This window comes from Uloborus diversus, chromosome 1 (genome assembly GCF_026930045.1).
Source record: "Uloborus diversus isolate 005 chromosome 1, Udiv.v.3.1, whole genome shotgun sequence".
Lineage (NCBI taxonomy): Eukaryota > Metazoa > Arthropoda > Arachnida > Araneae > Uloboridae > Uloborus > Uloborus diversus.
Window position 1 is genome coordinate 37100924 of NC_072731.1, and position 288358 is coordinate 37389281.

Genomic DNA, 288358 nt, shown 5'->3' on the forward strand with positions numbered 1-288358 from the left:
CCCTTTGGTTGGCACTCTCTTGTAGGACCTAGTCCGCCCCTGCGCGGGAAGTATTTTATTTCCCTTCTAACACCCAAATGGCAAACCGGTGGAGGCCATCCTATATCCGCCACCTAGGGACGCGTCACTCTGGAGGTTACAGGCTCCCCTCTCAGAGTCCACCTCGCTCCCCCGCATCAACTCCTCTCGGAAGTTATAGGATGTAGCTATTTTGGATACTTTTAGATCAGTTTGATTCCCCCCCCACTATTCCATAGGACAAGACAACAACTATAAGAATTATTTTCGACGGCAATGCTGATACTTTCGAATCTATGCGTGACTTGCCACGAAGTTTTCTTGTCTTGCAAAAATCAAATTCTTACATGTTAGAAAACAAGTAAATTTTATAGTCATAGTATAGACTGGCGGTGGTAATTTGATGCTTGAAATTGGACGAACTGGTTTATATTTGGATTGAAAGAGGAGAAATTCCTAGATGAGCTCAACGCCAATGAAATCGTTATCTTTGCCCGAAAAATTCGGCTTTTCTCACTCCTATTTTAACAAACAGAATCGTTTAATCCTCAGCGGATCGACTGTTGACTCATCAGATCCAGAAAATAATGTAATGCCTGCAAAACATAAATAAATTGTATTTTTGAGTATTTAATCTTTAAGATCATATGCGTGTGTCTTATTCACGTACTGCTCAAGCAATAAGTGAAGTGGCATTTTCGCCATTTTATACAATATTGAAAAGTGAATGGCGTACCATTTGAAGTAGTTTCTGTAAAAAGCACATAAGAAAATCCAACATTGGTAAATATTTTGGATGAAAATAGTACGCTCGTGTAGCAAGCAATAGTTGCAAGAAAATTGCTCATTCAACTGCAGCTTTCATCGAAATTTGGAAAATGTTATAACATTCGTTTATTATGCAGTTACGAAGCAAAGTTATGCAGTTATACAGTTGGAGCCAAGTTTTCTCTTTTCTTTTTTGTAGCTTTTTTTTTTGTAGCTTTTTCTTTCTTTTTTTTCTTTCTTTCTTTCTTTTTTTTTAAGCTTTTAGACACAAAAATATCAGCTATAGGTTCATCCCGAGATCCCGACATGAACGTTGAATTTCTATTCATTGGTAAATACCACAAACAAAATACAACCCATTAACCAGTCAATTATAGTTCCTTTATTGAATCAAGAAATTAAGACAATTAATAGGGTGTCATTCATGAACAAACGGGTCTAAAATATTGACTTCTCAAAATGAACGGTTTGGAACGTTATTCCGATGCATTAATTTTACTCTTGCCACACTTCGTCCGTACATTCGTCCCTTTGTAACGGTAAACGGTTGCACTCTACATTTGTTTTGGTTTGCTCAATCTTTCAATTCTACTTTTATTGGTCTTCAAGCTATACAGGCACTCCCTCGTATAACATGGTACTTGTACGACAGGGTTTCGATATAACACGGGGCAAAATATACGATAATTAAAACATGGATTCGACATTTCAGTGTAGAAAGGTGTAATTTCATATTACACAATTTTGATGTAACTCGATTTTAAAAGATTGAATTTCAATTTCGTTCAATTAATTCACCGTAGGAAGAAAAACATAGCTAGAAAATAACATTAAGCTAAAATTGGCAAACTGTACACAAAAAAATTAACAATAAAAATCATAATCATTCAAGTTTATGTGGTTTTATGTTTGATGCAGATTGATAACAGTGAAAACAACTGTCCGTATTTTTTTTTTTTTTTTTTTTTTGACTGGAAAGTGACTGTTTTACTATCAATATGGCATCAAGCTTGAAACTCGTAATAATTCCTGTAAATGTGGTTTTATGTTAGATGTAGATTGATATAGCAGTGGAAACAACCATCCGCAAAATTGTTTTATTTTGGAGTAAAAAGTGTCCACTCTACAGTAGACCCTCGTTTTTCGCGGGTTTATTTTACGCGGTTTCGATTATGCGCGGTTTACGATTTGACACCTTTATTTTACCTCACGCGGATGAGTTTCGGTTTTACGCGGATGCGGCATTGCAAACAAATAGAATTTTCCCCTCTTTTGAAATCCAAACTCTTAAAGACTGCAGATTATGCGTAATCAACTGCATTTTGGCGGGCTAATAATCGAGCTTGGGCCTCTGGAGACATTTTTTGCGATTGGTTTCAGAGCTCTTTCCAGAAGTCAAGTTATTAAACTCACACAATTCAGAACTCACTGAAAGAAGAGCTTTTAGGAGTGACAAAAGAGGCCAAAAACCAGCGAGGGTACCGACGTCGGTGACGCACAACCAGAAACGTTCATATTTAAACTTTTGAATTCCTAGACAATAGAAATGATCTTTCTGATTTGTTAGTGAAGGAAGATTCTATCATGGAAATGATGTAAGTGATCATGGATGCGTTAATGCTCTGCAAAGAATTACAGAGAAAAAATTTTAATGACTGCCGAAAGACTATTATAACCAGCTCCTCTTTACAAACAGAATACAAAATTATTTTATGCTTTCTTTATGCATGTTTTGCATATAAAAGTCGATATAAGTACACATTAAACTTATTATACAATTAGTCATCCCTAGAATGAAGTATTTTCTTATCTACGGAAACAAACCCCTATTTTAACACCAGTATTAGGTCTCTATTTAGGCAGCATTTCCTCGGAACGTAACCCCAGTGTAAAACGAGGGTCTACTGTATTATGAAAAATACTGTATTACTGTAAATGTGGTTTTTTGTCATCTGTACATTGATAGCAGCAGAAACAACAATCAGTAAAATTATTTGTATTTGAATTGAAAAGTAACTGTTCTACTATCCATATGCCATCAAGCTTAAAACTCATACTCATTCCTGTAAATGTGGCTTTATATTAGATGTACATTGATAGCAGTGGAAACAACCTTCAGTAAATTTGTTTTATTTTGAACTGAAAAGTGATTGTTCTAACATCAATTTACTCATAATTATTCCTGTAAATGTGGTTTTATGTTAGATGCAGATAGATAGCAGTGAAAACAATCACCACTAAAGCACTTTTCTCATAATTTTGACTGTAAATGTGGTTTTATGTTAGATGTACATTGATAGCAGCAGAAACAACAATCAGTAAAATTGTTTTGATTTGAACAGAAAAGTAACTGTTCTACTATCCATATGCCATCAAGCTTAAAACTCATACTCATTCCTGTAAATGTGGTTTTATACTAGATGTACATTGATAGCAGTGGAAACAACCCTCAGTAAATTTGTTTTGTTTTGAGCAGAAAAGTGATAGTTCTAACATCAATTTACTCATAATTATTCCTGTAAATGTGGTTTTATGTTAGATGCAGATAGATAGCAGTGAAAACAATCACCACTAAAGCACTTTTCTCATAATTTTGACTGTAAATGTGGTTTTATGTTAGATGTACATTGATAGCAGCAGAAACAACAATCGGTAAAATTGTTTTGATTTGAACAGAAAAGTAACTGTTCTACTATCCATATGCCATCATGCTTAAAACTCATACTCATTCCTGTAAATGTGGTTTTATACTAGATGTACATTGATAGCAGTGGAAACAACCCTCAGTAAATTTGTTTCGTTTTGAGCAGAAAAGTGATAGTTCTAACATCAATTTACTCATAATTATTCCTGTAAATGTGGTTTTATGTTAGATGCAGATAGATAGCAGTGAAAACAATCACCACTAAAGCACTTTTCTCATAATTTTGACTGTAAATGTGGTTTTATGTTAGATGTACATTGATAGCAGCAGAAACAACAATCAGTAAAATTGTTTTGATTTGAACAGAAAAGTAACTGTTCTACTATCCATATGCCATCAAGCTTAAAACTCATACTCATTCCTGTAAATGTGGTTTTATATTAGATGTACATTGATAGCAGTGGAAACAACCTTCAGTAAATTTGTTTTGTTTTGAACTGAAAAGTGATTGTACTAGCATCAATTTACTCATAATTATTCCTGTAAATGTGGTTTTATGTTAGATGCAGATAGATAGCAGTGAAAACAATCACCACTAAAGCACTTTTCTCATAATTTTGACTGTAAATGTGGTTTTATGTTAGATGTACATTGATAGCAGCAGAAACAACAATCAGTAATTTTTTTTTTAAACTGAAAAGTGGCTGTTTTAATATCAATTTGTTATTTCGCTGGAAACTCATAATTAGTCCTGTAAATGTGGTTTCATGTTAGATGTAGATTGATAGCAGAGGAAACAATCATCCTCCTCTGTATCGGACTGAAAAGTGACTGTTCCACTATCAATATGTCATCTAGTTAGAAACTCATAATTATTCTTGTAAATGTAGTTTTATGTTAAATGTACATTGATAGCAGTGGAAACAGCCGTCTGTCAATAAATTTGTTTTATTTTTAACTGAAAAAGGACTGTTCTGATATCAATCTATCATTAAGTTTGAAACTCATAATCATTCTTGTAGATGTGGTTTTATGTTAGATGTACATTGATAGCAGTGGAAACAACCTTCAGTAAATTTGTTTTGTTTTGAACTGAAAAGTGGTTGTTCTAATATCAATTTACTCATAATTATTATTGTAAATGGGTCATTCTTCAAAGAGTGTAACTTTTCTGTCACACGCCTTTTACAGCAAAAACTTTAAGAAACAATTCATTTAACAATGATTTTTAATTTCATCAAATATTTATCTATTTATAACTGCCAACATTTTTTTAAATAATAATATTAATTTTAGTATATTTTTGGTTCACAACATTTGAATTCCCACCTCCGTGTATGTCACACACCTTGTGTGGCTGTTTATGTTGCTTAATAACTGGTTTAATTAAAAGTATATACTTATTTATTTATTATTCCTTTCATAAGTGTCTCAAATACTAATTGTTTAAGGATATTTAATATTCTATTATTGTGTTTTAGTTTGCTTTAGGAAAACAAGAAGTCATCTCACACAATAAATTCTCACTTCCGTTACCTAAACACAAAATGCCATTTCTCATTAACACGTGGCAGTAATGACATCAAATTTTATTTTTCATGATACAAGGGACCCCCCTCCCCCACCCTCTTGTTTATTTTCACCCATAGTTGAAGTTTTGAGATTTTTTTCAAAAAGCAAGAAGATAGATTTTTCTTAAAAAACTTATGGTTTTTAAAGGGTTAAAGTTTTAAAGTGTGGTTACATTCTAACTTCTCACCTCCGTGACTTTCATTTCAGGGATGTAAATTAATGTAAGAAAAGAAGTGAACATGTTTTCATATGCTTAACATGTGCAGATTGTATCAACGAAAAAAGAAATTCCATGAAAAATGTATCTATTAGGCCTATATTAATGGAAAGATCCTCTTCTCCGTGAATCTCACCTTCGTGACAGACCTTATCATTGTCATTATTTCTGAGGTGAAAATAACTGATACAGGGGAAATACATCAATAACAGGCATTGTACCAAAATTATGAATTGCTAGTATAACCTCAAATTTACTAAATCTTATTTTTAGCATACATTTGAAACTACTAATTAAGCCATACTTTAATTAAGAGAGCTTAATATTACATTCCCACTAATCATTAAAATAGGTGATTGTTTGCACAATTAAAAAAATTACTACTTTAATATTAAATTGGCCTCGTTTATTAAATATCGAAAGTTTTTTTTCTTTTTTTTTTTTTTTTTTTTTTTTTTTTTTATTGCTTTGAACAAGTCATTTTTTATTTTATTTTTTTATTTATGAGTAAAATAATTGGAATTTAGCTGGGCCATTGTTTATCATTACTTCTAGTAGGTAACAATTTCATGTAAGAATAGGAAAAAAAAAGGCTTCGAATCTGAAAAATATTTGTATTCAAATGTTACGTTTTCTGGAGAATGACCCAAATGTGGTTTTATGTCAGCTGTTGTACATTGATGGCAGCGGAAACAACATTCAGTAAAATTGTTTTGTTTTGAACTGAAAAGTAACCGTTCTACTATCCATAGATAATCAAGATAGAAACTCATAATTATGCCCGTAAATGTGGTTTATGTTGGATGTACATTGATAGCAGCGGAAACAACATTCAGAAAATTTGTTTTGTTTTGAACTAAAAAGGGACTGTTCTGATATCCATCTATCATTAAGTTTGAAACTCATAATCGTTCTTGTAGATGTGGTTTTATGTTAGATGTACACTGATAGCAGTGGAAACAACCTTCAGTAAATTTGTCTTGTTTTAAATTGAAAAGTAATTGTTCTAATATCAATTTACTCATAATTATTCCTGTAAATGTGATTTTATGTTAGATGTAGTTTGATAGTAAGGAAAACAATCGTCAGTGAAGCTCTTTTTCGCACTAAAAAGTGGCTGTTCTAATCAATATATCATTGAGCTGGAAACTCATAATTATTCCTTTAAATGTGGTTTTATGTTTATATGTAGATTTATAACAGTGGAAACAACTGTCTGTCAGTAAATTTGTTTTGTTTTGCACTGAAAGGGGACTGTTCTAATATCAATATATCATTAAACTGGAAATTCATAATCATTCCTATAAAAAAATTTTGTGTTAGATAATTTCGTAATTAATAAAATCTATTTCGTAATACGAAGGATTATTGACAATTATTTATTGTATTAAATATCTAATTTAGGAGCCTCACGACTCCATTGCACTCCTTTTATATAATCAATGTTTTCTAATAACTCAAAAGGAATGGAGACGCGTACTCATACTCATGCACGTGCGACAGACGATACTTCTTAAATGCGTAATATTTAAATGAAATTTTAGCTTTTATCAGAATTTTTAAGCTTCTTCATACACTTATAAAGTATGCCAATTATAGAAAATGGTTCCTTCAAATTTAAGGTTTTTTTTTTCATTTTTCTTTCTTTTTTTCTTCTTTTGACCAATCATGCTCATTTGACTGACGTTGGTGCTCCTTTGATTTTTCAGGCTATCATGACAAAGAGAATGTTTTTAATACTTATTTAGAGAGACTAATCTTCGTCGTTGTAGTTACAAATCGTCTGAAGTTAACTTTCATTGTCTCTTTTTTTTTTCAAGGCTCAAGCGGATTTTACATTCTAAAACAGTGTAAATTCATTTTTTCAGGAAAGAAAAACCGTTTATAGATAAATAGTAAGAAATACAACATTTCTAGATTACTAATTCCCATAATTTATTATTGATAAGAAAAAAATACCATAACAGTTATACGCTGTAAATATTATCTTTATGATAAGTGTCTGGGTTGAAGTGGCTATAATAAGTATGTCCTTTGTTACCGCACTCTAATTGCCGTTTACATTGTTATGAATAAGCCTTGTGTTACTTATTCTAGAAAGTCACCGGCAATAACGTGACGGGTGCAAATTTCTTCTCCATTTCCATTCCATTCTATTCCATTTATAGAAACAAGAAAACCAACGAGTAGGTAGGGTCCTAACGCAATTCGTGATTTTGGAAACAGAATTTGAATCGATAAAGTGAAAATTCAAATGATTGCAAATCAGCAAGAATGGTTTATGTTAGCTGTACATTGATAGCAGCGGAAACAAGATTCAGTAAATTTCCTTTTCCAGGCTGCCGCCTTTTTGTTTCGGTGTGTGTGGGGGGGGGAGAGAGTATCTATTTTTTTTTTTTTTTAGTACTAGTATTATAGATCATTTTATTTATTTTTTAGACACATAGGCTAAAAAATATTGGAGAAGAAAAGATCCAGAATATTAAATTAAGATACTTTCATTTATTTTCGAGAAAGAAATATGCCTAAAATATGCTTTGATATTTTCTCCATAGTGCAGTATGGATTTCTAATTCAAGTGAAAGTAAAAGTATCTTTGTTTACAAACGTTAAAAGTTGGAAGACTGAACAATAGTTTCTGCAGAGTAGAAGAACCACTGCTTTTTTGGCGCACCAGTAGAGAAAGAATTCCAGAAACTCGACGCCACTGTTTGTAATTTGTTTGAAATAAATAGGAATGCGAAAGTTCAGTATTTCCGGGTATGAAATTCCAATCAAGCTTAAAATGGTATTTTTGCTCCCACAGATGGATATTGCAGACTTTTCGATTCACTCCATTTACCGTTCTTGAATGAAATGACAGACACGTTTCCTCAGTATTGAGACAATTGGAAGAATGGGACTCAGAAATTCTTCTTTTGTCACACTAATTGACGGAAAGGTAATTACATGTTGGTGCCAATGCTGTTGCTTTCCTTCATTGTCAAAATGTGTTTCATTAAATTGCATATTGGATCGACACAGTTTTTCGTATTTACAATTTGCTTCAACAAGACATTGTAAGAAGTTTGATGCAATTGATTTCTTTCTTTTTCTCTCGTCGGAGATAGTTTAAAAGTATGATGTTTTGGAAACTATCTCCAGAGAGAAAGAAAGATGAATCAATGGGTGAAAAAAATTCAATAGGTTTGTCAATGTGTAAGAATACAGTTGTTCAAGCGGGGGGCGGGGGCGAAAACAGTACCCTTAAATAGTTTCAGAAAAATTATAGCACCAAGTTTTTTCTTTATTTGAATTGATGAAATAAGCAGAAGGTCACTGAAGTACGAGTAATAAAAGAGCAAACCTACTTAAAACAAATAGATCACTAAACAGAATGCGATTCAACGATTACATTCTTTCATTCATGTTTGCAACACTGGTATGTACACATTGATGGTACAGTAACCTCGATCCATATCAATGATTTATTGAATGCGGGTACTTACTTATTTGATTTCAGATATAGCTGTTATGATGCGACATAAAACTGTCGAAATCTCTAAGATTTATGGTTCTTACTAATATTGCTTTCAATAACAATATTTTAAATAATGATCAGTCCGTAACAGGTATGTTGTGTAAGAGGCATATGCCCGTGCATATCTAATTTATAAAGACTTGTAGAGGTTATCCATATTTAGATTTTTCTTTTCAAAAAAAAACATTAGGGTAAAACATTTTTTTTAAACTAAGCGATCTTTTTTGTATATACTCCTATTGCTACCCTTTTACTTTTCCTCATCTATTTTAACGTATCAAAATGGAGAGTTGCTTAGCATAAAATTCACAAAAGATGTTATTAAAAGTTCAAGAAATTTACTAATTGACTTAAAACATGACATCATTAAAAAAATATATAGTCATTTTTAGAAAACTACTTTTAAAACCCCTCTAAAAAGACGAAGCGGCAGCTTATTAATTGGAAAATGTTGCAAAAAATTATACGTACTAATTAGTAAGTTCTTTTACTTCTTTAAAAATGTCAAACATTAAAATATATCGTTAAATGATAAAGTTGGAATATTTATTAAAATCTGGCTAGCTGATAATCTTAAAACTTCCTCTCGTATGAAGTAATTGGAGCGTATTTAAACTTTGAGATGTCTTTAGGGCTGAAAGTTTTGAGATGTTTTAATAAAATGCTGCTTTTTTTAATGACTTAAAATCTCCATATTCTCCCGTCTTTTCTTCATCGACAGCACGACAACATTAAAAAGCCAGGTTTTAATCCGTTTCACAGCTTTATAGCCTGGGTTTTTGTGTGACACCTTTTAAGGTTTTCGCCTATTTTGTCTTCCGAATTTATCTGGATAGGATTTTAAACTTGAAGTATTTACCCTAAACTATTTGTAAGAGCACTGATGCTCATTCAATGTTTTCAGTGATCGTTTCAAACTTTTAAAAATTAGAGCTTTCGTCAAAATGCAGATAAAATGTTTTTGGTGATTTTATCAGTTTATCTTTTAACTTTATTTATAGAAATACTTTCGCGTGCGACAAAACAACTAAGAATTCCGTACATTCTTTATATTTTTAACCGACTTCAAAAAGGAGGCGGTTATCAGTTCATACCGTACGTATGTTTTTTTTTTTTTTTTTTTTTTTTTTTGTCCACTCACAGCGTCTCACCTAGTGAACCGATTTTGATGATTCTTCTTTTAATGGATAGGGGATGGCTCAACTTAGGTCCCATTACTTTGTTTGACCACATTTGTTCATTAAAAAAAAAGTTATGGTCAAAAAACAGTAAATTTCATGCAATTTCCCTATTAAATGATTAAATATGAAACCCATTGTTATAAAAGTTTGGTGCCATATAACAGTAACATTAAAAGTAATTGTAATGATAATTTTGAATGAAGGCTTCTCTGAAGCAAGCATCAAGTTTCTTCAGTGTCATTGCTCTATAGTGGGGGTAAACCTAACGTGGAAGCGAGGTTTATGCAGTGATTAGGATCTGCTTAGCCTTCACAATGCTACTAGGTTAGGTTGTATTTTTATCGTTATCATGTATGCCAATAACAGATGATTTGGGCTGAGTAAGGAGATACAGGAGTGCACAAAAAGCAACTATGCTGTGAAATGTAAATTAGTTAGGGAAAACGTAATATTTAAATGGTTATAATTAAATTAACACACAAATGAATTCCAGCGAGGAACAAAGATAAATTTTTATTGTCAATCGCTTAAAGTTTAAGGCATGTTTTTATTTTTTTTAGTATGGAGCATTTTTATGAAAAAAATAAGGTAAAGTTTCGTTATAGTAGCATCTTAATATTTCTAAAATACATTTACACTAAAAAGAATAAAATAAAAAAAAATTGAAAAAAAAAAATAGAACCGACTTCAAAATTGCTCTAAAAAGTGAAAAATAATTTTAACCTTTAAACACCATCGATAATACTTTTAAACATAATTTTTGAAGTTGGCGCCAAAACGATCGATAAAATCATTCACAGCCATAACTCAACTACAGCTATAAATTAAACCAGGTCCAGTTTCTTCACTACCACATGCATTACGCATTGATGACAGCATATTTGAGTAACGATATAAATGTTTCGTTCCTAACTTTGGATGATTTTTTGATAACTATATGAACGAAGCATGGTTACAATGACTTTTACTTTTTGTTTTTGCGCCAACTTCAAAAATTATGTTTAAAAGTATTGTCGATGGTGTTTAAAGAATGAAATTATTTTTCACTTTTTAGAGCAATTTTGAAGTCGGTTCTATTTTTTTTTTCAAATTTTTTTTATTAAATCCAGAATTTCTTCTTGACGTCTCTAAAATGACAGCAAAGGCGCTCCGATGGGCGATCACTGTGACTGTGACCAGGGCTCGATTAAGATATTGGGATACCCTAAGCCAAACAGTTTTTCAGGGGCACTTTAAATTTCGAATCTTGACAACTCTTGTTCTAACCTTCCAATTTCAGCCATTGGCTAAGGCAATTTTAGCAATTTAGGCCTAAAATGCGGGGAGCCTAGGCCACAGCCCAAGCTGACCTATTTATTAATCAGGTTCTGAGTTTGGCCGCTCCTAAATTCCCTAACTCCTCAAATTTCTAGACAATATTGCAGTTTTGTGTGTGTGTGTGTGTGTGTATGTGCGAGACCCCCCCCCCCCCCCAATACACATAGGCATCATGCATCCCCCTCCCAGATGTATGATGCATAATGTTTCATTCTAGTAAACAAATATACTTAGTTATATCGCACATCAAGTTCCATACCACCAAAAGCAAAAATTTATAATTTTTGATTTTGTGGTGGTATATATATTACATTGTTAACATTTGGACTTCCAACTAAAATACAACCACAAGTATTTTTCAGTCTATCATTTGTTCGTCAGTTTTATTTTCTTATGCTACAAAATTATATAATTTACGTTTATGGCGGTATTGAACAGGATGTACGGTATTTGCATGACCGTATTTTATCATTCGGCAAAGTTTGGCATTTTATTCCGGAAACCGCGAATTTCCCTCCCCCATCATGTTCGGGAATCTGAACGCAGGGGTGCCCACCCGGGGGGGGGGGTCATGGCGCAGTCAGCTCCATTGAACTTTTCAGGGGGAGGGGTTTGACGGATAATTTTCTTATTTGTGGGGGGTCTTCGTAATATTTAGGGGGTACACCCTTGCTCTTAGGAGGGGGGCACTTCTGCTGAGTGCCAGGGTTTATTATCAGTAAATTATGCAATTGTAATCGCGATGACAAATTTTCTTCTGATTTATCTCATAATCTAAAAAGTCGCGTAGTAGTGATAACAAAATTGTCATTGCGACAGAATCAGACACAATTTAATCAACTCAGGTTAACTATAGAACGATTTAATATTTTATATTAAGTGCAATTCCCCAACATCTTTTCTGATAATTTTTACTAACAGCTGCTTATTATTGTGTTTTTAATTTTTCAACTAGATGGTACTGTTACTCAGGAAGAATGTTAATTTCCGAGAAACGGTCATCCGCCCTCAGGTGCTGCATTTCCGAAGAGTGGTACTGACAGCTAACATTCCAATGACGTAACATCTGTAAGGTCATTATTCTTCGTGACGTCAACATGTGCGATTGTATGTTCAAGTTGCACTTCTTGGCTCGGTTTCGTGCTCTCTCAAACTTCCAATTCAGAATCAAGGAAAATGAAGGAAATAATTCCTGCCGGTGCATAAACGCATCAGAAATAGATGACCAGAGTTGTCAATCTGGAAGCATAATTGAGGTTTCATCAGCAAAAAAAATTTGCTAATTCTGAAGAATGTTGTGAAAACGTGTCTGTTTAACAGATAGTACATATTCATAGGATTGTTACAAAACATATTTTTAATCTCTTTTCTTCTGTTAAGAAGCGAAGATGTGACACTCGTGTTATTTGAACAGACATGCAGATTTCTTGAAATGTCCTTGAGGAATTCATATTAAAAATAAAATTATCAACTTTTCCCCAGGGGCACAACAAACTTAAATTTTTGGGAGGGCGTAAATTTTCAATTTGCCTAATGGAACTCCAAATTTCGCCGAATGATGATAATTTTGCCGAATAGAATTCCAAATTTCGTCGAACGATGATAATTTTTCCGAATCGTCTGACAAAATTTGCCAAATAAGGAAACTTTTGGAAGGTGGAAGGTCACGGTTATCTCCCGTGACCTCCCCTTGCAGTGGCGTAGCACGTTTCTGCCGCCCGGAGCGGTGCCTCTATTTGCTGCGTTTTCATTAAGACATATCTAGTACATTAAACCATCGAAAATTATTGAACTGGAAGAGCGGTGTCAGGCACCTATTCAGGAGAAATATTCAAAATTTATATCAAAAATGGCTGTTAAAAGTGACGTTTGGGAGGGGGGGGGGGACTCTTCCCTGAATCTTCACCAAACTGAAGTCAAATTTAGCTTTTATTGACGTTAAGAAGCCGTGGTCTTTTCTAGAATATTTTCTGAAAAAGTTTAAAAAATAAAATTTCAGTCCATCTTAGTTGTAGTCACACCAAAACCTTATATTTCGAAGGAGGTTTTTTTCTGTGCCTCCAGTAAAAGATTTAAAGAATGATTCCCTTATTTAGATTTATTTTTCTCACCAAAAATGCTGAATCACCGCCCCCTGGGCAGCCCGCCCCTCCGCCCCACCCTAGCTACGCCACTGTCCCCTTGGCATCTTATCTTCTACTCTTACCTTTTTCTCTGGATTCAGTACTTTTTGAAGAACGTATCTTCTACGATTTTGTAGTCATTATCAGTACTCTGTACTCTATAAACATAAATATTTGCATATAATTTCTATCGACAAACTTTATGAACAATGCAGTGGTTACCTACAGGTGGTCAGTAAGGCTCGACCGATGGCATTTTTTGGCCGATGGGCCGATGCCGATTGTTGGCCGATTGTTCAAAGATGGCCGATGGCAAAAAAAAAAAAAAGGAAATGAATTGCTAAGATTGTCAGGGATTTAAAGGCTTATTTGTTCATTTCACTTCACTTCTTTTTTACGAATAGGGAATTGCAATCACAGAGAAAAAAATCAAATTTCGACCTAAATTTCTAATTTACGATCACCAATTTTAAGTTCACAAGTTTTTTCGGCACATCAGTATGTTGCATATGTACCTAAGAACACATAGATGATCGAAATATGCATTTTGAACACCTCCTCAATTAATTATCGCAAGTTCTCTTGTGATGTCTTCATGCGCGTAAACTTGCTTCACTCGAAAACTTTATGAAATAGTAAGTTGAAAACTCATACGTACGTAGTATGATCCAAAAGCTCTAGGACAAGGTGTATAAAACATTACCCTGAATAGTTCACACTATCGAAGCACATCTATCTACAAAATAGTCACTTTGAGCGACTCTTCACTTCTGCCAACACTCGTATAACTTTTGGAAGCACTCCTGGAAGCCATTTTTCGCAACCTCCTGTAAGGCCTCTTGCGCTGCTGCTTAAGAGACATTTTCTTTAAATCTTTACGCTTTTGATAATTGATGTCTTCAATTTTCGTATAAATTTCAGGATATGTTAGTGGTACTATCATAAGAAAAAGTGAAGTTTCCTTTTCTAAAAAACTAATTTGTTTGTCCTTGAGTAGGGGTCAAATTTTAAGGTCGTGAAAAAAAAAAAAAGCTAAATATATGATTGCTTTGCTTCACAAACAATGAGTGAATCAAGGCAATTCTTTTAAATGAGGATACTACTTGATACTATAGGTACATGCTAGCATAAGCATTTTGGTGACTCACTCATGGTTTTGAGGACAAAGGTCAATTGGAACTGCTCCTTTTAAAACTTTTTTTGCCTTGTTTAGGCCCGAATATCAGCTAAAGCCGTGAGTAATCCTGTAATCCTTGGAAATAAGTATATGATTAACTACTCATCACAGTATAGTACTAAGAAAAACATAAAATAGCTTTCGTTTCTCTTGACTTCAGTAGTTAAACGGTCTCAAATTCGATCTTTTTTTTTTAAGCGGTCAGCAATTTTGATCGCGACGGGTCAACAACTTTGGGGCACAGCTGTAGTTATGGTCCGAATAGTGTAGTTTAAGGTCCAGGTTAGAAACCCATGGCAACTAATCACTTTTTTTTTTAATTACGCGGTCTCAAAGTTGATAATTTGAAACAAAAAGAATCACAGTTTTAGTCAATTACTCTAAAACGCCTGAGTCAATAACTTTGAGAAAGAGCTGTAATTATGATCTACGTGATGTAGTTTTAGACTTATGTCATAAAACCATAAGATCTAATCATCTTACTTTATTAAACGGTCTCAAAAAGGATGATTTCAGTATAAAAGAGCGTTTTTAACCGACTTCAAAAAAGGAGGTTATGATTTTGTATTGCGGCTTTTTATGTGTGTTTTCGAATTACTCCAACACTACTGGATCGATTTGAAAAAATTTTTTTTTGTTCGGAAGGGTATACTTCCCAGATGGTCCCACTGTAATTTGATCTGGATCTGATAAGAGGTCCCGGAGAAGTCCAAGAAACTTTAAATTTCATACGTCATGATCACGTGGTGTTGCTGTGATCGGTGTATTTTCACACCTATGCTTTTGGCTTTCTCTTGAACGGTATTTAAGAGCCATTATTTTGAAATTCAGACAAAAAATGGAAATTTTGGCAGAGACCATTTTTGATTTTTCTAATTTTTTTATACGTCAAAGTAGATCATGAGAAGTGAACATTCTGAAATTTTTAGGCTTCCAAAAAATTTTTTTCGCTCGTTAAAAATTTCCAAAGTTTGAGGTTTTGCAGCGCTTTTTTAGAAAAAGTCTTAAAGTAGCATTTCAGTGCGCTTTATCTCTTTACAGAAACTCCACCCCACGGTTATGTTTATATTTATTGGTTGTACTGTATCTAGTAATGATGACTTCATAGTTATTTTGGTTGGGGATTGTTGCTTTCTTCAGATAAGGGGTCGCAAAGTATGGATTTTATCCGTTTTCGCGCAAGTTTAACCTGCGTTATTTCCTCCCAAAAGCCATCCCCCCAAAAAAATTTAACATATACTGAAAGTTTATACTATGAAGAGCGTATATAGCACAAAATTTGTTTGAGGTTTAATTTTTTTTAGGAGAAAAATGTCCTGATAATTTTCAAATTTTCAAAAATTGTGCTTTTTTGATCGCAATTAACTCAAAACAGCATCATTAGGAAAAAAAACCTTTTATATATTATGGTACCTGGCTATATGTAAAACATCATGAAAAAGAAAACAGCATGGGATCTCTTCTTGTTTTCTAGAAAATAATTTTTTTGTAGCTCATTTTATGCGTTTTCTTGTGCGTAAAACGTGTGTCTAGTATGCAGATTAGATCTGCTAAAACTTAAAGTATGTAGTAGGAATGTATATATGTGTGAATAGAGAAAGAGAAAAAGACTAGCAATACTTTATTTTTCTGATTTTTACAAATTGATGGTATTTTAATTGCAGGTAAATCAGAAAACGATAAATCGATATCATATATATATATATATATATATTGATTTATGGTATCAATCCCAAAATAATTCTTTTTTATTTATGTCCGTAACAGTGGAAGAAATTTCATGAATAATATCTGCTTCACTTTCCTCTAAATGTCTATTTTCTATGTCATCTTCAAATACCTGTTCAGAGTTCTGTTTCTTGTGGTTTTGGTCAGCCATCTACCAGTCAACAAGGAGAAAACAAAGAAGAAAACATTTTGTCAATCTCATGTGAGGGGTGTGCTCTCGCAACTCGTAAAAGTACCCGATTTTCAATGAAACAAAGAGAGTTTCTTTAAGAAAAGTTCCTTTATGGTGAGAAAACCGGGAGAAATCAGACGCCCGATCAAGTAGAACATGCAATGAGAACAGAGATGATTAAAGACAAAAAAGTATTCCAACCGAACAACATCTGACAAAAAGTCAAATTCAAGCTGCTTTTAGCCGATATACAAAGCAGAAAAAAAAAAAAAAAAAAAAGCAAGTAGTACTGATTTATCAAGAACCGACAGCCTTTTACAGGTATTTGAAGATAACATAAAAAACAGACATTTAGAGGAAAGTGAAGCAGATATAGTTCATGAAATTTCTTCCATTGCTATGGACATAAATAAATAAATAAGAAAGAATTATTTTGTTATTGATACGATAAAACGATAAATCAATATATATAATAAAAGTGAAAAATATTGAAAAGACCACACCAAAAGCCCATAGATGCGCAACGCACCAAAACTAAAAAGTCAAGTAAATATAAAATTAAGCAAACAGAATTTCAAATATTAAACAAATTATAAATAATTAATGATGATAACATTCTCTTTTAGTTCATAGTTAAATTTTTGCTCTTTTGACCATAATTAATGAATCCTCCACGGCTGATGAGCTCTGGATTCATACTTTATCTTTTCCTATTGAATAGCTGTTTGCAATTTTCCTTTTTATCATCATCAATTATTTATAATTTGTTTAACATCTGAAATTCTGTTTGCTTAATTATATATATATATATATATATATATATATATATATATACACACACACACAATTGATATCGATTTATCGTTTTCTGATTTACCTGCAATTAAAATACCATCAATTTGTAAAAATCAGAAAAATAAAGTAGTACTAGTCTTTTTCTCTTTCTTTATACATACATTCTTATTACATCCTTTAAGTTTTAGCAGATCTAATCTGCATACTGGACACACGTTTTACGCACGAGAAAACGCATAAAATGAGCTACAAAAAAAAATTATTTTCCAGAAAACAAGAAGAGATCCCATGCTGTTTTCTTTTTCATAATGTTTTACACATAGCCAGGTACCATAGTATATAAAAGGTTTTTTTTCCTAGTGATGCTGTTTTGAGTTAATTGCGATCAAAAAAGCACAATTTTTGAAAATTTGAAAAATATCAGGACATTTTTCTCCTAAAAAAAATTAAACCTCAAACAAATTTTGTGCTATTTACTCTCCTCATAGCATAAACTTTCAGTATATGTCACATTTTTTCCGAGGGGTGGCTTTTTGGGGGGAAATAACGCAGGTTAAACTTGCGCGAAAACGGATAAAATCCATACTTTGCGACCCCTTATGTGAAGAAAGCAACAATCCCCAACCAAAATGACTATGAAGTCATCATCACTAAATACAGTACAACCAATAAATATAAACATAACCGTGAGGTGGTGTTTCTGTAAAGAGCTATAGCGCACTGAAATGCGACTTATAGAATTTTTCTAAAAAAGCGCTGCAAAACCTCAAACTTTGGGAATTTTTAACGAGCAAAAGAAAATTTTTGGAAATCTAAAAACTTCGGAATGTTCACTTCTTATGACCTACTTTGACATATAAAAAAATTAGGAAAATCAAAAATGGTCACTGCCAAAATTTCCATTTTTTGTCTGAATTTCAAAATAATGGCTCTTAATTCTCGCGGCACATGGATAATTAATTTTCTCAGCGCTGCGCCGCATGGTAGTTTTTTATTATAGGTGTTACTAATGTATTTATTACTGCGTAGCAAACAGTAAATTAAATATATTTTGCTACTTTAATAGTTGAATCAATTACCTTAATATTTTATTTACTAATAAATAACTTTATTTAGGCACTAAAATATAAAGTTCTTTAATTAATATTCCAATTTTCAAATATATTTAGTGTTCAATTGAGGGGGAATTGAATGCCAAACACCCTTCCCCCACGATTTAATTTATATCTTTTAATAATATACATTATAACTGTGTATGATTTCTGAAGTTTGACCAATATTCTGGATTTACTATTTCACGATGTCGCCAGTTCAATTTGAAATTAGGGTTATATTAATTAGCAGGCTTCAAAAAAAAAAAAAAAAAAAAAGGGAGGAGGTTCTGAACTCGTCGGATTTGTTTTTCCTTTGTACAATGTTCCATAAATACTCGAAGACTCCTGTACCCAGGGGCGTGCACAGGGAGGGGGGAGGGATACCTGTTGGCCCGGGCCCGAGCCTGGAGGGGGTCCAATATTTTTGTAACTAACGGTGAAATATAGGGGTAAACAATATGAAGAGAGACCCGGAAAAGTCATTTGTGAAGGGCTCCAAAATTTCTCTGCACGCCCCTGCCTGTACCGATAAGGAAAAGTCTTTTTTTGTTTGAAACAGCATAGTTCCTCGGCGGTCTAATGTTAATCAAGTTTAGGTTTGATGAAATTGAGGAAACTCTTCAAGTATCATACTCACATTTAAATCGATTTGTACTTTATTAACTTCGTATATCGTCTCACTTAGTTAACCGGTTTTTGTGCTTTTTTTTGTTTAGGGGCAGGGCCGATCCTAGCAGGTGTGCAGAGTGTGCACCGCACAAGGGCGGCCAAAGCAAGGGGCGGCCGCAGGCCGCATCATATAAATCTTTTAATCAAGCAAAATTCCACAAGAATTTTTCAAAAGATAACTTATAATAAATCAAATAAATGTGCTGAATTTTAAATGTTCAATTATCAAAGTAAGTGCCGATTTCCCGACAGTATAGCATAGTTTAATAAAAATAGATTGTTAGGGAACATTGTGTTGATTCATTATCCATTAATATCTACTCTTTACACACATGCGTCATTTGGTTGCAAAATTTATGACAGAACCGGTAATCAGGCATGGATACAGTGGAGGGGAGATGAGGGAAATGGCCCCCTCCTGACGCATGAAAGGGTGCCTTCTAAAAAGAGCACTCAGAGCCCAGGGCGGCCATTAATGCTTACCCCCCAAGTTTTTATAGACCTAAACAATGAAGACGTATTTTATATATTATATTTAGAGAAAGCTATACTGATTAGATCCTCTCGCAAGCATTTCAAACAACAAATTCTATTTTCAACAATCGCGGTTGCGTGGAGAGACAGTGGAAAATTGCGACTCCCCTGAGAGTCAAACATATATGAATGAACTAAAATTTTGTAATTTCTCCCTTTTACAGCATTTTTTTCGAATTAAAATCACGGATGAACTGTCCGGTTTCAGATCAGGGCTCTTGCCTCGGGTAGTAAATTTAAACGTAGCTCCAAAACGAAGATCCAAAAGGATGCCATGACCTCCTTGACGAGACTAAAGAAGGCTTAAAATGGCGTTTTTAGGACTTTAATTAAATAAAATTTTGCTGTTTGAACCACCTATCTTAAGGAACCATTTAAATCTCTGATTCACCCCTTCCACCATAACTTAATCAAACATAGCCTGAAAATGTTGGCTTTAAAATCCAAAATGTGTTTTCAGAGGACAGCCTTTCTTAATGTCATCAAAATTTGCTTAATGACATTTTTCGTATTTCTTTTTCGAAATTTTTGCGATGGAGGGCCCCGAAATCCATTCCCAAACATTACTACCAAAGATAGTCTCAATTCGCGTCTTCAGAGAGGCCCCTAATCCCACCCCCTCAGTTTTCAGTTTCAAGAAACAGTTCTTGAGGGCATACTGAAACCCCGCCCGCTCTTTGTCCCATCGTTATCAAACAATGCATAAAATACAATTTTCTAAAAAACTCTGGAGGAGAACTGCCTGGCTTATGTAACTTTTTATGGGTGGAGCATATATCCATCATTCGTCGAAGTGAGATGGACAAAAGTCTATAGTTGTGTTTTTTCAGATATTAATATCGAAAAATATCCGAAAGATCCGCCGAAACTTCCCAGTTTTGTTAACGTCGCCAAAGATAGCATAAAATTGCGCTTTTAGAAATATCCAATTGGGAGCCCCAAAACCCTTCCTTCCCAAAAATAGCCTAAAATGGATTGTAGTTCCGAAAAATATATCGGTTCGGAATATTTTTACGTTTTCCCTATCGTTTTCAAATTTAGCCAAAAATGAGTTTTTGAAACAATTGTGCCGAGAAATTACCGGAGGAAAGCCACCAGATCCCTACCGTCACCAAAGACAGCCTAAATTTGCACTTTAAACTTTAATTTTGAAAACTTTTGATAGGAGATGACTGAATCTCCCTCCCTCTAGCACCATCAACAAAGATAACCCAAAACTGCTTATTAAAAACTTCAGTTTCGGAAAATTTTTGGGAAGAGCGCCAATCTTTCCTAAGCTACTGTCACAAAATATAGCTTCGAATTGATTTCAATTTTGAAAGAATTTTAGGAGAGATTCCCTGAAGTCTCGAAAAAGTTCCTAAAATAGCAATATTTGATGTCAATTTCGAAAATTTCCCCATGCACCTTGAATATAACCGACTCTTTTCTCCTTGCAACCAAACACAACCAAAGATTACTAAAACTATTTTTCGTGCACCAATTTCGATAATTATCTGGGAGCAATCCCCCCTCCCCTGATTTCTCCTCCTCCGTCCTTTCTCTGGTGTCACCGAAGACCAGGGGCGGCATTTCACCATTTCATTTGGGGGGTCGAGTTTCTTAAATATGTATAACCTTAAAGCGAAACCAAACACACATTAGCTAACAAGAAGTTGTCATAAAATCGGTTTAATATGAATGAAATTAGTGTTTGGAAACAATTAAAATTTTGATTCATTGACTAAAAAGTTGTCATACAAAACATCTCGCTACTAAAGTTTTTATACCTTTTGGAAAAGTTATAATGCATTATTTTTGGAATTCGGAAGAGCAGGGAATCGTGTGACTAATCTATCAGTGCCCAATGTCGTACTGTTTTGCCAGTTCAGCTAAATGGAAAAAGTTTTTTTCCCCTTTGTGCTTCGAAAATATTTCTCTAACCTTCTGAGACATAAAAAAAATCTTCCTCTACTAGCTAAGCTGATTGTAATAGTTAAAAAATAATTGAAGTAACACAAAGTTATGTATGAAAACACTTTTTATATCTTGCTCCTCGAAATCACCCTGGCTACTTCAAAAACTGTGAGGGGCTTAAACTTTTTATTATTGAATAATCTAGTCCTGTCGGCGCTCTCAGCTTCAATAAGATACCATCTGCCTCCAGCTCTGTTATTCACTATTCCAGACTTATGAGTCCATAACGAGGACGAAACTGCAGTCTCTGGATGTGAAAACCATTCTGTCGGTATATTGCTTGTAATTTTTCTTGCCTCATCTATTACTTCATGCAAAATATTCAAAAATCAATGTTTGATTTCACATCATCATGTGGATTTTTGTCTTTTTTTTTTTTTTTTTTTTTGCGCCTTTTTAAAATTGGCTCGGAGGAAGAATTTTTTTGAAAAATTTCACCATTGATTGAAATATACATGTATAAAAAATCTATTTCCAGTTTCAATTGTAGATTGAACTGCGATAGTATGGTGCACAGATCAATTGTAGATTGAACTCTGGTTTGAATAGTCGAGTAGCGGATTGAAGATATAGATTTTGATAGAGTAAAGCATTTTTCAAAAACCTTTTCCCGATGCAAACAAATTTGGATAAAAAATTTTACGAAGTCATACATGCTAAAGAGCATGAGCTTTTTTTCACCATTGAAAGACTCGTTTTGCAATAATTCTTCCAGTCGTCAAATCACTGCTTTGAAGTGATAGAAAAATGTTTTTAGCGTTTTAACTCTTGAAGATTATCTTGTGTCACTCTGCGATTGAATAATTATAGAGCCCTATAAAAGGTATTTGGTTGATACGTCTTTTTTATTCAATAATCACATGCATTTTTAAGAAGTTTCTATGAAAGCATTATAATGTATTGAGCAGCTGAAACGTGTTTCTATCAGAAGAAAGCGATGAACACTCATTAAATAAATATACATTTAAAAAATGAGCGTAAAAGTGAATGTAAAATATCAAGGAATTTTCTTGTAAAACCATGCAGATACACCACTTTTCACGAGCCTCTCATATTGGACATACCATCGTTACACTGGGCACACAAGTGTGAAATATTTAGCCTATATGAGGCAATGTCTTCTTTAGTTAAAATTAACCATGGTTCTCTATCAGTTTTCTATGTTCTGATAAAGCCGAAAATACATGAATTTCTAAGTCATCATCCAAATAACGAAAAACACTTTCTAGTCTGAGAATGTGTCGAGTTTCATCAAATAGTTGCTGAGAACCAGCGAGATTCCCTTTAATGAACATTGATTTCCGACTTACATAAATTGAATTCACCCATTTTCTCTCATTCTGCTCAAAAAATTTGGGGGTGCGACCGCCCCCTCTTGACCCCCCTATTTGCCGCCCCTGCCGAAGACAGACTATAAAATGCGTTTTTACGACTAGTAAATTTTGGTATCTATTACTTTCTTCAAAGATATAAATTGTACCTAAGAAGTTTCTTACTATGAAAATTTTCTTCCTTTTTATAAGTTCATCATTTTTTTTCCTTTCTTTTTTACTTGATATAGAAATTTGAAGAACTATTTATATGGACGTCAAGGATTAGTCAAAATATGCAAATTACTCTTGAGGGGCGGCACATTAGGTCTTTGCACACGGGCGACAGACACCCTAGGATCGTCCCTGTTTAGGGGGGGGGGGTCTAACTTAGGTTCCAAATCTTTGATTTACCCTATTTGTTCTTTAGGGAAAAGTTAAGGGTAAAACAATAAATTTCCTGCAATTTCCCTCACAAACGATTAAATATAAAACCCATTGATAAACAAAGGTCATAAAACAAAGGTTTTTACTTTCTTTACCTATAGTTAAAGAAAATACTAAAAATATATATTATTAAGAGTAATGATAATGAAAATTTTGAAATAAGGATTCTCTGAAGCAAACAAAAATTCATTCTAGTGGAATTCTTAATCTTTTTCTATAGTGGGGCCATCATGTGAAGAAACATGCGACTTTTATCACGAGTTACATGACACTAATTGCGAAACATAAATTACAATTTACAATATTACAATTCTAAAATTTACAATTTTACAAATTTAAACTTAAAGCGATTTCGTTTCTTTTAGTGACTCGTGCATTTGCTTTCGGAAAGAAAACTTTGATAAAGTTGAACTAATGATGAAGACAATTTTTTTTTTTTTTGTACATACACTGCTTGACAATTGCTAAGGAACAAGTGATTTATGCAAATTTGTATTTCAACCACCTGGCCAAAGGAAATAAATTCAAGTTCAGATGGCGTGGTAGACCAAGACTCGTTATCTGTATAAAAGACAGTGCATACACGCTCAAGATTCGTACGAAAATTCACGCTGTTTGGTTTTTAACAAAAATAGTGCTGGATGTTAAAAAAGGTTTTTCTCTGAAATTCTGTTTGGTTCTTGAAATACTTAAGAGTAAAATGTCAGCAAGACATCATTTGAGTATCTACGATCGTGGACGAGCGGTTGGACGACTGGAAGCAGGTCAAAGTGTCAGCACTGTGGCTGCTGCAATGGGTGTATCAAAAAGTGCCATCTCCCGATTAAAGACGGCAGCTGAAGGTGGAAATGTTTTGCAAAAGCATGCCGGCATCGTGGTAGGAGCACCACACCTTCAGAGGATCGCTATATGTCGTCTGAAGGTGTCTGAAGGTATATGTCGTCTGTGAATTCTGTTCCTCGTCGTGAAAAGGAACAGAAATTTCACTCTTGGACAGATTGCTGCAAATCTAACAACCGCTACCGGTACACATGTTTCTGCAATAAGAACCATCTCACGGCGAGTAAATAATGTCGGTTTGTATGCACGGAAGCCGGTACGTTGCATCCAAGTTCAACCACCCCATCGTCGAGAGAGATTACGCTGGTGTAAGGAACATGTTGGTGGGATCATCAAAATTGGTCTAGCGTGATGTTCTCTGACGAATCTCGTTTCAGTGTGACAAGTGATTCTAGTAACCAACTACTGTGGAGAGAGCGTAGAACACGTTATGTACAAAAATTTGTTTGCGAACGTGATCGGTACGGCCCAGGCGTCATGGTGTGGGCAGGCATCATGCACCATGGCAGAACACCGCTTCACATTTTTGAATAAGAAAGGGATACGTCGAAAATGTATTGCAGAGATGTTATGCTTGACCATGTTCGTCTTTTTAGGGGGGCTGTAGATCCAGACTTTCTCTTTACGGACGATGATACGCTGCCACACTGGAGCATTGAAGTGTCAGACACACTGCAAAGTGAAAACATTCTCCTTATGCAGTGGCCTACTTACTTTCCCGACTTAAATCCAATTGAATTTGCCTGTGAGGTTCTTGGCAGACGTGTTGTGTGAAGAACCGTCCCTCTCAGAACAGTACAAGAACTCAAATCTGCATTGAGAGAGGAGTGGGAAAACATCCCACAAGCACTCCTCAATAATTAATGGGGAGTAGGGAAAACAGATGCAAAATGTGCATCAGTGTCCCTGGTAATCATACATCATATTAAGGTACTCATGTCTCCATCATTCTGCTGCATCATCTAGCTCATTTTTTTGTGGCTATATGAAAATCAGCTAAGTAGGATTATTTTTTTATTTTTAAGTTTTTACTTCATTGATGCAGTAATATCTGTATTATTTTGTACTTATAATAAAGGCACATCCTCCCTACTAACTATATATTTCGTTCTGTTTCTTTAACCATTATCTATTCTTAACTATTCCAAAAAACGTAATTGTTCCTTAGCAATGTCAAGCAGTGTAGTTACGCATTTGAAAAAGCCTTTCTTCACAGTCGTCGGAATTCTCCGAGACGCTCACCGTGTTATTTACACCACTAAAAAAAGCAAAAAATAAACTACTTTTAAATAAAAAAAAAACCGACTTCAAAAAATACCCAGGAAGTAAAAAGCAAATAAATTACTTTTAAATAAAAAAAAAACCGCCTTCAAAAAATACCCAGGAACTAAAAAGCAAAAAATAACTGTATACACTTACATTCTATTTCCTAGCCAAACATAGAAATGAAATTTATTTTACAATTCCAGTACAAAAATCAACTAAACTAAAGACAGATTTAAATTACTATGCGATGAATTATTTTAAATACCTAACTAATTATATACGATCTCTTAGTTTTTAATAACCTTTTGAAGTCGGGACCTCCTATAAACCACTACATAACGTAACTGACAACCCACTGAATCCTGAATTAAACACTAATTTAACTATACGCGAAATTAGTCTTTAAAACTAAACTTACTACTTTTAAAACTAAAACTACTTTTTGGGAGTGCTCTTTGAACTCTTGTGACTTCCGATCGGGGCACCCCTGAGTGGCCGTTTTTTTGTGATTTTTTGGTATAATTTGCTCTGAGTTTTTTTCTCCTTTGCCCCTCTCCCTGGAAAAAATTGACATGTCGGGAAGGCACTCCTCCCAAAAATTCTAATTTGAAATTTTTTGATCGCATGATTTTTTTTTAGTCTGCCATGTTAAGTCAGCTCTCACTTCGTTTTTGAGCAAGAAAACGTAAAGCCCATCTTTTAAGCAACTTACATTTTTCTGATTTTCAATTTTCATTAGATTGAACAATGCAAAGTTGATTAATATCTTGCGCAACGCAAAACTTACAACAAAACATTTGTGCTTTGGGAATGGTTAAAGTTTCCTGCAAAAAATAATGACTTAGAGAGATGCTTTTTATTGAAGAAGTTTTCTGATAGTTCCCCCCCCCCCCCCGCAAAGAAAACCCTTCATTCACATACATCTCGGTGACCTTGTCAAATGTTTGGAAAAAGTTGTGATATCAATCAATATTTCACTGCAGTCCCCAACAATACGTCTCGACTGTGTGAACCGAAGTTATCTCTTTTTTTCTTTCATTATAAAACGAAATAAAAGAATAAAACCATAACCAAGGAAAAACTCAGAAAGGAATAAAGTAAAAAGATTACTTATAAATGAAAGCTACGTTTGTAAAAGTTTTATAATTCTACTTCGGAACCGGTATGGATTATCCTTATTTAATAACTTGTTCCTCTATCGCATTGGGAGAATCCTTCCAAGGCATTTTTGAAAGAGAAATAGGGATTGTTATTACAGGAATACATTTTTAAATCTTGAATTTTTTTTTTTTTTTTTCCAAGTTAAATGTCAAAAATGTAACGAAATTTCTCTCAAATCGCCACTAGGTAGCGCTTTAATGACTAGAAAATCCTCGGTCGTTTCGATAACAGCGACGAGGCTATGCTGGGGTAGTGCAAAGAGATTGCTCATGAATCTTACGTAAAGTATGTACACGCTCAAATTCGTGAGAGGTAATGTTATTACGCTCTTGTGCTAGTGAACTTGATATCTATTAAATCTGTTTTTAGTGCTAAACATACGTTCAAGTAATTGACTTGTGAGTACATTTTTATCCGAAAAATTAGACTATGTGAGTCATGTAGAAAATCGGACGATCTCTGAAGTGGAATTCGATTTTAAAGAGATTAAATGACAAGTAACGTGTGTAAACCATCACCTCAACGTCATCGGTAGGAGCCGGATACGCATATTACTTTTAAACATTACAGCAGTGGATTATTTTGGATATTAAACAGATCTTAGTGTCCCAAAGGAAGTACTTGCTGTGTAGATTCGTGTCGAAATTAAGTTAAGATTGACTTAAGTTATTTTGTTTACCAATGTTCTGACAGCTGCATTTTATTCAGATCTAGAGTGTTTCGAAGTGTAAAATCGTTATTTTTGTGGATTTGCTCGATTTTAGGGGCAAGAAAATAGCTAATGTTACACAACAGCGTTGTGACGCGCTGTTTTTGTTGACAGGCTATCAAAAGTCTATAGTAGTGTGGTCGCAGCGACTGATCTGAAATTTACCAATGTTAACTGCAATGCCAATGGTTGGTGGATATTATGGGCCCAATGGAAATGAACTCTATGCTCCTGGTCCTGATGGATACGGAGAATATTGTTACGGAGTTCAAGATATGTGTAACCATATGCCTTGCACTTTCCATGGTGAGTACTGTGTCGTGTTTCTTAAACTTCTGGGTGAGGGGCGGCGTGGGCGTTTTCCCGGAATTTCAAAGGTTCTTGACATTCAAAAAGGCGCTTTGTTATGACTGTTCTCTGACGGATCACTTTGTTGTTTATACTGAGTTTTAAAAGTGAAAATGTCAACTGATGCTTCAAAGAGATTATTTTGTTTTGAGCTTCCGATGATTTTAGATTTTTTTCTTTCTGATTCTTATTGATTCATTTCCTCTTTTTATTAAGACTGTGAAGTGATTTATTATGATGCTCTGCAGTTCAGTTGACAGAAAAAAAAATCAATTTAAAAGGAACTACATTAATTAGAACTACATATTTGTAACACACTGAATTCTTTAATTCATTTAAAAATCACTGAAAGTGACTTTTGGTTGATATTGTTTTACAGAGGCAAAATTTTCCAGGGCAGAGGGTCCAAAGAACACATGCTCAATGGATATATTATATCAAACAAGCAAAAACCAGGTCCATGTACTTATAAATATACTAATATCTCAAAGCCTGGAGGTCGATTTTCCTCTCAAGACCCCACTAAATGATGGGCCTGGTTTTGCCTTTCATATATAACATACTAAACTGATTCAGTTATCATGATTTAAATTTTAAAAATAAATTATTAATATTAAGGCCTGTCATTTACGGGAGTTTGTTGCTACCCTTTTCCGGGTCTTTGAAAAATTAATGTTTAATTTCAGATCTGTGGGATGGTTTTTGTTGCTTTTCTTTTCAAATTTATGATGAGTATACACCCTTTGTCCCCCACCCCACCTCTGGAAAAATAAGAATTGACAGGCCTGACAATGCAGTAAAATTGCATTATAGGGAATATCGCAACAAACCAAATACCCATCTCAGCAAAATAGATATACAGTCCTATTTTAATTGTGCTATTAAAACTTTGAATTCTGTTACAACGAACAAAACTTACGATACCTTGAATTTTGTTGTAATCGTAATGGGATTTAACCTTCTTTACTTACACAAGTGTCAAAACAAGGCAAAATGCCGAAAAAAAATCATAAGTCTTGCTGTTGTAGGTATTCCTATTTCTCATAAGCTCAAGTCAACAATCAACCTTTTTTAAACACTGACTCATTCTTGATAACAAAGGCATTTTAACTGTTATTATGGATTCTTTTGATCAAATTTTTTCCCGGTGAGTAATCGAATACTCACTGAAAGTCACTGGCTTAACATTTTGTTCACATAGAAAAAGTCTCTACTCGAATATTTAAGACAAGGAAAAGAAATTCACTTTGTATTTTAACAATTAGTTATGATTCAGTCAATTTGTTATTATACACGTTTTTCTTCACAATGTTTCTACAACAAATATTTCTCTTTAATTTGTAAGTCATGGCTTTGTGAACATCCTTAAACATTCCGAGTTTTTACAATTTGATTGCGCCCATATGCAAAGTTGAAAGGGAGAGCTCAAATATTTAACCCATGGTTTAGCTGTATATTTTCTATGTGGAAACCGATTTCAGGGCAGATTAGAGTCCATAAAATTTGACAAATTTAGGTAATAACTTATTCATTAACCGTTTAACCGCCGAACTATTGACGGATGATCAAATTTGAGTAATTTTTTGAAATTATGTCTATTTATGTCTAGTAAATACAGAAATAAAATAAAATTTCCAGAAAAAAATTTTTTACTGTGATTTTCAGTATGTTCCATTTTTGGAACATTGGCGTTTTGCATGAAGTTTTTTTTTCAGAGAATTTTTTTAAACTAAGAGGTTTTGAATGCGGTTTTTATCTTAGCATACTTTATTGCGGAAAAAATAATATTTTAAATTGCATTTGTGTACATATCAGAATTCAGAAAATCCAATACTGAAATATCTAATGCCCATCATATGAAAGGAAGCGTTGCTGATGAAGTCGTTTGTCGCAATGGAAACATTTCTTAGTCTTATTTTTTTGCACACCACGCAACGTCCTTGGGATGCAGATACAATATAATGTCCGTCATTCTTGATTGTTTATGTAAATGACAACGAGGCCCTGGAGGACTTTCCACTCGTACTTTTCTTCTTAGGAGGTGAGTTGTTATTTCTCTTCGGAACTCTAAATGCTTCATCTTGACTTCGTGTAAATCACAATGAAGTAACCAACTAGCTATAACTGAAATATTCAGCGCATTACTAAAAAGATTCCACCACCATTTTTTACTCCTCAAATGAGGTCTGTAGCTCCCTAAAAGTTTATCCAAGACGTCCACACCCCCCATTCCTTCATTGTATCTCTTGATAAGATGAGGTTGTGGCACATCTATCTTGCATTTCTGCGCATTTGAGTAACATTTTACAGATGCAAGTGGCTCATGTGTATAACAATTAGATGCTACTGTAACCACTGCATTATCTTTCCAGCTGCACATGTACACTGATCCATCAGATCGATAGTCAAAATTTCCGCGATCTTCTTTAGAAAGGGCTTTTTTGGATTTCCGTGGACAATGGCCAGTTCGGTTTTCACGAATTGTTCCTGTTGCTCGTACACTTTTTTTTTGATAGCTGAGAAATTAAGTCATATGATGTAAAAAAGTTATCAAAGTATACTTCATGCTTAGACGTGTCAGTCAAAACTGATAATAGATCATTTACAACTCTGGATCCTAATTGCACATCAGGGGATCCTTCTTTTTTGCCTGAATAAATCTCCATGGAATATGGGTATCCACTTGAAGAGCACAGCATCCAAATTTTGAAGCCGAATCTTATTGGTTTTCATCTAATAAACATTTTACATGAATGCCGACCGTAGTAGGGAACCATAGATTCATCTATGCTTAAATTTTTCATGAAATACACCAAATTGTTGAGGGTTTTTACACAATTCTTCGTAAATAAGGAAAACTTTTCTTAGTTTGTCATTTTGTTTTAATTCATGGTTGTCCATCAAATGAAAGTTGTTTTTTATTTTTCGAAAACGATTTTGAGGCATAACTGTTAGTACAATTGGCACAGATGTATCTTCTGCACTGCTCCAATAAATATCTTCAGAAGGAACAGAATGGTACCCACTCAATAGCAACAAACCAAAAAATTGTAGGATTTCATCTCTGTCAACATCTATTCTTCCTCAGTGATATTGCCTAGTTCATCAGGGGGTAATTGGCATATATCTACATCTGAAATACCCGAATCTGACAATGTCTCTAAATAAGCCACAGCTTGTTCTACAGTAAGAAATCTTGTAGACATTTTTTAACATTTATGAACAGTTGGTATACGTCAAACAGAATTTCGTTTCGCCCGAAAACAAAGCTAGCGAATTATTGAACTGCATTTAAAATATGAAGAATAAAACTCTCACTAATATTATTTTTTATTATTACATGACAATGCAGCTGTCCGAGCAGGTGTGGATTCGGAGCCATATAGTCCGTCAAACAGAAGACTGTTATTATTTTCTTTGCTAACGAAACTTCTTATCCTTTCAAAATATAAACTTACTTGGTTTTGCCAACATCTACATCAGAGTACATTTAAAATGAGAAAAAAAAAAAAGAAACATATATTACGAAAAAATGAAATTTCCCCTTAGAAGTCGAACGATTTACTTCTTGGAAATTTGACTCCCTAAAAGCGCCAATGTTCCAAAATTGGAACATGCTATTTTGAAGGGGTACACCTTTTGGAAATATCATTATACATTTCTACAAGCATTTTAAAATCATACATTGAAGTATTTTTCACAACTATAATAAATATCATCACATTTTCTGAAAAAACCAATTTTTGATAAATTTTATAAAAAGTTGCAAAAAGCTAAAAAAACACTCATCTTTGAAAAATCGCAATAAATAATTGAAAACATATAAACAATCAAGCAGGAAATCAAAAAATACTTTGAAATAAGACTAAACTGTGTTAAAAAAAACTTGTTTAGTTTAACGTTATTTCTTGGGAAAATTTTCACTTAAATATGATGTTCCATTTTTGGAACATTGGCGGGTAAACGGTTAATGACTGGAGAAGAAATGTTTGTACATTTTTGCAAAGCAAAAAGTACTAAAAGCAAGAAAGTTCTAATTTCAAAGGGGGGGTCAAGCCCCCTTGCCCCCCTATATGGGCACCCTTGATTTGATAGCCTCTTCCCAGAATTTTTTCGGGAGGGGGGGGGGGAGCATATGGTTTTTGAAACTCAGTGCAAATTATATTGAAAAACAGCAAAAACCACACCCACTTGTGTGTAAATACAGGCCTGTCAGAGAATCAGAAGGGTGCAACTGCCACCCCTGGTTTTGAGAATTCAAATAATTTGCATAAATGTGGGTGTGAATTTTGTTATTTTTCAAATTAGAGATAGGCAATGTCGTTCTTTTTAATAATCTGTTTATCAGAGGATCGTTCATTTTCTAACTCATACTTGTACATTGAACCAGGCCTGTGTCCAGGATTTCATAAAGGGAGGGGTTTTGGTTTCAATGTCACATCATTCTTGCCTGTTTGTCAGGAAAGTACAACAGGTGAGTGTTGGAGGGGGGGGGGGCTGGGTCTAAATAGCCTTGATTTTAAGTAATATTACAAATTCTATTATTGCATTTTATATTACATGGAAGGACCGTTATGAACATCACCTCCCAGAAGGTAAATTCTGGCTGTGCTAGTACCCTTAGTATTTATTCATTTTACTGCTTGTTTAGATTCAAAGCTTATTATATATTTACTGAGTGGTATATTGCAACAAGTACAAAAACAATTCCTCTAACTTTTTTGCAACATACATTTTCGGATTTTATATTCTAAGATAATGCTCAGCAAACTAAATAGGAAGGGGTTCGTTCCAAATGTGAACTACTCTTCTCAAATACCCAAGTCATCATAACCTCCTTTTAAGAAGCGATATTAAGAGTAGTGAATGCATAGGCAGATTTCGGACTGAGTTTCTGGGGGGGGGGGGGGAGGGGAGCAGATTTTTCTTTTTGAACAACATTTTTAAATGTCCCGCCCCTTCCTGTGTTGTTTTTCTTTTCTTGTGATGCATGTAAGGCCATGCTTTACTCTTTTGTACGTCACGTTTTATTAATGTGTTTTGCATGCTGTCCTTTTTATGGAGACTGGTATCAAGAAAGTGAGTTTTAGAGGGTCCAAGGGTTTCTCTTCCAAAGGAAATTCTGTAAAATAGGTATAAAATTCTGCATTTATAAGCCGAAAAGGGGAAATTGGATAGATTAGAATCTCGGGGGGGGGGGGGGGGGGGGGGGAATAGACTAATATGCTTTAAATGTGCTTTGTAATGTAAGTTGAATTAATAATTTAGAAGAAATGGTGTACTATTTAGAAAATAGGTAACAAGAGAGTAACATGCTGCCCATTTGAACAATTCATAATTTATACATTTTAGAGACGTACCGAGTACTCGGTAATTACTCGGCCTACTCGGCCAAATTCTGATCAGATACTCGGCCAATACCGAGTAGTTGCAAAAAATTGAATATTGTCCTAGACAGATACTAAAATGTATAAAAAAAAAGAGCAAGCATTATATTCTGCAATCATTTACAATTAAAATTTATAAATCAAATTTAAAATTTTGAGAATAATGAAGTTTGTAATGCTTCATATTAATTATTCATGTATGAATAAATCTTTATTTTAATGTCTGCAAAGTTAATAAAACTTATTTATTAAAAATTATGCAAAAAAGGTAAGTATAGAAAATATGGAATATTTATATTAAAAATGGATTTTTGCTACAAGCAAAAATTAGTTATAAAAAATATAAAAATACCTTTGTTTAAAAAATAAAAGAAAATAAAACAACGTTAAAAGCACAGTGCAGGAAGACTGCAGACACTTGTTTTGCGTTACAAGGAATTCCTTTTTCAATGCACAAAATGGAAGCTCTTGGATTTAAAGCCATCCAACAAAAGTATGACTTTTTTGTCGAATGTCTTTACATTCTTTAGCTCACATGTTATGCACTGAAAAAAACGTTCCTTGTAACGGGGGAGGAGAGGGGGGCAGAAACACGTGTGTGCAGTGTTCCTGCACATTTGTTTTATCTGCTTTTAAAAATTTATGTTTGGCGGAGAACTATAATTGATTGGTATACAGTGAAACCCCTCCTAACGGACACCCCTCTTATGCGGACAATTTTTAATTCCCCAGTTCCAATGCAAATAACATTATTAAACCCCTGTCCTGCGGACACCCCTCTAGTGCGGACAAAAAAAAATTTTAATTTCAAAAATAATGTCTTTGTACAATTTTTGACACAAAATTTTTTAAATAATGCGTAGTTAAATTTCAGCAGGAATTTAGTTTTAAAAACTATTATATGGACAAGGAGGTCTAAACTACTATTCCAATAACTTCAAAATTCATCACATGTGCGTAGTGATGTAAAATACCCGGGTATTTATTTTTAGGGGTAAATACCCAGGGTATGTACCCGGGTAAATACCCAAAATGGGTAAATACCCGGGTATTTATTTCAAAAATTTATATTCATCTAAAATACTTTTCTGTATGTATTCCATTATGTATATATACAACCAACCATATACAGAACAATAAATTTTTGCCCAAAAATTGTATTTTGATCACATATTTAAAGAATTATTGTGTGAAACAGCTTAGCAATCTAATATGATATTCACATTAAATGTGTTGGATATGCCTAATCAATGTTGATAGCCAAATTTCAGATATAAAAAGCCATTCTACAAAAAAAAAAAAGCTTAACTGGTTACAAAAAAAAAGCAAACATCAATTTTTTAAGGTCCTATTCTTTTATAACCCAGTAATATGTCCCTGCATGACATCAAAATGTAACGAAATGCCGCTCAATTTATTATTACAATTTATTTACCTATATCTTATGCAGAAATTTCCTCCAAACTTAGTTCAATTGTTCAGGTGTATTCTGTATCACACACACATATATATACACACACACACATAATATACATAAACATTTAAAATTCATTTAAAATTTTTAATCTTTTATTTTAGGGTTTATGTTTAAAAAAGATAATAGTCACCTTTTAATACTACCTAAACATTTTTTGCAAAATGCGCAATTACTAGGGGATTTACCCTGCCTTCGGATAAATACCCCAAAAAATATTTACCTTCCCACCCTACAGGGGAGCAAATGCAAATGAGCAAGGCAACAGAAAAGAAAATTTTGCTTTTTTTTTTTTTGTTTATTAATGTGAAAACTGTTTCTATATTTTCCATGATATCACTTAAATATCAATAAAATAAATAACACCATAGTTTCTTAATAACTTCTCAGTTTATTCTTCCAAACATCCCTCATGCTTCCTTTTTTTTTTCATTTTGGATATGACTAACCTAGATTGTGATTTTGAAATCCTGAAGTTCATAATGAATTGCTTATACTTCTCCAATTATGACATTGAAAAGAAAGGTTCTTTGGTTCACGATATGTTTCTTTCATGATTTCATCAAGTCTTCCAATAAAAAATATTATAAACTGTGTAATACATATGCATATATCAGTTTTACCAATTATTTCATATTTAGATTTAAAAGAAAAATTCTCATTCGCTTTTTTGCAGTTTTTTATTAAATACCCAGTTTTTGGGTATTTACCCAGGCCTTGGGTAAATACCCGGGTAAATACCCAAAAAATATTTACCTACCCGCTGGGTATTTACCTGATCCACATCACTACATGTGCGTCGGTGGTTCTTCTTTAAACATAATTGGTACTTGGTAACTCGGCCGAGTAGTGAAAGGCCGAGTACTCGGTAACTCGGTACTCGGCCGAGTAGTGAAAGGCCAAGTACTCGGTACTCGGCTACTCGGCCGAAGTGCTACTCGGTACGTCTCTAATACATTTGATGAGAAATGACATTTAAGCACACTTTTCTTAGGAGTTTCAATGACTTATCTAATTTTTTTCAAGGATTCTAGAACATTTAATTAATTGATGCACCTCATTTGTACTTTACAGTCTCTAATTGAGTACTAGATCGTATAGTTTACAGTATTGTTCAAAATTTGTAAGAAACAGCTATTTTAAGTTTAAAAGAAAAAATAAACTATCGATTTCTCATTGCAACAACCTTTTTTCATCGATTTCTCATTGCAACAACCTTTTTTCAATTACAAGTATTGCAGAAAACGAAAAGGAATAGTTGCAATTTTTTTTCTGGCTAAACAGATTAAAAAATATGCAGTAGAAGTAAGATAAAAGCAAGCTACACAAACGATTACTATAATCGGGATCAGTCCTGTTCCAAGCTGATTGGCGCTGTCATGCAAAAGTCTTTTGAGCACCTTCATGCACTAACCTTCGAGCAAAATATAATTAACACCTGGGGAGAGGTTTTTTGAAAAATGTAATTTGGAATAAAATAAGTTTGGCATTTAATTTATCAAAAGCAAAACAAAAACAACCTTTTTTTTTTAATTTTGGAACACTGTGTACGTTTTTAATTCTTATATCAAAGTTATTTCGAGTAAGGGCGGATTTTAAGAGCGGGGGAATCAAAATTAACTTTTGGAATCTGTCTTTTTCTCTTGGAAACCTTGGATTGAGCTTCTGTTAAAAAAGAGATGCCCAATTTCAGAAAATCAAAGCATTTTACCTCCACAATTGCAAAAAAAAAAAAAAAAAAATAAATAAATAAAAATCTTGAAATTTGATCGAAATAATTATTGCTTATTTTAGTGTAACAAGTGTACTTCAACAAAAGAAAAAGGGGAGGGGCTATGGAAATGGCTATTATGCAGTTTAAATTTCCAATATTTTATATACTGTTCAGAAAGCTAGATTTCTATTTCTGGACTTATTGGTCAATATTTAGTTTATTTCTGAAGTAAATGTTGAAAATTGTGAAAAACCCACTTTGCCGAGATAGTAGGTTTTCAAGTATGCCCGCCCGGAAAAACAAACGGGAGGGGGGGGGGTCATTTTGGGCTGGGCCTGGTTTGGCAAATCCTGCCTTTAATATGCTAATGTGTTTTTGAAAAAGAAAATTTTTTAAATATCAAAGTTGACAATGCTCTAAATATCTCTGTAACCTCTTATTGATAAATAAAATTATTCAGAGTTTTATGCTTGTCAAAACATGACAACCGAGTACTGAGTAGATTTTAAAATTGAAGTAGAGGATATTCCCTTTTAAAATCTGAAACTGAAATCATTTCCAGTAAAATCAAAAATTCTAAAACTGAAGTTGGCAGTGTATTTCATTATTTCTACCAACTTGTGTTAGGTTTTTTTTTTTTTTTTGGTTTATTGACAACATACATTTCAAGTTTGTGTACTTGGTCACACAGGACCCGTTTATGAACTCACGTCCAATATGATAGATAGCACAATACAGGCACCTAGTGTAGGACAGAGTTAGCAGCACAGAGAAGGAAGTTACAACCAGGGCAACGGGTGGGAATCGAACCCACCACCTGGGGATTACGACAATGACACTCCAACCAACTGGGCTACCAAGGCTCCAGTGTTATTCAGTTACCTTTTCAAGACTTCAATGCTGTGAAAATTCTGAGGAAAAGCCCACTTTCTCCTAACACCAAGGAAGATTGTATAAAATTGCCATTTTTGGAATTTAAATATCAAAAATATATACTTGAAGAAGGTTCCTGTATTTCACTCAAGGGAGGGGGCAATCACCACCATAGCCCCTCCCTCGTATACGACCTTGAGGATACCTCATTTTCAAAATTTCACATCAAAAAATAAAGGTGAAAAATAATCCGAATTATTATGACACAAAATCAAATGTAAAATGAATGAATAATTGAAGTGAAATTGAGAGTCCAGCACACTTTTTAAATTGCTGTTAATATAAAATTGTTTAATTGATTTTCAATTTTCAATTCATAACTATGTTAAATGGGGTAATATAAAATTGGAAAGATAAAAAACTATTTTATTGATGTGTGTTTTTATGTTTTTTTTTAGTGCTGATGCATATTTCTGAGTTTTTAAGCACAAACAAAAATTCAGACTGTTGACTGGAAAAGTATATGAGTGACTAAATACTTTCCCATTTTCTCATTTCAAGAAAACAAATCATCAAAAAATGTTTTATTTTTGAAATATGAAAGAATTTTGCAAGTTTTGCACTCTAGAGTCTGCAACATAAGTTTTATCAACTTTCTGATTAAATATTGAATATCTCTACAAATACTTGTACAAATTCGAAACAGCCACCTTTAATTTCATGATTTTAACATTTGACTTAAGATATTTACAAAAAAAAAAAAAAAAAAAGTCATGTATGGCTTTTGTTGCGACACTATTTGGACAAAATAATGTGAAATGACCCATGAGCTTAATGGGTGTTTAATGTTGATTAATTGAACAACGATGTTCACAGTGCTGCCGAGAGCCAAGGTGGGCCCCTTGTCAGTTTGGTCGCCGGGCCCCCTCCCCCCTTATGTCACTTCGATCCCTATAAACTAGGGGCCCTATCCGGGCCCCTAGTTTACTACTGGGCTGATATGGCCTCTCCTCGACCCTAAATATTTATCAAAGAAAGCTTGCAGCATTTTTTAATTGCACTCAAATAACATCTATTCATTTTTTCCCAAAGAAAATTTGGGGTTTCTTTCTTTTTTTTTTGTTCCAAGATACAGTGTTTTCTTTTTTGTTTTGCGGAAAGCTAAAAAGAGTAGAAACGTAACCATCAACTTTGAAAACAATTTAGTAATATTTTCCCTCCAGTTTTTCTAATTTTTAACAAACTTCGAAAGGGTATTAATTGGGGGTCAAACAAAAGGGTATAATATGGTAATTGTGCTGGAAGTAGTTTAATTATTTCATTTCTTACTTACTACTGTGAATAATACTACACACTCAAAGCAAACTTATTCAAATAATAAATAGTTTCCATTACACTTGTTGTTCTGTGAACGTTCATGTTATTGTGGTTGGCATGCATTTTAAATTCTGGAAGTCAAAAGAAAACCTCATTAACGATGTTGAGACGCTTTTAATGTTAAATGTGAGTAAGATTTTTTTTTCAGCTGCAGTAGGGGTTGCTAATGATGATGATTGGGTTGACTTGGGTTGTATTTAACCTTGTGATGAATTCTTGAGAAATCTGTTCTTTCGTTTTCAAGTAAGGGGAGGTGGGGCACGTTGGCCCGCTTTTTTACTTATTTTTTATTTCATCAAAAAATTTAATGAGCAATTCAATTTTCTACAATAAGTTTCACTAAACACTTCTCAACATTACATATTTTTTTGGAAGTGTTGAATTAATAAACTTTTTTATGTTAATTTCTTAACGGAGCCTTGTAAAGTGCACCACCATCCCCCACGGGTGGGGTACGTTGGACTGTATACAATTTTTAGTGATAAGTACTGTATCAAACAGTGTAACTACCTTATTCTCTTTTCTGTGTAGAGTAAAAAATATAAAGTTTAAAGATCAATATAACATAATTAATTGATTTTAAGTTATAAATCATCTTTAATTAAAAGCAACAATAAGCATTCACCATTAACACACAATTATCTTTTAAAAGATCAAAAGAAAATTCAATTATTGAATTTTCTTGAAACAATTGATTCAGACTAAAGATTTGTTTAATGATATCTGGGAATATAAAAGTGCTACTTCCATAGCTTTGAAAGAAGCACTTTTATTGGGCTGGGTTTTGGAAAGATAAGTCATATGTTAATGGTTAATGCAAAGTTACATCCATATTTTTTGCTAGGGGAAAAAAGCTCTTTTTTTTACTTCCTTGCATTGCATGAAACAACTCCGAAAAGAAAAGAATCCTGCTATACTAATACCATATACAGTACAGTAAAACCCCTCCTAATGGACACTCCTCTTATGCGGACAATTTTTAATTCCCCAGTTCGAATGCAAATAACATTATTAAACCCCTGTCCTGCGGACACCTCTCGATTGCTGACGAAAAAAATTGTCCCATTAGTGTCCGCATTAGAGGGATTTTACTGTATTTCAAAGAAAAAGTACAATGAAATTGACAGCTTTAAGTAAGAATATCTTTGTGTTCTAAAATCAAAATTAGATAATCTTAAGTAAAAGTATATTTTTGTATTCCTTTAATCAATTATTTGTTATTTTTTGTTTCTATGTAGAATGCTTGTTTAGCAAAAATATTTTGTTTAATGCAGGAACTTTATTATAGCATGTACTGCGTATTTTATTCTTAGAAAACAATTGTATGCAAAAATTTGGAAGTATATTTGAAAATATAAATACAGGATATGAAATAAATCTTTTGGTAAAATTAATCTAGTAAAATTTTTGTAATAAAAATTTTTAAATAATTATAAGTAATTGTTTAATTATTGTAAATAATTGTGAAATATATCTTTGCTCTCCTCCCCCCTTTTTTAAAAGTTTTTATTATTCTTGTTCCGAAACATGTGCAAACATGAAATGAATGTATAATATACAAACACTTAGAATAGTGTTATAATTATTGAAATTTACGAGAAAAAATAAGTTTTTAAATTAAGTGGGGTAGGTTGGTCCGGTCTTACAGAGTGGATCAATCTACCCATCCTTTTTGGTTTGAAAAAGTGACATCGTAATTTTTTTCTTTTTGACAAAAAATGAAAAAATTGCCAATTACTGTGAACTAAAATAACTTACTTTTAGAAAGAAGTTCAATTTTTTTTCCCTCAATCTTGATGAAAACCATTAAAAAAAGTTAGTTTTCTGAAAATTACTCAGCACTACTGAAAAAACACTTTCTGGTATAAAATTTATTCAATATAACTGTACCATGTGATTTCATTATAGGATTTATAGGATCATAGATGCTATTTGTTGGTCATAAAATAAAGTAAAAAATATTAATAGTATTCAAATACTTGAGACAGGTCCAACGTGCCCCACGGTTCAACGTACCCCACCTTCCCCTAATTAAATAAACTGATACAAGGGCTTCCAATTTTTATTTATTTATTCTATTTTATGCGGTACTGAAACTCCATCACTCGAAACTAATATCATCACTCGTATTATACTAATTATAACTAAGACGGTAAAGTTATTTTTTTTTTTTTTTTTTTGCAAGGTTAGGATGGAGATCTTATCGATGTAATGAAGACTCGCGAGGCTGTTGTTGAATGTCTTTGCAGCTCTTGAGCTCACATCTTTCAGCATCGAAAAGGGGTTTCTTGAAACACCGAAAAACTTTGTCTGCTATGTCTTGCAAATTTAAGTTTGTGAATGTTGAACGTTGTTGATTTTATATTTACTTTTTTGCACAAAGGTATTTATTTTTTTTTTCTTAGGTCCTCAATGCTTCAAGCTCCGAGTGCGCAATTTTTATTGCAGATTCGTGCTTCATTTATTTCGAAAAAATCGAAATTCGCCGGAATCGAAAACTTTTTTGAAAATGTCATTAATGATTTCCTTCAAAAACGTTTTTGGAACTTCAATTCCGAAAAAACTCCGGGAGAGAGACGCCAATCTCGTGTCCTTCCCCTAATATCAATAAAGATGCACTAACATTAAGTTTTTGAAACTTCAATGTTGAAAAGTTGAGGGATAGCTCCTGAACCCATCCCTTCCCTTAACGCGATGAAAGATGACCAACCATCGCCTTTCAAGGCTCCAATTTCGAACAATTTCCGATGGAAAGTTTCAAATCCCGTTCCTTCCTCCTACGTCATAAAAGATGGCTTATGACTGCGTTTTTAGGACTACAATTTCGAAAAATGTCCTGAGAGGAGCCCCCATGTCCTACTTTCCCCATCTTTCAACGTGCCTTTCATCATTCAAAGGTCGTCTAAAGTATAGTGCCTATCTAAAGTAACGTTTCTGGAACTCCTACATCGAATTGTTTTTGGGAAAAGTTCTGAACAGGGCCGTCCCGACGGGGGGGCGAGCGGGGCAATCGCCCCGGGGGCCACGAAATGAGGGGGCGCCGCAAGGCGCCCTTCGTTTCGACGGAACACGACGACATTCACACGAAAACGACATTTTCACGAGGGGCGCTTTGCGGCGCCCCTCATCGTACAAAATGCCCCGATTGTATAAAGTTAAGGGTGCCTTGCGGCGCCCCCTGATTTCGTGTATCATAGATACACAGTTATAGACACACAAAATAGGGAATCATTGCAATGATTCTCTATTTTTTCCTAGGGCACGAAATTATTCCTCTCTCTCCAAAACATTCGTTTCCTTTGTATCATTGAAGCAGATACAATTTTTAGGAATATAACTGTTTAGAATCAAACAAAAGGTACTTCTCCTTTGCCTATACTAGTTCTTACCAAATTTGCTTGAATTCTGCCCCTGCGTGCAGTGACGTAACCATAAAAAAGTTTTAAGGGACATTCAAAAAAAAAAAAAAAACTTTTTGGTCGAATAGGGAAAAAGATCAAAAGTTGTTCGGTCAAAATTTTGAGCATTTAGTTTTAAAAACGCAATTTTAGCCTTAAAAACGCGATTATAGGCCATGTTTATTGACGTTACGGTAAGAGCTCAGAGACTCTTTCCGATTGATTGTTTTTTTACATAGATTGAAATCAATTCCTTCTCCCCCTGCAAGTTTTCGAAATTGAAGTTTCAAAAACGCAACTTTAAACAAACTTTGAAGATTTTATGGATAACAGGATCTGGAGCATTTCCCAGAAAAAAAAATGTTCAAAATTATGGTTCAAATAATTTAAGCAATATTTTACATTTAGGGGCTGGTCAACTTAATTTTTTTATAAGTGTCGTTTAAAAAATCCATTGCTTGTGATATTAAAGAAAGGCGGCATGGGGGACCCTTGCACGAATATTTTCTCAAACTCAAGTCTTAAAACGCAATTTGTAAGGCCATATTTTGTAATATTAGGGCCAGTGATTTTTCGAAATTAGAGCTCCAAAAACGCCATTCTGAGCGATTTTCGATGATGTTGAGTATTTTTGAGCTTTTCCTTAAAACTTACAAGTATTTGATGCAAAATAAAAACAGCTTTGTTTATAACATAATGAAAGCTGGTATGAAGTTGGTACAAGTGAAATTAAAAAACTCTTGAAAAGAATCATTGGATGAGTCCAGATCGAAATTTAATTTTGATGTAATTTACTTCGATAAATACGTTTTCTATTTATAATCAGAAAATTATTTATTCTTGTTCTTCGTTTGATTAATATGAATAACCAACTCAGTTTTGACTGTTAGTTTTTTACCTAGTGCAATAACATTTTACTAGATAAATATTTGGATTTTCAACATTTCCCTTTTTACGAAAAGTTTTTGGTGCATTCATGTTTCACAAATATTGGAAACAGATTCATTGCTTTTGTTTTAATTTGTATAGCCCTTTGATTCTTCTGTTCATTAATATATATAAAAAAATAAGTATGTATTCTGCATTGATGTTATAACTAACTTGATTTTTCTGTTTGTATGGGGGGGGGGGGGCTAGGAATCTTTCGCCCCGGACGCCGTCTGCTGTTCGGACGGCCCTGGTTCTGAACCCCATCTCTCCTGCTACGTCATCAAAGATGGCCTATATTTGCATTTTTACGACTTCAACTCGGAAACTTTTTCCTGGAAAAAACCCTCGAACACCCTGGTTTTTAGCATCACTCAAGATATCTAAAATTGCATTTTTGAAGCTCTAATATCAAAAAACCACTAGGGAGAATACCTGAATCTCATCCTTTCCCTTCAAGGGGAAAAAAATAGCAAACAATTTTGTTTTCGAAAATATACCCTTAAACTTCAAAACAATTCCGGAGAGGAACCTCCAAATCTCATTTCCTCTTTTTAACCACCAAATAGTCGAAAAATGCGTTCCTGACAAAAATTTTCGGAGCCAGCAAATACTCCTACTTGTGCGCGATTATTAAACAACTCAATCAATAAACCAATTCATAACTATCTTCAAATTTTATTTTAAAATGCAATTTTAGTGTTTCGTTATGTTCAGTACCTTTCTCTTCATTATGTTCTATACCTTTCTTTATGCAACCTTTCTTTTATAAGAAAAAAGTTCAATTGAAGACCTGAATGGCTACTAAAAATACTTCAAGAGTCCTCAAATGAATCAAAAGTGGAAGGGTTTAATTCAGATAATAGATTCAGAATATTAGTAGAAATTATAATTTTTTTTTCTTTCAATTTTTTATTCTTGTATGTGTGTGGTAGTGATGGGCATAATCGAGTACTCATAATCGAATCACTCGATTATTCAAAATCATTCGAGAACTCGATTATCATGAGTTCTCGATTATCGTATCTCGAGTTCTCGATTATCACTTTTCGAGTTCTCGAGCGATGAACTTCTCGAGTTCTCGATTATCACTTTCCGAGTTCTCGAGCGATGGACTGCTCGAGTTCTCGATTATCACTTTCCGAGTTCTCGAGCGATGGACTGCTCGAGTTCACGATTATTACTTTCCGAGTACTCGAGCGATCAACTGTTCGAGTTCTCGTTTGTCTTTTTCCGAGTACTCGAGCGATCAACTGCTCGAGTTCTCGCTTTGAACTTCTCGAGATGTTGAGTTCTCGAGATGTTGAGTTCTCGAGATGTTGAGTTCTCGAGATGTTGAGTTCTCGAGATGTTAAGCTCCCGAGATACTGAGTTCTCGAGATGTCAATCACTCGAGCAGTGTAATTTTTGATCGATTTGAGAATCGAATGAACCTCTCAATATAGTTGACTTCTGACAAGGGTGCCCACCTAGGAAGGTGGGGATCGTGGCGCAGACTGCGTCATTGACACTTTTAGGGAGAAGGGATGTTTTAAGGGATATTTTTCTTATTTTTTTGGGGGGGGGGGGGCTCTGTGATATTGAAGGGGTGCGCCCTTGACCTCAGGGGGCACTCCTGCTTCTGAAGTGATTCAGTTGCAGGGGTGGATCCGTCATTTAGGGGGGTCAGAGGGCTGGCTTTGAAAAGTTAATGACTTTACTTATGAATGGTCATTTTTTTTTTCGCCTTCCGAAAATATATGCATTGAGACCCTTTAACCCTTCCCCCAGAAAAATTTGGAGTGACGGGTTGAGCTGAGGCGCCCACAGGGGAGGTGGGTCATAGTGCAGACTGCGCCATTGAAATTCTCAATGGACGTTAATCTTTTTTAGGGAATGTCCTTCTTGAGGGAGGGGGGTGTTTTGAGGGATAGTTTTCGCTTTTTTGGGGGGTGGGGTGGTCTCTGCGATATTGAGGGGGGTGCCCTTGTCCTACGGGCGGGTGGGCACCCCTGCTTCTGAAGAGTTTCAGTTGCAGGGGCGGATCCGTCATTTAGGGGGGTCAGAAGTCTAGCTTTGAAAAGTTAATGACTTTACTTATGATATGAATGGTCATGGTTTTTGTTGTCTTCCGAAAATATATGCATTGAGACCCTTTAACCCTTCCCCCAGAAAAATTTGGAGTGACGGGTTGAGCTGAGGCGCCCACAGGGGAGGTGGGTCATAGTGCAGACTGCGCCATTGAAATTCTCAATGGACGTTAATCTTTTTTAGGGAATGTCCTTCTTGAGGGAGGGGGGGTGTTTTGAGGGATAGTTTTCGCTTTTTTGGGGGGTGGGGTGGTCTCTGCGATATTGAGGGGGGTGCCCTTGTCCTACGGGGGGAGTGGGCACCCCTGCTTCTGAAAAGTTTCAGTTGCAGGGGCGGATCCGTCATTTAGGGGGGTCAGAAGTCTAGCTTTCAAAAGTTAATGATGTTTCATTCGAATCGTGCTATAATTGAATGTATGCTGTCGAATGCTTGATTATCAAATGATTATTTGGGATGCTTTGGTAGTATGATGATATGTTTGGTGGAAGTGGGTGCGCTAATAAGGTTCCAACTTGAGAGGCATTAAAATTAAAATTATATTTCAGGTAAAAAGGTGGAATACTTAAGTTGAAAACCTGAGGGAAGTCTTTCCACTTATCCTCACCTTTGACTATACCATTAGGTAATGATACAGGTGTAACAGGCAACAACAAACGTTTTAAAGCCCAACTATACAGATTACTGCAGACACGTGTTTCGGGGTTTCAAGGAACCCTTTTTTCAACGCAAAATTGTGAGATTGTTGATGTAAGCACATTACTGGATGTCTTTTGGGACCATTCATTAATTACGTAAGGGTCCCGAGAGGGAGGGGGTTGGAAAAATGTCTACATACTTGGGGAGGGGGCTTCAAACCCATTCTCACGCAATATTTTCCAAGCTGATGTTTTACATTTGAAATTGTGCGGTCAAGTGGTTTGACGGGAATTATATATTTTATTTGCGTTTGGAAAATAAAAAACTTATTAGGATGAGCTGTTTTTTATTTGTTTTACGAAGAATGAATCGTGTAAAACGTGATAAAAGAATCGCACTATGCATAGCATGTTTTATTTTTAATAAGTATCGCATCATACACAAAAAAAAAAAATGTCGAAAAAACATTCAGTCTAGATTCCAACTTTTTAGTAAATGTTTCATTACACAAAAATGATTAATTAATAATGGTGATTTAATTTCGATTCCAGTGATGTTGAATTCGTTATTTTATTATTTTGAAAAACGGAATGGAATCAATCTTACCTAAGAATCATCCTTACGTAACAAATGAATGTCCCCTTACATGCAAAAGCTTACTATTTTGTTCAAAAAAGGGTACCTTAAAAACTCCAAAACACGTTTCAGCTGTACTCTATATTTGGGATACAAAACGTTTGTTATTTCATGTTACTTCTCGGCACTAAGGTATTTACTTATTCCTTAATAAAACAAGTGGTTTACTTCTCGTGTAATTCCTTCCTATGGGTGCAAATAAGAGGGGGGGGGGGGGGAGAGTTTTGACACAAACTGCGGGATTGTAATTTTTAGGGGATTGTGTCTCTTTTGGGGGTATTGCTCTTGGGGAAGAGCTTCATGGGTGGTGCGCCTTCGCTCTTGGGATGGATAGATTTGGAATGATTTTAAAATAGAATGAATGCTTTTCGCTTGCTTTATTCGAATGGGGTTATAGTTAAATGTTTGGCGTCGAATTTTCGATAATTGAGAGATTCCTTAATAATCGAACGATATTTTTCGAACGAAAATTGTTAATTATCATATGAGCGGATTTATGGAGGGGTATGTGTTGTGTGAGTGGCGGATACAACGGGAAAATCATGGGGGTCATGTCCCCCCACCCTAAACCGTCGACAACAGTATCCGTACACATTGTGTTCAAACACTTCATGCATAAAATGTCAACGATGACAGTATCTTTTCATCTCATTAATTATTTTTCAAAGTAAATATTTGAACTACTACTTCGTTTCATTGCTAATGAAATTAATTTGCAACGTTTATTCCCAATCAGGTGCCTTATTCCTGACCGATTTGGTGCTTTTTATTGACTCTCAAACAGATTCAGACATTTTTCGTACCAAAATCGGGAATTTCGTTCATGGGGTTGGGGGCTTTCTTCAACATGAGCCCCCTCTCCCCCCAAAAAATGGTTTTCTGTATCCGGCCCTTTAGTGATCCGGTAGTGAAATCTTGAAACAAAGGGTAGAGAAACGGTTTCCATACTGTTTTGAACTTGACAATTATTAAGATCAAATATGTATAATTTTTATTAAAAAGTGAGGGATAATGATAATATGGGCGGGTCTTTGGGCGACACTAGCAGGTTTAAACTTGAGAATTGTTAAACTTAAAAATATATTGAACCACTATGGTATAAAACGTGTAATTGAAAATTTAAGGTGGTCTTAGATTTTTTCGGATTATTGTTTCTTAGAGGGAGGGGGGGGGGGGGGAGAAATTGTTATAAGAGGCGTGCCATTGCTCACAGGGACGAACGGACACCCCTGTCATTCTCTAAAGTTTCAGAATCAAATAATAGCTTCTCAAGTGCTTTTTTTCGAATGGGGTTACTCAGAGAGCACACTTTGTTGAGATAAAGGTTTTAAAACGATTGTTAACGCTGTGACAGTCATGTTAAAACGTTTGTGAAACGTTTAAACGCAATGTGTTTAAAATGCAGTGGGGCTCATCCCCCCTCCCCCTATCCGGCGATGACATTCATCTCTCAAATGCTACGGAGAACCCCCAGAACGAGAGCCCATTAAAATGAAACTAAATGCCCTCTTATAAGTTACCCTCTCCTCTTCAAAACTTCAATGGCGTGGTCTGCGCCATGAACCCCCCCCCCCCCTCTGCCCTCTCAATCGTGGGGATCCTTGTTTAATATATTGCTTGTTGTCGAATGTTCGGTTATCGAGCGTCTCGGATGATTTGAAAACCGGATACGTAATCTGCTTTTTAGAGAAAGTTGGTAATCAATTTAAACCTTTTTGAGGACCAACGTACGGAAAATCAAGCGCAGCTATGAAACTTTAAGTTCCGAAATGAACCGTCGCGAGCCAAAGCATTTTCAGCAGTTTTGCCTCAACTTTACGAAAAATAAATAAATAAATAAATCTCATAAAATCAGCACATCAATTGACTCCAAATTTTTAAGTTGAGTGAATAATATACTAATCAACATTTATGAAAATATAAGGAATATCACATTGAAAATATAAGGAATATGACATAAACAGAAGCGAGTAAAACAAGAAAAAACATTAAATTCAACAACGCACGCGAAAATAAATGCTACGCACAAAAGTCATAAATATCTTACGTATGGAATTTGAAAAAAAAAACTGTATAAAATGTTATTTTTATTTTTAAAAAAATGGGCCAAAGAGTGGAAGTTAATATTAATCCCACACGACAAACTTCCTTACTTCTTTTTAATGCACTCAGAAATATTTCAACTTCACTCCCTACACTTTTATACTGTTATTACATATTTTCCAAGTCAGCGAATGAAAAAGAAAAATAAAACAGAGCGAATCAAGAAAGAAAAAAAATAATCATGAACTTCAATTGCAATTCAAGCCACACTTATAACTTTCAATGCGCCGGGAATCCCAATCTGCTGGAAAACGCAGTCAGAAATATTTTACCCGCCCTCCTCATGTATCAGTCAGATAAATATAATTCCACTAATAACAAGAACATAAAAAAAAAGCAAAGCAATAAACAAGAATAATAAATGAGTCCTTTTGCGCAGAGAGAGCAACGATTCCCCTACTTGTTTACATTATTAACTTCGTGTTTGAGTGCGCGAAACCATTTGAAATAACCACGTGATATCTGAGAATCATTAGTTTAAATACATAACCGTTCGAATAAATCACTCAAAATGAATGTAAAAAAAAAAAAAAATCTAGAAATCAATCGGTTACACAAATTGAAATGAAAGGGGGAGGGGGGGGTGATACCATTTCAATCGCTACGGGGCGTCCCCTGAGGGCTACCAACAGTCAAGGGCCCATTGCCAGTTTTCTAGCCGCTAGCAATAAACCTATAAAAGTTTATACTAGTTCGAGCCGGGTCGCCCAAATGCCGAACTCCTAGTTTCTGACAAGCTAACAGGGAATCTCATCGAACCAGCATCCCCCAAGGATTGCGACCCCTAAATGAAGACTAAAATCTATCAAATTGAACCCCTAAAACAGGCTTACGTTTCGAACTTTTCCGGAGGGTAGGGGGGCAAGGGTGTATCTGCTCATTTTATCGGAAAACAACAAAAAACTAGACCCACTGAAACGTAAAAACTAGATTATTTCAAGGAATGGGGGGGGGGGGGGCAGGCCGGTTATTTCGAACTTTACAAGAGAGGAGGAGGGATTAAAGAGTATCCTACGAGTTGCATATTATGCCGAATAACAGTAAGAATTTCATTTATATGAGTACAATAACTTCTAAAAGCCAGGAGGGTTCGCCCCTTATTATACTCCTAAATGATAGGCTTGATGGCACATTCCTATTTCGAGCGCACCCCTGCCAATACTACTCGGGAATTCAACTGTTCCAAAAGTCAAAGGTATCCACCCCCCCCCCTTTCGCAGGGCGATGGTGCACCCTCTCAAATGTTACGGAGCATCCGTCTAGAAAGAGCTCCCCCCCCTCCCAAAATGCGATTAAAAAAACCCTCTCAAAAAACCGCTTTTATAGAAATTTCGGTTTCGCAACCGGCGCCATGGACCCCCCGCCCCTCCCGAAAATGAGATTTAAAGAACCCTCTCAAAAACCCAGCCCTAAAAGTTTTAATGGCAAAGGCTGCGCCATGCCCCCATCCCACCCGAAAATGAGATAAAAACACTGAAAAAACCGGCCAATGGCGCAGGCCGCATCATGCCCCCTCCCCCTTATAGTGGGGCGCCCCTGTAGCAGTCTACTCAATTCTGGAAAGGCTCAGAAAATGAACTACTTGAGCACTCGATTCAAACATCTCGAGATCTCGATTTAAAACATCTCGAGATCTCGATTCAAAAGATCTCGAGAAGTCAACTGCTCGAGTACTCGATTCAAAAGATCTCGAGAAGTCAATCGCTCGAGTACTCGATTCCAAAGATCTCGAGAAGTCAATCGCTCGAGTACTCGATTCCAAAGATCTCGAGAAGTCAATCGCTCGAGTACTCGATTCGGAAGATCTCGATTATCAATCGCTCGAGTTCTCGAATTCAAAAGATCTCGATTATCAATCACTCGAGTGATCGACTTGAAAAGATCTCGATTATCAATCACTCGATTATCAGAAGTACTCGATTCCCGAGATCTCGATTATCAAAAGATCTCGATTATGCCCATCACTAGTGTGTGGTATTCGAAACACTTATAACTTTATTCTAACTTTTTGAATAATACATGCTATTCGGAAAAAAAACCCCATACTTTAGTATTAATTTTTTTTTCTAAATTTTATTTTCATTAGTCACCTCCCCCTCTTAATGAATTACTCAATCGCCCCTCCTGACAGGATCGTCTGGAGCTTCCGCTGTTTATTTCGTGTTATTGTGACTTAAATTTTTTATTATTCTAATTTTACTCTTCGTTCTCTCCCGATTTTCTTTCCTTCGTCCTCTTTTTTTTTTTTTTTTTGAATGACAAATGCAAGAAATGTGATGCGAAACTACGGACAGTTAAAATTTAGGTTTTAAAGCATTTTTATGCGAATAACAGTTTTATAAATTAATGAATTTTTGCAATAACGAGTGTTTCAATGTTCCGTTTTCATGTTTCTGTATTTAGTGCTTAGAAATGCTGCGTATTACATGGTTTAATTAAACTCGGCCATAAGTTGTTATTCTCGTTATTTTTTCCCACGTTTATCTTTCCTCTATGAGTGAGTTGATCTAACGATGGATGACTTCTGCGATTCGAGATCTCTATTCTTCTCGGAATGCTAGATAATTTTTTTTAGGTGTCTGCCCTTCTGCACTTACTATTATTATTATTTTTTTTTTGTCATCTTTCTTAATTTCATTGGTATTTGCTTTATTAGAGCTTGCTCTCTTGCTCAAAATAGCCACATATTGTTGGAAATTAGATTAGTTAGAGAAGAATTTCTCAGCCTTTTTTGACCTGGGGACTGGCTAACCTTTGTGGGAAAAAAAGAAAGAAAGGGCAAAAAAATAAAATCGCGGATTATATGAAAGAAAACATTATAAAATATTACATTTTAAAAATATTATTTTTCATAATGAATACATTTTTAAAGTAATTTCCTCTAATATTGTGTTTAAAGCTACGCTGAGTTCGATGTGTGTTAAATTTTGGCAGAGTTAGCGATAAGAAATGTTTTAAGTTTTAAAATTTTCAACGGCGTCATCATATTCGCAACTCCAATGAACTATAGGGGGCGCTGCAGCCACTTTCTGATGGCGGATGAAAAGGTAAAACAAACAAATGCCGTAACTGATAACTTGCTATGAAGCTTAATGAATGACAGTAATTTTTCATCGTGTTTATGCAAGGATTTCTTTTCTATTCCTCTGAAATTACATTGCATCATAAACTGTCTGAAGCCTGTAATTTATCCTAAAGAAAACCCGAGGAACAGAATGTTTTACCTTTTTCGGTGGTACTGTTAATCACTGCGAGGTAGCGTATTAGAGCTCTGGAGTTGCGAATTCAAAACGAATCGGTTGCTTTTGTGTACTACCGTCCTCAGGGCTTAATTTCCAAAAAAAAAAAAAAAAAAAGAAAAGAAAATAAAAGAAAAGAAACGCAGGAGAGCTCTAAAAATTACTCTTCTTATCATTTTAATAGGTAAATAGTGTACATTTTGTCTGATCTGTAAAAATTGTTATAAAATTGAAAAGAAGTGTAGAACCTGAACTTTTGTGAGCTTCCATGCAAATTAAGCCCTGACCGTATCCTCTTAAAATGCATTTCTTTTACTTTCCCAATTATTTCTCTCAGGAAACTCGTGAAGTGAAGTGGGATTGCAATTGGATGCTCCGGTTTTTGTCGTCTTCGTTCGGACTGAGCTTGCTTCTTATTCTCCCAATAATCATTTTCTTCCGAATTTCTTTTCTTGGTTTTGCTTTTCGATGGTTATTGAGAAGAAACAAATATACTTACAGTGTAGTTGACGGTAAGAAAAAGAATGTGTAGATTTTGCGGGGTTTTCGATTTTTTACTTCATATTGTGGCATTTTTTAAATTCAGTATGGGGATAGGAAAGGTTTTTTCTTTTTTGTAATGTTCTCTTGCTGTATGACAGGAGAAAAAACACAATTGGCTCAGGAAAACATTTTCTGTCAGAATTTCAGTTCATCATAGATTTTCTGCTGATAAATAAGAAATTTTCTTCCAGTTTTTCATCTCCTTAAAAATGGTGCATCTACTCGTTTTTTTTTTTTTTTTTTTTTAAATGAAAGGAAGACATATCGCAAGGATACCCACCTATGGGAGGGGGTCATGGCGCAGACTTCGCCATTGAAATTTTTAGAGGGGGGTGTTTTAAGGGGTATTTTCCTCATTCGGGGGCGGGTTCATGCTTTTGGGGGGGTCTTCGTGATATTTAGGGGGTGCGCCCTTGTTCTTTGGGGCTGGGCTCCCCTGTGTGTTGTAAATAAACAATTATGATTTCGGAAAATTTTAAGTACACTTTCTGACACAGATATATTGTAATTGAACTCATTATGTAGTATCAAATGAAGCGTTGAAGGGACATTTATTTAAAGTACGTCTTTTTATTTTTGTATTTTTTTAAATGAGAGACATTCGATGATTCTTTTTATCAATCTTCATTTTGCATAACTTTTCCGTGAATGGGGTCGTTTCCAAAATTTTACAAGTATTTTTTCTGAAAGAGCATGCTTAAAAACATAGGATCTGACCATTTTTTAAATAATTTGTTTACGTTTAATATTAAAAAAAAAAAACTTAAATCGGAGCGTTTTCAGATTTCATTATTTACGGCATCCGCCGATGACATCACAAATGATGAAATGCCATTCAGTGTTGCCATTCACAGTGCAAAATATTTAATTCGCATCTTTACTCACTTGTATTGGCAACGATATGGTTGATAGCAAGCGTAGAGCGCAATTATTTAATTCGCTTCTTGATTATCATAACGTGGAAACGTGGTAGAAAGATGCGGCAAAGTGCATCATTTGTGACGTCATCAAGACCACGCCTTGTTTGAAAAATCAGACATTTTAAAAAATTAATTAAAAAAATAAAACTGTTGGGAAAATGAAAGTATATTCTGGGTCCATATTTTTTTTTTTTTTTTGCTCATTCTATCCATTTCAATGATTAAAAGTAGTTCTTTTGACTGAAGGAAACCGCCCCATTATTAAAAATATTAACTGAAAATACTGTTTTGTAAGAAGTTTTTAGTTTGCCAGAGATTTTGTTTCTATCCTTTCAACTAAAAAGTTCTGTGTCAAATATTTTTGTCTGCGGAAATGATGCATTTTTTTTTTTTTTTTTTTTTTGTTGCTTTGTAAAACTTTTCCAAGCAGAAATATAGTTTTTCTTTGAATTCGATATATTTGTTACAGATTGTCCTGGACCTCCTCTTCCCCTCGTGTGACCAACAATAAATTTTTAAAACCACGAGAAAGCAGACCTCGCCTCCAGCCCTGTTGTGATTCCGAAACTGGTTCCTGGCGGCGTAATTAAATTTTTCATTCCATTTCCTCGTCAGGGATTCGGAGCGAACCCTGCAAAATCGGTGCCATGCATGCAAATGGCTTCCTTTTCGGATAGAAGTTGTTGACCTTGACATTCCAGTCTGCATTCGCTTCAAACTCTGTTTTCAGATGACGAACGAGGAGTGCATCCAGATTTGCCTCTCTGATTTTCCCCGACAATTCGTTGATTTCTGCGTTCGAATGACTTGTAGGTTCTGAGATGCGCATTCTTCGTCGCCATTTTCAAGGGCAGTTTTATTGACGATATGGCTCATGGTTTGCCGCATATTTAATTCACTAACCATGGTATATTGCTCTAAATCAACGTTTCCCAAAGACCCATAGTGATCCACATGGACCCCCTCCCCCGTTCACACGTGTTTGCAAGAGATCCATGCCAACGAAAGAAAAAGTTGAAGGTGCATGCATTGCAAATGAGGGTCCACGAACCAGAATCTCATTTCAACTAGTTAGTTACTAGTTATCATTAAAATATAGGCATTGTATGAGTATTGTATAGATCACTGAACGTAGTAATAACTTTTGTACTTACATAATACTTGCTTTTTTAAATAAGAATGTAAGATTTTACGTGACATATAATCTTACTCCTCTATTAAAAAAAAGAAAAGTACCAAAAACTTGTCTTAAAATTGGAGGAAAAAATACTTCTCTCTCTCTCTCTCTCTTTTTGCTGAAGATTTTTTTTTTTTTTTGTAGTAGTTCTTCTGCTCCTAACTTCAATCCGCTCTTGGATATTTCATACATTTTGAGGATTTTGGAACACCTCGGAAAAGGGCGCCCCATATAGGGGGCAAGTGGGGCTCAAGCCCCCCCCCCTGAGAAATTAGAACTTCCTTGCTATTAGTGCTTTTTTCTTTGCAAAAATTCATAAAAATTTCTTTTCCAGCCATTAATGAATTAGTTATTAAAAATGTCCAATTTTAATATCTCAAATCTGTACTGAAGTCAGTTTCCATGGGGAAAATATTCTGCTAAACCATGGAGAAAATTTTCGAGCCCCATCCCCCTCTTAAAATTTTGCATATGGGCGCCCTTGCCCTCTGCTATCTTTCATTGATTCATATTAATTGTGTTAGTGCTGCTTTTACATTTTCACGGTGGTATACATTTCTTTTGTCTAAGTCTGGTTGTCCAATCTGCGACCCACGAAAGTGATCCACGTGGCCCGCTATTATGGTAAACGTTTCGAATCGAAAACTAGGTTCTGATATCTTCCGAACCAGCTAATCATCTTCATTTGATATTAAGAGCGATTCTTGCAAATTTGGAAACAAATAGTCGGAAATAGGTGTCTAAAAATCTGATAGAAACTTCGTATTCATGTAATAATGATTGCAACGGTTCTTGGTTTGTAATTTTGTGTCCTTTCGCGTGTTTTCTCGTGTTATTTACTTATTCAGACAAAATTTAAGCATATTAAAACTTCTCAGTGTTTTTTCCCGCTTGATTCATCTTGATATGAGTTTTTTTTTATTTTTTTTAAAGGTTTGGCAAAACGGGCTAGGGCGTCCCAATGGGAGGTCACTATGATTCCCTTAGAAATTTCCTCATTCGGCGCATTTTCTCTCACACTTCGGCCAGTTTGAAGATAGTATTGCAATATTGCATTTTTAGATTGTTGTCTAAGGGTTCTTACCATTGGATTTTTTTAATGATGCCTAATGTCTCTTGAATAGGTGTGTTCATGCATGCTCGTATTTTATCATTTGGAAAAATCCATAATTTCATTCCGTAAATAAAGAAGGTCAAGGTCTACCCTCCTAAAAATTCAAGTTCGGGACGTCCCAGACCACAAATCTAAGCTATTTAACATTTTGTGACATTTGAACATGTTAGTAAGTACAAGGGTGAATCCAATGGCACAGTCTGCGTCATGCATACCCCCCTATCCCCCGTGGGCATGCCTTGTAAATACATGAATGCTAAATTCAGACTTGCGTCTTGATGCAAATTTCCGAAAAGGAAAAAAAGAACTTTCAGTTCATTGGGGTCTACCAACTGTCGTGGGTAAGTAAAGGGCAGTAACTGACCCCCCCCCCTTTTTTTTACATTTTTGTCATCTATTGCACGTTAGCTTCTTTGCACAAGCTTGATTATTTGATTTCCGCTGGGAAAAAAAAAAAAAAAAAAAAAAACGCGTTTCTCCAAACATTTCGAAAACACATTTCTACAGTTACTGCCTTTTATTCAGGGTTCGAAATTATGTTTTCGAAGATATCAAAAATATCCGATATTTTGATATATATCGGATATTTTGATACATATATCCGATATTTTCAATCAGCACAAACTCAAGTCTTCAAAATAGTAAATGCGTCCTCAAATCACTCTTTATTTTCTTATATTATTAGAACAATATGCAGACTTAAAATTAAGGTTTCATTTATTATTTATATCTAATATTTCATTTTACATTTTAACCAATTTTAACGGAGACAATTTAGCATTAACTGTTTTTCATTTTTCTTCTGTTAGCTGCTTTTACAGAGTTATACGATTCAGAAATAAAAAATTATTCATTAGTTGGTGCACAGTCATAAGACATTTTCCTTTTTTTCTGACCAACATTTAAAATTTAAGTAGGCATTTTTAATATGAATTAAAATTGTTACATTACTTATAATTTTGTCAATATAAAACACAAAGGAATATTATACAACTTTCTTATATTAATGGTATTTTAGCATATCATAAAAAAACTACATAACTTTGTGGTGTTTTTCAGTAATAAATGTATTACTATGATATTTCTAAATAATATTCTTATGATTAATATAATTTTTATATTGAAAATATTAAAATATCATGATATTTTCAAAATAAATATATATCGTGATATATATCACCATATATATCGACTGATATATGAGCCGCTCAGAAGCCAATGCGGTTAAGTCCATTTTTGGATATTTTCTGATTTTTGGAAATTTTGACGAAATAAATATCAATCTTTTTAGTTATTAAAGGATTTACTCGTTGGTTATTTTTTTCAAGGTTATACAGCTCTTTTTTTAATAGCTTCTGAACATATTGTATAATAATTTCAGAAGTCATTGTGAATAAGTCCACCTTTTATCAATTTTTTTTTACATAAACTTTGAAATAAAAATTAAATTATTCTTCTTCCTTCGATATTTGTTGGCAACACTGAAAAACAAGAAATTCATTGTACAAAAAGTCATAATCCCAGTGGCAGATACTTGAATTCAGATCTTTCTATTGCAAAAATGTATAACCTGTATGTCGAACAATGTAATGAAGAGCAAATTGTACCAGTAAAGGAAAAGTTTTATTACCATATATTTTCGACAAAAGTTAACTTACAATTTAAGCAACCTTCAAAAGATGCTTGTGCAAAATCTGATTATTTGGTAATAAAAAACAATCTACAATAGATGAAGAAAAAAATGCAGCTGAAGTTGAACATGACGAACACTTGCGAAATGCAGAAATTGCCCGTAATAGAATAGTATGGCTAATGATCGACTAAGAGCTTCAGACGAAATATACGCGTTTAGTTTTGATTTAGAAAAAGCATTACCATTTCCGAAACTATCCACATCAGTGGCTTATTACAAGAGAAACTTATTTATATACAATCTTGGTTGCCATGATTTAAAGACTAATGAGGGCTACATGTATGTTTGGCCTATAACCCAAGCATCGCGGGGTTCACAAGAAGTGTCATCGTGTTTAACTAAACACATTAAACTGTACGCAAAGGATTTTCAAAAAATTATAATGTATTCAGATTCATGTTCAGGACAGAATCCACAAGAATTTCTTTCCACAAAACCATTGGAAGAAGCTGTTACCAACAGAAAAAAATCAACAAGTGGACTAACAGTCAATTAATTGGCTTAATATGAGATGCATAAAATTGGAAAGGTCAAACATAATTTTGACGATACCTTTCATGTAATTGATATTTAAAAAAAAAAAAAAAAAAGAAAAAATAGGTGGCCAGTGAATTTAAAAAATATAACTCAACCTATATTCAGAACAATTTCAAGAGAAACAAAAAAAGACATCATATGTTTATTAAAGTATACACCTCCAATTAAACACAACTTTTACAGGACATTAAGGACAACACATGGAGATCAAGATTTACATTTAAATAACTCGTAAGAAGATGGTGTTTGTTATGATGAATAAACATAAAACTTATGACAATAAATGTTATTTTATTATTTTTACATAAATTTCTTATATTTTTCATCTGCCAAATGGTATAAGTCCTAAAATTTTTAAGATGCTGTCATTATTTCAATAAATACTTACGTTTTTATTTACACATCCTGAACATATCTTGTTTTTTTTCAGAGTTTTCATTTCGAAAAAAGATTTTATACACTTTTCTAATTAAATTAATACACCAAGAATTTTAAAAACTAATGTATCAAAAAACATTAATTTTCTCAAATTTTGTGATTTGGACTTAACCGCATTGGCTTCTGAGCGGCTCATATATCGGCGAACTCTGCTTTTATTACAAAAAAGAAGTCATGTTTTGGCAGGTAAATATAAACTTGTAATCAGGTAATGGATAGCATTACCCGCCTTCGGTACAACTTCATTAATATTTGAATCGAAGATGACATCGTGCCGCTGCGTTCATGGTCCGCTGAGCTCTCCTACCAGGAAAGTGGCCTCAGTCAGGGGAAAACGAAACAAACACAAAAACCGCGGCCGTAATTACTCGGTATTACAAACTAGGCTGTAAAGGGGGTGTCTCGTGTATACCGGTGTCGATGACCGGGCCGTTCTCTCTTTGTTTTCCTCCTCTTCGGCTACACGTGGGGTACCACCTCTGAAAAGCCCGCCGGCAGCGTAGGCGATCTCCAATGCTGTCATGGCTGAAGGATTGAAATGAAGTGATTTTCCATCACTTTGAATGTTGGTCCGGTTTGGCAAGGAATTAAAACTGGATTTTTGCTCTTTTTATGGAGTGAGATGTGTGATATAGAATTCCTGTCTGGGACTGCCGTAGCCAGAATTTTTTTACTCCCTTTTTTTGGTGTTAATCCCTTTTTCTGGTCAAAAAAGGAAAATTTCGGTGTTTCACCGTTTCACGGTACGCTACTGGTCTGGGATTGAGTTAAGATGACCGAAGAGTTTTAGGAGAAGCAAGGCATAATTTGGGTTTAGACATAAAATTTACTACCGTAATACGTATTTTCTGACATCCTGTTTGTCTGCAAGAAAGCATACTCGACATTGAAATAATATACGTTATGTTGTATGTTATGTATATAATTGCGTAACATCTATTACAAGTTGTTTACACATATGGCTTAGCTATGGGTATTTTTTTGCAAGACGTCAAAATACTTAATTTTTTTTTAGAGGTGTGAAATATGCGAAAACAGTGAACGTTAAAATAAACCATAAGAGTGGTCGATTCCATAAAGAAGTCCAACTTTCAATGAAATGACGGATGGGAAGGAAAGGAAAAGATTGCAGATATTTTGATTTTTAACATTTAGATTGTATGATGTTTTTTTTTTTTTTTTTGGTTTAAACGAAACATTCGAAAAACAAAAGTTAAATGTTTAAGAACTCCAATTACTTTTCTTCTCCTTTTACCATGATGCTCGGACTTTATTTGAAGTAAAAAGCTTGAATATTTACTTGACTATATTTTTGAAGTGTATTTTGTTTTTGGTCAATCTTCAGTTTTGTTAGTCGTTGTTATGTTTTGACTAACGTTTTGCAAAGTAATAAAGCTGTTTCGCTAGCTTGTGACACTTTTTGAATTCCTATTGTTTGAGAATTAGTTTGTGTGGGTGTAGAACTCGCCCTTCGCCGTTAAATTCGCAGTTAACTCAAATTCTCTTTTGAAGTGTTAGTTTTTAATTTCATTAGAATATCGTGCCTTTAGAAAACCCTTTCTCATTTTATTGCTGCCTAAAGGTTTACAGTACTTGCATCTATTCGCGTAAACTTCTTAACATCTATTAAAGTGTTTATCAGTTCATCGCCCTCGTTATCTGTTTTTATGCGTCTTACTTCGTTACAAAACTCGGAATTTTTACACTGTGGCCAACGTTATGGTTTTCCGTTGTAATGTACAAAAATTCATTGCTGGTTTCCTAGTCGTTTTTTCTTTTAAACAAAGATGAAATAAAGATAATATTTTGAGATAAGCAATTAAAGTAGTTATTTAAAATAAGAAGGTTTTGAAAATCCCTGATTTATTTAACTATTATTGCTTCTCTGCAGCAACAAAAAAACCTGTGGTTCGCCAAGTGTTTATGAGGGGTCCGATAAAGAGAATCAAATAAACTATAACTTTTAAAACCCAACATTCTTGATGCATTGTATCGTATTATTATTATTATTATTTTTTTTTTTTGAAATTATAATTTGCAATTATTGCTTTTTGCAATTATTATTAACTATCAAAGAAAAGTGCATTAGTTTTCATAAACTTCAACTTTGCGATTCGTGTAAAAACCTTGTCATGTAATTCATAAGAAAAAGAAAAGTTAGGACTGACTAAATGCTTAACGGAATGAGTTGATGATAAAACGCGCGCATGATTTTGTTCTTTTAAGTTTTCCCCTCTGGGAAATTAAAAAAAAAAAAAAAAAAAAAGCAATGAATAAGTGAAAACGTTGGGAAAACGATCCTGAATTTTAAATATTGCTAGTTAATTGATGTATGTTGTAATTGCAACACATTTCAAGTGTTATCCTTTTACTTTTACCTGACACTCCCAAAATATTTTCTTCCCATCTCTTCTCAGTTTATCTCTCTCGTTTTCGCCGACTGTGGAATTTTAATGGATGCGCTTGAACCAGTTTAATCGAAACATCCAGTTTCTCAGACAGATCGAATTAAAAAAAGAAGGAAAAAAAAAGGTCAGACAGCCTTGTTGTTAATCTGGAAACTGGGTGTAAATTAAAACCGTCTGCTCAACTTTCAGTGTTGCTAGGGCGATAAATATTCTGTATTTTTCTTCTTGACCTAATGCTAATGGTATATTTGTGACTGTTTTCGAATTTTTTTCAGATTTTCGTAAGTTGATATCTAAAAGCTGTGGTGTAGACCGTGAGAACAGTGGAGGGGCAAAATAATTACTGACCCGAAAACTCATTTTAGTGCTAGCTATGATTTAATTAAAAAAAAAAAAAAATGCTTTTAGCGTCTTCTACTGGAAACAGGAGGAACTACTTCAAACAGAATCATCGTTTCTTGCCAAATGGAGGCACCTGGGTTCTCTTTTGTTGCGAAATTGCGCTAGGAATTTAATTTTGCCGAGGGAATTCTAAGCCAAACGAATACCCAAGGGTTCTTTTACTTGTCGCGTAATCATAAGACATGGACGCTGAGGATTTTCGGCATCTCGAAATTTCACCGACTGGCCACCCCAGGTCTGAACCTCTTACCGTAGAAGGCCTCCGTAGAAGGTCAGCGCCCAAGCATCACGCCACCAGCCGGATAGGTAGAAAACTAGTCTTCGTTGATCTGACATATATTTTTTATTGGTTTAAATTTCGAAAATTATCGTTCTGCTGTGGGCGATGTTACAGGGGTAGTTGGAGGACTTTTTAAAAATTTGACAGCCTTAAGTAAGCATAATGATTAAGGTTGTTTTCGTTGACAATGTTTGAGGATTTTAAATGTCAAGGTTATCGTGTCTGGAATGGAACGAATTAAAACTTATTACTGTGCATAAGTCTTCTACAATCTATACAGCAATGGTTGCAATGATTCAGCATATAACACTTTATTTTCCAATTCAGAATTAAAAATAATCCAAATTTGTTATTCATCTTTTTAAAATCTGTTGAAATTGTTTTTTTCTGTTGACGTTATTGCTTGGTGTACGTTGCAGAGAAGATTAAAGATGCCGCAATTTTCCTTGGGTTTTAAAAAACATTTGTCATTTCCATTTCCCTTACAGTCCAACTGTTTCTTGATCTTACTTCTTAATGAGGAAAAAATTGCATATCAGAATCATTCATTAATTTCAAGCTCATCAGCTAATAGGGAAGTTGCAACCTATTAAATGTTCATATTTTGGCTATTGGATATTGTTAATTGACCCTCAAAACTAAAAAATTCAGCATTCAAACACCGTGGTTGGTTTTTAATGAATTTTTAAAAATCCACGCGCAAAAGTGCGCGCTTCTGAAACGTCACGAGCCTACGTCACAGGGCGCGAATGGGCAGCCTTCCGCCGAAGATCCCTTGTTTTCGCTAGGAACATTTTGAGCGCGCTGATATTTTTATTTTTTAGAAATTCAATAATCCTTTTGAACACACTATGGGGGCTGGATTCGTTAAAGCACAATCTAAATAATCTTCCTCAAGTAACACCAATGAGATATTCGAATATTTTCGAGAGGATGAGAGGTTTAATGTTCCAGAAACGCGAGGAGTTAAATGCGAGGAGAAAGCCTTTTACGTTTCGTCTTCGAAGTCGAATGCGTGACCTTCGCTTCTCCCCTATCGGAAGAGGGGATGACGTCACTTCCTATGCCATTTGACGTCACAAGCGCTTGAACTTTAAAAATTAATTTAAAAAAACTACTTATCGTATCGCAAAAATTTTTTCACCTATGATGTTCATACATGTTACTCTATCATATAAAAATAAAATTGAAAAATCGAAAACTTCCCTATTCTGCAAATGAGCAGTCTAAGTTTGAAACTTGCGGCGCAAAGGGGTGTTTTACCGCCAATTCTGTTGCATTCAAGTTCTCGCAATTTCACTTTTTTCATGACCCTCTTAGGTGCGTTGAAATTATTTTGCTAATCGGAATCAAATTTGTGAATATCAATGCAAATTTTATTGATATGTTGATGTTCATGTGTTCAAGTAAAAAGGTAATGGATATTCTTCTTTTCTCGCAGTTTCACTTTTTCATTTCTTCCTTATAAGTTGCGTTGAAATTATTTTGCAAATCGGAATCAAATTTGTCAATGTAAATTTTATTGGCATGTTGATGTTCACTTGCTCCAAGTATAACAATAATGGATATTTTTCTTTTGAAGAGGGTGGACCTTCTATATTCATTATAATTTTATTTTCCTTCTTTCAGTAGATATGAAAGAAATAGTGTTCTTAGATTTTAGCGACGCCGTATTCGCCCTCCTTAAGCACGGCCCAAAATAACTTGGAAATGATTGATCGATGTACTATATACTTCAAAAAACAAAATTGCCGTTGTTTTGAAAGTACGTATTTTCGTTTTAAATGAGTTGTTTTGAACTTGCAGCTAATAAAAACTAGGTCCAAATTTGCAATTCGCTTGTGCTCCAGATTAGCATACTAGGTAAAAATATTCCTATGTTTCCTTCTTCCCCGACGATCCCATTTGAAACACCTGATGATATTGTGCTAAAATCGTCTGTTGACATACTCGACAATGAATCGGAGCTTAGAAATGGGGCTGAAAACAACCTGCTGATTTCATTATTTCGTTAAAAACAAATGTTTTGGATTCCTCTCCCACAGTCGTTGCACTCGCATATCCAAGCTTTTTCGAATGTGTTCTTTACTTCCTAAAAGCCCATATAAAAAAAGTACTTTGGCTTTTGCTCTTTTTAATTAGGGAGGGGGGGGGATCAAGGATATAAATTTTGAAAAAACTCTCTGGTCCAATTACCAGTTACAACAACAATTCAATGGTTCTAACACACTTTTGGTGGTTTTTTCGTCCTGGTAGGAAAAATCAAAAGTTAAATATAAAAAGAGAAATAAGAAGAAAAAAATATTAACATGACAAATGAAGCCAATCAGCGGTTTCTATTGGACTTGAACTTCTAGGAAAACAGCAGGCATCTTTCTGTAACACCATTACTGGTCAAAGAATTTAACCAGCAAAATCTCACTGTTGTTGCTTATTGGGCAAAATAATGTTGTAATGCTGTAAAAATTTCTTAACATTTCTCTTCTTGCAAAGAGAACTACTAGCGTATATAGATATTCGTTTTGGAAGGGGCCCTAGTCGAATATTGTGTGATATTTTCAAATTAAAGTGTTTTTGCTCCCACCTTATATACGCCCTGGAAGAGGACTTAAACATTGCACAAAAAGGTGCGATCTTTTGACTGCTTCAAGAAGTTATTATGCTTAAAATTTCAAATCGGTAAACCGGAATCAAGACTCATTGGTTCCATGTACCACTAAAACTTTGTACTCTGATTTCCAGATAAATGTTTTTGTGGTCCTGGCCCAGCAGGCCACTTTTAATTTCGAGCCCTGGGGGGTAAGGGAAATGTTGTTGCATTTTATCTAAGTCTGTAGCATCAAGCTAGGAATTAAGGACTTCAACAGGAGACATTTGGTTAGTATTCACGCATAAAACTGTTTGCGTAGAAAGCGCGTTAAGGTGGCTATTTAGTAAGAGTGCTCGAAAACATGGCTTTGGAGTTTACCCAGATGATTTCTAACTTTGCGAAATCGGTCATTAAAGTCCTCCACGCCTTGCTTTTCAGCTATTCAGCTGCTAAGTATTAACTGGAAATATGTTTGCTCAATTCCTGATGCCAACACGTTGAGTCTTCGAGTTTCACAGCTACGTTTATGTTGTGACAGAGTCAAAATAAAATTATTATACCGGAAATTGTCGTAGTTCGGAACTTTCGAATTAATCAAAGCAGAGAATTACCACTGAAGTTACATTCGCGTCGTGGTGATATTTTATGTTTGCCTTTTTTAAGTGAAATTTAGAAATTATTTGTTCAGTTGAGCTTGAAAAGTACTTTTTGTTCTCATAATTTCTATAGACGTTTATACAAACTAGTTATTACGATTTTCTCTCTGATGACAGCAGTTATGCTGTATAATAGCGCATACGAGAGGATGTGTTTAGGATATAGTTGATAGTCGCATAGTTTTATTAAGGGTTCGACCACATGCTTCATAAGACCGTCCTCACCCAACGGCCTTCAGAAACTGTCAGCAGTCATTTGCATAAAAGCTATTTCCTTAAATTCCAAAAGCAATGTCATTTGAGGGCCTAAAAACCTCAAGTTCTTCACTAATATTTCCTTTAAGGGAAGGTGGGGCTCGTGGGTCCGCTTTTTTACTTTTCATTTTTTATCTCATCGAAAAATTTACTGAGCAGTTTTATTTTCTACAATAAGTTTCGCTAAACACTTATCAACACCACAGATTTTTTGGAAATGTTGAATTGATAAACTTTTTTTACATAAGTTTTTTAATGAAACCTAGTAAAGTGGACCAACGTGCCCCACAGGTGGGGTACGTTGGTCCGCCTGGTGGGGCACGTTGGACCGTATAACTCAAACAACATTTGTTATTATTTTTGTGATACATACTATCAAACGTTGTTTCTACCTTATTATCTTTTGTGTGTCGAGTGCAAAATATAAAGTTTAAAGATCAATAACACATATTAAATTGATTTGAATTGATAAATAATCTTTTATTTAAAACAGCACTAAGCATTCATCCGAAGTGCAGAATTATTTTTTTAAAATCAAAAGAAAAATCAATTATTGAATATTCATGAGACAATGCAGATTAAAGTCAACTGAAGATATGTTTTATGATATCTGGGAATATAAAAGTGAAAGGATAAGTCATATGTTACTTTTATGCAAAGTTACATCAATATTTGCTAGGGGGGGGGGAGCTCTTTTTTTCTTTATTGCATTTCATGAAACAACTCCCAAAAAGAAATGAATCCTGTTGTACTAATACCATATATTTCAAAGAAAAAGTATAATAAAATTGACAGCTTTAAGTTAGCATTTCTTTGTGTTCTAAAATCAAATATAAAAAATGAAATTAGATAATCTTAAGGAAAAGTATACTTTTTTATTCCAAAATCAATTGTTTTACTCTTAGAAAACAATTGTCTGCAAAAATTTAGGAGTATATTTGAAAACATAAACAGTAAAAAAGGTGCAGAAGTGAAATACATCTTTTGGTAAAATTAATTTTGTATGATTTTTGTTAAAAAATTATAAAATACATCTTTGCTTTTTTTGCCCTAAGTTTTTATTATTCTTATTTCGAAAAATGTGTAACATGAAATGAATGTATGATAGACAAACACTTAGAATATTGTTATAGTTATAGAGGTTTAAGAGAAAAAAATTCGTTTTTAAATTATGTGGGGTAGGTTGATCTGGTCTAACGTGCCCCACAAAGAGTCGACCAACCTACCCCACGACATTCTTGGTCTGAGAAAGTGATATCATAATTTTCTTCTTTTTGACAAAAGAATGGAAAAAAAATGCCAATTATTTTGAACTAAAAGAACTTACTTTAAGAAAGGAGTTCAATTTTTTCCGCAATCTTGAGGAAAACCATTAAAAAAATTCAGTTAGTTTCCTGAAAATTACTCAGGACTACTGAAATAACACTTTCTGGAATAAAATTTGTTCAATATAACTGCACCATGCCATTTCATTATAGAATTTGTAGGACCATAGGGACTATTTGTTGGTCATAAAATAAAGTAAAAAATATTAGTAGTATTTAAATACTTGAGACAGGTCCAACTGCCCCGCGGTCCAACGTGCCCTATCTCCCCCTATGCGTTTCGTTTTAGTAGTTCCTTTATTCCCCCTACCACCCACCCCCCAAAAAGGGGCGGATCAAGTGAAGTGGGGGCCTTAAGCGGTAAGAATTTTGGGACCCTCCAGACTTTAGTAAAAAAAATAAAATTTTCAATAAAAAAATAAATAAATAAAAGCAATACCGTTGCGAGGGTTCATCGAGGTTTATATGATATATATCACGGGTATATATGAGATATTTATTTTAAAAATATCATGATATTTTGATATTTTCGATCTTTATTTTTTCAATTACGGTATTTTCAATATAATAATTATATTAATCATAGTAACATTGTAAATTCATTATGAAAAATAACCAAAAGGTTATGCACTATATTTTAATGATATGTATTAATACATCATTAATGCAGCTAAGTAACATAATTATTTTATATCCTTAAAATTATTAGTAAGTAACGAGTTTAATTCATATTAAAAGTGCCTAATTCAATATTAAATGTTGGTTAGAAAAAAAGAAAATGTCTAATGACTATGCACCGACAGAAGAAAAATGCTAACAGAATAAAGATGAGTGTAATAGCTAATGCTGAATTAACGCCATTAAAATCGATAAAAATGTAAAATAAAATATTAGATATAAATAAGGAAAGAAAACTTAATAATATAAGAAAAATAATATAAGAAAATAAAGAGTGATTTGAGGATGTGCTTTTTTGAAGACTTTAGTTTGTGCTGATTGAAAATATCGGATTTATATCAAAATATTCGGTATATATCAAAATATCGGATATTTTCGAACCTTGACCGTTGCAAAATAATTTTCATTTTAGTATCAAATGAATTTTCGTCGTGTTTTATTGGTAGCAAAATCCTGAACTAATTTTTTTAGTGTCAATGTGGTTTGAAATTTCCTGCTCTATGCATGAAATAGCTGAAGTTATTCAGTCTCTCTTCTCCCATTTTATTTCGTAAATAAATTTTTACTTTTTTCAAAACTGGAAAAAAGCGTTCGCCAGATGCATTCGTTAATGGAATTGTTAAAAGTTTAAACGATGTTTCCATGTTCAGAAATGTACAAAATATTCCTTTAGCTGCTTGATAAATGTTATAAAAAGAGAGACCTAATGTATCTGAATTTTCGTGTGTTTTATAGGTATCTTTTTCTTGGAGAAATATTATAAAATGATCAAATTCATCTTCCAAAGTGCAAATATCAATCTATTTCTGTACATATTCTTCAAACATGTTTTTTTGTAAATCCATCCCCAGCTGTAAAAATACTTGTTCGTTTAGTTTCAGTTGGTAAAATCTAAAACCAACGTATTTGAACTTTAGATTCCAGCCGAACTTCGGGGCCCCAAGGCATCTTAATTCAAACTTGTTTGTTTAGTTATAGTTGGTAAATATTTAAAACCAATGCACTCTTGTTTTCGATTCAAGCCGAAGTTCGCGTCCCAGCGCCATCACGGGATCCACGTAGTCCGCTTACCGTTAGACACGCCACTGCCCCCAAATGAAGATATACTTGTTTTGCGAAAGAATTGTTGTTTCTGACACATGAGCATAAATGGTAGAATTTATGAAAGAAATTCAAAGTTATTTATTTAATTGCTGCTTAATTATCCTAGGCCGAGTTCTTACCTTTTGCATGATAGATCCTCTTTCTTCTTTGTAATTCAGTCTTTTTCACCTTCGCTTTTATCTTTTTAATTCGGACTCAGATGTTGATGATTTTTATCATCGAAACTCTACCTTCAACTGACAGTTACTTGTTACTTCCTTTTACAAAAAAGGAAGTATTGTATTCACAAAAAAATTTTCACTCAAAAATCAACCTTAATTTCCATTTTGCTCACCCCTTGAATGAATGTTGAGTTTTGTTTTCGACTTGACCACACGTGGATAAGTGCCTCAGAACGTATAGACTCGCGAAATAACTATTTTGACGATTTCCGAGTTAATTACAACGAGTTTTCTCGTGATGTCTGTATGTATGTATGTGCGTATGCATGTCACATAATTCAAGAACGGTATATCCTAGAAAGTCGAATTTTGGTACGTAGACTCCTAGTGGGGTCTAGTTGTGCACCTCTCCTTTTGGTTGCATTCGGGTGTTTTTAATTCTTTCTTCTTTTTGAGGGGAAATCATTTTTAATTTCGATGTTAACTCAAGTGGTGTTATAATTTGGCGGACACTTGGCGATATATCGCCAGGCGAAAAATTTGGAGATTTTTTTTTTAAAATCTGATTTTAATTTGGCCACTGTTGGTGATACTTAGAGAGTAAACTATTGAATCACATTAAAATTGCTAGTAATGGGGAAATGACATTAAATTGGGGTAAAAGGAAGTCATGTGATGCACACATCAGCTCGTTTGATTTCAATATTTCACGGGGGGGGGGGGGGTGTACTACGTGAGTTAATGTTTTCTTTTCGAATGCTGGGTAGCGCAGTGTAAGGCATTAGACTCTTACATCTTTGGTCGTGGGTTCTGAACCCTCAGTCCAAGTAGCCAGTCGCTGAATTTTCTTGATGCAGAAAATCCATAGCTCCCATTTGCATGTCCTAGTATAGTTTCGCATCATGAGAGTCCAGGGTCTAAGTGTCCATCGTCTGGTGGGAATTTGGGCGTCAAAATTATCTGTGCCAGCCACTTGCGCAGCCAAAAATACCTTTTGGAGGCGTTTTTTTTTTTAAAATCAAAAATACCTTCTGGGTTTTTTTTTTCGAATCAAAAATACCGCCTGGAGGATATTTTTGATCAAAGATACCTTCTGGGGAGGGGGGGGGGATTGATCAAAAATACATTCTGAAGAGAATTTTTTCAAATCAAAAATACCTTCTGAAAGGATCTTTTTGATCAAAACACCCTTTCATATGCATAAACTACTATATTAGAATTTACATTTATGTTTTTTAAAACAATGCCTCTGTCGAGTGTTTTCACCTCCCTCGTTGCGCCATGGTGCCAGCCGCCATTGCCATAACATGTAATTTTACTGTAATGTTTTCCGAAACCTTTGTTGGAACAAATTTAAGAGTTATTGAGACAGTATAAAGAGAAAACTTTTGATTCGTTTCGAGTTTGTCCAGACATTGGAAGTTGAAAGAATAAATTTAGATTATAGACGGTAGTTGGATCGAAATCCTTGTATGCTACGCTCTTCAAAGTTCAGCTACCTGCGTCTTGACCGCGTTCCAGTAGCATATGACCGTCTGCCCACTCCACTTTCGCCCATTGTTGGAACGATCACGGCAAAAGAGAGCAGCGGCGTGCCATTTTTGTTCTTGGAAGTTATTGTTTAGGGGGTAAAAGGAGCGAATCATTTTTGCTCATTCTTTCGGCTTTTGTCTCCTTTAAGCTCGTTTTTTTTTTTTTTTTTTTTTTGGCGTCTATATTTCCCCCTTTGCGATTATTTGTGTATTACATTTTCTGTTTGCCCACTCTCCATTGGCTCGGAGAAAGTCAGCGGCCACCTAACTGTGAAAGTGGTTCGAAAGAGATCAAAAGAAGCGTTTTGCTTCTGCAAGTCATTGTGCTTTCAAGGGGCGTTGAAAGGGTTTATTTCCGCGTAGCTTTGATTTGGTGTCTGATTAAAGGGAAACGCAGTCCTACGATATTTATTTATTTTTTTTAATTTTTTTTTTATTTGAGGATGTTTGTTTTATGTGGTTAAGAACGCTTGTCGAGACGACGTTTGATTGGTTGACGACGACCAATTGAATTGCGAACTTAGGTCACATATCCTTACGTAGAGTCTTAAGAGTCAATTGAATATTTCATCTCGAGATCTTCATTTAAAAAGTATCAATTAAAAAATATATAGTTTTTTTTTTGCTTAACAAAACACATTTGTACTTTCACAAAAACACAAGTTATCCATTCATGTCAATTCTCTTCAGTACTTTAATTCGATATAAGAGCGGTCAATGGGGTATTTCCAAAATTTGAAAAGTATTTTTTTCTGAAAGAGCATGCTTAAAAACATAGGATCTGACCATTTTTTCAATAACTTGCTGAAGTTTAATATTTAAAAAAAAAAAAAAAAAAAACCTTAAATCGGTGCGCTTTCATTGTTTACGCTTCTGCCGATGACATCACAAATGATGAAATGCCAGTCAGTATGGCCATTCACAGAGCAAAATATTTAATTCGCATTTTTACTTACTTGTATTGCCAACGATATGGTTGATAGCAAGGTTAGAGCGCAATATTTAATTCGCTTCTTAATTATCATAACATGGAAACGTGGTAGAAAGATGCGCCAAATCGCATCATTTGTGACGTCATACAGACCACGCCTTCTTGTTTTCAAAATCGGACATTTTAAAAATTAATTAAAAAATAACTGTTGGGAAAGTGAAAGTATTTTCTGGGTTCGTGTTTTTTTACTCATTCTATCAATTTCAGTGACTAAAACTAGTACTTTTGACTGAAGGAAACAATCCCATTGTTTTTCATAATTTATCTTTCTGTTTTAATGTGTGTGTTAAGTAATGAAATTACAGTTTGCAGCAACTAGTATTTTTTATAAATCAAAACCATAAAACAATGCACAATATGCATTGCATAATACTTCAATAGGATAAAAATTTGTTTAAATATTCACCCCTTTTGAGTAAAGGAGGGCTTTAGATGTCATTTTTACCATTTTCTAAGGTTTCGAGTGGGTTCTAAGTTGAAATGGGTAAAATATACAATCAGTTATATTTTCTCATTAGTGTTCTGTGATTAATTTTTGTAATACTTCACTTTGTGGTTTATCTCCTAGAAGAGTTATCGACTACAGATCAGTAAAAATTTGAAATTTGACCTAACACTTTCGCCAAGTGTCATTAATTTTAATTATGAAGTTCCAGCAGTGTAACTTAGCAAGTGACGTCATTACCTTGTGTACTTTCAACTAATGTGTAAAATTAGAAGCCCGAAATTGAAGTCTCATAGATTTGGGTTAAAATCTAAAAATCTCAATCTCATTTTTATTTATTTTATTTTATTATTTTTTTTAAATCTCGAAAACGACTTAGAAGGACTTCTATAAAGTTAAAGGTCAATGGCAGAGAAAAAATTAAAATTGTTTTACACAACTTTCATTTTTATGTAGCTGTAAGGAACACGAGAAAGAGAAGAATAAAAAATGATTTAGAAGCTCATAAAAAAAAAAATAAATAAATAAATAAATAAATATTAAAATTAATTATATAAGGCATGCAAGAACCAAAAGAATAAAAAATGATTAAGAAGTTTATTTTAAGAAATTTTATCAGAGTTATAGTATATATGAGTTGACCCAAGATTCATTTACTCACAGCACAAACAAATCAATCATAAATTTCACAATTTTGTAATGCATAACATTGAATGACTTTTAATGACTTGTGAGTGTTTTGGTGCATTGGTACCCGGGTTCGTGATTTTTTGATTAAAAAAAAAAGAAAACAATTAGAAATTCAGATTTTTTTATTTGAATCAAATTTTTTGATTTTTTTAAATCTTCAAAATTTTTTAGATATTAATTACTTTTACATTCATAAACATAATATATTTCATACAATAGATGAAAAAGCAACTTTTTAGCTATTTTCATTTCATGGTAGTAGCTATTTTTTAATAGTAGGTATAAGTAGAACAGCTTTAATAGAAGTGCATGATTCAAATTAAGTTTAACATCCCCCCCCCCCCAGCTACAAACACAAATCCTTCAACTAGTTCCTAGAATTATAAGTTTCATACTTTTCAGAAGAAGAATTTCTTTAAATTTGTCAGTTTTCTATGTTTATCAGCATAGAGTCAACATAAGTTCTGAAACGGATTCAAGCAATAACGCAGGACGGGGGGGGGGGGGGGGGGGGGGGGGGGGCGTAAAAACACCCCGCAGACCCATTGGTTTTAACATAAATGCAAATTCTAATGCAGTAGTTTATGCATATGAAAGGACTGTTTTGATCAAAAAACTCCTTCAGAAGGTATTTTTGATTAAAAAAAATAAAAAAAATTCCCATCAGAAGTTAGATTTGATCAAAAACACCCCTCCAGAAGGCATTTCTGGCTGCACTAATGGATTCAAGTGTTCAATTGGGATGAAGAAGGCAAAAAGCATTGAAAATAAAGCAATCTGAACTAGTGAATCCATTTTGTTTACTCTTAAAATTAGGATGAGTCCTTTAAATATTCAATAAATATTTAGGATTAATAAATATGTTAGAATGTTTCCTTAAGATGTGATTTTGCTTTATGCTTTGCTTAAAGATGTATGTTTTTAGTGTTAAAATACTATGTTGAAAAACTACTTTTCATAACTTTATTAGTCATGGTGTATAATAAAAACTGCAAATTTTTATTTGTTCTGAACTTATTTGGGAGTAAAGGAATATTGCAAGTGTCTGAACATCTGTTACACATAAAATTCACTTATAAAAATTAAATCAAAGGATTTTAATCAATGATTTTGGTTATTAAAAAAGTACATAATTCAAATCAATTGATTTAAATCAATGATTTTTTTTTAAAATCACTTGATTTAAATCATGATTTAAATCAACGAACCCTGATTGGTACTGATGCAAGATTCGAACAAATATGTTAAATTCTTCGAAACATGGGCAGCTGTGCGCGCTATAGTTTCTTGCTCTCACCCCATCTTTCGTGTTCCTGTTTATATGATAGCTCTCAAGCGTGAATCTCAAATTTCAAACTCATTGTCATTTATTTATGTAATCACATTCTTCAAATGTACACTTAACAATTTCTTGCTTGTAAAATATCGGAAAGATTTGGGTATTGAAAAAAATAAATAGAATAAATAAATAAAAAGTCTTTACCGTGATTAAATAGTTTCGTTGTTTCGTGAAAGAGTAGAGGGTGTCTTGGATATCTGCAATCCTTCAAGTCCTAGAAATCAACATACAGTACGTTGAACTTTCGGAACCAGTTCACATTCTTCAAATATACACTTAATAGTTTCCTGCTTGAAAATATCGAAAAGATGTGAATATTGAAAAAAAAAAAAAAAATAAATAAATAAATAAATAAATAAAATAAAATAAAATAAATAAGAAAACAAACAAATAGTCTTTTTAGTGATTTAAAAATTTACGTTGTTTCGTGAAAAAGTAGATGGTGCTTTGGACATATGCAATCATTCACATCCAAGAAATCAACATACAGAACGTTGAACTTGGGGAACCAGTTGAATTTTCGAGAGGTGAAGAATTCGAAAGAACGATTCGAATGAGAAGCTAAGGTGTATATTGACGATGGTGAAAAAAGTCATGTTTACAAGTACTTCAGACAGTGGAATTCGATTGTTTATACAATTTGCATTCAGAAGGACCATGGAAAAAAAAAGATTCCGTCTGGAAGTTAGATGTTGGGGGGGGGGGGGCATTACTTCTTAAAGGAAAAACTAACAATAACTTCAATTAGACTTATCAGTAAGTTACCGTCCTATAGCCCAGTCACTTCCTATGTCGGGCTGATGAGTGCTATTAAGCACGAACTGGCTGGAATGACTGAGCTGGCGGTGTATATCATGTATTCAATTAGACTGTTTATTCCATTGACGAAATTCAATTTTGGGAAGAATTCACTACACAGTATCTTATTCGGAGATTAGGTTGCATGATTTTAATCAGTCGAGTATCCTCGACGAGAAGAGGAGGGGGAGGGGGAGGGGGATTATGAAACTGGTTAAAACATTCCCAAATGCTAAACCCAGGAACCTTTCCGTTCGCTGAGCTCAATCACCTCGTTCTTTGCACTAGCAAGAAGCACATTGCAGAAAAAACTCAAAATTTAACCCATGTAATAATCTATAAATTGTACCACTGAAGTTAAAAAAATAAAATAAAAAAGTAAAATAAATACATTGTGAATTTAATATTGTGTATAGTTAAGCATTTGTAATTACGTTGCAAAAGTACGAAGTATCCAAGTATACCGATAGAACTGTTTGCATGAGACTCTTGTCATAGAATGTTGTTGCATTTCTTGATTTGAAAGTGAGAGTTTGTAACTACTATTACTACTCTCTTTTCGTTGCAGTTTTGAGTCTGAAGAACCGAATACTTTTAAAAGTTAATTCTTGAAATCGTGGGAAATGCGTGTAACATCTACAGTGGTGACGACGTTAATTTCCGCCGTTTTCTTACACAAAAAAGGAAATTTGGAATCTTGCAAAGATGTATTTGAATTAGGGATGTGTCGTTCATGAACGAACGGGTCAAAAAGAACGAATCTTTCAAATGAACGGATCCGTTCGTTCACTTAAAGAAAATGAACGATCGTTCTTTCGAGCGGTGAGCAGTTTGGAACACTGTATTGATGCACTTGTGATAAAATCGCACTTAAAAAAAATTACATTCATATCTTCAAGTTTTTAAATCTCATTTAATATCAAATTTCCTTTTTATCAATATAGTACAAACCTATTTACTTCATGCTTTATTCATCATTTTTCTTTAAACGTTGCTGTTCATTCACAGTTCTCCAATACATCCATTAGTAATGTTTTGTGTAACGTGTTTTGGCTACTAACAAAATGTTTGGATATTCCACAGCCTTTCCCACGTACCTGCTAAAATCTCTCACGCTTTCTTTTACCAAAATTATTTCTAAAAATTCCTTTTAACACTTTTCTGACGATTGTTTTGTCTTCTATAGCATCCCTATTAACTACCATCTATGTTGATGTGGCCTTATTTTTTTTTACTGGTTATTACTGTCTATTTTTCTACCCATTTAAAAAAGTGTTGCGTTTTTTTTCTGTTCTCATCAGTACTGTGGAATTTTTTTAAAGCTCCCTTATTTAGGTGTTTTTTTTTTTGAGCAATCACGATTGCTTATTTTTCTCACTTGACAGTCCTTGACGTTGTGGTTCCTTTTTCAACTTGGACCAGGGCTGCAGCACCACCGTCCACCGGCGGCGGCGCGGCTGGTCCTGAGCACTGTCCACCGGAATCCACTTTTGCTGGGTGGTGGCGTCCATGTCCTACACACGCATGCTCATACACACTCGCCTACGCGCGCACGCCTTTACACACAACATACACACGCCTACGTCCACACACGTAAGCCTACACACACACACAACTATACACACGTAACCACCCAGGAGGAAGGACATGCTTGGGGGGGGAGCCATTTCTAGAAACAATAACTCTAATCAGTAGGGTCTTGTCGCATTTCGTGATTGCGAAAAACATAATTTGAATTCTAAGTTTCAGAATTCAAATTAGAGTTGATTGGGGGAAGTAGGGGGTCATAGATCTTTTTTTTTTTAATTTTAATTAAGTTATCCGGTACTTCGTCTGAGCTACCGATATAGTTGCTGTTACTTTTTTCCTTATACATGGTCTATCGGTAATACTATAATGGGGTTGTTTCCTTCAGTCAAAAGTACTACTTTTAGTCACTGAAATTGATAGAATAAGCAAAAAAAAAAAAAAAAAAAACATGGACTCAGAAAATCTTTCATTTTCCCAACAGTTATTTTTTAATTAATTTTTTAAACGTCCGATTTTTCAAACAAAGTGTGGTCTTGATGACGTCACAAATGATGCACTTTGGCGTAAGGCGCCTATATATATGAGCCGACGCATCAGCTTAAGATTAGCCATTTTGGATCGGAGCGCGTGTTTGAGTGGTTGTCTTTTCTGGCGAGTTATCGCGTTTGGTGATTGTTCACTTTGAGCAATTATTAGCGGCACGTGAATTGTTTATTAAATGAAATATTTTCGGAAAATTTGGCGAAATCCGAAACTTTGCTCCGGTAACCCTAGCAGAGCAACAATGAAAAATCCGATTCAAAATGGCTAAACTTAAGCTGATGCGTCAGCCTATCTATATAGCGGCTCTACTTTGGCGCATCTTTCTATCGCATTCCGCGTTATGATAATCAAGAAGCGAATTAAATATTGCGCTCTACGCATGCTATCAACCATATCGTTGCCAATACATGTGAGTAAAGATGCGAACTAAATATTTTGCTCTGAGAATGGCAACACTGAATGGCTTTTCATCATTTGTGATGTCATCGGCAGAAGCATAAACAATGAAAGCACACCGATTAGTATACTATCAAGTAACTTTAGATATATATATATTAAGTAACTTTTTTAATAATATTAAAAGTTAAACAAATTATTTTAAAAAATGGTCAGATCCTATGTTTTTAAGCATGCTCTTTCAGAAAAAAGTACTTTTAAAATTTTGGAAATGACCCCAATATGTATACAGTGCTGTTGCTGGAAAAATTTGATAACTTGAATAGAATATTATTGAATAGATATTTGATAACTGAAATAGAACCTGCGATTTTTGGAAAGGATGAGAAATATCTTACAAAATGAACTATAATTGCTTTATACATCTAAACTTGAATCACGTTTTTTTGATTCATTTTTCATAGGCATATTTTGTTACTTTTAGATCATTTTAGTTATTTTTCCTTCGAAGAATATTACTAATCTAATGTAACACTTCGAATGCACGTGAGTATGTCTTGCAGAGAGAAAGAGAGATCACCTGCTATTTTTTAAATGAACGAAGTCTTTCAAGTGAACGAGTTGAATGAATGGATCAAACGAATGAATGGATCCTCTGATGAACGGATCATTAAAAAGAACGACATTTCCCACCTCTAATTTGAATGTAAATTGCCTCTAATAATGGCTGAATGATAATAAATTTAAAGAAAGTAAAAGAGTATAGATCTCATTTTCCCTCTTCTGTTGGAACAGCACCTAATATGATGAATTTTTGTGCTAATTAATGTTTAGTAATGCAACGCCCACGCAATAGTACTGTGATAAACTCCATATTTCGTGCCGTACGTGTTTCAATTCCTCCTTTCATAACTGTTATGTTGTTTATTGCTCTCGTATGTGGTTTTGTGATGCTCAGTAATTTTTTTCTAATTATTGTTAATATTTCTTCTAAATTGTGTGTGTTTATGTGTTTTACTCCATACTCAAATTGTAATATTTTAGTTCGCTACTGAAATATTCATAAATTTCACCATCTAATCTATCTGTTCTGTTCAATATTGCGTAAAAACCGATATAGAAATAAAATTTAGTAGAGAAAACAGTTTTTTTTTTAAACTTTTAAATTGAAAAAAAGTACAGAGGATAGGGTTATTTCTGAAAAAGTACAATCGAGCAAATGACGTCCGCGGCTTTGCTGGCATATAAGCGCTCTTTTGTCGAAGTTTATGATCATTTTGCATGTCTCTGAATGTTATCGATTCAGTGGGAAATCCTTCTTATATGTGCAGGTGGGTCTAAACTTGTTTACATCATTGATTTTTGACTTAATTTGCCCCATAGAAATCTAATAGTGTTAAATTATGTGATCTAGAGGGCCGATTCTGGTCATGAAAACGAGAGCATACATGATCAGTAAGTACCTCATGCATAAGACAGCCATGCGCCCCGTTTTCAGGTAGCTGTCTCGTTGTTACCGCACCTACTGAAATTTCCTGTTTTCTGATGGGACAAAACGGAACACTGAATGCTTCAACCAAAACTCACTGGGTGGAGCTGGTTAAGCATTTTCATTCCATTAAATCAAATCATGCATAATTATTTGATTTTATGTTTGTGTTCTAATGCACTCATTGAAAGGGTATTTTCTCCTATGACTAATTTGTGAAGTTGCAAAAAAACACAGCTTTAAATCTTAGTTCTTTTGTTGATTTTCGATGTAAATTGTACGAACTTTTACCTATAATATCATCCTTATTTAAAACCGGCATAAAATATATTGAAGCATATTTTATTCAAAATTTCATCAGTTCTTCTTCAATGTTTATTTCTGTTTTTGTTCATATCATAATCTTCAAACACAATACCATTTTTTAAATTTTCATTTGTAAATGCATAACATTGGTTAAACGTCCTGTTGGGGGGGGGGGGGATAAATGGTCATCTAACTCTTGCACTGGTTGGAGTGTTTAACAATGGAAACGCATTGTTCTTTCTTGCAGTGTTTTATTTTTACTAACCTTTGACTGTCAGCTGTCAAACTGTTTCCTATTTTTTGTTGCCAATACTACAAAAATTGATCTTTGATGAATTCCAATCTTGCAAAAATTTTAGGGCACCCTTCAACATGAGGATATTTTGTTATGGTGCATTGTGAGCCAAAATTGTATAAATAGTTCTTCAATAATGTCTTCAAAATCTGCGTATATCATCTGTGGCATCACTTGACGAACCTGTTGAGAGTGATCTTGGAATGATTGAATCGACCAATTCTGGTTTGCGGTACAAAACCGAGATGCCGTTCGGAATGAAACCTTGTTGTTCTCGTTTGCAAAACACTTGGCAGGCTATCATTACGCTGATGGACGAGTCCTGTCGATCACTGAACCGCGATTCCAAGTGGGTTACGAAATGCGACATCCAGGCATTTGCATAGCAGAAATTCGGGCAAGAATCATTCCCGGTAGAGGTGGATGATCACAGAGCCGCCGACATAATTCCACGAAATGAACAGCGGCGGCGTTAGAGAACCGCTGAGCCCAGTAGCATAAATAAAAAAGATCTCTATCCCACCTTCCCCCACGCACTTTCTGTCTGTATTGACCCAAATAAAAGACTATTGTTACGTTCACAAAAATGCATTCCGTCACACGTCAACCATGATGCATCCTCTGTTGAATTCGTCATATTTCACCGTTCCTCTTCGTGCTTTGCACAGGATGTGTCCACCAAAGCGCTTGCGAAAGCGTCATTTTTATGGTAATTGACTCCGGGAATTTGAATATCGACGGGATAGCCATTTTTTTTTCTCTTTTCATTCAAATGATCACAATTTCGCCTTTTGTCCAGTTCTTTAGAACAGGGTTCCTCAAACCCTGTTTCGTGAAACACTTGTGTTTTTCGGAAGTTTGAGAAAAAAATATTAGATTTAAAAATTCGGACCTCAAGGGAATATTTTTTGTGCAGAAAAACTTTTTCATTGTATGCTGAAATGTAGATTTTTCTAATAGCAGTGTTCAAACTTTTGTATAAATAAAAATTTACTACGGCAAATTAAAATTACGAGTTTCACCCAGTAAACCTTTAACTATTTATTCACAAATACGATGTAAAACATTAAAATTAATATCGGTTTTATTAGTAAGAAATCGCTTTGTACTCCTCTGCTTACGGCGGAAAAAAAAAAGCATTTTGTCTACGTTCGAAAAATCACGCTTAAAAAACGGAATCATTCAACTGGTTTTGGTTATGAATTTTAAGTGTTCGATTAAAACAAAAACATGTGCTGGCATTCAAGCCGTAACGGTTAAATCAGCCTGCTATGAGAAATTGTATCAATTTCCAAAAATAAAAACTTATTTTCAATCTAATTCCTTATTTCTCTAGAATGTTTGTTTCAAGCGCTGCGCGAGATTTTCCTCATTCCTTAATCAAATTCCATGTTTAACGAATAACTTTGAAGCGTATCATGCTAGTTAATGATATAGATGCATGGGGGGGGGGAATCTTTTTTTGCTGTTTTTTATTACAGTGCTTCAATGAATAGCGTTCGAAAACGAAGGTGCAACTGCTCGGTTGGTTGCAGTGTCGTGCTGTTTATCAGAATGGCGCCAGTTTGAATCCGTGCCTATAAATATCTGTTTAATGTTTCTTTTTTAACACGCTTTTATTAATTTCACTTGTATAATTATGAGTAACTCTCCTTTGGACTAAGAGCTAGTAGCTTATTACTGTTAGTACATTCCACCACTTTATGAACGTTCGTAACCGAGCGGTCTAAGGTGCGGGTCTTCCATCTCCGGGAATCATTGGACGTGCGTTCTAATCCCGTCTACACCGAAATTAAATTTGTAATCTTGCAACTTAATTTTCGCCCACTTTTTGTGATCGGATTCTTTTAAAATTTTGAATGCAACCTCAGACCCGATGACAATGCAATATTCTATGATCAAATTAATTTATTAACGATAAGTTATTAGCTTATTCTAATTAAAACGCTTTTATTAGCTTAACTTGTATGTTTGTGGGCCCAACTTTCCTTTGGACAAATAGCCAATGGCATATTAGAATTACTTACAACGTACAAGTCAGAGCTGCGGAGTGTAACAATGTTTGCACATGAATTTACCGGAAAGCATTCAAAATATCTGATGCAAATAATGTAATAGAATACTAAGATACATTCCATTATAAAAATTGAACACATGCACAAAGATTTCATTTAAGAGTTACAAGTGTTAGCAATATTTAGTATCTAAATCTTATTTGAAAAATAAAATAATAGTTTAAAAGACTAAAAAAACATGTTTTTGTAGCAAAATGAACAAAAAAGTAAAAAATAAAATAATAATTTAAAAAACTTAAACACGTTTTAGTAGCAAAATGAACTAAAAAGTTAAAAATAATCTTTGGATGACAAGTATATAAAGTAATTGATCAAACACTTAATTTTACTGTAAAAGAAAAAAAGCGTGGGGGGCTTCTTATCGGTTGTTTTAAATTTCTTCCATTTGTTATCCATGCAAAAATGTAAATAGGCAGCACCCCACGCTTTTTTTTTCTTCAATATATTAAAATTAAGTGTTTGGTCAATTACTTTATCTACTTGTCGAGTCTTCAAATTATATGCCTTCTTTTGTCGTTTACTTTTTTCCGTTTACTTTTTTCGATTCTTCTTCATAATGTTCTTTCTTTGAAATTTTTAAAGAGCGAAATGCCGCATGAAACGATTCGAAGCACAGTGCGGACTTCTGCACGGGTCAACTAGTCAATTAGTAAAAATATTGTATAATCTGGTAAAAATAGGTAAGTCATTTCTTTGTTTTCTGTTAATTCGAAAACGTTCTAAAAGCGGTTATCATTCTAGACAGGTTTTAGAAATGATGAGCTAGTTGTGTGGAACAGAGAACGCAGTTTATTTACGTTCCTAAAGATATTAATTCCCCTATCGAAATTCGAGATATGGAAAAAAAAAAAGAAGCAATTACTTGAAAATGGGTTAAATATCCATCAAAGATTCAGCACTCTTTACCCAACATAAATTAGATTGGGGCATTTTGCGTATATGCTTTGTATAAGCCATTCGTTTTTCTCAAAAGATGATTTTGGACTTGACACTTTTGACTCAGCAAACGTGAGAAATTGATTGGAGGAGTGATTAATTGATTTGCAGATGGATTTCTCGTGTGATTGAAACGATAATCATGTTCACTCTGTCCATTAATTGCCTGTCACTCTTTTGAACAAACGATGTGTCGAACAATGCTTATCAAATGTGATTTTTTTCTGTCCTTTTTGTCGGATTTTGAGTGATTATTCACAAATCCCAAGAGTCTTCTTTGCTCAACCAAAAGGTGTGTATTAATTCGTCCGTCAATTTTTACTTTCTTCTAAATCTAATATAAAGAAGAAAGTATTGTATTCGTGCAAATTTCGAATTTTGACGGATTCGAACGTTTTGAAGTGTGCTGAGTCCATTTCGACCATTTTTGGAAAATGTGTGTGTATGTGTCCGTCCGTCCTCCGTGTGTGTGTGTGTGCGTGTGTCACGTATGTGTGTGACCAGTTTTTTGTGGCCGCTCTACAGCAAAAACTACCGCATGAAATAGAACGAAATTCGGTACACATATGTGCCTTTATGTGAACGTGTGCCCATTGATTTTTGGCTCGAATTCCTCCAAGGGGGGTGGAATAATGGGGCGCTTCTTGAGTTATGCATGCTTGCTGTTCCCCAAGAAGTAACTGGCGGAATCAAATAGAATTTGGTCCATATGTTGCCCCTAACAGGTACAGGTGCTGATTCAATTTTGGTGTCAATAGCTCAAGCGGGGTTTGAGCAATAGAACGTTTTTTTGTCGTCAATTGTTTCTACTGTATCTCAAGAAATAATGAACGGAATCAAACAAAAAGTTATCGACAAATAGCCCTTAGAGGGTACAAGAGCTGATTCTATTTTGGCGTCAACAGCTGAAAAGGGTGGCGCAATCGAACGTTCTTTTTTTCTCATTGTGAGTGCCATATCTCAAGAAGTAATGCTACGTTCTGGATGAAATTTGTAATAAATGTAAATCCAAAGAGTTCTATAATAGGGTAGAGGAACGACTCGTATACTGCTTCCATTGGCCGCCATGACCAAGCATGGAGACCGGTTTGAGAGAGATTAGAGTGGCAAGAACGGTAGTTTCGTTATAAAACGTAATGAAATTTCAAACGGCGATAAATGTTTTTTACTGCGTCAAATGACTGATATTTTTCCTCAAATGCAATTTCAAATGGAAATAACGATGGAATCTGCTGGGAATTTTTTTCAAATAATTTGAGGCTAAACTGTATAAAAAGTTTTAATGAATGATGTACAAAAACATACAGTGATTTTCAACAGATAGATCGGGAAATTTTTAATCAGTACTCAAGAACACAGAAAAAAAACTCTACATATTTTATTAAACAGATTATAAAATAGTGTTTAAATTGTTGGATCTTACTTCATAACGGGGTTGATAATATCAGGATTTTTTAAAATATATATATATTCCTTTTTTTTTATTTAAATAGAGTTTTTGAAATTTAAATTAATTTAAATATAATATTTGATACTAACAAGTTAAAATGCCAAGTTAGATGTTAAATTAGATAATTCTTTTCCTATATATGGTTAAAAATTCATAAAATCTAAGTTTGAGTAATTCAGAAATCAGTAAAAAATATTTACACATCTGAGCTTAGTAAAATCTTGCTACAATATAAAGTCCCATATCCATACGGGTGTATTTCCCAGACATTTTTTAACAATCAAAATAAATAACACCTTTCTTTTTTCTAAAAAAAAGGAAATAATATGGAATTATATAAACTGAGAAAGAATAAAAATAGCGTAGAACATTGAATTATTTTCCTTTTTTTTTTGGAAAAATAACACCTGAAATAAAATGCACGAAGAAAAAAAGGAAATCATATGCTTCTTGTATTTTACATATTTTAATAAAACTTATCAAGAACTGAAAAGAAGAGTGTTCTTTAGAATTCTTATCTTACAAAACGCATGCATATTTTATTTTATTTTTTATTTTTTTTCACTGTTTTGACTTACTGTTAGTTGAGGAGAATTGTATGTTTATTTTTTAGTGAATAAGTAAATAGCTTAACTAGGGTGGTTCAAAAATACATGTAAGAAAAATAAGTTTCTCCTAGATAACAGGACATCCCTCAATATTTTTAGACTTCTGGATAGTAATATACCGGAAGAATTTTGACTTCTTATTTCAACTGTCAAACATCGTAAGTATGGGGAGGGACGTTAAAATTTACATTGAACTGAAAAAACAATGTTACATATTATAATATACAAAAGTAATATGCATATACATTGCAAAAAATTTACTTACAAAAACACAGTTGGAGAATTTAAATGTTTCCAAATTTGTGACATTTTCCATATGCTACGACTAATGTTTAATTGAGCACCCTCTTAAGATTTGAGTAAGAAACTAAAACTTTTACAGCATAATACTATTAATAAGTCTAAAAAAAATAGGGTGTGTCCTGGACTCGAGTTAAAAAGTTTTTTTGGACCTATCTAAGCTTAACTTTTAATAGGTACATATCCAATTTAATTTTTTATTTTCATTGAAAGGTAACCTCGTTTCATATATATACTTTGCAAGTTCTTTCTTTTTTAATGTTAATTGCTACTATGATTTTTTCTTATATTTTTCTTCGATTTCAATTAAATTTATTTAATAACAAAAAAAATTTCTTTTGTTTCTTTTAGTAAGATTACTTATAATAAATACTTGTTTGTTTATTGTTTTTCTAATAAAAATACTCTGAACTTCATGTCCATCAAACTCAGCCGTTTGAACTTTTAAAAATTTTAACTTTAAAAATCATGATTTGTGTGAATCAATGACTTTTTTTTAAATCAACTGATTTAAATCACTCAACCCTGCTCCATAAGAAAAAATAAATAAAACTTTTATGCATCATTTTTTATTTACAATATGACATTTATTTTTAAGAAAACAAACAGTCTGTAAGATGATTCTCTAATTTTAATAACATGAAACAAATTTATTTGCACTATTTATTAGTGCTGTGTGCTGTATCCAACAAGAATACTGTGTTGCTTTTGAGTAATCTTCGGACAGATTTACTAACTCACATCACCAATGAAAAAGTAATTGCACATATTTCACATCGCATCTGTTATCATAGAGTTCGATAACAGTTTGAAATATATTTATGTCAAATGCAAAATTATTCATTTTTGTAAACACTAACACGAACATGAATAAAGTTTTTTTTTAATTACTCATCTGAAAATTTTTAAACTTTGATTGAATGCAATTGCTCTGTTTGTGGAACTATATGATGGACAAGATTTCACAATTTTAAAAACATAAACAAAGGTGAAAAGCAGAATTAAAATCTTTTAGTCGACTCGAACTCAATACAATGTTTTGCATTCTGCCACTCTAATTTTTCCCCTTACTGGAGCATGGAGGTGTTGCCAGTTTCAGTCTCTACCCTATTATAGAACTCTTTGTGTAAATCCACATGTAAACAGGCGTTGGTTCAATTTTGGCGCCAATCGCTCCATGGGGGGGGGGGGCTGATTTTTTTTTCTTTCTTTTTGTGATTAAAAATAGCTTTATAATTGCAACAATAAGAAAGATAAATCGTAATAGACTATCGTCTGCGTATTTCGCGTGATTTTAATTGTTGGAAAATGACCAGAAAATCACGACAATTAAAATTTTTCTAACTGCTGCCATCTTGTGTTTGTTAACAAATAAATGTTCGTAATTTAAGCAAGGCTTTAAGAAAAATTTTCAATTTTCATTCTCTGCTTTGCTTTTGAGATAAATCGGGAATTGGGATGGTCGTCAAGTTTTGGCTTATGTAATTTTGTTTTTGTTGGGAATATCGCTTCCTCGTCAAGCATGGGGAGGGATCAGAATTACAAGAAAGATATTGAAGAAAGTTTCGTGATGACCACAACATACTAGTTGTTCTTGACTTCGTAACGATGAAATTATTAATGATTTTTCCATGCATCAGTAACGTTTCTCAGCATTTTCAAATCTTCACTAATTGCATATGCCAATTCGGAATGAACTGACCAGTTTCGCCTGTAATAATTTATAATCACAATATTTAGAGATGATAATTTGATTCAAGTGAAATCAGTCACTCTGCACCCTACTTTTGAAGCACTGTATTTCTTTATATGCAGTTTTGATGTATATGTACTTTAAATTATTTGGACTAGATTCGATTGCCTGTAAGAAAAGAGACTGCCTTGAGTGTAATGCACTGATAAAAGGATCTTAATCTTTGACTTTATTTTATAAAACAATTGAACATACTGATTCTCTTCTCGTCTTTAAAATTCCCACGAGTTCCGGATCAATTGCTAATTAAGCGGATGTATTATTGCTGACTGACATGGAAATTAAACCGCAGATTCCTGTTTACCAAAATATCCTACGTCAATTAAATGAACTCAAATAGTAATGAATGTTTCCTTCCGAAGCTCGTAAATGGGGAATGGCCATTGCTCCATTCATTTTATTTAGAATATTTGTGTCGCTATTTATGGATGCGCATATTTTTTTTTAAAAAATATTAAAAGTGGGAGTGGAGGTGACTTTTAAAAGGATTCCTAATTTGAGTTTTCTGTACTATTATCGTTATTTGTTGCTGCTTGGATGAATTTCCAAATAGTAATAGCTATTTTCTACGATTTATGCGCGTAAGAAAATTGATCTCTTTATCTGTTGAAATCAAGGAGGATAGAAGAAAAGATTTCTTCTATCCTCCTTGGTTGAAATCAGCTTTTATTCTAAAACCTGAATTACTATTTAGTACAGACCATTTAGACATTAAGAAATAAATAAATACCTTTGTGTAGAGAAGTAACAGGAAATAGCTAACGTGTTGTGGCACTAACATATGGATTACAAAGGGGTTCCTTGAAACCCCGAAACACTTTGTGTTTGCAGTAATTTGTATATTTGTGCAACAAAACGATGGGTATTTCCTGTTACGTTTACGTTAAGGCATTATTATTAGCATGAAATTTTCACGTCAGGCCTTTCATACAAGTAGAAAAAATGCTACTAGAAAGTAAATTTCGTAGTGGAAGGATAGTTTCTATTTCGCTATTCATCACATAATTAAAAAGGGAATAATAATATAACAATTATATTAGACTCCAAAACCAGTTTGAATTTGAACGTAATAAAGCATTCTCCCCCCATGTCAGAGCAACCGAATAACTTAAATATTTTGATTCAAAATCAATTTGTGTGTTGTTAAAGCCAAGTTTAATAACTTCATTTTATGCCAGTTGGCAATCAAAAATTTTTTTCTTGCAATGCCAGTTTTAAGGAATTCTAAGCATTTTTACACACTAACGTTTTTGTAGAACTGACTGTGCGATTTACTTTCAAAAAAACACAAGAAAACTGTTTTGTCCCACTGGATCGAAAATTGATATTCGTATAGGCACATCACGTAAAAGCAACAAGAAGCGGATCAAAGCAGTCGAGTAGTAATCACTCATAAGTTCTTGTAAATATTGTTTTGTTCTCTTCTCTCGCTGTTATTGAATAACTTTAACTGACACAGATGCAGTTGTAAGTAGTGTTCCTAGGATCGCTAGTTGTAAGCGGCGTGATTTGCGAAAACAATTACGTATTCAGTATTTGTTGAGTTTCCTGTCCGCCTTGTTTTTAAATTCTTTTAAACTGAAACTAGGGGGCTCTGCCTTCTTCTCTTTATGCTCACCAGCCGTCAAACATAGCTTTCTCATTTGTTTCGCGATGAACTAAATTCGTCTACTAGGACGAATTCGAGAAAAATACCTGTTATGATTTGAACAAAATGAAAATGTCGTTTCCCGTAGAAAATAGAATTTGGTGAAAGCGCTTATTATTATCAGAACAATTAGTCCAGTAACATTTTGATCTTTCGCTTAGTGCTTTTATTCAGTTTAGGCTAGGATCATCACTTGTTAGAAAACTGGAGCAAACTTCATCTTGTGCAGAAAAAAAAAGCTCTTTCGCATGACATAGAAATTTAAGGGATTCAAAAATTCTTTCACTTTTCCACAAGGAAATTTATGTGAAATTTATACGAAAAGCATAATTTGAATTCAAGAGGTTAAAATCCAAATGAATGCTGAATTTTCTTTAAATTTACACATAAAAATCTAAACATTTTAAAGCTATTTTGTTTACACAATTGGGCAGTCAAGGGGTTAACTGTATGTCAGAGGACGATACCAAAATTGTATAGGGACGATGAACATATTTTAAGATCTTACAGCTCCGCCACAGTAGTCAGACCGGAAAGTCTGAGCGACACTGATATAGAAAAATCACGTTTCTGACATTCTTTTCAATTCATTGTTTTTAATTCCCCGCTATTCGCCGAATGGATTCTGCTCTGCAGACGATGAACCGGTTCGCCGACCCATCCGTGGAAGATTTTTATGTGCGATCTTGCCGCCCTTTTGGCCTGGAATGTGCCCGCTTTCTTTCTTTTCTTTTTTTTTTTTAAATTCTTTTATTATCTTCTCTGTGCTTGTTTGGCTTGTTCTCGGTTACTTGGGAAGGCTTTCGTTTCTGCTAACTTTATAGCGCGATCAAGTTCTTTTAGATTTTTCTTTTTAATTCTGCGAAAGAAATATGGACGGTGTTGAGAAAAAGTTGAACCAACTTGTGTCAAGGACGGATTTTGGGTTGGAGCTCTCGCTTCGCTTGGCTTCTCTCTCGTAGATGAGTCGTGATTTCCAACAGATGATTCCTTAATGGCCCTTTTCACCCTCAAATATTTTCCTGCTACAAAATCTCCTGGGAGCCTGTTTGATCTTTGAAAACTAATGTTTGTTTTTAGGTAGATTGGCAATAATATAATTTTATTGTGCAGTTGAGTCATGCAAATTCAGCTTAATGATGATTAAAATGCTGTTGAATATGTATTGTGTCATCGAATATACACGGATTTCAAAGTAGAAATTAGAGACGTACCGAGTACTCTGTAAATATTTAGTACTCGGCCAATTTGTCGAGTACTCGGTACTCGGCCAATTTGTCGAGTACTCGGTACTCGGCCAAAACCGAGTAGAAAATTTAATATTGTTCAAGACAGATCTTACAAATAATAAAAAAGTACAAGCATATAATGTACTGAAATTATTTCCAATTCAAATTTACAAGTCAAATTTAAATTTTGAGAATAATGACATTTGTAATGCGTCAATGGAGTAAATCTTTATTTTAATGTTCCCAAAGCTAATGAAACTTATTTATTAAAAGTGGGGCAAAAAAGGTAAGTGTAGAAAATATGAAATTTTTATATTATTAAATGGATTTTTGCTAAAACGAAAATTATTTATAAGAAACATAAAAATAGCTTTCTTTAAAAAATAAAAGGAAATAAAACAACGTTACAAGCACAAATATACAGGAATACTGCAGATACATGTTTTGGCGTTACAAGGAATGCCTTTTTCAATGCACAAAATGTGAGCTTATGGATTCAAAGACATCCGTCAAAAGTCGGATTTTTTTGTCGGATGTCTTTACATTCATTAGTTCACATTTTATGCACTGAAAAAGACGTTCCTTGTAACGCAGAAACACGTGTCTACGGTGTTCTTGTACATTTGTGCTTTTAATGTTTTTTTTTTTTTTTTTGCTTTTAAAAATTATTTGTGTTTGGCGGACTGGAACTATAATAGATTAATATAATGTTTTTAATTCCAACTTGATGAACCATACACTTTGTTTATTTGCTTATTTTTAATTTTAATAATAACTTTTTTGTAAAATTTTTGACACAAACAAAATCTTTTAAATAATGCGTCATTAAATTTTTTCTGGAATTTTGTTTTAAAAACTTATTATATGGTATTATGAGGATGTCTATACTACTATTCCAATGAGCTCAAAATTCATCGTGTGTGTGTCGGTGCATAGCTGCCAACTTGTAAGATTTAGCCTTACATTCTAAGATTTTTGAAGGTATTGTGTAAGTTTGTAAGATCTTATGGCATAATTCTAAGAGAATTAGGTTTTAAATCTCTGGCATTACTTTTTTGTAATGAGTTTCCTATTATGTTGCTTCAGAAGAATAGAGAAACTGCAGATGAAGAGCCTAAAATATGCTCCAAAGATAATTTTGCTCTGTACAAATAGATAATTTGCCCGATGTTGTGCTAAAAAAGGGGAGGATCGATAAAAAATAGGCTGCTTGGGGGGGGGGGGGGGATTAGTTGATGTCAATGGTTCATTGAAGTATGAAAGGTTTTTCTTTTCTATACTTCCCATTCTAGCCATACCTCATAGCAATGCAGAGTGCAAATGAATATTCAGTAGTGTCAGAAAGGCGAGGACAGTTATCTGTCTGATAATGACCTGGATAACATTTCAATCATTAAGAACTTACAAAAAAAAAAAAAAAAATTTGTTTTGAATAAGTTATTAAAATAAAATTTTTGAATGTTGCTAAGTCAGCAACTTAAGAAAGCTTAAGTTCCAGTTAAAGTTGTTTCAGCAAAAGCAGCTGACTGCATTAATTTACGAAAGAAAAAGTAAGATAATACAGCAAATTATTAGTTTCCTCCAAAAGAATATTTTTAAAGATTAATATTGAATGATGCATCTTACAGAAAAATATTAGACAATATTTTAAAAGTGCACACTTGTATTCTTAAATTTTTAAATGCGCAGGCCTGCCTTTTTGAAACTAACTGCTTGTTGTAATCCCATGTTTCTCTATTGTGAATCCAGTTTTTTTTTCTTTTTTTTTCTGTACTGACAAGTAAAGAGTTCAAAATATAATGTTTTTAGTTTTAACGGTTTGTTGTGTGTTGGTTAAAAAAGTGTACAAATACACCCACGGCATGCATTGTAATATTTTTAAAGTTGATATGCTGACAGTCGGTGGTTCTTCTTAAAACATAATTGGTACTCGGGCCGAGTAGTGCAAGGCCGAGTACCCGGCTACTCGGTCAAAGTGCTACTCGGTATGTTTCTAGGTAGAAATTATTGTTTGAGTACTTCGTCGATGCACCACTTGTCCCTATTTTTTTTTTTCGTGCTTTTATGGACAACTAAGATGTACGCTTTTCCGATCCCGAAATTGATGTTGATAAGTGTGTCATGACGTCTTACTTGCGTTGTACATTTTAATTTTAAAATGCTGAACCCGTAGAATGTTAAAATTCTGTACTTACGAGCTCAACAAAGTCTATTAATGCACTTTCCTCTTTTGTTTGTCTCTCTCTCTCTCTGTGTATGTATGTGTATTTGTGCATGAATTTCGCCTCACTCAAGAACAGTTTGTTGTTATATCAGTTTAGAACTAAGGATTTGTATGAAACATTAACATAGATGTGTTCAGCTTTATTCTGTAGCAGTGGAACGTGCCAAAATGGTGACTATTTTACTATTTTTGCCTCCCCTACTGGTGCTGCCTCCCGTGGCTAATACCCCTCCAGACCCCCCCCCCGCCCCCGTCATTCCAGCCCTCTGCAATATTTTTTAAAATTAATTTAAAAACTACAAAAATTATAAGAAATCGAATTTTTGATGTTAAACTTAAACCCTAAAAACAGGGGGGGGGGAGAGGAATAAAAGTACGCCTCTTGCGTACACCAGTGCGTTTGTAAGAGGGTTGTTGGAATTTTTCATTCGGTCATCTGTAGTTTAGTGGGTCCATTAAATGGACGGACTTTTCATTGAGATTACTTTTTAACGCCTTCTTCTATAATGACGTATTTACCATGTTGCAATCGCTAGGGGTCCAAGGGATCAAAACTACACGTAAAAGTTTTTTTTTGTTAGACAAAGTAGCCCTTCAATGTATTTGCACTAGGTCCTCTAATGTGTGAATCCACTACTATTCTAAGAGCAGACTATTTCTCAATCTTTGCATTTTGTGCAAAACTCAAAGCTTTTTTTTTGAGCAATCACGATTGCTTATTGCTTTCATTTGACGGTTTTTGGCGTGCTATCATTTTTCCCACCGGCGCGGCGCCACCCTCTGCCAGCACCACCCGTCGCGTCGGCCGGCCTCACGATGCTGCTCCTCTAGCGAAAACCGTCTCCAGGTTGCGTCCATATCCTACACACACACACGCATACATACACGCACCAACACACACGCACACACAAACACACACACAAACACACACATACACAAACACCAACATACACACACCTACCCCTACACACATACACAAACACATACACACACGCATGCATACAGACACCTACACATACACACAAATACACACAACTGCCCACACATTCATGCCTGCACAGACACAAACACATATGCTTACATACACATACCCCCCCCCCCACACACACATACAAACACACACTCGTGATTGCGAAAAACATAATTTGAATTCAAGATGACAAAATTCAAATTAATTTTTTTTTTTGTAATTCCAAGAAAATTTCTCATAATATGTTGATAGTCTTTTCGCAATGAAACCGCGAAAGGTATTTTTTGAGCAGTGATATATCACCACGATCGACCTGATGGGTTCAAAGACAAAAATCCTTACTCCTTATTTTAATTATTTTTTTAAATAATGTTCTGTTGAAATTACCCTAAAGTTTTTTTTTCTCTCTTGTGATAGCCGCTTACCACACACATCTCGGGAATATCGGTATCCGATCATCCTGTATAAACCTTTTTGGAGAACAAAAAAGGAAGTCTATTGAACATTCTTGGTGTCCAATACCATCTCTCTCATATTGTGAATGGAAGTGTCCGTTACATTTGGCAGCACGCTTGCTTCCGCCCCGTAACCCCACTGCTGCTCTTGATTGCGTAAAACGATCATCACGCTTACCAAGGGCACTGGGCAATTGCTCTGGTGGAGTGGAAGGTAACGGCTCCTTTCCGGTGCTTGCTTCTCGCATCGAGTACAAATTCCTGTCCGCACTTTTTATTCCTCCAATAAGGCAGCATATTAAATCGAACAGACATTTGGTTTGATTTTAGGCGAAAATCAAGAGGCGCCCGGTACCTAGATTATTGGGAGAGAGGAAATTCTCAATTTGCCAAATGAAACTCCAAATATTACCAAATGTGAGGAGGAAAAAAAAAAAAAAAAAAAAAAAAACACGTACGTACAAATCTACATTCAGAGTTGCTGAGTCGGAGTCGGACTGATTTTGAGGTAAAGGAGCCTGAGACGGGAGTCGAAGTCTCTAAAATTCATTCAGTCGGAGTAGGTCATTTTCCCCCCGACTCCACAGCCTTGCCTACATCTTATGAAAAATTTCATCAGACATCATCAAAAAGGATAAAATATAACAGCAATATTACAATGCAATATTGTGTAGTATTTCCGAATCTTCTGTCAAAATTTGCAGAATAAGAAACTTTTTGGGATATCACGGTGACCTCCCATCGGGCTGCTCCTGGAGAAAATTAACGATGTTTGTCCCATCTTAATTGATTCTCATTACTTTCAAAATTTTGCTTCACTTTTCGCAACTTCTCTCTGCTGTTACTAATAATTTGTGTTATTATATTTTGCAATTAGCTGATCAGTTTATAAATCAGCGGGTCTGGTTTCATTGATTCATTTCATATGCCTCCAAACTGTTTGTATTGCTGTTTGTATTAACTTCCTTTTTCCGGCTTAAAACTTTTTTTTTTATAATTGTTTGTGCACTGTCAATGACCCGAACAGTTATTTGGACTGTTTTATGTATTTTAATTTGTTTTTGTGTCTTACTGTGTTTTCAATTTTTATGATCTACTTTTTAACGTGCCATCTAATTGATAGTGTTGAAAGGTGTTGTTTTTGTGCATTTTTGGTGCAAATGAGCTTATTAATATTTTCTTTTGTGGTTTTATAACACTAACTACCTTTGGTCGTATTTTTAAAGTTTTTATCTCAATGTTTTAGGAATGTGTGATCTTGAATATCAATATTCCGATATTTCTGTTTGAAGATTTTTCTTTTTATTTTCGAGATAAAAGTCATCGTTTAATTATCTTTAGTTCTCAGAAGGCTCTTGATGGGGATGGATTGTATAACTCTACTGACGCAGGAAGTGAAATATAACTATTCTGTAGTTAGGAAAATGACGAAATTGCTCATTGTGGAGCAAGGGCGATGGGTATTAATGATTATCTTTGACGGAAGTGAAAGGGGAGGGTGTTGAGTAGAATATATCTATTTTGATGGAGGACGGAAAAACTATCTTGAAGGATGATGAGAGGATGACAGTTTAACTATCATTTAGGGAGAAAGGACGGCTGCGAAGTCATTTTCTCTCGCCAGATAGAAAGAATTGATACAACTATCTCAATGGTAGAGAGGGGCAAATGATGTAAATAATCTTATTTATTTATTTTTGTGATGACGAGCGTTATTATAACTGTCTGATGAAGGACAGACAGGGGAATATCACTCTGTTGTAAAATGTGGAGAGAGTTTGACTGTTTAGGTTAAGCTTCGAAATTAGCGGTCATTAGTCGTATTTCACGACCACAAATCTTAGTTTGACGACCACGATTTAGCGTCAAGTCGTCTTTTTCGACTCCAAACTTTTTTTTTCAAGCAATTAATGAGCCAATCTTTATTTTACTTCCTATCGTCATTTTTAAACTAGCGTTAAGTATTTTGCTGAAAACTGTACTGTCTACTTGAATTTTTTTTTTAAATTACGTCTAAGCACGACATTTTAGGTACTAAATAAAGGAAAAGGTAGGTGCCAACTACGCCAAACTTATACATTCTAGTTTCGAACTCGGTACGTGGTCGAGTGTGGGGAAGTATCAAACTATTACTATTCCATTTTAAAGGAAGAATTTTGTTTTAGGAGGGATACAGTATTGACTCAGTCTTTCATCCCTTCAGTGGGTCGATAAAATGAGTTCCAAGCGTGCTTGGGAGCTAAACACTGGGGGTTCCGCGTTCGGCTGACCACCTAACCAAAAAATCTTGTCTTCGTATCCCAGAGCCCTCTGTCACGAAAACTGAAGTGGGCTAAGTAGGTCTTGGCTTCTATGGGCTATTGCACCACTGAGTTTAGTTTTAGTTTTTAGAGATGCAATGGTGACTATCCGAATCCTGATGGAACAGGGGAACGGACCATGAAAACATTTTAAAGAGAGGTGAGAAAATGTAATGATTATGATGATGGCGAGAGAGGGGGCGGTATAAATTTCCGGGGTAAAGTGGAAGGATTGGCAACCCGACGATTCCGATTGGGTAGATAAAGATGGACTCTGACTATCTGATGGAAGGTGCTGTAGAGAAATAATTCTCTCTCTTTTTTCCTACTGAGGATCATTTACCCTTCCCAATCCTAAGTGGACCATGTATGATAGAAAAAATATTTTCACAACAATTATATTTGGCGAAATGAGATGAATGCAGAAGTTGCGTTTGATAAATTTAATTAGAACTACAAAAATGGTACAGATTAATTTTCACTAGCTGTTCGCGGAGACCACAAGAAAATTGCTAGCGGACCACAGGTTGAGAATCACTGCTGTAGAGGGGCAATACAACCATCCGGGGAGAGGAGAAGTAAAACAGCCATCCTACTGGGAGAGAGGAGCAATATGAGAGCCATGACGAGAAAGGGAGGTTAAAATAAACCTATCAAAAGAGGGTTGGATAAGCATGCTTATTGTACGAGAGGAGTTTTAATTCATTGTTTGATAGTACAGTAGAATCCCAATAACTCGGCCTAGACCGAAAAGTGGCCGAATGTGAAAATGCCGTTGGGAGTGAGCGTGCAAAAGTTTTTCGCGCTAAGTTTTCCTCTCATGCTAGAATGCGGCCGAATTTTTCGTTGTGTTATCGAGTGCCAAGTTCTCGAGATTCTACTGCATGGCATTATTGTTTTAAATTTCCATTTAATTAAATGAAAGAATTTTTCAAAATTTAATTTAGTTTGATACTCTTCACTGCACGTAGCTAACATTTTTACTTCACTTAGTAACTGATTGTGTCACTCAAAAATATAGAGCATTTTTTTTTTGCATAAAAAAAAAACTCACTATCAACTTACTTATTCGCTTGTAATTTTGCTTTCAGTCCTCTCAATCAGATGCCAGTTCTCTTAAAATCAGCCATCTTGAACATCAACGGCTTGGTGGAGTACTTTTCAACTGGAAATATCAACGATTCTTATTTTTCACCAGTGCTGTTGTATCAAAACAGCAATTCATGACTGTCCATTGTGAAATTGCTTAGTGGGAAATAACTGTTTTAGATGGAAAAGTGTGAGAAGAACATACTACAGATTTGTGTGGGTTTTTTTAGTTGTTTTTTCGCATCCAGCTCTTCGACCCGTGAACGTCGCGTCGTCGTGTTCAGAGTGAATTCCGATCCGCTCAATGCATCACAACTTGCGCATCAAAGCGGATGAAAGTGATCTTTGCACATAAACAGGGACTTTTCTTGTGGTAAAACGCTTTTGTTAAGGGAAAGTTTCTTTTCGCGCCTGCCTGCCATTTCATTTGTTCAGTGGCAATATTCACTCTTAACCAGAAATTTTTTCTGGATGGAGTCATAATTTATGTAGTTGTAGTTGAGGATTTTTTTCTGTAAAATTTTGTTTTTTTCTGATCTAGAATACCTTTTGATAATTTTCCAAACAATTTACCCCTTCAATTGTCTTTGTGAAACATTCTCCAATCAGTGGCGGCGATTCGGGGGGGGGGGGGAGCAAGGGAGAGTAACACCCACCCTTTTTTATGGTTTTCATTTATTTATTTTATTTTCCAATAAAAGCAGAAGTGTCAAAACTTTCAGATCACAATTATTTGTTTTACTTTGTATATCTGGTTACGAAACATTAGCACAAGCAGTAACTTTTAGTTTATGTATTCATTGTTTAAATATTAGTAAATCAATTGTTTTACTTAAACAAGCCATAATTTATGAAATTATTACCAAGTGTTTGTGACATCTCGAAATACTTCGGCGTAAATAATGAAAGTCTATTTCATGTCTAAGTGTTTCTTTGGAGAAAGTTATTGTATACATAATTCTTCAAAATCTTAAGAAAAACGTGCTAAAGTGTTAAATTTGCATCAATTACCATTCATGTGCTCTCAAAACCAGCCTTAGCAAAATTTTGTACTTTTTTTTTCTTTCATTTTTTTTGCTGCCGCTAAAAATCGTATGGCTTATAGTTGTCGTTTCCCCCCCCCCCCCACTTTTGAGTCCCAATCGCCGCCTCTGTCTCCAAGTGATGGTATTGTGCATTTGTACATCATCAAAAAGTGCTGAGCAGTCATGGGAGTTTTTCCAACGAGCCCTTTCTACCCATGTACGGAATAACATTGAACCGTAAATCACAATATTATTTTTATTCTGTGTAACATTATTCTGATAAAAAAACCAGGTAACTCAACTTTTCTTTTCTGAGTGGAGTTACAAGGTTTTCTAATAAACGATAATATATTGATTGTATAGATCGATACAGGGGCGTGCACAGAAATTTTGGGGCCCGTCACACCCGACCCCCTCCTCATTGTTTACCGCTATATTTTACGCAAAGTTTCAAAAATATTGGGTCCCCTTCAGGCTCTGTCCCTCTCCCTCCGTGTGCACGTCCTTGCACCGAGATATTTAGGCTATTTTTAAAACCTTAGACACATTTTCGAAATTGTAGATGAAGCCAGAAATTCGTCCGAATCAGTGACTTAAAATCAACGTTTTGGTGTTTGCTTTTGTACCTACTAAGCTTCGATTACAGTTAGCGACTATTCATTTCCAGAATAGTTAATTGCATACAAGAAATTCGTTAAAGCCACCACCAAGTGCTGCAATCAGGACATCTGGGTTTGACGGCGCCTGCGCTCGTCGCAAATTATTAGAGAATATGGTTTGGTTTTGACAGGCAATGGCGAAATGCTTTTCAGGTTGTTGAATGCTAAAGCAAATGCCCTTTTGCGGGATAAATTGGTGAAGGAAATATGGTTGCACCTTTTTGATCACCTTATCTATGTAGTATATTTAGATCAATAACTTTGTTTAAAGAATTGCTTTACTTTAGCTTGATTATTAATTTTAAGAAATTCCGGTATCACAACTCAAAATTTTGTATAATGCGTTTAAAATTATCAGGTTTCTGTTACACAAATTGTTGCATTTAACCAAGACTATGAAGTACATTTTATCTGTTGAAAAGTGGATTTATTTTAATATGGGTAAAGATGTAATTACAGTAGAACCTCGTTTTTCCGGCCCCCATTTATTCGGATCTCCGGTTTATCCCGATCAAATTTGTGGAGTTAAAAAAGATATATACGTATATATTTACTTCATAATTTTAAATTATGATTGCTAGAACAGAATTATAAATATAATTCGCTTTTGTTTTGACTAAACGTACAGCTCTTGCATAGTACGTACAATTAATTATAGTACTACTTCAACGAACAATATGGCCTACTTGGTATGTCAGTCTGACACCACTGCAGCTGAACTAGAAATGATTAAGTATTTGCGGGAAACGGTACAACTACACGTAGTTTTGTTATAAAACAATGTTTTTGCTGTGGTAAAATATAAGTCTGCAGATTTAAGTATGTGTTTTGTTTATTTCCCGGATTATCCGGATTGCCTTTGGTCCGACTTAGTCCGGATAAACGAGGTTGTACTGTACTCTATTTGAAAAATTTCATTAATACTTTGGTTCGTTAAATTGAGGCCCACTAGTTCTGCAAAGTTATCGTCCGGTGAGAAGCTAACTAATTAATTTTAGAAAATTGTTGTTCGTGGCTCATCCCGTAATCATAATTTATGAAGTTGATGATTAAATGCTTTGTTTGGGTTGCGTCGTGGTCTTGCGGCAGCCACAATGAAGGGCAACGGGCCAGTCCGGTTTTCAGCTAGAACTTTCTCAATTTCAAGGTCAGAGGCTTTTCGCGGAAATCCCCGCTCATCCAGTTCGGGTTACTCTTCTGTTATCACATCATCTTAATTTTGTGTTTTTTCAAACAAAAATTTCGATTTTAGCTGGCTGATCTTGGGGGATTTTAAAAGTTCTAAACAAAGTTTGTGATAATTATCATCAACAGCGATAGGAGAGGGGGGGGGGAGGGGTAACTGAGCATCACCTATGCAGCAAGTTTTAGCGTCTCGTGAATTTTTCGACAAAACTGAAGTAACGGGTAAAATGTAGAACAGTCTGAGTGACGAGAGTCTCGCAATGCGCCTCACTAAACATTTGCGCTTTGAGACTTTGTATTTCACATTAACAATCTTAATTGATGCTACTTATAATGATCTACACATCGTAAGTTCGAATGTTAGGAACTGACAACATTGCCCTTTTTTCTCGACTGCGCGTGCGCGACGCAAAGGAAGGTAATGTGTTTATAAGTCGATGTATGTTTGTTCCTATGTGGTGTTCTAGGGGCTAAACGCCTTGGCTAATTTTAGCAATTCTTACGTCAATCGATTTTTCAGTAGTTTAGAATGTTATTAAGTACTACTGAATAACTGCACCGCTGAAATAGTTTTATAACCGTACACAGATAAGACAAATCATAAATTAAGGATCAACAGTCGGGGCTCATTCAAATTTTCCGGGGTTCCTTGAATCAGAAAGGAATGGACCCCGACTGTTGATCCTTCTATTCTGCTTTTGAATTTATGATTTGTCTTATCTGTGTACGGTTATAAAACTATTTCAACGGGGTAGTTATTCAGTAGCACTTAATAACATTCTAAACTACTGGGCTTATACATTTTTCTTTTTAGTTTTTTTTTTGGTTTTTACGCAATCGGGTTTTTTTTGTTTTTATTTAATAACTAGCTGTACCCGTCGCGCGTTGCTACGCCAACAAAAAAATACATCATTATACTGATTTTCATGACAATCGGTTGAACGGGGCAGAAGTTGCTACTCTGCAGTGCCACCTGGTGGCGAGTGGTTTCAATGAGCATATTATGCACCTTCTCCGTGGAAAAATACATATATATAGCAGTTTTCATAATAATCGGTCCAGGTATCAAGTGAAGCCGTGACTATACTCAAATTTTGTACTCACGCAGTTTGCAAGATCAATCAATCGCTAAAAATATCAAATAGAAAAAGTTTTAAATCCACCCGTTGCATGAAAAGCCATAAAACAATAAAGAAAGAATTTATTTGTTCAAACTCAAGAAAAATGGCAACAGCTAACTTCTTATCAATGAGATCTTTCACGCGAATTAATTTCTGCAGCCGATAATTTTATTCGTATTTATCCAATGGATTGTGACTTAAATTGGAATAAAAAAGGAACTATCGATCGGATTTTTTTCGAACTGGTCTATAAACATTACCAGTACCAAAAATAACAAACGGTGATTGTTTCATCCAAATCTGCCGGGTAGTTTTTGAGTTCAAGGGTGACATACATACAAACATTCATTTATATATATATATAGATTTTTTATGACAAGTTGTTCAATACGTGTTTGAAAGTTCTTAGATTCAGCTTATGAGACTTCAGTTGACCCTTCGCATTACTTACTAATTATCAATTTCTACTTCATTCTGTAGAAAATGAACCCAAGTGGTTTTTGATTCTTCGAATTATTTGTTGCTTTTGAAACTTAATTGACGATTCTGTCTAATTAGATTCAAATATTTCATTTGGGCCGGACATCCAAGACGTCCTGACTACATCCAAGAGAACAAACAGCATTTAAATCATCAATTGTCACCCGCCCCAGGCGGCATTGATCCACCGCAGGTGGCGAACGGGTGTTGGCGAGCGAAACGGTCAGGGGATGGAGCCCTCTAGTTTCTTTTAAAAAATTGAGCATTTCTTTCTTTCATTTATAGTTATATTTTTTATCTTCAACTACTTTAGTGTCTTTGAACTGCTTATTCCGTTGAATAACCCCAATGTTTACTTCTTCCTCATTAGTGGGACACGAAATCATCGATCATCTTAGCATCAGTCTGTCCCGAAGATTGTTATTATCCTGTCTTTGTACTTTACGTGCTCACGTTGCGTAACAATTCGCCTGCTTCGAATAAAAAATAGTAACCTGATTTCATACACCCTTTATCTATCTTCATCGTGGAATTCAGGGAAGATACTTGGAAAAAGCGAGTTTAGATGTCATAGGTCAGTACCATTCATAAATTCTATCGCTTGCGATGTGCGAAGAACTTCAATGAAAGATAAATTTGTATACTTTTAGAATGGTTATCTGGTGTTGATTTTGTTTTCGAAGAGATTATTGGTTTCTATTCATATATTTGTTTGTTGAAATCCTTCGAAGTTTGGATAAAATGATGCCCCGAAATTCAACGAATAACTCGTTTTATTTTCGAATTTTTTTTTGCTTGACGAAATTTGAAGAAGATGCGATCTGAGTTTGAAGCACGGTTAACTGCGCAAGCGCATGCGTGGTGTGTTTCGTATGCGTGTGCTTTGTAATCGTTTGGAAATTTTATGCATAAAATAAATAATTTGCCAATAAAGAATGTCAGCGTAAAAGTTAAGTAGTTTAATGTGTTAGTTTAAAACAACTTTTAAAAATATTTCTGCATAAAAAGTATACGGGGGGGGGGGGGGGGGGGGGGGGGTTGGAATCTAAGTGATAACTTAAACTTGTGGAACTAAAAACTTGTTCTTAAAATTAATAAATTACACACTCTATTTGATGACCTGTTGTATATTATGGAATTGCAAATTTCACAGAAATAGACGGTTATTTTGTTCGCGTTTTAAATAATTAGCCGTTTACAAATTCATCTTTGCTTAAATATGTGATAACTTTGAAATTTCTCTCACGTGTTTGAAATTTTTTTTGTTTTTGTTAAGTTTTGCTAATCTACGTTTCTAAGGCTAAAATTACAAATTCAAAACTTTCATTTTTTTTAAAGAGAAAAATTGTGTTTTTGAAAAAGTAACTCAAGCATAAAGATAGTATAGGGCTGCCTTTATCGCTTCCTTTTTATCATGGTGCCGTGCTCTGTTGCCCTTTGGCTGTTTCGAATGCACCATGTATCCCTTTCGAGTGCACCCTGTTGCCCTTTCGAGTAGGCTCCTTTACCTTTTCGAGTGGGTCTTGATCCCTTTGATGAACCTACACCCTATTTGGATGCGTCACACGCTATTTTACTTTAATTTAGTGGGGTGGTGATCCTTCCAACAAATACAGTGGCCGCCGCTTATATGAATCACGTTTGTTCTAAAGTGTTTTGATTCTATGAAGCGGCTGATTCAATAAAGCGGATAATTCAATAAAGCTGGATTTTATTCTGTTTTTAACAATTTTATTCATTATAGCGGCTGATTCAATTAACCGGCGTCGACTGTACTCATGTCAATTATCAAAATCAAGTATCTTAATAGATAGAGAGAGAAAGGAAAATACGAAAAGTGTTCTCTTTAAACGTGGTTATAGATGCCCTTCATAAAAATATCTTCCTCACCGCAAGCCTTTCATTCTATCGTCAACACTAGTTTAACCCATTATGCTAATTTATATTGTGTGAAGAAGACGAATATCAACTTAAAACATTTTTGAATTCGCTTTGCGTAACAGTTTCTGATCGACGTTTTACAAAGAAAATGGGTAATTAGATATTGATAAAAAGCGAAATTTGTCTTTTTCTTTTATAAATCATTCTTTTTATAAATTTAGTGTTATGATAAATTTTTTAAAATTTATGTTCGTAGTTAAATTTGCCTTTGTAATTCCGTCATTGAACTTCCGATACGTATTTTTGTAAAGTGTATATAATTGCAATACGATATGTTCTTCAATGAAAGATTAACGGGTACTTTTAGAGTCGTTATCTGATTAGCAGTTTTCGAGTAACTAGTTCAAAAAGAAGATAAAATAAATTGACATACTGAATTTATTTATTTATATTTTTTAATTGATAAAGAGTTTTTTGGAAACCAGTTCAGAAATGTATCTGCAGTACGAATTATTTTAGTTTTACATAAGAACTGCCGTATATATATATATATATGTTAATTAAGAAAAAAAAAAAGGTTTTCTGATCTCAGTTTAATGAGTTGTTTCCTCATATTTAATGAGTTGTTTCCTCATAAGCTTTACAAACAAAATGGTAATGATTTGTGAAGCAAATTGTAGTAATGGTTTAAAACAGTATTTAAATTTTTCTCCTATGAACCTTATGCGTAACTTTCAACATTAACCTTTAGCAGAAAAGTTATTCTATAAGTGAATTTTTCACGATGTTAAGATTGATTCGTTTTAAATTTCGCAACGAAAATAAGAAAGAAAGAAAATGGGGGAGGCAGGGGGGGGGGAGGTTTTTTGGTTTTATACTTTTATCATTCAAGTAGAGTGTATTGGAGCACCTGCAGAGCTGCTGTGGGAAGAGGGAGAGCGTGAACTGGTGCAACTTTTACTGCGACATGGTATCTTGGACCTGATCTAGGTGCCTTGGATCAGTAGGATATGAAACAACAACATTTAAGTAGAACCCTTGTGGATTTTTTCATATCGTTACCCTAGCCTAAAGGGAATTGCGCTTACTAGCGTATTTCGCATCCTAATGCTGTAGTAAGAAAAACTCATTCAGGGGAACTCACTTGGAGTTTTTGTGTCGCCCAAAGAAAAAGTGGTTTGAATGTAATTTACATTACTTTTGCGTTGTTTTTACCAAAAAAAAAAAAATCTAAACTTTTTCTTGGACGTCCCCTTTTTCCCTCGCCCGAACCAACTGCAGCACTCTGTCTTTTCTTCCGAAGCCGATGTCACGTAAGCTCTGAAAAGCATTATTTCATGCTTAATGTTGTTTCTTGAAATGCATTAAATCTTCGGAAGTTTACTTTCTCTATCTCCGAATGCAGTGCAAGAAAAACTTGCCAGCCGTGTTTATGGATTGAAGGAGGGTATGGGGGGAAGGGGGTGGAAAAATAAAACAAAACCACAATGCCTGTTTAACAAGACTATGCCGATTATCTGTATTCATCGATTCGACGGAGCATGATCGTTGGGAGAGAGTAGAGGGAGGGAAGAGAGAAGAGACGGGTCTCTGATCGTTTAATCCGAGCTAGCGGTGTTCATCCGTTTACTGGAGTAATATATCTCGCATCCTTGAGACTTCGAACGTCCTTAAAAGATTTTTGACCTTGGAGTTTTTTGTTACTTCATTTTTTTGTGATTGTTTCGTACGGCGCTGTTTGTATGCTAATGATTCTTAATCCCTTTTTGGTATCTCGGCGGGATACGTTCGAAACATGTGCTGAATTGCTGTTCATTTTTTATGAATGTGATCGACGATCTTGAAACTTTCTGAATCGAGATTGAACTGCAGCTCATTGATAGACGCGACCAACATGTCCTGTTCGAAAAGTTGAATAAATATCTTGGTGCTTGAAAGTAAAAATAAGAAATAACAGCGGATAAGTGCACAAAATTGCAGATTACTGGAGACACGTATCTCGAGTTTACAAGGAACCCCCTTTTCAATGGATAATAAGTTAGCTAAGGGAAGAAAAGACATCCGACAGAAGCCAAAAGCTGCAGATAAAGCACTGAATTTGTACACTTATTCAATTTTTATAATTTCATTTTTCTAATAAAATTGAAATATTAATTGAACAAAATTTTTTTTTTCAGTATTATTCGTTTCCTCCCCCCCCCCGAATGAAAGCTATGAAAAGCAATTTTTGGATTAGTTTTTAAAATTTGGAATAGTTTGATTCGCAAAATCCACTCCTTAAATATCGTCTTGCTTCGGTTAATCAAGGTTCTGCTGCATTCACAAAATAGTTTCTGTTCGCAGTATTTGCCTCAATTCGCTTAGCCCCTCAATAATCTTACTATTTTCAAGAAAATGGTCAGAAAAGTGCCTTTGTTTTTTATTCAAGAGTGGAATTTGTACAACGCTTGTCAGAGGCGTAGGAACTTTGTAGAAGTAGGGGGAGCTGGGACACATTATGAGAAGTGTCTGGTATGTAAGGGGCAGAAGCAGTGGCCCCTTAAAATAATTGGGGGGGGGGGGTACTTTAATTTTTTTTTCTACATATAAAATTAGCTTCGAAGCTTCCATCTCTTTTTTATCTTGTATCAATTGTTTGTGGAGAGAATGAGGTGATAAAACTTCTGGTTTAGAAAGAAGGTCAGTCAGTACTCGATGATGAGCACGTAGAAATAGAGGAGTTTCGGGGATCCTCCCCCGGAAATTTTTCAGAATTCTTGTTCTAAAAACGAATTTTTAGGCGATCTTTGGTAATGTTAAGGGGAGAAAAGTTTTGAATACCTTCCCTGAAAATTTTTCGAAATTAATGTCTTAAAAACGCGATTGTATACCATATTTGTTGACTTTAGTGAAAATATGACTCGAAGGATTGTCCTCGATTGATTTTTCGAACCGATTTACATCTCCCGCCCAATATTTCGATTTTGAAGTCTTAAACGTAATTGTAGACAACCTTCAAAGATGTCAGAGGAAAAGACTGTACTAGGGCTCTACTTTGGAAACTTTTAAACTTGAAGTCCTACTAGAGAGCGTTTTTCAATGGTGTTATCAGAAAAAGTTCAGAGATTCCTTCTCGTTATTTTTTTCGAAATTGTTATATTTGTTGGCGTTAGGGGCCCAGCAATTTTTTTTAAATTGAAGTCCCAAACGGAACATTACATAATCTCCCATGTTGTTGGATGGCAAGATATCGAGGGTAATCGATTCTCTCCGGTAATTTTCAGGGAGTCGGAGTCTTGAAAACAAAATTTGAGGTGCTCTGTAATAATTTTGGAGGAAAGGAGAGGCTTCGACAGCGTAGCATTTAGAAGAATTTCTTATTTTCTGAGAACTAGAAAAAGGCGAATAGATGAAACAGGTGGGCGGAGAAACAGAACGTTGAAAATGTGTTAAAATGAAATTTTCGTTATATATTATATTGTTCAGATAAGCTTTTGTAAAAGTCTTTGATAGAAACTATAAAATATTAATATAATAATATTGTTGGGATTTTTTTTCTGCAATAGTTGATGAAAAGTAACAATTTTGTCATGAAAATATAGCTGTAAGTGACGAAAAAACCGTAATTTAGAAAGCAAAAAAACAAGAATAATTGTAACTTCGTAAAGTGCAATCTGAGGCGTCAGATAACTTAAAATGAGATAAGTTTTTGGAAAGTTGAAATTATTTGAACAAGTACAAACAACCTTAGCAATCTTTTTTAGTTATGTCTGGAGCACCCATGCTATTCATATTTAAATGCCAAACTGACTCATCACCCCCAGTTTGCTAGAACACTTAATCTTTTGTTCCAGAATTATAAAGAAATTAGCCCAAAAATAAAAAATAGGATGTTTTTTCTAATTTGTGTGGTCTTAAAAATGTATTCTAGATGATCTTTGTTAATGCTAGGGTGGAAAGTGGCCTGGGAGCGTTTTCCTCGGCATTTTTCGAAATTGAAACTTGAAAAATTTTATATTTTTTCTCTAATTACGTTAAGGAGGTTGGTATTTTAGGGTTCTTCCTGGAAATTTTTCAAAATTGTTGTTCTGAAAACGCAGTTTTAGACATTATTCGGAGATGATAATTAGAGGAGAAATCCGCCCCCCCCCCCAGAAATTTGTCGAAAATGAACAATCTAAGAAACGCAGCTGTGTGCCATCTTTGATATCGTTATGAAGACTGGAAATTTTTCCAAATTGGAGCTCCAAAAACAATTTTATTTGACTTTTAATGATGTTAGGGGTGAGTTTTCGGGTGCTTTACCCCAGTAATTATTTGAAAGGTAAGACCTTAAACGAAATTTAATATTATTTTAAATTATATTGGCGGAGGTGGAGGGGCTGAAGCTCATTCATAAAATTTTCGAAGTTAGTTATCAAAACGCAGTTTTAGATGATAGTTGGCTATGTTACTGGGAGGAGAGGTTCGGGATCCGTCTTCAGCAATTTTCCGATAGTGAAATTCCAGAAACGCAATTTTAGATGACTAGTTGACCCACGCGAAGCATTCGAGTACAAAGGAAGAATTTCCTGACTTCAATGCAACCTCGAGATGCTATATACCAAAGCAATTCGTAGTAAAGCAGCAGAATAAATTGAAATTTATCCTTCTGCAAAGTCAAACTTCGATTTACCCTCTTAAAATCAATGTTTTGTTTCCTGATTTTAACAACAACAGATGTACAGCTTAGAATTTTGCGTATTAGTAGAAACTTGGATTAAAATTCTGCTAAAAAACAAAAACCCATTAAAACGATATTTTTCGGCCCAGATTTGAACCCCCACCCTTTCCCTCATTAGCACGCTGCTTTATCCAACCAAGACAATGTGTCTTCGCTCTCAGGTGCTATTCATTTCCAAAATTATTTGAGTGGTTTGGTTTTTCCATAATGAAATTTTCAATTTCTAGCCTTATATTTTTATTTGTTTGAAATACAAGCGTTTCCGGCCCCCGTCAATAATAATAATAATAATGAATTTTTTGGTAGTTCAGACTTATCTTAGTTTTTACACTTTCATTTGTTTTAGATGTCATGTCTCCAGAACATCGCGATAAAATTTTCGTTTAATTTCGCCTTTTGTATTTAAACACTTAGAACTGGCACACTAGCAGTGGTGTGACTAGTCATGACATTTTTAAATCTCGCCTTACTCTGTTTCAACTTTTTCTCTAATTAAAATGTATTTTGGTGGCACATATATTTTTCTCTACTTAATCACTATTTTCATGATGATATTTTTACAAAAAAAAAAAAAAAAAGAAAGAAAGAAAAGAAAAGAAAGAAAAAAAAAAGAAATTTAAAAATGCCGGCAGCCCCTATGAAGTTATGTTTATTTACGTTTTCATTTTTTACTTGACTGACGCTTGTCATAGATTTGTACTAAACACTGAATACTTTCTTTTCGTTAAAAAATGTTCGAAACGTTCGTATCAGCGCTCCTCAGAGGTAAATCATAATGCATAACCTTGCTTGGATGTTCCTAAATAATATTCAGAGATTGCATTTGCTTTCAAATTTTGCAGAAAAAGCTCTTTTCAACACTTTTATTCTATTTGTTCACTTATCATTTCTATTACATGTTCTTAAAATCGTAAAGGTTTCCTTTCTGCTTTTTTTTTTTCATTACTAATATGAAATTAGTGACGCCATTTCTGAAAAACTGGGCGGCCGGGGGTAGCAAAACCTTTCTTGGTGATGGCTCTGGTGCCCCCCCCCCAAAAAAAAAATGTTTGGTTATGCTACGCCTCTGACTGGTACTGATTTTCGCAGGCCGCGGAGTAGAGTCCACTTTCCCACATTTCGACAATCAAGAGTGTTTAAACAGTGAAAAAAAAAGGTGAAGGTGAATTCAAGTGCACTGACCACTCCGCCTGCTCACTGCTTTTGCTTCTCATTGGGTAGAAATTCCGAAATTCCCAAAAAAGGCAGATCACATTTTTGAAATCAAGTTTGAGGTAAACAATGTACGGCAAAAAGCAGCAGTGCAAGAATTTTCCGGGGGAGCTAAACCGGTCTGAAATATTCCAGGGAGAGCTCAAGCTCCCTCAGCTCCCCCCGTTCCGACGCCTATGACGCTTGTATTTGTTTTTGATTTTTGGAATTTGTTTTAGCGTGAACCTGAACTTCGTACGCTCCAGAAAGATCACGGACACGAGAAATAGAAGACAAAAGCTTTGCACGTGATTTTGACGAGAGCGAGCGGGAAGAGATCAAAATGCTAAATCAAACTGTCGGTACCTTCACCTGCGTCAAGGGAGTGAAAACTTCGCTAAAAAGTTTCTGGACTGATAAACAGGAACGCCCCATATCGTGAAACAATGTATGCTGTTTGAAGGGGGTAGGGGGGAGGGTGTGTGATGAGAACAGTAAATTAATTTCGTCTGGTAGATCCTGACGTGCCGCCCCTCTGTGTGGTTGCCATGCTGGAAGTCGGCCAGTTTCTGGAGTCTGGTAGTAAAACGTTTGTGAGATAGGAGTAGACGGTTCATGGCCCGGTTCGTATAAACATCCGAGAGTCGGTGTTGTAGGACGGAGTGGAAAGAAGGAATTACTTCTTGTTTAGTCTCTTGTAAAACTTTAGAAAGGTTGCCTTTTTTTATGCTGCCTGCCATGTGTCATCGCTCGTTATTCTGGGAGCAGTGGTTTTTACAATTTTTATTCTGGGACTCTGGGAAACCCTTCCTTTAAACATTGTATCGCAGTGTTTGGCGTACTCAAGACTTCGCTTGCGTCGTTTGAGAAATAGGGCTTTCTCATTTCCAGGTCTGAGGAATCTGAGTCGGGCTGATTTTGAGGTAAAGGAGTCGGGAGTCGTGAGTCAAAGGTTCATAATTCAAGGGTCGGAGTCGATTATTTTCCCTCCGACTCCGCAACTCTGCTAGTGCTGGCGGGGTCGGAGTGGTACTGATTTTTGGGTAAAGGAGTCGGGGTCAGGGGCTCTAAAATTTCAAGAGTCATAGCCGGTCATTTTCCCTCTGACTCCACACTCTGGGAAAGCCTTTCGAACTCGAGCCCGGGTACGTTCGAACTTTGTGCCAAGTTTCAGAGCTGTTGGTGCTATGGGGGCTTCTGGCCATCGGGTACAAAAATACAAAGAAAGAAACAAAGAAACACCGTCTGCTTTACATATACAGATATATCTAGTACAAATTTGTATATTTATCTCTTTGTATATGTGTACAAATTTATGTATTTATGCATAAGAAGAAAACTGTATGTAAGTACATAAGTAGAAATAGATATTCAAGCCTCAAGCATCATGTTAACATATTCGCATGATTTTGAGGAAAATTATGTACTAACAGGGATTTTCCTTAATATTTGTTCAATAAAATAAGGACTTTTTTTTGGTTCTTAATGTAGATGAATAATATTTTTTTTTTTTTGTTTTATAAAAGTAAAATATCTGAAACAGGGAGCGACTTTGATGAAAAACCTTTGCACTTTTTTTTTTGTTTAATTAACAATAAAGATGAGATACCACTAATAATTCGCGGCAACCCTTGTCTATCCCTATAGCACCCACTTTGGCCGTTCCTGTTCTGTTAGTAAGGAAGTTTTTGTTTCTTTAAAAGTATAAGAGGGATTCGTTGTGTTCAGTGGTTGGAAGTATCGCGTTACAAGTAGCGACGCTACTGTAGTAGCTACATTTTTTTAGCACTTTGTTGTGTAGCGCACTACTTTTTTTAAAAAGTAGTGTAGTGAGTAGTTTGATACAAAAAAATAGTAGTTTGTAGCGATTTCTGGAAACTATTTTTAAATAAAATTTAAAATAAAAAGAAGCAAGGTTCAAAGGAATTTGAGTGCTGCAAATTTTACGCGAGTTCATCAGCGAAAGCAATGAGAAATTATGCTCAGAAAAAATACAAGCATATCATTTTGACGCCATTAGTTTGTTTGGCATCGTAATTTTCATATTTCGCCAATATTTGCATTGAAGAGAGCTTGATTTAGAAAGAACAGCAAACGAACAAGCGATAGCAGCGAATTTAGTAATTCGTTTGTGTTTTCTGGTTGCCAAGAATGTCCCGTGAATAAATGTTTCAGATTTCAATGAGATTATTGTTCCAATACTGTAAACGCACTTATTTTCGCGAAAATGACGATATCGGTGGTTTTGCGAGTTGAAAATTTCGTGAATTTTATGTGAACAGGCCGAAAGTTTATAAACAAAAATATTTCGTAAGGCTTAAATTTTCGTTGTTACGATGGGCACACAAAAATCTCGAAAATTAAAAGTCTCGTGAAAATAAGTGCTTTTACAGTATTCACCAAATATAGAAGCTACTGTAAATGTTACAGAAGAGGATGATATTGAATAGCCCGGTCGGTTTACAATAAATACAAGTATTACAGTGTTGTGTAACGGTATGATAACGGAAACTTTTGAAAAAAAAAAAAAAAAAAGAGAAAAAACAAAGGATTGATAATTCTTAGTAATAATCCATATTCAGATGAGCTAAAACCTTTTTTCGTTCAATCTTTTAACGATGTGTGTGTGTAGGCTTTTTATTTATTTACTAGAAAGTCGCCCGTCAAGGTATGACGGGTGAAAATTGCGTTTACATTTCAACGAAGCAAGTGCATGTTTGCTGATATTTTGATAGTTGAAATTTTAACCCTACTTCCAGTGGATTAAACCTTAACTCCAGTACATAGCGTTAACAGTAGACCACTTTTTCATTTCTTCATTCTCCTAAAATGAGTCTTATCAGTAAAACAGTTAAGTTACCGGATCCAGTTCAGCCTTGTCAAAATAAAGCATTTCCCTGCATGTCTAACACATGCCGTGGCGTGATTTTCTTTGTTGATGACGTTTGGAACGTTACTCGATCAGTGAATTCGCTATTATATAACGTATATGAGGATTTTTTTGAAAAGTAGCGAAGTACTACATTTCAAAAATAGTTTGTAGTCGCTACATCTAAAAGAAGTAGTTGTAGTTAACTACTGTAACAAAGTAGTTGTTGTTCGCTGCAAAAAAAAAAAAAAAAAGTAATTTTTCCAATAACTGGCCGTGTTTAATGTCGGATTATGCGTGTTATAGAATTCGCATTTAAGAAATTTACGATGATAATTGCTGTTGCTGGTGACGGTTAAGCTGTGCTGCATTAATTTTCTATTTTGTGCAAAGTGTAGACTATTTTTAATGTTTGTTATTTTGTTTAATTACAGTAATGTGTTTGCATACTGTTGAATATTCTGCCCTTTGGTGAAAGGAAAGTTACATATCATGTGTCTAGGACAGGTTTAATTGAAAAATGTTTTTGCTATCATTTCAATGCGAAAAAATTAATCAGCGTTTTAAACTTTCATTAAATCAAAATAAGTGTAGAATCCTGAAAGATTTTTTTCTATCATTGAAAATATTTCCAATTTATTCAAGCTCAGTGAAGTTAATTATATACTATATTGAGATATAGGAGTGTGGAAGTTACTGAGATTATTCTAATGCTAATGAATGCTAGTAATTTTGTAAAGATCTTTTTTTGGATCGAGCTTGTTCTGATTATACAAATGCAAGTTTCATAATCTTAAGTATTACGAAGTTTCTGAGAAGTGATTTTTTTTTAAAATCCAAATTCTAATGTACAAATGAGACGAAATAATTACACATTTTAATGTCATTATTTTTGAAATAGTTTCTACGTTCCTCTACAATTTTTGTGTGTGGAAACATATTAAAAAAATTCCAGGTGTGTGTTTGAGAGACATCTTTGTTTTTCTCTTTTTGGATGCCATTCCAACCAGGTATCTTTGTAATAGTTTAAAAATATGTTGAAACAAGGGAGGAGGGGGAAAAAAAAGAAACATTCAGTAGATGAAAAATTATGTCTCATTATTCTATACTGTGTGGTATTAGAACTATTGGATATAGTATTTTTACACGCTAGATCCTACCGTTGAAAATAGCTGGATGTGGGTATTAAAACAAGATTGCAAAATATTCCAGCTAAGTAAATATGGACAGAAATTTAATGCGTCATTAACAAAATGGCAGAGGGGAAATAGCGCGTATTTATGGACCTAAATGTGACCTGACATCGTTAAATTGTGTCGAAGGTCTAGGTAAAATATTTCCCATTTGAATGCTGCCCAACATTTGCGGAGACAAAGAATCCATTCTCTCACATCGTTGTCGTACAATGCTCCAGACTCGTTTGTTCCGCTTCATTATGGAACACGGGCCTTAAAAACGCAATAACCGACTTTTTATTTCCTCGGCAAATTTTAATGGTCGAGATAATAATAGATGCTTTGGAAGAAAATTTTTTAACTCGTTCGTTGCACTCTGTTAGGTTTATTTTTCTTACCTGTGCCGCGGCCCATCTTAACTCGTTGAAGTCGGGTTTTGGGATGATGACTTGATTTCGGAAGAAAAAGCTTGGGGAAACTTGTTGAAATCGTGGATAGGCTCGAACCAGTGGTCATCTTCGAACTTCGTCGTGTCTCAGAGCTTTAAGAATATAAGGCTTTTTCGGGGAGCCCCATCTCACCTTGAGAAAAATATAGTTTGAAACTATGGTTAAAATAGATTATTATATTATAAGTATTTTATTAAGATGGTTAAAGGAAAATTTGTATCCTATTATTTTTTTAAATTCCGGCATAATATTTATGTTTTTCCTCCACGTGCTATTTCGGTTCCAATCAGGGCCCCTACTTTCCGACTACGCTGGCCATGGCCTCTCGTCGGCCCTGCAGATGACATCTCTACTACAGCTATCGAAGCGCAGATTAATTTAATGGATACTGTCTTTGGAGGCTCGGGGAAAAAATCAATAAGATGGGAAAAGTTTTGTCTGTGGAGGGGGACACGACGACACGTAAAACGATAGATCACGTAACTCGCTGCAAACCAATCACAAGGAAAGTAGAATGAGAAACGTCAAGTCATGTCGAAGTGAATTTACTAAGCACTTGGAGGATTACTAATCTAGTTGATTTTTATGATTATATACCTTACTAGTTACAGTTAACGCCTGTAACTGTTGACGTTTATTATTTATATCACTTAGTGTGAAACAGAGCTCAAATATTTTTATGGAAATAATTTAAAATCATATTGGGGGGGGGGGGGGGACTTACAGAATCTTAACATGTTTCACAAGTTTATTGATTAGGGTTTGGTGGGGTAAAGTGGTCATAAAATCAAGGTTTTTTAACTTAAGTGGATAACAAATAAAGGAAATTCCTTAAACATTTAAACTTTTTTTGTTGTTATTTTACATTACGTTAATGAAGAACACAATACATTGAATTTTAGAAAGAAAAATATTTATTTAAGTACTTTTATACCACTTTCTTTTCCCTATGTATTTATGACCACTTTACCCCATGGGGTGGGGGAAAGTGGTCATAGCATGGTGTAAAGTGGTCATACTTAAAAAAAGATGCAAAACCAGTATGAATAACCATATTATTTATATATTTTGGTTATTTATAATGATTAAACTTATAAACATGAGTATATGCATGTATACACGAGTACATACATGAGTATACAAGTATATACATGAGTATATGCATCTATGCATTAGATGCGAGTTCTGTACATGTCTAGTCGAGTATATACGTGTATATCCGAGCATATACGTGCGTACACGAGTCTTCACGAATATATGTGTGTCATGTGGAAATGTGTTTGGTAGAGTATAAACGAGTATTTACGCGTATTGACGTATATATACCTGTATAGACGAACATCATGTGCATGAATGTATATCTCTTGAGAATATACGTATATACACGATAATATACGAGTATACACGTACATATACGAGTATACACGTACATGTACGAGTATACACGTACATGTACGAGTATCACGTACATATAAGTGTACATACGTACATATACAGGTATACACGAGTATGCATGAATATATGTTTATATGTCTAATGCGTATATGTATTTGTATACACCAGTATGGACGTATATACGTACATATAGTTGTATATACGTAAATTAGGTGTATACACTAGTATCTGCACGTCATCAAATGCTTGTATGTAGGTGTCATCTAGTGTATGTATTCACGATTATATATTCATGGATATATCAGATGATTTTATGCGCGTGTATACTCGAGTATATAGGTAGGTGTTCAAGTATTTACCTGTTACGTGTTACGCATTTCATGAGGCTCCACCCCCCGCTCGTTCTGCTCGACAACCCCGTTCCCCACCAGCGGCGGGTGACAATTCATGCCTTTAATGTTTTTGATGATTTAATAACCGGCCCCTTATTTCCGGTTACCTAAGTATAAGAGGAGTGAGACAGGGCGAAATGGCTTCCCCTGAATCTCCTACATCCAGCAGAACCAGTATTGCCCTGGTAGACGTTGCCAGTCCGAAGGAGATTGGGTTACAGCCACAGACAGAAGCGCTCAGAAATTAATGCTATAGAGTAGGCAGCTCTGCCCCTGCTCGTTTCGCTCGCCAACCCCGTTCGTCCCCTGCGGTGACTCGAAACCGACTGCGTTTGACAATTATTGATTTCAAGTTTCTTCACCCGGATATCCGTCCCCTTAAGGTTTAGAGGGGTGAAACCGAACGGAATGGCTTAATCGGGACGTCCTGCATCCAACGGTACTAGCATTGACATGGAAGACATTGCCAGTGCATAGAAAATATGTTTAGATACGCACAAACAGACAGACGCGCAAAGAAAATAATTAAAGATAAGCGAGTATATACGTGTATAGACGAATATATACCTATATAGAAATATTCTTGTAGACACCCATGTAGGTATTTATTTGTACAATTATGTAAATGCCCTTTTTTAGTATACTTGTAACTCTAAATACAGGTGTATAATCGTTTATATACAGGTAAAAGCACGTGTTTACACTCGTGTTTACAAGTTCATACTCGTGTACACACGCATATACGAGTATATACTTGGGCCGACATGTATACCCACATACAGACTCATGTATGCATGTAGTTACATTTATGCTTCTCCATGCCCGTATATACTTTAGTATACAAATATATAGTATACGTATATACAAGTATATACACGTGTCGGCGCGCTCATATACGTATTTACATAAAGCAATGTATTTATTCGGACATGTGCATCTATATACTATTATACGTGTTTACGTACAGATATAGTAGTATCACACGCATGTGTTCGTAAATTAAACTTTATTTCACACCATTTACTGTAAAAACAATACATGTTTAGTGAAATGAATATTTAATTAATATCTGCTTTGTACGTTAAGATTGAGTGACAGTAGGGCAACGATTTATGTTAAGCCTAATTATATGACCACTTTACCCCATCTTACTTGAATTGCTCTAAAATATTATGTAAAATAAATACAGGTAGCTGCTAAAGAGTAAGTGTTCTTGAGACATGTAGGAAGCTTCCTGTGCCGTCAGTTTGTTCGAAATTCACTTAAACAAAATTTCCCTGAGAAGTTAAAAGAGCTGTTTAGATTTTTAAGTTTTTCATATGCACACAAAATAATTTTTTTTTACTGAATAAAATATTGGCAGTTGTAAAATTTTTTATTGAAAATGTAGTTTCTAACTTCCCTACTCCAAAATAAAAAAAATATACTTATTCGAGCATTTATTTCCATGTTACAGCCATTTATTTGATGTATGACCACTTTACCCCATTGACCACTTTCTCCCACCAGACCCTACCTTATACATTTGTTTCACAAGAACCGCTTGTAAATGTTCGTCACTTTCACACATGATACTGATTTTTTTCTTCTGAAACAGGAGAAAATTATATCCAGGCTGAGAAGGAATCATTTCACCTTCTCACCCTGGATCTTCTTCAGAAATTGATCACCTTTTTCACTTTCAGCAGGTCGTGTGCCAGTTGTTTTTTAAAGAAAAATATTAGCTTGAGGAACTTTTATTCCTTTTATAAAATGTGTCCATAATCCTAATTACAAAACTGGTGGTTCCCACTTCGACATTGGCCACGGTAAAAAGTTAAGTTTTGAAAATGCACTAACTACCCTTAAATTTTATAATTCTGTTAAAAGTTATAGCCAATTTAGTTAGGTCTAAAATATTGCTAAGCCAAAAATTTGTAGCGATTGCACACTTACCGTGCTTGATTCTGTCGGGTATCTTATAAAACTAGGGACACTGCTCTAGAATGACCTTTTTACAGTGACGAATTTTATGAAGCGCACGTTTTGAGGTCTAAACAAGGATTTAAAAATGCTTTTAGACTAGCGTTTTGTTTAGGGCTGCGAAGTCAGAGGAAAAACGACCTACTCTGGCTCCGACTTCGTAAACTTCTGAGCCTTCAACCCCGACTCCTTTACCTCAAAATAGGTTTGACTCCAACTCCGCAGGTACTGGCAGAGTTACAGACCCGGAAGGTAAATGACTTACTCCGACTCATAAATTTTTAAACCTTCAACTCTCTGCTCCGACTATCTTAGCTGAAAATCAGTTGTACTCCACGACTCCGGCTCCACAGCCCTAGTTTTGTAGTACTGTTCTGCAAAGAGAAACTGTGTACTGAAAACAGATCTGAAACTGAAAACATCTACAACTAAATAAGGAATTGATTTGTATCTCTCTGGAAGGTTTAACTGCATCTGGCGGTTAGTAGACGGTTTTAATTTATCGCTTCTACACTGTAAAGTCCTCTTTTAATGCAAATCCTTGTGTCTCGTGTTTTGAGGGATCTTAAGACTAAAAAAAGATTTAACTGATTGTAAAGGAAACCTTAATTGCTTCTTTTAAATAGGTGATGAGTCTCAGTTATAAATACAACTCCGTAAAGCTATTCAAGTTCGCTACCAGTATTTTTTTAAACTTATTTTTTGTTTTTCATTGTTCTCCTTGAAGCTTTGATGACAAGTTTTATTGGGCTTGTGCTATGGGTATCGTGTATATGAAAGGTGCATGTATTGATAGGGTAATTAGTACTAAATGTATTGTTTTTTTCCCTTCAGATGATAAAATAGATCTTGGGGCATTCTTGAAATAGCTTTTTAAAGTATTTCAATTAAACTTTGCAGTGTTAAGAATGTTGTAGCCTACTTTAAAATCGAAATGGCATTTATTTTAGCTACCCAAATTAGTAAATTTATGTTGTTTTATCTTCAAATTTTTCCACGAAAAGAGTAAAATTTTCAAGATTATGACTTTTGTGAAAGGTTTGTTTTTCAGACCACACATTTTCTGAAGTGAACTAACTCATTTTGCTACTTGAAAACAAAACTTATCACTGGCTTCAAATAAGTAATTTTTAAAGCCGCAGTAATTCAATATACCTACTGACGAAGGTTAGTGCATTAAATTGCAATACTGAAATTATTGCTATATTTTCTGAGCCCACGAGTTTAATTTATGACTGGAAAATAAGAAATGCGTAAGAAATAAACATAAATTAATTTTAGCACCTGATTTTAAATGTACTACACTATAAAAAAAATAATAAATAAATAAACCGCTGCTTCATAGCAAAATTTTTAGGAACTGGTACTAGTAGAAAGTTTTATGGAATCCCTGTTTCCTAAGGATTTTCTGGTAATAAGTGCAGTTTTTTTTTTTTTCAATTTTTTTAATAGTGTTAATAACAAAATTATTCCCAGTTTTCATAAACTGAGTTTTCATAAACCTCTACTCAAGGAAAACATTCTTGGAAGCTTTCTCTTCTCCAATTGACTCTATCTAATATATAAAAATCTCCTGTCACGGTGTTAGTGTTTGAACTCCTCCGAAACGGCTCAACCGATTTTTATGAAATTTTTTATGTGTATTAGGTAGGTATGAGCAGGGGCCTGCACAGGGGAGAGGGGGGGGGACAATATGGAGGGGACCAGAAAAAGTCATTTGTGTCGGGTCTCAAAAACTTCTGTGCACGCCCGTGGGTATGAAAATAGATCGTAAAGTATTTTTCATTCCACTAGCTAACTTGTTTTTTTTTTTTTTGCAAATTATTGTAAAAACCATTGTTGAAATTTATTGTAAAAACCATTGTTGAAATTCATTGTAAAAACCATTGTTGAAAACCATAGTAAAAACCATTCTTGAAAATTATTGTAAAAACTATTGTTGAAAATCATTGTAAAAGCCTTGCAAAAATTAATTACAAACATTTTATTTATTGACAAACAGAAGATGGCAACAAAAAAACTATAAATTAGTGAGAGTTTTCCTACGTTTTGACGGAGCGTTGCGTCATTTTGATATTTTATTCTGCAACTGTTTTGTATCACAAAGCAGCGCATGCCAAATCTTGAACGATACAAAAAATTTTGTCTATATATATGTGTGTGTGTGTGTGTGTATTACTGTACCGAGCAAATGAATGGTTGGTGTTTTTTTGTTTTCATCGGTAGATCATCGCCTACAGCGCTCCATTCCTCTTTCTGTCAAAGATCTCATCCCCACAAACTTACAATACATTCGTTATTTTTTAATTAACAACCAAAATATTCACTGAAAATATTTATATGTCAGAACAATGTTTGCTGGGTCAGCTAGTTTCTTTATATTATTCATACAGTGCTCGAAAAGTCGTCCGAATAATTAAAACAATTTTTCCAAAACACAAAAACCGCGGACTGGTTTTTCAATTATTCAAAAGACGTTAGTGGTTATCGAAAGCCTATTTCTGACCAGAGCTGTCAATTTCAGTAAAGGTTGGCGTTTTAAAAATGTAGTAAACTTGTTTTTAGTGAAATGTGCAAATATGTCCGCCTGTTTACGTTTTTAGTATTTAGTTACGGGCGCCCCGAACTTCAAACTTTTTGGAGGGCGGAAATTCCCAATTTGCCGAATGGAACTCTAAATTTAGCAGAACGGAACTCTAGATGTTGCCGAATTCAATTCCTAATTTCGCCGAACAATGATAGTTTGGTTTAGTACTCCAAATTTTGCCCAATCGTCAGACAAAATTTGCCGAATGAAATTTTTTTTGGGAGGACACAGTGACCTCCCGCGACCTCCCACCCCTGTACTTACTGCTTCTTTCAAGAAAAGTTTCCCAGATTCTTGTATGTTGAACCTATTCTCTTTGAACCAATGAACAATTAAAATATATTTTTTTAGCCATGCATCCCGCATTCGGTGGGAAAATTAGTGAGGGATATCGGAATCATCTTGTTGATGTGTGTCAGCAAGTGTTAAGTACGCAGCCATTATCATTTCGTTCCGGCTGGTTTGGTGAGTGTGAAGATCCGTTGAGTGGAGGGGCCCGTTTTCATGCTTCACGATCAGGAACTTTTTAAAACATCGTTTGCAATCGGATACACCTTAACACTTTCTTGACTTCCTGTAGATGTTGGATCTCTCAAGTACGGGGAGTACTTCGTGAGAAATATCGAGGATTTATTTTTAGTTAGAGTTGGAGTTGTAAAATTTCCGGAAAATTTGAGGCGGTGGATTTTTTTTTTTTTTTTTTTACTGGACAGATTTGGAAAAATTGATTTTTTACAAATAAAACTAGCTTTCTCTCTCTAGTAATATTTTACTGGAAAAGATTAAGTGTTGAAAATTTAATAACATACGCAATTCATTAATTTTTCTACTTAACAGATATCTACATAAATCATTTACTTTCTGTTTCATAACTGTCTGTAGCAGCATTATGAAGCAAAAGCAACAAGTCTACCCTCTTTCAAAACGCAAAAAATTATCCAAATTGGTTTAATCATCATTTAGCTAGAAAAGTTTGGTTACTAAACTTTTTGACATACTGAAATGGTACCTGCGATTTTTGGAATGGAAAACATATCTTACCATTCGGAGACTGAGAAATGTCTTACAAAATGAACTGTAATTGCTTTATACATCTAAACCTGAATAAAGTTTTTTTGATTAATTTTTCATAAGTATATTTTCTAACTTTTAGATAATTTTAGTTATCTTTCCATCGAAGAATATTGAGAAGTTATTGAAATATATCGAATATATGTGAATATGTCGTGCAGAGATCACCTGCAACTTTTCAAATGAACGAAGTCATTCAAATGAACGTGTTTAATGAACGGATCAAAAGAATGAACGGTCCTCTGATGAACGGATCATTAAAAAGAACGACATTGCCCACCTCTAATTAGACTAGATTTTCAATTAATTGTTTGTTGATGCCCTTTGTTCAAATGTTTATACTGCCTTCTTTTCACATAAGTTCTATGTTCAGTATGGCTTTTGTCGCAAGTGCCATTTCTAAGCACGCCAATTTGATCCGTCAACAAATTCTCTTCCCCCAATGTAACATTTTGGATGCCGGTCCTTGCATTTCGACTCTGTTCCCTATATGGCTCCGTTTCATCAATCTTTAATTAGAAAATAAACCAATTCATTTCCGTGCGGGCTAGTTGGTTGCGCGTAGGCCACACTGATTGCATTCGTTCCAAAACGACAATCGAAGAAGTTGGAGGACACCGATGCACCAATGAGTTTGTGTTATCTAAGGATAGAATTGTAAACCAAACATATTGGTGGCTTCTGTCTCTTCAAATGTGTGTTCATCGTTTGACTCTCAGCTCTAGATCGATAAATTCCGCTACTGAAAATTATAGACAGTTCTTCGCAGTTGTTGAGGAATTATCAGCACGAAGGCTTGTTATTGCCATTTCTGTCTTATAGAATTAATGTATTAAATATTGCCCTGCGACACTAGCACAGCCAGAAATACATTCTGGATGATTTTTTTTTTGTCAAAGTAGTCTTTCATGTGCATAATTTACTATATTAGGATTTGCAGTAATGTGAAAACTAAGGCCTCTGGGGAGAGGGTGGTGTTTTTACCCCCAAACTCCTCCTTTGTAGTGCAACTGCACAGCGATATTGGGAAAGAAAAATATGTTGTGTAGCTTGAGGTGTTTTTGAAGAAAAATATTTTGTGTAGCTTGAAGTGTTTTTGAAGAAAAATATTTTGTGTAGCGTTGTGTATGTTCGAATGCTAGCGCAATATTTTTCAATTCTTTAATGAACTGACTTATTGTGACAAAAAACTGTTTCTTAACAGCATTATATAAAATCCTTTAAGAGACAAAAAAATATCAAAATAATTTTTCACATAATTTTCAGGGGCGTACCGAGTACTCGGTAACTACTCGGTACTCGGCCTACTCGGCCAGTTTGCCGAGTACTCTCCGAGTTGCCGAGTTGCTCAGTACTCGGCCAAATTTTTATCAGATTCTCGGCCAATACCGAGTACAGTCGAGTTCCGACTTACGCGAGGGATTCGTTCTAAGACTTCTTGCGTAAGTCGAAATTTCGCAACGTAGAAAAATATATGTATACAATTTTTTTTAAAGCATACAAAATTCTTTTAGACTTTTATAAGTACCTTTTAAACTGCTTTAAAGCATTCTTTAACTATACATTAGTTTCTTACATAAGGGTCATTCCATGCGAAATGAGCAAATCAGCTGTGGCTGACATGTCACAGATTTCAATGAAAATTTTTATTTAGGTAAACCATGCATATCTATGAGGGAATGCAAAGTATGGAAGTTTAAAAACTGTTTGTTGCTTTAGTCCAGTCAATAGGTAGAAAAAAACGGGCTTGCCTTACAAAAAATGGGGTCAAAGATTTTATTTTTTAAATTTGTGTACACTAGTGCCAATATGAAAAAACCAAGTTATCCAACACGAAAGACCTCGGGAGAACTTTTGGGGGCCGAAAACCCCCAAAAATTTGTGACTTTTTGTAGTATTTTCAAAATATCTCAAAAATGGTTACAATTACAAAAAAACTTCCAATGCAAATGATAAAGAGGATTAAATTTCCTTCAACTTTTGTCATTACAAAATTTTTGTAGCATGAAAAGCAAGCGAGTTACAGCCTCTTGAAAGTCACACTTTTTCTGAACCCCTTCAGCGAAGTGCGTGAAAGCGCACTTTTCTCCTTTTTTCCTCAACGGAGGAAAAAAGGAGAAAAGCCGGCAGTCTGACCTTGGAAATCATTTGTCTTTCACAGCTGAGGGTAAATGCCTCCGTTCTCTTTAAGTTAAACAAAACACCCCCATTCCATCCCCCCCCCCCCTTTTTCTCCAAATGAGATGAATCGACTCAATAGCTACTCATGTTGGTCACTTCAGGGTTTGAGCGAGAGTATGTTTTATCAATTTGTATGTTCTGAATTACAATTTTTTTCCCTAGAAATGATTACGCCTGACCAAGGTGTTTTTTATTATTATCATTATTATTTGCGAAATCAGTTTGCATGAATGCGAAATAAAGATTGTCAAGGAGAAGGGAACAGAAAATCTTCAAAGATGCAGCGCAAAACGGCAAAATGAAAAACATCAGCGTTTTTTGAAGTTCTTAAAAGAAGTGACAATTCACACTGCCTGTCACAAATGCTATATCAATGAGCAATCAATCTCTTCCCTTGAAGTAATAGTTGAACCTAACATGTTAACTAAATTCCACAAGAAAGGTTTCTGGCAAATTGTAACAAAAATAATTGTCTTATTCTACTTCTTGAGACATATTTCGAAGAGTGTGGCATTGAAGTCAGGCAGACTCAAGATGATGTCGACTTACTTTCTGATCTTTCAAAGGCAAAAGAAACTAAAAAGGTTGTTATAGTAGGCGAGAGGATTGATGACAGCTTTAGGACAGCCTTCCAGCAACTTGTTCTTTTTAAAACCTGGAAGAGGGAATGCTTGTGATTTGTTTTTTACCCCACTAAATCTTTTAAGTTTGACCCCAGCAATATTCTTTTCATCCATGCGTTTAGTGGGTGTGATACGACTTCGGCAATCTTTGGCCAAGGCAAAATTAAGTTGTACAAAATAGTCAAAAAAAAAAAAAAAAAAAATCATGAAATTAAGGAAGCTGTTGAAGTATTTATGGACCCAATCTGTCATCATGATGCCTTCCTTAACTGCAGCTGGAGAAAACATTTTGCAAATATTATACACAGATGACGTAAAGTATTTGAACCTATCTTTGGATACTTTGCAATTTAATCTTTTTATAAAACTAGTATACAGGGCTAAGATAAATCTTGCAGGGCTACCTACTGGACGTTATCACTCATATCGGTTCTACCACCAAATTTAAAGTTGGTTGGGCAACATAATTGATCCAGAGAAATGGGGTTGGGAACGTAAGACGCAAGGTCTAATGCATGTTGACACGAAAAGAGATTCTGTTACTCAGAATCTTTTGAAGATTGTACCTTGTACCTGCAAGAAAAATTGTATTGGAGCCTGTTCTTGTCACAAGGCAGGTTTAAAATGCTCCAGCACATGCAAACACTGCAGTTTTACAAATTGTGAAAATGTTGCAGAAATTTCATCTTTAGATGAGACTGCCGAAAAAGATGATTTGTTCCAGGAGCTTTTGGAATTACCGCAACAAGGAGATGAACAAGGACCATAGCTTCTTTCTACCCCCTACAGATTCTGAACCGGAAGAACTTGGACCGTCAAAACGGCTTCGAAGAAGATAAACAGCGCATTTTGTTGTCATTTCTCTATTTGCTTTAAGGTCGAATGAATCTCTCTGTAATTTAGATGTATGTATTAATCTTCTACAGTTGGATTTTCATTTTGTAAGGTAATTCTTTTGGGTTTTTCATGCCTCCAAAAGTCAGTTTCTGCAGAATTTTTTCAAAGTGTTCATTACGTATTACTATTGTACCTTTATTTATTCATTATTATGTCTATTGTTTGCTTATTATCACCCTAATATTTATTCATTCATATTTATATTCGAATGTTGCATTTCCGCTTGTAATAGAATAGATGGTACGAATTATGTGCTTTAAATGAATGAGAAGTATATGTTATTCAATTACAAACTGCAATATAAATCATATGTTATTGGAGTCTGACTGAAGATTACCTCTGTCAGACTAGAAATATTAGTTCGTGAGCGGTGGGGGAGGGTTTATTATTATTATTGTATCAGAGCATAGGATGCATGAATGTGTTGATTATTTGCTTATTAGCTGCCTAATATTCATTCCTTCACATTAATATTTAAAAATCCCATCTTTGTTTGCAATAATTAGACTAGAATGTACGAATTATATCCCTCAAATGAATGTATATATTGTGTAATCCAGTTACAAACAACAATATATCATCTATTATTGAAGTCTGATTAAGACTACCTCTGTCAGATCAGAAAAGTTAGTTCGTGAGCAGTGGGGAAGGTTTTTTTTTTTAAATTATTATCGCATCGTCGTATGTGCTTTAAATGAATGCGTATATATGTATTTCAGTTTCATAATACATCGTTTGTTTTTGGAGTCTAGTGGGAACTAATCTGTCAGCCAGAACTGCTACTGTGTCCAGCGGGGGGGGGGGGGGGGGTGAGCAAGAAACTCAAACTACTCTAACTGTCGATAAACTCTCTGAAACTACAGTTTCTATTCAAGTTCTAATAATTATGACGCCTTGCTTTCAGTATGAAAGCTTTTTTTTTTCGGAGTGGAGGAAAACTGCCTATTTTCAAAGAGCTATAGCAAGCTTGTTATTTGTGCTACAAAAAAGTTGTAAATACAAAAGTTGTAGGAAATTTTATGTTCTTTAAACTTTACATTTAAAACTTTTTTCTAAGTTGAACCATTTCGGAGATATTTTGGAAAAAACAAAAAAAGTCATAAATTTTTGTGGTTTTTCGGCCCCCAAAAGTTCTCCCGGGGTCTTTCGTGTTGGATAACTTGGTTTTTTCATGTCGGCACCAATATGCACAAATTTAAAAAATAAAATCTTTGACCCCATTTTTTGCAAGGTAAAATGTATCTATTGACTGGACTACTTTGTTATTGACATTAGAAGTTGATGCTTACGCTAAGCCTAAATTTTCAGAGTTCATTGCTGCCAGTTTGTGACTCAATAACTCCATAAGTTATAAACGTACACTTAAAAAATAAATATTTCCGCATTCTATAAACAAATCTCTATTGGGAAAAAGCAAAGTAAAATTTATTCGGATCTTTTTTTGAATCTGAGATATTAACAAATATTGAAATTTTGCCAATTTACTTCAAATTTCAAATCACTCTTCTAGCTCTTTTAATGAAAATATAAGAGTAAAAATGATTCAGATTGAAAAACTATCTGTAACAAACTATCTGCTCTAATTTAGTTATTGTTTATGAATTTCTTGATGACGAAATCGTACTTTAAAAAATCGAAAATTTCAGTTTTTCCTCTATTTCAGATGTTTTTTTGAAGATGAGGGAATGCTCTAAATTCACTCAAGTTTTTTTATGTAATATATTGAAGTGTCTTTTAGATGCTATTAAATTTTAATCATTGGTATCAGCGTATTTTTGTTACTAGAGTAACTTGAACTTTGGCAAAATTTCATTAGTTAGTTCTTTTGATTATAAGTTTAGCAAAACTAACCATTTCTTTCGTGTTTCATTTTCTCAAATCATGTTTATGAAGTATTTGCTAAAATGTACATTTTTTAAAAATCGAAATAAATGTTAGATATACTTGCTTTTGCATCATTTAGTCTTTTATCTAGTGTTTTGAATTCTCGTAATTTCACATAAGGGTCAATCCATACAGGTTTCATACAGTGTAAACTACTCATTCATGTTCAAATATTTCTAAGTTATAAAATTAAAATAATTATTTTGAAAATTACAATATGTTTTTTCAGTATAATGTATTATGTATGGCACAATTTATGTAATTTAAGAAGGTGCAATGAAGTTTTCACACTTTTAATTTCTGTTTTAGTGTGTGAATTGACTAGCAAAATTGCTCAATTTCAAAGACCTGTATCTTTTTTACAAATCAAATACAAAAAACAATATATATAACATGTATAGTACTTGAATGGAATATTCAAAATTGCTCAATTTCAAAGACCTGTATCTTTTTTACAAACCAAATACAAAAAACAATATGTATAACATGTATAGTACTTGAATGGAATATTCAATTGGCCAAGAAATTTTATTTTTAATTCCATCCCCTTTTGGTTTACAGGGGTCTAAAAATGTCATTTTTGTCATTTTTCCAATTTTTGAGGGGCTATAATCTATAAAGGGCGCACAAATACACAGCAACAGTTACATATTCTTTTTAGCATGGTTCCAGTGATTAGTTTTTGCCGTATTTCATTTTGTGTTTCCGTCCCCTACGCGAGTTATCCCCCTTTGAAATGAGTAAAATTTTTACATTTGGTCGAACTAACCTGTTGCCATTATTTTAATTATTAACGTACAGCTACGTAACTCAGCATGTAAGACTATCAACTTATGCACTTTAACATCAAAGCGTTAAATTAACTGTCATAAATGTAATTCAAATAGATTTTGGCCAAAATGCAAAGGTCTAAAAGTCCCATTTTTGAATACGAAAATCACTTTTGATGATCTCCCAAAAATCAAAGTTGAGAGAAAAAATAAAAGAGGTTTTAAACATCTTTCATATGCAGCTTTTAGGGATATGAATTTCAAAAAAATTAAAAATGGTCGAGCGCAACCATCCGTCGAACCTGTATGGATTGACCCATAAAACAGAAAGAAAATGCTATTTTTCTGAATTTTATTTTACGTTTGGAAATCAAAAACCAATTTCGATTTTCTTCAAGCAAATAGTAGAAACACAGCTCTATATTCTTGAAAAATTTTAAAGTTGTCTGAATTTTCCCTCATTTGAATTTTTGTGTGTACGTGAAGGGGAAAATCATCATTTTACAAAATGTCACTAAGTTTAAAACTGATTTTGAAGACAAATGAATTAAAATACAACTTCAAAAGTAAGGTATTTCTTTTATGATACTTAGCACATTATTGGGTATTAATTTCATCAAAGCTAATGCATTCCTTAAAGATTGAAATTAAAAAATAAAATGCTTAATTATGAGAAAATTGAAATATTTTCAGTTTTGAGACTCGGTTAAAAGTTAACTATAATAACTTTGAAAATTTTACTGATATCAGATTGATTACCCTACTCCATAGATTGCAAAAACATATAACTTTTATGTTTTCATTAAATAGTTAACAAGATAACAAGCCTTCAAATGTGCAACATTTAGCATTTATGAGAATGCTGTTCAATTTGACCAATTTTCAATCGCATGTAACTATTTAAATAAAAAATTTTACGCAAAAATATTTTAGATATTTTTATATAGGCATAAAAGGAACCTGTATACCAAATTTCATAAAAATCTGTTACCATGCGACCACCACTTTTTTGCGAATTTTGCTCATTTCGCATGGAATGACCCATAAAGAACTAAACTTTTACTATATTTAAAAATAAAAAACTGTTTTATTCAACATGAAATGCTTTAAGATGCACAAAATGAATGATCAACGGGGAGAATGACATAAAATAAAACAACACCTTACGCACAGTATGCAGTAATAATAAAATGTTGCACTATAATAGTACTGTAGAGTAGATGCAGTGACATATTTATGAGTTAAAAAATGAAGATAATGGTGATTTATGCTCTATGATCAGATCGTCATTCTTAGGTAATACATTTTTAAATACGGTTGCTTCACCTTTTCTTTTATAACGTTTCAATTTGTGGCAACATCCTCTTAATGTTCTCTTAAATCCGTAATACAAGAGCAGCTTCCATTTTCATAATATTTACTTTGCTAGACTGCTCTGCAAACGTAGATGTTGAAAATAAGTTCTGAAAACCATTTCGAATATATTTTTGTTTTGACTTTTAATTGTACGCATGGAAGATTCTATCATATTTATTGTCCCGCTACCGTCGACGTTTTGTAGTTGTTAAAGCATCTCGAGAATCTTAGTTTTTTTTTTTTTAAATCAGAAACTTTCATTTTCTTCCCATCTTCACAAAGTTTAAATGAAGATATCACCAAGATACCAATATATTTCATCAACTTCAATATTTAGAATGAACAAAATAAATAAATGAAGGATGCTGAATGGTTATTTGGTGCACTAACAACTCGATGCGTTCATTAGTTTGATGTGGAAACTTTCGCTGGCAGTGATGCTTAGAGGGATGTAATAACATTCACGAAATCAATATTTAGTAGCCAATAACGAAGCCGATACTTCTTTCAAAAAAAATTCGTGTTGTGAACGAATAATTCGCGTTAGTTCTAAAATTTGTTACTCGTGCAAATTCGCGTTATAGCCATTTCGCGTAAGTCGAATCGCGTTGGGGCGGGAGTCGACTGTAGATGTAAAAAATTGAATAATACTGTTCAAGACAGATTTTACAATTCACAAAAAAGTGCAAGCATATAATAGACTGCAACCATTTACAAGTCAAATTTAAATTTTGAGAGTAATGAAGTTTGTTATGCTTCAATAGAGTAAATCTTAATTTTAATGTCCCCAAAGGTAATAACACTTATTTATTAAAAAGCGGGAAAAAAAGGCAAGTATAGAAAAATGAAATTTTTATATATTAATGGATTTTTGCTACAAACAAAAATTGTTCATAAGAAATATAAAAATACCTTTGTTTAAAAAATAAAAACAAATAAAACAATGAAGCACAAATGTGCAGGAACACTGCATACACGTGTTTTGGCGTTACAAGAAATGCCCTTTTCAATGCACAAAATGTGAGCTTATGGATTTAAAGACATTGGTCAGATTTTTTTGACGGATGTCTTTACATTCATTAGCTCACATTTTATGTACTGAAAAAGACGTTCCTTGCAATGCAGGAACACGTATCTGCAATGTTCCTGCACATTTGTGCTTTTGACGTTGTTTTATTTGCTTTTAAAAATTATTTATGTTTGGCGGGCTAGAACTATAAGAGATTGATATAATTTATTAAATCCAACTTGACTGATCATACCTTTTATTTATTTGTTTAAAATCTTTTTGTGAACTTTTTGACGCTAACAAAATTTTTTAAATAATGCGTCATGAAATTTCGGCTGGAATTTTGTTTTAAAAACTATTATATGGACATGAAGGTCTATACTACTATTCCAATGAGTTCAAAATTCATCACGTATGATGTGTCGGTGGCTCGTCTTACAACATAATTTGAATTCGGTACTCAGCCGAGTAGTGAAAGGCCAAGTACTCGGTACTCGGCCAAAGCTACTCGGCACGTCTCTAGTAATTTCTTAACAAAGAATCCGCCCACTGTCTTCTGGTTCAATCACGTTTGCTGTTTGAATATAGCACGGTCAATCTAACGCTTTATCATTATAGTTGAGCAGCAGTGGTGTTTTTACACTACCAAAACTTATTGTACAATGCCCCGATCGTATAAAATTAGGGGCGCCTTGCGGCGCCCCCTTAATTTTGTGTAGCATAGGTACACAGTGATAGAAGCACAAAATAGAGAATTATTAAAATTATTCTCTATTTTTTCCTAGGGCACGAAAACATTCCTCTTTCTAAGTCTCAATAACATTCGTTTCCTTTGTATGATTGAAGCAGATACAATTTCTCAGAATGTAACTGTTTAGAATCAAACAAAAGGTACTTCTTTGTCTAGTTCCCACTAAATTTGCTTGAATTCTGTCCCTGCGTACCGTGACGTAACCAGAAAAAAGTTTTAGGAGGGAACATTGAAAGAACAAAAAACTTTTTTTTATTGATCGGATAGGAAAAAAAGGTCCAAAGATGTTCGGCCTTTGGACCTTTGTTGAAACTTTTAGGTTTAAAAACGCGATTATAGGCCATGTTTATCGACGTTAAAGGGAGGGAGCTCAGAGACTGTTTCCGATCGATTATTTTTTTAAACAGATTAAAATCAATCCCTTCTCCCCCTGCCAGTTTTCGAAATTGAAGTTTCAAAAATGAAACTTAGAGAAAATTCGAAGATTTTATGGGTAGGAAGATCTAGAGCATTTCCCTGGAAAATTGTTCAAAATTATGCTCAAAAAATTTAAGCAATGTTTTACATATAGGGGCTATTCTACTTAAAATTTTTTTTTTGTAAGTGTCGTTTAAAAAACCCATTGTTTGTGCTATTAAGGAAAGGCGGTACGGAGGACCCTTGCACAAATATTTTCTTAAACTCAAGTATTAAAACGCAATTGTAAGACCACATTTTGTAATATTAGGGCCAGTGATTTTTCGAAATGCAAAAAAACAAAAGCTCCAAATACGCAATTCTTAGCGATTTTCGATGTTGTTGAGTACTTGTGGGCTTTTCCCTAAAACTTACAAATGTTTAATGCAAAGGAATGCCATCTTTGTTCTTAACATATATAGAAGCTAGTATTGAGTTGGTATAAGTAAAACCAAAAAACTCTTGAAAAGAATTATTCGATGAGTCCAGATTGATATTTAATTTTAATAACATTTTACTTCGATGAATACATTTTCTATTTATAATCAGCAAATTATTTATTCGTGTTCTTAGTTTGATCAATATGAATAACTAATTCAGTTTTTATTGTTTGTTTTTTATCTAGTGGGAAAATCTAGTGGATAAATATTTGGATTTTTAACATTTCCATTTTTCAAAAAGTTTTTGCGGCATTAATGTTTCACAAATATTCGAAACAGATTCATTGCTTGCGTTTTAATTTGTATTATGCATAGCCCTCTGATTGTTCTGTTCATTAATAAGTAAAAAAAAAAAAAATCAAGTATAACGTGTTCACGCGTATTATGCACTGATATTATAACTAACTTGATTTTTCTGTGTGTATAGGGGGGGGGGAGTCAGGAAACTTTCGCCCCGGGCGCCATCAGCTCTTCGGACGGCCCTGCTTCATACGCTGTAACACGGAAATATCACGGGCATGAGGAAAAGGAAACGAAAGCTCAGCCCGTGATTTTGACAGTAGCGAGCGGGAAGGGGTTAAAAAAGATGAAACAGAAAAATCTCACTAAACGTATGATAGAAGCTTTCAACTTCTCTTGGTTCTTCCGTTCTTATTGTATTATCACAAAATCATAAGAACAAAAAAAAAAAAAAAGGAGTCCTTTCGTATCTTGAATATGTCTTTCCCTTTACGAAATTGTTTCCGGGAGACAGGAGACATGACCGAGTAATTTGGTTGTAAATGCAAGAGAAAGTGCAAGTGCCTTTCCCATTCTTGATTTTATTATGATATTCAATTTTATCGAAGTAGAGAGGCATAAAAGAGCACTGCATTTGCAAGAGATGGAGATTTCTTTCCCTTTTGGGGGGAAGGAGGAGATGTGGCAAATAGGTAGCGCTCTGTAAAACCTAGCCTGAAGATTTTCTACCCAGAATTTAGCTTGGGTTATGATGTATACTGAAGGTTTGTCCCTTGTTAATAATACCTGAATGTGAATAATCGTGACGTTTTAGCTATTCCATTTTACCGTTGCTGTTTATTTGAGCATTTGTTTATTCAACACACGGGGGTGCATCGTTTTGTTTAGAACCAGAAACGTTCATCAAGGAAGATTTCGTTTCCTGGTTTTAAAATGCTCGATGGTGCTTTCGCATCTCTTCGAGGAGACTCAGCTGAAGCTACTCTATAATTAGAGGTTAGTTTATCATAAGAAGTTATGAACATAGAAAAAATTGTTTCTTTCTTCTTCTCAGGACAGTATTATTCAGTTTTTATTCAACCGTTGCTACTTTTCTTTGCTTGTAGGGAACAATTCCTGTTGTCATAATAATCTAAGGTGATAGGAAGGCTTAATTTCTAACAAAAGTGGGCTGGAGCATATATTCTTCAGAACTTGTATTCATGAATAAATAGTTAAAGATTATGTATAATCTGCTAAAATGCACCGAAAAAGAAAATTACAGGAGCTCACCATCTAATGATCTCACATGTAATTGAGACCTGGCATTAGCATTAGCATCCCACAGACCCCTGTACCTTCCAATTTTCCTGTTAAAACCTGGCAGTGACGGCTAAACACTACGTTATTTTTTTAAGTTCAATTGTTAAAGGTTTTAACTATCGGTCATAAGCTTATGTGTTTCCCTACTACTGTAGGACAGGTTTTCTATAGCAATTTTCCCCCCTGCTTATTTGTATTTTCACTGAACGTTGGCTCTTTTTTTAGCCAACTCGTCTCCATTTATTGTGATTAGAGTTGCTCTAAAAAAAAAAAGTAAAATCGCAATACAGTCGACACCCGCTACAACGCGATCCGACTTACGCGAAATGGCTATAACGCGAGTTTTTTCATCAATAAAGAATTTTAGACATAACGCGAATTTCTCGCCAGCAACTCGAAAATTTTCGGAAGGGAATTACGGTGGCCGTATCAGCTTTGTTATTGGTTACTAAAAATGTTTTTTCGTTAATGGACTTTCATCTCTTTAGCATCACTGAGAGCGGAAGTTCCCACACCGTACAAGTCTGATACATCGCTTATACAAATAATTACTCCTCATTTTCCATTTTTCATTCTAAATCTGAAAGTTGTTGAAATATAATGACACCTAAGAGCGCTGTTTCAACTTGTGAATATATAGAGAGAAAAAGCTAAAGTAGTGTTTCTGACAGTTAAAGAAAAACTTCAGATTATGTGCTTGAACAAATGCGTCGAAGGTGGCACAGCAATTAGGTATGAGTGAATCTTCCATATGGGCAATTAAATGTCTAGAAAAAGAAAGTCCGTAAAAGTTCATCTAGTATCTAAGCAAAATGTAAAAATTATGAAAATGGCAGCTGTTCTTTTACTGTGAATTTAAGAAACCAGGAAAAGGGGTGTTGCGTTGCTATAGATGGAAAGATTATAAAAGAACTAGTGAAGCAACTGTATTGTGTATTTGAAAATATATAAGAATAACGGTTTGATCATGCAGCATAAATCATCATACTCACTTTTTTTAAGTTACAAACATCATTACTGGATCCACTGTACAGTAAAACTATAGTGCATTTGTTTTTCTTCCTTCATACTGTACGCACCGTACTGGTTTATTGTATGTCTTTCTTGTACATTGATTATTGATTTTGTGCAGCGTAGCAACATTTTATACTGAATAAAACGTTCTTTTTAAATTTAGAATACAAATAAAAATTCAGTTTTTTATGTAAGAAACAGTACTGTATAGTTAAGAAATGGTTTTTAACAATTTGAGGTGGTGTTTACAAATGTCTAAAATAATTGAATTTGTTTATAAAAGTTTTTACGCATACCCTTTTTTACAACGCGAAATTTCGACTTATGCGAGGGGTCTTTGAACGCATTCCTCGCGTAAGTCGGGACTTGACTGCATATGGGTCTGTAAAAGTAAAACGCTGGACACTTTCAGGATTTTCAGAATCAGAGAGCAAGGTTCATCTCTTTGTTGAGAATTCTGCGCGTGAACTTGCTTCGCGCCAGGAAACGCAGTGGCCCTTCTGCAAAACTGCGATTGGAACGTAGTCGAAGCAATTAGAAAAGTCCGTTTCCGGAAAATAGTTTTTGCGGATACGATAGGATGGTGTGTGCTTGTTTGTTTGGACACACACACTCTCTTCAACGCGTACTCGATGAAAGAATTTCCGCCTTTTGCACGCTGGCCTACTTGGGGCCATCGTTAATTTTTTGCGCAATTAAGAGTCGGGTGATCATTATCAGATGGCTTTTGCAATTAAGAGGCAGATATTCCCCCTTCTGTCTTTCTTTTTCGTTTTGTATTTGCAGTTAATGAATGGGTTGTATGTTTGTTTTTTCAACCTTAATGTTGATCGCTGGGTGAAATGCTTTTCTGTCGCAATGTCTGGGTGACTGGAATGTAGTTTGCGACGGCTGATGTTTGTTTGTTGTAGTTAAGGTTTTGAAGTCGATTTTTTGTTGTCTTGCACATTTTCACATAAGGGTTTTCTAAGAGATCTATATTTTAACAACTCGAAAGAATGTATTTAGTTTAGTGGGGTGAGGTGGGGGTTAACTTCTAAAAACTGCATCCGCCTTTCGCTAGGTGTGTTTTGGTCGCTAAGTTTAGAATCCGTAGACTAGAAAAATATTTGATGTTTTAGTTTAGTTGGAAAATATTGTGTTCATATCTTTTGAATCACCTAGTGGTTGCATATTAATTGAAAGACCTTAAAAGCAATGAGTTACACCCAGTGTTGACTGATGTGTTTATTTATTAGCTTCAGTGTCATGATTGGATAACTCATCTGCTATCAATATGTTACATGCTCAAAAACTTCTTTTATAGTCAACTTCTGGAAGAAGTTGATGAATAGGTAGAAACGATTTTAATCTGCATGCATTCTTTTCTCCGACTGTTGGTAAAAAGTACAAATTTGCAAAGCAAATTGTATTTCCATGATTTGGTAATAGCAAGGAATCTCTTCTGGAAATAGTGGTTGTATGAACTATCACTCGCAAACACCAATAGAAAAAAGAAAATTCATTAATATTTTGGGAGAAAAAAATCTATCCTTGGTAAAAATATCTGTGTTGAAGGTCTTGCTTCACTTTAAGTTTGAATATTAAACATGGTATTATTTTCAGAATTCCCGTTACTAGCCTGATTCATTCTTTTGCGTAAAGTATTGTGAAAACTTCTTTGATGCATCACTTAGAATGTATTGTGAATATACACACTCCAATGAACAATAAAGTTTCGCTTCCATTGCTCAAGTGCTGCTATAAAAGCAATTTCAAATAATTCAGTTGCGCAAAAATGGTTTAAAATTTTTGATAATGACACCCCCAAGTTCATACCTTTTAGCAAGAAGTCTTAGGATTACCAGGAGTGTCCCTCAAACAAATACAATGGCTCAACACCCCAATTACCACAAAGACCCTCTGATAACGAGAGCCCCCTCCCCACCACCCAAGAAAAAAATATAGCCCTGAAAACATCCCCTTAGAATGTTAATAGTGCAGTCTGCGCTCTCCTTGTTGGACACTCCTTGATTTGTCGCAATGCTTAGGTGAAGTGGTTACTATTTCTCATGCCTAAATTTGAGTTCTGGTCCCCTGAATGAACGATAACTTGTGACAAATAGCTTGAATCTTTCTTGACTAAAATTTAAGGTGATTTAAATGGCGCTACTTTACTTTTTTAAATAAAACAATTTTTGTATCATCGGAGTGGTTTTAATAGCATTGAAATAGTTGAAAATAAAAGAGTTAGTGAGGATTATATGAGTGAAAATTATGGAGGAAATAAAATAGTGTACATCCTATTCAGGGGCGGATGCAAGGGGAGAGTCATGGTGATCATGCCCCCCCCCTCCCCTAAACTTTCGACAATAGTTTCCGTCCACATTGAGTTCAAATACTTAAAGAATGAAATGTAGACGATTTCAGTTTCAATTCATTAATTGTTTTTAAAAATGAATATTCGAATTCCTTGAATATCGTAACTCCTTCTTTCAGTTGCTTGTGAAATTAATTTATAACGTTTATGCTCTATTAGATGCTTTATTTCTGATCGATTTGTTGACTTTTATTTGAACCCAAGAAATTTCAGAAATTTTTCGTACCCAAAACCATAGGTTCGTTTATGTTTGGAGGAGTGGGGTGGGGGGGGGGGTCAGTCTTCAGCATAACATCCCCCTCTCCTACCAAAATGGTAGTCCGTATCCGCTCCGATCCTTTGTTGGCACTTCCGAAAATGATCTCTCAGAAGAGGCCGTTGGCCGGAGTAAGAGGGAGGAAAAAGGAAAAAAAAAAAAACCCTCTTTGATGAAAGAATATCTGTGCTTGTAATTTGTTGGTCAAGTAAGCTATTGCGTAATAATTACATTTGAAGTATGAGAATCGAGCTTTTATTGAGCTATGGTTTCCAAGGACGTCTGGGATAGCAGGTGCATTTATTTAACTACTGGCTAGCAAGATTATGGTATTTTGCAATGCCAATCCGACGGAGGCACTTTTTGCCGATACATATCAGGCAGCTTCGTTCCGTAATTTGCAATATCTATGCATATAAACAAAAATATCAAGGTCATCTAATGGCTTTAAGTCGAGAGGAGGCCACTTAGGTGGCTTTCTACGCTGTCCAAGGTTCTTTTCTTGTAAAACTGGATGAATTTCCGAAAAGGACTATAATTGAGGTTTTATTATCACTTTTATCGGAGTTAATTTTTAACGTTTGCCAAGGTTACCAGATTTTTTAGTTTTGGTATGTGAGAAGTTTTTATGTTCCGTGAAAAAGCTTCGTAAATTCTTTGCTGGAATCAAGCGTATTTAAGGGGTTTTTTCGAAGGGGGAAAATGGTATTTAGGTGAAACTCTGAGAATTAATCATTCACTTAAAACTGTTAGGTTTCTGGTGTTCGCATTTTTTTTCTTAATTTTCTCAAATATTATCGCGACTCAAAAATCATAATTTTGAATTTTTTGCAAAATAGTTACTTTCCTATCTATAGGGGTGCCCATAACGGGAGGGAGGGGGGCCTCTAAGATTGAGCCAGCGACGTTTCCAGGGGGGTTTATTTCACAGGGTTTCTGATCTCATTTGGTGTGGGTTGGGGGCTTCATAGTATTTAGGTTGGAGTCCGCTATCGCTTGGGGGGAGGGGGAGCATTCTTACTATTAGCTATGTAGAGCAGGTAAGAAAATAAGAACCTGGCCTTCAAAAAAAAAAAAAAAAAAAGGAAAGAAAATTGAAGTTGAAATGTGTGCAACAAACCTTCCATAAACACAAAACTTGGATAAGCTTCTTGCATTGCTAAAGGGGAGTCTTGTAAACCTTGTAAACCCGAAACATGTGTATATGCATTTTTTTTCTTGCGAAATTCGTGCTTTTCAAACGTTGTTTTCGTTTCGGCTCCAAGGCATTTTTGTGTTTTTACTCTGAGTTATTTTGATATTTCAGTGAATGACTGATGCATAAAAGCTTTTGATGGAAATTCTTGCAATTTTCTGGATTTTTTTTTTTTAATGATAGTGTGAATTAAAAAGGATTTTGTTGTGAATTATTTTATTATGATTTGTTTTTGAACTTACTTATTATTTAAACATGTGTTTTTAGGTGGAGCATATATTTTATTTCCATCTTTATAAATTAATGTTTTGTTTGTTTTTGTAACGGTTTTTCGGTAAAGGTGAGATCTACGGATCAAGGTTTCATTGCAACGCATCCGGAATATGGATTGAGATGCAGACCATGACATGGCGGTTACTGCTCACAAAGTTAGGCAGAAACAAACCCAATCATTTATCCGTATCTCATAGTTGTTTGCTTAATTCCTCAGTCTAATGAATGCAATTTCAGTTAACGCCCTGAAGTGTTTTTCGTACTTAGTTGTACCATTCATTAGGATGTGAATGAATCAGCGAGCATGGGTGTTTCGTAATCATACCGACACAAAGAGATTTAATTGAATATTAGACTGTTGTAAATATTTGATATGTTTTTGAGTTGTTCATTTTTCGTAGAATGATTTCAGTGGTGCGATTTATTTTTTCACCGGAAAGCGTATCAAGTTGTTTTTTAACCGACTTCAAAAAGGAGGCGGTTATCAGTTCATACCGTATGTATGTTTTTTTTTTGTTTGTCCACTCATAGCGTCCCACCTAGTGAACCGATTTTGATGATTCTTTTTTTAATGGATAGAGGATGGCTCAACTTAGGTCCCATTACTTTGTTTGACCATATTTGTTCGTTAGAAAAAAAAGTTATGGGCAAAAAACAGTAAATTTCCCTATTAAATGATTAAAATGATATTGTAGCGAAGTTCGCACTTTTCATCCGTGGATAACGGTGGCTCAGTGGTAGAATTCTCGTCTCCCACACGAGCGATCCGGGATCAAATCCCGACTAGGACAAAGTGAATTTTACTAAAATTTCGTTTCTACTGATTCCCGTATTTTCTCGAATGTTCTATTAATTTCTGTATCTTTTCAAGTCTGGAAAGTTCCAGCACTTTTTCCAAGTTGTATATCAGGAGATGTAACGTTCATTCGTGGTTCTGAATAAAGATCTCGAGTTGCGACTAACGAGTATTCGCTTCATTTGGCTTTCAATTGTCTTCGCTATCTTCATCTACGCGACAATATGAAACTCATTGTTATAAAAATTTGGTGTCATATAACTGTAACATTAATAGTAATTGTAATGATAATTTTGAATAAAGGCTTTTCTAAAGCAATACAGTGATATAGAGCCGCACTTCTTACTAGGTAACTTCTTACTTTTACTGAAATATCTACATTTATACTAAAAAGAATGAAATAAAAAAATTTTGAAAAAAAAAATAGAACCGACTTCAAAATTGCTCTAAAAAGTGAAAAATAATTTTATTCTTTAAACACCATCGATAATACTTTTAAACATAATTTTTGAAGTTGGCGCAAAAGCAAAAAGTAAAATCCATTGTAACCTTGCTTCGTTCATATTGTTATCAAAAAATCATCCAAACTTAGGAACGAAACATTTATATCGTTACTCAAATATGCTGTCATCAATGCGTAATGCATGTGGTAGAGAAGAAACTGGACGTGGTTAAATTTATACTTGTAGTTGAGTTATGCTGTGAATGATTTTATCGATCGTTTTTGCGCCAACTTCAAAAATTATGTTTAAAAGTATTATCGATGGTGTTTAAAGAATAAAATTATTTTTCACTTTTTAGAGCAATTTTGAAGTCGGTTCTATTTTTTTTTTTTCAAAATTTTTTTATTGAGCCTTTGGTGCGTGCCGTTGGTAGTAGTTTTCATTACGATTGGGCTCATAAAATTCACGAGACCTGGGCAAAAAACGCAAGATTTATTTCTTAAAATGTGTTCACTATTGTAAATGTTACTATTGTAGCTAGTCTATTATTAATCTTAGAAATGACGTAGTAAAAAATGAAAAAATATAATGGAATCGATCCCTTAATTGTTATTTCTTTGGATAAATTTTTTTTTAAAATAATAATAATAATAAAAATAAAGAAGTGGATATCCGTTTAATTCAGTAAATTACAGCCCATTAGCCCCTAAAGCCGAAATACGTGAAATACACCGCCAGCTCAGTCATTTCCAATCCTCGACTGGAAATGACTGAGCTGGCGGTGTATTTCACATCCGTTTAATTGTTTGCTGCAAATTAATATAAAAAACATGAACGACAACAAAACAGATAGGCTGGAAAAATTTACGACATAAAAACAGAAATTAAATTCAAAGCTAGAGCATGGAATTCTTCTGTTCTTTTTTTTTTTTTTTTTAATTCTACTCAACCACAACACGAGATTTAAAATAGTTGCAGCAAGAACTTAAAAAAGAGCCTCGTCTAAAATTCTTTGCCTAAAAGTTATTTTTTAGTGAAAATATTGTGTTATATCCCTGAAACAACTTAATAAATTTGTATTTTTCATCAAAAAAGCCCGAAATTTCAAACAAATCCCTACAACAGAAAGTAATAGAAACCCAAGATCTGCCAGCCCTGACTACACACACGTTATGAACCCCTAACACACTATCACCCCCCCCCCCAAGGGCGGCAAATAGGGGGGTCAAGAGGGGGCGGTCGCACCCCAAATTTTTTGAGCAGAATGATAGAAAATGGGTGATTTCAATTTATGTAAGTTGGAAATCAATGTTCATTAAAGGAAATCTCGCTGGTTCTCAGCAACTATTTGATGAAACTCGACACATTCTCAGACTAGAAAAAGTGTTTTTCGTTATTTGGTTGATTGACTTAGAAATTCATGAAGCTGACTTAGGAATTCATGAAGTATTTTCGACTTTTTCAGAACATAGAAAACTGGTAGAGAACCATGGTTAATTTTAACTAAAGAAGACATTGCCTCATATAGGCTAAATATTTCACACTTGTGTGCCCAGTGTAACGATGGTATGTCTAATATGAGAGGCTCATGAAAAGTGGTGTGGCAGCATGGTTTTCACAAAAAAATTCCTTGATATTTTACATTCACGTTTACGCTCATTTTTTAAGTGTATATTTATTTAATGAGTGTTCATCGCTTTCTTCTGCTAGAAACACGTTTCAGCTGCTCAATACATTATAATGCTTTCACAGAAACTTCTTAAAAATTCATGTGATTATTGAATAAAAAAAGACATATCAACCAAATACCTCTTACGGGGCTCTATAATTATGCAATCGCGGAGTGACACAAGATAATCTTCAAGAGTTAAAACCATAAAAACATTTCTCTATAACTTCAAAGCAGTGATTTGACGACTGGAAGAATTATTGCAAAACGATTCTTTCAACGGTGAAAAAGCTCATGCTGTTTAACATGAATGACTTTGTTTGAATTGTTATCCAATTTGTTTGCATCGGAAGAAGGTTTTTGAAAAATGCTTTACTCTATCAAAATCTATATCTTCAATCCGCTACTCGACTATTCAAACCACAGTTCAATCTACAATTAATCTGTGCACCCTACTACCACAGTTCAATCTACAATTGAAACTGAAAATAGATTTTTTATAAATGCATATTTCAATCAATCGTGAAATATTTCAAAAAAATTCTTCCTCCAAGCCAAGAGGCGAGAAAAAAAAAAAAAAGGATTGGATTTTGTCAAATTGGATTTGTCATTTTGGTGTTGAAAAATAAAATGTTTCAACTGTGAGTAAAATTTTTAGCGTGAGGCAAGAAAAGTTACAAGCAATATACCGACAGAATGGTTTTCACATCCAGAGACTGCAGCTTCGTCCTTGTTATGGACTCATAAGTCTGGAATAGTGAATAACAGAGCTGGAGGCAGATGATGTTTCATTGAAGCTGAGAGCGCCGACATGACTAGATTATTCAATGATGAAAAGTTTAAGCCCCTCACAGTTTTTGAAGTAGCCTGGGTGATTTTGAAGAGCAAGATATAAAAAGTGTTTTCATACATAACTTTGTGTTACTTCAATTATTTTTTAACTATTACAATCAGCTCAGCTAGTAGAGAAAGATTTTTTTTTAATGTCTCAGGAGGTTAGAGAAATATTTTCGAAGCACAAAGGGGAGGGGGGGGGGGGACTTTTTCATTTAGCTGAACTGGCAAAACAGCACGACATTGGGCACTGATAGATTAGTAACACGATTCCCCTGCTCTTCCGAATTCCAAAAATCATGCATTATAACTTTTCCGAAAGGTATAAAAATTTTAGTAGCGAGATGCATTGTATGATAACTTTTTAGTCAATGAATCAAAATTTTAATTGTTTCCAAATACTAATTTTATTCATACTAAATCGATTTTACAACAACTTCTTGTTAGCTAATGTGTTTAGTTTCTCTTTGGGGTTATACATATTTAAGAAACTCGACCCCCCAAATGAAATGGTGAAATGCCGCCCCTGACCCCCCCCTCCCCCCGACTATCACATGTTATCAGACAAGAAAGTTCATATTCACCGAGTTATAACAGGGAAAAGATAGGGGATTTCAAGCAAAAAAACCAATATTGAAAATTATTGTGGTAGACTATAAACCTATGACCGTTCTTCCCTCTGGACCTTCAATTGGATATAATCAGGGCCGACGAGAGGTAATGTCAGCCTAGTCGAAAACTAGGGGCGCGGCTCCGAATCGGAGTAATTTAAATTTGGCAAGTTTTAATGCGAAAAAGGGAGCCGTCCTGGCTCTCGGCAGGGGCGTGCACAGAAATTTTGTGGCCCGTCACACATGATTTTTACGGGCCTCTCTCCATATTACCTATTCTAGATCACTACATATATTTCACCCTTATTTTTAAGATCTCGGGCCCTCTTTATCTTCGAACCCTGGCCTCTCCCCGTGTGCACTCCCCTGGCTCTCTGCTGCCCTTAATAATATAGCAACATAACTTAAAACAACCATATGGGCCAAGGGTGCCCATATGTGGGGGGGGGGGGACTAGTGGGGCCTAAGCCCCTCCTTTTTTTTTGAAATTAGAACTTTTTTTGCTTTTAGTACTTTTTTGTTTGCAAAAATGAAAAAAACATTTCTTCTCCAGCAATTAATTAATAAGTTATTAAAAATGTCAAATTTTAATAACTCTAATCTCTATTGAAATCGATTTCTATGGGGAAAATATCCTGCTAAACCATTTGGAAAATACCTGAGCCCCCCCCTCCCTACAATTTTGCATATGGGCGGCCTTCATATGGGCGGAGTTAGATCTTGTGATCACAGATAATTTTGGCCCTTCTGCGGCATGCAGATTTTTCGAGGACCTATCAGACGCATCGGTAGAAAGGGTATTTCTGCTCTTGAATGTAATTTGTGAACTAGCTGGAAAATCACAGTTATATAAACCGCGGATTTTAATGCTGTGCCGATTGTAAAAGTAAATTGCGTGTTAAATTCTGCTTGGAATTTATCCGCATTTAATATCCGCACCAGTGCACTAAACCAAATTTGTGCATTAAAAATGTAAAAGTTACTACATCAATTTCTTCTTTTTCTGCGCGTTCATATCTGCTTTTGTCGGTAAATAAGCATAAAGTGTAAAAATGTGGGGCATTTTTCTTTTTCTTTTGGTACGAATGCAGTTGCCAAAGATTGTCATGCTTTGATGAAAAATAAATTAATACAAATGGTCTCCTTATATAACTTGTTTTTTTCATCTTGAAGACTGGGCATTTTTTTCGAGATTTCCCACTTATTCTCGATCATCAAGACCCACTGTGTCGTCTCGTTTGTATTGATATTTTAAAGAGTAATGTTTTGTTGAAGTTTCGCTGTCTCTCAGTTGAGTTCTTGCGGATTTCAGTGAAGCGGTCACTTCCTCCGAATACGTGACATGTCGCCTAGCGTGTTGAAGGAATATTTCCTCTTCATTCAAAAGCAAGCACAAGGTCAGACGCCTACGCAGATGCCCGTGCCTCTTATTTCATTCTCGTCCCTTCTTTCTTTTTTTTTTTTCCATTGGGATGACTTGTGATTGGAGTCATTCTCTTCGAGAACGCCGAGGAGTCGTGCTGACAAGAAACATGCTAGTTTCGTAGAATTAGACGTGACTTTTGCAGGGTTTCATTAGTGGTGTCAAACTTTCGAAAATGGGGAGTTAATTTATAAGTTGTAAAGGAAAAACTCTTTAAAAAGAGAGAGAAAGGGAAAGTAGAAAAAGAGAGAGAGAAAGAGAACGAGAAAAGCAATGAGTTTGAACATCTTGAGCTCCAAACGTTACAATTGCAATTATGTCGCACCCCATCAAGGAAAGTGACACAACTTAAAACGTGGTGGCCTGATCGGTGAGACATCGAACTTGTGACAGGAGGGTACTTGGTTCGATCCTATCCGGTCGAATATCCACCATCTTCATTAAGGGTGACTGGGGGACGTTAAATATGCTCGTGGTCACTAAGTCCTCCAAGTCCTTCCGCTTCTGGTCTTGGTTCTAAATTATCGAACTGTCCATAGATGGCGCTGCCATCTATCGTGTTGTCTCAGCCAAATAGGACTCCTAGAAATAGGCGCCCGATTAAGCGGAAGCCGAACCTCTCTGCCTTGAAATCGAGTAGCATTGCTACTCGAGCTCCGGTTCCCGAGTGGCATAAATAACAACAACAATTCAAAATTTAAGAAAAACGTACCAGCTACTGATTTAAAATCTAAGTTTAATGCTCTTCCTTGCCACAAAACTCGCACAAATTAAACTCACATAACTGGTGCATATTGACGTAAAAACGATTTTAACAATGGTGACGCATCTTAAAATTTCATAATTTAGAAGAAAAATTTTCGAACTGTAAGTATCGCATTATTCATTTAAGATGACAAAAACTAACCGATAAAAATCATATCATAAATTTTTTGCGCGTGTTGTAATATTTGACACTAAATCGCTTAAAACTACAATGCGTAAAACCTTGATTTTCTCCATTTTTTCAGCTGTGTCACTTTCCTTGCCGAGGTGCGATGTGCTAAAAAGCATGAATTTATTTAGTGCCTACATATGAGTTCAAATCTGTAATTATGTTACTTTTTAAATGTTATTCAAAAGTTTGAAACGGTGTTTGAATTTTAAGTCCCACCATACGTTTTCTGAAATTTTAGTTGGATCAGTCAAACAAATGCTACTTGAAAAGCTGAAACTCCTCTTTTTTATGCGGAGAGGAAATTCCTCTCCGAAATTTTTATGGAGCAGATCGTAATTTTTTTGGATAAAAAATATCTGCATTATTTGACTGTTTCAGCCTTTTGGTTATTCCCAGATAGTGAAAGTTCGGCTTTGATGTCCTCCTCTACTCCCACATCAGGGCTTGTTTTGCATGGGACCTCACAGGAGCTCAACTCCTTCACTTATTTTGAATTTTATGTGAATTTTTAAGCTATTCGGTTATTTGATGTTCGAATATTCGGCTTGCCATTGTGCTTAATTCTACTTCTTTTTTACCTACTGATAATAAGATATTAGTGATAGTAGATATTTTTGTCACTATTATTATAGTTGGGATAGTGGTGTACATAGCACTCCCGCGACCCCTGCGGCGTGAGGGAGCGCAAGAGGTATGAGGGCGCACGCTCTGCAAAAATAGCACTATTTATAATAGAGAAAAAAATGAAATGGGGAGGGGGTGAGTGCACTTATAACTCTTGCGGGGGGGGGGGACACCGAAGTCTATGTATACTATTGAGTTGGGGCAAACTGTTCTTGGCAGCGTTGCAAGGTTCTAATATCTAAAGCTACACCAGATGAAATATGAAGCAGTGAGGAACAAAGGATGCAAGTCTCAAAATTTTTAATTTTGAGACTACATGTACAAACGGTAAGAACCTACTCTCTGCGTTGGTGAAAGGAATAGTACTAGCAGCCCTGCTAAGTTCTGCTATACAGTATGATTAGAAAACTAAATAAATAAATAAAAATAAATGAGAGCCTACCTAGGATCTGAACTTCAAATGCGTTTTTCTCGAAACTTAAGGTTCTCTTGAATCCCGTTGCTTCTCATTGCCACATATTCTCTTAAGTAGACGTGTAGTCTCATTGACATCTCGGTTGTTTGACATTCGAATAATCGACTCACCTGTGTAGTAAATTCTACTTCTTTTTCACCAACTGATAATAAGTGATAGTAGGTACTTTAGTACAGTGGCGGACACAAGGGGGGGAGGGAGAGTCATGCCCAACCCCCAACCGCGGAGAAAAATTTGAATGTTTGCTTGAAAAAAATAAAAAATATCGAAACCATGGAAAAAAGTAAATATTTCAAGAATTCAATTTTTTTGAGCATTACATGAAGTGGTGGGTACAAGAAAAATGGGGGAGGGGGAGTCATGGGAGTCATGACTCCCTCCCCATCTGTGACAGCACTTTTTAATCTGTTATAAGGTTCATTGCATTTGAGGAGTGAAAATGACTGCTTGAAAAAAAAAATAATAAAATAAATAAATAAAATAAAACTTAAAACTTGACCGAGACCACAAGAGAGAGTAAATAATTTTTGAATTCCTTTTTTTTTTGGGATATTACATGTCACTTTTCTATCTAATGATTTATACGTAGGCAGTAAAATAACTCTGCTTGACATAGTCTCTTCTTCGCTGCAGCTGTTTTCAGGCGCCAGTATAATGAAATGTAACAACGAAATCTGCCGCCCGATCGCTTTTAGAATCAATTTAATCGCTGATAGTTATTGTAATGTGTAAATATTTTTATGTAAAGTCTCTAGATTTTTCTTTTCTGTAGTGATTGTTAGATAGTTTCGTTTTTGTTCGTGCTGAGTTTATTTTTACACGAGCTGTAATAGTTTAAATCAGCGTTTTGGACTTAGTGTCGGGCAAGAAATGTAAAATTTTAGTGTCGTGTTTGTCCAAAACCTCGTTATACGAGGGTTCCCGTAAATTGCCCCATCGAATTGGAACGAAACTGTGCTGAAAAGAGCCGCGTTTGTTAGAAAAAGGACTACCTGTAACAAAAATAATGAAGCGTTCGAGTGACAAAACATCGTTGTCTTTTTTGAAAAGTTGAAAAATACTAATGAACATAAAACCGATGGAAGCATATCCGGAGTTCTTGTATCAGGCTCTGTGACTGCGAAGTCTTCATTCGCCTCTGATTTTTCTACAATTGAAAAGAATCTGTGAGTGTTCATCAATGTCCGACTTGTATTCATAAAATATTTCATTTTAAAGAAGATTTTCGCCGCATTTTTTACTATTATCCATAGTGAAGTTTATTAATTTTAATATTTGAAATTAAGTTTTCAACCTACTTTTGGCCGATTTTGTGCTTTTGTTGACATCTAAGGAAATTTAAGTTCAAGAAAATTGTCGTACGTAAGACTACATTCTTGAGCATGACTCCCCGTAAAACGAAATCCTGTATCCGCCCCTGCTTTAGTATCATTATACATTTACTGTTTTTTTTTTTTTGCAACAGGCTTAATTTAAAACAATAGTAGTGTAAGAGCGTTTTCAGAACTTGTGCACGTACCTAGTCTTAATTCCGTGGAAAATGTAGAAATTTGTGTAAGATCAAAATGAGGCCTAATATAGCTGAGGTTCCGTGATGCAAATTAAGTCCCGGTACTTTGTGTATTGTTCTAGTGTTGTGAACGTCAAAGAACTTTTTCTCTTTATACATTTACTTTGTTCTGATAATATGTGCCTTTTCTGTTTCTAGGGGCTCCAGGCTTACGGATGGTTCAGAACAACAGTACAACCCCCGTGCACGTCCAACTTCCAATGCACACTAGCCCTCTTATACATCAATATATGGACGAGACTGGTAACTTCAGGCAGTATTATTATGGGCCTATGTCAGTGCCAGTCGGACCACATTATGTGAGTAGTTGGTGTTTGGAAATTCTTTTATTTATTTTTATCTTTGCCAGTTTATTTAATTTCATCTGCGTTTCATGAATTGTCCCCCCCCCCCTCTTTCATTTTATGTAAAATTTTCATTGCAATTTCTAAATACTTCACGAGTTAGTGAACTTTATTGTGCTTGAGCTTTCTGTCTGTCTCTCTCTCTCTCTAATAACTACCTTCTTACAACTATGATTGTTGTTACTACCTCTCAAACATATTCCAACTAAAGTAACTAAGATGCGAAATTAGGAGTCATTCCACATAGTTGCAGAGCACAATATGTATCTTCTATCTTCTTTATTGTTCAGGGAGCATGTTAGCTCAACTGACGTTCTAGTTCTAGGCTAGTGGCCAGACACGTCTTTTAAGGGGTCAGGATCTATAATATCATCATCATCAATCATTGATCTGTAATATTTAACATTCCATGCACCCCTTTTTGTTTTCATATCATTGCATGTGTTTATTTGTGTCACATCATCAAATTGAAGTCAAAAAAAAAAAAAAAGTTTGCTTACCATCGTTGGTAATGTTAGAAGAAGGGACGATGTTCATAGACTTTCAGTTCCGTAATTATATCTAACTTAAGTCCCAAATGATCTTTGATGATCTGGCCGGATATGTTTCGAGACGGAAGTCCAAAACATTGATGACCAACATGTGAAAAACAGGATTATGTGTTAAGGATTAAAAAAATAAATCATTTGCCCCCTTTCTGGACCCGACCTTGGTGCAATTTAAACTCTGTGGAGCAATTTCCAAAATGTGGCAACACGGAAGATGTACTGAATTGCGAAACGAAGAAATATCTGGCGGTAGAAGAAAAAGAAGTGTTTCTAAATATTAGTTGAATTCAAATAGAGGATGCTAATGTGTTTCCTGCTCAACAAGTTCTATGAGCTTCATTTTTTTTTCTCAAATGTTTCATGACAAATTAGCCGTCTCACTACACTCTCCTGTTCAAATAAATTAGCAAACGGTTTTAACACATGGTAGCTGTAACATAACCAGAAAAAACAAGAAAAAAAAGGGCGTGGAACTGCCACTTACTTGATGAAGAAACGTCAGTTTCTTTCACTTCACTTCAAAAAAAAAAATCACGACGTCAACAACCACTACATTTTCCAAGCCTAAATACACATCCTCCCCTTCCTCCTTATCTTTCCCCCTTTTTATAAAGAAGTTGTCTTAGATGTGCTGGTTAGGATTTTCCCCGCGTTCTAAGATCCGGTCCGGGACCAATGTATCCCAGCTGCGAGACTCATCGTTGAGGAATGTCGCGGGTCAAAGTTTTTTTTTGGCAAGGGTTGTTGTTATACCAATTTGGCGACCGCACCGCTGCTTTTAATTTGCAAAAGAGCGCGTGGTTTTCTTCATACTGTAAATATTTTTTTTTTTCTGAGACAAGAAAATTATGTAATTTTGTTGCTTTTTTTTGTCTGGTCAGGAATTTTTTTTTTGCAGTTTTGTAATGTATAGTAATATGTTTTAACCAATTTTTGTATTGAGAAAATTTGAAACGAGAATCTAAGCATTAAAAATTTAAATTTTCATAATTTTCTTTATCTTGATTTTCAAATTTATTTGCTGAAATGTGGAACTAACGATTTGCAACTGTGCTTTTTCGCTAATACACAAGTTGATCATAAGTGAAAATACCTTTTCTACTGGTGAATTTATGGCCAGGAAAAAAAAGTATTCTTTAATTATGCATGATTTAATTGATGCTTGATTAAGTGAAAATGCTTGAAAAGCCCCACCAGAAATTCTGATACTTCACTCTTCACTCCAGGGTCCCTCGTACCTACATCTATTTGTGGTTGGATGGGACTCTGAAGACTGCTCTGATTTTTTGACCCAGACCAGAAGCCGAGCAATCCCTGGTTCATCATCCTCAGAGGCATTGTTTCACTTGTGGGACTTTGTAACCACGAGCATATTAACGTCCTCCAGTCACCATCATTGAAGACGGTGGATCTTCCACAGGCTTCGAACCCGATGTCTTGTCGATCAGGCCACCACGGCCCGTTCTGATACTTCAGAAAGCAGGACGTTTCCGTATGTGCGGGAACAACGGGAATGGCTACCTTAAAAAGGGACTGTTTCGTTCAAAATGGCCACCCAGGATGCCTCGATGATAGGTCACAGGTCACTGTGACCTCCCAAAAATTCTTTATTCGGCAAAATTGTTATCATTCGGTGAAATTTGGAGTTCTATTCGGCGAAAACTATCACCTTTGTGCGCAATTTGGTCTTTCGTTTAGTATAATTATCATCATTCGAAGAAGTTTAATTTCACTCTGCAAAATTTCCGAGTTGGAATTTGGAGTTCCGTTGGCATTTTTTTTTTTTTTTGGCCGTCGATTTTGGAGTTTCGTTTGGCAAAATTATCATTATCCGAATTTGGAACTCCATTCGGCAAAATTATCATTATCTGAATTAGGAACTCCATTCGGCAAAATTATCATCATTCTGCAAATTGAGAATTTCCACCCTCCTAATATTTAAGTTCGGGGAGCAATGCCGTGAGGTCCACCTTTTTTTTGTCATTTGGTACTCCATTGGTGAATAAAATGTTTTAGGATCCTGATAGAACACAGCTGTCATTTGGTCCAAGTATCAATATCATCGAGGTTTCCGAGGTTTCTATTTCATACATCGATGTTTTGTTCGACGTCACATCACTCGTAGTTCACACACGAGATCTCGAAGTTAGTGTTTGTGTTTTGGCGCCTTACTTCCTTTTTCTCGTTCACAACCCTTCTTCTTTTGGCCAACGCCGTTAGCAAATGGATGGTAAGCTCTGTGCAAATCTGTCATTCTCGAAAAAAAAAAAAAGGATGCTATCGCTCAAACTCGCATGTCGTATGTACATGGGGCGCGCCCGTGTACACCTACTCGTCGAATGTTTTTTTTTTCCTCAGGATTGCTACACAAAATGGTTCATTGGCCTGAAAAACAAACTCATATTGCTGGAGCCGGCGTTTGTTGACAAGTGGTTTTGCTTACTTGGCAATGATGTCATTCGTGTCTGTGGTTTCATTTCTTTTTTTTTTTTTGCTTGAAATAAACTTAAGGTTGGTGACTTGATTTTGTTTCCATGTATTTTTTTTATTTTCTTCAATACTCCTACTCCTTAAAACTGCTGGGAGCTTTCAGAACGGAGCAAGAGAGGAGAGGGTTAAACTAGAGGCAATGACAGAACGTCTTTTAATGAATACTTTTCAATTAGAAGTTTCTGCCCAATTTTTCTTGGATGACTTTAATAGTTATAAAACTTCTTATTTCTATTATGCCAGCAAAAAATACTGATTTATTCATTGATAATTAATATTTCGAAGCTGCATGTCTGAAAAATTAATTGTCATCTCAAAGTGCCCAAGATCTTGTCAATCTATCTATTTGTATTAGAATTGTAAACGTGAGACGCTTTGTTACATAATGTATTTTTCACGTTGTCCACGCAAGCTGAAGCTCAGTTATCGTTAGTAGAACAATAGAATAGAGTACAAATTTCAACAGCTTTCCATATCAATGAGTAGAAATCGACAAAAATTGTAAAATCTTAGGAGCAGGGAAAAAATTTAAGACCAATTTTTTCTCGGAATTTATGCGGAAAGGCTATTTTACGTACCTTGCTTCTGAAAGATTATCATTCTGAAGAAACTAATCGTTAAGATATTTTTTGTCATCTTCCCATGATTTTTCATACTCTCATAATAAATAAGGATCTACGTTATATTATGCACAAATAGCTATTAAGACTACGTACAGTGTTTCGGCGTTACAGGGCCCCAAAAGCTGTGAACTTCTTAATGAAAAGGCACCCGAGTAGCATTGATTTTTATTTTTTGTTTCACAGCAAAAGGTAAATACTATGTTTTTGCTTCCAATAACTGTTTACGTCATTCACGTCGGTCCTGTTTAAAGATGCTCTTCTTGAAACAGGTTCGATCTGGTCCGCTCAAAGGGTAGAGTTTTTTGAAGTTATAAATAGATGCGTCTCAAAATTGACAATGTTTTCATTGTTTGACCCTGGTAACAGAAACAGCGCGACGCTGCAACGCACTCGCAGATTCTTGAGAAAGGCCAGACTATTTCTTAGTTGTGGCGTAAAAAAAAAAAAGTTAAATAAAAAATATCTTAAATTTCAGCGAACGAAGAGTTGTGCTGTACTTCCTGGGTTCTGGGATATTATTCACAGAGAGCATATACTAAAAAGATACTTGCAGTTTTTAAGTTTAGCATCTTAATTTTTATGCATTCTGCAAATAATTTGTAATAAAGAAAAGTCTGCACCGGGTTCTTGGACGTGGTTTAAAGCTTAATGTTTCACGCGGTACTTACATGGTTGTTGCTTCTTGAAGTCCATTAAAAAATAAATAAATCAAAATGGCCGCGTTATAAGCAGTTCCGGTGTTTTGTTTGTTTTAAATTATCTCTTTGTGGCAGAGAAAGCGCAAAGCTTCATTGTTTAGTTTATGTTCCTGTTTTCTGAGATAAGCAATCCATGATCGTTGATACTCCACTTATTGCATAATATATGAAATCTGTGATAAACAATGTTTATCTAGAAAGTAAGTGCATTGACTGAGTAATAGTGGAATTATTGTTGTAGACTACAGATTAAAAATTACACTAAACCAAAGGCGGACCTGAAATGTTTCAATGGAGGGTCGGGGATTTAATTTTTTACATGGCCTTTACTGCGCATCCTGGCAGTGGCGTACATAGCTTTCCGCAACTCTCGCGGAGCGGTAGGGGGAGGGGGAGGCGCAGGAGGTGTGAGGGCGCACCCTCTGAAAAAAAAAAAAAAACAGAAGAAAAACCGCTATCTTAAAATAATTTATAAGAAAAACCTCCTGGGGGGGGGGGGGGGTAGGGCACCAAAGTCTATGAACGCTACTGCCTCCTGGATTGCAAATCCTGTTTTGGGCTACAATTCTAAAACATTTCCGGGGTAGAGCCACAATTTTCTCTTGCACTAACTTTAACGCTAACAAAGATCGTATAAAATTGCGTGTTTAGAACTTCAATATCGAAAATTTACCTACAGACTCACAAGGGAGAGGCGATTGTCTCATCGCCCCTCCCTTGTTTCCGCCTTTGTACTAAACAAAGTTAAAAGAAAAACCAAATAAAGAGGATGCAACAGCAATTTTAAACTCAACAATTAAACCTTAACTTGATTGCTTCAAAAATAATGTCATACCGAGAAAAAATTTCACTGGACAAATATTGCGTAAAAATGAAGCTACTGTAGAGGGTCAAAAATCTGAACTAGTTGTAACCGTAGGTAGTTAGAATTTTCGAAAATAACAACATTTTTTTAAACGAAAATTAACTCTTATTGTTTCCTGAACATAAAGGATATGTGAAAAATATTTACACTACTCTATGTTCTCTGTGCAAAATTATTACGCAGTAATTGAACAAAGGAAATTAAATGAACTTCTGAAAAAATGCACCACACAAAGCAGGTTGGCTAATTTCTGTTGGGAAAAACCGACATAAATCTCTTAATATTAAAAAAAAAGTAAGATCAAAGAAGATTTTGAAAGGAAGTCTGTAACGGGCCTGCGTCCAGGAGACCCCAGAGCACCTACAGCCTTGAAATTTTGCACAAAATTACTTCGAGCACCGGTGGTTTGCACTTGGGGTTTTGTTTTTAAAATTCGAATTAGTTATTTTGTAATTAATTTTTTAAGCTCAAATTTCGCCTAAATTGCTTATTATTGCCTATTAAAGGGCGGGTGAAAAATTACTTGCACATATTAATATTATATATCGTTGGAAAGGGTAGAAGTTTTCGCGTTCTACGCAATTTGTTTCAATGCTCTAACTAAGATACGGAGAGAGTTATTTGCATTTTTACCCCCAACTTTTTTAGGCTTAACTAAAATTTAGGTACTATTTTCTTCATTAAATCTATCAGTAAAAAGTGAAGGAATTATCCCACAGTTTTCTTTTTGACACCACTGGAAAGAGAGACTTTTTTTATCTCTAGATCTAACTCGACCTATCGTCAAAAACCTTAACCTTCTATTTCCAAAGAAAAAAAAGTTACAAGCAGTTTTTTTTTTTAATCAAGTTTAAACAATCTCATTTCCGTTCAAATTATTGATGTTTTATTTGGCGTTGCTATAGCTACGTCTTTTCAATTCGTTGTTTCTTCTTTCTTATTCACAAATTTTAAGGGTTTCGATTTTAACGGAAAATCTTAGGCTCAACTCAATTTAAGCCCCGAGCTAAAGAGCAAAATATACGTCTTTTCAATTCGTTGTTTCTTCTTTCTTATTCACAAATTTTAAGGGTTTCGATTTTAACGGAAAATCTTAGGCTCAACTCAATTTAAGCCCCGAGCTAAAGAGCAAAATATATTACTAGAGACCCCGTATATGAAAGCGACTTTTCACACGTACAGAAGTGCAGTTTTCCAGTGCTCAGGTGCCCCTTAGCCCTTACATTTTGAAACCCGGGGAAGGGGTGCTTTTTGTTCAAAAAGGAGCTCATAATGCGTTTTTAATCTGTTTCTTTCTAATTGACGATTTAAATCTTTGCGAATCGAATATGATTGCGAAGCAATCTTCGGGGGTTGGTGAGCGTTAACGAGCAGGGGGCAGAGTCCCCTAGTTCATTTAAAAAAAAAAAAAATGATTTTCGGCTGGAGAGTTTTGAAATTCTTTTGAGTTTATTATAGCTTCATGGGAGTGCTTTCGGATTTTTGACGGTTCGTACTTTTGACGTTCGCATTTTTCACATAACTTTAAAAGTGATTTCTGTAATGAATTCAAATGAATGTGTTTAAAATTAGCAAGAGCTGACAATGTTTGATGCCTAACACTAGCTAATGTCTTAAAATATCTCGGACAACCTTTTTTAGAGTGTGTATTATCCCTTGGTTGTCATAAATAACAGCTCCCAGGCAAACTAAGCAAATCTTCACTTCACTGAGTAGCCCTGTTTCTTTCAGCGCCACTAAGCTTTACTGTGAGCCAACTCTGATTAGGGAGCGGCATGTGTTTAATATCATTGCCAACCGTGAAGCTGTTTTTTCCCCTCGGCTTGAACTGTGACCCTTTCGATTCTTATTTTGGGCTGGAGAATAGCAGGGATTACTAAGGCCTTTTTTTTTCTCCTTGATTATATGTTAGCAGGTTTTTTAACTTTAGCGGCGCAATTAGCGTTTTTTGTCCCTGTCGTGTGAAAGACCTTCATGGGCCGAAATGTGCTAATTTGGTTTTCCCTAAACGTTATGTTGATTAAGAACACTTCATAAAAAAACATAAAAAAGTTTGCCAACTCACTTTCGGCGATCCTTAAATTTTCGTGCTAGTTCCGGCTGACTTTTTTTTGTACGATCCAGGCAAGTTAACCTCTCTTTTCGTTCATTTATGTATCAGAAGGGGGAGGGGGGGGGGAATCTCATATCACGTTCGTTTCTAAAATTGTCAAGCACAATTTCAGAGCAAACACTCAGAATTCAATGCTTTATTTTGGTTTGACCATGGCCTAATCTACGAACAAAAAGAAGCCTTGCCCGTGCATTATTTTAATTTAAGTTTTTATTGGCTTGTTTACGTCGACGCAGCTGTGGCGTGGAAAGTGAGAGACGGGTTAAAAAAAAAATATTGGTGATAATCTGAAGTTTGGAGAGGATGAAGTATTTCCCTCAATTTAATTTCTCCTAGCTTACAGTTATGATTTTTTTGCACGTGAAAAGGCAAAATGTATTTCGAAACGTAATTGTTGCAATAAAATTGAATTCCACATTTCCCACATTCTACGAGGGTGAGAAATGACAAATGCCAATGGAACTTGTGTTTTCCTCACGCCAATGACAGACACAAATAAAAAATTCAGCCGAAAGAAATAATAAAAGAGAGAAAGAGTCTCAAGGCTGGCTCAGGTGTTCTGAAATAGCGAGGCGTGAAGGACGCTCTTTCACTATCCCATCGCGGTTTCCCTTGCTGTTGAAGTGAAGCATTTGTACAAGATACGCCGCACTGGATGGAGGATTGAATGAGAAATGAGGTATTCAACCCGGCACCTGAAACACACTCTCGCAGTGTTCCCACCAGAGTCGTGTTAGTGTTTACATTCACGCTTTTATGATTGAAATTAGAAAAAAGAAAAAAAAGATTCGATATTGAGAAGGAAAAGACGACCAAATATATAAGGAATGTAACATTTCTTTTTTTTCCAGTGAGAAGCTGCCATTTAATGGTAACACACTTTTTAATAACATCTTTGATCCGCTCCCCCGCCTCTTTGTCACAAAGGGTCACACTTGATCTTACCCCCACACCCTCTTTTATCACATGTCACGCTATTTTTAATGATCATATTCTTGAAACTTCGAAAACTGAAGCCTCGCTTTTGTGGTGGCATGGCATTGTAAAAATAACTGCAAATTCGTGCTGCTTTTTTTTTTAAATATTTTGTTACAATAAATGTAATTTTTCTAATGTAATATAATAGTCGAAAAGTCGTATGTGAAAAATCCTGCAATTAACACCTGATTGGGGACGATATTTAGGGACTTAGTGATATATGACATACACTCGCATCGCAAATTTCACAACTCATTTGGTTTAAATACGCTGTTGATTTCAAACATAAGGTTCTCTTTTGATCATTAAAATTTATGCTGCTCTTCAATGGCAGTACGCAAATTTCTTTTCGTTGTCCTGACCCCAAAAGCGAAATTTTTAGGGCAATAATTTTTTTCCATTGGTCTTTATGATAGAACAAATTATATTTGATCACCCAGAATCAAAAATGGTGTTCGATGCAGCGCTATGAAGACGGAGGGAAAATGACTGACTCTGAATCCGGGAATTTTAAAGACTCGGACTCCTTTAACCCTAATTATGTCCGGCTCTGACTCTGCAAGCAGTGGCAGAGTTGCGGATTTTGAGGGGAAATGACCGACTCCGACTCTTGGAGCTTTAAACATTCTATTTCCGACTCCGACTCCTTTACCTCAAAATCAGTCCGACTGCACGGCTCTGCAGCCCTGGTTGCATAGTGTTGATTGTTTGACATTATTGTCAATTGATGTACGGAAAGAAGAACTGGGTTGGGGCGGGGCGGAGGGTATTTTTTTCTGTAAAATAAATAAACCGTGCTTCCGCATTCTATGCTAAACCACCTTGAACGGATTAAAACGTTTGTGCAAATTCGATCGTTAATTTCAAGCAGAGAATGCTTTTTTAAGACGAGGCTTCTCCCTCGGCAGGAAACGAAAGGGGTTGAGTCGGGAGAGGAGTCTGCTACCTGTTGCATAGCATCGCCTGGCAGAGGAAAGAGTTTAACAGACGCAACCCGGAAATATCAGTGGGTTGAGAGAAGGGAATGTTTGCATTTTTCTCCATGCATGAACGGAGGGCAACTCTTCAAGTGTTTGTAGTTCTTCGAGGGATCTGTTGCCGTTAGTATAGTATAACATCAAAAATCCAAACGCAATCCCGTGAAGTTTGATAAACTGCTCGGCGGTTGCAAAGGAGCAGATGCATTTCGTGAGATGAATTGTAATTACGCAGAATGATTAAAGATATGAAACTGAGTGATGTATAATAGAAGTGAAGTATTATATTTACCACGTAAAATGGCACGGATGTTATAACATACAAAATCTGATTAAGCAGAAAATAAATGAAGTTCGACAGTGAAAATTTTTAGAGCCACTTTAAATTTGTGAAGTCGGTGCATTTTTTAAACGTTCTTTCAATTCAAGAAGTTCAATTCAACTAGTATTTATTGCGTAACAGATCCTTACAGACTACGTACAGTGCTGAGAATATTTTTCATTTTTCCTTCTCGTTCGGCAAACAATGATAATAATTTTTTGTTAAATCTGTAAAAAAAATTACATATTGTAGCGTTATGTGCTGTATTTTATGTTATGTTATATACATACGTATTGTATAACCACTTAAGTTAATTAAATGGCATACTCTTTTCCCAAACGGTTATTTTCTTGACTGTGATCGAAAATCCGAACAGTTTGAAAATTCGAGCTGTTTTAAGGTCCCAATTATGTTTTTACGTTTTACTGTATTTTGTGAAGTATTCGAGTAGGTTTGTTTTCCCTGTCAAGTCTTATATTTGCAGCTTGTCTTCCTTATCTGCCTATAAAAGTTTCATCATTTTTCAATAAATATATCTTTTTTCAATTTAAATTCCGGATCACACCCCATCTCGCCTAAAGAAACCTGGACTCATCACAATCGTATGCGAGATTTCTCTAGGCGGGAGTGGGTGGAGGAAGAACCTAACCCTTTGTGTGTGGTTGCCATTTTGTCAAGGATTTGTTTTAAAGACAGCGAATTTTCTAAATGGTCTATTTTGGGACCCAAAAGGGTCTTACACAGACCTCCGACAATTTTTAACATTTTGCAGTGATGAAATCAAATTGATCAGCATAATTTTTATCTCTTATTGAACTTGCTCTTTTTCAACTTGATATACGTTTGATATTTTTATCCTGAATTCAAGACCATTTTAAGAAAATTGCTAAAACTTTATTTTTTTTTTTTATCGTAATGCTAAATTACATATCCAGAGCTAATTTTTCTATTAAAAAAATAAACTAGCAAACAGTTATTCTGCAATCAAGCATTTTGTGTTTTAAATTTTGGTCACGATAACCGTGTTTTAGATAGCCTTACTTTATTTTTCGTAAAACCTTACCGCCAAAGTGCAATTTTGTTTTGTGTGAAATTTGGACTTTTTGCACTTGAACGTTCAGAAATTCTCTTAAATTTTGGTTTTTTCCTTATTTATTCCAAGTATTGAAGATTTTTTAACGTTGGCATTGTGCCAATCATTTTTGTTTGCTGGCTTTCTACTGACATTGTTTTATTTACTTTTTTTTCCACCTTCACTCATCTTATCTAACCCTTCACTCCTGTCGTAAATTTTACTGTTTTGCAAGATTTTAGTTATCTTGGGAACATGTTTCAATTCCTGACTAAAAAAAGTTAGCCGTATCACTTTCGTTTCGGTTGCTAGGAATCGGAATACGAAAATGAAAGTAAAAAAATGATTATTTTCGCTTTATGTGTTGCATGACTTTCAAAATTGGACGATAGCAACTTATTAGATCTTATCGTTGCTGCATTTCTTGATGATGGAAAAGACAGACGCTGAGGTCTCGAAACAGTTGCATGGATTAATATACTGTTAAGATGTCTGCTTAAAAGTTTTGCAAAATTTATTTCAGATGAGGGGCTGTCCGCAGATGATGTCCCGCTTTGGGGCGGAGGGGGTCGTGAAAGTGTGACAAAGGGAAGGGAGGAGGTAATAAGAAGTGTGACATTACGCATTTTTATTGGAAGATGTTCATGAAAAATCGCGTGACATGGGACAAGAGGGACATGGAGGGTAATGTGAAGTGTCACACTTTGTGACAAATAGGTAGGGGGATAAAAATATTGAAAAAAAAAATAACATCATTAATGGTATCCTAATGGATATTGTTGTGAACCTCTCCTCTGTCTTGGGCAAGAGATGGTACTAGTAGCCCTGGTAGTTGCTGCTATACAGCATGATTTAGAAAAAAAATTCAATGGAAGCCGACCTAGGAGCTAATCTTTAAACGCGTTTTACTAATGTCCACTTGCATCCCTTTGCTTCTCATTGCCTCATTTAAGACTAAATGCGGATAACTCTCGTTTCAAATCTATGCTTGTAAAATATCTGTTTTACTATGTTTTTTAACGATGAATAATGCTTGTTTATTCAACTCATATTCCAAAACGCTGATCTTCACGGAAACTAATGTGACTTTCATTAACTCATAATCATGCCGCATTCTATTTTGACAACTTATTCTTTGTGTAACTCACCGCGTAGTAAAATTTGGAATTTTACCAAAAGACGAAAAAGAAAACGAAAAGAATAGATAACTTCCGCATACATGCTTTCGTACTAATCATTTATCCTTTGATGTCGAATTTCCAAATCGCATTCAATAAGCTTAAAATAAGTTGTCATTAATGAAAGAAGTAAGTTTTCTTTCTTCCTTTTTTCTTTTTTTTTTTCGATTTTCTTTTTTATTCGAATTCCTTTGAAGACTCAAGGATATTTCTATATGTCTTTGTTCTCGGTTGCGTCTTAGGTAATTGTGCATGTTTATGAAAAAATGGCACAGTTATGTATTTGTGAAGTGGAAGGTTTCGCTTTAGGTTTTTTTTTTTTAATTTGCAGTTGTAGAGAAAGAAGTCACACGCACGCATTTCAATGTAAAATAGTTTATACTTTTTAAATTGACTCAGTTGTACGTAGTTTATAAAAAAGTAAATATTGAGCTAAAGTTAGCTCACAAAACAAATGAACTGAATAGTAACCTGAAAGGAAAATATGGATTTTATAAAACACTCACACTTTTACACTTGTGGATTTTGTTTCTACGAAAAACTTATCCGATGAATTGGACAAGTTGTCTTCGTTGTTAATATTGACTGAAATAGCTTTTAATTTCTGTGGTTTGAAAAGAGCACAATCTATTATTAAAACCCAATTGCCAATGTCAGTTTGAATACTACTTTGTAAAAGCTTTTCTTTTTTGATGTTTGAAACAAATTATTGGTTATTTTCTTTTCTTTTGCATGCAAATTTTCGGTTGTCATTTTCTGGTTTAGTCAGGGGATCTCAAAGTTGTTGCCGCGGCACCCGAGGGTGCCTCAGGAAGATGCGAGGGGAGAAGTGCCAATTACATAGATAGGCTTGAGCAAAAAAAAAAAAAAAAAAAACTTTGAAGGGTGCCCCTAATCAAAAACGTTTGGGAACCCTTGAGTTAAACGATTATTCAAAAATACTGTGACAGAGGTTAAATAAGAACCTGGCACTGAGATCAGTTCAAAACTCTTAGAAAGATAATATATCATCAGCTACAAAATGTTGCTTCTGTAATGAATGTTTTTGTGTAAGAAGAAATAGGGGCGGACTGGTGCCGCAAGAGGGCGCCAAACTTCGCCTCCAAAAGGCACAATAAATAAATAAATGAACAAATAGAAAGTGCAAAAAATAATCAAATAAATAAATACATAAAAGAAAAGAAAAAAAAGAGAGAAGTGAAATCGCACAGGTTTGTTAGCGGAAAAAAAAAAAAAAAAAGTAGTAGCACAATAAAATAAATTATTAATTTTTCTTTTTGATAAAAAGTATTCAAACTTGAGGGCGCATCGGCCCGCTGGTCGATGGGTCGGCGCACAGTGGGGCTAAAACGCCAAAAAGCGCTTTAAAAAATGTTTTTTTTTTCCTCCTATATTCAACCAATTGAGGATTAATAAATTTGCACAGGCCTATATCTTAGGCAATTAGAACTGGAATTTTAGAGCCCTTTGTCCACTACAAAGCAAAAGGGAGCCTTTAGAGGTTAAAGACCCATAAATGCGGGAATTTACAAAAATTGCTTTTAAGCAGTCAATATTTTTTTTTCTTATTAAAGGGAGGTATGTTTAATTTCTCTCGTATCCAACGATAGTAATAGGACGAAAAAAAAAAAGAATAATCGAACATTGAATCCGAAAATCGGTTTTGATCAGCACCGAAAACTAGAGAATTCAAGGTTATTTTTTTCAAAACACTCTACAAAAAATATCCTCTTATGTCCTCCATGAAATCAATATTAATTAGATCTGTAGAAAGACCCTGAAAAGGAATTAACTGCGTAAACCTGTGAACTTTGGACCCCGAGCCCAAACAAATCGAAAAAACTCGTTAATTACATGCCTTTGTAAAAAAAACAAACGAGAGAGGTTTAAAAACATTTTAAATCGCTTTTTGCTGTTATCGCCCCACTGTGCGGCGCGGCGGCCCCCCACCCTTTCAGTAAAAATGAATTGTATTTATTTCATTTTAAAACAGAGAGAGACATTCTTCATTACTTTGAAGCTATTTTTCCTTTAATGCCTGGTTTTGAACGAACTTGGAAAGTCCAGCCCTTTTTTCCACTTTTCCCAGTTCTGACACAAATGCGGTCACAAATTACTCCTTGCGCATGTGCGTCCTAAAAAGAACAGCGGCAAATAACAGAGCCACGAAGATCACGATTCACTTGTACTCTCTCATCATATCCATTTAGAATCGCATAAATCATAATAAGGAACAAATTTCTGACCTGTTTTTTTTATTAGTTCTTTTTACCCTCCCCCCCCCTGGAACTAGTACCCTGTTTACAGTTCTACAGCGACATACTTCATAGCGTCGACACGTCTATCTTTCCCTCCCCCTTTATTTATTTATTTCCACGCAACATATTCTTACAACACATAAACTTGCTCCATTTGTGGCTCCGTTCAATCTGCAGCTCATTTTATAAAGAACTGTATACTGCTCTCCAATGTTTAATGACATTAGAAGATACTAAACAAGATTGTTGTTTTTGTAGAATTTAGGGCCTGTCCACAAATGATGTGACGCTTTGAGGGAGGGTTGTGAAATTGTGAAGAGGGGGAGGAAAGGGGTTACAAGAAGTGCGACATCACGGATTTATCATCGGCGCGAATATATTTGTGAAAAAATAGCGTGGCATGAGACAAGGGTAGGGGGATAAGGGGGTCAAATATGTTGAAAAAAAAAGTGACATAATTTTTGAACAGCCCCTAAGGCTATTTCTTTTCTCCTCCAATTAATTTTCAACCGTGAGTTTACTTTTGACTGGTCTCGTTAAATGTATGATTCCTGGAATGCAACTTAGTTAATAAGCGTAGGACAAAAGTGTCATGAAAATCTTTAATTGAATGTTGCCAAATTGTTGCATGAAATTAACTGTATATATATATTTTTTTAATTTAGCTTTGACTCTGTTACTAGATGCTTTTTAGGAATGTTGAATTTTTTTTGCTGCCTTATATTTAAGAGAAACATCCTTTCAAATGCTTGAAATGCAATGCTGTTTATGCACCTTCTTGGTATTTATCAAAATTCAAAAACAATATATTGTGTAAGGTTAGAAAGTATCCTCATTGAGTACCAGAATTTCTTCTATTTTAAATCAGCTTTATTACGAACACGAGTTGAATAAATTGATTAAAATCATTTGATTAAAAAAAAGTTTGAAGTTTTAAAACGTGTTATTCTAAAACAAAATTTGTTGCATTTCAAGGATCTGGCCATACGAAATTTGGGACCTTTTAAGGGCCTTTCATAAAATTCCAATGGGATTTTTTTCCATTAGTCAAAAGTACTACTTTTAGTCACTGAAATTGATAGAATGAGAAAAAAAAAAAAAAAAAAACATGGAGCGAGAAAATTCTTTTATTTTCAAAACGTTAATTTTTAATTAATTTTTTAAAATGTCCGATTTTTCAAACAAAGCGTGGCCTTTAGACGTCACAAGTGATGTACTTTGACGCGTACTCCACTGGCGCGCTGAATGCTTACGCTTGCTGTCTACCGCGTTTCCACGTTATGATAATTCAGAAGCGAATTAAATATTGTCCTCGACGCTTGTGCCATCAACCTACGTGTTTCCAACACATGTGAGTAAAGATGCGAATTAACTATTGCGCCTTGCGCGAATAGCATTTCATTATTTGTGATGACATGTGCAGAAGCTTAAAAAATGAAATTGAATCTGCGCACCAATTAAAATATTTTTTTAAAAATATTAAACTTTGTCAAATTATTTAAAAAATGGTCAGATCCTATGTCTTTAAGCCTGCTCTTTCATAAAAAAAAAAGAAAAAGAAAAAGGATTTTTTTTTTTAAAATTTCGGAAACGACCCCATTGTTTAATAGGGATCGATTCTCACAAAATTCTGATTAACCAAAATGGACCCTTCACAAAATTCTAATTGACCAAATAGGACCTTTCTAAAACTCATTTATTAATAAAACAGTGCGCAAGTCTAATACTTATTGATGCTTTACTTTGGGTTTACATTTTGAAATTTCACAAAAAGATTTTTTTTTCGCAAAAAATATTTTAAAATTCACAAAAATCGAACCCTGTGAAAAATTTTGCTTGCAACTTTAGCTTCAATTAGCAAAGTTACTCCTCTCTATTTGTCACTTGGGTTCGATGGCTCTGGCGCAGACTGCACCACTGAAATTTTTAGGGACATTTTTCTTATCTTTTTTTTTTTGAGTGAAGCTTTCATCCTTGAGGGATGTTCGTGGTATTTGGAAGAGGGCGTGCTCCATTGCTCTTGTTGATGAGCATTGGATGCCCCTGGATCAATGAAGGTGTTATTTATATCATAATTTGCCTGGACTCGAGGAACAGCCCAAAAGGAAATCTTTATTATCAATACTGAGCAGTGGCTGGGCTCAGACGCAGTTTCAATATTTGTCGACTATTGATTCATTTCTGACGGATACTAAAAATAGAAAATTTGTTGAGGTGCTGCGTTTAATGCATGAGTTTCATTTCCTATTTTTGCCTCTGTTTTATTCTAAGCAATTTATCTCAGGATGCATCACGCTAAAAGTGTATTATGAATTTAAGCATTTCAGTCTTTTCAGTTTGTTTTGAATAGTCTCGTGAGACGGAGTAATATTGGCCGGGTTTTTAGAGTTTCGTCCAGTGGTGGTTTCAACCATGGATAAAACCGGTTAAAACCGGCTTGGATAAAATAAGTTTTGGCCATTAGACGTAGATATAGAAAATAATAAAATTTAAAATCGAAATAAATGAGTACGTAATTAAAAGAGATACGAAACATCAATCCTATAATCAGTCACTATTCATTATTAAAGTAAACAGTAAATTTTGCACCCTATGCTAATAATAAATGACTGTTCCTAACGGTTAGTCAGATCATGATGTTTTGAACAGTGTAAATAACACAATACTTGTTTCCAAGTTTTATGCACACAAAATGAATTTGAAATTTAATGAAAGTAAATTACTAATTTTTTAATACATTAAATACATGTTACAAGTTTTGTGAAGAATAGCTATTAATTTATATTGTAGGCCGTTTAGTATTCCTCATGAAAGAGTGTCCCTTTATCTTCGTTGTGAATCATTTTTAATGTTAAAAAAAAGTTGCATTTCAACAATAAATCAATTTAAAAAAAATTTCAATTATGATAATTACACATCATATTTCTTTTAATCATGCATTAAAATGTGCAATATTATGCATACAAACTATTTGTGTATATATATATTAGTGTGCTATTATACAATACAGTTTTGGCCAGCTCTATGGTAGTTAAATTCAGTTTTGGCCGGTTTTAACTGATTTTTGCCAGTGGCATGGCCAAAATGAGTTTCGTCCGGCCAAAACTACAACCATGAATATTGGATACTAAAAAAGATAACATGCATTTGTTTTCTGTTAGTGAACTATTGACGAGATTAATTATTTCATATTTCGAGCTCAAATTGCGAACTTGGCTGTCCTGTAGTAAATATACAACGTCACACACACACACAAAAGTTTTTGAAATATTTATTGTTCAGAAATGAAATTTTCAGGCATTGAATAATCATACAATTTACATACAATATTAAGTTTTACGCAGTATATCGCAAGTGGAAGAAATTCCTTATTTGGAATTTAAAATCCAACTAATGAAAACCCTCTTATTTGAATTTCAAAACTACTTGGTTTGAGGCATTCTTTTTCTCCCCATCTCTCTTTTTGAAAAACAAATAAGTAAATGCAAAATTTAAAAAAAAAAAAAAAAAAAAAGAAATACATTATTTAAAAAATAAACAAATAAAAAGCTATAACAGAAACTTTATTGTGCTGTTGCGATACATACGAAAGTAAGCATGAACTGGGATGTACGAGTAATGCGCGAGGGATTTTTTCCTTCTGTATTGGGAGCACTTGATACGACTAACCGCACGTTTTGAGATCTCAAGGTTTGGGCGTAAAATGAAGCACTGGGCAATAACAGCCCATATCTTCATTGTGTTTATTAATTATGACACAATGACAACAACAACAACAACCAGTTTAAATGGTGCAGTTTAAAAAATCTCATTGTTCGAGGCAATGACAACCCGTATATTCATACGAAAACACCAGCAACAATCAATATAAATAGTATGAGAAATTCTTCTCTGTTTTGGGATAAGAGATTGTTACAACAGCTCTTGTTAGGTGCTGCTATACTACATGATTTAGAGAAACTTTTCAATGGATGCCCAGCCCACCTACGGTTTCAGTTTTGCATGCAATTTGCTTAAAACTTGGGGAAAAAAAAGTCCACTTATATCCCTCTGGTTCTCACTGCCTCGAAGTCCATTTAAATATCCCTCTGGTTCTCACTGCCTCGAAGTCTATTTAAATACCCCTCTGATTCTCACTGCCTCGAAGTCAATTTAAATATCCCTCTGGTTCTCATTGCCTCGAAGTTCATTTAAATATCCCTCCCGTTCTCACTGCCTCAAAGTCCATTTAAATATCCCTCTGGTTCTCACTGCCTCGAAGTCCATTTAAATATCCCTCTGATTCTCACTGCCTCGAAGTCAATTTAAATATCCCTCTGGTTCTCACTGCCTCGAAGTCCATTTAAATATCCCTCTGGTTCTCGTTGCCTCGAGGTCCATTTAAATATCCCTCTGGTTCTCACTGCCTCGAAGTTCATTTAAATATCCCTCCGGTTCTCACTGCCTCGTATATTCTCAACATTTCAAAAGCGCGAGAGAAAAAAAAATCCATCTTGTCACCTTTTGCTACCATTTCGCAACGCAGCCCATGCGTTTCATAATGCTCGTGATATCGTGATAGCTTTTTCGGACGTTGTCCCCTCGCTTCTCCCTCACGCTTTTGGCTACATTCCTGCTTCTTTCATAACGCTGTCCCACATCGCTAGCTACGTTAGCGGGTCAAAATCCTTGGAATTTACCCAACTTCATACTCGCTCTTTTTTTTATCTATCTTCGTCGTCAGCGTGCGTACACGTTGGTGTGTGACTTCGGTCGTCTATCAACCTGGGAATGAGTAACTTTCTCTCTCTTACACAAAGCCGCCCTCCTCCCTCCCTCGTTCCTGTCACTTCATTCATGATATAAGAGCAGTTGTGGTGCCGCAGATGCTCGAATTGACGGGTTCATTGAAAGTTGGGTGTATGATTTTCTTAATGTTGAATTAAGTGGGTTTTTGATTGAAATTTAAAGGCTGTTGCCGCAAAAGGTCTCGGAGATTGTTTGTGTAGCATGTGGCATTGGAGCAAGGATGTGAGATCTTGCCTTATGGGGGGGGGGGGGGGGGGGGAGCGAATCTTGAAGTCGGTCATTAGGGTTTTAATCTCCCGCCCCCGCTGTAAATGCCTAAAGGTTACCCGAAGCTGCGTTTTGGGCGACTTTTGAAAAAAATCACCCCAGATGTCCTATTTATGCCCACAAATGACTTGTAATATCCCCCTTCCGGAAATGACCACTTCTACTCCTCTAAAAACGAATCCAGATCCACCCTCGAAGGGGGAGATACCTCTATTAGATCGTATACCTCTATAAGACTATTAAGATCGTATGCGTATACCACTATAAGAGGTATAACTTCAATTCCTTAATATGTCTTTGATATATGATGATACATGCTTTATAAATCGTTACCAAAACCGGAAAAGGATGACAAATAAATATATATAGCTGATAAAGTTTACAACTTAATTTCAAGGATGAACCTAAGCAAGTATAGGTTTGTGGATTTTGGGCTTTTAAAACTTTTTACATATTGCAGTTTTTCGAGAATTCCCTTTCTTCTAGTTATCAATTTAAAAATGTTTTAAAAGCTTTTTTTCTCCGTATTAATTTCCCTTCTGCTAGGCGTGGTATTCAGTTTGGATTTGAACAATAGAATTATATTTTCTTCTCTTATGAAGGGAATTATTTTGACTAATCGAATCAGTGCAAGTGTAATTTGAGTTTTGTTAATTAATTTCTTGAGTTTTCGTTGTCACCTTTATTTATTATTGTTACTTTAATTGAGAAATTGATTTCGTGTTTTTCTTCTCTTTATCTGTTTCTGAGATTGCAGGCCAGTTATTGATGTAGACATGACGTCATCATTAGGCATTCAAACTAATAACAGCAACCAAGAACGCAATTGTTGTAAAAGTCGGATCGACATGCATAGAGCCATTTGTGTAGCCTTTTATGAAACTGTCGGTTCTTTGGCCGAATTTATTATTTTAAGCAGTGCTGTAGCTGGAGGGGAACGCCTTTTCTCGAAATAGTTTTTTAATTTTGAAAGTAATGAAAATTTACTCTAAATTGATTGAAAATACTTTTTACTGGAAGAAATAAATGTCTGTTTTTTAAATTAAGGTTAACAAAGTACTCTAAATCCACTTTTTTTGATCTGACAAAGATCCGCCTACATTACATTCGCCCTATAAAGAGGTACGCTCCCCCAAATATTTTCTTCCATTAACTGCAGACATTATGGATTTTCTTAATAACAGCGGGAATTAGTTAAACGACTGTGCACACCAGTTTCATGCTTTTAAACGAACCGGGAACTCGTTTTTTTTTTTCTTTCCACATTACAAAATGTCCCTTGGAACACAGTTCTCCCCTGTATTGAACTCGAAGCTTAGAGAAAAAATCGAATGTTGCTTTCGTGTGAAGCACGTGTATACTACAAATATTCCTTCTTTCCTCGTGATTAGAATCAACTCCTAATCTATGTAAGAATTTCTTTGATATCTTAACGTTGAATGTTTTGACCACTTATCAAGATGTTTTTCAGTTTATCCACTTTCAATTATGTTTCTCATGTAACAATTGATTGTGTTTGTTATCTATGTTTATGTTTGCTTAACTGTAGGCTCCTAGAAATACGTGCAGTTTGAATTATCATTTTTATGCTTCAGAGTACTGTGCAAAATATGTGCAGCTACAGAGTATCACAGTATTCCTTTAGCTTCCACCCCTGCGACTGTTTGTGATGTAGCAAATTACGAAAATACTGTGGCTCCCAAAAGTGTTCGTATACTTACGATTTTCAATGAAAGCCGTCATTATTCATTCGTTAAAATTAATATTTTGAAATGAGTATTTAACTCTAAGATCTATGATCTTTTTTCAAACCAAACTACATGAAAATTTTCAATAACATAATAAAACTTGATTTTTAAGAAAACAATAATCAAAAAGTGCCAGAATATTGATCTCACAAAAGTCTTCGTACACTTTGAAAAAATGTCAAAAAATTAGTAAATAATCTGATTTTTTACTAAGTTATTAATTAGTAGAATATCATGTAGTATCAACAACAGTTTTTAAACGTCTGGAAATATATTTTATTGTTTGTTCTTGCTTTTTTTTGTGCAATTTCTGAGTGAGTGTTCAGCCGCACTTTGAGTCTTACTGTTTCTACTTCACTTTTCGTTTCAGTGGTGTATTTTCGTAATCTAGTCACCAGATATCGCCAAATATGTCCCATTAAGTTTAAATCTGGCGATTGAGGATATATTTCTGAGCTTAAAAACAATTTTTAAGGCACCAAACGCTAACGTGCGACCTTATCGTTATCTTGATTAAAAAAAAACAAAGTTGTTTCCGATTACCAAGTTTTGGGCTAATAGTTTCAAATTGATTTTTAAAATATTAATGAACAGTATGATTTATTATTTCATCAAAAATTTCCAAACTTCCAAGTTCTGTTGCTGATATGTACCCTCACACAAGAACACGTTCACCGTCCTGATTAACTGATCAAACTAAGTTCTTAAGATTAAATTCCTCATTTTTTCTTCTATTTACAATTATGTAACAATTTAACCCAAATTGTTGAATTTATTTTCATCTATAAGTAACGTAGTTACAAAACGTTTTGAGCTTATTTATCATTGATTTTACGACGAAAGCGTAAGTTTTTGGTTTTTCGCACAAACAAGAAAATTTCTGCGGAAAGAGGTCCCATTTAATCCAGCTAATCAGAGAACTTGGCGAACAGCTTTAGGTGAAAATTAAACTTGAAATGTTTCATCTAATTCTGCAAAACCTTTTTCAGCACTCAAATGTGTATTTTTCAAAACTTTTTTAACTGTAAATCTCCGATCACGCTTTGTTAACTTTGCCGGTTGCTCTTTTCTTACCTTAATTTGGATCCGATTCTTGACTTTAAAGCATTTTATCAAGCAATTCACTATGGAATGAGATAAATTAACTAATTTAGAGACATTTCAAACCTATTTACTGCTACTGTGAGGGGAAAAAAATCAAATTTCGAATCATGTTTTTTTTTTTACGCATACCTGCCATTTAAAAATAATAAGCAGAATATAAGGGAATAAATAAACAAAAAATTAAAGCAAAATCATTTTACAGTGTCATCAAAATGCAAAAATAATTTTAAAAAAAAATGACATATGATAATTTTAATCATCAATTTATTCGAAAATATTTCAGTGTACGATGACTTTTGTGGCGTCCTTTTCTCTGTCTCTTCATTTTTTTGACAAATTTCAAAAATAAATTCTGGCAATATTTTGGAGAAAACTACTGGGTTTTATTCTGAATGGCATAGAAATGGTGTGAAAAAAAATGTACTTCATATTTGAATTCAGTTTTGCGGTATTTTGGTTTTACTACAAAATTTCAAGATGTACGAACACTTTTGGGAGCCACTGTGTGTGTTTTACATTTCAAGTTTAAAAACAGCTCACATGCCCGTCAATATTTATTATTTCACTAGCCTCCTTCGGTGACTGCCTTGACATCTCCGACAGTAAATATCTCCGCCTCGACATTTAATATCTCCGCTAATTTAAGTTGTACAATAAAACAACTAACTAAATATGTAGCCTGGAAAATTACGAATCTATCGATATCTGTTTCAATCCTCAGTTTACTGTCGTTCACTGAGAGTTGCGATGACATAGATAGATACATACATACAATTAGCTTTTTTAAATATTAGATTGTACAGTAGAACCTCGTTTATTCTGCTCCAGTTTGTCTTGGCGCTTAAAAACTTTTTTCTGCTGAAGAGGGCGAAATGTTTTTACTATTACCAAATTAAATTTTAGAAATGAGGCTTTTATGCTTCTCTTAGGATGATATTAGAAAAAAAAAATAAAACTCAAGAAGAAATGCAAATTAAAGGTTTTCTTCAAAAATTCATAAAAAATACAAAAACTTCTCTATGTTCAATTTTTTTTTTGTTTTTTTGTTCATAATGTTTAATACTAAATTTCCTACTCTATAGTACAAAAAATATTTGTCGGGGTCTGGACGTAAAAAGTGCAAAAAATCACATAAAACATTAAATAACTTTTTTTCTAATCAAAATATCAAAAATCGAAGCCCGAGGTGCACATTCTCGGCAGAAATTGCACCTGTATGCCAAATTTCATCTTTCTAGGCCTTACCGTTTTCCCGGGAGGCGCGCCACGTACGCACAAACAAACAAACATGTTATTTTATTATATGTATAGATAGATAAAGAGATAATTTTTAAACAATGATTGAAAGAACGGAACTATGCCGAACATTTTCTTTTTATTATGATTAAATGTACAACTCCTGCATAGAACGTTCAATAAATCATAGTAATATAACTAACAATATGACGTACTTTGATCGTCTGTCCGACACTAGAACTATTAAATAATGTGTTTGACCGAAGCGATCCTATGTAATTTTGTTATAAAGTATTGCTTTTTGCTGCAATAAAAGATAAGTCTACTTATTTAAGAATGTTTTGCTTATTACCCATACTACACGGATCATCCGAATTTTCGTTTATCCGACTTGCCTTTGGTGTCAGTTTGCCCGGATAAACGAGGTTGTTCTGTGCAAGCAAATGTAAATTTCGATTCATTTTACATTTTATTTAATACTAGTGGTACCCACACGGCTTTGCCCGTAATAGAAAAATTAAAAGGTCTTTTGATTCGCCTGTATATTTACAAATATTGTATGGTGAATTTTCTCGCCAATTGGCTTGTACCCATGTTACGGTTCCACGTTATGATAATTTCTTATCTCGCCAATTGGCTTGTGCCCATGTTACGGTTCCATGTTATGATAATTTCGTAATTTACTCGTCCATCTTGTGATATTTTTGTTCTTAAAATTGGAATAAAAAAAGGACCACATCGAATTTTCGAAAAATCGCTTCGAGGTGCATACCCCCATGCTACAAACTAACTTAGTGCCAAATTTCCTGAAAATCGGCAGAACGGTCTAGGCGCTACGCGCATCACAGAGATCCAGACATCCAGACATCCTCCGGACAGAGAGACTTTCTGCTTTATTATTAGTAAAGAAGATTCTTCACAATTGAAACTATTTTCCATGTTAAATGTTTCAGTTTCAGTGAAAGAGTAAATTTTCTGGGTCGTTTTTTCTAGCATTAAGGCATTCGGGGAAACCACATACATATTTTTATTGAATAAATGTTTTTCATGTACGAAGTAAGGGAGGTGGGAAAAAAACTTATGTTTCTTTACGTGGCAAGATTAAATTCTGCCAGCGTTTCCCCAAATATACCAATTTCCCGAGATAGTGTTTTAAATTATTGCTAAGGATTACACGATATTTGGTTGCATTGGCTTGTGCTTGGTGGTTAACTTTTCAAAGATTTTTAAAGAAGTGACGAATTTATTCAACATGCTCGTAAGCAGTAAAAAATTTTAGTGAAATAGATGCAGGGTTTCCCAAAGTAGGTGCCGCGAAATATTCTCGGGATCAAAATATATATGTTACTGTGAAATACCGAAATAGAGAAGGTTGACTTTCACCGGTGATTCACTGGAAATATTCGGTCTTTTGCCCGACTAATATTCACCTGTAAATTCACCGGCTAATATCTACATTTGCCAGATTTCCGACTTTCTCAGTAAAATATATACAAAAAAGAAATGGACGAGTGCCTTACTTAAAATGGAGCTGTGTTGGATATCGAACTGAAACCAAAACTACTTTGCGCTTGTTAAAGCATCATTGCCATCATATTAATCGTATTGATGGGAAAGTTTGCTTAATATAAAAGTTAAATATTTAATTCCGTGAATAATTTTTCAGGTGTGAAATTGAAGCATTACAAACAGTTGTTCCCTTTCTTTTATTTCTACCACGATTGAACGTAACTCTTCAGATCATTTACCGTTTTCCCCCCTCACCTTTACCTTCCGAATTGGCGCGTTTTACGTAAGTTGGCAGAACGGCAAAAGGGGTGTTGTTGTTCAGAAGCTTCATGTACAGTGGCACTCTCCAGCAGAGATTTTTTAATTGTGACTCGCGGGGATGGATCCTTGAGCATATGTAGTTGGATCAAACAAAATCATGTACTCTGTTTTAGTACCAAAGAAAACATTTTTTTTCTTTTGTGCTTTTGGTTCGGTTTATCAATTTTTAAGCGTTTTTAATAATTTGTTTTTAGTAGCAACAGTAGTTAGTTTTTCAGCGTATTTTTGAATTCACGCTATACTATTACAATTGAAAGAGTAATGCTTCAAAACACATCTTTTTAAATGGATTCCTTTAATTTTAATTAGTTGATGTTATATAAATTGCAATTTCATTTCTTTTAAAACAATATAACACAATCATTGAACACATTAATGTTTTAAGATTGTTTGAGATATGAGAGGTACTATGAGATTTAATGATAAATCAACACATAAATCAGACATTTTTTGCAATAATATATGTGAAAGTTACTAATTAATTAATTTTTAGCTCCTTTAAAACAGGTCTCTATTTAAGCACCAAATTTACTGTCACATTAATTTGTATTTTGAAGTTATTAAGAGCTGCTGCAGCCATGGTAACTAGCAAAAATTTTTTTTCAAAAATGAATATGTGACGTATAAAAAGTAAAAAGGTAATTTTAAAAACTTGTTAATCAAAATTTGATGCATTGCTGCAAAATTTAACAATTTCAAGATATATTTTAACAATACCATTTTAAGTGCCGCCCCCACCCCCAACCTGAAGTCATCCCTTGTTCTCTGTATGCAAGCACCGTGTACCTTTTTATTAGTTGGGAGATTTCTGATGTAAATAGCTTTATTTTATGATGCTATTTAACTTTCTAATTTTATTTTTCATGCCGAGTTTGGTACAGCCTTCAGAAAAAACAAAACCCTATCTTTATTAGAAGAGCTGACTCTCAAATTATCCATTTTTTATGCTGAGTTTGGTACAACTTTGAGAACAAAACGAAAACCCTATCTTTATTACAAATGCCGCCACTAAAATCATTCAGTTTTCTTTCTGATATCATAATCTTGATAATTTATTGTGACATATGCTTCCTATTGAAGCTCCTCTGTTGTATTTTTTACTGTATTGGAATGCGATTTACGCACACTCCGTAACCTTGTATAGAGCCCAGCAATTCCCATTTGTTTTGCTTGAATGACGTTTACTTTGGGTATAGAATTTACCGTTTCGAGCAAATGTAATCTTCGCTTCAAGAACCAGAACGTCAACTCTCTAGAAAACTCAAACATTTCCCCCCTTTGTGACCCAACACGTGGCCTTCCTGTAAACAAAGAACGTTCCAGGCTGTCACAAAACGAAACTTCGATTATGTGCATTGGCAGCTGGCTAGATAGCTTTTATTATTTGTAAAATTTGCGATCTTGACACTGGAATGTCTGTGTCGTAAAAGTCAATACGTGAAGTTAATTTGTTTGATTTCTTTTTTTATTTTATAACCTCGATTTTGCTTTTCACCTTGTGTAACCGTAGTAAAAATAATTCACGTCCGTTTCGCGTGTTTGCAATTTTTCTTTTCAAATATTTATCGATGTAAGTTTCAAAATTCGTAGTGTGCGTGAAATGGAGTTAGAAAATTTAAATCTGTCGCTGTCTCTGTTTTAAACCAAAACAAAATTTTAAGGCATTTAACTCTACAGCATTTTGTTTTTATCAATATTTATACTTATTTTCATCGTCTTTACTTGGAAATTCGGTAGTTCATATTTTTTTCTTTTACAAAACAAAAATGCCACCGATTTCATGTTTACAAGGTTGAGAAATGCTATCACAGACGAGGTCGTGCACAGAAATTTCGGGGCCCGGCACAAATCACTTTTACTGGTCCCCCCTACATATTGTTTATCCATACGGCCATATGTATATTTCACCCCTCATTTTAAAAATCTCGGGCCTCGATCAGGACCGGGCCATTAGGTATCCCTTCTCCCTGTGCACGCCCCTGGTTATAGATCATAGTGCTCTGCTGACGTAATCCTTATCCATCATGCACGACCAGCAGGGTTGGCCGGATTGGACCCAACTGGGTTGGACCCAATGGTTTTTTTTTGAAAAAACCCATTTAAAAAAACCCATTATTTAGCCCACTTTTGGGTTTTTTAAAATTTTTGAGAAGTTTTTTAAAAAATTAATTAATTTAAATACTTTTAAAATTTAAACTTCTATTTTATTTGTTCTTCACCACAGACAATGGACATAAAAACTTTGGAATTTTGAACTTTAATAGTATTTCTTAACTCTTAACGACATTAAAAAATACTTCAAAGATTTAAAAAATATATATTTAACTTTTATCTTTAACTGGTCAATAAATAACTCAAATTATCTTGACTGAGTCCTGTCACGTCTGGTTTCTCAATATTTGTATATTGTACAGAGGAAACTACTCTAGCTAAAAGGCTTTCATGTGAATTATTTTCTGCAACCCGACACGTCAGAAATTTCGAATTAACAAGTTATATTTTTTTTAGAAATTAACAGGTTTTACAAATGGTCGGACAGAAAACAGAATAGGATGTACAGTATTTTCATTATCTTACAAAAAAGTTTAATATTTCTTAATCTGTACACAGAAATAGAAAAACAGGCAACATAAAATTCAAAGAAATGTCTTGATTAAGCTGGAATTCAGTAAATAGGGATTTAAACTACTTGAGGTTCTACAGTAGTTTTGCATAACAAAATGAAATACAATAAAGTAAAATGCAAAAAAAAAATGTAGTAATTAAAAACGAACAATAGATTTTATCACTCAAGAAGTAATTTTGCTTTAACTGTTGGTAATCATGGAAACTAAAAAATCTGAAACTTCACCATTCTTGGTTTTTGTCGTCTTTCATTCTTTTCTTCAGAAAACGCTGAATTTTCCAGCTTTTTTTACCCCAAGACAATTCTTGTGCTTTGTCCATATACTTACGCTACAATATGCTACAAGTACCCTACATTTTCCCTAAAAAAAGACAAAAAAACCCACATTTCTTTTAAAAAACCCAGCTTTAGTTGGGTTTTATTTAAAAAACCCAAAAACCCTGGGTCCATGGGCTTTTTAAAAAAAAAACCCGGGTTTTTGCCAACTCTGACGACCAGGCGTTGAAAAAAAAAAGAAATAATGCTTTGAAAGAATTGTATCCAGAACGGGAAAAAAGAGAAAAAAAAAACAGGTTTGTAACTACAAATGTTTTGTAGTCATTTAAATGCATTATTGTAGGATGTAAAAATTATAAAGATATATTTGAGATATGAAAAATTATAAAATATTTCACAAAAAGGCGTGAAACATTGTCAAATATCTGTTCTTTTACGATCTTTCTTTCTCTCCCCCCCCCCCTTCTTTTTTTTTTTTTTTTTGCGGGGAAAAGTTCTTTTCCTTGCCTTCCAAGTATAAATATATATATATTTTTCAGAGAGACTAGTAGTTGAAGAATTAGCAGAGAGATAATATTGTAGTGTTAAAAAAAGGATCGTAAAGAAAGCCTTGGGAGATTAAGCATTGTTATCCCGAGGAAAAGCTATTACAGTTAGTTTGCAAAAATGATGCAGATAAGTTATTGCGTATGATCGTGTACATTTATCTTTATTAAACTAGTGCTTATAAAAATACTCGCACACACACACACACTCAAAAAAAAAATCTTAAAATTGTCTTTCCAAAACATCTACAATGCTGTTTACAAATAGGGGACGTCATTTTAAAGGCACAACGCTAGGCGCGTCATTCGCCTTGACTTCCAGAAGTATAATATGAAGCAAAGGATGCAAGTGGACATTTTCAAATTTTGTGTGAAACATGTTCAAAGTTGCGAGGCTCGGTAGGCTTTCATTGAATTTTTTCCCTAAATCATGCTGCATAGCAGCACCTCCTACCAGGGCTATTGGTACTATTTCTTGCCCCCAAGACAGTGGAGAGCTTCACCTGCCATTTGTAACGGTTATCTCCAAATTTTTAATTTTGGCACCTACATCCCTTTTCTTCTCACTGCCTCATATGTAGTATTTTGTTTTTTCTCCCTTCACAATGCACGCTGAGTAAATCTTTGCCCCTTGTTCGAGGAAAATTTGAAATGATGGAGGTGGACACTGGACAACATCTTTTGATATTTTTTTAAAATAATTCAGACGATATTATCTCTTAAAAGAAGATGTGTGGAATTAATAGTGTTCCATTCATAGCTTTCTCTACTCAGACAGTTGCGTAGGTGGTTGTTAGGGATCCACCCGGAAGTTTGTGTGCATATTTATTGTTTGCTGTCTATAAGCTTCTTTGAAGGTTTTACACACAGATTTTCGTCGCTTCTTCTTTTGAACTGCTTCTCGTCATAACACGCAGATAAAAACCCTTCTGATACTAGATACTTCAGAACGAGACGGTGCTGCTGCCCACTCGAAATGCCACGCTCAATTATCTTTAGCCATTTTGAATCCGTAACGGAAACCCACGAGGATATGAGAAAACTTTCTCTGGATCCTGATTAGAAGTGGTGTAAAAAAAAATAGAGAGTATGTCTTCTTGAGAAAAGATTAAGGAAGTAGAAATAGGATTTCCCCCAAAAAGTGCTACGTCCGCAATGAGTTCGCGTGATTTGAAGCTGATGTAGCGGTTATTATGTCTGCACCAAGTTACAAAAAAAAAGTGAAACATTAGTCTGCGGAATTCGCTTTTCATTAGTTTTCGAGTTTTTACTAAAGATAATTGGCTTGCAATCATAAAATTAGCACACAAAAATAACTTTTGTATCATAAAATGTAATACTGCGCCTTTTATGTGCCCAAAAGAACGCCCGTATTTTGAAATTTAGAATTCGTACAAGGCCGGGAGGAGGAGGTAATTCATTCTTGTTTGTGCACTCTCTTTGGTTTATTTGATATTTAAATCTCAATATTCGGCTATTTAATCACTTTGAAAGGAAACTTCAGCCTATCCTCAGTGTTTGAATGAAAAAAAAAAAAAAAAAACACACACACAAAAAAAAAACATATAGTCACTGAAAAAAAGTTTAAAAAATAAATAAATAAAGTGATAAAAAATAAATGTCATCTGAAGACACATTTTGAGTGCTTCATTTCCGCATACACTCCGCATTCACCTACATTTTATCCGTAAGTTCAAAACTATAACATTAGATTAATACTTCGGCTATTGCTGGGGGGGGGGGGAGGAGCTTGTGTGGAAAATGCTATTGAGTATTAGATTTTGTGTTTCCAACCACGGTTATGCAAATTCGATGACATTAAAACGTACATGCATTTTCATGAGTGTTGAAAACACAGACTTATTATTCATATGATATTTGTTTGGAGAAAATTACGTCAAGTGTAGTGAATTAATAATGTTGTGAAAAATAATTTTCTAGGCGATTCAGTCTACCTTTAAAAAAAAAAAATAATCTGGAACTTGTTCGTTTTAGAAAATAAATTTCGCGTTATCATTTATTGCAGAGCTCAATAAACAGGTCGTTTAATTCCACAAAAAATTGATTCCCCAAAAATTTCAGAAGTAAATTGCTTGATAAAGTTGAAACCTTAGTTTTTCCAATTTAAACACAAAAGCTCTTGAATTTGTTATCATTTATCATACACTCAAAATTTCTGACTTGTGTCCAAGAAAAAAGAATCTTACGAATGGAATTAATGCCCCTTGCATCACTGGAAGAACATTCGTGGGTTATTATGTTTTGTGTTAATCGAGTCCATATCTGAACACGTGTGGAATGACATTCCATTTAAAAGCAACACCCTTGACCTCTTTCGCCAATGTTTCCAAAGCGATGAAACAGGGAGAGAGCAAAACGAGAAAAAGAAAGAAAAGGCTCCTGGAAGATCCACAAGAAAGTGCCAAGCCGAATGTACTCAGACGGGTGGAAACGATGCTCGGATAGACCGACTTTTAAATTCGAAGCCATGATTCATCACTGGAGCGGCAAGGCGAAGAAAGGGGCAGTGAAGTTGTGACATCATAAGCGCATATTCAGGTGCTTTGAAGTCAACTTTTCATGGGTGATTCACGACGCGGATTGAAAGTTCGCGCTTTCTAAAGATTGGGGGGAGGGGGGAGCACTAAAGGTGACATACTGGTACTCTAGGCTACAGTTGGTTGTGAGATGGAAGACCTAACTGATTTATTTATCATGCATGATGAATGTAAAGGAATGCACTGTATTCCTCCACGAATCAACAAGATTTGTTTGATTATAACATTAATTTGCTTTGATTAGTTGGAAATCCAATGAATGCATCATTTTTCACTCATGCAGTTTTTATGTTCAGGATTAGGAGAATTGCTGTAATTGATTCCATTTCCATCTTGCATGCAGGATTAAATAAAAGTCATCGCACGTCGTCTTTTAGCTTTTTGCAAAGCATATTGTTTAACTGAACTAATTGCGTATTTCAGTCTTTCTGATGAAAAAATCGAGTTAGTTTTTACTAATCAATGGTTTTCTGGGAAAGATAATCGATAGTTTCGGAAAGGGCCTAAGTTCTATGATAATCAATAGGACTAAAGCCGTTTCTGAAATCGTCGATTCAACTAAAGCCTTTTTTTTTTCTCCCTGGTGCGTTGCAGGAAGAGGCAAATGGTGCCGCGAAGTATCCAAGGTGTCAATATTATTAGTCTTGACAGATTTCTGAAATGCTAAACCGAGACACGGGAATGCCCTCCCCCTCCTCACAGTGTCGTGGGTATTCAAAGGTATATAATCTTTTTCTCAACGCTATGAAAAAATGGTCCTAATTACGAACTAAAGTTACGGGTAATCGTAAATGTCACAAGCATATAAATTTATACATTAAACTTTTTACAAGACAATATTTACAAATTACTTAAATAAGAAGAAGTAATTTAAATGAGGAGAAGAAATTAACGATATTTACAAGTATTTTCATTGAATAGGACTTTTTTCAAAACAGTCTTTTTTAGATTGAATCTTAATGTCAAAATCGGTACAATCCAATCCATTAATCCCTTAACCGTAGATTTCTTCGTCACACCCCTATCATCAGACCATACATTGTTCATCAAATAAAATACTCTCTCTACTGGTGCAGATTTATTTTATCTCGAAACGGCTGGCGCCGAGACGAGCGACTTCAATATTATTTCACGCAAAGGAGTGTTATGTGCAGAGAAATTTCTTCTAGTGCTAAAGCTGCACCCTTTAGTACGTAATACTAGACTCGACCGAAAGATAGCGTTTGGCGAGACAATTAATACGAAGCAGTATTACAATTTATTAGCTTTATTATATCGCACTTGTATAGTTTTTTTCATACAGTGAGTGAAAATAAGAGAAAGTATTTGTTCTAAATAATCTTTCAAAGTTATTATTTCAAAACATTTTTGGTCGTCTATAATCAAACAAAAATTTTTTCCGGGACGCCAAGTATACCGGCCGGAACACTGGGATTTTGTCTGAAATCCGGGACTGTCCCGGTCAAACCAGGACGTCTGGCAAGCCTAAATATTATGTATATATAGAGTTCGACTAGGGTGCCGTGAGAAAATTCTTATTCCTTAAAGTGTTGCGGCGAATCGGAAAAGTTTTGGAACCTATGTATTAAACGGAGTTCGGGCTATTTTCGAGCGATAAAAAGTTCTTTAGATAAAAAAGCTCTTGCAGTTCTGCTGGAAGTTAAGGCTTGTGTGTCTCATTACTGCCGTGGGCAGGTAAAGGGCAGTAACTGAAAATTTTTCATTTTTTTGCATTTTTGTTATCTATTGTACTTTATCTTTAGTGTGCAAGCCTGCTTATTTGGTTTTCGCTGAAAAAAAGCGCGAAGAAAACGTCTAATTTCAACATTCCCCTATTGTTAGTGTTGAATCCAAAACGCGTTTCCTAAAAAATTTCGAAAACTCATTTCTGCAGATACTGCCGTTTACCTACCCACGGTAGACTAGACGTAAGGCCCCTATAGGGGAGTTATAGTCGTCCCTCGCTACTTCGCGCTTCGACTTTCGCGGCTTCACTACATCGCGGTTTTTTCTTTTTTTTCCAAATATAGTAATTAACCTTTTTTTATGCGCTCGTGTAAACTTTTTACCACAAAAGAATAACAAAGTATCTTTTAAGTAAGGTGAACTCTTTTGAGGAGCTGTAATTGAACTAGTTGAGGGAGTGGAGGTATAAAATCTCCGAAGAAAGTGAAGGGAATCGCTATCTCATTTTAACCGTTAAGCACTAACTGAAAAGTATAAATCACTGTATTATTACTAAGGGATAAATACATCTGTAGTGTATATGGTGTTCAACAATGTATTAGCTTTTTAAGTTGTGTACGTAATACCTTTATGAGGATGAATGTTGAGGAAAAACGGGGACACATACGGTCACTAACTATTATGTATATAGTTAGTGACCGTATGTGACCATTAGTTACCTTTAATGAGGATGAATGTTGAGGAAAAACGGGGACACGTACGGTCACTAACTGGCAATTAATTCATCATCAAATAAGTTGAGCTATTTTCATAGATTAGTAGTAGTGTGTAAGGACTACAAGTGTGTGTGTAGTTTATTTCCAAATAATTAATAACGTGATATCTTTTTAGTCTAGTGTATTATTTTGTACAATGTATTGAAAACTACAAATTTAATGATGGCTAAGGATTTCGTGTCTCTCTAGGGTGCTCTATCTTAAAAACCTATTTAAATAGTCGTAAGTAAGTTTTATGTACTCTTAATAAGGAAAATTTTCGGTTTATAAATACAGAATCCTACTTCGCGGAAATTCAGTTATCGCGGTAAAGTCTGGAGCGAATTAAGCGCGATAAACGAGGATTTGACTGTATAGGGGCTCTAACTAGACGATGTCCTTAACCCATGCATGCGTTTTATGAAGCAATTTCAGCAGCAAACATATTAATTTCTATGAGTGTAACCCGGTTTTAGAGATGGATCTGTTGATCCCCCCCCCCCCCCCCGCTGAAACGTAAAATGAGTTTTCGATAATTCAGGATTGTATGGCATGCGTTGTAACATTTCCATTGTTGCTGTATTTTATTTACTATGGCTGTATTGGAACGAGTTCTAATACATCTTGCTTGCACGCGCGAGCAATCTTTTAGATATTTATGAAATGCATTTCAGAATAATATTTCATTAGTTTAAACATATTTGAAACAAGTGGTTCGTTCTCGATCGAGGATTTTAATGGAGAACGGTTGTACACGAACCTTATAATAATTTCATTTCTTTGTCGCCTTTTTTCTCACTAGCGGTACCCGTACGGCTTTGCCCCGTCGTAGAAAATTAAAAGGTCATTTGGTTCGCCTTTTTATATTTACAAATAATGATGAATTTCTCGCCAATTTGCTTTGTTACTTTGCTCGCCCTTGGTTGCATATGGTAGTTTGCTCGCCCACGTTATGATAATTTGTTCGGTGAAATGTTCTTAAAATTGGAATAGAAAAAGAACAATATCGAATTTTCGAAAAATCGTTTCGAGGTGCTCCCCCTATGCTACGAACTAATTTTGTGCCAAATTTCATGAAAATCGGCTGAACAGTGTAGGCGTTATGCACGTAACAGACATCCAGAGATTCAGACATACAATCAGCTTTATTATTAGAAAAGATTTATTACGTCGCTCGGTAGTTCATTTATTTCAGCATTTATACATTCAATACATTAAGTCATGCAACATACATTTTGTCCGGATCCCACTTGTTGACAACAGCACAGTGTTCCTGATATGAATCTGCGGATTGAATCCTGTACTCACATGTTTGATCTAATACCTATTCAATATAATACGTATGCCCTATGCCCAGAAAAATCATAAGTGCTAGGCGTTTTACTTGAATTTGCATTTCATTTGCCGTTTAAATTTTTTCTCTTTCGATAAATTGAGAAAATCCTTTCCCAGTCATTTGGAAAGACTATTTATGTCTGTTGTTTTTCAGTCTAGAAAAGTAGGACTATGCGATCGATTTCTATTATGTCTGGTCTCACAGACTGCTTTAATATCATCTGTCTCGACGCGGAAGATTCAGAGTGAAATAATAAACTCCGCTTTTTGACTGGTATGTGCAATACAGTGTCAGACGTAAATTTTTTTCCATGCCATATGAATTTTTAAATCGATCTCTCTTTTTTCTTTTTCTTTCTTCTTCTTCTTCATCTTCTTTTTTTTTTTTTTTTTTTTTTTTGAATTACAGTGACCCTTGTTTTACGCGGTTTCGATTATACGCAGTTAGATTTGACACCTTTATTTTATTTTACGTGGATGAGTTTCGGTTTTACGCGGATGCGGCAATGCAAACAGATAAAAATTTTCCCCTCTTTCAAAATCCAAACTCCTAAAGATTTCAGATTACACGAATAAACTGCATTTTAGAGTGCTAATATTCGAGCTTGGACCACTGGAGACATTTTATGCGATTGGTTCCAGAGCTCTTTCCAGAAGTAAGGTTATTAAACTCATACAGTTCAGAACCCACTGGAAGAAGAGCTTTTTGGAGTCACAAAGGAGAACAAAAGCAACGAGGATACCCACGTGACATTGAAAATTTTGAGCTATTCTTTGACAATAGAAAGGATTTTTCTGATTTGTTGGTGAAGGAAGATTCTATCATGGAAGGAAGATTCATTCTATCATTGAAATGATCATGGATGCGTTAATGCTCTGCAAAGAACTACAGAGAAAAATTCTTGACTGCCAAAAGACTATCATAGCCAGCTCCTTTTCATAAACCCTCAATTAGTGTTCTCTTTATGAACGTTGTGCTTAGAAATCGATATAAGTACACATTAAACTTATTATATAATTAGTCATCACTGGAATGAAGTGTTTTTTTATATTTTTTATCTGCGGAACTTAATACTATTTTAACACTAATATTAAGTCTTAATTTACGCGGTTTTGATTTAAGAGACATTTCCGAGGAACGCTCATAAGAAAAAGAATTTTAAACTTTATGCAAAAGGAAAGGAAACTCATTTTCAAAATTTGGAAGTAAATATTTCAGCGCATGAAAAGCTTCTCGAAAATCAAGGTCCGAAAGGTAGAGCTGTTCTTTGTTCTTAGATTTGCGACAATGCTAAGAAATTTTAAATTTTTTAAAAAGAATCGAGTTGGAATTTTCCTTTGGTTTGATAAAGTTAAAAATACTGTTTTCGCTTAGGGGAGGGGACTTAGAAACGGTGTTTTCCCCCTCTACTCTCCAAAAGTTTCTTTGATAGCGATAAATTCTATCTAAGATTTATTTTAAGGTTGAGGCAATGTGTTGAAGCTTCGACAAGTTTTCAACAATGAAGTGTTTGTCAATTTCGGTAAATTTTCATTCAACGATCTGGTCGAAGTTGAAATAGTCACTTCCATGCCATCAAAACTAAAAAAAAATGATGGTACAATGGAAATGCATTGCTAACGTCTCTATGAGCATGAAAACCAAAAAAAAGAGGGGGGGGGGGAGAGAGAAGCGGAAACTTTCTTTCGCTATGAAATGAACTCTGGGGAGGGGGGCGGGGGAGAAAAAAGTCAACTTGTTTCATTTCTGTATTTATTTTACCTTTTTTTATCCTGCATCGCCAGAGGAATTCGAAACTGCGATTAGTTACCGGTGAGTGACAGTGAGTCAGACGATAATAAACGACCGCCGAAGAATTTTCTCACAGAAACATCATGTGAGATATAAATCTTATCTGCTGCAGAAAATGAACTGCAGACCACGTGCTGCACATGTGACTGCGGTGTCTTGTTGTCAGAAATATGAAGATAATTAGTGATTAATAAAATGAAGATTAAGATGAAGTTAGTTCAATGTAATAATTTATAACATTTGCTCTTTTTTTTATTTTTTATTGCGAACTTTTAGCAAGCAAGTTGCTTGTGTGCACGTCTACTGAGATTTTTTTGGATGCAGAAATATTGATTTAGTGTACTCAGGGTTGCCAACTGCTCCGCATTTTGCAGAGTTGCTCCTCAAAAAAGGGGAAACTCCGCGGCTCCGCAAAGAAGTTATTTTGCTCCGCATTTCCCGCCCGAACGTTTTCAAGCTCATATTTTGCTAATTTATCATGACAAACATGTAAATACGAGAAAATCAAGATGCTTATACTCAAAGATTGAAATATTGTTTAAGGCTGTTTTATGAAAGTAAAAATAATTGTTTCTTACTAGTGCTTAAAACGATTATTAAAACTCAAAAACAATTTTAGATAAGTGGTTTTAATTATTTTCATTGATTTTTATACAAAATATCGAACTGCTCCGTAAAATTTTAAATTGTTCCTCAAAATCACAACGGATGCTCCTCAAATTGTTCCTTCAAGGTTGGCCAATCGTGTAACTACTGTTAAAAATTTGACGCACTATTTTCTTGATTTAGTGACACGTTTCTTCCTATAATACATATTTAATTATCGTTCTATAGTACTTTCTTTCGCAATAATTTTTAGTTGAAGTTTGAAAGATCCTTCGAGTACTCGTTTGGCTTTTAGGGGCCAATCATTAATTATGTAAGGATGATTTTGGCAATTTTTGACCCCCTCCCCCCCATGTAAGGATAAGTAAGATTTTTCAACACCCCCTCCCCTATGTTTCGTAAGCTTCCTATTCGTTTTTCAAAATAATAAAATAACGAATTTTGCATCACTGGAATCGTAAAAAACATTTCCTTTTATTATTTTTAAAAAAAAAACTTTTTGTGGAAAAAAGTATTTACTAAAACAACGTCAGACTGAATGTTTTTTCAGCAAGTATTTTTTGTTTTTGATGCGATACTAATTAAAAACAAGACATTCTATACACAGTGCGATTCCTTTATTATATTTTACAAAATTCATTCTTAGAAAAACAAGCAAAAAACAGCTCATCCAAAAACGTTTTTTACCATCCAGAAGCAAATGAAATATGATCCCTGCCAAACCATTTCACCACGCGATTTGTAATGTAAAATATCGACTTGGAAAATATTACGAAAGATTGGGTCTGCCCCCCCCCCAAAGGGTATGTAGAGATTTTTCCAACACCCCCACCCTTGAGACCATTATGTAATTAATGAATGGCCCCTTAGTGCTCTTGGCACTAAGTTCTTAGTCCAGTCTCGTTTCAAAGAGAGCCCGGGTGCCTCCGTTCAGATTTTCGTGGTAATGGCATCCGCCGATGTGGTGCTACCCAAGGGTGCCCATATGCAAAACTGTAAGAGAGGGGGGGGGGGCTCAGATATTTTCTCCATGGTTTAGCAGGGTATTTTCCCCATGGAAACTGATTTTAGTGCAGATAACAGTTATTATAATTTGACGTTTTTAATAACTTATTCATTAACAGCTGGAGAAGAAATTTTTTTACATTTTTGCAAAAAAAGTACTAAAAGCGAGATTGTTCTAATTTTTAAGCAAAGAGGAGGAGGCTTGAGCCCCCACTTGCTGTCCCCCCCCATATGGGCACCCTTTTTGCTACATGAGATGATGGATGCTATGTCAGCAGATTGTTCTAGGTTGGCAAAAGAGAGCCTGTAACGCAGCTCCATTTGAAAGAAAAAAAAAAAAAAAGTAATAAAAATTGCTCTCAGAAACTGAATCAAATTTTGAAATATATTTTTTTACTCTGTCGAAAGGGAGAAAAAAATCACTGCTCACAGCATTAAGCAGTCTATTAAATAATTTTGAATAGTCAATAAAAGAAAGTGCTGGAGAAATTACAGTACTTACATTGGATTTAGTGTTCTTTAAAACTTATTTGTTAGATAATTGTGCAGTTATTTGCATCAAAATTAAATGCAAATGAAATAAAAAAGATACACAAATAGCATAGTGACTTTTTTTTAATTTTTGAAACGAGCAAAAGTTTGGACTTGGATGCACTTAACCTTCAATTTAAAATAGTGTACCTTATGTCTGTAACCCTCCCCCCTCCTAATAATCTTTTAATAAAACATAATACAGTCGCGTCCGTTTATAAGGAAGTCGAAGGGACCAAATAAAACGTTCATTATAGCCAGAATTTCGTTACGAAATTAAATAGGAGCGATTGTATGCTGTTTTTTGTTTTCTCATATTCAGTGAAATTGGCTTGTTTTACAAGAGAATCATCTATTAATTACATTAACCTATAATTTTTTTTTAAATTGTGATTTATATTATTTGTAACTAATCTGTCTTTTTTTCCTCTTTATTTTTCTATAGAGCCCGAATCATGCGTCAACAGGTGCGCTAGCTACTCCTCAATATTATCCATATCCCACTGCACCCTATGGACCTCCTCAATTTCAACCTCAGCCACCTAGTCATTTGCAGCCTGCCCTAAATCCACAGAATGTCCATGGGATTTTGCAGCACCCTTCACCTTGCAATGGGCAACCACCACAAGGTAATCATCTTTGAACTCATTTTTAACTTCCGTAGCATCTGTTTTTTTTCTTCATATTTTCTTAATCTTATTATTATTATTATTATTATTATTATTATTATTTTGAAAATCGGTCATGCAGTTTGTAGTATTTATGACAGATTTAGGTGTTCATTATTTAAACATTGTTAGTCCTGCAAATTCCCAGTCAGTGAACTTTTAAGAAACCGCAATTTTGTCCCTTTGTTACTTATGAATTGGATTACTTATGAATTGAATTTGAAGCAATGTGATGAATTAAAATGGGACAAAGTATTTATTTAGTTGAAACAGATATTTCGTTGTACAGTGAAACTTGTGTAACTTTACCAGTTTTGGTGCAGCAGTTCTTTTTTCAACTTAGACAGGTTGTCAACTTATTGATAAATATGATGTATACCTGATAAAAGTGGTCAACTTAGACAGGTGGTTAACTTTACCGGTTTTATATTAGTAATCATTACATTGCTGTGAGATTTCATTGCATTTTACACATCAAAAATATCCCAAGTTGGCAGATATGTAATGCTGTAAGTGATTAGACTAAGATGTTTCTATTACCTATACCACCTCTGAATGGGAAGTCAGAATCTTAACAATGTATTTGATTCTTTTTTAAAAAAGAAGTTTCTATCTGTCTCGACTTTTTTTTTTAATCTCATGTTTTTTGTCTTCAGCAAGTTTCCGGAATTCGTCAGCTTTTGCTTGCCACCCATCAATTGAATGGCCTATGCAGTGGTGGCAATTCGGGGGGGGGGGGGCAGGACAATCCCCCCCCCCCCATAATGAGAAATTACTTAATTTTATTTTCTAATTTAAGAACCAAAACTAAAAAAATTCTAAAACAAAAAAAGCAGAAATATCAAACTTTTCCGACCAAAAGTATTTGTTTTACTTTGTAATATCTGTTTACAAAACATTATTTAGCACAAGTAATAATTTTTAGTTTATGCATTCATTGTTTAGGTATTAGTAAATCAATTGTTTTACTTAAACAATCAATACTTGTTAAATAAAATGATTACCAAGTGTTTGTGACACCTCAATGCACTTTGGGATAAATAATGTAAGTCTAATTAATGTCTAAGTGTTTCTTCGGGAAAAGTTATTGTGTACAAAATTCATGAAAATCTCAAGAAAAACGTGATTTAAGTTGTTAAACTTGCAGTAACCCTTTCGAATAAATTGTCTTCATAATCCAATTAAATCTGAACATTCTCAGATTGACCTATTGACATTTGTGGAGTGTTTTTTTTAAAATTAGATTTTACTATTCATGTGTATTATATATTGAAAATAATGAATTTCAAACTCTTAAACTTGTGTGGTCTTATAAATTTTTGTTCAGTGTTTTTGTTTCTGCAAGCATCCAATTAATTAATTTAGTAGCAGAAAATTCATCTGCTAACAACTTTCATTGTGTTATCTATAATTTTTTTAACAACACAAGAAAAACCTTTTTCTGTAGACGATATATTTCATTTTAATGACATTAGCAGATTATCTTTTGTCGATTAATCGGTAATTGGCTATTTTGCTTATGGGTGCATCCTTAGTGTAATAGCTCAACTCCTGTGCATACTAGGCCCTGATCACTGTAATTATTTTAAATCGACTGTCACCTGATGATTTTTGTTTCTACTTTTCAGATGGTTCACCTCCTCCTAATCAACTTGCTCTAACCCAGAAAGATGAAAAATTTCAACGCCCCACTTACAAGTTTCGGAGAAAATCAGATAGTCGGTCTAAAGACAAACTAATGATTCTGCCAAATCAAACGAATTCCTTAATCAATAAAAGAGGTACAAAAACTCCTTCAATTACTTTTAAACTATTTTGCACCTTGGTAAGGATAGTGACACAGCTAAAAATTTGGGGAAAACTTACTAGCTATTGATTAAAAATCTGAATTTTATGCTGTTTCTTGCCACAGAACTTGCATAAAGTTAGCTCACATAACTAGTAGATGGTGGCATAAAAATTATATAATCAATAGTGACACATCATTAAATTTCATAATTTAGAAGGAAAATTATCTAACAGTAAGTATGATTTTTTAAACTAAACAATAAAAACTAACCAGTAAACGTCACAATATGAATGTTTTGACAATATTTGAGACTAAATCACTTGCATTTATTATTGTGTAAAACTTAAATTTCCTCCAATGCTTTTTTTGAGTTGTATCACTTTCCTTGCCGGCATGCAATTTGTTCAATTTGAATTTTGTTTCGAAAATTACTTTTTATAGCTATTAGATTTTTTCCACATGTTTAAAGCAGTTTAGCTAAAAGGTTGAAGTTTATACCATTTTATAAGTATTAACATTGAAATAAAACTTTTTTTCAACCTTCTTCATTGTATAGAAAAAAGAAAATACCGGGACAAATATGATGATTCCTATTGCATGAATGGAAGTTCTGCATCAGGGAGCAATGCATCTGAAGGTTAGTTTTTTGTTCCTCTTTTTTATTTTATGAGTGTGATATATTTCAGCGGTTTCCCACATTTCTCAGTTGATTGTGAAACGTGTGTTGACTTATTTTTCTCCCTCAATATTATTACAGTACCTGGCAATACCTGGTAGATTTATTAATTAATGTTTTAAAACTTTTTTTTTTTTTTTTGTAGATGAAGAAGTTACTTGGTTATACACCGAATATCTTTCAAATTTGAAAGCGCCAGTAGTAAGTATATTTTCAAAATCAACATTTTATTTATTATTTTATTTTTATTATAATTTTTCAGGAATTAAAACAAAGATGTGTTTAGTGGCCTTTTGAGGTCCTAGAAGCTTCACAAAATTCAGGGTCTCAAAAATAGACAAGTTCAAAATTTGTGATAGCAAGAAATCAATCTTTCACAACACTTAAAGCATTCATTTGCATAAAACAATGTTGAGCTTCCTCATAGTTTCCGAAAATTTCAATCATTGTCTTCAAATCTTGAGATCAATTGCCTTCAGAAAATTTTACTTAAGTCTGCCATCACCCCTGAGTATATTGTATTGTAGACTCATTCAGTGTTTATTATTTTTTAGTAAAACAATTTGGCTACGAACTCTAAACATTTTTTGTTATTAAAGCTAATGAAAAGTGCAAAAACTGCATTAGTCAGCAGATATTCTACCCTTAACTTACAAATTCAATGAACTTTTGACGAAATGTTTTGTTTAAATTGAAAAAAAATTTGGGAAAAATTCTGTCTATTAAATTCCTAAGTTTCATTAATCCGTAACAGGGGAGGTGAAAAAGTAGGACGTAACAGGGGACGTAAGGTCTCAGTGACTGCTCTATTTACAATTTTTTTTACTTTCTTCTATATCTAATATATAGAAGAAAGTATTGGATTCGTGCAAATTTTCGAATTTTGAATTTTGACGGATTCGAACGTTTTGAGGTGTGCTGAGTCCAGTTCGACTATTTATGGAAAATGTCTGTCTGTCTGTGTGTGTGTGTGTGTCACGTCTGTGTGTGACCTGTTTTTTGTGGCGGCTCTACAGCAAAAACTACCGCATGAAATCGAACAAAATTTGGTACACATATGTGCTCCTATGTGAGCTTGTGCCCATTGGTTTTTGGCGCGAATTCCTCCAAGGGGGGTGGAGCAATGGGACGTTTTTTGAGTTACGCCTGCTTGCTATTCCTCAGGAAGTAACTGACGGAATCAAACAAAATTTGGTCCATATGTTGCCATTAACAGGAACAGGTGCTGATTCAATTTTGGTATCAATAACTCAAATAGGGGTTGAGCTATAGAACGTTTTTTGTCGTCAATTGTGACTTCTGTATCTCAAGAAATAATGAACGGAATGAAAGAAAAATTTATCGGCAAGTAGCCCTTAGTGGGTATAAGAGCTGATTTAATTTTGGTGTCAACAGCTAAAAAGGGGGTTGCACAATCGCCCGTTCTTTTTTTCCATTGTGAGTGCCCTATCTCAAGAAGTAATGCTATGTTCTGGTTGAAATTTGGAATATATGTGAATCCATATGTAAACAGGCTTTGGTTCAATTTTGACGCCAATCGCTCCAAGAGGTGTTGATTTTTTTTTTTGCGAATAAAAATAGCCTCATTAATGTAACAATAAGAAAGATAAATCGTAATAGATTGTCGTCTGCGTATTTCTCGTGATTTTAATTGTATGGAAATGATCAGAAACATTATCTCAATGATTGAAAATTTTTAATTGTTGCCATCTTATGTTTGTTAACAAATAAATTCTTTGTAATTAATTCAAGCAAGACTTTTAAAATAACTTTCAATTTTCGCTCTTTGCTTTGCTTTTGCAATAATTCATTCATTGGGATGGTCGTCAAGTTTTTGCATTGTGTAATTTTGTTTTTGTTGGGAATATTGCTTTCTCGTCAAGCATGGGGAGGGATCAGAAAAAAAAAGAAAAATATAGAAGAAAGTGTCGTGATGGCCACAACATAATAGTTTAAAATTGTGTAATTAAAATACATTCCTGTAACTTCCTTCAGATATTCTTTGAACTTTTATTAGACGGGAAGATTATCATTGAGTTTTAAATTGAAATAATTTACCTTTTCTGAGGAAATTTTGCTAGAGTTTTAAGATTTTTCGAGAAAACTCATATGCTGCAGTAAATAACTTACTACTTGCAATAAAAATGAATCTGTTATTTATTACTGATTTCATTTTAGTTATTAAATACATACAAAACATTTTAATAGCAGAAAATTGATTATTTCACATTAAAGAAAAATTTTGACAGCACCTGAACAACAAGTATATACCATCGTATTTCCAATAATTCAGCTTTCATCGTCCCTAGAAAATTCATTGCGTATCTTTTGGGAAAATTTCAAGCAACTAGCAACCTCATCAAGAATATTTTGCTTATCTTCCACATAATGCAGATACCATCAATGATTCCATTTTCGCAGTCCTAACGTTATTATATATATATATATATATATATATATATATATAAAGAGGTGTGTCTACTACTAACAAAAATTGTAATACTGCAAGGGAGGTGATGTCTCCCAGACTGCTCCTTAAGAATGCAATAAAATTATAACCAGATGCACTTGCCAAAAGATAGGGATAAGTAAGGGGGGGTGTTCAAGGTCACAAAACAAAAAGCTATTGGGAAAAACCATTCAATTGAACTAAAAATGAAAGAGGGGTGATGGGATGAACTTTTGAGCAGTCTGTGAGACTGCACCTCCCCTGTTATGGGTTAAGTCTGAATCAATATCCAAATGGGAACAAAATGAAACCAATTCTTTCTGAAATTTATTTTAGGTAACAGAATTATCTCCTTTTAACGTAATGGTTCGTTGGAAACCTCCCGACTTACCTGCTATCGATATAGATCCTGCACTTTGTACGAGCATACAACAGGGGGAGGTGATGTATGAAGTAATGATTTCCGAACAAAGGAAAGAAGGACGTTATAAATCTGTATATAGGTGAGTTAAAATGTATTGCTTTTTCATTTAAAGATTTTTTACTGTTGTAGTTGATACATAATTTTAAAAAAAAATGAGAAGAAACATTCTCTAAAGAAGTTCTTCTGCCCTTATATAGAAGTTTGGTAAGACCCCATTTGGAGTATGCTGTTCAGTTTTGGTCTCCTTATCTTAAGAAAGACATTAATGTATTGGAAAGGGTTCAAAGGCGGGCTACAAGGCTAATAAGTGGACTTTCCCACTTAGATTATGATTCCAGGCTTAGAAGGCTAAAAATGTACAGTCTTGAGCAAAGAAGAGACCGAGGGGACATGATTCAGCTGTTTAAATTTATTAAAACCAAAGATGTTACGGGGCTAAAGTTTAGCACTGAAAACAGGACAAGGGGTCATTGTTTTAAGCTATTTAAATCTCAGGCTAACATGGATATTAAGAAAAATTATTAGTTTAGCAGGGTAGTGGAACCTTGGAACAGCTTACCGGAAGAGGTGGTAATGAGCAAAGGAGTAGACAGTTTTAAGAGGGCCATAGATCTTCACTGGGGATTGTAAATTGACTAGGACCAGTCTAGCTGGGCCCAGAGCCTGTTGCTGGTCGTCACTTTTGTATTTGTATTTGTATTTGTATTAACAGAAGTTCTCTTGGAAGAAATATTTACAAGTGTTCGCTCCAGTAAAGGTTCAAATTATGTTAACTCCTTGTCATTATTTTTGAACATAAAAGATTAGAGATGATTATCAACTCACCTTGCAAAGTAAGATATCTGTCAAACCATAAATTAGCTTTAAGCATCTTTCAAAACTTTTGTTTTAAACGTTTTTTTTTTTGAATTCATCTTTGTAATTGATCTTTTCATTATTTGTTTTTATCTAGCTAGATGTTAATGTATAGTTTAAAACTATATTGCATGCCTTGTAAATTGTCATTAGAATAAAAATGAATGTTTCAAAAAAGCAAGACGGAGTCATTCTTGTTGGGTTTTTCTAGAACGTACTCTATTCATTCTTCCCCAAAATGGTTTTAAGCATAATACTTCAGCTACAAATAAAAATATTGAATTGAAAATAAAATTAGTTAACAATAAGTAATTTGCGATTAATTATGTCTTACTTTGTAGTTCTGGGAAAATAACTTCATGAAATCTACATTTGTAGATTTTTAAGATTACTCTTTGCAGAATATTAAAATATAATGTGGGGAGCAGTAGTGTCCCTACAGGAAGAAGGGGAGGAGGGGGGATTACACTTGAAGTGTATGTAAGAGTTTTTTAAAAATACATACTTTGATTCTGAAAATTTTTCCCAATATGTCTTAAAATTATATTTAATATCAAAGTTCAGTGAAAATAGAGCACAATATTGTGGAGTGTTTAAAAATGCATCTGGGGGAAATTTTACATAAAATGCATTTGCAATTTATATTTGTCTTTTGATTTAGATTTGTGTTACACACACACACAAAAAAAAAAAAGTTCATGAAAATTATACAAACTTCATGTAATACTGATGATTGGTGGAGAGAGGGATTGTGTGTGTGTGTGTGTAATAACACAAACTAGGAGCTCAAGTGATAGCTGTGTTAGAAATGCCACTGAAAAGTAATACATAATTGCCATTGTATTTCAAATCTCACTTTCCACTTTATTGATCAGTTTTCAAAATTCAGCTGATCTGAGGAAAGATGTTGATGCATCTTGATATTTGGTGAGTTAATTACTGCTGAAGTATTCAGGGGTGCCCATCCCCCCCAACTTCAGTGGTGCAAATCCCCCCCCCTTTTTCTCAACCCTCTTTCCCTTTGTAATTTTTTAACTCTCCTTTTTTAAATTTATTTATTTTTTGAAATATTTTTTAGTTATTTATTTATACATTTATTTTTAATTATTAGTATTTTATTAGAAAAGTTCTGTGCTATGCCAATGACATAAACACACACAGACACACAAACTAAATGAATAAAATAAAATTTAAATAAATAACTTTAAAAAAAATCCATAAATCTCCCCAAAAAATTAGATGGCACAACTTGCTACATCCCCCCCTCCCTGTGGGCAGCCCTGGAGATATTGAGCTACTAGTTATGTAATAAAATCATTTTAAAGCATTTGATGTTTCATCTGCTGTTTAAACAAATCAAAATTTCCACCAAAGTATTCTTTTTTAAATTTTTAAATTGCTAGGTGGAACAAGAGATGTAGATTGAATGGATAGACTAATTTGTAGTAGAATTTTTCAAAAAGTGCTTAGAAACAGTTGGAAATAATTGTTTTGCAGCAGCTATTGCAACTATTTTCTTCTTGCCTCCGGCAACTATTTCTTTTAATCGCATAGAAATGGAACTTTGGAAGTGCTCAAAGCAGACGAATCTCCGGACTTTTTATTTTAACTGCAGTTAAAATGACCCCTCTTTGTCACTCAATGTCTTTTTATTTTCAAGTTTTATACATCTGCAAGTGTCCTTTCACTTTTTATTCAGGATTATAGTACTGATATAAGAGATACCAAAGAAGATAACAGGCACAGAAATGAAAACTTTTTTCCTCACAAAAGTATCTACTGCAAAATTAGTAATTGTTATAAATTCAAATACAGTCAGACCCTGGTTTAATGAATTCATCTGGACAAAAACTTTTATACCTTAAATCTGGGTTATTCTTAATATTGGGGTTCGAAATGTTTTTCAAAAAACTGCACTTACTTTATCTAAAAGCCATAATAAGCAAATGCACAAAAATATCCAATTAGAAAGTGTACTCTTTTTACTCAGCATTCCATAACTTATTACACACTAGTTAATTTGAAATTTTGTTGTACTGAGTAATAAGATTTTGACAATTTCCTTGATACTTGACTCGGAATGGTTGTCTTTCGACTTTATGGTGAGAAGAAAATACTGTGTCATTTACAGCCTGTTGCATGAGATATGATTTTAGCTTCCATTGCTGATTCCAAGAAAAGTCTTTTTCTGCTTCGTACAAGATGGTTAAATGGGTTTTTCATTTGGAAAACAATCCAACATTTCCTAACTCAAATTAAAAAGAAATTTTTTTTTCTGCTGTTAAAATAATTTATTAATTCAGGGTTTATTATTCGGTAAATAGGGGTTTTTGCTTTCATTTTAGTCAGGGGAAAAAGAAAAATTTGCTGAAATGCGAAATTCGGTAATTAGAGGTTTGTTAAATTGGGGTCCGACTGTATTAACATGCTGTTCTTGTGAACCTTTGCATATTGTCGCCTCAGAGCAAACACTAAGACATATATTCCCAGGAATGACACTAAGATATCCAACTGTTGCTCTGAGGGGAGGATATGTATACAGAAAACTTTCTGATGTTGAAACCCTTCTGGTTAGTAACAGAATTGCGTTCACAATATCTGTAAACAATACAAATTGTTAAATTATGTATGTGAATGTGTTGCACAATTTTAAGTTTATTAGAATTCATTTTGTTTGTTAACAATGATTGAAATATGTTTGTATTTTTGACGTTTAATATATTTTTATCAAAAAATTCTTTTATAACCATAAATCTAGTTCAACTAAAAGTACACCGGATCTTCTCCCCAGGATTTAGTGTGCTTTTAGTACGAAAAGAAAATGTTTTTAAAAATTTTCTTAAAGAATACAATGATTGTATTCCATTTTAATGCATTTTTTACTATCTGTCTGTTGAGCCTCAACTATATTTTGTCATTTCAAAGTTTTGAATTGTGTTTAAAGTGTAGTTAAATTAGTTTTGTGTATTCTGTGCAATTAAACATTTTATAATCAATTAATATTTTCATTTCAGTGGCATGGACCATCACTGCAATATAACCTCTCTTAAACCAGACACAGAATATTTTCTCTGGTAAGCAATTCTTTTAAAATTAGTGTTTCAACAAATTGTTTTATTATGAGAAAATGAACGAGTACTACAGCGCTGTAATTTGTTAAATGATGGTAGTCAGGGCCGATGAGAGATCATGTACGTCTAGTCGGGAATTAGGAACTTGTGCTGTGAAGGGGCCCAGTTCGGAATTGGAGTAGTATAAATTTGACTAGTTTTATAGGGGGCTGCCTTACCACTCAGCGGTCCTGAAAGGGAAGTCTCCAAAATCAGATTGTACAAAGTGTGTGTGTGTATGTATATATGTATCTATATGCATATTATTATAGATAGATTTTGCAAAACTATTGAATTTAAAAATAAGCTTTTATGACTTACTTTGCAAAACATTAACTGTTCAGGGAGAGAGAGAGAGAGAGAGAGAGAAAAAAAGAAAATAGAGAGTTTTTTTTTTTTGATAGCATGTTTATTTTGTCCCTTTCTGATAGTGCAATTATATAAAATAAAATTAAAAGTTTATAAAATTAACTCTTTGAAAAATGGATAATTATGACAGAATAGATTAAATAAATAAGCAGTTTTTTCTACTAAAGATGATGTAACGTATATGATAAATCAATCTTTTTGTAGTTAAAGTATACTTCTTGTGATGCCTTATTGATTTGGTTAAAGTCAATAATTAATCGGGTTTTTGAAATTATGCAAAGCCAAGGTGGTTAGGCATCTTAGTTTTTCAACTAACAAGTTTGCAAGTGAATTTTGTAAACATCTCTCTCTCTCTCTTTCTCTCTCTTTTTTTTAAAGCTTATGGAAAAAATAACACATGGATATAGTAAAATTTATCATATTTCTATTGGTTTTTAATACTGAATTTTTATTTTGCTTTCCCATCATTTTACTTCGTTTAAATATGTTCATATCTTCTCATGTCTAGTAATTTTATTATGGGGTGAAATTTTGCTCTGAAAAATAAGGTACTAAAACATTTATTAAGACAAATCAACTATGAATGCTACACATTAAAAAAAATATTGTTACAAATTCTGTAAATAGTAATTATTTTTGTGATTAATTAGTTGTAATCTGGCTAAATTAGGCGTTTGTTCCATTATTTTGCATCGAAAATTATTGTAGTAACTTAACCTGTAAATAGTTTCTTGTAATGACTATACAAGCCCCTTACATTCGAATGAAGTATATGGTCCTCCCATTTCTGAATGATAAGATTTGTAAATGGAATAAAAAGAAAATAGGAGAAGCATTTCGAATTTTGTCGAACTTTCCAAAGCAGTATAAAAAGCAGAGTGGCATTTGAAGGAGAGTTAGTTATGCTTTTAGCTGTCTGAGATTCGTTTGAGCGTTTCTCTTTTTATCGTGGGGCATTTCACTGTGTTTTTGCGTATTTGGAACTAAATGCATGTGCCATCGTAACAATATTATAAATTTAATTTTAAGGGAGTGGTCTCATTTTATTGCTGTGTGTGGTTCAAATTCTTTAATCATTCAAGCACAATTTAAACTGGGAGAAAAAGTGTAATCTAAAACTTTCTTGGTAGATATATTCATATTCGTATTGTATTACATGCGTAAAGTTCAATTAGTGTTTAGACTTAAGTGCAACAGTCCATTTGAATTGTAGTTTTTAGAAGTTAACTTTGTGCTGTTCAAAAAAAAGAAAAAGAACTTTTTTTCTTTCAAAACTACATTTCTCTTATAATTATGTGTCTGATACACAAATTGTAACTGTTATGTAAATTGTTCAATAATTAAATAAGTAAATATGTTATGCAAATTTAACAGCCGCTCTTTTCTATTTTTAACATTGTTTAGTGTCCAAGCCTTACTTGATGATATTCGTGGAGGTGATCCAAAAGGTAATTATTTTATTTTACTTTATGTTTCTTTTTACCCAACTGCGCGTGCAAGATGCAAAGGAGGGTAAAAAGGTTTATAAGTCTATGTATATATTTTGTTCCTATGTGGCATTGTAGGGGCTAAACGCCTTTTCCAATTTTGGGTTAATTCTTACATCAATCCATTTGTCTTAACCTTGGGAGTGTCACTAAACACATGAAAGTAATCAAAACTCACCATATTAACAACCAGTTGCTATTTCGTTAGTTCAGGATCGTGTTGCACGCTTCCTGCATGCGACACAGCATGCCACTTATGCAGGTAGCTTTTGCTGCCTGAATTTTTTGTTTACTAAGTCTACTAATTGGGGCCTCAGTGCCCGAGTGGTCTAAGCGATTGCTTCTCACATTTGATGCGGTGGGTTCGACTCCCACCCTCGCTCCGAATGTACTTTCCCCTCTTTGTGATGTAAATTCTTTCATGTGTTGTTTATATGTATTTTGTACTGAAATATAAAATATATGCATAAGGGAGGCAAGACACTCAGATTGTAGTCCTCATCAAAATAAACCCGAGCAATAAGCACCAAAAGAAAGAAAGTCTACTAATTCGATTTTCATCTCCAACATGTTTCATTTGTTTTTGTTGTGATTTAGGGGACTGAGTTTCGCAACATGTACTTTCTTGACCGGCTGTTTTAGTTTTGCAAGAACCCTGCCTAGCACCACAGCTCCTGATCTGTTGAGGTCTCAAAACCTGGTCTCTAAACTGAGTTGGGCACAGCAGACCTTTGCCCTCCCGGGCTGTCATGCCACAGGGTTTAGTTTGGATTTTAGAATAATAAAATATTTTAACTGCAGAACTTACTGTTTATTCATAATAGTTTATGGATAATTGCAGTTTTCAAGTCTTTTCGTATAGCAGTAGTTGAAGACATAGTACCAAAGGAATGTTTCTTAATAGTTTCTTAATGAATGAGTTTCAAATGATAAAAAGCATCACTCAAAGGAAATTTTCAACTGTCACATGGGATTGTCAAACAATGGTTTTTATGTTTCTGTCAATTCTTAATTATGATCAAGTGCTCTTCTGGAACTCCATCCTGCCTAAATAACCACGGGACTCTGCAAATCTTAGGACTTCATCATTTCTTTTTCAATTCACATTGATTTTGACTCTCCTTTATTCAGGATTGGTGTATATTAAGCTTTTAAACTTTGGAATTATAATCTAAATCGGAAATTTTTTTACAATTCTTTTAGCTCTACTTTGAACCCTTTCCAATTAGGAAATTTCTGTATTGAAGTAAATTGAAAAAAAAAAAAAACATAACATTAACAGTGAGGCACTTACAAAGTTCTATGAGATTATGGAACAAATCTGCATTTCCGCGGCTATTTTAAACATTGCATTTTCGTATACATATATATATTAAAAATTTTGTTTCTAATATACTTATATTTTGACACACACAGTTGTGGAATTCAAAACGCCACCAGCTGAGCTTGAAACACCTCAACCTCCCAGACTCTATTCCAGAACAAAAAATAGTCTTACTTTGACGTGGCATGTAAGTAGCATATAATGGTTCTTATAAATTGCTGACTAAATTATTTCCTTTGGAGTAATTAACCTTATCTAATTTACTTAACTAGAAACGCACATTGAAGGTTTATTAAAATTACTAAATTATTGTTTTGCTTGTAAAAGTTACCAAGAAACAATTAATTGATAATGAAGTAAATAAAAGTAGTATATTTTTTGTGCTTTTGATTGAAGCTCATAAAGATCAAACAGTACTGCCGTGCTCAGCACAAAAGTCGTACCTGCACTTTTTTAAAAATTGAGTTATGGTCAGTACTGATTCTTTGTCACATATTTCCTGGAGATACAATGTTTTATGGTCATCTGTCAATGGGAAATATTTAAAAGAAAACTTTGAACTTGTCTGCAGAAACAACTTTTGCGCTTAGCATGGCAGAATAGGTTGTTCCATAAGTTGTATTCTTACACATATACTGAAGATAGTTTTTGTTTTTCTTCACAAATTTGCATCTAATGACATTAACTTTTTCTCTTCAATGACATTAACCACCCCACCCCTCATCTTCAACCACAATAATTTATCGAGATGGAGAAAAAAGATAGGTTCTTCCATCTCCTACACAATGATGGTTTATATATTTGTGGGTCATTAATGTTAATGGGTTAAATTCTTGCATGGTAAGCAGGACCAGGGGTCATTGTTTTAAGCTATTCAAATCTCAAACTAACGTGGAAATTAGGGAAAATTACTACTTTAGTAGAGTTGTGGACACTTTGAACAGCTTACCTGAAGAGGCTGTAATGTGTAAGGGTGTGGACAGCTTTAAGAGGGTCATTGATCTGCATTGGGGGACTAATAAACTGACTAGGACCAGCCTAGCTGGGCCCAGGGACGTAACTAGGTCATTTTCGAACAGGGGCAAGACCTCGTTTCGGCGCCCCCCCCCCCCACCACCACCACTTTCCATACAAAACAAAAAAAAAAAAAATCCTTGAGAAACTTCATAACGTCAACACCAGGACCCCTCAACGTACATTACAGAGAAAATCAAGAAAATACACGCTCCCTATATATATATATATAATAATAATTATAATACAAGTGAAGAATATTGAAAATACAAAGCCCCAAAAGCCCATAGATGCGCAACGCAGCACAACTAAAAAGCCAAGAAAATATACAAGCCAAATAACAAGTTTTAAACAATTTATAGAAAACGTTGAAACGTTGAATCCAGAGCTCATCAGCCGCGGAGGATTCAATTAATATGGTCAAAAGACCAAAATATTAAACTACAAATTAAAAAAAGAGTGTTTACTCTCCAGTGTATGCACTACAGAATAACATTGAGCTAAACGCACAACATGTTAAACTATAAACAATAAACAAGAACTTAAACCTAAAATTAATCTCTTTATCTTCTTTACTAATAATAAAGCTGAAAGTCTCTCTGTCCGGAGGATGACTGGATCTCTGTGACGCGCATAACGCCTAGCCCGTTCGGCCGATTCTCATGAAATTTGGCACAAAGTTAGCTTGTAGCATGGGAGTGTGCACCTCGAGGCGATTTTTCAAAAATTCGATGTGGTTCTTTTTCTATTCCAATTTTAAGAACAAAAATATCATAAGATGGACGAGTAAATTACGAAATTATCATGACGTGGAACCGTAACATGGGCACAAGTCAATTGGCGAGATACGAAATTATCATAACGTGGAACCGTAACATGGGTACAAGCCAATAGGCGAGAAAATTAACCATACATTATTTGTAAATATACAGGCGAACCAAAAGACCTTTTAATTTTTCTATTACGGGCAAAGCCGTGCGGGTACCATTAGTAATTAATAAAAGTAAGGTTTCAAAGAAATTCTGGAGATAAGTCTGGGGCGAACTTGCGTTCAGGAGGCCCCATAGCACCTACAGCCTTGAAATTTTGTACAAAATTACTTTGAGCCCCGGGCGTGTGCATGTGGGGTTTTATTTTTTTAATTCGAATTAGTTTTTGTTGTAATTATTTTTTTAAGCTCAAATTTCTCGTAAATTGCCTATTAAAAGGACGAAAAATTACTTGCACATATTATATATTTTTAAAAAGGGTAGAATTTTCCGTGATCTACGCAATTTGTTTTTATGCTCTAACTTAAATACGGCGGGAGTTATTTCAGTTTTTAGCTCGAACTTTTTTCGGCTTAGCTAAAATTTAGGCACTACTTTTTTCATTAAATCTATTAGTAAAAAGCGAAGGAATTGTCTCACAGTTTTCTTTTTGACACCACTGAAAAGAATGGCTTTTTTTACTTCAGATCTAACTTGACCTATGGTCGAAAAACTTAGCTTCTTTCTCTAAAGGAAAAAAAAATACAAGCCGTTAAAAATCAAGTTCGAATAATTTTATTTCCATTAAAGTTATTGATATTTGATTTGGCATTGCCATAATTACGTCTTTTCGATTCGCATGTTTCTTCTTTCTTATTCACCAACTTTAGGGGTTTCGAGTTGGTTGAGGTTGAACTCAATTCAAGCCCCGAGCTAAAGAGCAAAATATATTACTAGAGATCACGAATATGAAAGTGACTTTTCAAACGTACAAAACGTACGTTTTGCAATGCTCAGGAGCCTCTTAGCCCTTATTACGGTTCTGCAAGTTGGTACAAGTTATTTTGAAACATGGGGAAGTGGTATACTTTTTAATCCAAAGAGAGCTCATAATGCATTTTTAATCTGTTTCTTTCTCATTGACGATTTAAATCTTTGCGAATCAAATAAGATTGTGAAGTAATCTTCGGGGATTGGTGAGCGTTAACGAGCAGGGGGCAGAACCCCCTAGCATCATAAATAAATCTTAAATTTAATTCTAACTATCAAATTTCAACGCGAATGGAGCGCAATCAAGAAAGGGGATGGTTACATATGAGCCAAGGACGAATTTTACACAAAATGCATTTGCAATTTATACATATCTTGTAATGTAACTTTTCGTTACACCGTGAGGGAGTACTCTTTAACCAGTAAAACAAAATGATAAATAACATTCCATTTGGTATATTGTTTGAAACTTTCCACCATTGGAAGCCACATTTAAATTAGGCAGTGATAAAGGAGTCCGCTGCCTGTACTGCCTTAAGTCTTATAAAGGCGACGATTACGTAATTATAAATTTTTATGTAGCTTTATCACTGTATATTGCATTTTTAAAAATAGCGATAGAGGGTAAAAATCATTAAGTATTTTATTTATTTTATATACGAAGTTATTCAAAAAAAAAAAAATTGTATTTCCACAAGAGTAATTAAAACCCTGTTGCATTATTGCTTTGAAAAAATATCAATTTAAAATTATAACTTCAATAAAACAGAAATATTTTCAATCACTTATTTTTAAGTATATTATTATACTACTATGAAGAAATGAGCAAGAAAAATAACAGTATTCAACTACAAAAGAGCAACATATCGCAAAAATGCGTGAAACAATTTTAAATCCGATAAAAAATTTAGTAGGTTATTTGTTTTTGTTTCTTATACTTGAAATTAATTGAATATTACTATACTTGGCTTATCCTTACTTTAGGTTGACATCTAAACGTCTTACTAAAGTTCGAAGGGACAGATTATCTTATTTTAACTCTATCTTAATAATTTTATGTGCAACACATTTTAAATTGTCGCAATCTGTATATTAGTTACATATTAATTATTACAAGAGCTAATTTTTATAAAGAACACACGTCTCCAACTCTGGTACATATAGTATACATCTGAGAAACAGTTAATAGAAAAACAAAAACCTAATGTGCTTTAGATCAAAACCCCTTCTGTTAACCATTTTTTAAAAAACACAAATCTTAAAAATATCTATTATATGTTTTCAGTGCGCTTCCGTTCAGGTTATTTCCATTTACAGTACAACTTCTTTTATCCGAACTAATAACGGGAACCAACGGCAATCCGGATAACGAAAATCCGGGTTAATTCGTAAAACACATTCGTAAATAAGCAGACTTACCTTTTATAACAGCAAAAAAAAAAAAAAAAAAGGTTGTAACAAAATTACATAGGATTGTTACTCGCAAACACTTTATCATATATAGTTCAGCTGCTGTGGTGTAGGACTGACACTCCAAATATGCCATGTTGTTTATTAGAAGACTATAATTTATTGCACATCCTATGCAGGAGTTGTGTATATAATCAAAATAAAAAGCAAATATTTGCTACATTTATAGTTTTGTTCCGGCTATCATAATTTAGAATTATCATTTCAGTGAATATGTTTTTTAACTTAACAAATTTGGTCTGGATAAGCCGGATAAACGGAGTCTAAATAAACGAGGTTCTACTGTAATTATAAATATGCATCAAAGTACCAAAGAAAAATTCAAATTTAGAGCCGTGAAAAATAGCTGATTTATGACACATTGATTGACGTTGATGATTTAAGCATATTTAAAATATTGTGTGGGTGGAAAAATATATTGAAACTAAGTCGAAAATTTCTCGATTCTCTGCAAGTTTTTTTTTACTCAATTTATCCCCAAAAAAACCCTAGTATTTTCTAAAGAAAAATTGGCAGCCTCCCGAACTTTAAATTGAGTCCCCATCATTATAGTGCCAGATTTTTTTTCCAAGAATGAGACAAATTGTAAAATTCAACAAATTTGTACTACATCATTCAAACTATCTGAGTAATGCCTTACCTACTCTCCTAACGTCTTTAGCATTTAACCACGATGATAAAAAAAAAAAAAAAAAAAAAGATGAAGATTGTTGATAGGGCTCTTTTTTGCGGTCTTTCGCTCTTTTTCTAAATTCAGCTTCAGATAGTTTCTTCTTAAAATTGATTTAAAACTAAACAAGATGAGCAAAAAATATCCTGAGAACGGAATTAAAGGCAGAAAAAAAGTAAGTGATACGAACTAGAAAAGATAATCTTTAGAGAATGATTCTTTTGGATAAAGATAGTGGCTCCAATTCCTAAGCCATGGGCTACGGCCAAGGGAACAGTGTAACGATTTTCCCTTAGGCTAGTGGGGTGGGGTAGTAAAGTTCTCGTCATTGTAAAAGCTGAGAGGAAGACATCATGTTGACAACTTTATATTTAATTGTAGAAGAAGGACATTTGAGCATTTCCGCTGTTTTGTATTGGTGTTTCCTTTCCTCAGCTTTGCTCCTATATTCCTCCTCTGAGAGGGAGATTCTTAGATAATATATAACAAGTACTGATCACTCTAAAAAAAAAAAACATTCATGCTATTTACTGGGCCCTCCTACTCTCTGTCTATCTTTCCACAATAAACCATGCAAATTTTCTGCCAGTGCCCCTGGTGGCTTCCAATAACTTCTCCTTTTTTTAAAAATTAAATTTAAGCATTTATTTAGTCAGTTTAGCGCCCCCTAAATCTGACGCCCGGGGCACGAGCCCCGTCTGCCCCCCTCTAGTTACGTCTCTGGCTGGGCCCAGAACTTATTACTGGTCATCACATCTGTTCATTTGTATTGCATCATATCAGGCTATCATATGAGCGATTAGGAAAGTACAGTGATCTCTCGCTTATATGCGACCTCTGTTATACGCGTTTTTTACTTATGCGCGTTTTTCTCACAGGCCGGCCAGCGATATAGGAAAACAATGTTAACTCTTGTTCATTTATACACGGAACTTAAAATGCACCTTTCACTTATGCGCGATAAAAATTTTTCAAGTTTTAGTCAAATCGCCTATTCACGCTTTCCTTATCGGAAGATTTGTATCCTTCTTGATGTCTCTTCGAATGCTTTCACACATCTTTATTCCAATGTTCAAAATGTTTCCAAGAACGCATTTTTTTCGCGCAAGTGTGCGATTGGGGGTGCAGTTAGTCTTGCGATTGACATCGAGAGGGGAGAACGGGTTACATGTGAAAAGGTTGACCTTCCTAAAAGTTGTGGTGAAGCGGAAAGCATTGACACAGCCTATCTATCGATGATCTTTTGTATCTTCACAGACTATGACACTGATCACGTGACAGTTTTTAGGTTTTGTGGAATTCCCTTACATACTGGACGCTTACATGTGTCCGGCATTCCGAACAAGATGACAAAACGTGCAACTTCAAATTTTTGTTAAATTACAATGCATAAATGGAAATTATGTGCGTATTTATTCATTAGTATCAGTAGTGTACTATTAGTATAACTATAACTGTTGATAACTTATTGTTTTTAAGTTTATTTTTTTGGGTTTTTTCACTTATGCGCGAAAATTTCGTTGTCCCCTTTGGTCGCGTATAAGTGAGAGGTCACTGTATAATTTTTCCTGTCTCTAAGACACCAAAATATTTATGTGTGAATATATGTATTTTGTCGTTTTCTTTCACACAAAATGTATTGAATACTTACTGTCCCCCCCCCCACCCGCTGCCAGAAAACTTGAAAATGATGGACTTGCTCCTTTAGTTTTTGAATGTTCCTATTGATAATCTCATCTACAAGTATAATAGCTTTTTTTTTAAAGTTAATCATCCAAAACAAATTTTTTTAAAAATATTTTTACATTTTGCACAATTTTGCAACAACTTCCCCCGAAACATTTCTGATTTTATTTATTCTTTACAACAGTTTTATAACTTTTTATTCTAGTGAAAATGCTTTTACTCAAAAAAACTTTCCTTATTCCATTTGTTAGAAATGTTTTGTGTGATAGAATTTGAATTTATTTTTTGTCTCTAGGCTGCCAATGAAATTGCAAGCTCCAAAGTAAAGAATTATTTGTTAGAATATGACGAGGTAAGTTAAAGGGCATAATACTTTTTCATTGAATTTAATATGAGCACTTCATTAAAATCTATTACAAGGTGCGACAAAAAATGGCAACTTTTTTTTAATAGTATAATTTTATCAAACAAAGAAATTTTAACAAATTGAACAGTTAATAACAATAACATGGACTTTTGGCAATAATATATTCAGCCTGTTTCAAAATGGCCTCCTTCGGCGGCGATACACAAGTCCAGAGGTGACTTGAAATTTTCAGGGATGGGCCGCAGGTTCTCCGGTGACAATCGAACCCATTCCCGATGCAGTGATTGCTTTAGCATCACCAAACTTTTGTGGGGCTTAACACAGACCCTAACCTCTAAAATGGACCACACGCTTTAGTCATTGGATTGAGGTCGGGCGAGTAGAGGGGGCATTCCTCTGACAAGATGAAATCTGGAAAATGGGTCTTGCACCAATCTTGAGTCATTTTGCCTTGTGAGCCGGCGTTGAGTCCTTTTGAAATGTCCAATTTGCATCGACATAGTGCTGTTGAGTCCAGAGAAGCACAACAGCCTTGAGAATGCCCCGGCGGTAGACTTCTTGGTTGATTTCACCCTTTAATCCACGGAAACAAGTGAGATCTTATCGCTGGCGCAGATTCTGCCTCCAACCCATCACCAAAGAGAGTTTTTGACAGTGTCCGATGACGACTGAGGTGCCTGGAGCCTCTGAGGACCAGAGGTCATTTTTTTTGTGGTGCGCTTGCTCGACGATGAACAACTTCTTGTCTGTGAAGAGAATACGCTCCCATTGTTGAGTGCGTTCCAACGCCTGAGTTGGCGGCATCTTTGCAGCCGTACGTGTTTGTTGTCGTCTGTGAGGCACTGAACTTTCTGGAGCTTGTATGCCTTGAGATTGAGCTCCTTTTTCGTCATTCGGCGGACAATTCAATCACTCATGTTGGTCTCACGAGCGATTTTTCTCATGGAGAGCCTTGGATTTCACTGCACTCGCTTCTTGATGAGCTTGCGGTTGGCGGACATGTTGAAAGTCTGCTTTCTGTGATTTCCTGGATGGCAGCCATCGTGGCCAAGCTCTTTATATAGTTTAATTGCTTCAGACACGATGCCCTTTCCAACATCTAGCAAACGAAAAATCTATAATTGAAGTTTTCCTTGCCGAAACAGTTCCATAATTACAACAAGTTTGTTTAACGTTCAACAAAGAAAAGCATGTCAATTAATCAATAGAAACTTGACAAATGACTGGAAGAGAAAAATACAGAGAATTTATTAGTAAAAGAATCATGTGTGGCTGCACTTAAACATGCTCGTGTAAAAACTCATACAAAAAGGTTGCCATTTTTTACCGCACCCTGTAGTTTTTCTTGTTACTTTCAACATCTTTTACAGCAATTTATCCTTAGGGATTCAACTTTGAAAATTTTTTAAGTAATTATATATTCAGAGCTTATCTTTTTCTTCTTTCTGTAAAATAACTTTTCAAAAATATTTGGGATTGACTTCTCTGAGTTTGATGCTAAATTCCTTGACCTTTAATGGCAATAAAGAACAATGTGCATCCAAATTTGTCTAGGGCAATGTCTGACACTTGTTTTATTACAAAAATAAGGTAGCATATCAAACCTCCCTTCCTAATTAAATTTTGTTACAAAAGCATTTTAAAAATAACTCAAAAAAATTTTCTAGGAATAATTAGTGGATAATAACTTTGTTAAAAGTGCTAAAAAGGAATTTTCAAAACTTTCTTGAACATTTGCTTGCAAGTGAATGAAGTGTTGAAAATTTATCAAAATCTAAAGTATTTGCAAACATGATATCGAATTTTAACTATCAGTTGTGTTTTAAATGTCAATTGTTTGAACTATGCAGTTCAAGTTTTACATTTAATTCTTTCTGCCTATATTGAAGAATACTAATCAATCTGTTTCCGTGAATTAAAAGAGGAAATATTCGGTTGACTTAGTTTTTAATTCTAAAGAAAATTGTGTTCACGGTTTTTCATCAAATGTCATTCAAGCAGTTTTGAAACAGTGGTTCAAAACTTCATTAATGGCAATTAATGAACATTTTTGGCTTGCTAAAAAATGTAATTTTGAAGATTATATATATATTTTTTTGTTGTAGCATTTTTTGTTGCAAACTACTTCATTAAAATGATTTCTTTCCTATTTTTGTTTGAACCAAATGTCAATATGAATAATCCTTTTGTACTGCATACATTATCTATATACATATTTTCCTACTTACAGGGTTATAGTAATAATAGTTTTGTCCTCATCTATTCTGGTCCATTGAAACAGTATAAGGTTACAAAGCTATCTCCTGCAACAGGGTATAAATTTCGTTTGGCTGCTGTCAGTGACAAAGGCAAAAGGTTTGTAGGCTTTCTGCTGCATTTACTTCTAAATAGTAATAACACCTTTTTTTACTGTTTGAAAACAGAAATGCCGTATAATCTGAATACTGTGTTTGAATAACAATTAACTCATTATCTGTTTTTTTTTTTTTTTGAATGATATTATTTCTGAATCTGAGGTTATTTAATTGTAACAGTATCAAACCATCTGTTATTCATAATAATATCTGTACCTCAAAGCCAGCCTAATGTAAGTCACACTATCCTTACTTTTCAGGAGAGCATAAAAACGTTTGTCTTGTGCACACAAAGGTTGGGCCCATTTTTTCAAAATAGAATAACGTTGTTATGGTTCAGTGTGGGGTAGGATTCTGCACACTATGCAGTAATAACCTGAAAATTACCACTTTTTGGGCTTAAGGTTAGTTTGGTTATGAAGTACAGATATTTAGATTTCCCATCTAGTGTTCCTAACTTGATTTTCTTACTTGAAAATTTTCTTACCTTTTGAATGATTGGATTTTTTTTTTAAATATTTAATTTCAGTATCATATTTTATGCTTACATTCTTGTATTTCTCAGTTTATAAAAAGATTTTAAGCTCCAGAATAATGAGAAAGAAACATTATTTTTTTGAATTAAATTTCTGTATCATATTTTGTATTTGAAAAATTGAGCAAATTAAGTAACATCATGAAATGTTACATTTTTCAAAAACAATGTTATTATTAGAAATACAATTAAATTTGTTTCTAAGTTTTTGATTGAACGATTTCTTTTCCTTTAGTTCGTACAGTGAAACTTGCTGTTATTTTACAAGTGGCAATGCTCCTAGTCAACCTTCTCCTCCTGTACTGAAACAGGCTTTCATCAACAGGCTCCATCTGGAATGGGAAAAAAGACCTTTTGATGATGACTTTAGTTTAGAAATTGAAGATGAAAATAATGTAAGTTATATGTTGCACTTTCGGAACCAGGTTAAAAGCTCTTTCTCACATGAAAATCTAATCATTTTATTTTTAAGTGGAATATTATTTGAAAACTTCATACCGTTTACATCCGTTTGATGCTTGATAATCTGAATATTGTGGTGGAAATAACTCAATGTTTTAGTTGGCACGTTTGTGTGATGTTATTTTTTAACTTGGTAGTATTTAATTGTAATACAACAGGACCCTCTCAATACGAAACACTTACGGAACTGGGCATTTTACCCCTTAAGTACATGTGTTCCTTCTTTGGAGGTATATGAGTATATCCATGAAATGTATTAACTCAATATAATTTTCAATAATAAACGTAAGCTATTAACATTTTAGATTTAATACTGAAAATGTTTCATAGATAGTACTAAAAAAAATTTGGGGTATTCTTTTTTAAAAAATCATTCTTTTAAAAATTAAAATTTACTCAAAAATGTTGTTATTGCAAAACTTTTATAACTTGTGTAAATTGTTTTAAAGTAATTCGATACGTAGATTTGTTTAATGTCATGAACTTTACAATGTAATGAAATACAATGTAAATTACAACTAGTGTAAATTACAACTAGTGTAAATTACAACAGTGTAAATTACAACTATATTTTAAGATTTCTATACAAAGCTTGCTATGTGTTATGTATATCAGTGGGTGCTGAGCCCTCATAAATAAGTTGATGAGAGGGAGATAGATGCATATAGGTTTCAGCAACAATTATAGAATAGCTGCTTTTTTGTACTTGTTAATGTCAGAATTTCACGAGTAAATTTTTAGGCAAAAATGAGCCTTGAATTCCAGCAAACTCCATATTTCTTATTGGTTTTTATGCATTACTTTTGCTATTTCCTCTGTGACTGTCCCTTAATTAGAGGCAAATACATTTAGAGCTCTATTAAAAGCGACTGGGAACAGAAAAAACGTCCCTTAAATAGAGATGACTCTCAAAACTGATGTTACTGCATTAACAAATTGTCTGTTATTCGTCCTGATTTTAGAGTTTTGTGTTTTATTTTTGCTCTTCACTTTATAAATGTTTTCTTAGTGGCAGAATAACAAAAATAACATAATTTCTTTCTTTTCTTTTTTTTTTTCATTTCAATACATTTTATGCATTCTTAATATTTTTTTTCTTCTGTTTTTCAGAGGCATGGATTTTTCACTGCCTATAATGGAAGAGAAGCAAATTTTATTTGTTGTGGCCTTAGAGGAAATACAGAATACAAGTTTAGGGTAATTAATCAATTTTAGATCTACTCAATTGTAGGGTGAACATTTTTCGCTCACCCAATAGAATTCTCAGAAAAATATTGCATTCTCATACAAATCAAACTGTTAAAGTATAATCATTTATTTTTACCGAACTTCTCCTTATTCAAATATTATAAAATACTTGAACTGCTTTAATTCTTAAAAGAAGTTCAATATATGATTTCTTGCTTGTTTATACCTGTTATTCCCTGATTATTTGCGTTTGTTACCAACTGAAATATTAATTATTCAGGTTTTGTTATCAATAAACTTAGCTCTGTATGATTTTTTATGTAAATAGTTTTTTTCAGTAAATTTGTAGCATGTTTTCTTTAATGAAATTATAGGTTTTTTCAGTTTTGAGAATCCATGGTAATTGTTGCAAAATAACAAGTTTAGCCAGAAGTAAACAGATCCACCTTTCTGTTACATCCCAACATATAATTTGTAACATAGGTTATGATTAGATTTATGTTCCAAACTTTTTTAAAGGAACTCTTTCATCAGTTTCACCATTTGATTAAAAAAGTTACATGTCTCTTTTACACATATAGAAAACTTAATGCAGTGAAAACAATATCAAATTAAATCTCTCAAATTGCTGGATTTCATATTGTTTGATTATTTTCAACTATCAAAGTTGTGTATAGTAGGAAAATTGTAATGTTTAAAAAGTGTTTCAATTTACAGCATTTTTTTTCTTTACAGTTGTGTGCCAGTAATGAAGAAGGCACTAGTCCTTGGAGCAAAGTTGTAATATATTGTACCCTACCTGATAAACTAAGCTGTCCCGGTAAACCTATTTCCAAAGGTCGAATTCATGCTTCCTGTTTTCGAGTCACTTGGGGTGAGTTCATTTTCTGCTGCTGATATAATTTCACTTTGTTCGCACTGTTATTTTTTGTGATTTAGTTAAATTTTATTTTCATGTTTACAAAGGATTAGTGCTGCATCTCATGGGGAAAGGACTGAAAGTGGGCATGATTTAAACATTAACATTGTGTCACCTAAGAAATATTGTATCCCACCCCATTCCCTTATGGACGAATTATTGTTGCCAGCTAATGCATAGTTTCTTGAATGTAAATGTTCCTCCCTTACACAATGTGAAAATATTAAGTTCAATTTCTTGGCAATTCCTTAATCCGAAAAAAGATTTTTGCAAAAAATAGAAGTAACATAAGGGATTTCTTTTTGTGATCAAGAAGAATTGAAGAGCTTGTTTCCAACTGGCATTAAATACCAACAGGCTAGGTGTATGAACCTGGTACTCAAGGAAATTTGCGTTAAGCGTAGTATCAGGTTTATTGATGTGTGGAGTAAATGTAAACGAGATTGGATTGCTAGGGATGGCCTGCATCTGAGCTCTACAGGGGTCAAAATGGTTAGTGGTTTGGTTTTAAAGACTTCAGAATCAAAAAACTAAGTTGGAATGGGAGCATGGTTTAAGAAGCAGAATTCGAAAGGGTACTAACTATTGGGATTTTAGTAGAAACGGAAATAGGATGGCTAATAAGAGAAACGATTTTAGCAGTTGAGATTCAAATAATCGTGCAGCATCAAATAAAAGTAAGATGGGCTTACTTAAGGTTTTTTATACAAATGCTCGTAGTATTAGAAACAAGATGGAAGAATTGAAAAGCATAATTATAGACAAGAGGTTGGATATTATTGGAGTTACCGAGACATGGGCTACCGAAAGTGATGATGATTTATAATCTATTGCTGGGTATGATTTGTTTAGACAAGGTAGAGTAGGTAAAAGAGGTGGTGGGGTTTTATTTTATGTCAGAGACACTTTAATTTGCAATGAATTGGTAATTAATGATAAACCTAATGAGATTGATATGATTTGGCTGGAGTTGATTAGTAATAAGGGCAAAAAACTACGTTTAGGGAACATTTATAGGCCACCCAACTTAAGCCAGGATCAAGACGAACAGATGTTTAGTATTATTAGTGACATTTCTAGCAAGGGGTCAGTCATCATAATGGGAGATTTTAATTTTCCAGGAATTGATTGGAATAATTTTTACCATAGTAATAGCAGAGAAGAGGAATTTTTGAAAGTAATTGGTGACTGTTTCTTAGATCAAATTGTAACTCAGGGTACTCGACAGGACGCGATTTTGGATCTAGTTTTCTGCGACATGGAAGGCTCTGTTCAGGGGTTATGTGTAGGGGAACACATTGGAGATAGTGACCACAACAGTATTAGGTTTGGGATTAAATTTGATATGCACAAAGTAGAGAATTATAGGTTTGTGCCCAATTTCATAAATACTGACTTTGTGGCACTTCGGTAGAGTTTGAAAGCAGTTTTTTCTTCTGGATTGCACAATAGCGATGTGAATCTTCAGTGGGCAGAGTTTAAGGAAAATCTAGCGAATACGGTTAGGGATCATGTTCCTTTTAGGAGAAAGGGTGTCAACACTAAAATTTGGCCAATGTGGTTCTCCAGGGAAACTAAAGATGCTCTAAATTACAAGCAAGCTGCTTTTCATAGGTTTAGAGAAACAGGTCACAGTGCAGATAGGCTCCAATATTGTAAGGCAAGGCGTAAATTTAAGTATTTGGTAAGGATTCAGAAAAGAGAGTTGGAGCAAAGACTGGCAGGTAACATAAACAGGAATCCCAAGAGGTTTTTTGCATATGCTAATTCGGGGAAAGTTCGAAATAGTCATATTGGGCCACTGGTTGATGAGTACGGAATTTTAATTCAGGATGATAGTGATATTGCTAATGTTCTTAATAACTTTTTTTCGAGTGTTTTTAACGATAACTGTATCTCAACAGTTGACACCAACAAGACACAAGCTATAGTACAGCTTGAGGACTTTGTATTTTCCAGGGATGATGTTTTACTTCATTTGAAAAAAATTAAAGAGACTAAGGCTCCGGGGCCAGATAATATTTATCCGAAAATTTTAGTTGAATGTGCAGAGGAATTAGCAGATGTAATCGCAAACATTTTCAGTGCTTGTTATAATTCGGGGAAAGTGCCAGAGGACTGGAAGCTGGCTTACATTATACCGCTCTTCAAGAAAGGGTCTAAAGGGAGTGCGGGAAATTATAGACCTGTGAGTCTAACTTCGGTGGTTTGCAAAATTTTTGAAACTTTGATGAAAATTAAGATAGTAAATTTTCTAGAGACTAATAATCTATTGACTAGTTTTCAGTACGGTTTCAGGAAAGGTAAATCTTGTGCAACTAATTTACTACATTTCTATGACAAAGTTACCATGGCTTTGGACTATAAGAAGCCTGTAGATGTTGTTTACATTGATTTTCAAAAAGCTTTCGATATGGTACCGCATGTTGCTCTACTTAGCAAATTAGCTGATATAGGAATAGGAGGGAAAACTTTCATTTGGGTAAAAAACTGACTGACCGGAAGGAAACAAAGAGTAGTTGTAAGTGGAAATTATTCTAATTGGAGTGAGGTCTTAAGCGGGGTTCCTCAAGGATCAGTGTTAGGGCCTGTTTTGTTCATTGTCTTTATGAACGATATTCACAAAAATATTTCTGGGAACATGAATTGTTTTGCTGATGATGTCAAAGTTATGTGGACTGTAGAAAATGAAGAACAAGCAAATCAGCTGCAAGAGGATCTAGGTCATATTACGGAGTGGGCTGATAAATGGGGTATGGCTGTTAACATTGGGAAGTGTCAAGTGCTACATTTAGGGCATGGAAATAAATATACAAATTATTATTTGCAAGGTTCAGTCATTAGTCAGGCAGACAAAGTTACTGATCTGAGGGTCTTAATAAGTCAGGATTTAAAGTTTAGCCAACAGTGCAGCATTGCTAGCAACAAAGCCAATAAGATGCTTGGGTTTATCAATAGATCTATTTCAAACAAATCTAAAGAAGTTCTTCTGCCCTTATATAGAAGTTTGGTAAGACCCCATTTGGAGTATGCTGTTCAGTTTTGGTCTTTTTATCTGAAGAAAGACATTAATGTGTTGGAAAGGGTTCAAAGGCGGGCTACAAGGCTAATAAGTGGTCTTTCCCACTTAGATTATGATTCCAGGCTTAGAAGACTAAAAATGTACAGTCTTGAGCAAAGAAGAGACCGAGGGGACATGATTCAGCTGTTTAAATTTATTAAAACGAAAGATGTTACGGGGCTAAAGTTTAGCACTGAAAACTGGACAAGGGGTCATTGTTTTAAGCTATTTAAATCTCAGGCTAACATGAATATTAGGAAAAATTATTATTATAGCAGGGTAGTGGAATTTTGGAACAGCTTACCAGAAGAGGTGGTAATGAGCAAAGGAGTAGACAATTTTAAGAGGGCCATTGATCTTCACTGGGGATTGTAAATTGACTAGGACCAGTCTAGCTGGGCCCAGAGCCTGTTGCTGGTCGTCACTTTTGTATTTTGTATTTGTATTTGTATTAAATCAATACTTTGCATTCTTGGGGAAAAACACAATTTTTTTTAAATGTAAGATTTGTTTTTGAACTTAAGGAAAAGATAATGTTCCTCAATAATCTATGGATGACAATAACACTAAATTTTGTGGTTAATCAAATCCTTACAAAGTAGTTATTTAGGAAAATTTAAGAAAAATGACTTAAACCTTTTTGGAACAAAACTGTATGGCTTGTATCCTTTTGGCACAAACAAATAATTAAATGCAATGACTTACTTACCACCATTTAAAAGTAATTCAAGTATTTTTTTGTGTAAATATATTTTCTGAAGCATCTTAGAAACGTAATTTTTGAAGGTATTTAGTTGCCACAATTCTTTGTTCACAAAATTCATTCCTTCCTTCCTATCATTTAACTTGTGTTTTGTGTTCGTTCCTAAAACTTCTAGTTATTTCCAAAATTATATATATATATATATATATTGCTTGTTTCATATTGCTTTTAGGTTTTAATTGGAGAATTTTTTCTGGGGTTTCTTCTTGATACAAACCACATGATCTCAAAGAAAGCTATGTTTGGTTAAAATTGACTTCTCCCCTTTTAACAAAAAATTTACTTGTGACTTAATCTTTTTGCAAAAAACTTGAATTTCATCCTCTGTTTTCAATACGACTAAACTTTGTTTGGAAAAACTATTTATTGTAAATAAGTGATAGGACTACACTAATATAAAAAGTGATATTTCATTAGTAAAGCTGGCGGTAATTTTTTGTTTATTTTTATATTAATTATTTGTTATTTGTTATTATTAATTAAATATTTGTTATAAAAAAGAAGAAACAATGTTAGCGAGAACTTGCATTTGATTACAAAATTAAAAAAAAAAAAATAATAATCTTATTTATTCCATTACAGAAACCCCAAAAGACTACAAACAGACTAGCATCACTAAATATATTTTGGAAGTGGATCGTGGTTTTGGTAAGCTTTTTAAAATATAGATTACCAAGAAAGTAATTTTGCTGTTATAATGAATCAAACTAATTTTTAAAAATACACTAGGATTTGAAGCAGTATATACTGGTCCTGATACTGAATACTTCCTTGAAAACCTTCTTCCTGGTACCACATATAAAGTCAGAGTAGCTTGCATCAGTTCTGCTGGACATAGTCCTGTAAGTTTTAGTACATTTGAATTGTTTCAAATCACCAATGTTTACTGTTATTTCATGTACCATTCTTTTTATGATAGATGCAATATGTAAGCAATTTTTTCCCCAAGATTTTTTAGTTGTAGTTCTCTTAACAATTCAAAGCTATTAAAGTTGCAAGTTTTGAAAATAAATTTTCTTATGTTGAGTTACTTTTTTCAGATGTTAATTTAATTAATTAACTCTAAACTACTGCTAAGTTTCAAAAATCCTGTTTGATTTGTTGTTGGGTTGACAGTAGTTATCTTTCTACTTCTACATGTTCGTAGCATGTTGTGAAATATTCAGTGTTGTGTTCTTATTTAGCATGATTGATTACTAAGGTCTTATTGTTGTTATGTTACTAATTGATAAATTTTGAATAAATTGATTGTATTCCAAATCAGTTTTACTTTATAATAGTTAAATATGTGCTTGCTACATATTACTTTGCACCTTTCTGTAGCTATTTTATCTCTCAAAATATGAAAGATTTAGATATTTATTTTTTTCCCTCTACATTAACAGTTGGTTTTATTAAAAATATCAAAAATTCAGTTAAAAATTGCTATCTCGAAAAGAAAGAAAGAATTGGAAATCATCTTTTTAACCCATTCCCCAACATCTCATATGTATGACTCAATGATTCAGCCTCAATCGAATCAGAGTCCTTTCACATGTAATTTAAAAGGACATTAGAGTTCATGATCATTTATTTTTCTTTCTGGTTTCTTTTTTTTTAAATTTGTTCTTTTTCGTTTGGAGATTTTAGAGAACTGCAGCCAGATATCAAGTGCAAGGGTGAGAGCGAAATATTTCTGAGTGTATTTTGAAGATATTTTGAGACTTGTCTTGTAAGAGTCTTATGTTAGTCCAATTTTTAAATTGAAATTACATCATACACAGATGATTATTGTTAAGAATTATATGAACAACTATGTGCTCAATTTAATTAACATTCAGAATCATGAGTTACTTTAAATGTTCTATGGAAACTTTAATAATTTAAATCTGGTAATTGACATTTTTAACTTCAGAATCAAAAACACTCATTTTAAAATGTGCTAAATATTTGTTGCAGTGTAGTGTCTCATACTTTTTGTTACACTACAATGCATACTTTTGAATGAGATAATGCATGCTCATAGATTATGGAATGCATCAGTGCTTAGCTTGAAAAAAGTTCCACTTTATAGCAGTTATTTTGCATTATTTTTTTTTTATTTTAGTACTCAGAAGTGAACAGCCTTACTACTGCTGCTGTGAATCCGGGTAAATGTGCATTGCCAAAGCTTCAGAGCAAACCTGAAGCCTCCTTTGTCTGCCTTGACTGGGGTAAGTGACTGATAAATTGTTACTGTTTTTGTGAAATCCGGCAGTAATGTACATTTGTATGAATATGTGTGTCTCAATTAGTAAATAATCATTTGAGGGTAATATTGTCCCCAGTATTTCATGAAAAGGTGTTATCTACCATCTTTTGTTCAAAAATAAGCAATTCTTCTGTCTTTACTTTATGCATTATTTTACGTAGAAAAACAAAGAAAATAAAAGAAAGAAGTAATAATTTAAAAAATGAAGAAATCAGGCCTTTTGGACAAAAAAAGATTGAAGATGCAGAAACTTAGAGGAAAAATAGAAAACAAATCAAGGAAATTTAAGATATGCTTATAAAACAAGAAAATTTCAACAGATAAAAAACAAATTCTTTTCCAAAATTTTGTCTTCTGTATCTTATCATTTTTTGTATCTTTTTGCTAGTTAAAAGTCACCCATACCTTTTGTCCTCTAGTAAAGCAACATTATTATTCCTAAAGTGATTCTGTTGTTTGCTCAAAAATATTCACTGTGCAGATTTTAATAGGAACTTTTAATTGAATATACTGCATATATTATTAATGCATATAGTTGTTGCTGTAGTGGGGGGGGGGGAGGGGGGGCATCTACTTTTTGTGTGTGTGTGTAAAAGTAATGTAAATTTGATGTGAATTGGTTTCAAACCACCTTTTCTTTTGATGAGTCCCCCTAAAACCTAAGGTGGGTTTCCCCAAATATTTTCCCCCTAACTAGAGCACTGCATCTAGTGATAAGTGCTCATTAACTCATGACTGTGTGTCTGCTGCTTGATTATGGCTTTATGCAAATATTTCTTTGTTAAAATGTTTAATATGTGTTTGAGTTGTGAAGAAACATCATTTAGGAAAATTTTTCACTTTTCAGCCCTCTCCCTCCCCCAATCTTTTATTACCCGATACTTTCTTAGCATATTGCTTGTTTTGAAATGAGAAACATCATATTTAATCAGTGTCGGATTTAGTAAGGGGGCGGTGGGGACGACCGCCCCCTACCGTCATTTTCAGAAAACAATAATTTGAAATTGAAGAAGTTTCTAACAATTGCTACAATTTTTATTAGGTAAATTTTATAAATTTGCTTTAAATTAGTTTTAGACAGAAATGTAGTTGAGGATGGACAAAGTTACACACTTTTTAACTTTTTCCCATGCAGGTAGACTATATGTCCGTCCCTGAGCAAAGGCATGGAGTTCAAAGCTCTGTCCAGAAATGCCTCGGATTGAAGTTTCAAAAATGAAATTTTAGTCACGTTTTTGAGATGTTGAGGAGTGGGGAAGTTTTGTTGTCTTCCCTCGGTTCTGAGTCTTAACCTTTTTGCATCGCAACAACTCTGATTTAAAAAACACTTGCTGACATATTATTGTAAAAAATGCTGTTTGAACCATGGAAAAGATAACTTTAAAAATCTGAAACAAAAAATACAAACTTATTGGCTAAAAGGTTTTTATTGCATTTCTGCAACATCATGGATAACGCCCATTTTGGGTAATTTTGATCCACAATTTTTTGAGTTTCATGTATCCCAATCTAATTTCAATCGTTTTAGGTTTTCGTGGTTAAAATCCCTCCTAGAGCTCTTGGTTTTAACATATATTATCAATTGTGACGGCTACCACAAAACCCCCCCCCCCATCCAGAATGTATTTCTGGCTGCGCTACTACCATGGAGGCCAAGGCCTTCTGTTCTTCTTTGCCCATCTCAGCTTTTGTGACAGAAGGGTCTGTAGTGCAAAAACAGATGTTCAGGTTAGGTGGCAGCCGAATGCAGAACCTGCTTTTCACTGCATAACTTTTTAAAAAGAGACTCTCTCTCATTTCTTTTTTTTTTTTCATTATTAAAAAAGAAATAAATAAATAAATAAAAAATAAATAAATAAACTAGTAACAGTAAAGTTAGTACATTAAAATAAAAACTTAGAAATGTTAAGCAATCTGAACAAGAAGGCTATTCATTTTATTGCAGTTCAAATATTCCCCATAATTGAAAAAACCCTCTTAGCTGGAGCAATTGTTCTGAGTAAACAACGTTGCAAGCTCAAATGTTTTAAACTTAAAACTGTGCGGAAGAAAAAAAAACTTCAAAATGCTTCTGACATAATTGTTGCTGATTCTTATGTAAAATGACCTTTTGAATTGCAATACGACTGCGGTTTTCTCCCTATATAACCCCTTTTTGGAAATGGCGCCCCCAATTTTTTTTTCAGTTTTCGAAAGCTTTATGGCTATTATTTTTATTTGGAGGAAAAGGGAGCGTTATATTAGCCATTAACACTGCTCTGAGGGGCTAGAGAGGTGCAAATTCGAAAGCATGAACATTTGGAGCAAGTTGGGGGGGACTTTATGGAGATATGACCCCCCTTAAATACATAAAAAAATCAACAAAATCAATTTTTTCCCCCGAGCTGCTTGTTTTACAATGTCTTCACTTATTTTCGGCATACTACTGGAGTTTAAGAACTTACTCTTATGAGCCCCATGTCCAAAAAAAATGTTCACGTAAAAAAAGTGAAAGCATTTTATCTTGCAAGCAAATACCACGCTCACTTATGTGTAAAATATTAGTTTTTCAAAGCCCTGGAGGGTGGGGAGGAGCGATTGCCACCCCCCCTACATGATGGCCTGGGGGGGGGGGTCTTTTACAATTTTAAACTGCCACTCCCTTGAATAGACTGCAAATCCGTCCCTGTATTTAATGCAAACTCTTAAAACAGATTTTATTATTTGCACAAGAAATGGAATACTTATAAAACTGGTTTACATACTTGTGTTATCAATAAAAATTATAATGTTAACCCTTCCTGACACTGATCCCAATTGGAGATTCTTGGAATATGTTGTCAGGTGTGCATTTTCAAATACAAATCACAATATTATCAATACAAAACTAATAACTTCAGGTATTTTGGACTGAAATGCCTTTAAAAGAAAAATCTTTTGTTTCTCTCTCTCTCTCTCTCTCTCTCTCTATATATATATATATATATATACTTATGTAATATCCCCATTGGGGGTTCTACACTAATAAAAACTTATAATTAACTGTTTGCTTTTTAATCTCTGTTTAATTGAGATTTTGTAACGTATGACAGGGTGTGTGTTGTTGTTCTTTTTTCCTTTTCTTAAATCTCAACGTTCTGCCTTGTTTTTTGTAGCTCATCCTGAGCATGATGGTGGATCTGCTGTTTCAGAATATGAAGTAGATATGACTAGTCCAGATAATGTCACGCAACAGGTGTATAAAGGGCCTGAAACGTCATGCATTGTCAATGGTCTTCTCCCTGGGAGACCTTACCTGTTTCAAGTTCGAGCTTATAATAGAGCAGGGGTAAGAATTATACTATTTGAGTTCTTTTTTTATGGCAATCAATAAAACAACTTTTTTTTACATACGGTACATAACCAATTATCCGGGATCCAGAAAACTGAGCAAGTTTTGCTCAATTTGTTGCTTTTAAAAGTAGAAGCCAAAATATAACATAAAAAATGTATATGAAGGTAAAAATAACTAATGAAGCTTTTTGTATAGCAATTGGTTAAATTAAGTAACTTGAAAGTTTACAATAAACACAATAAAAAAGACCCTAAAATAAAATTATATATTAAGTAAAATACACTTGAATTTTCATTAAAAAAATAATTGTGTAGGATATCTCTTAATGGAAAATAATTAGTAAACAGCAATTTTTTTTTCAAGTGGGTTTCATGTGGAGTTTTTTAACTAACACTAGGAAGCTGGGGCAGGGTAAGAAAATAGCTGATTCGCATAAAATTTGTTTATGAAAATGTTTTGAAGTTTTATTTCAACAAGTTTCTGAAAAGTGGAAAGTATGTCTTTAAAATTAGTTATTAAGCAAAGTCCATTTACAAAAAGTTTTCTATGTAGACAAAATTTAAATTTCCACAAAAATTTTGTTGCCTAGACAATTTTTTTTTATCGAAGTTATAATGGAAATTCTAGTACAGGGGTTAAAACATGGGGAAAACAAAAGGGAAGTAGTAAAACTCCTCCTAAGGGACACTCCTCTTTTGCAGACAGTTTTTAATTCCTCGGGAATAAGGCATTAAGCCTCATATATTAAGAACCTTTCTCGTTTGGACGCCCTCAAATACAGACACTGACAATGTTTTAACTGTCATTTACATTGATATATCCTTTTTTTTTTCGCAGACAACTGAATTTAGGAATTAAAAAGTAAATTTTGAAAAATAAAAAAAATAAACATTGGAAAAATTATATTTACCTTTGTGAAGTTGATGAGACTCACTTGTTTTATAGAGCTCTACAGGAAAAAAATTTAGGCTTTACAGACAGAATACTCGATTGAGAAATTAGCCAAAGATGCTTAACAAATTTGTTTAGAGCCAGCATTGAAGGCACAACATTAAAACCTGCTACCGTTAGGAAAACATTCAGACCACAGTGCTTCAAAGGTCTGGATTTAAAGGTTACCAGTTGCCTGGTATTCAAACTAAAAAGCCTGGATGACAACCAGTGAACCAGAATTATATATCAGATTGGCTTTTGACTTTGCATTAATAGTTTCTAAGAGAAAAAAGATATGTTGTTTTTTCATGGAAAATGCTACTTTCCATTTAAAACACAATCATTAAAAATATATAAAGACCATCTTTTTGTTTGCAAACACAATGTTTAAATGTCAACCTATGAATTTTAAAATTAAGCCTTCAAAATTCATTACAGACAGCTAGATTTCAAACATATGATCAATAAGACGAAAAATGCTGAGGCTATTAGTGAATTGCTCAAAACAATTGATGTTTTGGATGTGATCAGTTGGGTAAAGTACGCTTAGACGGGAGTTAAAATTGAAACAATAGTGAGAGTTGCTTTCTTCACATTGGATTAAAAAAATGGATGAGTCAAAGTAGAATTTTATGACAATGATGAATCCCAAAGTTTACTGTCATTAGTATATATCAAGCAAGGTTCAGATACGCAATTTTATGCAATACAATCTGATAAAGTAGCTTTTATTATTACTACACTTAAAAAACTAGTAAACTAAAATGTTATACAGATGTTAAGTGTATAATATAAAAACATTTATGATGAGAATAAAAAACAAATAAATAAAATAAAATAAATAAATAAATAAAATTATAAAACCCCTGTCCAGTGAACACCCTTCTTTTATTAATGAAAATGTTTGTCTCGTTAGTGTCCACCTCAGAGGGATTGTGCTGTATTTAACTGTAAAAAAAAAGTTTGTTGTAATGTAAACCTTCCCAATTTTCTCCCCTTTGAACTATGCACTAATTTCCCATGCACTCTTTAGAATGTATGACATATTATTTTTCCGTGTTTTGGACAAATATCCGAACTTATCCTAATGAATTTCTACATTGAATAATTGCATTTTAATGTCATTATTCTATCTACTTTTTTTGTTCATGCCATTAATTTAAATAATGGAATTAAACTATAGTTATATTTAAAAACTTGATACTTTTGTTCAGTTTGAAAGATATCTACTTTCAATAATGAGAAGAGTTACGTAACACTAATTTGAGAGAATGGGTTTAAAAAAATGAAAAATAAATATGCTAAATGCTGAAATGTACAAATACTTTTACTTCATGTGTTAAAATGATGAAAACCATTCACATTCGATTTTCACACAGTGAAATTCTTGTGTTTTAGTGTAATTTTATGTTTCTTTAATGCAATGTGTCATGAATAATATAATTTTGTTGTAATTGGGCAGCAATCTTAAATCATCTGATTTCAGTTTGAAATGTTCCTTATTATTTTGTCAGAATTATATAATACAAAGCATGTTGAACAAAAGTACAAGGTATTTTTTGGTATAAACATGATTTTTTATTGCATCAATTGGTATGCCATATGATTAATAATTATAAGGCACAGCATATTATTTGCAAATTATATTGTACATTATCTAGTGACATTTTAAAAGACATTTCAAAGTATGCTACCTGTAGATTATATTTGGAGAAAATATGGTAAATGAGGATATAAATAGCAGAATGTTTTTCTGTGTTATTTTATTCAATTTTTTAAACTTCGAGATTTTTCTTTAAGCATATGAATATTTCCAGTGTTATGGTCTGCATTAACAATATTGCTCTTGCAGGCAGGGCCTTTCTCAGATCCTTTGGAAGTGGTAAGTGGAGCTGGACCCCCTGATGCTCCCCGCAACCTATTAGCTACCTGTGATTCTCCAAATAGCTGTGTGGTATCTTGGGAAGAACCATTGAATAATGGTGCTGCTATAACTGGCTATCAACTTCAGTGGAGCACTGAAGATGATGAAGAAAGTTTCAGTGAGGTATAGTGTTAATTTGAACATAGTATGTCGGGGAGCATACAAATGCATGCTTGCAAAGTTTTTTTTTTTTTTAAATTTAACATAATTTATTCATTTTAAGCAATTCACTTTTTTGTGCCTGAATTTGACTCTCTCTCTTTTTTCATACATTAATAGATTTATGAGGGTATTAGTCTAAAATATGAAATTCAAGGTCTAATGCCAGCAACTCCTTATTATTTTAAAGTCAGGGTAAGTGTTGAAATCTTTTTGTTCCCTATTAATATGTTATGAATTTTTGATGTAACCATTTTGTGGCAAATCATAGGAGATACTGTATTATGGATTGCTTTATTATTATTTTGTTTTATTGATATGTTTTTAACTACCTTTTTTTTCTCCTAAATATAGAAATGTTGGTGAGTTAAAAAGTAAACACATGTTAGATTTAAATTCTTCAAAATTGATGTGTATTTTTATCATCAAAAATGAAGTTTTAGACGAAAGACAGCAATTACATGACATGCATGTCAAACTTGGCTGTTGGAATATTTTCCTTCCCTGGCAAAATACATAAAGTGCCAAAACTGTAAGAATAGTCTTTTTGTGGCAGGCAATTATGTTATAGTGGTTTATGGTACTTTGAAAGACTAGAAATAGTTTGGAAGTAGAAAAGTCAGCAGCATGCAACTTACCATGAAAAATGTACAAGCCATGCAATTAACATAAGGAAAAAGCTTTTGACGCATCATAAAAATAGTTTGATTAGAAATTTTTTTTATTAAAATGCCATACTCTTATGTAACCTCTTTTATACTGAAAAAAAAATCATAGTTGTTTTTAAATTATTTAATACCAATTGAAAATATACTGGTATTTGTTATAAAAACAAAATATATTGCCCCCCCCCCCCCAAAAAAAAAACTTGAATTTTGCCACTGACTTTGATAAGGTCCTTTAATGACTTTGCTATTTCTTGCTAGAAGCCTCCGTGGAGAGTAGTTAAAGCATTACAGTTTAACTTCTGAAAGCATTATCAATTTGGGTTCTTATTTCATAGTATATTGTGTTTCAAATCAATATATTATTTACATATTGCTGTTGGATACAATGAACATTTGTATTTGTATTATTTCATTTATTTTTCACACCTTACTTTTAAGATCTCTCTTTTATCTACATATAAATTTGATTCATTAAAATCTTGCTCTTGGAAGAAATTAATTGCTCTTTAAGAAATTAAAATATTTCATGGATAAAATTTGCTTTGCAATTTTTTTCAGCTCTTGTTTCTAAATAATAAAAAGAATTAACTATTTATTTTTTGAAGTTAATTAGAAAATGTAAGTGAAACTTAATTGATGCTTACAAATCTTAGTTAATCTATATTTTCGATAGGTTCCGTAGAATTAAAATGGTTTGTTTTTTATGTTTATTTACATTTAAATCAGCGGTTCCCAACCTTTTTCTCTTTCGAACCCCTTGTAAAATGCGGAAGAAGTTGGCAAACCCCTTGTGCAATTAGTCCTAATGAGTAACATGCAAATAAAAATTTTAAAAAGATAGCAAAAAAAACAAGCTACGCATACAATAAATACAATTTGAGAGAAGTATATAAGTTTGATGTTACTCAATATTTTGTTACAAAAAGTAAAACATAGCAGCAAAATATAGTGTAGAAGCACAAGCATTTCTGCATAGAAACTGATTGCAAAGCAAAGTCAAAGAGGAAAAAACTTAGTTTTTATTCTTTGTTGAACCTCAGTTCACTTTAAAAAAGACTCTTAATAAGATAATTGTGAACACAGGAACTGAAAGCTGGACTCAAATATAAGTATCTGACAGTTTCAGTCTTGCTTTGGATTCAGTATTTAAGTTGCTTCTGCATTTATCTTTGTGTGTGTTAAATCCTTTTTCACATTGAAACATTGTCTAAAAGGAGATAAAAATTTAAAAAGTTTTTTGGATACAACAGCACATTTATTTGTTACACTAATTAATTTAATAACCAGGAAATTTTTCTTAAGTAAAATTTTTTTTTAATCGTATTTCCTGTAGTATTTTTGGGTTGCCAACCATACCTTCTCTTTTTCATCAATAAAAGTTCAAAGGAAATTGTACTGTGAAAAATATTGCAACAAAGAGCAGCAAGATTGCACTTCTAAGCATTTTCAGCACAAGAAGCGATATACCTTTCTGTTGCACTTTAATGATAAAGCAAGCCTTCGTGTAACGTTTTCATCAAATTTAATTGAAATATCTGATCAAAAGCTTATGAGAAAACCAAAGCATTCATATGCTTTCTTCTCCATAGTATTCAAAAGTTGAACTTCTTTGGCATTGCTTGAATTCTATAACTCTTGATGAAAATGATAAAAACCGTGCCTTGCAAAAGACTAATGAATAAACAAGAACAAAAAATGCTCGAATTAAAATTCGGTTAGGTTATTACAATGTTATTTTCGCGAACCCCTTAAAAACCTCTCATGAGCCCCTAGGGGTTCGCAAACCACCTGTTGGGAACCGATGATTTAAACTGAATATTTAGCTCAAAAGATTTCAGTAACCTTTTCTTATTAAGTTGAGAGAGTTGAAACAAAGTGTTCATCTTTATTTCAGGCTCTCAATGAAGCCGGACATGGGCCAAACAGTGATATTGTGATTTGTATGACTCCTGCTTCAGTGCCTGGTGTGATATCTTCTATCAATGTGACGCCCTTATCCAATGCTCTCTGTTTGTCCTGGTCTGAGGCACCATCAAATGGATCAGAAATCACAAGCTACAATGTGGAATTAGATGATGTTTTGTATAACACAGAAGAAAATGTTCTTGAGCTTTGTATAGAAGAGTTATCTCCAGAAACAACTTATAGGTGAGGAAGGTTTTCATGTGAATGTCATGATAATGTCTTCAGTTCAGGTCACATATCTTATTTGAACTGTAGCATGTTCTTTCTTTATTAAATAAAGAAAAAGAAACGGCGTACTGGTCGACTGTTAGGTAGAATGGTGTATTAAGTAAAAAGAAAGAAAAAGAAGGTTGGATTAATTTTGCAAAAGAAACAACGTTACTCGCCTTTGATCCAAGAGCTGCCAAAAGAAACCTGGCCATACTAAACATATGCCAAAAACAACAGTTCCAGACTTCTGATAAAGGACAAAATTAGCAGTCGCAATTGGTGACCCTATATGAAAAAATTATAGCCACCTCAAAAATGGCCTCAAAGTTTACAAAAGGCATTAAGTAATTAGTTAAATATTTTCCATCAAAATCGAGAGGCAGTAACTAAAGAGTTCTGTACACAGAAAATATATCAAAGTGGGCTCTTGAAGGGAAAATTTGCTGCCTGAAACTACTTAAAATGCTGTGTTTAAAAGGAAACTCACAAATTCTCATTGGAAGTATCTTTGTCTAAATTTCTATTTATTATGAGTAAAGGAAGGAAAGGGTTTTTTTTTGTCGTTGTTGTTTGGATAAATTCAGTGACAAAATAAAAGTATCTGAGTGCAATTTAGTTCTCTTTTGAAGATTGCGCAAATTTAGGATTCATTGAACAAGTTTTAGTATGAAATTTACTGTTACTTGACTTGGCAATTTTTGGCAGCTCTGTACTTCAATCAAACTACCGTGCTATATTTCCAGAGACATCACCAAAACTTTGAAAAAGGCTTCTTAAAAAAATACAGTAGGAAGTTCATTGTGATTAACATTTTCCTTCACTGTTTTAAATACTAAGTTGTATGCGTTGTATTAAACAATTATCTGGAAACTTCTAATGCTGGCCTTTTTCAGTTCATTAGAAAGCAAACATTTTCTGTTTTTAGAATTTATATTTTGTTTGTATTTCAATTTGTTATTGATACATATATTTATGACCGTAAGTTTAAGTTACATGAACAAAAACAAAACATGTTAGGCTAATGTCAGGTTTGAAATGTATACCTTTTTTAACATTATTTTAAATTATTCACTAGATAAACAACTGTATGTTACCTGTAAACAAATATTTGGTTCATAAAGACAGTATTATCATCACTGTACACAATTCTTATGTCAAGAACTAAGTGACTTCATACAGCAATTTATTTTCTTTGCTCAAAATGTACTAAATTTTAAATATGTTTTCATTAAATGATTGCACTTATTGATTGAAAAAAAAAATCTTTAGAAATAATTTTGAATGTTATTTGAGTAATTGCTTTTCTCCCCCTTTTATTAGGATTCGAATGCAGGCAATCAACAGCGTTGGTGAGGGTCCTTTTAGTGAGCCTTTTGAAGCAACTACTCTCAAGTCACCGCCAAAGCCCCCTACATTGGAATGCTTGGTTGTTAGTCATAATTTTCTGAGGCTGAAATGGGGCGAAGGCAGGAATGAAGAATCTCTGTATTTCACCCTTGAGATGTCCAGTAAATCTAAGAGGTTAATACAGTTTCATAACTATACACATAATATACATAGATCTGCTAAACCTTGTGGATAGATGTACTTTAAAGCTCCTTACTAAGAGAGCAATTGCCTCCTCATAGAGCACCAGTGGTGCATGGTTTGAAGGAAGCAGTTGACAAATTGGGAATATTTTATGCAAGAAAAGTTCTTCCAGAAAGTAAAAATTCCCCTTTTCAAGCCTTTCCTGCGCACAGAATTGAATTTTTTTTTGGGGGTGGGGGAGATAAACAACTGATCTTCACCCACTTTTCATATCTTTCAAACTGTGGTTAAAAATAACTATGTACATCAACGAGAATATTCAAAATAAAATTTGAATCATTCATAATCTTTTAACATTGTTTTACTGCAGAAATTTAAGGACTTTGAGAAAAATTTGAATCATCCAAAATTTTTGAATTGGTTGTTTGAATAATGCAAACTTGACTAAATGTTTCCGGAAAATTGTGTAAAGTGTTTTTGCTTTATGGTGATTTATGTTTGTCCTGAACTCTTCTTGAAACAAATTGCATTAATGCTTCAGTCACATAATCATCCAAAATTAATGAATAATTACGTATTGTTTTATTTGTACTACTATGTGTTGTTTATTTGCTATATTGTGCATAATTTATTTTGCAGCTTTGTGCCAATTTATCACGGACCTGGACAGAGTTATAAAGTTAGCAGGCTACAAGAAAATACCTCTTTCCAATTTCGTATTTGTGCTTCGAGCGAATCTGGTCAAGGTCCTTATTCTCCTGTGTATAGTTTTCAGACAAGTCTAGCCCCACCCCCTTCATTAAAAGGTAGATCACTTACCATGTTTCTTAAAAAGCTCTCATAAAGTGGAATGTTTAACAGTTAACTAATCAGGCCTGCATAACAAATGTATGATATTTTTAATGGAATAGCTAATTCACAAATACAATATCATCAAATTCAATGGCTGATATAAAATGAGATAGCAGAACAGATTACAAAAAGGTCTCCTTTAACAAAAAGGAAAGAAGTAGTTATGCTTGTATCAGTGTTCAGCTGTATCATATTTTGAACTTTACAATGAATTTGTCAAATTGTCAAGACCTTACAGAATAGAAACAATAGTACCACAAATTTTTGAATGTGGGAGTAATTTTTCTGGAACCATCTTTTACATCTTGAAAACATGTGCATACTTAGATTTTTCAGTTGAATCTTATTAATATGAAGTTTTTCTTATCTTGAACCCATACTGTTTAATGCATGAGATAATTCTACTATATGCTTTTAAATAAATATACTTCATAATTTTCAAACTTAGTATATTACATTCTAAGGAATACTTGAAGAGTTCTATTCTTAGTAACTATTTTCAATTCTATAAATGTAATTTTCTTTTCAAGTGAAAACTTAATAATGGAGATAGTGAGAAGCAAATGAATGTAAGTGAACTTTATCAAGTTTCATACAAAAGATGTTTTCAAGTTCTGATTCTACATATGCTTTTGTTGAATTTGTTTCTCTAAATTATGCTGCATACCAGCACTTACCAGGGCTACCATTGCAACTCTTTCTCCAAAACTGAGAAGAGATTCTCCTACTACTTGCACTGGTTATCTCTCTCTCTCTTTCTCTTTTTTTTTTTTTTCAATTTTGGCACTTACATCCCTTTGCTTCTCACTGCCTCAATTGTTATGTTAGAAAATAAAGCTTAAAAATATACATCTCTCTAACTTTAATTGTAGAGTGGTACTGTATTTTTCTTTATGTACAGTAATGATTTTGTTTTGTGTGATTGCTCTATAGATGTGATTCTTTTTCCTTTTTTTTTAATGCTGCATTAGCTTGTAGGTATTTCTTACTTATTATTCAAATTTTTTGTTTTTCCTCCCATTTATAGCTGTTAAAGTTCTTAGTGTTACTGAAAATTCCTGTCAGATTGAATGGTCAGGAGCAAAACCACTGCCAGGTTGCATCTGTTCATACCAGGTACACCTAGCATCTCCTTGTGGTGACAATGTAATTGTGAGTATATGCATTTGCTTTTTTTTTTTAATCGTAAAGACCAATATATGGATTACATTGGATTTTTTTAAGAAGAACTGTAGATAAATAATTCCTATGCAAAGTCTTTATGACAAAATATTTTAGTACTAAATAAGTAAAAGACATGTGTTGAGATGTGTCGTTCAGCGAATCAAAATTCAAAAATGTGTAATAATCAGTGCCGAATTCAGGAGAGAAATGTGAGGCTGCACCAGAATTTAAAAAAAATTACAAAACTTGTTTATTTATGATTTTTTTAAAAGCAATCACGAATTGCTTCTTACTTTCACTTCATGGCAGTTGATGTACCTTTAATTTTTGGACCTGGGCAAGCACCATTGTCAAAGTCTTCACGAGCCGTACCTCCTCCTGGCGGTGGTGTCCAATCCCTACCACCGCCTAGGTGGAAACCATACTACAGCCTAGGTGGTACACACCGCCGCCGAGTAGGGCATACATGCTCGCAGAGGTATGTTGTGTCCTGGATGCTGTTTTTGTCTTAAGAAGATTGTGTCAAGTCAAGAAGGTTGAATATAAAAAATGTCTAATCAAGGGGACAGAGCCATTTATAGAAATAAAAAACCCAATGAGTAGGGTCCAATTGCAATTTATGATTACAAAAAACATTATTCAAATTCAAGATATCAAAATTCAAAGTAATTTATACCCTTTTGCTTTTTTTTTTAAATTTTCAGAAGTAACATAAGCTTTTTGACTGATTTGAAATATTTCCCCTTTTCAAGCATTTTTCACAAAGTTGTACTATTTTGCTTTAAAAGTGACAGTATCGACCACTCAAGCTCTAATTCTCAAGTGTGGTTAAAACTACAATAGACCTTGTATTCTGTTTGTTTATTATATTTTCCATTTCTCCTTATTATTTTTACTGTTAACGTTTTCTAAACACATTTTTTTATAATTTAATGTAAGTGTAAATAGTCAAAATGGTATATAGTGAATTTGATGTTTTGAAACTAAAGCAATTTGAAATCCAATTAAATTATAGGAGGCGCTGCAGTCTCTGGTTAATGGCTGTTGAAACAGGTAAGGTAGGATATGATCTTCAAGATGAGACATCTGTTTTGACCGTGTCAAATTGAAAAAATTACCTTTTTGGCTCATTTCTGAAATCACTACAAGGTGGTGTGGTCAAGCTCTAGAACTGTGATTGGTTTTGGAAAGAAAAATTGAAACCAAATTATTCACATGCTCACTCAATTTTTGCCTTTTACGCAACTGTATTTTAACTTATGTATCTTCAAATTTAATTTTCAAAATTTGTTTTATGGTTTTTAAATCTCTACTTATTTTTCCCTTCAGGTATATCAGGGAAGTGATACCAGATACACCATTGATAATCTTGAGCCCAGCACCCAATACACAGTAAAAGTGACACCTGTGCGTCACTTTGAAGAGCGAGACCTGGTGGGAAGTTGTAGTCCATCTGTTGCCTTTATCACTCAGAATGCAAATGTGCAACCTCAGGCTCTCGTGGCTGTTCACCAGACTATCCCCTATAGTGAAAGAAGGACATCTAATGATAGGCAATTGGCCGTCGGTCTAGTTATCGCATTTAGTCTCTTTTCCGGTCTTGTTGCAATGTTCTTGGAACATGTCTTTTGCCTGAGCACACCTTCATAATTCGCAGTTTTGCAGACTGACCAGTTCTGTTGCTCATTCCTGGTGCTTGACACTCTCGACGACACTGTTTGAAATCGGAGCAATTGCATTATTTCCATTCTTTGACTGGGTTTCTCGATGTTGCAAAAGTATCTTTCCTTATTTCTGTGTTTACTTTCACTTTATGAAGAAGATTGCTTTTTTTTTACAACGTGAGTTAATCGACTCAATATTAAACTCTGTTCCAAGTTGTTCAACTGCAGTTTGAGGAGTTAACATCTTGCCATAAATTGCTTTCTTACCTTTTGAAACTTGAGAATTATATAAATATACATATATATATACATACATATATATAATTATATATTTTTTATATTTTATCCTACTTGTAAGTATCTGATTTGTTGTTCATAAGCAATTCTTTGTAATTTTTGTTTGCAAAATTGATTTTTATATGTTTATAATTGATTAAATATATTAGTGATGTCCAAGCCTCTTTGAAACTTGTTTTTAATTTATAAATCTTTTAGTTTTAATGTATAGGTTATAGATTTAATTAAATATTTAATTTTGCATTTTTTTTATTTTGTATAACTTACAATGCAATTGTATACCTGTGACTTAAAAGTAGATTTTCTAAAGATATTATATAGTATTTATTTTTTCCTGTTAACAGTACGTAAAAAGTTTTCTTTATACATAACATGCTTTGTTTTATTTGAATAAGGAATAATTATTTCTTAATTTATGCACCAGAAAAATTCCAGTGTTTGAAAAAGTTTTGTACTCCCCGGACTTTTTCAGAATATTTGTAGTGCTTTATCTACATTTTTGATGACACTTATACAGTTATAGCATTAGAATTTTGTCTTATAGCTGGTAATCACTAATATATGAAGATTTTAAAACTTCCTTGTAAATTATGTGCATTGGGGCAATTACACAAATAAACAACGCCAATTATCAAATGGCGTGTTTACGAGCTTAGGGTATTTCATATTTCAAAGTGTTTTCATGGGAAATTAGGCGAATGTTTGTTCTTGAAAATTTACTTTATGATATAAATATATATATATATAAACTAGCAATTATTATATATTATGTTGTTTTTATTACAACTAAGTCTGTTATTTATGCCACACGTTGTTATTGCTTTCTACATGCTGCTGTATGCTCGTATGAAAAATTGCTGTTTGCATGTGAAGTGATTGTATTTATGAATTATATAAATAGTATTGGTATTGCATGTTTTTAGAGCTATTGTTGAATCGCAATTGTAGACATGTGTAACAATTTACACTGAAAATCAACTTTATTATTGAAAATTAATTTTGCATTTGTTGCTATGTATTTACCAATCACTGACAAATATAGCGTGTATAAATTGTTTTACTGTTACAAATGAGTTTTATTAAGTATTAATGTTCCTAAATTGTACAATTTTTCTGCCAAATGAGCAAAAATGACTTTTATATCTTGGTTTTCTCACCCTAAATAAAGATTTTTATCTTACATTATTCTTTTGCTTTAAGAAGCTGCATTCAGATTTCGTTTTATTTATCATTCTTTTTGGGAATATGCAGTCTTGAAAGCCAAAAATTTATTTTATATTCTACAACAATTGAGCTTTTATTAGAGTTATGATTGGCATTTTAAAAATAAATTTGAAATTAGAAGACTATGTAGGAGGCATATGAAATTTAGTAATATGGTGATAATCGTAAAAATGTTTTTAGCCCTAGTCTTTCGAACAAAAACATTTAAAACCATGGGGAAACTTGACTTTCTTTAAGAGAAAAAAGATTTTTATCTTTTGAAATGTCTTGGTAATCTCAAAACCGTTTCAGCTGTTAACTTCCTTGTATACTAAAGATAAAATTAGCATAGAAAAAAAAAATATTTAAAACCATAAAAATACTTATCTGGTGCATATAGTTGTGCCTTCTTGGCTTTAACTTGGCAATGGAGTTTTTGTAAATTTAGAATTCAAGCATCATTTGCAAAGAAACTGCATTTTCCGTCCATTCTTTAAACTATCAAATGTGTAATCAGACCTTGTAATCTTGCAGATAGTTTTAAAATATTCTTCTTTCATCAGTAATGATTTCAAAATATTTCCATAAGATTTGATATCACACTAGTTTAATATTCCCAATATCTTCAAAAGAGATTTTTCGTAATCTTTCCATTGTTGTTCATCCCTGACGTGCATTCATAATACTTTATGTTATGATAATAAACTTTCGATTTTTGTAATACGTTAAACTTTTAAATAATTTTATGAAAATTTTATTTTTTCACAAGTTATTTTATCCTACAATTTAACAGCATAAATTGTGTACTTAAAAAAAAAAATGGCCGGGGGGGGGGGGGGGGGGGGGGGGGGTCTGGCATAGTATTATTTATGCCTTAAGTTAAAAGAAGTTGGATCTTTTGTTTATAAACAAACAGAGGCCTTGAGTTTCTTTAAAAATGAAAACGTTTTCAAAATTTTGAAACTTTTTGAATGGTTTGATAGAATTATTGTCGGGACACATAATGAATTGAGTGTATTCCTAATATTTTATCTAATTTGTCATTTTTGGTCTGAAGCTCTTAGAAGTTTTAAAATATATAATTCAATCCAAAATGTTTGTTCTATCACATTAAAGAGTTAAATTATGTAAAAACACTGCCTTGATATTTCTAGAAAAGTAGAAACAACCTGCCTCCTACAAAATTAAAAAATGTGTTCCAAACAGAATTTAAAATTTACAAGAAAAGAATAATCATTCTTGGCCTTCATACTTTTCCTTAACTTCAGTTAATAGATTTTCAAATAATTCTGTAGAGCATATTTTTGTAACGATACTGAATGTATTCATTCATTTTGCTATGTTAAATACTGGGAAGGAACTGAAGTTAAAATTTGAACATTTTAATTATTTGAAATTAAGAATATAAATGCATAGAATAACTAAAGCTTTCATGCTTTTGAAAGGGAAAAAAATGTTATCAAGATTTTTACCACAAAATTCTAGTATTAAAATTCATTGCTATTTTAAATGATTTTTGTTGCGTTTTTTAATCTGAACATATTTGAAATGTTTGATATTTTCAGTCATAAGGACAAGTATATTATGTTTTTAGTGCATTGGAATAAAACAGAACTTACATAAATATGTGGATATGTCGTTGTTGAAGTTTTCATAGTGCAATTATTTTTTATGGTTTTGAGTTAAGCAACATTTTTCATTGCTCAATTGCCTTTATTTATTTATTTTTTTATTGCTTAGTTCTTCGTCTTTAATATACAATTTCTCACATTTTGGGCATTTAAAAAAAACATTGGCCAAAAATTATGTTATGTAAAAACACAAACATTTCAATGAAAATTTTTTCAGTCTTATGCAACCATGGATTTATAGTTTAGGAGCCCCTTAGTGATGAACAGAACTATGTAAAATATTTTTCCTTTTTGGATTCCCTTCGGGGTCTCTGGCACTTGCAATATGGTAAATCCGCCGTAGATCTTATGCACACAAATAACTAAAATTTTTAAACGAAATTTCTAGAAAGTAATTTTAATATTTTCTTAGTAAGAAAAATAAAACTTCATTGTTATATTCATTAAAAAAATTGTTATGGTGCATTCGCAATCAAAACAATCAATATGGGTACTGTTGTTAACATTTTGTTACAAAACATTGCTAATATACATGTTTCTTTACAAGCGGGTTTTGTTGGTATTTATATTGGCTATATTAATACAGTATTGAAAATCAAATATTCCTTGTATTAATATATTTGCATTTGTTACATAGCACTGATAAGTTATTGGGCATTGTTGAATCATTAATGCATAGTATGTGAATGTTTCGTAAAGTTAGTCATTGTAAATTGAGGATGTGTTTAAAATGCTATAAAAGAACTTGAATGCTTGTGTCCTAAAGAATCTTTAATATACATACATGAATATGAGTGTATCAATCTTAAAATTCTATTTTGCTATGTGTATGTAATTAAACTATGTAAGTTTATGTGAACACTTGTTTGATAGGCGTAATGTAAATCTGATGCCTTTGGCCGTATAAGTAACTTTTGTACTGCATACATATATATATATAAATATCATTGCATTCAGACGATCAGCCATAATAGAAATGTGTTAGAAATAAATTCTAATAGTCATGGTATTCAATTTCAGAAATATCTATTATTTAAATCAGATTTATATTTCCAACCAATTTGTATAGTGTGCATGAAAACACACCTAACTTTAGTTGTACTTTAATCATAAAACATCATTTTTATAATTTTAGTCAATATATACTTTTAAACTTATGGAAAAAGTGGTATATTATCGATCAAACCAACTATTGTCAAATAAAATTGTTTTAAATTATGTTTGTGTTTTTATCTTTTTTTATATACAGTGTCAGATTTGCATGTTATTTAAAGAGCAACAAAGGCAATATTGTTTTAAGATCACTCGGCAAAAAAATTTAATGGGAGTGACATCTGAGCAGTCCGGCATCCTTTGCTAATAGTACAGTAATCTTTTTAAGTATTGGAGTGACCACTGCCTGAAGTACCATAACAACCTATCTAAAACGAATCAGACTGCGTGTCTCCCATGATAGTTTCATATGGAATTCGCTCATATTATGCCTTTATCAATATAAAGGTTTTGATTCATTTTTGGTCATGTTTAAATAGTTACCCACCAGCTAACTCAGGCAATTGATCTCATGAAGAATGATAAGGTCAGTGGTTAGTGTCCGTATAACATTTTCATACACGATCAGCTAACCGGTGAGTCTAATCGAGCACTTCTAGTTAGTGCGTGGTGAGCCCAGGTAACTAGTCGCTTCATTCAAACACAGCCTAGGTATTGCATGGGCGTTAAATGGCAATGATCGCACTTAGTTAATAGTTAAACTCTCTAAAATCATTTGATGATATTTCTAAGAGGCCCCGCCCCCTGCTCACTTCATTTGCCACCTGTAGCGAGTGACAATTGATTTTAACAGCATTTTTATCAATTCATATCTCCGGCCCGTTAAAGGTTCGAGAGGGTTAGATACACTGATGGACATGCTTTAAATGAAATTATTAATGAAGCAAGCAGATTCAGGAACAATACAGGAAGGCAAAAAGCAAATGTTTCAAAAAAAAAAAGTTTTAGTAGATCAATTTTGTTACTCATTCTTAAAAAAAGTGAAAATGTTTTGTAATTTGTGGTGTCATCCCCCCCCCCCTCCCTACAAAGGCAAAAAATAAAAGGTTTAAATGTTCTACGTAAACAGGCAATTTGAAGCGAGTTAATGTACAAAAGACACATAAAAACTATGAAAGCTTTTTATGTAATTTGCCCTTGATGCATACGTGCAGGACCAACACGCTACTGAATAAAATATATATTTTCTATAAATAATGTAACAAAGGCAACTGTCTTATTGGTTTAAGGAAAATATATAGTTTTTAAGTTATGAAACTCAAACACTTGGAATTATATTGAAATTTTATTAATCTGTTAACTTATAAAACAACAATTTTTACAAAGGAAAATTAAAAAGTATTTCCTTGTTTTGGAAATTTGAAATTTTAATGTTTTATTCAAAATTCATTAAATTAATCAAAAGCTGTGTTTACTACTAACTCATGCTTTATAATCTACTAACTAGGACTCACACAAGAAAGGAGGATTTCAAAAACCTGTATTTGAAAGTCCTTTTTTAAACAACAAATGTGTAATATGTGACTTCATTTTTTGCAGATAGCAGTGAAATTTTTTTTTAGAATGATCAATGTCTTACTTTTAAAGTTGAAGATGTAATGGTTCAGCGCACAGTCATTAGACATCTTCATTTTTTTCTGAGCGATGTTTAATAATTAATTAGGCACTTTTAAATATGAATTAAAATTGTTACATTACTAATAATTTTATAAATATAAAATACAAGTAAAAAAGGAATATTATATTACTTTGTTATATTAATGATGTATTATACACTGGTGGACAAAATAAAGAGATGGGAAGCATTTTCACACATTTCTCGGAAAATATCGTATAAAACCTGGAAAGTTGGTTGCCATATAATAGCACTATGGCACTGGTGTCGCTAAGACGGGTTACATATTCTTGTGGGCATTGCTAAGGCAGCATGAGGTATAAAAGTCCATAGCTAGCTTCTCAGTTCATTCCAATCTATGACACAGTAATGATTTGTATGGTGTTGTTTTTTTTGTTGGTTTTTATGTAAAATGAGTGAACATCATCATTTAGGCGAAGGTATGAGGTGGAGAATTGTGGGTAGACTTGAGGCAGGACAGTCCCAAGCTCAGGTTGCTAGGGAATCGGCTGAAAGCCCAAGCGTTGTTTCGAATTTGTAGAGTCAGTTTAAAAACAGTGGGACAGTGTCCACACACACACAGAAGACCAGAACAAGGTTGTCGGAGAGCAACAACGCCCAATAAAAATCAGTATTTGTTACTTATAGCCAAGCACCAGAAGACTTCTATAACGACACCATGTATATGGACCTCGCTGCTGCCATAGGAACATTAGTTTCAAGCAAGACAGTTGCCAGGAGGCTCGGTGAAAGAGGCTTGTATGCCACCAAGCTCGCCATTTACATCCTACTCACTCACTCCCACAAAAGAGAGTGTGTACAATGGTGCAGACAGCACCAACACTGGACACAGCTCCAATGGGCTAATGTTCTTTTCACAGATAAGTCCAGATTCTGTCTACAACCTGATTCTCGGCAAATATTTATATGGGATCCGATACCATCCCAGTAACATCATGGAAAAGGATCATTTGGAGGATTGTTGCTTTGGTCAGGGATCATGCAAGATGCCCACACACCACTCGATGTGTTTGAGACTGGTTCCATGAATGCCCAGAGGTACAGGCAGGAGGTCATGCTTCAATATTTCAATTACAAAACATTTCTGGTCGCAAGTCCCTTCAAATCCCTCCCCCTTTCATCGAAGGTTGGCTTAAATTACGTTTTCGGAGCTTTAATTTCAAGAAACTGATAATGCACTAAATTTTAGCAAAAAAGTCTACAATCGCATTTTTAAGGCTTCAAAATTTCAAAACATTCCGGGGGGAGGTGGCCCCACATCTCTCTTCCCTTTAATATCACTGTAGATCGTCTAAAACTGCATTTATCAAACTACAATTTTCAAGTTTTTTTCGGGGGGGGGGGGTGCCCCCGGCCCTCCTTTACGTGTCATAATCAGAAATAATTCACAATTGGGAATGTGTGAAGTTTGTATATTGAAAAATTATAGAACGATGACCCTGAGTCTCTTCCTCCCTTAACATCACTATAGTGATGTTATAGTGCCTAGAAAGAGGCACTCTTTCTAGGCACTATAACATCACCATAGATCGTGTAAAACTGTTTTTCAAATAAAAATCTTGAAAACTCTCGGAGGAAAGCCCCCGGACCCCCTCTTCTCAACATAATTAAATATGATATACGATTGTGTTGGTAACTTAAATTTGGAAAAAATACCGGGAGAGGCTATCCCGGACCTCCTCTCCCCTTCTTCCCAAACTTAAAATATAGCCTAAAACTACGTTTGTATGCCTTCAATTTTGAAATAATGCAAGAAGGTAGTCCTCCGACGCCCCCTAATTCTGACTGAATATTATCCTTACAAGTAAATTTATATTGCTACTACAAAGGTCTAGTAATATGACTTTCCCTGCTAAACCAGAAGCCAAATCTCTCTCTGCATATTTGAACATGAGTTTGAAACAATTAGGGGGCCGCTAAAAGAGTACCCCCCCTCTCACAAGTTTTTTGACATAGCGACCCTGTCCGAAATTTAATGACTGTGTCTCTTTTTCAATGAAGGAAAAATCACAGACGGCATGGAGTTGGTGTCCGTTTCAAAGCTGGATCAGACGATTTGATTTCTTTTTAATTTTTTATAAATTTTCTGGAAATAGCACCATTTTGCATGATGAATACGTGTGACAGTGATGAGAGGGAAAGAGGTCGAAACTGTTTTATTGTTTGTAATAATTCTGACCAGTATGCTCTAGTCTTCCATTGATTCATTTGCACCTCGACAATCCTTAAGAACTAGTTTTGAAGTTTGAGAATAACATATTTTTTATCCCTCCAATCGACAATTAATCTATTTTCTTCATTAACTAGCTTAAGCTTATGAAGAATTTTCCATTTAATTTTTTACTCTCATCTTCTCTACCATTTTTAAACTGATTGTTTCAATTTATCATTAGATGATTTTTATTAAAACTTTCAGTGATGTTGGTTTTCGCTGATGGAAGTAGAACAGTCTGTTCTTAAGGTGTTTAAATTATTTTTCGTAAATCATATTTACTTTCTTCTATGTCTGATATGTATAGAAATATATTTGATTTGTTAAAGTTCTCGAGTTCTGATTTTCGATGTTGCTGAATTGTTGAATCCATTTTTGAGGATTTCCGAAAAATATCTGTCACGGTGTGTGTGATCCATCTTTTTTTGCTATGCGACATCAATTTTGGAAAACTTCCATTAGAGCCCCTCCACTGTAACGCCAGAATAACACCCTCTTTATCAACAAGATTCATCTAAAACTGTGTTTCGAGAATTGCAATTTTGAAAAATTTATAGGAGAGAGCCACTGATTCCCCCTTCCTTAACACGATCAAAGACAAGCCTAGAATTGCATATTTGGTGTATCAATTTCAAAAATTGCCGATGGAATGCCACCAAAATTCAGCTATCAATAACATTGTTAAGATCCATTAAAACTTCGTTTTTAAAGCTACAAGTTCGAAAATTTAAGTAGAGTGCCCCCTCTCACTCTCGTCACCATTATTAAAAAATCGTCTTAAATTTGGTTTACAAAGCTTCAATTACGAGAAAATTCCGGGAGAGCTTCCAAAAACTTTTTTTTAACGTCACAAAGGTCAGCTACAATTGCGATTTTAGAGCTTCAGTTTTAGAAAACTGTTTTTCTCCCAACTATAGATAGCGTTTTTAAGACTTTAATTTTGAAAATTTTCCTGGGGTGAGCCGTATAGGATCTCTTCTTTCCCTAAAGTTACCACAGATAGTCGAAAACTGCGTTTTTAGAACTACAATTTTGAAAACAAAGGAGAGCTCTCCTTGACACAACGTTAGACTATCTACAATTGCACTTTTAAAGTTTCAATACTGAAAAATTACCGGGAAGGGGCAACCAAACCTTTTTTATCCCCCTAAGATCACCAGAGATCGTCTAAAACTGGTTTTAAAACTACGATTTCAAAAATTTTCCGGGGAGAAATCCTCGGCCCCGCCCTTCCCCTATCTAAGTGACAAAAAAATAAAATTCATATTGTATAGATTTATATCGTATAATTCTAGTAATTATTCTATTTCAAGCCAGAAAGTTAAATCCCCTCTACCTGTAATTATTCATACATTTGAAAAAAAAATAAGGCGTAGCAAAATTCAGGGGTACCCAAAACTTGTTTACTCAAGCTCCACGTTGTAAAATTTGAGAAAACAAGGCGGGTCAACAATCCAACAGTAATCAAATGGTATGTTAGCGCTACTCCCCCCCCCGGCCCACGTGAATTTGACTGGAAATTACACCCTCTAAAAACTTATCTTTAACCCGATTCGAAAGCCAGAAATTTTTTTTTTTTTTTTTGGGGGGGGGGGGGAATTTGCGCCATTGAGCTTGGTGGGGGGGGGGGGGGATGGGCACCCTTGTATGGGGGGAACCTGGGATCTGATACCATCCCAGTTACAACATGGATAGGGACCATTACGCTGGTGGAGGATTGTTGCTTTGGGCAGAGATCATTCAAGATGCCTGCACACCACTCCATGGGTTTGACACTGGTTCCGTGAATGCGCAGAGGTAAAGGCAGGAGATCCTACAACCCTATGCACATCTTTTCAGGGGTGCTCTTGGCCCTGAATTTGTTTTTATGGATGACAATGCCGACCACATAGGGCTGTCCTGGTTGAAGAGTATTTGAAAAGCGAAGATATTCATTGAAGGATTGGCCAGCCAAAGCTCCTGACCTCAACCCTAATGAGCATGCTTAAGATGCTCTTGGGAGGGCTATTGAGATACGCCCACCCTCACCCAGAACCATTCTGGAGTTCAAAACCACTTTGCTGGATGAGTGGGAGGGTCTTCCACAAGCACTCCTTAACTCTCTCATTAACAGCATTAACAACTCCTTTTGCATGCTGTCTATCTGTCAGAGGTGACCACACACCATACTAGAGGTGGCTACACTCCATACAAGTCTCATTTTCATTGCCATCATTCATGATGAAGTTCAGTCCACATTGGACATTTGGTAATAACTCTTGCCAATGAATGGCCCTTTAATTTTTGCTTTGCACACACTATTGTCTTACTATAAGTTATATCCGTACCAAATTTCATTTATTTTTATCCAGTATTTCTCAAGATATTTGGGATAATGCCTTCCATCTCTTAATTTTGTACACCAGTGTACATATCCTACTCATCTTAGGAGTCCTGAAACACCCTGTATATATATGATACTGGATTGAAAAAAAAAACACCTTTGAGAAATAATGTATATGATCATATTAGCACCATTAAAGGTACTTTCTCCAATCAAAAGCCAAACTGAATCAGTGCAAAAAATTTCCTGTTGAAGAGATAGGCATATGTAATGAGACTAAAACTACAATTACAAAATTCCAATGATTTCCAGGGTACGATAGATGGCATGCTAAACAGCAAAAAATATAATATTCATTTGTATAATTATTTATTTTCTATAATCTCTGTCAGTCTTTTAAAAAATACTTAACAAAACTTATGCTAGAAAATTTTAGCAGATAAAAACAGATTTCATGGGTTTTTTATTTTTGTTAAAAAGATTTTTAAAGTTAAAGCACGAAAACAGGGCTTTTGACTATTTTGTAGCAGGAATGTAACAAAGGGATAAATTTGGTGCACCCCTGACAACCATTTTACCCTTGTACTTGTCTTCTTTTTAAATATTCAAGGACACTGCAACTACATTTTAAAAATTTTCAAGGACTTTAAGCACTTGAATGAAGACAGTACTTTTCACATTAAAAAAAAGAAAACATGCTTTTAATTTTCAAGTTTCCCTGATTATTTCAGCAAACCTAAAATTTTCAAAACATCTTCTTGAATTTACTGGTTTTATGCCCCCTTGATCTTCTTTCAACTCTCCATTTTTGTTATTGATAGAAACAATAACTATACCTTGGTATAATTATTGATTGGTAACTATCCCACTTTTCAAATTAATCATCAAGCATGAAAAATTCAACAGCATTATTTTTAGAGCAAAATCTTGTGGATGTGAATTCACACATTCTGTAAAAAATGTTAATCAAGTTAGAGTGTCATGGGTGCTATCACTAAGAGTGTTTTCCGCGACAATTGATTTCTCAGTGTGGCCCAGATATTAAAATATTTCAGATTACTCTCATAGTTAAAGTGAGAATAAAAGCAAAGATTAAAATGATAGAAAATTTATGCAGTAAAATCCTCATGAAATATTTCTTTTTACAGTGAATATATATATACATGAATTTTTTTCAATTATCACTGGCTATCGCTTGAAGAACTGCTAGAGGAGTCTGTTGACATAACCTCAACATCTTCATTCTCCTTATTGTGGGACTTCGTATCCATTCCTACACCGTGACTACTAGCTGTTGCCATGTTGCTTTTGAAATCACTGGAAGGCCATGTAAAAGTACCAGCTTGGGATGATGGGTTTTGTTCTGAAATAGAATACAGTTTAGTTCCTTAAGAAATACATAATTCAAAACGCTTAATCAATTGGTTTTATTTATTTGGCAAGATAGTTTATTTAACAAATTCAATGAAACCGGATCACTTATGTGGACACATGATAATTTTTCGACATAAGTCATGAAAGATATGAGGGCGTGAGGTTAAATTGAACATGCTCATAGATCATTGGTTTCATAAGTTTTTTATCTTTTTATGAATAATCTTCATGATTTATTTTTTTTACAAATTCACAATTAAAATAAATTTTGTATGCAATATAAACACATTGATAAGAGGGATGGTATTGTGAGGCCCTGATAAGTTGAGCTCCAACTCTGAATGTTTACTTCTGTTTCGGAAAATAGGGAGGAGTAATAGGCGCTAAGTTGAGTTGGGAAACTTTCGAAGTAGTTCTCAAAAATATTCCAACTAAAATCCGAGCCAATAACAGGTCTATTTTTCACTTAACTTCCCCAAAACAGGTAAACATAGTCAAGGTCACAGCTCAACTAACCCCATTTGCACTATATAATTAAAAATCTTAGCATAACAAACACATTTACATCAATACATAAATTTTGTTGTCTGCCACAAATTCAGTTGATTTAAAGAACAATCAAACTGGTGCAAGCTATACTGCATTTTTATTAAACTTGATTTTTGTCATTTCAAAAACCAGTAAGATAAAACATACTTGAAATCAAAGATGTAAATGATTAGCAAACCAAGATAAAATGTATAACAGTCAGCAAACTCAAAATATTTCTCAAAAATTTTCTGCTAAAAAGAGGACATCCCGAGTCTTATATTGCAGCCAACAGCTTTAATATAAAGTTATGTGCAAGTGGAGAGTCACGACCATGAGACCGGCTTTGTTGCCAATATGTCATGAGTAATCAATGTTAGAGTGCCAAATGTAACAAAAGCTACTGTCACAGAAACAACAAAATCAGGGCAGATTGAAGTTGGAAAACTGGATAAATAAAAAAAGTTCTTAAAGAAATTGGCAAAACTGCCTGCAAACTTTGAAAATTTTCTGGAAACAGTATTCACACCTTTGTGGGTCTGATGATTAGTTTTAGGTCAACTGAACAAGTTAACAAATCAAATATAAGAAGCACAAAATAATAAATAACTATATGCAGTTTAATGTGATAAAACTGGCTTTTCAAATCACAATGGGGAAGGTTTTTTTTTTTTTTTTTATTGAAAAGCGGATCTTATACAACTTTAAAAGTTTGTATTGCATATTTAATGTTCGTAAAACTCGGCTCATATTGAATATGACTAACTGAAGCATAGCTACAACCTTTTTATCGCCTGCTGATCGCTTTTATTTTACAAATGTAGTACTTTTTCAGCTGTAGAAATTTACATTAATTTTAACCACAAAAAGCAAAAGTAATAAGCAACAAGTTACAAAAGAGAGTTAGAGGGAAAAGTTACAGGATAAAATAAACAGCGGCTTAAAAACTAATTTATGAGCACTTTAAATTGCCAGAGATTTCAGTTCATTACATTCATCGATGCAGTTTCTATCTTTCCTCTTCAGAATTAAATTTTCATTTAGTAATTTTTTTCAGTTTCATAAATAAACTTTCTGAACTTTCTCTTTGATTTTGCTGTGCAATAAACTTCAGAAAATTCTGATTAATATGGCATAAAGGCTGGATAACAAGAAATCTGGATTGGCTGGACGGGAGTTATATAAATATTTACTCATTCTCTACTTCGCTACAGCATTAAAAACACATGTTGCACACAGAACTAGCAAAAGCAACTGTATTAAAAAATATATATTATAATAACAATTTGATCATGCAACATGAATAATTAACATCTTCATTCTTTAAAGTTACAGATATCATTACTGGGTCAACTGTACAGTATTATTATAGTATGTCATTTTATTATCACACTATACTGTACATACGGTACTAGTTTCTTTTATGTCTCTGTTTCCCGTTGATCACTGATTTTGTGCATCGTAAGTCTTTTATGTTGATTAAAACGATTTTTTAAGAAATACAAATGAAAATTCAGTTTTTATGTAAGAAACTTTAATGTATAGTCAAGGAATGGTTTAAAAAAATATGAGGTGGTGTTAACATGTCTCTAAAATAACTATGTATGTTTATAAAATAATTAACACATACCCTTTTCCTCTTGCAAGTCAGGATTCGACTGTACAATCAATTATTTGCACAATATATACCTAATTATGCAGAAATAAGTTACTATAGACATATCTACTGCTATTAACTTCTTTGAATATTGAATGTTTCAGTGATTATCATACTTTTCAAGCCAGCAGTTAAACCATTACTGAAATTGATGCTAGGACAAAGCAAAAAATTTTTTTTCTTCAAAGTAATATTAGCACAGAGCCTTTTCTGGATAATAAGAGCACAGAATAAGCATGTTTTTAAGAATATTTGGAACTGCCTGATTTAAAAAATTTCTAACATATACTTAACTTTGTACTACGTAAAGTACTACATAACTTTGTCCTCTACTTTACTCACACATATAAACAATACATTTGCTGCTGGTCGATTCCAAAACTTACCACTATGTGGTCCTCTAGCTACTGACATATCCAAATTGCCCTGCTGCAGCATGCTTGCACCTGATGGCAGGTCACTCATTCTACCAAGAAATCCTAACCTCATTTCTATATCAGTGGGATAGGGACGTCTAGGATCACCTGGAATCAATGAGTGATACATATTTAGAACTAAACAAACAGAAGTGAAGTACAGTTGGTTCTCAGTTTAACGACTTTCTCTATTTAAAGAAGACTTTTCAAGGTCCTGGATGCTCTACCGTAGCTTTAGAAGTATTCTATGTAAGGACTCATTCTACTTAAGGATGATTTTTTGTGGTCCCTTGAAAGTCATCAAATAGAGAACCAACTCTATGTTTCAGATATTATATGTAAAAATGCTACGAAACAAATGATCGTTCATCTGTCGAAGATCTACTTCATGGCTAAGAATTAATATATAATAATTTTTTTTAAAAACTAAGATCCTCTTAAAGCAAGTTTTCATTGCTTAGATCAGGGGGTGGACATCAGGATGACAAGGCTGGATCTAGAGGGGACCATGGCCCCTCCCAAAACCTAGAGAGTGTAGGAATTTTTTTTTAAAGAAAAGAAAAAAAGGAAATTATATGAGAAAATAATAAAATTTAATGCATGAGTTTTACTTTAAGAGAAATTTAGGTTTCAATTGGGAGATAAATTATATCCCTAATCTTGAAAAAGAAGTATTTTATTTCTAAAATTTTGCTTCATTGCTTATACCATTTCTTGATGCCAACAAGGGACAAAGTAAAACCATTAGATCATAAAAATAATTACCCAAAAAATTGCGAGAAATGCAGAATACCTACCAGATGTAAGAATTATTAATTGATAGAGTGGAGTCTAGAGATTGTTAAACAAAAGACTGTAAACAACTTCAAAAGCAAATTTCTAGCGATATTAATTCAATGTAAAAGCAACAATTAACAGCTATTGTAATTTCAAAAATGAAACCTTTACAAAGACAAAAAGAAAGAGAAACAAAAATAAAAAGAATTCACAAAAACAAACTCTGTTTATACACTAATATCAAGAAATTGCACATTTATGTTCATAAACATGTTTTTTTACTCTTCATTTTCTTTCTTTTTAGGACATTATCGAGTACTGCAGGGATTTTTTTTAAAGGATGCTGTGAATGTGTAAAATCTTTAGGGTTTTAAGTAGTTCTTTCATTTGATATTTTTAAATACTTTGATATTTATAAGCATTTTTGAAGTTTTTGTCATATTTTAAGATGCATTACTGTTTAATATGTAATTTGAATTTTGTGAACAATTGGCAAACAGCATTTTTTAGTGATCCAGAAAACCTGGAAATTCAGATATTCGGGATAGCTATGGTCCTGAAAATCCTGGATTAATTGGTAGCAGGGTTCGCCGATATATATCTGATATTTATTTTGAAAATATCATGATATCTTGATATTTTTGATACTTATTTTTTAAACTACTATATTTTTAATGTAATAATTAGATTAATCATAGTAATACATGGTACAATCCAAAAGTAATGAGCCTTACGTTATACTGACTCATGCACACCTTGCAACTTGCTCCGCTTGACAGCGACGGTGGTGGGGGTTGTTGGCTTTACATAGCAAAGCAGGTCAGTTGCCTCCCAGCTTTCGGAGCCATATCATCAGTTTTAACAGTAACCCCTATACGATGGTGGGTGACACGGTGCCATGGAAAGTTTGTCAGAGCAATGCAAAGAGATCAAATTTTGCTTCCGGCTTCCTTCTCAAACATTTGCAATGCTTTAATAGGCATGTGGGACTGAGTGTCTGTCCTATTTGCAAGTAGAAAAGTGGCACGAGGCCTTTCGTAAGGCCAGGAAATGGTGACTGACTAATCTCAGTCTGGACATCCGACCAAAGACCGTAATGCCATAAATGTGCCACGAGTGTGTGAAGTTTTGAACACGGAGTAGCAAAAGCCTTGGACTTTTCGGAGGCAACGGTACAACGCATTGTTATGGAGGAGTTGCATACGCGGAAAGTGTGCGCAAAACTTTTTCTAGGAGTTCTGACTGAAGAAGGTCCGAGTCAACATTCCTGTGGTGCCCCCACCCTTTCTACAGTCCGGGCTTGTCGTCTCCTGACTTCTTGTTTTCACTATTAAAATCAAACTGAAACGAAAACGTTTCGACTCCACTGGGTGTATAAAAGCACGTTTCAAGGCAACCCTTGCAGATATCCCAGAACAAGACTTAAAGGACGCCTTTGAGTCCTGAAAACGCCGCCTACAGAAGTGCATTGTTGCAGGAGGTACCTATTTTTAAAACTGTTAGTCAGTTGTACCGATCAGCTCAATAAACCTGTCTTTTTAAATGAAGGCTCATTACTTTTGGATTGTACCATGTATCATTCATTTATTATTAAAAATAACCAAAAGGTTATGTACTATATTTCTTTGAAATATTAATACATCATTAATGTAATAAAGTAACATAATATTCAATTTTTATTTTATATTCATAAAATAATTAGTAATGTAACAATTTTAATTCATATTAAAAGTGCCTAATTAAATATTAAACGTTGGTCAGAAAAAAAGAAAATGTCTTATGACTGTGCATCGACTAGTGCATATTTTTTATTTCTGGAGAAAAATGAGTGAACCACTAATACTAAATTAAGTATATAAAAATTGATAAAAAAGCAAAATGAAATATTAGATTAAAAAAATGAAAGAAACCTTAATTTTAAGTCTACATATTGTAATTACAATATAAGAAAATCAAGAGGGATTTGAGGATCCATTTACTATTTAGCTGATTGAAAATATTGGATATTTTCAAAAATATCATGATACTTTCGAACCCTGATTGGTAGTCTACTGTATGTACCAAGGCTGATTTCAATGAACAATAATCATGAGCAGCCTGGATGATAAAGGTAAACACAGATATGTTTAAGCCTTGTTCAATTTACCTGGTTGCCAATTATGTGGAGCAGCAACGGCATAGGAACAGCTAATGCGATGTGCATATTTTATCAGATCATCCACCAATACACTTTTTTCATTTCCCTTGGAAATCCACTGAAGTTTTTGTTTTGCTTGGAAAACAGCAGTAGCCTAGAAAACAGTATTTTAGATTTTTAATAATTATCTTGATAAACAATGGGAATTAGAAGAAAAAAATTCACTTAAACTACTAGTCAAAACAATGATGGTTTTTACAAGTTCAGTCACAACTTACCAGCAAATTCTCTGCTTCTTTCAAGTATTTTTGCAAATGGTGAATATCTTGATCTTGCTTTTCTACTTCAAGTTGGAGAGCATCAATTTTTTTCTGTAGTTCAGCTTGCTCAGTAGCTGATATGATACAGGAATATGAAGTATTTTATTCAGACATGTTCATGTTATGATAAGGTATTTAGTTAATATCAGTTATGCATACATATATTAAAACATTCAACGATAACTATAAAATACACATTGTGTAGAGAAGAGTACACCACAGTTTTGATCTCCTCAGGGTGGTGACAGAAGCAGGAGATTAAGGACGTTTATTGATCGGGAGAAATCAGAGAGATGTCAGGAAGTTTTGTAAAACTAAAAAAAACATCAGGAACGTTGATTAAATGCAAAAAAACAAGCTGATGTGTGCATCACATGACTTCCCTTTACGCCAATTTAATGATAGTGCCTTGGAGTAAGCAAGGAAACACGTTTCACGCAGATTCATTTCCCCATTATTGGCAATTTTAATGTGATTCAATGGTTAACTCTCTAAATATTGCCAGTAGTGGTTGCATTGAAACCAAATTTAAAAGAAAAATGCCAAATTTGCCGACCAAAGGGCCTGGCAATATATCGCCAGGTATCTGCCAAATTATAAGACCACTTGAGTTTGCATCGAAATAACATTGATTTCCCCCAAAAAGGTGTAAAAGGCCCCTTTTGAAACATCCAAATGCAACCAAAAAGGGAGGTGCCCAACTGGACCCCACTATGAGTCTATTTAGCAAATTTTAACTTTCTACGACATACTGTTTTCGAGCAATGCGAGATACATACGCACATACAAACATATGTACATCACGAGAAAACTCGTTGTAATTAACTCGGGGATCTTCAAAATGTATATTTCAGGCGTCCATATATTCTCCGGTATATATGCACGTGAGATCGGGTCGAAATAAAAGCTTAAAATTCTTTGGGGGGTGAGCAAAATGGGAAGTAAGGTCGATTCTTAAGTGAAAATTTTTTTGCGATACAATACTTCCTTTTTTGTAAAAGGAAGTTTAAAAAAAAAATCCTTTTGTACTGCAAAACTGAATAAGACTTGCTAAAAAGGAAAAGCTTTGGCCAATAAGGAATAAGAAAAATGGCTGATTTACAGGCATGAAATTCATCCACAATTGGCATTTTTAAAGTTTTTCCTTGATTTTTACTATTTTTCTCACTTCCCCCCATGATTGGGTTATTTATTTATTTATTAGTTTAATGTGTGTACAATTGTTAACATTCTTTCAACATCAACCTAGCAGTAGGTTAAGATTACGAAGAAATATATTTGAGGTAAAAATAATGAAGGAAAATTTTTTCAGATTTTTGTTTAAAGCAACAACAAAAAAGTCTACAGGCATCTCTTTTCTCCCAAACATGTTTTTTAAATCGATAAGAATTGTTTTTTTTAATTAAAAATAGATTAAAAGTAATATTTTTTATAGTCAGTAGTAGTTATTTAACAAATCTTCATTTTTGCATTTTACAAATGGGTTGCGGTTTCATGAAAAAATATCATTCTTTTAAAGAGAAAATTGCAGGAGTAGGGAGAGTTTAAGCTTGTGCCCTAAATATACATAATTTCATGCATCAATTGCTTTTGATTTACATGCAATAAACACTTCCTTCTTCAAACAGTCAAGTCAAAATATTGTGCATGTATTAAATTCTTTATGAATAAAAAAGCTACCTATGAGCTAGTATTATACTAATAATCACCAAAAAATTATTTTCAGATGAAATCAATAACCAGGGCTCATACTCAACTTTGAAAATTAAAAGTAAGGAGTATTTAAAGAGTTTTGCAGAAGTTCATTTAATTTTTTAAGGACTAGTTTCTTGCTTAAAGATGCACTTTTTACAATGTATTTCAGAAAAAATATGTAGAATTCTAATATTATTTATTTTTGCACAAGCATACTAAATTTAAAGTAAAATATGCATTTACTGTTTCTTAGACTTAAGCCGTCTCGGAATGAAATTCAAATACGTGGGGAGGGGGCAAGGCCGCGCCAAGCCAGATCGGCGTAGTTGTGCAAATGTCTTTTGAGCGCCTTCATGCAGTGGTGTTCGCGAAAAATATGGTTAACGCATGGAGTGAGGTTTTGTAGACAAATATTATGTGGGAAAAAACAACTTAGGTATTTAGTTTATTTAAAAAAAAATGTGCGAACATTTTTTGCTTTGTTAAAATGTACACTTAAAGACATTTATTGAAACATAAGTTTTTTTTTTCAAAGCATTGAAAGCAAATTTATACATGTATATTACATGCTGAAGACATCTAATACTAAATAAACTGATTGACTTGGCTAAGAGTTACAAAACAGTGACAGAGTTACAAATCAGTTTTAGGGGAGGGGGGAAAACAATTTTTTTTTTCCATATGAACTTAGCATCAATTCTTCATCAGCCTAAACGTGCAATTTTATTCAATCGTTGGAGATGTAAGGGGGAGAAAAAGTTCCGGGAATCTCTCCAATATTTTCCGAAATTTATGTCTTAAAAACGCGATTATAGACCATACTTGTTGCCATTAGGGGAAATAATAGGACTCGGAGAGTTTCTGATCAATTAAGCATCCCCTCACAATGTTTCAAAATTAAAATCCTCTAAACGATGATTTTAGACGTTCATAATGGTCTTATGAAGAAAGGATCAGATGTTCTCCCTCTTACATTTTCTGAAATTGCAATTTTAAAAGCTCAAATTTTGTCGTTCTTTGCTGATATAACAGGACTTGAGACATCCCTCCCCGAACATTTTTTTAAATAAAAGACTTATAAATGCAATTTTTGACTATTTTCTAGTATCGTTAGGGTCTCGGAAATTTTTTGAAATAGAAGCTCCAAAAACGCACTCTTCAACGTTGTTATGTTACTCTTCTCAAATTGAGGACGATCTGTAATGATTTTTTTTTTCTTTGAGAGGGGGGGGGGGGGAGTAAGGAACTTCCAGAGCTTGGCAATTGAAAATATTTCATTTCGATACGAAATGAAAAGGATAAAAAAAGGGGAAATAAAACAAAGAGAAATGTGGTTGGAGCGTAATTAGCTGACAAATAACCTACAACATGGAAATTTTTAATCAAAAGTTTTTTTTAAAATAGAACTACTATTTCCCCGCGACATTTTATAAGCTGAAGTGTGAAGATCTTAACATTAAAAATGAAATGTTTCAACATTTTCCTATTTAAATGATTAAGAATATAATAAAACATTTCATGAGGAAAATACAGGAAGTTAAAATCTTAACTGTCTAATACTACTGTTTGACCACGGATTGTATGGAATTGGCAAACATCCAGGTAAGGCGACTCCATCTGAGTGAGGGGAAAAACAAAAATTTTATGCGCGTATTCCGCTCATTTGAATCAGACTCTGCTTAATTTAGAGGCTAACATACATCTGCAAAATCTGACATCCCTGAAAACTAATAGATGCTTCCATTTCCGCGTGTGAACCGGATGTTTGCCTTTCCATACAATCCATGGTTAGACAGTACTCACGAAACTTTTTCGTATGCATTTAAATCACTTTCAAGTATCCCGTTTGGTTTCAGTGCGAGGCGCATCCTTTATCCTTTATTGACACTACGTGCTTATTATATGTCTTAAACCATTAAAGTAAAAATGTGAACTAATAATACGTACCAAATGTAACTCAAGATGGTGGTGGTCCTCTCTACATTTTTTTTATTTCAAAAAAAAAAAAAAAACCTAATTTGAAGAATGCATTATAATAAACGAATGAAAAATTTTTCTCTAGTTTTCCGTACGTACCTGAAAATAGTATCATTGCAAATATTTGATTATGGAATACAGTGTACATTTATACTTCATATCTCAAAGTTATTTCGAGTTCAGTAACCAAAATAAGGAGCAGCAAATTTGTTGCGCCGCGCCGCCTCGTATGCTCACCCAGAGGCAACCGTAGAGAATACCACCGAAAAAACTTTCACGGCTACACATTAGGAAGAAAAATGCTGATTTAGCATTAGTTATATGAGAGTCAAGTGTTTTCAGTGTAGAAACTTGCGCTTCGGAATTGCATGTTTTGACACCACAAGACAATATTTTTCCCTTTAAGATAGGCAGAGAAACAGATTGCTTGTTTTAATGAGCAGTATAATTTCACCGCCGCCATTTATATAATGAAAAGTTCAATCTTTTATTTCGGTTAGAGATTTTTCCCCCCCAATGGAACATTTTTGATCGTTAGAGCTCGGCGCCTTTTTGACTCTGGCGCCGTCGTGCCCCGCACGACCTAGGGACGGCGCGGCCCTGGGAGGGGGACCATTAAAATATGTTTTATTTTGAAAATGAATAATAAATAAGTGATATTGATTGAAAATTAGTATTTTCCCAAAAATAAAGCACATACTTACAATTTCCTAACCAAAAAAAAGAAGACTTTAAAAAATAAAATAATTGCTACAATAGGAACTATAATAAGCGGACTGAAAGTAGTAGAGGCCAAAATAACTTTCAACTATCAAAATAATTGAAATATTTACAGGGTACTAAAGGGTAAACTTCAAACACAACAAACAGTTTTTGGTGAAGCTTGTGTTTGATTTTGGCATAGAACACATAAGGTTATTCATATGAGATTGTAATACAGAAAATAATACAATAAAATATTTGGGATCCTTTTGAAAAATTGTACAAATTATTTTAATCTTCAAAATTTTGTAGACCATTTCAAACATTTTGTGTGACTCTATGTTGATAAGCACAGAAAACTGGCTAATTTTAAGAATTTTTCTTCTAAAAAATATGAAAATTATAATTCTAGGAAATAGTGGTACCATTGCTTAGCTATTAAGTTGTTCTTTCATCTATTGAAAAAATATGTTATGTTTATTCATGTTAAGAATGTAATTCTTATCTACAAATTTTTAAAATTAAAAAAAAAAAAATGATTGAAATAAAAAAAAGTTTGATTTTTTATTTTAAATCCAAAAAATCAAACTTTGCCGACTACAAATGTTACTTATGTATTAAAACATTAAAAGAAGTTGAAACAAAAATTAATTTGAATCAGCGATTCCATACTTAACTTTCTGCTATTCAACACTCTTAATGAGCATTAATTTTGTTTAAAACTTTTCAATTTAATGATTTTAGGGAAAATACAAATGAACTTAATTTTTTGGCCTCTTCACAAGGCAAAGTAAGCATCATAAATGCAAAAAATCTTACACCCATGGTGGATGCAAAGAGATAAGAGTCTTCTATAGTTTTCACTGACTTGCGCTTTTCCCACTGTGGAACTGATGTGATATACCCCACCCTTGGCGACTTTTTCCTGATGGCGCCAAGAAAGCTTCGCCAAGAAAACGATGTATGACGACATATGTCATACATCGCTCTTAGCGATGCTTTTTTAGCGCCAACAGGAAAAAATCAGATAAAAAAATATGATCAAAGCACTTCAGAACACAATATATATGAAAACAACATAAAACCACAACAAAAAACATCACGAATATACGTTTAAAAAATACCAGAAACTAGAAAGTTTTGGACACAAAGAACAATTACTAGAAAGTATTTAAAATGCTTAAATTGACAAATTACTATAACAGCTCACCAATGAAATATGTACCAATAGAAATAAAAGCTATTTTCCATCATGCATCTCATCAAACAAAAACTTTTCTCATACTCTGCTAAAAAAGAGCAAAGCGATTCAAATTGCGATGTTTAAAGCGGAAAACATCCCCAAAATCAATAACTATTTCAGCCAAAAAAGCGCTTAGTTACTCAAATTTCGATGTATGAATAGTAGAAATGTCTCAACAAAACATCCTAAACATAAATAGTACAAAAATACCACCATACATTTATTTGCTATCCAGACATGCTTTCAAAATACCTATTATATATTACATAAAATAACACCTTTATATTTTTATAAAATGCTGGAGTCAACTTATTTTCAGAAATCCAGTACCTAAAGTTAGCACGTTAATAGAATGTCTAAATAATTCGTGGCATCGATAAGAATTAACTTTTAGAACAAAATAACCGTACTATTTTTGTAAAATTAATTTACAAACAGTAAAAATAAAGTTAAAAACTACAAGAACCCCTCAAGGATTTGTAAAAACAAAGAATTTCGGAAGTGAGAGGTTTTTTCTTAATTCTAAAATGAAGAACTTACCTTTTTATGGTATAAATCTTCATACTCAGTCTAAAACAATACATCATATGAAAATGGCACGTTACAGATACACACCACGTTGGAGTTAACTTTTAGTTAACGTTCAAGTTTGAAGAAACTGGCATTTTCTAATGTTTTTACTTCAAAACATAACTACTGAATTTAAACTAACACAAAATAAGCTTTCCTGTAAGGTATATTGCACGAAACAACACGTATCTAAACAACCCAAGTAAACAAGTTTGAACAGATCTAACTAACTTGCCTTCGGGTTACCAAACACAGGTTAATTTCCCCAGGAATGCCATGCTTAAAAAATTATCACCTCATTGGCGAGAAAAATATTTTAATTTTGTACGAAAAATCGGATGTCGCCAAATGGGGGGGTATGTCACATCTGTACCTTTTTCTACCTTGTATATGTTTTGTAAAACTTAAACAAGCAAGTTTAGTTAAAAAAAACCACTTACATCGTTATGCATTGCTACATTGCGATGTAAGGTTGGCGATGCATCTCGATGTAGAAATTCCTACATCGCCCAGCCCTAGTACGTATCAAACTCTGAAAAGGGAAAAAAACCATTCACTTTGTTTTGAAAAGCTAAGTAACACTTAAATGTAAAGTATTACACCGTGATAGTTATACTCAGAAAAAAAAAGTCAAAAAATCCACCAAATAAAAATTGTTAAGAACCTCTAGATTAGACTTTATAAAAAAATAAATAACTTACCAACTTCTAATGTTGCTTTCAATTCATGATCTTTAAGCACCAAAAGCTCAGCAAGCTGAGATAATTCTGTTGATGTTAATTTTTGTCCTTTAGGAGCAATTAAATTTTCAAATAATTCTCTGGAAAAAGAAAAAAAAAAGTGACAGCACCAGAAAGAAAAAAAAAGAATATAACTTAAAATCTGTCTCATAATAGGAGTCATGTTCATTTTTCTGTGTCTTAAGATTAAAGGTCAAGATTCACGGTTGCCACTTGCCACGTGGGGACCTAGTTTGAAAAAGTGGTGACCTAAAAATAAGCCCTCAGTCGCCACCCCCCCCCCCCCCCCCCCCCCCCGTTGTTCCTAAAAAAATCTTACTATGAACAGGAAATATGCAAACTCAAGAGGGTGGAAGAAAATAAATTGCTTTGGAAGCATATATGCCTGAGGATAAACACATCTAATTTTTAGCGCAGTCGCCATATTTGGTCACTTCCAAGATGGAAATAGACAAGATTCTTTAAGTGCCTAAGTTTCCAAAAATAGAATTGGATGTCTATTGCAATACAATGCAAACTATTGAAAAATGCAAAATTTTTTCCTTCAAATTTTATTTTCAGAATATTATCTTATCTGTATTGCTTTAGACGCTAATGTGCTAAAAACTGACTCTTTCATATAAATTTTTATTTTTTGAGGATTTTTAATTACCAAAATTACTTTCATACCTTATATTTTTTGAGTAGTCGTCGTGTTTGGTCATTCGCAAGATGGAAGCAGACAAGTTTATTAATTGCCTAAGTTTCCAAAAACAGAATTGGATGCCTATCTCAATGCAGTCTACTGAAAATAACATAAAAAGAACCAGAAATTATGTTTTTTTTTTCTAAATTAGTTATTTTCTGGAAAAGTGAAATTTTATCAACAAAATTTTATTTTTTGTAAATTAAATGCAGTTTCCTGCCGACTTTTCATTGATTTACATTTATTTATCTATTTATTTCAAAAAAAAAAAATGCATGCTTATAGCTTATAAAATTTAATTCTGTAAAGTTCTATTCATTTGTTTTTTTATGAAAGTAGTATAAAACTCCTCTCCTATTTTGAACTTCAATATTCTACGACAGTGGTGGCCACCAAGTTTTTTGGGTCTAGTGGCCCTTGGCCACTTGGAAATTTTCTGAATCTTGACCTTTACTTAAGATGATATTTCCGCTAAAAATAGCTTAGACATGAAGCTGTAAACAGCAAGGACTAAATTGCAAATGATATTCTCAATCATAATAAGGATGTCGAAGAAGTGATTAGCTAACTGCTTGCGTGTAAAGTCTGTGCAAAATCCGACATTGCAGGGTTACCAACATTAAAGAAAACAAAAATGTTGAGCATTTTTGCAGAACAGTTCAATATTGGATTTTGGATAAGAATTACAGAAAAAAAAAAATAAATAAAACTTAAACCACTAATGTCAATATAATGTATTTTGATTTTTTGTCCAAAACTTCAGCAAAGAAAAAAATAATTTTTTTAATTCATAAAAAATTTTTGAAAAATATGAGGTATACTTGGAGTACAAATAATCATTTCCTATAGCCATATGACTTGTCATCATAACAATAAAACAAAATATAAAAAAATTTTGAAATATTTTGAATGTTTTCAGTAAGTTACAAGTTTTCAGTTAAGGGGTTTTTTCAACCACCAGATCAGTCACTTCCTATGTCAGGCTGATGAGTCCTGCTAATAAGCAGGAAACTGCAGTCCTCGGCCGGAATGACTGAGCTGGCGTTACATTTCATGTACTTTGAATGTTATTAAAGAGTTATGATAACAATAATAGAGGCAATAATTACCATTGCAAAAACAGAATGCAATTCAAAATTTAAGGAAATCAAAGATCACTGAAGGAAGTGCAGGTTGCTTTCTTTGGTTTTCTGCATGTTTTTTTTTTTTTTTTTTTCTGAAAAAAGTCTGATAGCAAACATTTTCTGCAACTTTTGACAAGCATTCGCTCAATTGCTTAAAATTACTTGTTTAATGAATTTAGGCGAAAAATGCAGAGAAAAATAATATTTGAAGAGCGAACAATTTTCAATTTTTGGGAAAAAACTCTACAAAATGCAGAACAGGTGACAACCCTGGACTTAGTGAACTGGTTTAAGTCAACTAGAAGTTCCACACCACATTCTAACTGATGATGAAATTGTTACATGCATAACGTTGATGTACAGGTTGAAAGAAATGAAAAGTGCAGCACTGATATTCAATGTTGTATTGCCCTCATATAAGCTATACAATACATTTTGAAATAGGGGCAGATGCATCTGCAGCGACATACAAATAGCACAGATGTGATGCTATCATGCTTAAAGGATGTAGTTTACGCATGACACTCGGATGCAGAGAAAGCGAAAAAATAAGATTTGTTCAATCCAAATTATTCAGATTTCATTTGTTGAATCTCAATGTTGATCATTCATTAATCTTTTACTGCTATAAAACAACCAATTGTAACACAATTAGACAACATTTTTAATGTAATCACACTAGTCTATTTAAAAAATCCATTCAGAAAAGTGAAGCACAATAAAAAATGAAACAAACTTAAAACTAGGTGACACACAATGCTTAATAGTATTTCGACAGAACTCAAAACTAAAAATAGGCGGACCAGCAGGTTTCAAAAACTTTATGACAAAACTTTTTAAGTAATCGAGTTCATAATTACCATAAATTAATCTAACTGCTTACTTTGCAATGAGTTCAATGTCATCTATAATACTGAGTAATGTATCTTTAGTACCAGGGGTCGCCATTTCAATTATTACAAAACAAAAAAGAAACACTACATTAAACAAAATAGCAATTTGACATTACAATAAATAATTGTAAAAAAAAAATAATAAATTTACTCCATTCGTACAACCATTCGTAAATCGTAAACAAAACTGATACCTGTGGGAATACGGTTACGACAGTAATAACTCAGCAGGAGTTGGGCATGTTCGACTACAGCAACCGCTGAACCCACACGCGTCCTATACATCGTCCTATATGCTTGCGTTCGACTAGAGTCCCTATAAGGTTCGACGAACCTGATTGCTCGGGAGTCGGACTGATTTTGGGGTAAAGGAGTCGGAGTCATTCGAAAAGATGTCTACTCCGACTCCGGATTTCTTTCTTTTCTTTAATTTTCACTGACTCTCCTTGCATTTTTAAAAAAAACTGACTACCAATTGCTTTGATTACATGTATTAAGGCCCAATAAAAACAAAACAACTGTCATTGGCAACCAACCGGCTTGCTTGTTTATCGAACCCTCTGTAACAGACTCTGTCTACACCATCACCTAGTTTGCTTGTTTTTTCACTTATAAAAACTCAGTAAACGGATTTGTTGCTAAACGTTTTCTAAGTAGTAACTTTAAAATAAAAATAATAATATCTTTTTTACCTCGATCTCAGTTATAAGATATTAAAAGGAATGTATGAATCGCTTCAACGAATTGGGAAACTTCTGAGGGTGCTTAGTAAATTCAAATAAGTGTTGGCTTGGCCCGAAAGCGCAAATCTAAAAAATCTGATAAAATGTAATTTTATTTTTTAAATCTAAAGACTTTATCTAAGAAAACTTGGTTCTCACTAAAAAGTTCAAAACAAAATCAGTACATGATTTCCTGGTAACAACACTCAATAATTACAGTTAATCCAAAAATCTTATTAAGGTTCATTCTAAAGCTGCCAATAAAACTAAAATTAAAAATTGAGCCAATAAATGTATTCGCAACTCCAAAATACTATAGGAGGCGCTGCAGCCACTGTCTAATAATGGCGGATGAAAAAGGTAAAACAAACGCATGCCGTAACCCTAATAGCAAAATTTCTTGCACCAATCTTGACAGATCTTGATATTATACTGACGGCGTCAATATTGACGTATTTCATACTGCATAAAACTTGCATAAAGATTAAAAAGCAATATTACAATAACAACACGTATGCAACATTGCATTCATCTTAAAATATCAATACTGATATTACCTTACAATAACAACATTGCATACATATTGACGCCGTCAAGATGTATTGATTTCATGCTGTCGCCGTCAAGGTAATTAGTACACAATAGAACAGGTGGACCTTCGTTGATACTTGCGCATGCGCACAGTTCTTTCTACCCAGCGTCCCTCGAATTGCTGGCACATCTTCCTCCTTCGACCTACGATTTCAGTCGGTTCAGAGGAGCTGCACGTGGCGTTGTCGTTGCGTTCTTTATGCTTCGTTAAGTTGGTTGCTTAGTTATTAGTGTGGAACAGTATTGTTTTAGGAATAACTTATGAATGACTGATAACTGCATTTGTTTATTAATATAGTACTAAACAAGTCATATCGCAGACGATGTGCGATCAATGTTAGAAATGGCCGAAAATAACTTTTTTCGTCCCTAGACTTCGAAACGAAGGACATGAAGCCCAGAATTTCGTATTATCACTTCAAACTCATGAGTAAGATTAATTTTATTCAATGGTTATTTATGTTATTCTTTAAGATAAATTCATGTGTTTTGTCCATATGGGATATTTTCAATGCTGACATCCATTTGGAAATGTACTTTATTGTATTTATTTACTTATTTATTATTTTGCTTTCTTTATTCTTAAATGTGTTATAAAAACTTCCGCAATTATTCCTAACTAGGCATTTTATGTCTTTATAATACAATTAGAAGCATGAATTTATAAAATAAGTCAAGTATTACGCAAAACGAAGAAACTTTCATTTTTTAAATTAAATTGCGAGTACTATTAATACCTTTATATGAATTTCCGATCAGATGTCAGCTTTAAGGAAATATTCTTAGGCTAGAAAACTATCTTGAAGAATAACAGAAATAATTACAGAATGAAATTTAATTCTCGAGTTTCAAGTGAAAATAATACAAAGAAATAAATAGATAAAACACCTTGCAAACGTGCTGATTTCATACTGTCATGTCAATGTATCCTGACATTTTCCTGTCATATCAATACGTATGCAATTTTACAAAAGCAAGATCATCTTGCCTAGACCTTGATTTCATGCTGTCATGACAACATCTTGATATTATCCTGTCATATCATTACGTATGCAAGATTACAAAAGCAAGATCATCTTGCCTAGACCTTGATTTTATGCTGTCATGACAACATCTTGATATTATCCTGTCATATCAATACGTATGCAATATTACAAAAGCAGCCTACCTTGATATTTTCCTGATATTATGTTGCATACACCTTGTCAGCCAATATTGTGGCAGCCTGCTGACAGCATAAAGGGAGTAACATTACAACATTGAGACAGCATTAATGCAAGATGATTTTTCTTGCATGTCAACCTTTATGCAATACTGAGGCAAGATATTTTGCTTACTGGGAACTTATAACTTGCTTTGACGCTTAGTGAGTGGCAGTAATTTTGCATCGTGTTTGTGGGAAGCTTTCTTTTCTATTCTTCTGAAATTACATTACACCACAAACTGTCTGAAGCCTGTAATTTACCCCAAAAGAAAACACGTGGAATGTTTTACGTTTTTTCTTTAGTATTGTTTATCACCGTATTCGAGCTCTGGAGTTGCGAATAATAAAAGCTATTCGTATAAAGCTCTATACCGATACAGTTTAAGTGAAATTTGTTCCAGACGTACATGTACCCGACCTCTCCCCACAATATAGTGTTCTTTTTTGTGGAAATTTTTAAGACGAAATTTAAGATTTATTATTCGGGAAGTTTTTCAGAATTAAAGCATATTAATTTTTATAAACTCTTAAATTAAGTTGAGGTGTTACCCACAAAATGAGTATCACCCAGGATTGGGAGAGGGCAGCCCCCTCTAAAAAAGTTTTTTGACTTAGCAAAAAAGTATTTTTTCTCTCTTTTATAGTTACAGTTTTCAAAAATTGAAGGCACAGGATTTGATTAACATCTATTTGTTGAAAATTAAAGGGGAGCATATTAATCATTTCCCGATCCAAAAAAAAAAAAAAAAAAAAAGGATATTTAAGTAATCTCACTTTAATCGCAACTATTGGATAATTTGATTTTCAAATTGAATTTCTAACTTTGTATGCATCTAAAGTTTATAAATCTTTATTTAGTGGTTTTCCCCCCTTCCCATGAGGGTGGGGTTTGAAAAACAAAATTAATAAATAAGTAATTAAGCCGGAGTCGGACGTTTCAAAATCCAGGAGTCGGAGTCGGAGTTGGTCATTTCTCTTCCGACTCCGCAGCCCTGGTTTTATGAGCCTCACCGGTCCGGGAGCTCTCTTCCGGGCAAAATTTGAAAACAGTAGTTCAAAAAATGCAGTTTTAAACAATTTATGGTGATATTAAGGGGAGGAGAAATGCGGGGGCCACCCCCCCCCTGAAATTTTTAGAAATGGAAGCCTTAAAAACGCAATTGTAGGCTTTTTTGTTAAAATTAAGTGCATCGCCAGTTTCTTGAAATTAAAACTCCAAAAACGTAATTTAAACCAGCCTTCGACGAAATGGGGAGGGGGTGCTTTGAAAGGGGCTCGCGCACAGAAATGTTTCGTAATTGAAGCACTAAAAGCGAGATTTAAGACGCTTTTCGATGATGTTGGCGAGAGAGAGGGGCATTCTCTGGAAAAAAATTCGATTTGTAGAAAACGCCAGTTTTAGAAGATTTTGGTAAGGTTTATGGGTGGAGAGATTCGGAGTCCTGCCCCGGCAAATTTTCAAAATTGAAATTCAACTAACGCAATCGTAGGCGCTTTTCCATAGAGAGGTAGGGAGTTTCGGAGATCTCCCGCGAAAACTTTTCTGAATTGAAGCCTTAACAAGGAAATTTAGGGGAGTCAGTACCCCCTATACCGTCAATGTTAATTTGCACAGGTTCATATACCTTTTTCTGAAAATCTGAAAATTAAAGATACAATTGTGAAAATGTTTTTGTATCTTAAGTAGACTATTTTCTCTATAGGGTCATTCCATACGAAATGAGCAAAATTCACAAAAAAGTGGTGGCTGCATGGTAACAGATTTTTATGAATGGTATACAGGTTCCTTTTATGGCTACATAAAAATATCTAAAATATTTTGGCTAAATATTTTTTATTTTCATAGTTATAAGCGATTGAAAATTGAAAAATTGAACAGCATTCTCATAAATGCTAAATGTTGTATTTTTGAAAGCTTGTAAATTATTAACTATTTAATCAAAACATAAAAGTTAGATATAATTGTAATCTATGGAGTTGGGTAATTCATCTGATATAAGTATAATTTTAAAAATTATTATAGTTAACTTTTAACCGTGTTTTAAAAATTGAAAATATTTCAGTTTTCTCATAATTAAGCATTAAATTTTTCAATTTCTAGCTTTGAGGAATGTATTAACTTTGCTGAAATTGATACCCAATAACATGCTAAGTGTCATAAAGGAAATAACTTACTTTTGAAGTTGTATTTTAACTCCTTTTGTTTTCAAAATCAGTTTTGAACTTAGTGACATTTTGTAAAATGGCGATTTTCCCCTTTACATAGGCCCAAAAGTTTAAATGAGGGAAACCTTCGAGAACTTTCTAATTTCGCAGGAACATAGAACAGTATTTCTACTATTTGCTTGTAGAAATTCAAAATTGGAAAAAAAAAAAAAAAAAAAAAAAAAAAAAATCGGAACATTAGCATTTTTCTTCGAAATTACGAAAATTCAAAGAACTAGATTAATAACTAAATGATGCAAAACATTCATTTCAATTTTTTGAGAAAAAAAATGTACTAGTATAGTGTGAAATTTATAAAAAATTTAGTGGATAAAATTTATATCTTAAGCAATAATAATAATAACTTAATGCATCAAAATATGTATATTTTTTTTGCTTTATACAAAAGATCTTTCAATTTGGCTAAAAATTTGTGGCTCATTTTTTGTAGGAAAATCCAGTTGAAAACATTAATAGTACTTTTATTAATATAGTTCAAAAAATTCCAAACATCATCTTTAATAGGTCATGTGCACTATAATAACGGTCCATGTGGGTTCACTAACTTAATAAGAAAATCACTTATCTGAAAAGATATCAATGCATAGAATCAATGTGTAGAAAAACATTACTCAACTACAAATAGTTGCTATATATATGTAACAAGCAAATGAAATCATTGCTATTGGATTTAAGCCTGATCTCTTCAAACTTATATTCTCTTTTCACTGATGACTGAGATAAATCTGAGACAAGGAATTAAGGTGTTCCATTGTTAATTGAGCTGAAAAGATAATAATTTCATGTCTCCAAAACAGCTATGGGTATTCAATAAATTGTTATTGAGCCTAACTACTTTCAAGATCGATAAGATTAATTCTTGAGACAAAAAAAAAAAAAAAGGATTGTAGAAGGCAGAAGGATAAAATATCTTGCAGTTATACTTCTTCTGACGGACAATAGTTTGATAGTTTTATCAATATGCCATAATTTGCTTTTTTTGCCATTGATAGTAGAAAGAAAAGTGATCTGCTTTCCATTGAAAAACGGATTCACTGTGTGGCAAATGTTGTTTAGCTGACAATCTTTATTCTGGAAAGAAAAGCTATAACTAAAATAGACGAGTTTCGCTACCAAAAGAATCCTTTTGTTTCAAAGAACGTCGCAGCAGGACTGTTGAAATCAATGGGTGTATTTCGCCTGTCATTCAGGGGAATCATGGGAGGGGAGGGGGGTCAATTCCCTCCCCTCCCAGCTTTGAAAAATTAGTATGGATAATGAGCGGAAATCTTTTATTTGATCGTGGTTTAGACATAGAAAATATTCAGGATGCGAGAATTAGAAGATTAAATAAAAAGCATAATAAGCCGTGATCAAAACATTGAAAGGTAGTAGAATAGAATCACTTTCTTAAAATTGAATAAAGCATGATAAAATGTCTTATAGGAAGACAGAGAGCTCCCTTCCATTGCATTTTATAACTCTCATCAATTCTCTTCTGCCTTTAGAACTTACTCCGTGGAGATGAAATCAAGGTCAAACAATCTTCATTTCATGACAAACCAGATGGTCAATTCCACTCGTTAATAGGTCATGAAACTCGAACACTTGTTCCTTGCCAAGTGATTTGTACTCTTTTCAAAAAAGATCTCCACGGTTTTTATTTCACTCATATTGCATATTTAGTTCAGTTGCAGAACAATCTTGTGCAGAGAAAGAAATGAATTTTATTACGTTAGCAGGAATTATTCGAAGAAAGCCTTCAATCACCGTAAGTATGCTTTAATGCTGTTCGTTTCGAAGACAATGTAATTAGTTATCTTTGTCATAACATTCATTGTTTATGCTTTTTCTGCTTTTAACGGAATTCCAATGCCAAGGGCTGTCATTAGAGCATGTCCTTTCAAGCTAGAAAATTGGAAGATAACCAGAAGTTTGGTAAAACCTCATTTAAAGTATGCTGTTCAGCTTTGCTCTTCTAATCAGGGACGCCTCGATTTGAGGTCAAGGGGGGTAACTTGACCTCCTAAAAACTTCTTCATTCGGCAAATTTTGTCTGAGGATTTGGAAAATTTGGGAACATCACTGCGATTTTTAAATTTCAATATGCCCCTTTTCATATGCATGCATACCCGTATTTTATGATTCCGTAAAATTTGAGGTTCCATTCGGAAAATTTAGAATTTCTGCCCTCCCAAAGTTCAGGGTGCCCATGCTCCTATTCTAAAAAAATGTTTCTTTTTTCGAAAGGGTTCAAAGGAGGGTTTCTAGGTTTGTAAGGGAATTTCAGATTTAGAAAATGATATCAAACTCAAAAGACTTAGTATGTAAAGAATTAAGCAAAGGAGAGTCATAGGGGACATGATTCAGTTGTTTCAATTTATTAAAGTGAAGGATATTAATACGGCCAAACTTTTGTACGGAAAGGAGGACAAGAGGTCATTGCTTAAAGCTATTCAAATCGCAGGCTAATCTGGACATTAGAAAAAAAATAGTACTTTAGAAGGGTTTAGGGCACTTGGTAGGGTACCAAGGACGGATAAAAATGAGGGGTGAAGGAGGCGATCGCCCCTCCCTTGAGAGATCCTACATGGGCAATTTTTCAGTCCTAAAATGCAAGTGTAGATCGTCTTTGATGGCGTTAAAGAAAGGAATGGGATTCGAATCTCCCTCCGGGATACATTTCAGAATTGAAGTTTCAGAAAGGCAATTTCAGACGACCTTTGGTGATGTTATGTTAAGGCGAGGCGTCTGGAGGCCCTCCCTGAAACATTGTGCAAAATGTAAGTCTTAAAGATGCGATAGTAGACATTTCTGGTACAGGTAGGGGAAGGAATGGGTTTTGCGACTGCTCTCCGATAATTTCCCGAAACTGAAGTTCCAAAAAATGCAATTTTAGTATACCTAGCAAGATTTTAGAGCGAGGAGGTTTCGAAACATTCCCCCGGAATTATTGCGAAATTAAAGTTCTAAAATGCACTTTTGGAATACCTCTTTCAACGCAAAAGGGAAGGTGTAGATTCAAAAACCTTCTAGATTAACTTCTATATTTTAGTTGTTTTAGAATTTTGATTAAAAAAAATGCTGCTGCTCCCCCCCCCCCAAGCATGTGTAAATCAGATACGTAGTAAGAGGTAAGTTAAAAAAAAATAACAATCACCCCCTCCTTGCAAAATTTCTTGATCCTTCCTTGCAGGGTACCCACCCGGGGGGGGGGGGTGTCATGGAGCAGACTGCGCCATTGAAAGTTTTAGGAGGGCGGGTGCTTTTAGGGGTATATTTCTCTTTTTTTTGGGGCGAGGTGCCCTTGGGCTTGGGGGGGGGGGGAGAGCACCTCTTCACTTGGAATAGAAATTTGAAAAAGGTTGTAATGAATGAGGGGATGGGTAGCTTTAAGAGGAAAAACTTTAAATGATTTAAGTTTTCTTCTGCTTAATATGAAAAAGTACAAAAGTACTTAAAATCGAGATGAATAAAATTTAATTTAAAATTTTTAATTGGAGTCAAGCCAGTATTTCTTTGTTGTTGCTGTTGCTTAAACTATTCAAGTATCCGAACTCGAGCAGACAATGCTACCCGATTTAAGGCAGAAATGTGCGGCTTCCTTTTACTGAGCACGACTAAGGCGAAAGCGCAATTTAGTTCAGACTGAACACGATATATGGAAGCACCATCAATCAACATTTCGATAGACGTGATCCAAACCAAAAGTCGAAAAACTCCTGGTTCAGCATCCCCTGAGGTATTGCTTTGGAATGGAAACTTGGAGGACTTTATGACTAGCACATATTCAACGTGCCCCAGTCATTATTAGCGAACGCAGGATCTTGGACTATTTGGCATCGAATCCGAAAGTGTTTCTTTTAAAGCTAGGGACCGATTTTTATGCTAATCGGTTTTTGTTATCTTTCAAAACTTTTGGAATTGTAATGTTCAAACAAACTCATGTAAATTATTTTTAATAGACTGGATATTTTTGCTGAAGTTATGAGTCAAATGTATGCATAATAGTAGTAAATCAAGGTAATATGGTAGAATTTAATTCAGGTGTACCTATATGTGTATTTTTAATATATATTTTTCTCTCTTATGGATTTGTCTCAAGCTGTCTGCTATCTGAATTCCGCTCAAACTAGTATTTTTGGTGATCTTGTTACAAGCATCGATAGAAACAAAACGGATACTTGCTACTAGCCTTTTTCAGCATTTAAAACGCTCAGAAACACTTAATTTTTTTCATATATATTGATTATTTCAGAATCTATCATCCAGTTCTCAAAAAGTTAAATCTAAGGTGGTCAAGTTTTATTCTTCCATAAATAAACAAACTATAATGCATTAGCATCGGAAATGATGGGACTGAATTACCTGCATCCACTTTTTAAAAAACTTAAAATAATTTCACTTGTCATGAGTATTTTAAATAACTTTTGAAGAATACGTTTCGGTTTTCCAAGTTTCTTCTTCAGCGTTAACATTAAAGTAACAAAAGATCCTATTACAGTCAAATCTCTATATATCGAACTTCCACATATCAAATTTTTCTATGCATCGAAATCTCAGCCAATTTCTATGTTCATTACATAGAAAAATTGTTTCTATATATCGAAAAAATCTCTATATATCGATTTTTTTTCGAGACATTCGTTGATTTTTTTCCCACTTGAGACTGTTTCATGAAAAATGAAAGTTAGGGGAGAAAATTATGTTTATTAAAGGTTGCTACGAAACTCATAACGAATATGGTGTTGAGGGGTGTGTAGAGAGGTCGTTGTTTCGTTATAGAGTTCTTAAATTTCTTTAAGTTTATTTCAAATCTTAGTTGTCACCAGTAACATTGTAAAATCAGTTTCAAGTTCTCCCTTTTGTCTGTTGATTATCATTCCTAGTCTTTTTAGCTGCAGTAAAAATAATTCAAGTTAAGTAGATTGATTTTTTACTTTCCTTTTGATTACATTGTCAAAATGAAAATCCCCTAATGTTATGGATCATGTTGAATTGAAGAAGAATGAAGATGTATGAAAGCGCAAAAATGTAATTTTTGATTTTTTTTTATTTTTTTTCTATATCTAATATATAGAAGAAAGTATTGGATTCGCGCAAATTTTCGAATTTCGAATTTTGACGGATTCGAACGTTTTTAGGTGTGTTGAGTCCATTTCGACTATTTTTGGAAAATGTCTGTCTGTCTGTGTGTATGTGTGTGTGTGTCACGTCTGTGTGTGACCAGTTTTTTGTGGCCGCTCTACAGCAAAAACTACCGCATGAAGTCGAACGAAATTTGGTACACGTATGTGCCCCTATGTGAACTTGTGCCCATTGGTTTTTGGCGCGAATTCCTTCAAGGGGGGTGGAGCAATGGGACGTTCTTTGAGTTACGCGTGCTTGCTATTCTTTAAGAGGTAACTGGCGGAATCAAACAAAATTTGGTCCATATGTTGCCATTAACAGGAACAGGTGCTGATTCAATTTTGGTGTCAATAACTCAAACGAGGGTTGAGCTATAGAACGTTTTTTGTCGTCAATTGTGACTGCTGTATATCTCAAGAAATAATGAACGGAATGAAAGAAAAATTTATCGGCAAGTAGCCCTTAGTGGGTATAAGAGCTGATTTTATTTTGGTGTCAACAGCTAAAAAGGGGGTATCGCAATCGCCCGTTCTTTTTTTCCATTGTGAGTGCCCTATCTCAAGAAGTAATGCTACGTTCTGGTTGAAATTTGGAATATATGTGAATCCATATTTAAACAGGCTTTGGTTCAATTTTGACGCCAATCGCTCCAAGAGGCGTTGATTTTTTTTTTTTTTTTGCGAATAAAATTAGCTTTATTATTGCAACAATAAGAAAGATAAATCGTAATTCGGAACTCCAGCGCTCGAATACGCTACCTTGCGGTGATTTACAAAACTGCCGAATGAACTAAAACATTGCCACGTTTTAGTTCCATGTGTGTCTGTTGACGTAAACACAGGCAGTTTGTTCTGAGTATTTATTAACGCAATCGATGTGTCTTAGTTTGCTTTCAGCTACAGAAATTAATTCGTCCCCTAAGAGTATTCTCGAGCTTCTCAAAATAATGTTAGTTTTCCTTATTTCTTTCAAAAAAGTATTAAATGGTGGACGCGTAAACAAGAAAACTCTGGATTAACAAAATTGGATAACGTTATACAAGGTAAAATTTTTTATTGTATGAATTTGTAAGAATATGAGCTTTTTTTAATCTTAAATTAATTTAACTAATCATATTTTACAGCAGCATTTAGTTGGAATGGACAGTATGCAAAATATTTTCTTGGATTTATTATCGTAGAACAAAATGTAAAATGTTTAACCTAGAAAGAATTTACTTTATTCTTTTATTCTCAGCTGAAAGGTTTCGCCAAATTTGTTTAGGGTTATAATTTTGGTATTGTGCGAGCAAAGTAGCCTTGGCGAGATTTCGCGTTTTTAGTTAAACCATTTTTAATTTTTATCATGAGTGGAATAAAATGGTAGTAAGATTACAGAATTCGATAAGTGAAAAGAAATAATGGTCAATCAACTGAAAAGAAAACTACCACCATATATCCGTGAGAATTTTGTTGATGATTTGCATAACATGACATAATTAAATCGTAACTCAGAAATTAGAAAAATCGAAACAGAAAATTTTTAAATGAACCGATTAGGGAATTCGAGAGAAATAACTCAGCTACAAATGGAAAAAAAAATAAGCGCTAGCCAAGCAAGGTCAAAGAAGTATCATCTTCTTTCGATAATAATTTGTAATGTCATATTGAATTTTCTAGCATTAATTGTTGTTCTTGTCAGGCCACAATTATTATTTAGTTTTATCAAGAATTGATAAATATCGAATTCAACATCATGGAAATAGCTGCTTAGAACTACGAACTACGTACTTTGCATTAATGTTTGACGTTTAGTAATGCTTCTTGAATTCTCATTTCTTTCTACGTGGGCCAGAATATCCACAAGACTTTGAAAATTAATTTAAAAAGAATATAGCGAAAAAAATCATACGTACGAACAAAAATCACAACACTTTTAGCATTTTCTTCGTTACCATGTGCGTTTGTTTTAGTTTTCAATTCCGCCATTAGACAGTGACTTCAGTGCCCCCTATAGTTCGTTGGAGTTGCGAATAGATTGTCGTCTGCGTATTTCTCGTGATTTTAGTTGTATGGAAATGATCGGAAATATTATCTCAATTATAGTGCCTAGAAAGAGTAGTGTGCCGATCGACGGTTAAAAAGTGAGGTCAGATCTGAGGAAAAACCAGATGGCGCTGCGCTCGAGGTGTACGTTATGCTCCTCAATCAGACTCGTTTTAAATCAGCGATTGCATGCTCATTTCGCAGTTTAAAAGCCCCGTTTTTCGGATTGAACTTATTTCTGCATAAAAGACAAATTCTGTAATGAGTGCTATTTGTTACATGGGTGTTCATTTATTTTTTGAAGAATATAAAATTACCTTATGCTAATTTATCTTCAATGAAAATAGTAGACTATAAGGGGCCATTCATTAAATATGTAAGGGGAGGGGGGTTGGAAAAGCCTCTACGTACCTTTGAGGGGGGGGGGTCAAACTCATTCTGACGTAATGTTTTCCAAGTCGGTATTTCACATTAGAAATTACGCGGTCAACACGTGATTTGGCAGAGATTATGTTCCATTTGCGTATGGAAGGTAAGAAACGTGTTAGGATAAGATGTTTTTTTTATTTGTTTTACAAAGAATGAATAGTGTAAAATATAATAAAAGAGTCGCATTATGTATGACATGTTTTATTTTTAATTAATATTACATCAAAAAAAAAATGTCGGAAAAACATTCAGTTTAGATTCTAACTTTTCAGTAACAATTTCTTTACGCAAAAAGTTAAATTTAATAATGTGAATTTAATAACGATTCTAGTGATGTAACGATTCCAAAATTTGTTATTTTATCATTTTGAAAAACGAAATGGAATCTTACAGAATAGGGGGGGGGGGGGGTGAAAAATCTTACGTACCCTTACATGGGGGGAGAGGGATCAAAAATTGCCAAAATCATCCTTACGTAATTAATGAATGGCCCCCTAAGTATTCAATAACTGCGCGTCTCTTATTTCTCTACAAATAATAAAGATACGTGGTTATTTCAGTTTCATCTGTGGAAAGATCAAGTTATATTTTTTTCAAACAGGGAACATTTTTTTTTAACTGCATAATTCCTGATGGAAATTTTCTTTGGTGATTTTTTAGTAAAGTATGTTGGCAGATTTGGGAAAATTGTCGGAATTGCCTCATCTTTCAAAAAAGGTTTTTAACGAGGAATCAAAACTTCCTCACCATTTATAATATGCTTAAAATGCGTTTCAATAAAATGTTTTTCGAAATGCAGAGCACAAAATGAGCAATATTTATCAAAAACTTTATCTAACCTGGGAATTAACGAGTTCCACTTTAGTTTTTTTTCATCTGCTGGAGCTTTAAAAAGCGTAACTTTTTCCTTCCATGTTTTGCACCCACTTTTGCACCCTGGCACGAAACAAGATGAAGCTTTATTTCTTCCAATGTTCAACTTTGATGCCTCCATTAAAAGCCTTAAACGCTGTTTCATGAAATATTCACGAAATAAAGGTAAAAAAGAGAAACGTGGAACTAAATTGTAACAAAATCCCGCGTGTGTAAACACCGCGAAATTGAACGTACATCTCGACCGCACTGCCATCTAGCGGTTTTCATACAATTTGTCTTCAAGAATCGTGGGGAAAAAAGCGCCGGTCGGCACACTACTCTTTCTAGGCACTATAATCTCAATGATTTAAAATTTTTAACTGTTGCCATCTTATGTTTGTTAACAAATAAAATATTTGTAATTAATTCAAACAAAGCTTTTAAAATAACTTTCAATTTTTTCTCTTTGCTTTGCTTTTGCAATAATTCAGACATTGGAATGGTCGTCAAGTTTTTGCATGTGTAATTTTGTTTTTTGTTGGGAATATTGCTTCCTTGTCAAGCATGTGGGGAGGGATCAGAAAAAAAAGAAAAATATAGAAGAAAGTTTCGTGATAGCCACAACATACTAGTTTAATTATTAACTTTTATTTAATCCGATGCTCGTATCAATTAGAAATTGGGTTTCATTCACGTAAATTAGCTTTAATTTTAATGTTTTAGGAGACTTTTTGGATAAAATAAGGTCGTTTCGATATATCAAAATTTGTATATCGAATTTTTTTCCGACAGTTTGCTACTTCGATATATGGAGGTCCGACATGTATTCTGCCTCATGAGTTCAATAACCGAAAGTATTAGAAACATTATTGCGGTAAACCTACAATGAGAATGTATGGTATTTCATGGTTGAGGGTAAATTTAAGATTCAATCTCTTGATCAATTACAGGAACAATTAAAAATATTGTTCCCCCACACATATGAAATCGGTGAAAAAGAAAATCTGCAATTTGTTTTATGTAACAACTCATACATGATTTTTCTTGTAAGTTATGTCCAGAATTCGTCTGTTGTACGGGATAACGATTTAATCGTATGACTAAAAAATATTTTGTTTCTCCTCAGAAATCATTCTGCTTTTATTTCTTATATGAACGAAATGCAAATTTATTTTCCCTAAAAAGGGATTACAAAATATTTCTAAATCTTAGCGAGTAAGTTCATTTTATGGAAAACAAGAGATAAAAAAAGTTTTAACTCACGATCTAAAATCAGTATTTCTTATATTCATTAAAGTATTTTTGCTCGAATCAGAGCCATTTATAAAAGGACTAGACGAGCGGTAGGTCTTGCAGAGCTTTGTTTCAAGAGAACGTTGAAGCTCACCTTTGGAAGAATGGATTTTCTCAAGTATAGATGGAGAACTGCACTGCAAAATACATAGAGCCTAAAATAATAGTAATGATGGGTTACACTAAAAATTGATGATAATTGGCCGGCTACAAAAGATGGTTCTCAACTTTACTATATTTTGGTGCTTACTCAGATGTTAGTACCAACGAATTGCGAGAATAAATATCATATTCTCGCAATGTTGCATTCATATTCTCGCATGTGCAGTATGTTGTACTATTTTATAGTACAACATACTGCACATTTTTTTAGAATGTTTTGAAAGTAAGTTAAAAAAAATGAAGGACTATTGCGGACAATGAAATGGATTGAAATTTAAGAGTCAATTTTTTACAATAGAATTGTAATGAATTTTTTTGTCACCTTGTTTTGTGAATAAGTGTGTCAACGCAAATAAAGAAAGTCTCTTGATAATTTCTTAATCAACGCTTAAGAATACATTTCACTTCATTCTGCAGGAGCACACATTAAAATAAAGCAAATGATATTTAAAAGAGCCATAACGACCAAAAGTAACTACGGAATACTAAAATGAACGAGAATTCGAATTTATAAAATAAAAAAACATTTAGTTTACAGTAAAATTACAAAATATTAGCATAAAAATTAAATGAATTTAAATATATTTTTTAAAATGTTAAGATAAAAATGTTTTAATAATTTGCACGCGGTTTTTCTTACAGAAGATCATATCTTCAGCTTTACTGCTCTGCTTGTTCTTGATTGTTCACACCGACAGCATGCCTCAGTACTACTACCTGCCTCAACGGACGCCGCCACCGCCACCACCTTACGAACCTATTCCTCACAACACGATGCACGCGATGTACTTCGATGCAACACGACAGGCCTACGTCCAGCATGCCTTTGCAGTTCTGAAAGTCATGAGGGCTGAATGGATGAAAGCCTTGGAAAGAGTTGTTAAGCTGCCATTCACAGCTTTTAGTCATAAATGAAGCATCGGTGGTGAAAGGATAAGACATAAACTTATTGTACCCCGTTAAGATTGTGAACACCAAGTGCATGCTGAGTGCATTTTTACCTGGACATCCCCATCGCATTTAAAGCCTTTTTCTTATGTATGAGAATGTTGGGCAAAGTGAAATAGTTAAGATAACTTACCTTTTTTAAAATGAGCAAATTGGAAATTTGATTTCAAAATTACAATACATAAAGAAAGAATTATGTATTTAATAGTAAAACTTGCATTGAGGCATTATTTTTTTTTATTTTCGGCAGTTAAGTTGCACCTTACAAAAAAATGTGAAAAACTTCTCTTTTTTTTATGGGGCAAAGTGAAAAATAACATTTTTCTACGAAAATGCTTTTTATTTGATTATTAAAAATATGAATGAATGAGTAAATTAAAGAATGAATAAATAAATACAGATAATGAAACAACAAAAGAATAAGTAAGTAAATAAAGTAATTAATATATGAGAAAAATAAATGAATGAATTAAACAGAGAATGAAAAGTAAAATAAGTGAATGAATGAGTAAATAAAAGATATATTAAATGAAGGAATGGGGGTAAATGAATACGTAAGTGATTTAATAAATGATTAAAATAAAAATAAGCTTAATATTAAATAAATACTGCACTGAATATTAGTAGGTCCTATTCAACAGTTAAAATATAATTAACAAGAACTGTATCATTTTATAATAATCAAAATAATTTTTGACTTACTACAAAATATATTACATATGTCGATTTTTGAAAACTGCTTGTATTATTATATGCTTTGATTTTCAGAGATAACTTTTTTTCTGACTATAACAGAATGTATGTGTAACTACATAGTTAAAATACTGCTATATAGGTGGTGCTAAAAGCAGAGTAAATATTTTACTTTGCCCCACGTTCTCCGAATACTAAGCTTGGTGTATTATTTGTAGTCATTCGGGGGACAAGTATGTGTTTTAAGTCGTTTTCATTGCATCATTAACTTGCTTTATTCGTTTTCATTTCATCAGGAATGAAACATGACTATTTTTATTCAGTCATCAACATTCAACATGTCTTCCTCACCGTCACCTTATATAATTAAAAATTTAGCGTATGTACCTTATGTATGTAGTATTTATCTATGCCCAAGTTACTTCTCCCGAACGCCACTGAACTGACCATCGAAGCAGGTATCGATAGTTTCGTAATTTTCCCGTCTTTATGTTTGGCTATTTAACATAATCCTTCAATTATAATTAGCAGAGATATCAATTAAAAACTATTAATTATAATACTTGAATTTCCACATAAAATCCCTAATTTTCGGAGGCTTTCCTCCATTCAAATTATTATTTCGTGTCAACTCAACTTTCCGTAACAATGCTTTTATTAAAATTTGTAGCGGTGAAGAAAATCATTGAGAAAGATCTGCTGCCATTTTTTCTCTCGAAAATGAATGAATAATATTCTGGCGTTTGTTTTGAGGCTTTTCTGTAATCGGAGGATTTAAAATGTTTCCTTTTTGGTTATTTTTTTCCGCAATCAAAAAGTAACATTTTTTTGTAAAATGTTACTTTTTTGTTGTTGTTCAAGTCTGATTCTTGAACACATGTCACTTGACGTAACTTTTATGTTCGAGGTAGACCGTGCAAAGCCGGGCGACTCAGCTAGTAAACATAGATTCGTCATTCTAAAGTAACCAAACAAAAGTAGATGAAAACTTAGATAACGTTATTGCATCCCTAATAGTTTCTTAAACAACATTTTGAGAGCATTTTTTTTTTAAACGGAACCACTAAAAAGAAAAAAAAAAGTGCAACTGAGAGCATTTTCCCAGATCTCCCCTTTCAAGAACATACTTGGAATGGAAACAAAGATGGATTTTTCTGGAGAGCTCCTAGATAGCTTTGGATGGTTCTGTTAAAAGATCATTGAATTAGATCATCTAGGAGCTACAAATACACATTTTACTGGCACTGGTCTTCTATGTTACAAATCTTTGAAGGCATTCAAAATTAACCTAGGCAGATCAATACACGTACTGTTGTCAATGATTGTTTTGTTTAAATTATTCTAATTTCCAATCAATGTGCGTAACTCGTCTCTAATGTAATGTGCCTTTGTGTATATGTTACCTTATAATGCAGTTATTTTGTAGAATACCTAGTTATTCCATGAAATAACTGATCGTGTCCGTTAAAGTGTGTAATATGTTATTAATTTGACACTATAACTAGTTATTCTATGAAATCACTAGGTATTCTAGAAATTAACTAATTAGAGACAGTTAAAGTGTAAAATAAACAATTTATCTAAAATGAAATAACTACGTATTCTATAAATAAACTAATGATGGACAATTAAAATGAAAAAGAAGCAATTTACCTAATTTATGCAGCGTATAAATGGTATTTATGGAAACGTATGGAAGGTAAATGTATTTGTCCCGCAAGATATATAATATAGATTATTTTACACTTTAACGGGCTGCAAATCGTTATTCTATGAAATAACTAGTGGTAGCGTAATGGTATTCGTGAAAACGTATGGAAGGTAAATGTATTTGTCATGCAAGATATATAATATTGATTATTTTACACTTTGACAGGCAGCAGATCGTTATTCTATGCAATAACTAGTTAAACCATGAAATACAAGAGAGTTTTACACTTTAACGGACACGATTAGTTATTCCATAATATAACTAGGTATTCTATAAATAACGGATTTCATACTTTAACGGTAGCATATATACTAAGAGCTAGAATTGAATTTTTCAATAAAACACACAGGTCAGTTCAGTCTTGTTTTTTTTTTTTTTTTTTCTAAGTTTTGTTTTGATAAGTATTGCAACAAAAATAAAGTAATATTTATCTACTAAGTATTTTTAATTTTTTTGGTAACATATATAGTCTGCTGAAATTTAATATAGTATCCTTGAACCAGTAGATCGTACAGTATTCGCAACTTCAGAGCTCGAATACGCTACCTTGCGGTGATTAACAATACTAAAGAAAAAGGTAAAACATTCCGTTCCACGTGTTTTCTTTGGAGAAAATTACAAGCTTCAGAGAGTTTATGATGTAATGTAATTTCAGGGGAATAGAAAAGAAAGTTTCCCACCAGCAGGATGAAATATTACTGTCATTCATTAAGCTTCAAAGCAAGCTATAAGTTACGGCATCTGATTGTTTTACCTTTTTCATTCCCCATTAGACAGTGGCTGCAGCGCCCCCTATAGTTTATTGGAGTTGCGAATTACCAGCAGAAAGGTTTTTTTAATGAACGTTAAGTAAATACTGAGAGAAAACAAAACCCGCGATTGCTTTATTTATGTGAGTACGCAATATTGCCTGCTATTAAGAACGACTTTACTTGTGAAATCATCACAGTATTTTTCTACAAGAATAGTAAGTAATTACTCCTTGCAGTGAGGATGCTGAGTTAAGATTTAAAACAGACTAAAATTTCAGCAGATTTTAATTTAAGTAGTACCTAAATACTGCTCATGATCCAATTAGTGGAATAATGAAAACATTTTATTGAGTTTAACCATGTAAATTTTAAACTTGTGTACGGGTTTCCGCTTATAAAATAACTCTGATAGCTATAAGATTAGTAGATGAAGCACTTTTTTCGATTGGCTGACATGATTTTCATCAGTAACCGATAAACGATGGGTATGATGAATAAATACGCTCATGTTATGAAACAGTGCAATAATTTTTTTTTTCTTATTTTTTGTAAAAATGCTGATTGTAAATAAAATAATTTAAATGTATCGTCAATTTTTTCTGTCAAGTCGTTTACTCGCAGTGAAATATACATAATCCAAAAACTGAAAAAAATAGAAACCTAACTGGATCAAAATCAGTTTAAAATCTCAAAATTATCTGACGTAAAAAAGGTTTTGGATGACGTTGTTTCTCACTTTTACACATAGTAAGTGCAGGATGAAACTGTACTTTATCACAGCAACGGGGTTATTATATAAAAAGATCGAATGGCATTGTACTGGATTTAATTCTCTTTCTGGAGAATTTGCTTTGCCCTCATATCGATTGATGAACAAAGCACAGCGATAAGGACGGTTTCATTTTCAATCTAACTTCTCCCTCCCCCTTTTTTTTGAGTTCTAGTAAGAAAAAAAATAACATTACAACGCTGGTCGTGAGAGTGCTACTAGTTTCATTTTATCCAGATTTAACTTTGATTAACAATTTCTGCTCAAGATAGCCATTTCATCTTGTGCTCAAGATATCCAGTCTATCTTGTCAACAGAACAAAGGTAACAGTAGCGCAGTCAAAAATATATTGTGGGTAGGGTTTCTTGTTATAACCACCCTAATATATATAAACTACCGCATCAGGGTTGGCAATCTGTGTTACAACCAAGGATTGTGGAGGGTTGACCCCAAAACCTCTCCCCTAGCTGCGCCACAATTTACGTTCCAAATAGCTTCAAACGCAAATTAATGTGCATTGATTCACAAGGAATAATTAAAACAAAGTATGTCTATTGTTCATGAAGCAAGATTCCACGAACAAAATGTCTCACAGCGGGGGGTCTACCAACAACTCATGCTCTTCTGAGATTCTAATGTTTCAGTCGTTACCCTGACTGCTTCCGTTGTCGACTGAGAAATCTCCACCCAAGAAAGTCACAACTGGTTGATCATGCTAATAAAATGACCAGGAACCTTGACTTTCGACGCAGATCAGTGATTGGAACATAATGGAATGCACCCACGCCACCTTTAAGTGTCGGAAACGAATGACTCCCACAATGAAGAGTCATTCCAACAAGTGAGGGGGTCAACAGTAAACACACGCGATATCCAACGTGGATCATTAGATTTCGTGTCTTAGGCTCGAAAAATCGCTAGCGAGGTAAGTCCAACCTTTCTGATGTCCATACCCTCCTCGAATTGCTAATCTGACAGATGCAAATGCTGATATAATACAAACGCAAATCGATGTCGTTAAAAATTTAGTCAGTCGTTACTCTTATAGGGTTTTCGTTCATTCCTTAGATTCCCAAGAATCGTATAGCATGTAAATAACATCTTGGTTAAACCAGACTATTTTAGCTGGCATTACTTATAATTTAAGCCCAAAATGTACTTACAGTGAAATATAAAACCAAATATATGTTGTAGTCTATTTTTAATTTTCCTTATAACTTTTACAAAAATATAATTTCGAAGAAGAAAGCAACTTATCTTGAAACTATAAACGTGCTCTCAGATTTATTATAAAATTTTATTTTGTAAATGGTTTGCATTTCCAATGCTGAAGTTATTCATTTATTTTAGTAGAGTCAATAATAGTGAAGCACTATCGGCTGGGGGGGGGGAGGTTAAATAGTTTATTGTTCTTTTGGCTGCCGTTTAGAATTTTACGTCATTAATCGTATTATTCAGAATGGATCGTTTGGAAAAATATTACTGTTAGGGGCGTTCCACTAAGAGTTCACGGGAGGTCACTGTGACCTTCAAAAATTTTCCTTGTTTGGCAGATTTGCAGCCGAGATTGCAATATTGTATGTATTTTTGAACATGCTGCACCTGGTTCATATATAAATGTTAAATTATTAACGGTATTTAACTTTGTATGAGCTTGTGTGTTTTGGCTTGTCGTTGTTTACCAGTCGAAATAAATAGCAATTAAGAATTTGTTTATCTAGTAAAATTTCTGTAATTTTAGGGTAAGCAGTTTATTATTGCTGGAAAATATTCACCTGCTACAATTCTAATCGAACAATTCAGTTAATGTTTCAATAGGTAACTCTTCTTTTAATATTTCTTGAAATCTGATCGGATTTGTACAGAATGGGACAGAGCAATATTAACCACAGCTTGTTTTAGCTATTACGGATAATGAAACAGTAAATGTACCCAGGAAAAAAATGTTAAAACCATTCTGGTAGTGTTGAATTTGATGAGGGAATTGATCTTGAAACCTCTTTGATTGCGACTGTGAGAGAAGGTAAAGAGAAAAATGTTCAAAAAAAAGTCCATAAAATTAAATTTTAGCTTTCCTTACCAACAAGTTTTTGCCTTTCTAATTTTTAGTTTAATTAGAGCATTTCGCTTGGGAAACTATTTATTTTTGCAAAAAAGTCCTGTTCCACTTCCTTGAATAAGGGCATCAGGTGTCGCGATATTAAAATGTACCTTTGTATCAAGGCGAGAAATCAAAATTCAATGTCTTAATTCCTGACCAAAAAGTAAACTTTAATGAATGAATCTACCAAACAGGATAGAAAATTTCATATTTTTTGAGTTAAAAATTGAATTTTCATAATCATGAATGACCAGGAGCAATGTTACATAAAGTTATTGTTTAAAATATCCCCAGACGACATGACGGTAAGACATAATTCTAGAAAAATGAAGTTTCAAAATTGATGATTTTCTGAAGTTTAGCACGGCACCTAAATTGGTTTGGTGAAGCACTGTAGTTTGCTACATAAGTTTTAGTAAAATATAGAAATAATTCTTGCTAAATTAAGCTTCTTTAAACTTCATGTTTCTCTGAAGTCTAAAACAGTGAGCATACTTATTTGGTAAATTAATATCGTTTTACACAAAAGTTTTGGAAACATATTTAGTTTCTACATATGTTTACCTAAATTCATTTCATTCACATATTGTTTTAAATGCTGAAATTGATTTTTGAAATAATTGTATTCCTTAGAACTTATTTAAAAACTTGTTATTTGTAGCTGTTTAATTTAAAACAGTCTTATTCGAAATTGCGGTATTAAGCACTGCATTACGTACTTTATTTTTTTTACATTTCTCCTAAATTTTACTTTTTATGTAAAACTCAACTGAAAAATTCAGGGATGCGGAGTCGGAGAGAAAATGACCCTCCGGAAATTTTAAAACCATCGACCCCATCTCCTTTACCCCAAAATCAGTTCGATTCTAACTCGTACTCCGCAAGCACTGGCAGAAATGCGGATTTTGAAGGAAAATGAGACTCCGATTCTTGGAACTTTAACCTTCAACCCCCTACTCCCACTACGACTCCTTACCCCAAAATCAATCCGACTCCGACACTCAAACTCTGACTCCGCAGCCCTGGAAAAATTACAAGGACCAAATCGCTGAAGAATTTTTCTGAGATCTGTAGCATTCCCTATTTTGGTGGTTTTTGACAATTCAATACACCACTCAGAAATACCATTTTTCAAATAATTTACGATTTTTTTTCAGGCAAACAAGCAAAAAAACGTCTGAAACACAGAAATAAAAGCAAAATAGTCATTAATTTAAAAAATGAAACTGCTTCCAGTTATTTCGTTTACATAGTTAATAAATCTCAAAAATTTCAAGACAGAGAAATTATAAAATGAAAAGAAAATTCCAAAAATTTTGTTTGCTTTTATTTTCATATACGGGGAAAACACCGATACCTATTACTAGGGTCTGGTGGGGTAAAGTGGTCATAAAATCGCAGGTTTTCAACTTAGGTGGATAATAAATACAATAAATTCTTTAAACATTTAAACTTTTTTTGTTTTTATTTTACATTGCATTATTAAAGAACACGGTACATTGAGTTTTAGGAAAATTCATATTGATTTAAGTAGTTTTATAACACTTTCATTTCCCTTTGTATTTATGACCACTTTACCCCACGCTGTGGGGGAAAGTGTTCATAGCATGGGGTAAAGTGGTCATAGTTAAAAATAGACGCAAAACCGTTACAAATAACCCTAATTTTTGTATATTTCGGTTACTTTTTTGTTACGAGTATATGTACGAGTATATACGGGTATACACGAGTATACTTTACGTGTCATGTAGACATGAGTAAACACGTTCATATATGAATAGATAAAAGTATACATCAGATACATGCGTGCACGTGCCTACTTAAGTATATATGTGTATACACGAGTATATGAGTATGTATACTTGATTACCTACAGGAGTGAATACGTGTCTACACGAGTATATACGTGTCACGTGTATATGCGAGTATATACGAGTATAAACGAACATCATATGCACGTTTGCACGTGTATCTCGAGTATATACGTGCATATCTGAGTATATACGTGTATAGTCGACATATATACGCATATATAAGTGTGCATACGTACTTATACGGGTATACACGAGTTAATTCGTGGATGTATCCAGTGCATGTTTGGTACGTGTCTACTCACGTGTATATATATATGGAAGCACGAGTATATACGTTTGTTTACGTGTAAACACGATTATATACCTGTTTGACGTATATACGTGCATGTACGTGTATACACCAGTACATGTGTCCACGTATATCCACGAGTATATCCGCTAACATACATTAATGCTTACAGAATGAATCCAAGATCTTGGGCAAAATCTAAGTGTTCTGAAAGAGGAGGATAAGAAGCAAAGAATCATAAGGAACTTGTGGTCGCTGATGTGCTAAATGCACAAAAGGTCAGAAATTGATGTTAGCAAAACAGGTCACAAAATTGTTACACAAAGATGATCTTAGCCGACATTTTAGTTTTTAAGAAATATTTAGAGAAGTTGTTGAAAGTTACAGCCTGTAGTAGCTCTAATACACGCATCGCAACAAGAGCGCAGCGACTGATGAAAGTTTTTCAAAAGTCTCGTAATTGCAACAGAGTGATTGCGATGCATGTATTACAGCTGCTGGCCGCAAATTTCCTCATTCGCTATAAAACTTTCTTAAAACCTAAAATGTTGTGTAAAATTATCTTTAAATTGTGTATACAAATTAATATATTAAAATAAATATATTAAATTGTGTAATAAATTTGTGACCTGTTTTGCATCCATCAGTTTCTGGTTTTGCGTGCATGATGCGAGTCAGCGTTGAGTTTGTGTCGATATGTTTCTTATGATTCTTACTCTTATCCTCCCGTCTAACACCTTTTAAATATTTGCTCAAGAGTTTAGACTCACCCTGTATACATGTATGTATATCATATGCTTGTATGTAAGTGTCAACGCGAGTACGTACACGTATATACGTGTCTTCCTGAGTATATAAGTGTTTGTATATATACGAGCATAAGCGGGTATATACGTGTATAGTCGAATGTATAGCTGTATAGATAAAAAATACTTGCAGATACCCAAATACGTGTTTATTGGTGCATTTATGTGAATGCGTATATATACGTGCCTACACGGGTATATGTGTATACATACACATATACTCGTATATTTAACCCTGTTTATTTTAAAAACAATACATATTAAGTGAAATTAATATTTAATTTATATCTGCCTTATACTTAAACACTAAGTGACTTAAGAAGAACAATATTCGTTAAGCCTAATATTATGACCACTTTACCGCATCCTATTTAAATGGTTCTAAAAAATTATTTAAAATAGATTCAGCTAACTGATAATGAGTAAGAGTTCTTGAGACATGTAGGAAGCTTCCTGTGTAGTCAATCTGTTCATTACTTCTAACAAACAAAATTTCCCAAGGAAGTTAAAAAAGGTGTTTACATTTTAAAAATTTTCACATTTACACAAAATATTTCTTTTTACCAAATAAAATTTTGCCAGCTGTAACATTTTGTATCTAAAATGTAGTTTCTAAATGCACTACCCTAAAATAAAATTTTCACATTCATTCGAACATTAATTTCCAAGCTATAGCCATTTATTTGAATTATGACCACTTTACCCCATTGACCACTTTCCCCCACCAGACCCTATATTATTGAAGAATAATACACCATATTTCTTTTTTGTTCCAAATGAAAATCGAGACATTACTCAACACTTAAACTGAGGAATGCATTAATCAAATCTATCGATAAAATTTCGATATTTTACGATTTAAAAATTCCACCGTGAAAGTCACTTCCTTATACTACATAATTTTGTTTCGTATATTCTCACCAGAACTTTAGAGATTTTTAATTAGTTGCTAATTATTATTTTAATTCTTTGGTTTAACCAATTACTTTATTACTTTCAGGATTGCAAATTTCGTTATTTTTTCCACTAAATTTACTGCGAACATAAATGTCATTTTGCATTGATTATATTTTGGATCTAGGTTTTTTTTTTTTTCATTTGTTTCAGTGTACTTGTCATGATATCATCGCATGGACTGTATTTACTTTTGTTTTATCTGACCTTAACTACAGCTACAGAACTTCAGAAAAAGGACGCAGATGTCCAAACCCACAGAGGCATAGGACTAGAAGAAGTAGTTCTGTTTGTAATAGGTATGAAACTTCTTATTATGTGTACTTCGCTTAATCCACAAAAATCATAACTTCGTCAAAATTTGTTTTAAATGCAAATATTTAGCACTATCTAGTTTTACGCCCAAAGATGCAGGTTCAAACTCGTCGATGGATTTTCAAATGCAGAAAATAGAGAGCGTCTATGTAGTATGATTATGCGGCATGTAAAAGATCCCTCCAGCACTTGTTTGGCTTTGAGTACTCCGGACAAAATTAAATTCCTAGTGTATTTTGTTTCACATCGAAGGGGAAACTCAGCGCAGGGGCGGTAAATAGGGGGGTCAAGAGGGGGCGGTCGCACCCCCAAAGTTTTTGAGCAGAATGATAGAAAATGGGCGAATTCAATTTGTAAGTCGGAAATCAATGTTCATTAAAGGAAATCTCGCTGGTTCTTAGCAACTATTTGATGAAACTCGACACATTCTCAGACTAGAAAAAGTGTTTTTCGTTATTTGGATGATGACTCAGAAATTCATGAAGTATTTTCAGCTTTTTCAGAACATAGAAAACTGATAGAAAACCATGGTTAAATTTAACTAAAGAAGACATTGCCTCATATAGGCTAAATATTTTACACTTGTGTGCCCAGTGTAATAATGGTACGTCCAATATGAGAGGCCCGTGAAAAGTGGTGTAGCAGCATAGTTTTCACAAGAAAATTCCTTGATATTTTACAATCACTATTATGCTCATTTTTTAAGTGTATATTTATTTAATGAGTGTTCATCGCTTTCTTCTGCTAGAAACACGTTTCAGCTGATCAATACATTATAATTCTTTCATAGAAACTTCTTAAAAATGCATGTGATTATTGAATAAAAAAAAGACATATCAACCAAATACCTTTTATAGGGCTCTATAATTATGCAATCGCGGAGTGACACAAGATAATCTTCAAGAGTTAAAACGATAAAAACATTTTTCTATAACTTCAAAGCAGTGATTTGATGACTGGAAGAATTACTGCAAAACGATTCCTTCAATGGTGAAAAAGCTCATGCCTTTTAGCATGTATGACTTTGTTTAAATTTTTATCCAATTTGTTTGCATCGGGAAAAGGTTTTTGGAAAATGCTTTACTCTATCACAATTTATATCTTCAATCCGCTACTCGACTATTCAAACCACAGTTCAATCTACAATTGATCTGTGCACCATACTACCACAGTTCAATCTACAATTGAAACTGAAAATTGATTTTTTATAGATGTGTATTTCAATCAATCGTGAAATCTTCAAAAAAAAAAAAATCTTCCTTTGAGCCAATTTTAAAGAGGCGCAAAAAAAAAAAAAAAAAAAAAAAAAAAAAAAAAAAAAGTGACAAAAATCCACATGATGATGTGAAGTCAAACATTGTTTTTTGAATATTTTGTATGAAGTGATAGATTCAGTTTCGAATGAAATTAACACAAGATTTGATGATAATTATTTTTCTGTATGGTTGGCTGGGATTATGGTTATTTGGATTAGATTTTGAAAACGGAAAATAAAATGTTTCAACTGTGACTAAAATTTTTAGCATGAGGCAAGAAAAATTACAAGCAGTATACCGACAGAATGGTTTTCACATTCAGAGACTGCAGTTTCGTCCTTGTTATGGGCTCATTAGTCTGGAACAGTGAATAACAGATCTGGAGGCAGATGATATCTCATTGAAGCTGAGAGTGTCGACATGACTAGATTATTCAGTGATGAAAAGTTTAAGCCCCTTACAGTTTTTGAAGTAGCCTGTGTGATTTTGAAGAACAAGATATAAAAAGTGTTTTCATACATAATTTTGTGTTACTTCAATTATTTTTTAACTATGACAATCAGCTCAGCCAGTAGAGAAATAATTTTTTTTATGTCTCAGGAGGTTAGATAAATACTTTCTAAGCACAAATGGGGGAAAAAAAAACCTTTTCCATTTAGCTAAACTCCAAAAGCAGCATGACATTGGGCACTGATAGATTAGTAACACGATTCCCTGCTCTTCCGAATTAAAAAATAAAAATAAATAAATAAATAAATAAAAAAAAAATCATGCATTATAACTTTTTCAAAAGATATAAAAACTTTAGTAGCGAGATGTTTTGTATGATAACTTTTTAGTCAATGAATCAAAATTTTAATTGTTTTTAAACACTAATTTTATTTACATTAAACCGATTTTATGACAACTTCTTGTTAGATAATGTGTGTTTGGTTTCGCTTTGGGGTTATACATATTTAAGAAACTCGACCCCCAAATGAAATGGTGAAATGCCGCCCCTGACTCAGCGTTACAATTCTCGTTGCAATGCATCCGCAATAGTAGTGCCACACGAAAGAATGGTTGCTACGAGTATATAGGCGACTGCACTTGATCTGTAAAAGATTAAGTCTCTAAATGGTTGTCCATAAATGATGTGACACTTTTTTTCAAAATTTTTGACTCCCCCCCTCCTTTTGTCACAAAGCGTTGCGATTCACCCACCTTTGTCACATGCCACGCTATTTCTCATAAACGTATCAGAAAATACGCGTGATATCACACTTCTTGTAACTCCCAACCTCCCTCCCCCTTGTCAAAAACTTACAATTTCGGAACTCCCCTCAAGGTGTAATATCATTATTTGTGAGCAGCCTCTAACGCAGCTCTATTGAAAAAAAAAAGTGTCTAATAATACGACAATTTACTCGAGTCTTTCAGAGGCAGTCTAGTTTTCATGTGAAAGATTTTATTAGATGATTAAATCCTTGAGTAAATTAAATGTTGTACCGTTTTATTTTATGTTACAACTATGTTTAACTCCGCAGGTGTGCGGGAGAATGAAAAGTATACCAGGATATAACTGCAATAAAACACAATAATACAACCATTAACCTGAGTTTTTTAGCGGCAGAATAGATTCTGTATAAAATATATAATTATAATTAGCTTCTAAAGCTTTGTAAATCACAGTGATTGTAATGAAGCATTTTTGAGTATAATTATAATAAAACATTCTTATATTAATAACAGTTATCTGTTTTCATATCAAACGCTATTAAAATTTACATTCTGGATTCCTTGAAGCAATATGACTGTGATAAGACACCGCTCGTATTGTTTATAATTGTATTCAGAAATGATAAACGATGGAGAGCAGTGCATCCCCAGAAATATAAATATACATTGATTTATCATAAGAATATTTACTTTTCTTTTCAATCTTAATTAATTCTGTGAATGTGACTCGAATACAATTAAATTTCCCATTGAACATTCCCATCACATGGGAAGTTTCATTACTGAAGACCTGCGATGCGACTCGTATGTAGTGTACGATGTTTCCAAGAATTTCTCAATTTTTTTTTCTTTTTTTTTTTGTAATGTGAATATTTTTCGAACAAGGACTCATAGGAGTGAGGCAGACATTTTGGTTTTACACCAAAAAATAAGTGTAAAAATGTGAAAAAAAAAAAAAAGATTGTTCTTCATAATTTCTTGAATATTTTAGTCGGGAATACCTCCCTGAGTCTCCTCCCTTGCTACAAATGCTCTTGCTTTTGAACTTTTCACCTTTCTAGCCCCTCAGAAAAATGTTAAAGGAAATGTACTGCTCATCAATTAAAAATAACGGCTATGAATTTACCGAAAATTTAAAAAAGCTGGGGCGCAAGCTCCAAAAAGAGGTGACCAGAAAAAGCTACGAGAAAATCCCTGAATCCAAATATGATGGTCATGTTTGGGCTCAGGGGTTATTTTACATAGGCATCAGCAAGAATGTAAACAGAAGCATTTTTTTTTCGGTGTTGTTAATTTTTCCAGAAAACTGGTGTTTACATTGCCAATCCTCACATTTCCTAGTCTTGATATTTTAATTAAGTGACTTTAGCTAAGAATCAACAAGCCATTAAAGTTTTATTACATGTTTAAGAATTTACACGAATAGATTAAATTATTTTACCAGGAGAAAACCCACCTCCCCCCCCCTGGTTACACTGAAAAAACAATTGAAAAACGTTCCGAGAAAATGATGGGCAGCTAATGTGCCCAATTAGGGCCAGTAACACATCTTGTAAAAACAGGAACGATTTTCGCTAAAACTCAGTAACTTTCCTGAAGTTATCTTGCTATGCTTCGGAAGAATTCAGAAACCTCTCCGGTTAGATCCAGTAATGTCTCTGGACCTTTAAAGAAAACTTAGATAGGCTTAAAATAAAAGCTTATTGCAACCATGGCCAAAGCTAAGACGGAATTGCAAATAAGTACCAAACTTCGCACTTACTTGTAAAGCTGCGGAATCCAAAGACTTACTCGCTCTCATTTAGAGCTTAGTCAAACTGGACATGCCGTACTGAACTGAAGCCGATACACTTAATAAATACGGTCAGTTAAACATTAAACTGGTAGCTAAAAATATTTCACTCAAGAGAGAGTAGTCTGCAATTGTGTAACTTGTAGCGGTTCAGGAAATCTTTTGACAAAAATATTTGAGTTTAACAGGAAATCGATGAAAAAATGTGAAATCCCGAAACGTTTCACAGGAATAATCAGTGAAGTTTCGGAATTTGTTTATAGTTCATGTTTACGTTTCCAGTAGCTACCGTAGTATGGGTTAAAAATAATAATGTTCAAATTTATACCTTTTGCCATTCGAGTATTATCGAAGCTCTCTACTCTGCTATCATGCTCATTTA

General features: G+C 33.9%; 2 protein-coding genes across 3 annotated transcripts; one reads left to right on the plus strand and one right to left on the minus strand.

Annotated features, from left to right (window-relative positions):
• The first annotated feature begins 26794 nt into the window (after positions 1 to 26794).
• LOC129229373 (fibronectin type-III domain-containing protein 3A-like) lies at positions 26795 to 235092 on the plus strand. Of its 2 annotated transcripts, XM_054863668.1 has the most exons (26): positions 26795 to 27524; positions 145743 to 145903; positions 185204 to 185387; positions 187055 to 187207; positions 187772 to 187852; positions 188037 to 188092; positions 190677 to 190843; positions 194634 to 194693; positions 196503 to 196546; positions 198002 to 198096; positions 204784 to 204840; positions 207086 to 207210; positions 207980 to 208139; positions 209317 to 209403; positions 210130 to 210268; positions 214720 to 214785; positions 214867 to 214979; positions 216224 to 216329; positions 219502 to 219674; positions 222466 to 222660; positions 222817 to 222891; positions 225259 to 225512; positions 226860 to 227060; positions 227709 to 227875; positions 228949 to 229073; positions 230415 to 235092. In XM_054863668.1, the coding sequence occupies exons 1-26, from the start codon at positions 27386 to 27388 to the stop codon at positions 230733 to 230735; spliced, it is 3504 nt and encodes a 1167-aa protein (XP_054719643.1). In that variant the 5' UTR covers positions 26795 to 27385; the 3' UTR covers positions 230736 to 235092. The 2 variants fall into 2 exon arrangements, with proteins under 2 accessions (XP_054719643.1, XP_054719651.1); XM_054863676.1 differs by lacking the exons at positions 26795 to 27524; positions 145743 to 145903 and adding an exon at positions 153537 to 153964.
• A 7121-nt stretch (positions 235093 to 242213) lies between these two features.
• On the minus strand, positions 242214 to 258114 carry LOC129234552 (mediator of RNA polymerase II transcription subunit 4-like). Its single transcript, XM_054868569.1, has 6 exons — positions 257933 to 258114; positions 255202 to 255320; positions 248272 to 248387; positions 248003 to 248147; positions 245050 to 245187; positions 242214 to 242467 (listed from the first exon to the last, which is right to left on the minus strand). Exons 1-6 carry the CDS (start codon positions 257995 to 257997, stop codon positions 242286 to 242288), a joined length of 765 nt encoding a protein of 254 aa, XP_054724544.1. The 5' UTR covers positions 257998 to 258114; the 3' UTR covers positions 242214 to 242285.
• Between the last annotated feature and the right edge of the window lie 30244 nt (positions 258115 to 288358).

Coding starts and splice junctions, on each gene's coding strand:
- LOC129229373 (XM_054863668.1), top strand. CDS start 27,386: ATGTTAACTGCAATGCCAATGGTTGGTGGATATTATGGGCCCAATGGA. Junction 188,093..190,676: donor CAAATTTGAAAGCGCCAGTA/GTAAGTATATTT, acceptor AATTTATTTTAG/GTAACAGAATTATCTCCTTT. Junction 207,211..207,979: donor GTCAGTGACAAAGGCAAAAG/GTTTGTAGGCTT, acceptor CTTTTCCTTTAG/TTCGTACAGTGAAACTTGCT.
- LOC129234552 (XM_054868569.1), bottom strand. CDS start 257,997: ATGGCGACCCCTGGTACTAAAGATACATTACTCAGTATTATAGATGAC. Junction 255,321..257,932: donor GACATTGAACTCATTGCAAA/GTAAGCAGTTAG, acceptor TTCTTTTTCCAG/AGAATTATTTGAAAATTTAA. Junction 248,388..255,201: donor GAAAGCAACATTAGAAGTTG/GTAAGTTATTTA, acceptor GTATCATATCAG/CTACTGAGCAAGCTGAACTA.